Source organism: Myxine glutinosa, chromosome 1 (genome assembly GCF_964187855.1).
Source record: "Myxine glutinosa chromosome 1, kmMyxGlut1.1, whole genome shotgun sequence".
Lineage (NCBI taxonomy): Eukaryota > Metazoa > Chordata > Myxini > Myxiniformes > Myxinidae > Myxine > Myxine glutinosa.
The window spans coordinates 298,490,426-298,778,783 of record NC_136261.1 but is presented as its reverse complement, the minus strand read 5'-3'; the positions used below and the strand labels follow the sequence as shown (position 1 = coordinate 298,778,783).

General features: G+C 44.6%; 4 protein-coding genes across 12 annotated transcripts in view; 2 read left to right on the top strand and 2 right to left on the bottom strand.

The window, feature by feature from the left end:
* The window catches only part of LOC137439290 (calcium-dependent secretion activator 1), a 539,275-nt gene extending 528,393 nt beyond the window's left edge, over nucleotides 1-10,882 (top strand). For 5 of the 8 annotated variants that reach the window (XM_068135050.2, XM_068135027.2, XM_068135045.2 and 2 more), the window contains 2 exons: nucleotides 4,974-5,078; nucleotides 7,020-10,882. In XM_068135050.2, coding sequence (XP_067991151.1) covers nucleotides 4,974-5,078; nucleotides 7,020-7,193 — 279 coding nt within the window. In that variant the 3' untranslated portion in view covers nucleotides 7,194-10,882. Of the gene's footprint in view, nucleotides 1-4,973; nucleotides 5,079-7,019 lie in introns of those variants that run through there. The other 3 variants (XR_010986881.2, XR_010986892.2, XM_068135032.2) reach the window with 2 other exon arrangements.
* Nucleotides 10,883-67,848: 56,966 nt separating this feature from the next.
* LOC144889812 (uncharacterized) lies at nucleotides 67,849-69,107 on the bottom strand. Its single transcript, XM_078771011.1, has 2 exons — nucleotides 68,981-69,107; nucleotides 67,849-68,842 (listed from the first exon to the last, which is right to left on the bottom strand). Exons 1-2 carry the CDS (start codon nucleotides 69,101-69,103, stop codon nucleotides 67,994-67,996), a joined length of 972 nt encoding a protein of 323 aa, XP_078627137.1. The 5' UTR covers nucleotides 69,104-69,107; the 3' UTR covers nucleotides 67,849-67,993.
* Nucleotides 69,108-71,958: 2,851 nt separating this feature from the next.
* Nucleotides 71,959-78,580, top strand: LOC137412952 (uncharacterized). Its single transcript, XM_078771101.1, has 4 exons — nucleotides 71,959-72,000; nucleotides 72,147-72,281; nucleotides 72,502-72,634; nucleotides 78,219-78,580. Exons 1-4 carry the CDS (start codon nucleotides 71,959-71,961, stop codon nucleotides 78,578-78,580), a joined length of 672 nt encoding a protein of 223 aa, XP_078627227.1.
* Nucleotides 78,581-115,319: 36,739 nt separating this feature from the next.
* On the bottom strand, nucleotides 115,320-227,329 carry LOC137439153 (sodium-coupled neutral amino acid symporter 2). Of its 2 annotated transcripts, none has more exons than XM_068134882.2 (16): nucleotides 227,045-227,329; nucleotides 225,936-226,162; nucleotides 197,766-197,832; nucleotides 196,343-196,461; nucleotides 168,517-168,590; nucleotides 164,229-164,321; nucleotides 158,783-158,867; nucleotides 148,175-148,257; nucleotides 147,001-147,059; nucleotides 135,165-135,368; nucleotides 134,961-135,040; nucleotides 130,718-130,818; nucleotides 127,318-127,442; nucleotides 120,944-121,088; nucleotides 120,501-120,592; nucleotides 115,320-118,262 (listed from the first exon to the last, which is right to left on the bottom strand). In XM_068134882.2, exons 2-16 carry the CDS (start codon nucleotides 226,040-226,042, stop codon nucleotides 118,170-118,172), a joined length of 1,527 nt encoding a protein of 508 aa, XP_067990983.1. In that variant the 5' UTR covers nucleotides 226,043-226,162; nucleotides 227,045-227,329; the 3' UTR covers nucleotides 115,320-118,169. The 2 variants fall into 2 exon arrangements, with proteins under 2 accessions (XP_067990983.1, XP_067990993.1); XM_068134892.2 differs by having other exon boundaries at nucleotides 226,910-227,048.
* Nucleotides 227,330-288,358: the final 61,029 nt, after the last annotated feature.

Below are 288,358 nucleotides of genomic sequence, written 5' to 3'. Positions count from 1 at the left end.
GAGGAGGTATTGGAGAGGAGTGTGAGGGGTTGGAGAGGAGTGTGAGGGGTTAGAGAGGAGTGTGAGGGCTTGGAGAGGACTGTGAGGGGTTGGAGAGGAGTGTGAGGGGTTGGAGAGGAGTGTGAGGGCTTGGAGAGGACTGTGAGGGGTTAGAGAGGAGTGTGAGGGGTTGGTGAGGAGTGTGAGAGGTTGGCGAGGAGTGTGAGGGGTTGTAAAGGAGTGTGAGGGGTTGTAGAGGAGTGTGAGGAGGTATTGGAGAGGAGTGCGAGGAGGTATTGGAGAGGAGTGTGAGGAGGTATTGGAGAGGAGTGCGAGGAGGTATTGGAGAGGAGTGCGAGGAGGTATTGGAGAGGAGTGTGAGGGGGTATTGGAGAGGAATGCGAGGAGGTATTGGAGAGGAGTGCGAGGAGGTATTGGAGAGGAGTGCGAGGAGGTATTGGAGAGGAGTGCGAGGAGGTATTGGAGAGGAGTGTGAGGAGGTATTGGAGAGGAGTGTGAGGAGGTATTGGAGAGGAGTGCGAGGAGGTATTGGAGAGGAGTGCGAGGAGGTATTGGAGAGGAGTGTGAGGGGGTATTGGAGAGGAATGCGAGGAGGTATTGGAGAGGAGTGCGAGGAGGTATTGGAGAGGAGTGCGAGGAGGTATTGGAGAGGAGTGCGAGGAGGTATTGGAGAGGAGTGCGAGGAGGTATTGGAGAGGAGTGCGAGGAGGTATTGGAGAGGAGTGTGAGGAGGTATTGGAGAGGAGTGTGAGGAGGTATTGGAGAGGAGTGTGAGGAGGTATTGGAGAGGAGTGTGAGGAGGTATTGGAGAGGAGTGTGAGGAGGTATTGGAGAGGAGTGTGAGGAGGTATTGGTGAGGAGGTATTGGAGAGGAGTGTGAGGAGGAGTGGCATTGGAGAGGAGTGGCATTGGAGAGGCGTGAGGGTGGAGAGGAGTGAGGGGTCACATATTTTGTGAAATAAATAAATTGTGTTCATTACACAATTTTAACCATTTTGTAAAATTTAATGTGCAGCAGCTAAATCAAGATGTCCAAATGTCACACACGTCCATACCCGTGGGATTCCCATGGGTGACCCCACTAGTAATATAATATTTCATTTAATATATTTCCCCATAGATAATAATATTTCATTGCTAACTGTGACATCATAGGTCACATAGTATGGCAACCATATTGGATGAAAAGAAGAAATTTGGACATAATTTTCTCCAAAACCATCAACGAAAAAAATCTAAACTTTCCAATTGTCATCAACTCCATATGGAGTATATAGGGTGATAACAATGTCATTGGAGTAGTGGTATTCCAGCCATAATTGGTTGAATTGAAATTCTTATCCGAAAAATCTGAAACTTCATATATCCGATATATGACCCGATGTGAGTGAAGAATTACATTTATGACGTTCATAAGCCATGCCAAGAAACTACACTACTCACAATAAGTTAGGGATATTGGCAGGTTCTTCGGTGTGGTTGATTTTGTGTATTAATTATGTTGAAAAAAGTTGTTGGTCCTAATTCTATGGTTATTAATGAGTGTGAAAAAACAGCATTCTTGATTTCAATACCCTAACCCTAACTCCTATAAAAAACATAAACTCACTCCCACAATATCCCTAACTTATTGTGAGTAGTGTATGTGACATAATAGGGTGCATGGATGATACAGGTATATCTATATGGGCCATAATAGTGGTGTGTTCAGTTAACGATGGTATTTCTGTTCAGAATGAACAGGCGAGGTGAGACTATGTGCTCTACGAGTGCCGTTCCAGTTGTTCAGGTTTTAATTCCGAGGACCAAGTTATGTTTGGTGTTTGTATTTGGCAGTCAAACCAATTGATTTGTACAATCGATCAATTGTCGATCATTTCGAATTTTGCATTTCGCTAGGGACATGTCATAAAGGAAACCATCATACACAGCCCACAGGTACGTACCATTGTTGGCATTTGACCTGTGACACATGTGCAACAAACAGACTTTTTGCATATCAATATTTCACTTTGTGGCAGGTGCCATTCCTGTATTTTGTAGAAACCAAAACTTTTCCAAACTAATGATCCTGCATTTTTTTCTGGTATATGGGTAAATTTACTTATTTTAATTTGAAAATTTTCTCCGTGTCCTCCTGTGGTGCCATTACTGTGCACAATATACCTGCAGTGTTGCCGACTGTCAACAACAAACAACAACAGGCATTTTAAGGTCATTTTCCCTGCTAGAGCGGGGGTTAGCCTTGCGGTCCCCATGACAATCTTCTCCATTTTGCCCTATTTTCTTTTTTGCCCTATTTGTCACCGACTGTCATTGGTTGGTATTAGCCAATCAGGTAGTGTTTTATAATCACACAAGTCCACTCATTGTTAGTTGAGTAAATGGCAGGAAAGATGATAGAAAATCTAAACACGGTTTCAAAAGTCGCATGTATTCAATTTGAGTTGCCTCCATATTTGTAAGCATACCAAATGATTCATTTCTGGTTTGAAAACTAACCAATCACTGAAGTTGATTTAATAGAAGAGCACTGCTTTATGTTGAAGGCTTCAGTCACGGACTATATAGTCCTCATCAATGCCAGACCTTAAATAAAATAACTGCTTTAATAAATAAGAGGAAAGAGAAATAAAAGAGAGAGAATGTAAAGGTGAGGAGTAAAAATGAGTAAGAAACGTGTATGATGAAAAGTGTGTGATGTTCGTTTGTAAAAAAGAGAGATTGAAGCCAGCCCGGTAGCTAATAGCAGTTTGAGTGAGACCGAAAGTAAGACCACCAATCCTGACACGGAGAGTGTAAGATGGTTCCGGGCATCACTTTGACTCTCCTAAGTCTGAACGGTAGTACTACCCTGGGCGGTTACTTTCTACAACCTACTGCCTAAAAAACCGCTCCAACTGGATGGGTGTTTTTAGGAGACACCATCTCCTTACTGGATGGTAGTTGGTTCCCAAAGGGAGCTCATCGGCTCTTTAACAGGTATTGTTTTTAGTCCTGCACAGTGTCCTGCAGGGTGTCGCTTTAGACGCCGATTACTCGACCATGCAACAGGTAGCACTGGGTTACATGTGGCAGTCAAGAAAGACTTACCTGCTTGTGATGTTGAAGCAGAGTGGAATTTTCACCACTCCATCCAGCCTTGATCATGCATGCCCTTTGTGTGTAATGAGATGCACACATGGATGGAGGGAAATGGTGTGTGTGTGTGTGTGTGTGTGTGTGTGTGTGTGTGTGTGTGTGTGTGTGTGTGTGTGCGTGTGTGCGCGCTGCTCCATGGATTAGCAGGGTATTATCTGGCAGAATCGCTCTGGGTGTTGGATGGCACTGAGGGATGGCATTATATAGCTATGTTGGTGGTGTCCTCACTTCTGAGTTGTCTGGTCCTGGATTTTTTTTCCAGTTATCTCAGGCTCATGGTGGAGCTTGTATCATAAATCACATGCAGGACAAGGACATTAGTAGATATCAGTGCACTCTTAGATGAATTACAAGAACATTAGTTGGCAACGGAAAAATCAGCACCATATATGGGATTTGAACCTGGGATCCTGGAATCATAAGTTGTGGGTTTAGATGGGAACTTGACACCTAAAGTTGTAAGGCAAGAGAAGATTTGTCCACCAATAGAGTACCCAATATATATTTACTGTCGATTGCCATTGTAAAGTAATTAGTTAATTTCAATTATGTTTATGTTAATTATGTTAATTTCAATTAATTTCAATTATATTGGGGTTAGCACATATATATATATATATATATATATATATATATACATTTTTTTTTTTTTTTTAATATATATATATATTTAATTATTTTATTATTATTATTATTATTATATAAACGCCATTGTTGCCCTGTGTGTGTGTCTGTTTGTCTGCATTTGGTCCTTATGCACGGCCGCGTCTTTTAAGTTACAAAGTCCAAACTCAAGGTACAAATACAAGTTTTTTTGGGGGGGGGGGGGGTGCATAGGCTATATGGACGCGGCCTCACGTGGGGATGGAGGGGCATAAATTCTCTATGTAAATGTGTACCGTGTAGCGCCACCTAATGGTGGTGCAGAGGGTATTACAATTTCCTTCTTTTCATGGACAACAATGAGGTTTAAAGCATTCTTTGCACGGTTAAATTTTCCTCCTTCCCTTCTCCCCCCTAAAATGAAAGGGCCTGTAAAAGCCCTCCTCCTCCCCTCCTCCCTCTTCCCCATCCCTCCCCTTCCCCTTCTTGCAGCAAGAGCGTGACGACTAATTGGGCACATCAGCTAAGCGACAGATAGGCTCTCCCATTAGAAAATATCAGTAAATTGATAAATTAAGTTGATGGGATATGGATGTGCTGCAGGCATGATGGGCCAAATCGCCTCCTACATTGTCTACATTTCATTGTATAGATTGATAAATATCTTGATTGACTTGGCTTTTCTATCTGACATGCTTTACGAATCACTTCGCGATAATACACATGAAGTAAGCCTTTTGTTCAAACCCTCCTATGTTTGTTGCAACAAAGCAAACCTCCTCAGTTTGATAGTCTACCTTATTTCTTAATGCGCGTTCTTACCACTCATTCTAGATGGCAGGATAGCTCACAGGCCACGCACTCACCTTTAAAGTGTGTCGTCTGGGTTAAATTACTGGCCCCACTATAAACTGTCAACATGGGGTTCCACAGGTAAGGCATTGCATCACTGAATGTATCCCGAAGCGGGTTGTCCTGTTTGCTTACATTTACTGGTGGATGCTTAAGATACCATAGTGGCTTTCAAAAAGAGTAGGCCATTGTGTGCTGAGACTCCACCCAAAATACCAAATTCCTGCCATAGAGCCATAGAGCCAAATTCATCATTGTATCCCAGTCCAATTATGCATTTGCTACAATATCATTTAAAACCAAACATTCGTGTTTCTCCCACATCCTTTACCTTTCCTTTGTCGCACCTTCTGCTGATGCTTCGTCTCACCCAACAGCAATGGTACACGAGCTGTATGACGACTGTTTGTACGTGGCTGTCTGATCGCATGGAGATTCAGCTTCACGTGTACCAGCTCAAAATTCTCATCCGCGTTGTCAAGGTGCGTGAAATGCCTTTGTTACCTTTGACTATTTTCTTTGCCTGATCCACCGACCATCGCAAATTGTGCCTTGAAGTTGTCGCATTCATTCATTCACTCACTACTTCCTGCACCACTTTTGTTTTACTATAAGCGTCTACCGTCTACTATAAACGTTCCCCCATAAAACTGGAATCCCATTACAAATTGCGATCGTGGATCTTTGCAGTTAGGACATTGCCTCATGGAGTATTCTGTCCATCAAAGGGAGTGTTAAGCCAGATGCTCTAAATGCTAAAACTTGCTTATAGACTAACGATTCAAAGATTCAATTTTAACGAACGCACCCCAATTTCTAACTTCATGCCACGAGTTTCCACCTCAAATGAAGATCGGAGAGACTGGATTGGCAATCTACCAAGTGGATATTCTTTACCCAGGAAACTGCGGCAGCAGCACCTCCTCTCCTATGGGAGAATGGTACTTATCAGATCAGAAGAACATCCTTTTATAATATCATACCATTTCATAATAACTTGTGAAAATTATTTTTCAGTGCCAAAGTTTTCAAATAGTTTCTTCTAAAAGTATAAAATATTGATCCTATATCAAATAAATATAGGCGTCACCATGATCCAGGCCTGGTGTTGGCTTAGCCGTTGGCGTGCTGGTTTGGGATCCTCGGATCCTGGGTTCGAATCCCGGTCAATCACTGAATTAACACCAGGGGGGTTGACTCAGCCTGTCATCCTTCCGAGGTCGGCAAATTGAGTACCAGTTCACTCGTAATTCCCTGTGTGTCGCAGAGGCGACTACAGGAAGGGCATCCGGCCATAAAACATTGCTTCAAAAAGGGGCCATGGTGCCCAAAAAAGGCCAACCCCTGCTCTGTGGGGAAAATGGCCTCTAAAGGTGGTTCTTCATGATCCAGGACTTTTCCTGGGACAACCATGTAGCAAAGTAGGCCTCCAAAACCAGCTGCAGACTGGGTATCCTCCATCGATCCAAGTTTTTCCCTGGAAAATCAAAGTTACTGACAGTATCCAAGGCCTTTGTCTGTAGTTCAATGGAGTACTGCTCTCTGCTAAGGGCGAGCACCACAGCATCACATCTGTGAATTCGGTCACTTCGTTTCTGTGAAATTAAAGCTCTCAAAAGTATTAGAATCTCCCATGATGAGGCTGAAGCACAAGGCCTGTTACCTTAACACCGCATGCAGGTTGGTGGTTTCTCTTTTCTACCATCTATTCTCTAACATTGCTCCCTCCGCTCTCCCAGCCCTCCTCAGCAACTCCAAGATGTGAGCGTTCTTCCTGTAATTTCCTTTAGGTTAAACTTCCAAAATCCAGGCTGACTGCACACCTCAACTCTTTTATTCCTCAATTCTCCCGTCTATAAACCGCTTTCCAAAGGTTGTTCTGTCTCACTCTTCCCTCCAGGACTTCAACAAAGCAATGCACCGCCATCTCTTGTCATCCCCAATTATTCCCGATGATCTTTATTTCCCCATTAACCATTCCTAACTCATCCGTTTTACTTGCAAACTTCTGTTTCTTCCCCTCATCCGTCTCCTCTTTCCCTGTTTGTTAATTTCCTTGATGTTTATCCCATTGTCAGCTCTACCTCGCTCTCCCATGAGCTTAGCTCATGGGAAAAAAGTCCCTCATGCAAGGAAAAAAAGACATTTAAATATTGATACATCACTAAATTAAAGCAAGTTTGAATTAAACTTTTTCTGTTCCCAATATTATAAAGCTTTGGAAAAGTTGAGCGAGTTTCATAAAAGTTGAATATCTCTGAGTTGTTTGTTTTATTGCCCCGAGAAACATGGTTTTCCCCAATAAGCAATGTGGTTCATTTAGTCATCATCACTGTGCTCTTCCCACTGCCCTTCATGATTCATCCTTTCTTAACCACATTTCCTCATCTTTTTTTGTCTTCGACCAATTTTGCTTCTTGCAGAAGATGTATCGAGACTTTCGCCTCCAGGGGGTTTTGGACGGCACACTCAACAGCAAGACGTACGAGACCGTGAGGAATCGCCTGGTAATGGAGGAGACCTCAGCGTCCGCGAACCAGAGTGTGGCGCTGCAAGGGGTCACCATGTATGACAGTGATGAAGAAGACGATAATTGAAGAATCTCAATTGATGAAGACTCATTGTCATTAAAATCTCCATAGATTATATAACTTCAGTTGCAGTTGAAGTGAGGCCATGGTGAGTTTTCCATCATGAATGGAGGATTATGGAGGATTTGCTTACAATCATGCTTCCTTCAAAAGGTGCCCACTTCTTGCTCCTGCTTTTTTGCGACAACTCAGGACCAGACATTCTGGAAGGGTCGGCTTATTGTACGTTGCCATTTGACTTGACCTAGCACACGAGGCTCTGTGATTCGTAAACACAAGTGGTCAATCTTGTATCTTACCCCTTCCTCATTATTATTCCTTTACAGATGTCTATATTTTATTCATTTCCTCTCGATGTATCATTGATCCTTTCCATCTCTTTTTCTTTACCTTTAGAGTTTCATTTCATTCCTGAGACTATACATAACCAAGCATAATAAGGTAGCTGAAGATATCTCCATCAGCAAAGTTAGGGCTGATCCGGGCTACGATGCCAGGTTCCCACGCTACGTGCTATTGACTGCAAATGCAGCATAAGTTGCAGTAACCATTTCCGTAGAATGATCTAGAATAAATTCTGCACTTTGCAGGACCATTTCTGTGTCCTACATGTTAGTTTATTTGTGTCCTACATGTTAGTTTATTTGTGTCCTACATGTTAGTTTATTTGTGTCCTACATGTTAGTTTATTTGTGTCCTACATGTTTAGTTTATTTGTATCCTACATGTTAGTTTATTTGTGTCCTACATGTTTAGTTTATTTGTGTCCTACATGTTTAGTTTATTTGTGTCCTACATGTTAGTTTATTTGTGTCCTACACGTTAGTTTATTTGTGTCCTACACGTTAGTTTATTTGTGTCCTACATGTTTAGTTTATTTGTGTCCTACATGTTTAGTTTATTTGTGTCCTACATGTTAGTTTATTTGTGTCCTACATGTTAGTTTATTTGTGTCCTACATGTTAGTTTATTTGTGTCCTACATGTTAGTTTATTTGTGTCCTACATGTTAGTTTATTTGTGTTGTGCGCCTGGAGAAAGTTGCACTCAAAGCTTTTTGCATTCTTGAATTGGTTATGGGATTAAGTGATGAGAGTGATTGCAATTTATGGATCCAGTCTTGCAAAAAATTCCGACAAATTGCACGACCCTTTGCATGCCGAAGAGAGAGAGTTAAAGGAGCTGATGGTTCAACAAGATGCATTCATGAAGTTACTAATGGTGCTGGTGTGCATTCCACTTGTTTGGGAACTAAGCTTTGCAATCGGCTTTCATTCGTGGCACCAAGTATAGAGCCACATTGAAGGTGCCTAATTTTGACTTCAGAACTTGCGAGCTCAATCTTCTCCTGTGATCATCTGTTTAGTTGCACCAGGTTCATGTCATCCCGCTGTCATAAATGAGTACTCTTTGCACATGCAAGTACAGTGCGCTTAATTGAGCACTTATAGATGCATCCTTGGAAGCTTGTCCTTCAAAATGCGAGCGCATACCTGGCCCCACCCATTCTGCCCCTTTTTCACGAGTGCTGCCCCTGTCATTACCTGTACCACCAATGTCTTCCCCAGTACCACCCTTCTCTTTCCCAGTACCACCCTTCTCTTTCCCAGTACCACCTACCCCATTTCTTCCACAGTACCACCCGGCCCCCTTTCTTCCCCAGTTTATCCCCTTTTTCTTCCCCAGGACCACCACCTTTCTTCCCCAGTATCACCCCCTTTCTTATCCAGTACTACCACTCCTTTCTTCCACAGTACCACCCTCTCCCTTTCTTCATCAGTACCACCCACTTATACAGTGCCTCCCCCTTTCTTCCCCAGTGCCCCCACCTTTCTTCCCCAGTGCCTCTGTCTTTCTTCTCCAGTGCCACCGTCTTTCTTCCCCAGCACCCCCATCTTTCTTCCCCAGTGCCACCCCTTTCCTCACCAGTGCCTCCCCCCTTACTTTCCTAGTTCCTCCCCCCTTACTTCCCCAGTGCCTCCCCCCTTTCTTCCCCAGTGCCACCCTCTTTCTTCCCCAGTGCCACCCATTTCTTCCCCAGTGCCACCCCTTTCTTCCCCAGTGCCTCCACCTTTCTTCCCCAGTGCCTCCGCCTTTCTCTCCCAGTACCTCCGCCTTTCTCTCCCAGTGCCTCCGCCTTTCTTTCCCAGTGCCACCCCTTTCTTCCCCAGTGCCTCTGCCTTTCTTCCCCAATGCCACCCCTTTCTTCCCCAGTGCCACCCCTTTCTTCCCCAGTGCCACCCCTTTCTTCCCCAGTGCCTCTGCCTTTCTTCCCTAGTGCCACCCCTTTCTTCCCCAGTGCCACCCCTTTCTTCCCCAGTGCCTCTTCCTTTCCTCTCCAGTGCCTCCACCTTTCCTCCTCAGTGTCACCACCTTTCTTTTCCTGTACCGCCCCATTTATTCCCAAATGTCACTCTGTTCCCACCCCTTTTATTCTTTTTTTACACTTCTTTGCCCTTTCACTCATCGCTTGCCTCTTTTCCCCACACTTTTTCCCTTTACGCCACCCCTTCTGCCATTTTCTTCATCACTTTTCCCATTTTTCCTATTCCACTTTTTCCTCACTTGGACATTTCTTATTAAGCATGACTGTTTTGAGTTTTCTTATTTGGCATTCTTTTGTTCAGAAGCATATTTTGCTCATTTGTAATCGTATGGTTTGACGTATATAAATCGGAAGGAAAGATCGTTGGATCTGTTTCTGCTTTTGTTTGAGCATGCCAAAATCTGGTTGATGAAAATGAACCTGCCCTGGGGGCAGATGGCTCTATGAGAAATACCACTTGCTTCAACAACCACCAAATGAACCCTTTTTATTTCAATTTACTTTTGCACTGCGCTTTGCACAAACGACCTCTGTAGCATCAATGCTGTATTTAGGAATGAATTATTTCTATTTATCCATGGATAGTTATACATACCAAGTTGTTTAGCAGAGATGTTTGCGTTTAATGTTTCCAAATAACAGCTGCTTTGTCCACACCAGTCTCTGTCAAAACTTAGGGTCTGAAACCCCGGCCGTCCAAGCATTCTTGAATTCCTGGATGAGCTGCTATGTTTGTACTGTTTTGCACGTATCGTTGCCTGCAGTCCTTTTGTCCTCAGTTATCCTGTATACCGTTTGTACATAGACACTGCATCCTGTTCTGACTTTAATAAAACCATCAGGACTACCTGGTCTTCCGGCAACTTCATGGCTGTCTGCTGAAATGAAATGTTTCCAAAATTGTTGCTAGTCTTTGTGGATGTTTTTATTAAATTTGCGGTCTGATGCAGTCATTAAATGTTACACAAGTTAGACATGCATAACATAAATGATGGTGTCATACACTAGTTAATAGTGAATCTGAGCAATTATTGCCAAGCCTGTGCCTTTTGCCATACCTGCTACATTCATCCATACCGAGCATCTTTGTAACTTCGTCAAAGTTCTTGATTATGTGATCCATCGCACATGATATGTTGCATGTAAGTCTATGAAAAGGTCTTGGATTTCGCCGCAGAAAATTAGAGGGTGTTTCAACCGGTTTAAATGTTTGTTTGTTTTTGTTTTCTTATGATATCTATATAGTGTTCTTAGATATAGTGTTCATAGAGAGTCACTATGGTTATTGTTGATCATCACTGTGCCTGAAAATATGTATGAATTATCTGAAAATATAATCAAAATGATTAAAATCTTATATGAAGGCTTCACACGCAGTGTAATTCATGATAGTGAACTGTCACCATAGTTTCCAGTAAAGACAAGTATGAAGCAAGGATGTTTGCTCTTGCCAACTCTTTTTAAAATTATAAAAAGTAATGGCAATCAGAGATTGTAAACTCTCACAAGGATGTGGTTTAGTTTCCTCCAAGCCAGAGGCACTGGGGAAGAAAGGCGGAGGCACTCGGGAAGAAAGGCAGAGGCACTGGGAAAGAAAGGCGGAGGCACTGGGAAAGAAAGGCGGAGGCACTGGGAAAGAAAGGCGGAGGCACTGGGGAAGAAAAGCGGAGGCACTGGGGAAGAAAAGCAGAGCCACTGGGGAAGAAAGGCGGAGGCACTCGGGAAGAAAGGCGGAGGCACTCGGGAAGAAAGGCGGAGGCACTGGGAAGGAAAGGCAGAGGCACTGGGGATGAAACCAAACTGTGGTTTTTAAGGCTTTTGTGTTAAAACAAATATGGCGGCCGAACCATGTGACTGATGATGTCATAATCTTTTTCTCAACCAATTTATGCATAGATGACGTTCAAGAAATTTAATCTTGATCGGATGAAATTTTGTACTTGTCGAATTATGACGTCATAATGGAGGCACCTGTGACATCATCATTAACATATGTTATTCCCCATGGAGAGTTCTTTACAATGAGCCATGCCTTAATTTTTTCTATGCCGCATTTTCAGAGATGGAGGTGCAAAGTTTTTCGGTTTTTCCTTGATGGCGCCCATACCATGTGACCTGTGCCGTCATAATTATGCTTTTTAATTCTACAGGTGGAGTTGCACCTATGGTGAAAATTTCCTGTCAATCGGACCAACAGTTGCAGAGAAAATCATATTTATTCTGTGCGGACAAACAAACAAACTAGAAATCGGTCAGAGACCGAGGACTTGCCGGAATGTACTTTTTTATTGACCTCGACTTTGACCTTTCAAGGTCACTCAAGGTCAAAGGTCATGGTGCCAAATGAAATGTCGTATGTGACTTCCTATATGTCAGTAACAGTAAGTGTATGCATATCTCTTGTACTTTTAGAGTTACTAGCGTGACTCGGCGCGCTCCGCGTGCCTCACCACACATCGTTTCAGAGGGGTAGGCATCTTTGACCATTTCGGTGTCTTTTGGGTCTTCATGGTGTTTTGGGTCTACAGGGCCATTTGGGTCTTCAGGGTCTTTTGGATCCGCTGGGCCTTTAAGGGTATTTTGGGTCTTTGGGGTGTTTTTAGGGTCGTCAGGGTCTTTGGTGTCTTCAGGGGCTTTTTGGGTCTTCAGGGTCTTTTGGGTCTTCGGGGTGTTTTGGGTCTTCGCGGTGTTTTGGGTCTTCGGGGTGTTTTGGGTCTTCGGGGTGTTTTGGGTCTTTTGGGTCTTTGGGGTCTTTTGGGTCTTCGGGGTGTTTTGGGTCTTCGGGGTGTTTTGGTTCTTCGGGGTGTTTAGGGTCTTTGGGTATTCAGGGTCTTTTTGAGCCTCAGGGCCTTAAAGGGTATTTTGAGTCTTTGGGGTGTTTTGGGTCTTTTGGGGTCTTTGGGGATTTTCAGGGTATGTTGGGTCTTTGGGGGTCTTGGTGGTCTGAAGAGTCTTGGGGGAATTAAAGGGTCGTCAAAGGTCTGAGGGGTCTCAGCAGTCTTAACGCAATTGAGAGGGTTAATTAAGAGGGTGGTAATTTTATTTGAAGAAGAAGAAGAAGACGTTTTCGTCGCATATAAACATACATACATACATACATAGCGAACCATATATGTTTGCTCTATTATTTAGAGTTATAGTGGTTTGAAATATATTTTAAATGAAAACTCGACCCCCCTGATTTCACGTTTTTGGTGACCTTGAGCTTGACCTTGTACCTAGAGAGTTAAAAATTGGGCACAGTCTATTCCAGGGCAGGGCAAATATGTGTGTAAAGTACGGCGATGCTATGTGCAACGATGTAGACGTAGTACTGTGCACAAACAGACAGACAAACCAACCAACCAACCAACATACTTGCCGGAATCTAATCCGGCAAGTAACAAACAGACAAACGGACTCAAATGCAATAACCCTAACCCTAACCCTAACAACTCTGGCGAGGGTAATTAGACTAGCTTATGTTAAAGACAACCGAAGGCAAGGCAACAGGTATCGAATGGATGGCCAATAAAGTTGTAGAGGATTTTGACTAGGCCTACGATTTGTTGCTTATCTCAAATATATTTAGAAAGATTCAAGGAAAGACAAAATGTTTCGAGAGAAAAGCAAGAAAAGTAGACTTGAAAATGAAGGTCACCAAAGCTAAACTGATGAGATGAAATACTGAACATCAAGATGATCTGCTTTTGAAAGGAAATTACAGTACTGTATATTGAAGATGTTGAAACATTTAGGAACAATATTGGATAAAAATGGAATCACCAAGAAAAATATTAAGACAAGTATCAATAAAGTAAGAAAGGCATTACAGTAATTGATCTCGACAAAGTATGGACAAGCAAAATCTCTATCGTTAGTAACTAAAATGAGAATATTCAGTTCCAACATAGTCAGTTCTTTTCTATGTTTCAGAATGCTGGAAGACGACCAAAAAATATGGAGGTGAAACTTCGAGGATTTCAGCAGAGATGTTCGAAGAAAATTGAAGGGTTCTCTGGCAAGAGAGAATCTCAAATGAAGAAGCAAGAAGGAAAGGACAAAACGCTATCAATTGGACATGTAATGAGGAAAGAGTAAAATATATTTGATAAAAGCTACATTCTGGACACAGAGGGAAAAGAAAGAGAAGATGACGAGGAGAAACTTGGAGGAGGACTGTCCATGCAGAACTAAAAACTTTCAATGGGATGGAAGTGAAATAAATAGAAGAGTTCCTTGGAACTCTGAAATTGGCAATGGATAGGAGGAAATGATGAGATTTTGTTGCGGTCCTTTGTTGAAAGACACGATGAGCAGAATTAAGCAAAGTAAGTATAGATATCTAGGCTCATTGAGGAGCCGATCAATGGGGGCAGCAGGTTCACACAGGTAGGATGAGAGTGGGGAACAGGGAAACAAACACATCATGTATGACTGGCAAAACGGACAGGGGAGGGTGAGTGACACAAAACAACAGACATTGGGAATCGTTTCCACAGATGAGGGAGTAGAAGATTGGGGATGACAGGGCAACAGAAGCGAGGCCAAAAATGTGGCAATGGCAAACTCAAAATCCATGATCCTGCCTGCAGGTTGGTGAGAATTAGACCTTGTGACTTAGCCTCCTGCTGAGATATGCCAATAACAGAGAGCTTTGGACTTGATAACCTCCAAGGGAGCAAGATGGGAAGTAGCTGCACCGGCCTAGAGAAGGCACCCATACTCAACGGTACTTCAAGGGGAAGGCCTTACACGTGTACAACATGATGAGCTCTGAGTGCCTCACAATAGACTTGGCTTGGCAGAGAATACCACCATGAGCCTGTGTTTGAAGCACGTTTCCTAGCCATGACAGGTTGTCACATATTGTGCGGCCTCGAAGTTCCAGAGACTGCACCTCTCCCAGCAGCTGCCCAGAGAAGTAGACTCTGGGGTTTGAAAGTGATTATTGTGGAAGGACAGAGTGCATGTGATTTTCCTGCATTGAAAGACATGCTCCAGAAGCTGACCAATGGCCTATCTTTTCCAAAATCTACAGAGATGAATGCTGCAGCAGCCTATTTTCAGAAGTGCATTGGGTGAAATCATCTGGATAATTGTACAGAGGCTTATCCTGGGAAGTGGGAAGATCACTGATGCAGAATGTTGTTATTTTGAAAATACTGTACACGTAATAGAAAATTCAAGGTGTTCACCAGTTTTTACAGTTGTAAACTTCATAAAGCAAAGAGCAGAGAGAGGAGGATAGTAGAGTGCAAAGCCTTTTGAAGGGAGAGTCCGTCTATTGATTGGTTGAAGCAAGTCTGTCCATCAAAGTCACATAATATGCCACAAATATAATTGCGTTCAAAATTTTTGGAGATTAGCAAACCTGTACATTTTTGGAATCATCGGAGCATGGAGAATCCGAAAATCAATGTTGGCATTTGCACGGACACCTGCATGGCCGCCATTTTTGATTTTCAAAATGGCCGCCATAAAATACATATTTTGCGCGATCTCGGCTTCTAGTCAACCTAGAAACTTAATTAAATATGCTAATCCTATGTTTTCTGTGTCAAGGAATCCAATAAAGGTCTCGAAATAGTGCTCAGGATTATAGAAAAGCAACAAACAAAGGTAATTGAAAACCATTGTCTTTATATTTGTGATATAACTGTATTACATAATACATGATATTGCAAGTCCTTTGAAGTTATAGGTATGGGTTTATAAAGCAAGAAAGCAGCCTTGTTAGTATCAGATTGAACATGGAATAGGCATATTCAATGAAAAGTTGATAGGTCGGAAGATGTGAGCAGAATATTTTTTGTATCACTAACATCTGGAAAGTCCTAAAAGTGAAGCAAGTGTTAGGATTAGAAGTCTAATGATCCCACCAATGGTTTTCTTGACCCAGAAAACATAGGATTAGCATATTTAAATAAGATTCGAGGTTGACTAGAAGCCGAGATAGCGCAAATTGTGTATTTTATGGCGGCCATTTTGAAATTCCAAAATGGCGGCCATGCAGGTGTCTACGCAAATGCCAACATTAATTTTTGGATTCCTCATGCTCTGAATATTCCAAAAATGTATAGTTTTGCTAATCTCCAAAACATTTTAAAGGAAAAAACATAGTGAACCTTACTAATACACGAGGCATGTTATTGTGACCAAAAGCTCAACTTGTGCCAGTGTATAGCTTTACACCAGCATCAAGTAATAAAAAATTGGGGGGGGGCGGGGGGGGGGGGGTTACAAGATTTTGCCGCGAAAATCACAAAAAGAACAAACGGACACACAAAACATACAATAAAGGAAGCGGGAGACAAGATGGGGAGAGAGAGGGAAGCACACAAGTACAACAGCAGAGAACAGGATCAATGGAAGATCTGTGGGAGGGAGAAGGCTTGGGGGGAAGGTGGCATGGGAAGGCGGCGGTGGGGGGGGGGGGGATTGGGAGAGGTATAAAACACATGGACACTGCTAGAACTTCCAGGATTTGAATTAACGCGGGTAGAAGAGATCAAGGTTTTGGATGGGGGAAGATAAGAGAATTCCACATTATCAGAGAGCGATGTCGCTGCTGTTCTGCCTATTAATGGGAAGAGGCACGAGACGTCACAATGTGAAGTCATCGACAAAAAGGAACATCCAATTTTCCAGAGTGTTGGACGTCTTTAAGTTAGTGTCGGAGGGGTGAAGTCTAAAATGCTGGCATTTTTCCATATGGAATAAATATATGGCCTCGTTACCATTTGGTTACGCTATTTGTGCATGTCATTAACATTAGGAGGCAGGTGTGACAGGTATGGAGCACCTCCATGCTCTCATTGGAAATCATTTGGTTCTAACTCAAGTGAATGTTTTTGAACTCCATTGGCATTTTCTTGTATTGCTAAAAGAAGAGTGGTGGGGAGGAGGAGGCAGTTGAAAACGTTTCAGAACCCCAAAACATTTTAGTTTCGGTGGCAGCAGGAAAATCACCCACCGTTGCAAATCGCGTCAAGAAGAAAATATTTTGACTCCTCCTCTCCTCCTCCACATATATATATATATATATATATATATATTATAATAGAGCAAACGTATATGGTTATGTTTATATACGACCAAAACGTCTTCTTCAATTAAAATTAACACCTAAAACACAGTCCGTGAACTCTTAATTACGTTTAGACTGCTGAGACCCCCTCAGACCTTTAACGACCCTATAAGTCCTCCAAGACCCAAAATACGCTTAAAGACCCAAAATATCCCAAAGACCCAAAAGCTCCTAAAGACCCTGAAGACCAAAAACACCCCAAAGACCAAAAATACCCTTAAAGGCCCTGAGGATCTAAAAGACCCAAATGGCCCTGAAGACCCAAAACACCCGGAAGATCCAAAACACCCTAAAGACCTGGAAGACCCAAAAGAACCCGAAGACCTAAAACACCCCCGAAGACCCAAAACACCCTGAAGACCCAAAACACCCCAAAGACCCAAAATATCCTTAAAGACTCAGAGGAACCAAAAGACCCTTAAGATCCCAAAGACCCAAAATACCCTTAAAGGCCCAGAGGATCCAAAAGACCCTGAAGACCCAAATGGCCCAGAAGACCCCAAAAAGACCCAGAAGACCCCAAAACACATTTTTGGGAAAGACCCTGAAGACCCAAAATACCCTTAAATACACTGAAGAACCAAAATACCTTTAAAGAGCCAGAGGAACCAAAAGATCCTTAAGATCCAAAAGACACTGAAGCCCCAAAACACGCCAAATACCCATAAAGGCCCAGAGGATCCAAAAGACCCTGAAGACCCAAATGGCCCTGAAGACCCAAAACACCATGGAGACCCAAAAGACACTGAAATGGTCAAAGATGCCTATCCCTCTGCGACGACGTGTGGTGAGGCGCGCGGAGCGCGGTGAGTCACTCTAGTGTCTAGTATATATAAAACAACTACCCATTCTCACACAACATAACACATATGCAAGACAAACATCTCCAATACACGACTTTCGAAATGGCGTCATCTGCCCCAAAATGCTTGGTACAGATACACCAGGAAACTGTAGATTTCTGGGCGAAATAATATTTTTATTGTGTCTGGAATAAGGATTGTTACTTGAAACGGCTCACAAAACTTCTGAAAGAATCCTAAAATACTTGGAAAAGTACCAGAGAGAAAGGGCTGTTCCTCTCCAGATCAAAGGGCATGGATAAATTTCTCAGCTCACCGAACGGGAATCTGCCCATACTGCAACCTCCTGACCATGTGGGTCGGTGCAAGCCTGAGTGTACAGGTGTTTGCTACACAAACCACTGACGGATTGCTCCCAGCACTGTAGAAATTATCCTCGATTTTTTTTTTCAACTATTTCTAAAAGTTGAAGTTTGTGTGTGTGTCTGTGTGCTTTTTTGGTTCTTTTCTCCATATGCGGATTGCAGAAGGTGTAACTGAGTCCTCCCAGGTCCCAAAGTATCCACCTCCGTGAGCGGGAGGAGAGGTGGGGTGTCACGATTCATGGACCAAACTGTGAAGTTTTGGTCTCAAATTTGTGTTCTGAGGGCTCTCTTCAGAATCATCACCAAGCCCTGGACAACTTCCAACTGAAGTTCGTAGTTTTTAAAATCTGAGGGTCTTTCTCATGCAGTTCCATGAGGTTCTTTTTATCATTCCTGTTGCTCCAACTTTCACCGGTACAATTTTGGCATTTTTCAGCTTCCAGGATCTCTTCCCTTCATTACCTTCGCAAAAGCGGAAGGTTATGTTTTGATCGCTGTGTATTTATTTGTATGTCTGTGTGTGTGTGTGTATGTTATTCGCATAACTCAAAAAGTATTCAACCGAATTGCATGAAATTTGGTGGGATGATTGGTTATTATACGGGACACATTTGATTAGATTTTGGGAGCAATCGGGTCAAAGGTCAAGGTCAAGGTCACGAAAAGGTCAAAACTGTTCACTGTTCTGTTCCCTACACTCCCATGCCAAGTACAGAACAGTAGCTGCGGCGAAGGTATGCGCTCTACCGAGTGCCCGTTCTAGTTCTTAATGTTTTGTTATTTGGTCATTTTCTTCATTTCTGCATTGGTTAGGCCAACATTTCTGGGTACTGAAACCTCAATTAGCAAATTCGCTGGGTACTGCTGTCTTTTCTTTGTGTACCTACAGTCATGGCCAAAAATATTGGCACCCTTGCACCTTTTTTCAAATAATGCACCATTTCTTCCAGAAAATTGTTGAAATTAAAAAATATTTTGGTATTCACATATGTATTTATTTGGTTTGCAGTGGAACAAAACAAAAAAAGCTGAAAAAATTACTAAATCTTATTCCTTACTAGCAGAAGTACCCGGCATTGCCGGGCAGGGGAGGGGAGGGGAGGGGAACGGGGGGGAGGGGAGAAGAGGGGGGGAGGGGAGAAGAGGGGGGGAGGGGAGAAGAGGGGAGAAGAGGGGGGAGGGGGAGAGGGGGAAAGAGGGGGGAGGGGGAGGGTAGGGGAGGAGGGGGAGGGGAGGAGGGGAGGGGAGGAGGGGAGGGGAGGGCGGGAGAGGAGGGGAGGGGGGGAGAGGAGGGGAGGGGAGGAGGGGGAGGGGAGAGGAGGGGAGGGGAGAGGAGAGGAGGGGAGGGGAGGGGAGGAGGGGAGGGGGGAGAGGAGGGGAGGGGGTGGGGGAGGGGAGGGGGTGGGGGTGGGGGAGGGGAGGGGGTGGGGGAGGAGGGGGAGGGAGGGGAGGAGGGGAGGGGGAGGGAGGGGAGGGGAGGGGGAGGGATGGGAGGGGGAGGGGGAGGGATGGGAGGGGGAGAGGAGTGGGGGGGAGGAGGAGGAGTGGGGGGGAGGGGGGGAGGAGGAGGAGTGGGGGGGAGGGGGAGGAGGAGGAGTGGGGGGGAGGGGGGAGGAGGAGTGGGGGGGGAGGAGGAGGAGGGGGGAGAGGAGGTGGGGAAGGGGTAGGGCAGAAAGGAAGGGGTAGGGGGAAAGGGAGGAGCATGGGGGAAAGGGAGGGGAATGGGGAAGGGGTAGGGGGAAAGGGAGGAGCATGGGGGAGGGGGAGGGGATGGGGAAGGGGTAGGGTGGAAAGGAAGGGGTAGGGGGGGAAGGGAGGGGCATGGGGGAAAGGGAGGGGGGAAGGGGAGAGGGTAGGGTGGAGGGGGAAGGGAGGGGGGAGGGGGAGGGATGGGAGGGGGGGAGGGGGAGGGATGGGAGGGGGAGAGGAGTGGGGGGGAGGTGGAGGAGGAGGAGGAGGAGGGGGGAGAGAGGGGGAGGGGTGGGGAAGGGGTAGGGCAGAAAGGAAGGGGTAGGGGGAAAGGGAGGAGCATGGGGGAAAGGGAGGGGGATGGGGAAGGGGTGGGGCTGAAAGGAAGGGGTAGGGGGAAAGGGAGGGGGTGGGGAAGGGGTAGGGCAGGAAGGGGTAGGGGGAAAGGGAGGAGCATGGGGGAGGGGGAGGGGGAAGGGGTAGGGCAGAAAGGAAGGGGTAGGGGGGAAAGGGAGGGGCATGGGGGAAAGGGAGGGGGAGGGGAGGGGGGAAGGGGAGAGGATAGGGCGGAGGAGGAAGGGAGGGGAAGGGGAGGGGGAGCGGGAGGGAGGCGGAGGAGGGAAGGGGAGGGGAGGGATATAGATGGTTTCTGGCAATATTGATCACATCCACAAATGATGTAATCCACACAATTTATGTACTTTACATAACGTTAATAGGAATACATGGCCGTGTAGATGGGAAATACAGTTTGTTTGAAATAAATCACAAATATCAGATGAAAGTGAAAAAAAAACCTATGTGGTGTGAATGGCAATGTTCCTCGCTGAAATGTGAAAAAACTGAATTACGTGCGAACGCATAACTGTAAGATTATGGTGGCAAAGTTGGAACATCACGTGATCGCTCTGAGCGAATCAGCGCGCTGCTCTGCCATTCCGGTCATAATATTCCTCGCTGAAATGCGCGGAGGTAAAAATATGGTTAAAAAATATTATGAAATAAATTTTTAGGTCAACCATGTTCGTACTAGGCTCAATGGCCATGTTTGTGCCAAATATCAAGTTCGTGAGCCTCTCCGTTTAGGAGTCTATCGGTAACATTACACACACACACACACACACACACACACACACACACACACACACACACACACACACAAACTGTGTTTTATATATATAGATTCCAAACAGAGATCCTAAAATGGCCCCGACAATATTATTGGCACCTTTCAGAAGTTGTTCGAAATAATTAGATTTAAAGCAGGTGATTCTCCTTTACTTTGGAATTGAACTCACCTGAGGTGAGTTGCAGGTGTTCAACTAGTTTGAATAAAGAAAAGGAGTCATTCTGCTGTTTTGTGTCACTGAGTATACCGCAATGAGCATGGAGAAAAGAAAGAAAACCAGAGAATTGTCTGAGGGGATCAGACACAAGATTGTAGCCAAGCATAAACAATGTCAAGGCTCCAAGTCCATCTCCAGAGACCTTGATGTTCCTGTGTCCACCGTACGCAATGTTATCAGGAAGTTTGAGACGCATTGCACTGTAGCCAACCTCCCTGGATGTGGCTGCAAGTGAAAACTTGATCGAAGATTGTAGTGAAGGATTGTTCGAATGGTGGAGAAAGAACCTCTATCAACTGCCAAACAGATTCAAGCTGACCTTCAGGCACAAGGTATGACAGTTTCAACTTGCACCATCCTTCGCCATCTCAATGAAAGGGGTTTCTATTGTAGGAGACCCAGGAGGACCCCACTGCTGAGAGAGACACAAGAAAGCCTGACTGGAGTTTGCCAAAACACACATAAACAAGCCAAAATCCTTCTGGGAGTGTCCTGCGGACAGATGAGACCAAATTAGAGCTTTTTAGTAAAGCACATCATCTCTATGTTTAGAGAAAACCAAATGAAGCCTTCAAAGAAAAGAACACCTTCCCTACGGTCAAACATGGAGCAGGTTCAGTGATTTTTGGGGTTTCTCTGCTGCCTCTGGCACTGGGTTCCTTGAATGTGTGCCTGGAATCATGAAACCAGGAGATTAGCAAGGTATTTTGGAGCACAATGTTGAACCCAGTGTCAGAAAGCTGGGTCTCCGTCAAAGGTAATGGTTCTTGGAGCAGGACAATGGCCCCAAACACACTTCAAAAAGTACCCAGGAATGGTTCAAGACAAAACGCTGGACTGTTCTGAAGTGACCAGCAATGAGTCCAGATTTAAATCCCATTGAACACCTGTGGGGAGATCTGAAAACAGCAGTTGGGAGAAGGCACCCTTCAAATCTGGGAAAACTGGAGCAGTTTGCACAAGAAGAGTGGGCCAAACTGCCAGTAGAGAGGTGTAGGGAGCTCATTCATGACTGTAGGAAGCGCTTGACTGCAGTTATTTTGTCCAAAGGCTGAGCTACCAAATATTAAGTCGAGGGTGCCAATATTTTTGGTCACGACTGTAAGTACTCTATCTGGTTGCAATGCTTTGTTATCTATGTTCATGCTCGATGGGATCATTAGGTCATACGTGAGAATTACTTCCTTGCTTTCAATGATTGCTTTTGGTTCAGGTTTACATGAGTTTTCTGAAACTGGGATATTGAATTTTTTGCAGATGTGCCAGTGAATTACTCGCCATACCTTGTTGTGCCTTTGGGTGTACAGCTGTTCTGACATGAGTTTTTTTACATTCCAATAGGTAACTCGTAGTACTTTGTTTCTATCTTTCAGAACCTACACTTGTCCGATTGACTCAGTCCCGCCATTTTCTTAAAGCCATTGGTGTATTGTCCTTGGTCTTGGGCATTAATAATGATTCGTTCTCCATCCCAGTTGAGCTAACCTCTTTTTATCCATTCCAATGAGACTTCTTTGTATTTGACCAGTCTGTCCAATTCTTTTTATACCTTCCTGCTCTTTATCATTTTCCCTGTTGTTGGTGAATATCTGTTGATATTTCTTTTTGCATGTTTAGCCTGGTGTTGGCTTAGCGGTTAGGGTGCAGGCTTGGGATCCTTGGATCCTGAGTTTGAATCCTGGTCGATCGCTGAATTAACGCCAGGGGGGTTGACTCAGCCTGTCATCCCTCCAAGGTCGGCAAATTGATTACCAGCTTGCTGGGATGAATGATCCCGGTGTGTACCCCGATTTAGAATAGGTACACCGTATCCCTGCACATCATAAGAGGCGACTAAGGGTTGTCGTCAGGAAGGGCATCCGGCCATAAAAACATTGCCTCAAACAGGGTATCATGATTGTCATGGGGCCCGCAAGGCTAACCCCCGCTCTAGCGGGGAAAAATGGCCTTAAAACGATCATTCATTCATTCATTTCTTTTCATATGTTTCTTCTGTTTTGTTTTGTTTTGAAATCATTGGAGCTGCACTCGTTGCTGTTACGGTTTCATGGATGACACCTATCTTCTTCTCGCACCAATCTTTGGAACGATAGCATCTGGGATGGAATGCCCGCATCCCTTTCACCAAGTCGCTGTGAATGTATTGAGACAATTTCTCCAAGAGACGTTGTCGACATGGGTTATCAATAGTCACCAGTTAAATAGTTCAAGTAATGTCATGTTGATGACATCAGATAAGTACATTCCGCACCTTTTGAACATGCTCGTTGAATGTAGATCAGTAAGTTAGCATATCATCGACAACTCTGACCATATTTTGAACTCCATCAAGAGTGACGTCACCTCGAACAATATTTGGCTCCACTCTCGTTGAGGCTCATTGGAGCTCGAAAGTATTTGAACCGACCATAGGGTGTCCTACAACTTGCTTTTTTGCCTATACCCGTTGTATGAAAGCATTCTTCAAAGTTTTGAAATGTATTTTGCAGCGACGTGGAAATGTTGCAACTGGGTCACTGTTATGTTTTTATTTACACAATCTATTGAATCCAAAAATAAACAAAAACAGACACTTTTTACAAACGTTTTTTGCGCAAAACGTATCAAGGGAGGTGCAAAGCGCCCCTCCCTTTATATGGGACGGTTTCTCTGTTAGCAAAAATGACCGCTGTAGTCACATTTAAAATGATACTACAACCAATTAAATGTTCAGAGGCACACTCGTGTTCTATACACTCATAATCTATCCCACTCTATTAAATAAGGTGTGTGTGTGTGTGTGTGTGTGTGTGTGTGTGTGTGTGTGTGTGTGTGTGTGTGTGTGTGTGTGTGTGTGTGTGTGTGTGTGTGTGTGTGTGTATCAATCATCGCAAAAAACGGCTAGCTGAGCCGATCTCAAATCTAGCATAAGTGTTTGTAGTATCCAAGGTCAGGTCAGCCACCCGGCTGCTGGTTGCATCATTTTTCTGTGGGCGCATCTGCCGCTGATGCAATGCCTGTCGATGACCAGATATCTGGTACTCATTTTGCCGACCTCGGAAGGATGACAGGCTGAGCCAACCCCACTTGGCGTTAAATCAACAAGGATTCGAAATCAGGACCTTCGGATCCCAAGCCCACCGCCATAACCATTAGGCCAACACCAAGTGATAGGTCATGGGTGCAACCCCCTACGCACCCCTCCACCACCACCACCTTGTAAAGCAGGGGGTGGGGCGACTTATGATTTTCACCCGATCGCCACCAAATTTTGCATACCTGATGGTAGTATACGCAGGATCAGTTCATGGGACCAACCACCTGCACCCCTCCCTCTGTTAAGAGGGGGTGCAACTTATGATTCTCTCTTGTACACGTGCCACAGCACAAGCGAGTTACTGAACTCTGCTGCAGACGGGGGGGATTATCAGCCACGGCACAAAATATATTGTACTCATAAAGTGTGCTCCGTGACACACCCCCTCTCCCCTTCCATGACAGGCGGCAGTTTCCTACGCGTCAAATACAAAACTTTCTAAATGACGTATAAATGCTAAATTAGGCCTTTTGCAAGTGTGTGTGTGTGTGTGTGTGTGTATATGTGTGTGTGTGTGTGTGTGTGTGTGTGTGTGTGTGTGTGTGTGTGTGTGTGTGTGTGTGTGTGTGTGTGTGTGTGTGTACACTGACCTCGTTTGGCTCGCTGGGCATTTTTAACCTGCCATTGCTAGCGTGAAACCTGTAATTAAAAAATCATTTGAAACATAATTTTCAGCATTTCGATGAGAGAGCAGCAATTTAAAAGTGGTTAACCAATTGGACTCACAGAAATATAAGAGAAATGAGAAATATCTGTGGATGAGAGGTGACGGGTTCCTGTTGTTTCCTGTTAATACAATGAGCTAGCGATGGCCATGGTTACAAACACAGACGCTGCTCCTTTCACCAATAGATGCAAAAATGTAGTACGATTTCTCTTGTGGCCCCAGAACCGAACAAAAATATATATATTTACAACGACACTCACAGCCGGTACAACCCCCGCTCCCAATCCGCCCCCCTTCCGCCCCTCTTCCCAAAAATGATTAATAGTAAATACCATAATTTTAAACTTACCCTGTGCATCGACAAGCCTCAGACATGACCATCCCATTGGTGTTAAGAAGCATGAAGGTTTGGTAAGAACACAGCATGTTTGGCCTTTCGTGGGTTATGGTTGGGAGTTTTTGTAATACAGACTAATATATTGTCGCGTGACTCCCCCTTGGTTAATACCTTGGAAATCACGGATAGCCAAAGCCAGCTTTCACTCCAAAGAGGTTCAATTCAAATACGGATTTCACTAGACAAGCATGGGAGGAAGAGAGAAGAAGAAGAAGCGGGAAGCTTTTACCTGGCGGTCCCGCGCGGCAGCCATCAATCCTGCAGAAAAGTAACTCAACCAAAGACGGAATTAGAATGTACAAAAATAAACAAGTTTATTTTACGGAACCCGAGAACAATGAAACGCGCTGGTTAAATAAATGATGTTCCTAAAATGGAGCGCTCCTACACCAGTACACCAGACTTGCACACAGACGAAGGGAAAATAAATGAAAGGAAACGTTGTGTGTTTTATTGTGGGGCCTTATCTCAACTCGGCTGGGGTGTCGGTGATCGTCAGGCCCCAAGCGCAGTCTGGACGTGGCTACGGTGTTGGCGGGAGGAAGGCCGCCCGGTCATTGGCGCGAACCAGGCCTCGACGTGCCCTTGTTCGGCGCGCTGCTAGGCCAGTGTACGCTGCAATGGCAAGCCTCACTTGTACACTCGTCGCTCGCACGTGAGGTCCCGTACAGGAATGCAGGGAAGGAGAATAGTCAGCACCCCACCGTCTCTCCACCGTCCGTCGTTGCCCAACAAGCCACAAATCACTGACAATGAAAGGGTCCAGGGTCAAGAAGGAGGTCCAACGCAAGAAAGCAGTACAAACGAGGGAGAGCCCAAACAAGAGGGGCAAAATGCCGGCTAGCAAGTCCTTTTATCGCTCGTCTCGTGACGTCACCGACACTTTTCACCAATGGCCGCGTCACTTCTCTCTCAAGCCATTGGTTGATCGCCAATCAGTATGTCGCTTCTTGCTCCCTTCCTTGCACCAATCCGAGGGAGCTTCTTGCCCCACCCCTGGCCAATCACCAGTCCTTCCTTACTTTAGCCTTTGGTTGGTCAACTCCTGCTCAATAGCGAGTCCTTCTGGGCGTGGCTCCCGGCCTGCCTGTGCGATGAGTGTTGCTATGCCAGCTGGTGATGTAGCTGGGTGCGGCTCCATCGGCAGTGCCCCGAACTGGCTTCCGGTGAGTTTTGTTGTGGGGGGAATTTAATTAGTGTGTGATAATGGGCCTACCTAGTGTCTATGGTTTAGTGCCATAAGGGACAATGGATAGGTCACAGGTCTCACGAACAGGGGAATTAGCATAATCCCTACTCTAGTTAGCACAATGATCATCCTTGTATGATCACAAAGATACACTTAATCCAACATCCGGGCTAGACAGGTCCCTGCTTATGTACATCGAGATGGTTCTTCGTCTTCACGACATTCGGAGAATGATACCTACACAGATCTACCTGATCTATATATCACTCTACCCCAAAATTCATAACAATATCAACTCTTTGGACGAGTTCATCAGGAAGTTCTCCAACTGTTTCGTTGTGCAGAGGCACACACCTTTCTAGCAGGTATGCTTACAAGTACTTTCGGCTTCTTTACAGTTTTTGAGTCGTTTCATTCTGCAATCGTTATCTGGGAAGCATGAAAGATGTCCAGGCCGCCCCAATTTATTTTGTTCCTTTGGGTTTCTGCACATGCATGCCAAGCAATCTGTGGTGGATTGCCATTTCAAAAGTGTTGTATTCAGTCGACTCAGATTTGTGGTGCAGAGGAGCAAATACTTTTCGTCCGTTGGTTGGAGGAAATACAAAGAAAAACATGGTGGTCACATTGATCATGCTGCTCTTGACAAATAAATAGCTATATATTTTTGTTGATATTTGATGAATACATTGTTGTTTAATACACGTGAAAATCTTTCAATTGAATTTGGAAATACGTCATCATTTCATGGGCCATCTTGTAAATTCTAAAAGTATAAAAAATAATTAATATGAATGTAATTGTTTAAAACACTGACTTGAAAAGGCCTTAGCTTTTAACTCACGCTCTTGAGTACAAATCCCAACCTTCTAAAAATATAATCTCAAAAATAGAAAGCACAAAGTTCGATTTGAATTGGAAACAACATAATCAGGATGAACTTAGTATTTTCCTTTTATTCACATGGTATTTCCTTTCATGAATAATCACTAATTTATTTTTCCAACTTCTTCAATTAACGTCTCAAAGGTCACGGGGAGGACGTCACAAAATCAAGTCAGGCATGTGGTTATTACCCTGCGCTCACGAAGCGAAAGGCAGAGTTAACCATTCGGGTACAGTCACGTGAAAAAGTAAGTAGACCCCATGTAAAGTTTTGACTTTTTCAACATATTTCAACATACAGCTATTTGAACTTCATTTCAACAATATTGAGAGATAAAGGTGATATAATATAACAAATATCATGAAACATTTACATTTTGTAGTCAATTGTATAATTTAAATAAACATAAATGCAAATTTTGCATGTGGAAAAAGTAGGTACACCCCGACATTTATCACTACTTCAAATACCCAAAATTAGAATCAGGTGCACCAGCTCAGGTGCAAATGATTAGAACATCGTTAGAGAGGATCTTGGAGGAACCTGTCTTATTTAAACCTCAGACATTGTGTTTGGTTTGCTCTTTGTTGTTGAAGTGTGTGGCGTCACCATGCCCAGATCAAAAAAGCTCTCTGAGGCCTTCAGAAACAAGGTTATAGATGCCTAAGAGTCTGGGAAGGGATTTGAAAAGATCTCCAAACAATTTGAAATCAATCATTGGACTGTCCGGAAGATCATCTAAAGTGGAGAAGATTCCAAACAACTGCCAACTTGTTCAGGCCAGGCCGCCGCAGCAAGTTCAGCCCGAGACCAGACCACAAGATGCTGAAGGAGGTCTCCAAGAACCCCAGAATGTCATCACAGGACCTACAGGGAGCTCTTGCCACTGTTGATGTCAAAGTGCACGAGTCTACCATTAGAAAGAGGCTGCACAAATTTGATCGACATGGGAGGTGTGCCAGGAGGAAACCTTTGCTGTCCAGAAAGAACATCAGGGCAAGACTAAAGTTTGCCAATGAACACCGAGGCAAGGACCTGCACTTCTGGAACAATGTGCTCTGGACAGATGAGTCAAAGGTAGAGCAATTTGGCCACAGTACCAGAAGACATGTTTGGTGAAAACCAAAGACAGCATTTGACCACAAGAACCTGATATCAACTGGAAAGCATGGTGGTGGAAATATTATGGTTTGGGGCAGCTTTGCTGCAGCAGGGCCTGGGCAGCTCACCATCATATAATCCACAATGAATTCTTCATTGTACCAGAGGGTGCTTGAGGATAATGTGAGGCCATCTGTCAGAAAGTTGAAGCTCAACCGAAGGTGGACCTTGCAACATGACAATGACCCTAAACATCTATCTATAATTCCAGTAATCTCTGTGTGTTTGTTTGTCTGTGACCGCTGTTTCTCGACAACCACGGGTCCGATATACTTGAAACTTGCCAGGTATATTGCTGGGGACCCGAGGATGTGCCTTTTCAAGGTTTCATATTAATCGGACAAGTAGTTACCGAGCTATGTCCAAAAAACGATTCAACCAATCAGAGAGCAGCAAGTTATCACGTGTGCCGAACGTGGCGAACAGACTCTGCCTCGGACGGCACATTTGAGAGCGTATTCATTTATTTCACGTTGGCAAACTATGTTGCCGCTATGTTGGCGTTAAACTATGTTTTAAAACTAATTAAAACTAATTTGCGATTCTTTCGCTTTCCTGCGCGTTTGTGCACGCTATGGCGATTTCTTTACCAAACTCCGCAAGCCGTTCGCTTTGGACCAAACCATTTCATGTAAATAGAGGGGGGGGATTGTCACCGTACTCGCAAGCCGTTCGCTTTGGACCAAACCATTTCATGTAAATAGAGGGGGGGGTTGTCACCGTACTCGCAAGCCGTTCGCTTTGGACCAAACCATTTCATGTAAATAGAGGGGGGGGATTGTCACCGTACTCGCAAGCCGTTCGCTTTGGCTTTGCGAATGGACCAAACCATTTCATGTAAATAGAGGGGGGGGATATAATTTTAGATATATATATAGTACGGGCATGCCCTAGTACCAGTAAATCCACCAATGAATGGCTGAAAAGAAAGAAATGGAGGGTTCTGGAATGGCCGAGTCAAAGCCCAGATCTAAATCCCATCGAGATGTTGTGGGGGGATTTGAAACGAGCTGTGCATGCAAGAAACCCCTCAAACATTGCACAGCTGAAAGAATTCTGCATGGAGGAGTGGACAAAAATTTCTCCCAGTCGATGTCAGAGACTGGTAGACAGTTATAAGAAATGCCTACTTGAGGTTATTTCTGCCAAAGGGGGCAATACCACCTATTAGAGCCAAGGGTGTACTTACTTTTTCCACATGTGAAATTTGCATTTATGTTTATTTAAATTATACAATGGACTACAAAATGTAAATGTTTCATGATATTTGTTATATTATATCACCTTTATCTATCAATATTGTTGAAATGAAGATCAAATAGCTGTATGTTGAAATATGTTGAAAAAGTCAAAACTTTACATGGGGTGTACTTACTTTTTCACGTGACTGTACATACGTACGTATGTGTGTGCATGCGTGTGCATTTTAAAAATGCATTTTCTTGGCAACCATTGGTCCGATTGACATGAAATTTTCACCATAGGAGGGCCTCCTCCTGTAGAATATTTTAGTGAATATTATGACGTCACAGGTCACGTGGTACTGGCGCCATCTTGGAAAAACCAAAACATTTTGCACCCCCATCTCAAAAACCACTGCACATAAATAATTGAGACAGGTCTCATTGCAAAGAACTCTCCATTCCGAATAACATATGTGAATGATGATGTCATAGGTGCTGCCGTTATGACGTCATAATTCGACACGTAAAAAACTTTATCCGATCAGGATGAAATTTTTTTGAGCATCTTCTCGGTATAAACTGATGCAGAAATAAAATTATAATGACGTTGTAGGTCGCGTGGTTCAGCCGCCATATTGTTTTGAGTGAAAAGCCTGAAAAACCATTAAAATCCAATTTTCTCCAAAACGACTGAACAGATGGAGGCCAAACTTTGCAGGCAGAATCGCATACCCTTGACGAACAAAAAAGTCAGCGAGCATGACGTCATGCATCACATGGTTTCAGAGTTATGATGTTTTTAAGCATAAACTTTTAAAACCAAGCTCCTCCATCATTTGCGATCCTATCGAGAGGAAACTTCACAGATGTGTTCAGCATATCAGTCTACTAAAATGACCTTTTGGAATTTGCGATATGTCACGTGGTTTGGCAGATATAAAGAATTAAACAAAAATATTTAAAAATTTATAACTCTCGAACTGCTTCATTGATCAACGTGAAACTTTATATTATAGTGGAGATAGTGAAGTGTAATAAGTGTGCAAAATTTCAAGATGATTGGATGTACGGTCTGGAAGCTAGAAATTGCTATTGCATGAAGAAGAAGAGTTCCAGAGAAGGGCATGGAATAAATTATCACACTGCACATCACGAGCAGGCAAAGTACGGAGCGACCTCACGGGGTCATTTTGACCTCAAATATAATTTTGATTTCAGATTTGTCAATCGCTGAGGTATATTAACACACGACCAAACCAGATTTGGCGAAATTCTGACGATTTTTGACGAAAATATAACATTTGTGTCTGCATTTCAGTAAAGTGAAGTGTGTGCTGTGTCAGAATTTTAAAAATTGAAACGTGGCTCATTGTAAATAACTCCATATGGGGAATAGGTGTTCTTAACGATGACGTCATTGGTGCCATAATTATGACGTCATAATTCGACAGGGACAACTCTTCGTCTGATCAGTTTGAAATTTATTGAGCGTGATCTATGCAACAATTATTTAGAGAATATAAATTTATGATGTCATCGCTCATGTGGTCTGGCAGCCATATTGGATCAAAATAAAAGAAACGTTCAAAAATAGAAGAGTTGACTCACAGCAAGTTGATCGAGCAGGGTAAGTATTCTATGAATACCATCTAGTTAATATTTAATGACTGGTTCAAGTGGATTTTGTAAATACCGACAATGTCTGACATGCATGGATAAGACCGGTGAATCTAATAATATCCAATTGTAATCAGAAAAGAGCAGGCCCATTGTGTGACGGGGGTAAGTTATAAGCATAAATATTGGTCTTCAAACAAAGCTGTTGAGTTCATGGGCTGACTAGAGGCATTTTACCTCTGAATTGTCCATTCTAGGTTTGATTCGCGAGGGAGTGTTATTTGCCTGCAAACCCCCGTTTTGCTCAGAGGGGATGCTGTGGAACTCGTGCGAGCTGAGTCTTCCTTCTTACGCTCGCATGAGGACGTTCATGATCTTACATTTGTATACTGTTGCCCCCGAGTGGACACAAGCCCGTATGTTTCAATGTTTCATCCACGACCAACACGGGGTTTACGAGGGCCCACACTCCAAAGGGGCCCATAATGACCAAAATTGTTTTTAAGTGTACACATCAGGATGCATTTCAAAAAAGAATATACTGTATATATAATTGAATGCTACTTAGAAATACAGTATATATATATATATTATTTTCAAGTGCCATATCATGTTGTTGTAATCTACATTTTATTTCCCAAATGGGGGTCTACATATTTGTTTGGTGCCAGGCCCACAACATGTTAATCTGGCCCTGTCAATGACAACCGGCCTGTTTTGACTTTCCTTTACGGTGCTTCATTTGAACGATGCTGTTGGGAAGCATTATTAAATGCCTTAAGCACGATGGGAGTTCTCACTCAATGGGGTTAACTATCCTGACTGAATAACCATAATCAAGTGTTCGTTATTCAAAGGGAACCCCAGACAAGATTAAATCTGCTATTGTGTCATGCTAAATGGATTTTAAAAATATTGGGGAAGCAGAAACAGAATGTGACAACTCTCCCTGAAAAAGAAAAGCTGGAAAAATTATGGAAAGGAATTTTTGAAGATCGAAAAGAACCCAACAATCAAGAAGCAGCATCGTGAGGAAATGCCCCCGGTGATTGGTGATGAAGAAAAAAAAATGCCAAACTTCAAAAGCCAAGGCCCAAATGGAATTCCAAATTTCTGGCTAAAACAACTTGATTCTCTCCACAACCACTATGCCAGGATCATGCTGATCATGAACTGATCTGATCTGACAACAAAAAGATAATGAACTGATCCAAGAGGAAAAGTCAGTGGATGAGTGGCTCATGGATGGAAACACCTTTCTCATCCAAAATTCGAAAGTTCCTTACAAATACTGGTTAATAACATGCCAACCACATACAAACTGCTGACAGGAATCATCACAAAAATGATGTACCATCATCTAACACAGCAAGGAGGTTTAGAGGCAGAACAATAGGGATGTAAGAGAGGTTGTTATGGAACAATTGATCACCTACTACTGAACAAGGCCATACTTGAAAATTGCAAAACGAGAAGAACTAAATTGTCTACCACCTGGATAGACTATAGGAAAGCTACAAGAAAGTCCCACGACTACAAGTAGTACATGTCCCACGATCACGACTACACGTCCTACGACCACGACTACAAGAAATTCCCACGTTCGTGGATGATAAAATGCATACAAATACACAAAATCAATCCTCAAACAATCAAACTGATTGAGAAAGCAATGGAGCTCTGGAATACCACATTGATATTACACCACTCACACATTGATGTTACTCAGAAGCACTCAGAAGGAAATATTGAAATATCAGATGTGAAGACAGCGTGGGATCTTCCAGGGAGACAATTTTTCCCCCCTTCTGTTTTGTCTGGCTCTGGACCCACTAACTAACCTCATCAATGAACAAGGACACGGATACACCCCAACAACCAATAGACGAACATCCAAAGAAATAGGAAAGGTGACACATCTACTATACGTGGATGATTTAAAGCTCCTCTCGCCAAATGACAAAAATTGAGAGATCAACTAAAACTAGTAAAAACGGTTTTCCGAGGACATTCAAATGGAATTTGGACGAGACAAGTGCGCCAAGTGCACATTTGTACAAGGTAAACCAACAAACAGACAACATAAAAATTGACCTTGAAACAACAATACAGCAGTTAGAAAACGAAGCATCATACAAATACCTCGGAGTAGAAGAGGGCCACCGAATATGTCACACACAAATGTGCAAAACGATCGCCAAAGAATACCTACGTAGAACGAAGCTGATCCTCAAAACATACCTCTCCCCAAGAAAGAAAACCAAAGCCATAAACCATCTCGCAGTACCAGTGTTCCAATATAGCTGCGGAATAATAAACTGGCCCCAATCAGAAATCAACAAGTTAGACATCAAAACAAGAAAACTCCTTACCATCCACAAAATGTTTTACAAAAACCAGTGCATCCCGAGAATGTACCTGCCGAGACGAGAGGGAGGGAGCGGCCTGATATAACCTAACCAAGTGCACAGAGCAATGAGTGTAGGACTAGCTGAGTATGGGAAATGCTCAACAGATTATCGGATGCAATTTGTAAACAAACATGAACACAACAAACCTGAAAACGTATCCCAAACTCACCTTGTAAATGATTTCCAAAAACAGGTGAAAATATAAGATGCTGCACAAGAAAATGAAATGGCAACAAATACAGCCCGAACAATAACAAGAAAGACAAAATTTAAAAAAAGAAATATCAAGAAATATACACCAACAACCGGGAGAATGACAAAAGAGCAGGAAAATACAAAAAAGGAATTGGACAGAGTGGGGATCGACAATGAAGGCTCATTGGAATGGCTAAGAAGAGGTCAGCTCAACTGGGACGGCGAACAAATCATAATTATAAATGCCCAAGATCAAGGACACTGCACAAATGCATTTAAAACTAGAACGGGCACTCGGTAGAGCGCATACCTTCGCCATTGCATGCATTGCAATTTGCATGCATTGCATTGCTACGCTAGTGTAATTACGCTCATTGCTAGCTTGCTAGTCATTACGCTCATTACGAAAAATACGATTTTGACCTTTTCGTGACTTTGACCTTGACCTTTGACCCGATTGCTCCCAAAATCTAATCAAATGTGTCCCGTATAATAACCAATCATCCCACCAAATTTCATGCAATTCGGTTGAATACTTTTTGAGTTATGCGAATAACATACACACACACACACACACAGACATACAAATAAATACACAGCGATCAAAACATAACCTTCCGCTTTTGCGAAGGTAAAGATGGTGGGACTGAGCCAGACAGACATGTGTAGATTCTGCAAGACAGAAAAAGAAATTACTAGTCACCTGCTCTCGGGATGCAAAAAACTATTATCAGAACAACTTTACACACAACGGCAAAACAAAGTATGCAAAGTGATTTATTGGCATATCTGAAAAAAAATTCAACATCCCAGTATCAGAAATCTCATGAAAACACGAACCAAGGGCAATAATTGAAAATGAGAACGTCATGCTCACGTACGACCTGATGATTCCATTGAGCGTGAACACAGAAAACAAAGCACTGTGACTGGAAGTGGATGTAGTACTCAGATACTAAAAGGAAAAGACAGCATTGATGATTGAGATATCAGTACCCAGCGATTTTGGCCTAAATAATGCAGAAATCAAGAAAATGACCAAGTACCAAGACCTCAAGGATGAAGTGACAAGATCCTGGAAGTTGAAGAGCACCAAAAGTGTACCAGTGACAATTTGAGCAATGGCAATGATAAAGAAGAACCTCACAAAGATCCTACAAACCATCCCTCGGAACATTACCACAAACGAACTACAGATGGAGGCTGTCCGGGGCTCGGTGACAATCCTGAATAGCGCTCTTGGAAAAAAAACTCAACTTCACATTTAGTCCATGAATCGAGATCCTTCACCGAAACGAAGGTGAATACTTCGAGACCTGGGAGGACTTTGTTCCACCTTCTGAAACCTGAATTATGGAGACTAGTAAGGTACCCATGCTACGCATGGGTGGGAGGCCAGAAGCAAACAGACAATGCAGAAACGGCGAATGCTAAAGTATGAAACCAATAAATTCCACATTACTGTAGCACCCTCAGTTGCACATCAGACATGGAAAGCAAGTTATTGAAGGACGTCCATGAAAAACGTACCCAAACGCAAACAAACAGGTACGTTCACATATAGAAACATCGATCGTGGAACCGTGGCGAATCTGCATATGGCGATCCACGAATTTCACGTTTAGAAAGTAAAAACCGTCACGGCATTTCGTCATTCACTTGAACTCTATATCTCTTTTTTCATTCCAAATAGCATAACTCCAATCACAAATTAAACAGCATTAATGTAAAAAAATAAACTTTTAACAACATTGTTAATGTTTCCTTCATTGTAAAAACTACGAAGTCAACAGTTAACAGGATTTTTTTTAAAGGAGCTGATAGGTGTTACGGCCTTGGCAAGATCGATGGAGACAGCGATCTGTTAGCTTATACACCGCCCAAATAGCTATGTGGAATTCTCTCATGTAGAGATTAAACTCACGTCGTTTGAACTTTGGCCGAGGTCATTATTTACTTTTAATGATGTTTATATACGAATCAAAAAGAAGATAATTGGTTTTGGGTCGTCGTTTCCGCATATCTCGTGGGATTGTGAGTTGGAGAGACGACCGTGATGGCGGGGAGAGGGTTGGCATTCTCTCAAACATGGATTCAACCCATGTCCTTATAAAAGGTCTTTGTCCGAGGTCATTATTTTTAACTGTGTGTTTTCATTCATCAGGTTGCGATCGCTGCAGCCGTTTGTGCGGTACCCGGGAAAATAACGTTATGCGGGAGTCCAAACCTGAAAATGCTGGAGACCAAGGATGAAATAGGAAAACAATATACTGTAGCGGCTACCGCTGGGTATACACAATCGCCTTGCACCTACCGAGGATGCGGAGTGATCACCATGCCGGGCTCGCCCAGGACGCCCGGGCACGCCCAGCCTCGCCTTTCCAGGGCTCGTCCAGGACGCCCAGGCATGCCCGCTCTCGACTTGCCAGGCCTCGTCCAGGACGCCCGGGCATGTCCAGACTCGCCTTTCCAGGGTTCGCCCAGAACGCCCGGGCACGCCCAGCCTCGCCTTTCCAGGGCTCGTCCAGGACGCCCGGGCATGCCCCGCTCTCGACTTGCCAGGCCTCGTCCAGGACGCCCGGGCATGTCCAGACTCGCCTTTCCAGGGTTCACCCAGGACGCCCGGGCACGCCCGGTCTCGCCTTTCCCGGGCAAATGCTCCGGGATAATGTGTATATATATTGCTGCCCGATAAACGGGCTTTTCAGAGTACCCGAGTTGATTTGACACAATAAAGAAACTCGGACGAATTCCAGCTTTTTGTCGCGTCCATTCTTCCGATTTACGTTGGAGCACAGCTCCTACATTGGTGACCCGACATGGACACGGCAGTTGCCCTCAAACTGCCTACCTTCTGGGAAGCTCACGCGGCGGTTTGGTTCGCCCAGGCGGAATCTGTTCGCCCTGCGAGGCATCACAGCCGACGACACCCGCTTCCACCATGTGGTAGCAGCACTCGGCTCGGCCACCGCGGCCCGTGCCCTGAGCCTCTTCGAGAGCCCGCCAGCCACTGACAAATACAACGCGATTAAAAAGCTCCTTCTCGACGCTTTCGCCCTTTCATCGGCGGAACGCGCACGGCGCCTGCTCGACCTGCCCGAGCTCGGCGACACGCGCCCGTCCGAACGAATGGACTACATGCTTTCGCTGCTCGGCGAGCACTCTCCGGCTTTCCTGTTCCGGGAGCTTTTCCTCCATCAGCTGCCTAGCCAGGTACGCCTCGCCCTGGCAAGCACGACGATCACGGATCCCCGCGCCCTCGCCAGGGAAGCCGACAAGATCTCCGCGGCACGCCAACGCATTGGAGCAGCGACCTGGAGCCCACCGCCGTCCAAAGCAACGCCCATGGCGCCCGAGCACCCGGCACGGTCGACGACCGAACTGCCGACGCAATTGGCGGCCGCTACGCCGCGCCGACCACCTCCAGCACGACGACCGGGGCCTCCACCTGACCAGGTGTGGTGTTATTATCATGCCAAGTTCGGACAGAAGGCCCGGACATGCCAACCCCCGTGCACCTTCGGCAAGCTGGGAAACGGCCGGGCCGGCGTTCATTCCCAGCCATGAGCGCCGGCCACACTGGCAACTTACTTTTCATCAGGGACAAAGCGTCCGGACGGCGCTTCCTGTGTGACACCGGCGCCCAACTGAGCATCATACCCGCCTCCGATCAGGACAGGCAGTCCGCGGTTTGCGGCCCCTCCTTGGTTGCGGCCAACGGATCGGCCATCCGCACCTTCGGCCCGCGCAACGTCACCCTCTGCTTCGGCGGCCAACGCTTCAATTGGACTTTTGTAACCGCAAGCGTGCCCATGGCTCTGCTAGGCGCCGACGTCCTCTGCGCACACGGGCTGCTGGTTGATGTCAAACGGCGTCGCCTCGTCAACGCCGAGACCTTCAGCTCCCTGGCATGCACATTGAGCAGCTCCGCTCCGACCGAGCTGGCATGCGCCCTCCTGGCGGCGAACGAGTTTGCCCGCCTGCTCACGGAGTTCCCGGCCCTCACGCGGCCGACGTTTTTGGCCGTCGCAGTACGACATGGGATCGAGCACCACATACCAACCACGGGCCCGCCGGTCTATGCCAGAGCCCGCCGCCTCGACCCAGCCAAGCTCGCCATGGCCAAACCCGAGTTCGACGCTTTGGAACACCTCGGAATCGTGCGGCGCTCCGATAATGCGTGGGCTTCGCCACTACACATCGTCCCAAAACCAGGGGGCGGCTGGCGCCCATGTGGCGACTACCGCCGCCTTAACGATGCTACCACCCCCGACAGGTATCCGATCCTGCACATCCAAGACTTCTCCGCCCGTTTGGCAGGACAGGTCATTTTTTCGAAGATCGATTTAATACGGGGATACCACCAGGTACCTGTCAGGGCGCCGACGTCCCAAAAACGGCCGTCATCACGCCGTTCGACTTATTCGAATTCCTGCGAATGCCGTTTGGCCTCAAGAACGCGGCTCAGGCTTTCCAGCGCTTGATGGATGGTGTGCTGCGCGACCTGCCGTTCCTCTTCGTTTACCTGGACGACATCCTCGTCGCCAGCACGTCCCGGGCCGAGCACCTCCTCCACCTCCGAACACTGTTCGGGTGCCTCAGCGAGCACGGCCTCATCGTCAACCCGGCCAAATGCCACTTCGGCATGACGGCCGTTGATTTTTTGGGCCACCACATCACCAAGAACGGGGCCGTGCCGCTGCCAACCAAGGTCGAGGCCATCACCACGTTTCCGCGTCCCCGCTCCATAAAGGCCCTGCAGGAATTCCTGGGAATGGTGAATTTCTATCATCGCTTCGTGCCCCGCGCTGCTCAACTCATGCGGCCCCTCTACGAAGCCCTCCGGGGCAAGCCGGCCAAGCACGACGTCGTCTGGTCCGCAGCAATGGACGCGGCCTTTAAAAACTCAAAGCGGGCCCTCGCCGACGCAACACTGCTCGCTCACCCAGTGCTCAACGCTCCCATCGCCCTCACCACGGATGCCTCCGACTACGCGGTGGGCGCCGTACATGAGCAATGGGTGAACGGGGTTTGGCAGCCACTCGCTTTTTTCAGCCGGCAACTCCGGCCGAACGAGCTCAAATATAGCACGTTTGACCGTGAGCTCCTCGGTCTACACCTGGCCATTCACCATTTCCGCCACCTCCTGGAGGGCCGACCCTTCACGGCGTTCGTTGACCACAAGCCGTTGGTTTACGCAATGGCCAAGGTCATGGAGCCGTGGTCGGCCTGCCAACAGCGCCACCTCTCCGCCGTGTCGGAGTTTACCATGGACATCCGGCACGTCGCCGGCAAAGGCAACGCCGTGGCCGACTGTCTTTCTCGGGCCAGCGCGAACACGGTCCACCTCGGCGTGGACTTCGCGCTTATGGCGGCGGACCAAACCACCGACACCACGGTGCAAGCCCTCCGGGCGGCGGACACGGGCCTCCGCCTGGCCGACATCCCCTTCGTGGACACTGTCCTGCTCTGCGACGTCTCCCAAGGCCAGCCTCGCCCCATCGTGCCCGTTACGTGGCAATGCCTCATCTTCTCCTCCCTCCACGGCCTTTCCCACCCGGGCCGGAAAGCTTCCCAGAAGCTGGTGTCAGCGCGATTCGTCTGGCACGGCCTTCGACGGGACGTCCGCGATTGGACCAGCACCTGCACAGCCTGCCAACAGACCAAGGTCCACCCACACACCCAGGCCCCGCTGGCACCTTTCACCGTGCCCGAACGATGTTTCGACCACGTCAACGTGGACCTGGGGGGCCCCCTCCCCCCATCACGGGGTTTCACACACCTGCTCACCATGGTGGACAGGACCACCAGGTGGCCGGAGGCTGTTCCCCTCATCTCCACCACCACCGCCGACGTGGCGCAGGCTTTCATCGCCACCTGGGTCACCCGCTTCGGCGCACCGGCGGACATCTCGTCGGACCGCGGACCGCAGTTCACCTCCGAGCTGTGGGGCGCGGTCGCCCGCAACCTGGGGGTCAAGCTCCACCGTACTACGGCCTATCACCCCCAAGCCAACGGGTTGTGCGAGCGGTTCCACCGCTCCATGAAGGCCGCGCTCATGGCCGGCCTTCAGGACGGCGGTTGGGCCGACCGGCTGCCATGGGTCCTTTTGGGCCTCCGCACGGCCCCCAAGGAGGACCTCCGGGCGACCACCGCCGAGCTTGTCTACGGCCAGGCACTATGCGTCCCGGGCGAATTCGTGCCCGACGCTACCAGTCCCTGGTCCGCACCTCACCAGCGCTCGGACCTCCAGGAGATCGCCCGACGGTTTGCCCCCGTGCCAACGTCCTACCACGGTGACCCCCAGTCCTACGTCCCCCCAGCGCTTTGCACAGCGGAGTACGTTTTTGTGCGTCATGACGCACATCGGGGGCCACTCCGGCCGCCGTATGACGGGCCCTTCCGGGTCCTGCGACGGGACGACAAGTCGTTCGTCATCGACATCGGCGGCAGGTCGGACCGGATTGCGGGGGACCGCCTCAAGCCGGCGCATGTGGACATCGACCAACCACCACGGTTAGCCCTTCCGCCGTGGCGGGGCCGCCCCCCATCCACGGTGCCCCCCACTCGACCGCCCACCACCACACCGGACCCCCCCCCCCCCATGACCCGCAAGGGGTCGCTTCGGCCGGGTCATCAGGACCCCCCTTAAATTGACCCTGCCGGTGCAAGTCGATTCTGGGGGGACGTGTGTAGCGGCTACCGCTGGGTATACACAATCGCCTTGCACCTACCGAGGACGCGGAGCGATCACCATGCCGGGCTCGCCCAGGACGCCCGGGCACGCCCAGCCTCGCCTTTCCAGGGCTCGTCCAGGACGCCCGGGCATGCCCGCTCTCGACTTGCCAGGCCTTGTCCAGGACGCCCGGGCATGTCCAGACTCGCCTTTCCAGGGTTCGTCCAGGACGCCCGGGCACGCCCGGTCTCGCCTTTCCCGGGCAAACGCTCCGGGATAATGTGTATATATATTGCTGCCCGATAAACGGGCTTTTCAGAGTACCCGAGTTGATTTGACACAATAAAGAAACTCGGACGAATTCCAGCTTTTTGTCGCGTCCATTCTTCCGATTTACGTTGGAGCACAGCTCCTACAATACCCTATTTTACTCCAGGAGATCACAGGATTACCCACCCAAAATATCGTTGCGATCAGTTCAGCCGTTTTTGCCGTACCTTTGAACGGACGGACGGACGGACAGACGGACAGACGGATATTTGGTGAATTATAGTAAGATAACGACACATACAAACACACACACATATTGTAAGTCGGTTCAAGTGTTTGCGCGTTTTTTGTGCATTTGTTTATTACTATTTCAAGGTTGAACAGTAGCACGTAGAAGCCCCCAATTTTGGGTGCGAGTATTTTACAACCTGGGCAAGGTTTTGAGCTGCTATATGATGGCCTTTAAGATCGATTTGAGGCCACCAAAGGCCACAATAAAGGGTATATTGGAATGTGGGGTCAGGCAGTGCTGCCGTCTGCCCACAGGACAAAGGTAACCACGAAGAGGCCAATAACTCCATAGCTTTTCAATGTGCAATACGTACTGAAACTCCCACCAGGAAAAGCTCACCACCATGAGAGCAATAACTCCATACCTTGACAAAGCACAACATGTGCCGGAAGTCCTACATTGTTCTTCCCTGTGCAACGACAGGTACCAGTATAGCCTGACTATAGTTCACGGACGGGTGTGTGTGTTTGTGTGTGTGTATATTTGTCACGCTTCACCTCCAACAGTTCTGGGCTAATTACATCCAGACTTTCTACATAGGATCAGCTTGACCCCAATTAGTACATAGGGGTGTTTTTTTAAATCTTTGCCAATGGTCTTGAAGTGGATGTGTGGGGAACAAATTATCTATGTAAATGTAGTGCCACTCCAGATGGGAGTGCCACTCCATTCTCATACCTTTGTGGGTATGAGAATTGATTTGGGAGCTTCAGATTGTATAATGCTAATGGGTCGGTGGTCTGCATCGGACAAGTCAACACTGCTTACCGTACAGTATTCCTATCCCCACGTTTTCCAGTGCAGTGAGGTGTTTTGAATTGCGCAGCGAGAGCTATTATGAATTACCTGTTAGAATAAGGATAGTAACATAACCCTTCTGGCCACTCCTATGGGAAGCGGGTGATTCTAGAATATGTAAAAGGAACACTGAGCATTAAAAGGAGAATCCTTTATTGGGCCTAACATTTTGGGAGCAGTTGAGCTTCAATCCTCAGAGGCAGTCATGAAGAAACACTTTAGAGTAAATTATATTGTAATTGGAATTTTGGGGTTGAAGAAAGCCTGAGGGGAGGGAACCAAAAACTAACTCGGTGTCGTGATTCCGGATCGGGCTGCGTCCTCTGTCCGTCCGTGTCTGGTGTGGATGTTGGCAAAGGTGTCTGCGTTTGCATATGTGTCTGTGTAGGGCTTCCTAAGCTGGGTTGAGCTCAACATTCCTGTTTATCAACCGGTCCTCAGACAACCATGCCTCAATTTCCTCGCAGCTTGCCATCTGTATCCATCTTGTCCACCCCATACATCCTCCTCTCATTCCTTATCACACCAATTATTTGTCCAAGTGTCCCCCTATTTTGTCCTTCAATCCCACTGTTGGTGTGTTCCCCCACACATATCGTAAATAGGTTTGTGTTCCCCTCTCTCTCCACTGTTCCTTTTATTCTGCTGCATCCTGATCCGTTCAGTGTTCCATCTCTTCCACACGTCTTGACTGAATACAAAAAGGGAGTTTGCAGACAAGCCCATGAGGGGGAGTGCAGTGCTCGACCTCTTTCAAAGTAATGATCACAATATGATGGAAGAGGTGAAGGTGGGAGAACATCTGGGGACAAGTGACCACAACATTGTAAGTGCAACTCTATTGTTCAGATATAATGTGTTGGATACTCAGAATAGTGATGCAAGGTTGTTGGATTTTAGGAGGGAAAGCTTTGAAGGTATGGCATTTGATTTGGGAGCTTTAGATTGGATAATGTTAATGGGCTTTAGATTGGGTAATGTTAATGGGCTTTAGATTGGGTAATGTTAATGGGCTTTAGATTGGGTAATGTTAATGGGCTTTAGATTGGGTAATGTTAATGGGCTTTAGATTGGGTAATGTTAATGGGCTTTAGATTGGGTAATGTTTATGGGCTTTAGATTGGGTAATGTTAATGGGCTTTAGATTGGATAATGTTAATGGGCTTTAGATTGGGTAATGTTAATGGGCTTTAGATTGGGTAATGTTAATGGGCTTTAGATTGGGTAATGTTAATGGGCTTTAGATTGGGTAATGTTAATGGGCTTTAGATTGGGTAATGTTAATGGGCTTTAGATTGGGTAATGTTAATGGGCTTTAGATTGGGTAATGTTAATGGGCTTTAGATTGGGTAATGTTAATGGGCTTTAGATTGGGTAATGTTAATGGGCTTTAGATTGGGTAATGTTAATGGGCTTTAGATTGGGTAATGTTTATGGGCTTTACATTGGGTAATGTTAATGGGCTTTAGATTGGGTAATGTTAATGGGCTTTAGATTGGGTAATGTTAATGGGCTTTAGATTGGGTAATGTTAATGGGCTTTAGATTGGGTAATGTTAATGGGCTTTAGATTGGGTAATGTTAATGGGCTTTACATTGGGTAATGTTAATGGGCTTCAGATTGGGTAATGTTAATGGGCTTTAGATTGGGTAATGTTAATGGGCTTTAGATTGGGTAATGTTTATGGGCTTTAGATTGGGTAATGTTTATGGGCTTTAGATTGGGTAATGTTTATGGGCTTTAGATTGGGTAATGTTTATGGGCTTTAGATTGGGTAATGTTAATGGGCTTTAGATTGGGTAATGTTAATGGGCTTTAGATTGGGTAATGTTTATGGGCTTTAGATTGGGTAATGTTTATGGGCTTTAGATTGGGTAATGTTAATGGGCTTTACATTGGGTAATGTTAATGGGCTTTACATTGGGTAATGTTAATGGGCTTTAGATTGGGTAATGTTAATGGGCTTTAGATTGGGTATTGTTAATGGGCTTTAGATTGGGTAATGTTAATGGGCTTTAGATTGGGTAACGTTTATGGGCTTCAGATTGGGTAATGTTAATGGGCTTTAGATTGGATAATGTTAATGGGCTTTAGATTGGATAATGTTAATGGGCTTTAGATTGGATAATGTTAATGGGCTTTAGATTGGGTAATGTTAATGGGCTTTACATTGGGTAATGTTAATGGGCTTTAGATTGGGTAATGTTAATGGGCTTTAGATTGGGTAACGTTTATGGGCTTCAGATTGGGTAATGTTTATGGGCTTTAGATTGGGTAATGTTAATGGGCTTTACATTGGGTAATGTTAATGGGCTTTACATTGGGTAATGTTAATGGGCTTTAGATTGGGTAATGTTAATGGGCTTTAGATTGGGTAACGTTTATGGGCTTCAGATTGGGTAATGTTAATGGGCTTTAGATTGGGTAATGTTAATGGGCTTTAGATTGGATAATGTTAATGGGCTTTAGATTGGGTAATGTTAATGGGCTTTACATTGGGTAATGTTAATGGGCTTTACATTGGGTAATGTTAATGGGCTTTAGATTGGGTAATGTTAATGGGCTTTACATTGGGTAATGTTAATGGGCTTTACATTGGGTAATGTTAATGGGCTTCAGATTGGGTAATGTTAATGGGCTTTAGATTGGGTAATGTTAATGGGCTTTAGATTGGGTAATGTTAATGGGCTTTAGATTGGGTAATGTTAATGGGCTTTAGATTGGGTAATGTTTATGGGCTTTAGATTGGGTAATGTTTATGGGCTTTAGATTGGGTAATGTTTATGGGCTTTAGATTGGGTAATGTTTATGGGCTTTAGATTGGGTAATGTTAATGGGCTTTAGATTGGGTAATGTTTATGGGCTTTAGATTGGGTAATGTTTATGGGCTTTAGATTGGGTAATGTTAATGGGCTTTACATTGGGTAATGTTAATGGGCTTTACATTGGGTAATGTTAATGGGCTTTAGATTGGGTAATGTTAATGGGCTTTAGATTGGGTATTGTTAATGGGCTTTAGATTGGGTAATGTTAATGGGCTTTAGATTGGGTAACGTTTATGGGCTTCAGATTGGGTAATGTTAATGGGCTTTAGATTGGATAATGTTAATGGGCTTTAGATTGGATAATGTTAATGGGCTTTAGATTGGATAATGTTAATGGGCTTTAGATTGGGTAATGTTAATGGGCTTTACATTGGGTAATGTTAATGGGCTTTAGATTGGGTAACGTTTATGGGCTTCAGATTGGGTAATGTTAATGGGCTTTAGATTGGATAATGTTAATGGGCTTTACATTGGGTAATGTTAATGGGCTTTAGATTGGATAATGTTAATGGGCTTTAGATTGGGTAATGTTAATGGGCTTTACATTGGGTAATGTTAATGGGCTTTAGATTGGGTAACGTTTATGGGCTTCAGATTGGGTAATGTTTATGGGCTTTAGATTGGGTAATGTTAATGGGCTTTACATTGGGTAATGTTAATGGGCTTTACATTGGGTAATGTTAATGGGCTTTAGATTGGGTAACGTTTATGGGCTTCAGATTGGGTAATGTTTATGGGCTTTAGATTGGGTAATGTTAATGGGCTTTAGATTGGGTAACGTTTATGGGCTTCATTGGGTAATGTTTATGGGCTTTAGATTGGGTAATGTTAATGGGCTTTACATTGGGTAATGTTAATGGGCTTTACATTGGGTAATGTTAATGGGCTTTAGATTGGATAATGTTAATGGGCTTTAGATTGGGTAATGTTAATGGGCTTTAGATTGGGTATTGTTAATAGGCTTTAGATTGGGTAATGTTAATGGGCTTTAGATTGGGTAATGTTTATGGGCTTTAGATTGGGTAATGTTAATGGGCTTTAGATTGGGTAATGTTTATAGGCTTTAGATTGGATAATATTAATGGGCTTTAGATTGGGTAATGTTTATGGGCTTTAGATTGGGTAATGTTAATGGGCTTTACATTGGGTAATGTTAATGGGCTTTAGATTGGATAATGTTAATGGGCTTTAGATTGGGTAATGTTAATGGGCTTTAGATTGGGTATTGTTAATGGGCTTTAGATTGGGTAATGTTAATGGGCTTTAGATTGGGTAATGTTAATGGGCTTTAGATTGGGTAATGTTAATGGGCTTTAGATTGGGTAATGTTTATAGGCTTTAGATTGGATAATGTTAATGGGCTTTAGATTGGGTAATGTTTATGGGCTTTAGATTGGATAATGTTAATGGGCTTTAGATTGGGTAATGTTAATGGGCTTTAGATTGGGTAATGTTAATGGGCTTTAGATTGGGTAATGTTTATGGGCTTTAGATTGGATAATGTTAATGGGCTTTAGATTGGGTAATGTTAATGGGCTTTAGATTGGGTAATGTTTATGGGCTTTAGATTGGGTAACGTTTATGGGCTTTAGATTGGGTAATGTTAATGGGCTTTAGATTGGGTAATGTTAATGGGCTTTAGATTGAGTAATGTTTATGGGCTTTAGATTGGGTAACGTTTATGGGCTTTAGATTGGGTAATGTTAATGGGCTTTAGATTGGGTAATGTTAATGGGCTTTGCATTGGGTAACGTTTATGGGCTTTAGATTGGGTATTGTTAATGGGCTTTAGATTGGGTAATGTTAATGGGCTTTACATTGGGTAATGTTAATGGGCTTTAGATTGAGTAATGTTTATGGGCTTTAGATTGGGTAACGTTTATGGGCTTTACATTGGGTAATGTTAATGGGCTTTACATTGGGTAATGTTAATGGGCTTTACATTGGGTAATGTTAATGGGCTTTAGATTGAGTAATGTTTATGGGCTTTAGATTGGGTAACGTTTATGGGCTTTAGATTGGGTAATGTTAATGGGCTTTAGATTGGGTAATGTTAATGGGCTTTACATTGGGTAATGTTAATGGGCTTTGCATTGGGTAACGTTTATGGGCTTTAGATTGGGTAATGTTAATGGGCTTTAGATTGGGTAATGTTAATGGGCTTTACATTGGGTAATGTTAATGGGCTTTGCATTGGGTAACGTTTATGGGCTTTAGATTGGGTATTGTTAATGGGCTTTAGATTGGGTAATGTTAATTGGCTTTACATTGGGTAATGTTAATGGGCTTTAGATTGGGTAATGTTAATGGGCTTTAGATTGGGTAATGTTAATGGGCTTTAGATTGGGTCATGTTTATGGGCTTTAGATTGGATAATGTTAATGGGCTTTAGATTGGGTAATGTTAATGGGCTTTAGATTGGGTAATGTTTATGGGCTTTAGATTGGGTAACGTTTATGGGCTTTAGATTGGGTAATGTTAATGGGCTTTAGATTGAGTAATGTTTATGGGCTTTAGATTGGGTAACGTTTATGGGCTTTAGATTGGGTAATGTTTATGGGCTTTAGATTGGGTAATGTTAATGGGCTTTACATTGGGTAATGTTAATGGGCTTTACATTGGGTAATGTTAATGGGCTTTAGATTGGGTAATGGTTATGGGCTTTAGATTGGGTAATGTTAATGGGCTTTAGATTGGGTAATGTTAAAGGGCTTTACATTGGGTAATGTTAATGGGCTTTACATTGGGTAATGTTAATGGGCTTTAGATTGGGTATTGTTAATGGGCTTTACATTGGGTAATGTTAATGGGCTTTACATTGGGTAATGTTAATGGGCTTTAGATTGGGTATTGTTAATGGGCTTTAGATTGGGTAATGTTAATGGGCTTTACATTGGGTAATGTTAATGGGCTTTACATTGGGTAATGTTAATGGGCTTTAGATTGGGTATTGTTAATGGGCTTTAGATTGGGTAATGTTTATGGGCTTTACATTGGGTAATGTTAATGGGCTTTACATTGGGTAATGTTAATGGGCTTTAGATTGGGTATTGTTAATGGGCTTTAGATTGGGTAATGTTAATGGGCTTTACATTGGGTAATGTTAATGGGCTTTACATTGGGTAATGTTAATGGGCTTTAGATTGGGTATTGTTAATGGGCTTTAGATTGGGTAATGTTAATGGGCTTTAGATTGGGTATTGTTAATGGGCTTTAGATTGGGTAATGTTAATGGGCTTTAGATTGGGTAATGTTTATGGGCTTTAGATTGGGTAATGTTAATGGGCTTTAGATTGGGTAATGTTTATGGGCTTTAGATTGGGTAATGTTAATGGGCTTTAGATTGGGTAATGTTAATGGGCTTTAGATTGGGTAATGTTAATGGGCTTTAGATTGGGTAATGTTAATGGGCTTTAGATTGGGTAATGTTAATGGGCTTTAGATTAGGTAATGTTAATGGGCTTTAGATTGGGTAATATTAATGGGCTTTAGATTGCGTAATGTTAATGGGCTTTAGATTGGGTCATGTTGATGGGCTTTAGATTGGGTAATGTTAATGGGCTTTAGATTGGGTCATGTTGATGGGCTTTAGATTGGGTCATGTTGATGGGCTTTAGATTGGGTAATGTTAATGGGCTTTAGATTGGATAATGTTAATGGGCTTTAGATTGGGTAATGTTAATGGGCTTTAGATTGGGTAATGTTAATGGGCTTTAGATTAGGTAATGTTAATGGGCTTTAGATTGGGTAATATTAATGGGCTTTAGATTGCGTAATGTTAATGGGCTTTAGATTGGGTCATGTTGATGGGCTTTAGATTGGGTAATGTTAATGGGCTTTAGATTGGGTCATGTTGATGGGCTTTAGATTGGGTAATGTTAATGGGCTTTAGATTGGGTAATATTAATGGGCTTTAGATTGCGTAATGTTAATGGGCTTTAGATTGGGTCATGTTGATGGGCTTTAGATTGGGTAATGTTAATGGGCTTTAGATTGGGTCATGTTGATGGGCTTTAGATTGCGTAATGTTAATGGGCTTTAGATTGGGTAATGTTAATGGGCTTTAGATTGGGTCATGTTGATGGGCTTTAGATTGGGTCATGTTAATGGGCTTTAGATTGGGTCATGTTGATGGGCTTTAGATTGGGTCATGTTGATGGGCTTTAGATTGGGTAATGTTAATGGGCTTTAGATTGGGTCATGTTAATGGGCTTTACATTGGGTAATGTTAATGGTCTTTAGATTGGGTAATGTTAATGGGCTTTAGATTGGGTCATGTTGATGGGCTTTAGATTGGGTAATGTTAATGGGCTTTAGATTGGGTAATGTTAATGGGCTTTAGATTGGGTAATGTTAATGGGCTTTAGATTGGGTCATGTTAATGGGCTTTAGATTGGGTAATGTTAATGGGCTTTAGATTGGGTAATGTTAATGGGCTTTAAATTGGGTAATGTTAATGGGCTTTAGATTGGGTAATGTTAATGGGCTTTAGATTGGGTAATGTTAATGGGCTTTAGATTGGGTAATGTTAATGGGCTTTAGATTGGGTCATGTTAATGGGCTTTAGATTGGGTAATGTTTATGGGCTTTAGATTGGGTAATGTTAATGGGCTTTAGATTGGGTCATGTTAATGGGCTTTAGATTGGGTCATGTTAATGGGCTTTAGATTGGGTCATGTTAATGGGCTTTAGATTGGGTAATGTTAATGGGCTTTAGATTGGGTAATGTTAATGGGCTTTAGATTGGGTCATGTTAATGGGCTTTAGATTGGGTCATGTTGATGGGCTTTAGATTGGGTCATGTTAATGGGCTTTACATTGGGTAATGTTAATGGGCTTTAGATTGGGTAATGTTAATGGGCTTTAGATTGGGTAATGTTAATGGGCTTTAGATTGGGTAATGTTAATGGGCTTTAGATTGGGTCATGTTGATGGGCTTTAGATTGGGTCATGTTGATGGGCTTTAGATTGGGTAATGTTTATGGGCTTTAGATTGGGTAATGTTAATGGGTAATGTTTATGGGCTTTAAATTGGGTAATGTTTATGGGCTTTAAATTGGGTAATGTTTATGGGCTTTAGATTGGGTAATGCTAATGGGCTTTAGATTGGGTAATGCTAATGGGCTTTAGATTTGGTAATGTTTATGGGCTTTAGATTGAGTAATGTTAATGGGCTTTAAATTGGGTAATGTTAATGGGCTTTAGATTGGGTAATGTTAATGGGCTTTAGATTGGGTAATGTTTTTGGGCTTTAGATTGGGTAATGTTAATGGGCTTTAGATTGGGTAATGTTAATGGGCTTTAGATTGGGTAATGTTAATGGGCTTTAGATTGGGTATTGTTAATGGGCTTTCGATTGGGTAATGTTAATGGGCTTTAGATTGGGTAATGTTAATGGGCTTTAGATTGGGTAATGTTAATGGGCTTTAGATTGGGTAATGTTAATGGGCTTTAGATTGGGTAATGTTAATGGGCTTTAGATTGGGTAATGTTAATGGGCTTTACATTGGGTAATGTTAATGGGCTTTAGATTGGGTAATGTTAATGGGCTTTAGATTGGGTCATGTTAATGGGCTTTAGATTGAGTAATGTTTATGGGCTTTAGATTGTGTAATGTTAATGGGCTTTAGATTGGGTAATGTTAATGGGCTTTAGATTGGATAATGTTAATGGGATTTAGATTGGGTAATGTTAATGGGCTTTAGATTGGGTCATGTTAATGGGCTTTAGATTGGGTAATGTTAATGGGCTTTAGATTGGGTAATGTTAATGGGCTTTAGATTGGGTAATGTTAATGGGCTTTAGATTGGGTAATGTTAACGGGCTTTAGATTGGGTAATGTTAATGGACCTTAGATTGGGTAATGTTAATGGGCTCTAGATTGGGTAATGTTAATGGGCTTTAGATTGGGTAATGTTAATGGGCTTTAGATTGGGTAATGTTAATGGGCTTTAGATTGGGTAATGTTTATGGGCTTTAGATTGGGTAATGTTAATGGACCTTAGATTGGGTAATGTTAATGGGCTTTAGATTGGGTAATGTTAATGGGCTTTAGATTGGGTAATGTTAATGGGCTTTAGATTGGGTAATGTTAATGGGCTTTAGATTGGGTAATGTTAACGGGCTTTAGATTGGGTAATGTTAATGGACCTTAGATTGGGTAATGTTAATGGGCTCTAGATTGGGTAATGTTAATGGGCTTTAGATTGGTTAATGTTAATGGGCTTTAGATTGGGTAATGTTAATGGGCTTTAGATTGGGTAATGTTTATGGGCTTTAGATTGGGTAATGTTAATGGACCTTAGATTGGGTAATGTTAATGGGCTCTAGATTGGGTAATGTTAATGGGCTTTAGATTGGGTAATGTTAATGGGCTTTAGATTGGGTAATGTTAATGGGCTTTAGATTGGGTAATGTTAACGGGCTTTAGATTGGGTAATGTTAATGGACCTTAGATTGGGTAATGTTAATGGGCTTTAGATTGGGTAATGTTAATGGGCTCTAGATTGGGTAATGTTAATGGGCTTTAGATTGGGTAATGTTAATGGGCTTTAGATTGGGTAATGTTAATGGGCTTTAGATTGGGTAATGTTAATGGGCTTTAGATTGGGTAATGTTAATGGGCTTTAGATTGGGTAATGTTTATGGGCTTTAGATTGGGTAATGTTAATGGGCTTTAGATTGGTTAATGTTAATGGGCTTTAGATTGGGTAATGTTAATGAGTGGGTGGTCTGCATCGGATAAATTGGCAACCTTCAAGGGGCAAATGTGTTGTGTACAGAGGAGGTATAATGCAGTGAAGTGTAAATGTAGAGGCAGAAAGAGGGCATGGTGGTTGTGTAGGGTGGTATGCCATTTAATTCATGATAAGCAGAAGCAATTCATTAAATACAAAACGAGAAAGCCTCCAAAAATGCAAAACCCATCTGCAGCCGCTTTGTATTCAATCTAAACTTGACGAACGCTACAGCTACAAAACTTATTCCCATCCAACATTTCGCTAAATAAACCATGGATAAACACGTGTCCTGCGGATGTGTAGATATTTTCTGGCACCTGTACACAATGCCAAACTTTACAATTTTGGCAGCCATTTTGATGACTTCACTTGAACATGTTCCCCCAAGGGGATTCTGGGTATTTTTGGTGTGTGAAGTAGTCAGGGCCCATACTTTATAAAAAATAAAAAAATTAGCTGGTATGAAGCTAGTTGCCACTTCACCCTCATTTTCATGCTCAATCTGCAGCCCTATTATGTTGGTTTCAGAATATCCCCTCCCCAACCCCCCACCAGCCCTCTCCCTCCCACCGATCTCCCGATGTCCCTGCTCTCAAATGTTGTACTTGTGTGCTTCCCTCTCTCTCCCCATCTTGTCTCCCACTCCCATTATTGTATGTTTTATGTGTCCGTTTTTTTTTTGTTTGTGATTAATGTCAGCTCTTACACGAGCCTCGATCTTGTATACAAAAAAAAACAAACAAACAAAAAAAAACCAAGAGAACAAACAGGCTTCAGAAGTGGATATTCCACAGATGCGGTTGTGAAAGAAGTCCAGACACTGCAACGTGCTTTCGCAGTCTCTTCAGTCACAGAGCCACAATTTCAACCGCTCATTAGGAATAAGGAAGTTCAGAGATCACAGATAAAGTCTGTGAGCAAATATTTCTTTTTATTACCCTGCGCTCGCGAAGTGAAAAGCGAGGTTAGGCATTTGAGTGCGTACGTGTGCCATATGTGTGCCGTGTCTGCATTTTTAAAATTCATATTCTCGGCAACAGTTGGTCCGATTGACACGAAATTTTACCATAGGAGCGCCTCCGCCTGTAGAAATCTTTTATTCATAATTATGACGTCATAGGTCACGTGGTACAGACGCCATCTTGGAAAAACGTTACACCTCCATATCTCCCAAACCGCTCAATGGAAAAAATTTAAACATGGCTCATTGTCAAGTACTCACCATGGGGAATAAGTGTTGTTAATGATGATGTCATTGATGACTTAATTATGACGTCATAATTCGACAGGGACAACACTTAGTCTGATCAGTATTAATAAAACAAAAATTTCTCTGCAACTGTTAGTCCAATAGACACGAAATTTTCAGAATATGTGCGGCTCCTCCTGTAGAACTTTTTAATGATAAATATAACGTCATAGGTCACGTGGTACAGACGCCATCTTGGAAAAAAATCGAAAAAGGTTGCACCTCTATATCTCCGAAACCCCTCCATGGAAAAGATTGAGCCATGGCTCATTGTCAACTACTCCCCGTGGGGAATAAGATATGTTAATGATGATGTCATCGGCACCTTAATTATGACGTCATAATTAGACAAGTACAACACTTATCCGATCATTGTGAAAAAAAAATTCTCAGCAACTGTTGGTCTGATGGGCGCAAAATTTTCACCTTAGGAGCGCCTCCTCCTGTGGAATATTTTAATGATAATCATGATGTCATAGGTCATGTGGTACAGGCGCCATCTTGGAAAAACCGAAAAATGTTGCACCTCAATATCTCCAAAACTGCTGCATGGAAAAAATTGAATCAAGGCTCACTGTAAAGAACTCCATATGGGGAATAGGTGTTAACGATGACGTCATTGGTGCCATAATTATGACGTCATAATTCGACAGGGACAATGATTAGTCTGATCAGTTTCAAATGTATTGAGCGTGATCTATGCAACAATTATATTAGAGAATATAAATTTATGATGTCATCGCTCACGTGGTCTGGCAGCCATATTGGATCAAAGAAAAAAAATGTTCAAAAACAGAAGAGTTGGCTCACAATAAGTTGACTGCGCAGGATAAGTATTCTATGAATACCATCTAGTTAGATATCGATTGATTAGCACACACAAAATAGCTTTCGATAACAAGCTATCTGCTTATCCGTGTTTTACTTGAAATAATCCTGACTTGCTACCATCCCGTTTCGGTATAACCAACAGTTCAGTTCATACTTGTGCGCTTAATGACAGTAAAGTTTTTCAGCTTGATTAGTGAATACTTGATTATTTGTAATTGATGTGTGTGATTTAAATAATTACGTTATTATGATTATGCCAACAGTAAGGAAATCAAAGTCGATGTTGTACCAGCGCACGTTCCGAGCCAGAGATCATACGGTTGGAGAGGAGGAAGGATTTGATGCCAATTGCGATGATGGATTCCATTGCCTTGCTGATGATTGGATGTAAGCTGATAGATCTGTAATTTTGTGAATCGGTTTTTGTACCTTGTTTATTTAATGAGGTGATGTTGGCTGACTTTTAAGCAGACAGAACATGCTCTAGGGCAAGTGATGCTGTAAATAGAGCAGAAAGAGGATGTGCAAGAGTAGAAGAGCAAGTTTTCGGACATGTGAGCTGATGCCGTTAAATGCAAGTGCAGGATCACAGTCGAGGGATGCAAGAAACTTTTCCACTTTCTCAGGTGCAAAGGACAGAGTCTCTGAGCGGTTGGGTGCGACAACGTATGGTGGGTACAGAGAGCATGGGGATGGGCACAAAAGATTTGGAAGCAAACACAGAATGAAGGCATTCGGCTTTTTCACGAGCAGTGTCAGCTGTGTAGCCGTTTGAGGTAAGGGAGGGGATGGAAGGGGAGCAAACACCAGAAACAGATTTGACCAGATGCCACCAGGATTTGGAGGAGGGAGACAGGTTTGAGAGTTCAGTCTTGAGAGTAGAGAGATAGTGCTTCCTGACTTTCCTAAGGGTAGACACACACTTGTTCCGAGCTTGGTGGAAGGATATTTCTGTATTAAATTATTAATTATTTTGTAAAAATTTCTATTAAAAAAATACACTTTGACATTATGGGGTAGATCAGTATATTATGTGTAGATCAGTGACAAACAAAAATCTCAGTTTAATCCATTTTAAATTCAGGATGGAACAATGAAATGTGAAAAAGTCAAGGGGTGTGAATACTTTCTGAAGGCACTTTATAATATATATGCATATGTATAGGTTGCACACGCAGACATCATTTAGCCTCATGGAAGAGTGGGGTGATAGAGAGTATAGGTAGACATTGACAGCCTGGAATTGGGACAACACGTGTACCCAGCAAGGGGATTAATAAAGATGAGCATGAGAGAGATAAGGAAAGGAAAGATAGCAAGCTGTATGTATGTATATCAGGAAGTTATCTTATTTCCCATTTCAGATTCACCAAGATGCCTCCTCGAGGTTGCGAAGTAGTTCACTCGAACCTCATAACGAGGAAAAGTTATCAACCCAATGGTGACCCATACAGGGATTCGGAGTATGGTCAGGGTTCCGGCTTATCAAAACATATCCTTTCTCAATAGATACCTGAGAACAATTAGGATGGCCAACTTAATGCTTCCTCTCATTACTGCGCGCTCCATCATAGGATTCCTTTGCCAGGTGCGATTCTGTGGCCATGCCGATGTACTGATCCATGGATTAGTTTTTACTGGACGTTTGTATGTGTGTGATGGACGTTTGCCTGTCCATCCAGTGTAGGTATGTATGTCCTTCACAAACATCCACCAATCAAAGCTGAGGATCTCGTCACATGACAGGGGGACAGTAGATCCTCCACTCAGCAGATCCAAGCCTGGCTACGCCGTTGTTGGACTGTCGGTCTTGTTTACCTGAAGCTGATTCGAGTTTCTTAACCGTCGTGCGAAGCGAGGCACAGCCGACGTTTCGAGCATTAGTCCTTCATCTGAGCTAAAGAGTGAAATGTGGGTGGATGGAGGGGGCTTGTAGTGATGGGAATTGGTCAAGGGTCAATGGGGTCAACCAACAATCCTTGCTCCAGAATCTTTGATTGCTGATCCATTCACAATCGCTATATAAACCCCTCCACTCACCTCTCACTACTGTATTTATCCGACGATGGGTGAATGCTCGAAAGGTGAATGGTCCTCTCTGCCCATGGCGATTGAGCTACTCTTGTCCACCGATGCAGACCAACGCTCTCCTTCACAAAGACCGGTATCCCAATGTAAAGCGATCCTGCTTGGTCGATAAGTTGAACAATCGGGAATGGGCACAAGCAATATAAACAAACCCTACATACTTAACATCCAATCCGTTCGCATTTCCCAACCCCTCTCCATCCGGAATCGTTATCGTTATGAGACTTTTCAATGTTATTACCTCCGCCACCAAAGGTGGATGGAGGTTGTTTTCACCCCTGTCTGTGTTGTTTGTCCGTTTGTGAACAAAATATCTCAAAACGTTGTGGACGGATTTGGACGACATTTGGCAGAGATGTAGCGTATGTGACAACGACGAAATGATTAGATTTTGCTGAAGATCCGGATCTGGATTCGGCTACTAAAATTTTTAGTGATTCTTCACCATTGGGAGATAGGGCCAAAAACGATACATAACAGGATATCTCAAAAAAGTTGTGGATGGATTTGGACGAAACTTGGTGGACCGGTTGGGTGTCTGACAAGGACAAAGAGATTCGATTTTGGTGAAGATCTGAATATGGATTCGGATATGAGGATTATTTAATTTTTAAGTGATTCTTCACCATTGGGAGAAAGGGCCAAAAACTATACAAAGCAGGATATCTCAAAAGGTTATGGATGGATTTGGACGAAACTTGGTGGACAGGTTGTGTTTGTGACAAGGAAGAATCGATTCGAGTTTGGTGAAGATCTGATTATGGATGCGGATATGAGAATTATTTAATTTTTTCAGTGATTCTTCACCATTGAGTGATATGACCAGGTGGAGGTATGCTCCCCACTGAGTGCCGTTCTAGTTCCTTTATTTATTTTTTTCACGCGGTAAACCACCCCACACGTTATTCTCCTTTGACGCGAGTCCACCCACAATTACTAGCTCACCGCCCTGTGCCCATCATCTCCTGCAGGCCACAGCCCTCCCCCGATTGGTAGTGTCGTTGCTCAAAGCGTACACACCACACTGCAGGAGGTAGACCAGACGCCACTCCCTCCGCGGATTTCCCTGCCAGAGTGGTGTCCACCTGCTCCTGCAAACATCAGGAAACTTTCTCCGCACTTCTTCCCACTTGCTCCATCCGCGGCCATTACCTGGTGGACCCGCGGCAGAGAATGGAGAAGCATGAGCATCGTTTATACAGGCAGACCCTCGAGTAGCCCTTCATTGTTGGTCTCAGCTCGTGGTCCGGGTGACATCATGACCGACAGCAAAGCTCTTCCCTTCTCCATCGACCGGATCATGGCCCAGGACCGGCCTCGCTCCTTCGCCCCGGTGCGTCCCCGCTGGACCCTCGGAGGCTTCGCGTCGCTCTCCTTGCAGCCGACCCCGGCACACCCGGCCTTCCGGTGGCTTCCGACGACCGAGGAGATCGCCCTTCCAGTGGTGTCGGCGACGGGCGCGGCCAACGCACATCAGAGACATGCGGCGCAGGTCGTACCTGCTTCGCTCGAACACCTGGATTCCGGGTCAAGAGAGGCCGTTAAGGTCGTCGAGAAGGGGAAACACGTGTCCTGCGAGGTCTGCGGGAAGGTGAGCATTCCGAGAAGCGCGATCGAACAATTCCATCCAAGGTATACAAGTTATACCTTCGGTGGAACACGCACCTGCACCTCCTCTTCCTCGCGATGTCGTTTTCCCTGCGAGGTTTTGATTGGAAAAAAGTTTTTAAACTCCCGATAAACTTCGCCAAGTTTCAAACGATAATGATCAATACTTTCCAAAGGTGTTTTCCGCAATAATCGAACGAGTCGTCATTATTTCGGGTTTCTTTTTTCGTTCTTTTATTCATTGAGTATCTTGTATAAACCAAAAAGAGTCCGGATACCCAAAAAGGTACGCGCCCTCACCTTTGAGCCGTTTCACCTGGATTCTTGTGTCGACCCAGCTCTAAACGGCCGTCCTGGTGTCGCATCCAGGGCGCGTGTTGCTGGAAGACCCGTCGACCATATATCCTTTGCGAAGACTAAGCGACGAAGTGTCGGCATCATCAACCATCATCAACTTATCCATCTTCAACATCATCCATCATCATCATCATGTCATCATCATCGTTATCATCATCATCATCTTATCTATCATCATCATCATCATCATCTTGTCGGCACCATCATCAACTTATTTACAAATACCTGCTTCAGTCAAACGTCAGCCCGAGCTCGTCGCTTCGTGAAAGACTTGGGACAATTTGTTTATCCCGACTAAAACGACCGACCCACAAGAAGCTGAAAATAATAGGGGCTGTTAAAGTAGTAGTAGTTGTAGTGGTGGTAGTACTGTAGTAGTAGTAGTAGTAGTAGTAGTAGTAGTAGTAGTAGTAGTATTAGTAGTAACGGTATTACTGTAGTAGTTGTAGTAGTGGTCATAGTAGTAATTGTGGGGGTATTACTGTAGTAGTTGTAGTAGTAGTAGTAGTAGTGGTAGTAGTAGTAGTTGTAGTAGTAGTACTGTAGTAATAGTAGTAGTGCTATTAGTAGTAATTGTGGAGGTATTACTGTAGTAGTAGTAGTAGTAGTAGTAGTAGTAGTAGTAGTATTAGTAGTAATAGTGGTGTAGTAGTAGTAGTAATAGTGCTGTAGTAGTAGTAGTAGTAGTAGTAGTAATTATAGAGATATTACTGTAGTAGTTTTAGCACTAGTACAGTAGTAGTAGTGGTAGTAGTGCTGTAGTAGTATTAGTAGGGATAATAGTAGTAATTGTACTGAAGTAGTCGTAGTAGTGATAGCAGTAGTAATTGTAGAGGGATTACTGCAGTAGTAGTAGTAGTAATAGTAGTACTAGTGGTAGCAGTACTAGTAGTAGTAGTACTGTAGTAGTGTTGTAGTAGTAGTACTGTAGTAGTAGTTGTACTGAAGTAGTAGTAGTAGTGGTAGTAGTAGTAATTGTAGCGGTATTACTGTCGTAGTAGTAGCAGTATTGTAGTAGTGTTGTAGTATTAGTAGTAGTAGTAGTAGTAGTTGTATTAGTAGTCGAAGTAGTAGCAGTACTGGTACTGAAGCAGTCTGTGGTGGTTGTAGTAGTAGTAGTAGTAGTAGTAGTAGTAGTAGTAGCAGTAGTAATAGTAGTAGTAGTAGTAGTGGTGGTGGTGGTAGAACTGTAGTAGTGTTGTAGTAGTTGTATTAGTAGTCGAAGTAGTAGTAGTACCGGTACTGAAGCCGTCTGTGGTGGTAGTCGTAGTAGTAGTAGTAGTAGTAGTAGTAGTAGTAGTAGTAGTAGTAGTAGTAGTAGTAGTTGTGGTTGTAGTAGTTGTGGTTGTAGTAGTAGTGGTGGTGGTAGTACTGTAGTAGTGTTGTAGTAGTTGTATTAGTAGTCGAAGTAGTAGTAGTACCGGTACTGAAGCCGTCTGTAGTAATAGTAGTACTAGTAGCCGTAGTTATAGTAGTAGTCATAACTTGTAGTAGGGTTCATACGTTATTCGTTTTTCTTTTAAACTTAAATGGAGCATTTGTGCGATTCCTTTTACATTCGTTTATTATTTAATTATTTGTTTAATTAGCTTTGTGATGCTCACCAGTTGCCAGCAATGATATTGGAATGAAATTGATACAGGAGATGACATGTGATGCTCACCAGTTGCCAGCAATGATATTGGAATGAAATTGATACAGGAGATGACACGTGATGCTCACCAGTTGCCAGCAATGATATTGGAATGAAATCAATACAGGAGATGACATGTGATGCTCACCAGTTGCCAGCAATGATATTGGAATGAAAATCGATACAGGAGATGACGTGTGATGCTCACCAGTTGCCAGCAATGATATTGGAATGAAAATCGATACAGGAGATGACGTGTGATGCTCACCAGTTGCCAGCAATGATATTGGAATGAAATCGATACAGGAGATGACGTGTGATGCTCACCAGTTGCCAGCAATGATATTGGAATGAAATCGATACAGGAGATGACGTGTGATGCTCACCAGATGCCAGCAATGATATTGAAATGAAATCGATACAGGAGATGACGTGTGATGCTCACCAGTTGCCAGCAATGATATTGGAATGAAAATCGATACAGGAGATGACGTGTGATGCTCACCAGTTGCCAGCAATGATATTGGAATGAAATCGATACAGGAGATGACGTGTGATGCTCACCAGTTGCCAGCAATGATATTGAAATGAAATCGATACAGGAGATGACGTGTGATGCTCACCAGATGCCAGCAATGATATTGAAATGAAATCGATACAGGAGATGACGTGTGATGCTCACCAGATGCCAGCAATGATATTGGAATGAAATCAATACAGGAGATGACGTGTGATGCTCACCAGTTGCCAGCAATGATATTGGAATGAAAATCGATACAGGAGATGACGTGTGATGCTCACCAGTTGCCAGCAATGATATTGGAATGAAAATCGATACAGTAGATGACGTGTGATGCTCACCAGTTGCCAGCAATGATATTGGAATGAAATCGATACAGGAGATGACGTGTGATGCTCACCAGTTGCCAGCAATGATATTGAAATGAAATCGATACAGGAGATGACGTGTGATGCTCACCAGTTGCCAGCAATGATATTGGAATGAAATCAATACAGGAGATGACGTGTGATGCTCACCAGTTGCCAGCAATGATATTGGAATGAAATCAATACAGGAGATGACGTGTGATGCTCACCAGTTGCCAGCAATGATATTGGAATGAAATCGATACAGGAGATGACGTGTGATGCTCACCAGTTGCCAGCAATGATATTGGAATGAAAATCGATACAGGAGATGACGTGTGATGCTCACCAGATGCCAGCAATGATATTGGAATGAAATCGATACAGGAGATGACGTGTGATGCTCACCAGATGCCAGCAATGATATTGGAATGAAATCAATACAGGAGATGACGTGTGATGCTCACCAGTTGCCAGCAATGATATTGAAATGAAATCGATACAGGAGATGACGTGTGATGCTCACCAGTTGCCAGCAATGATATTGGAATGAAATCGATACAGGAGATGACGCGTCTGTGCATCGTCAGTTAATAAATTGTGAATTGAGATCACGAAGTCAACGTAAACTTCATTGTTCTGTTTGGAGTGTCTTAGTTTTTACAAGTTTTAGTTCATCGCTGAAACGTTGGAATGGCAGCGATCGACAGTAGTCACGCCTGTGTAACTGTGTAGTTATGTGGTTATGTGGTTGTGTAGTTGGATAGTCGTGTAGTCGTGTAGTTGTGCAACTGTGTAGTTGTGTAACTGTGTAGCTGGGTAGTTGTGTACATTTGTAGCTGTGTAACTGTGTATCTGGGGAGCTGTGTAGCTGGGGAGCTGTGCCAGTTCTGTAGCTGTGTAGCTGGGGATCTGTGTATTTGTGTACTTCGGTAGCTGTGTGTAGCTAGGTAGTTGTGTAGGTGTGTAACTGTGTAGTTTTGTAGTTGCGTAGAAGTGTAACTGTGTAGCTCGTAGCTGGGTAGGTGGATAGTTGAGTAGCTGTGTAGTTGTGTAGCTGGGTAGTTGTGTAGCTGTGTAGGTGGATAGTTGTGCAGCTATGTAGTTGTGCAGCTGAGTAGGTGTGTATCTGTATAGCTTGGTGGTGTGTAGCTGTGTAGGTGGATAGTTGTGTAGCTGTGTAGTCGTGTAGCTGGTAGTTGTGTAGCTGGGTAGTTATATAGCTGTGTAGGTGGGTAGCTGTGTACCTGTGTGTTTGGCTAGCTGTGTAGATACGTAGGTGGGTAGTTGTGTATCTGTGTAGCTGTGTACTTGTGTGGCTGTGTGGCTGGGTAGCTGGGTTGGTGGGTAGTTGTGTACTAGTTTAGCAGGGTATCTGTGTACTTGTGTGGCTGTGTAGCTGTGTAGCTGGGTATGTGGGTAGCTGTGTAGGCGGTTAGTTGTGTGGCTGTGTAGGTGGATAGCTGTGTAGTTGTGTAGCTGAGTAGCTGTGTATCTGGGTAGTTGTGTAGCTGGGTAGTTGTGTAGCTGGGTAGTTGTATAGCTGAGTAGTTGTGTAGCTGGGTAGTTGTATAGCTGTGTAGCTGTGTAGTTGTGTAGCTGGGTAGTTGTGTAATCGTGTAGTTGTGCCGCTGGGTAGTTGTGTAGCTGGGTAGTTGTGTAGCTGTGTAGCTGTGTACTTATGTGGTTGGGTAGTTGTGTGCTTGTTTAGCAGGGTAGCTGTGTACTTGTGGCTGGATAACTGTGTTGGTGGGGTAGGTGGTTAGTTGTGTAGCTGTGTAGCTCGGTAGCTGTGTACTTGTGTGGCTGGGTAACTGTGTAGGTGGGTTGTTGTGTAGTTGTGTAGCTGTGTAGTTGTGTGGCTGGGTAGCTGTGTCGTTGTGTAGCTGTGTAGGTGTGTAGGTGTGTACCTGGGTAGTTGGGTAGCTGTGTAGTTGTGTGGCTGGGTAGATGTGTAGCTGTGTAGGTGGGTAGCTGTGTAGGTGGTTAGTTGTGTAGTTGTGTGGCTGGGTAACTGTGTAGCTGTGTAGATGTGTAGTTGTGTAGCTGTGTAGGGGGGTAGCTGTGTAGCTGTGTAGGTGGGTAGCCGTGTAGTTGGGTAGGTGGGTAGCTGTGTAGCTGTGTAGGTGGTTAGTTGTGTGGCTGGGTAACTGTGTAGCTGTGTAGCTGGGTAGTTGGGTAGCTGTATAGTTGTGTAGCTGTGTAGGTGGGTAGCTGTGTAGCTGGTAATCAAGTTTACTCACTCATTCATTGCAGGATATGAGCATGAAATGAAATATTTGAGTTTTCTATTTTATTATTTGATTTTCACACTCCTCCCTCCGGGTTAGCCCTGGTAGGATAGCCCGGGCCCCGGGGTATACGCACTCACCTTGGAGCTGTCTCACCTGTGTTAGAATCTCGACCCGCCTCGAAACTGTCACCCTGGTGCTTCGCATGCAGGGCCATAGAACAAGGTCGTTAAGCCGGCTGGCTCATCTGCTGACCTTGGTTGGTATGTTGACCAAGAGTGCGCGAGTTATCTCCGGCACAATAGAGAAAATTACCAATCCCTGTCTAAACTGCAGGTAATGGAGGTGTGCTCTTGTTGGACACCTCTGGATACCAAGTTAACCTGCTTGCTATCTCAAGGTGTGCTTGTTGTCTCCTAAGCAGCTGCTACACAATAATCAAATCCACGTTACCAGGTTGTTCTCACGCCTCGTCTTCGGCTACGAGGGGCAAACCAGAAGACGTCGCCATGAAATAATCCTTAAACATGTTGCTCCGAATTTAAACTTTAATCGCGCGTCGGATTTGTTTAACACAAAACCCGTTCGTGTACTTTGCGAACACTTTTGTCCGATGGGCGTTTATCGTCCATGATTGTCGATCCCAGCGTTGACGTGCCGGGTTATATAAGCTACAATGAGTCGTAATTACATTATAAAAGATAAAATAACGAACGACTACTAAACTTGGAAACGTTTAAATAACGTCAAATTACTCTCCAATAACACTCCCGTTCCCGGTGATAAAACTACTCAACGATGTTTTCTTTCTTTTTTGGCCGTAAATTCGCCATTTTCATTTCCTTTACAACGGTCCGTTTGGTTTTATTTCGTTCGTTAAATACCAACGTAAACGATTCGTTAATATGGACGGATTAGCGCACGTGCGATGGTGGGTTGGCAGGGGTGACCCCGATGTTGCGCACACCCCTGGGTGTGTGTGCGTGGCTCGGGTTCGAATGGACCTGTAAACCGCCACCCTGGTGCGTCACAGCCAGGGTCATTCATCAATGTGTGTGACGTCGTCTGGACGTTAAATGGACGTACCGTCTGCCGGTATTAGAGGTGGACGTTAAACACCCAACGGTTTCTTTCGCGAAGAGCATGCGAGCTATCGCCGGCACCCTGAACATATTACAAATTCCTGCCCTGAGTACTGATGCGAAGGCAATGGCAAACCACCCAGTGTAACCCTTGCCAATAAACTGCTTCGGCAGCACCGACGCTCTGTAACCGAGTATGGTACATCAGAATGTGGCATGATCAATAAGTACCTGGCCTGACATGAAATGACAAAAAAAAGTTTTTTTTTTCTATAAAACTTTTAACAAACCAATGAATCATATTTTAATAGCGAGGACAATATATTTATTATACGTGGGGTTGGGTTTTGTTGCTATTTGTTATCGTGGTTCCATCATGCGGCGAACACAGGTTCAAATCCCATATAGCCTATGGGGACTCCCGTACTATATGTCTTTATTAAAGGTCAGTTAATGTTATTGTAATTGATTGTGTTGAAATACAGTGATGTGTACTAATGTCTTTGTCCTGCATACGATACGTGTGCAAGCTCCTCCATGAGCCTGGGATCACTGCTACGACTTATATAACGGTCCCAATTATTCTCACCTTCTTGTGGAGTCGGCCGGTAAAGTATTTGGCTCAAGGCTTTCACGAACCTGTTGGCCAGGCCTGACGTTCCACTGAAGGTGGCAGGAATTTGTAATTTGTTCACAGCTCGCCCACTCCTCACGAAGGACACCGTGGGATCTCTAACGTCCAACAACGACCGATGATGGCAAACGGGTCCTGCATGTGAAATACCAGGATGGCAGTTTATAGCTGGGTCGGGATTCGAACCCAGGCTACACGGCTTAGAGGGGAGTCTCATCGCAACATATATTCCACGCCGAAAAGAATAAACATTCTAAAGTATTGTATACAGTAATATAGTCATTTTCTCATCTTCTCACTCGGCCTTTCGTGTATTTTGACTCATGTTTTACACCAAACGAACACTAAATACTCCATATATGTTCTCGATTCGGATCGAATGGTGTAGAGTTAGCGAGGAGTCGTTTGTATTGATTCTATAGAATGGTTTCATAATGGCGTTGACGTGCAGGAGTATATTGGTCCTTGTGAGCAGTTGTCGAACAGGTATAATAATCCACGCAAGCAGAATGGAAGGTCAGAAAATGGGGGAAATTGTGAGGGCTGATCAGTAAGTCTGTAGCTTCACTTTAGAGGTGATGACAGGCACTAACCAGACTCGTTTTGCATCGATTTTAACCTTTTAAAGAATGCAAACAATCTTTTCTTTCCCTCTGTGTTAGGTCACGGACCTGTGGAACAATTCTCACAGGCATTTATAAATGTAAAGTACAAATGTAAAGTAAAAAACGCATTTACAAATGTAAAGTAAAAATACATTTACAAATGTGAAGTAAAAATGTGAAGTTAAAAACGCATTTACAAATGTAAAGCAAAAGGTATTAAAAAATCCAATATGGCTGCCAAACCATGTGACCCATTATGTCAAAACTTTAATATTTCAATATAAGTGGGTCATTGATCATGTGCATGCAATTTCATATTTTTAGGATAAGGCATTCGATGAAAACATTTATGCCTGGTATACAACTTCACCGATGTCATCATTATCATGCTTTTGTTCCCTATTGGGAGCACTTGACAATGTGGCAAGTTTCAAATTTTCCACTCAGCAGTTTCCGATAATTTTTTAAAAATTATTTGCTTTTTAAATTACTCAACATTAATTATTTTTAAATTAATTATTTAAATTATTTTATATAAAAAGGCCATGTGACCTATGACATCACAATTATTTTAAGAATCATTCTGCAAGAGTGTCGCTCCTATTCTGAAAGTTTTGTCTCAATCGGACATGTGGTTACTGAGAAAAACGAGGTTTAGCCCGTACGGATAGACAGACGGACGGACGGACAGACAGACAGACAACCCATAAAACGTAATGCCTCCGGCCACCTTTGGGGGCGGAGGCATAAAAAGGCATTTAAGAGGGGAAAATAAATTTACAAACATAAAGTAAAAAATATTTATAAATGTAAAGTAAAATGTAAAGTAAAAAGGCATTTACAAATGTAAAGTAAAATGTAAAGCAAAATGGCATTTACAAATGTAAAGTAAAATGTCAAGTAAAAAGGCCTGTACAAATGTAAAGTAAAAAATGTAAAGTAAAGACATTTATAAATGTGAATTAAAATTTAAAATAAAGGCATTTACAAATGTTAAGTAAAATGTGAAGTAAACAGGCATTTATAAATGTAAAGTAAAATGTAAAGTAAAAAGACATTTTCAAATGTAAAGTAAAAATGTAAAGTAAAAAAGCTTGGTTACATTGGGTGGTTTGGTTACGCTCGGTGGTTTGGTTATGCTCGGTGGTTTGGTTACACTCGGTGGTTTGGTTATGCTTGGTGGTTTGGTTATGCTCGGTGGTTTGGTTATGCTCGGTGGTTTGGTTATGCTCGGTGGTTTGGTTACGCTCGGTGGTTTGGTTACGCTCGGTGGTTTGGTTATGCTCGGTGGTTTGGTTATGCATTGTGGGTTGGTTATGCTCGGTGGTTTGGTTACGCTCGGTGGTTTGGTTACACTCGGTGGTTTGGTTACACTCGGTGGTTTGGTTATGCTTGGTGGTTTGGTTATGCTCGGTGGTTTGGTTATGCTCGGTGGTTTGGTTACGCTCGGTGGTTTGGTTACGCTCGGTGGTTTGGTTATGCTCGGTGGTTTGGTTATGCATTGTGGGTTGGTTATGCTCGGTGGTTTGGTTATGCATTGTGGTTTGGTTATGCTCGGTGGTTTGGTTATGCTCGGTAGTTTGGTTATGTTCGGTGGTTTGCTAATGCTCGGTGGTTTGGTTATGCTCGGTGGTTTGGTTATGCTCGGTGGTTTGGTTATGCATTGTGGTTTGGTTATGCTCGGTGGTTTGGTTATGCTCGGTGGTTTGGTTATGCATTGTGGTTTGGTTATGCTCGATGGTTTTGTGATGCTCGGTGGTTTGGTTACACTTGGTGGTTTGGTTATGCATTGTGGTTTGGTTATGCTCGATGGTTTGGTTATGCTCGGTGGTTTGGTTATGCTCGGTGGTTTGGTTATGCTCGGTTGTTTGGTTATGCTCGGTGGTTTGGTTTGCTCGGTGGTTTGGTTATGCATTGTGGTTTGGTTATGCTCGGTGGTTTGGTTATGCATTGTGGTTTGGTTATGCTCGGTGGTTTGGTTATGCTCGGTGGTTTGGTTATGCTGGGTGGTTTGGTTATGCTCGATGGTTTGGTTATGCTCGGTGGTTTGGTTATGCTCGGTGGTTTGGTTATGCTCGGTTGTTTGGTTATGCATTGTGGTTTGGTTATGCTCGGTGGTTTGGTTATGCATTGTGGTTTGCTTATGCTCGGTGGTTTGGTTATGCATTGTGGTTTGGTTATGCTCGGTGGTTTGGTTATGCTCGGTGGTTTGGTTATGCTTGGTGGTTTGGTTATGCATTGTGGTTTGGTTATGCTCGGTGGTTTGGTTATGCATTGTGGTTTGGTTATGCTCGGTGGTTTGGTTATGCTCGGTGGTTTGGTTATGCATTGTGGTTTGGTTATGCTCGGTGGTTTGGTTATGCATTGTGGTTTGGTTATGCTTGGTGGTTTGGTTATGCTCGGTGGTTTGGTTATGCTCGGTGGTTTGGTTATGCTCGGTGGTTTGGTTATGCATTGTGGTTTGGTTATGCTCGGTGGTTTGGTTATGCATTGTGGTTTGGTTATGCTTGGTGGTTTGCTAATGTTGGATTGCTATTGCCCTCCCAGCAGTTAAACACGACAATAATTTATAATTAATGCAGGGTGCCGGAGATAACTTGCCTCCTCTTGTGAAAGACACTGTACGATCAATGACCAGTGTTGGCAGATGCCAGGTGAGTTCTGCGGTTTGACATCCAGACGATTAACAGCAAACACAGTGATGCATCATCCTCCATGAGAAACACCGGGGTGAAAAATCTTCTTCAAACAGACATCGTTTCCTTTCGGTTTACTCTGCACCAAATGTTGGAACCTCCCAGACTCAGGGTGGACGCTCTAATCATTAGTCCACCGAGTCTGGTGAGTTAAGACGTCATTTGTTTAAATATTATCAGCAATGAGAAGATCAACAAAAAGTGCATTTGGTGCATTCAGCCTACAAACATCCTCGATTCCCCGATTCTTGCTGCAAGTCTCTTCTACACTTGGAGCTAAACTAGCATTAATTAGTGGAGGTTAAAGATCGTGTCGTCTTTCGTCAAGAGGTGGTGAGTTATCGCCGGCAACCTAATCAAATTACGAATTCCTGCCACCTGCAGTGGAGAAACGCCTGGTCAGCCGGTTCGTGAAAGACTTGGGCAAAAAAAAACTTCCCCATAGTCTAGTAGGAAGACTAGGTCCCCCTGCACCCCCCGGAGATATACTTCTAATCAGTGTTTCTAGATTGGAAAAAATGTGTAGAAAATGACTAGCTATGGCCCCAAGCTGAAAAAATGTCCCACATACCATTTTTATGCAAATTACTGCTGCCATTATCAAAAAAACGATTTTTGACATATCTCAGCCAATATTGCAGATAATTGAAAAATGAAGGTGTCTAGACCCATGTTTTGAAGGGCATAGATCATGATAGAACTATTCATAACATGATTACATGTGTCTATGGTATACTAGTATGCTAATTAGTGCTTTATTTACAAAATAATCACAGTTTTACGAAATAATAGACTCATATTAAGGTCCGTCTACACAGACGTTAACACAAAGTTTTATTTTTCTAAATATTACAACTGTCAAAATAGTCCTAGCACTCAATGTGACCACTCTTCTCTTGCTTGTTTTAGATAAACATCATTAGCATTAGTGATTCTACACTGAGTCAGTCATCATCATTTTCATCGAAATCGTCAGAGTCAAACTCTTCTTCTCCTTCCTCTTCCTCCTCCTCTTCGTGCTCTCCTGTGTTCAGAAGATCCACCAGTGAGGTTGGTAGGATGGGACCACTGGACCACATTGGTTTCAACAGTCCTTCATCAGTCCTTATCCATCCTTGCTCCTCATAAGGTTTTGGCTTTTCGATGATAGGTTGATCGGCTCTTTTGTACAATGCTACGCGGTGGTTCACACGCTGGATGTGCGGCTTCAGGGCAGACTGGCATGGAGGAAGGCGAGCCAGATCAACCTTGGACTTGGATGTGAGGGTCTTGTCCTCTCCCACCATTTTTCGTAGCAGCTTGGCACGGACAATGTCCACTGATGACTCGCGACTCTGGCCGTACATCACACAGGTGAATTTTTCTAACTGCCTCTCCACCTCAGGGTTGGCATCCCAGTTGTCACCCAGTTCACCGAATGCCCTGTGAAACCTGGGATTCTTCTCCAGCTTTTTCAAGGGCCCGACTTTTCCCTTCCCTTTGAAGGCACTGGTGCAGTCTTCTCCGCTGAACACATAGTACCCCAGGAGAGTGGCACAGTAGTCCTCTCCCAGGGATTCTGCCAGCTCAGAGACGTTGACAAGTTGGCGATGCTTCCCTGACCCTGTATCCAGGTACACCGTCAGCTTGATGTTGTGGGCATGGTGGAGCAGGATCAGGAGGATGTCTGTGTCCGGTGTTCTGACTACAGCGTTCTTGTATCCGATGGTAGCAGCATGATGGAGGTACAGAACCACCCTGGTATCAGTCTCTTCCTGGTTGCTGTAGATCGTGGGGAGTTCACGTACCTCGACCTGAAACACAAAAAGGCACCGCATTTCAATCACCAGTCACTGCCAGTTTCAGATCTAGACAAACATCACAGGTAATCACCTTTTTTTCAGGAAAAATTACAAATTGAATCGCCATTCACGAAGGGCTTTCAATTTTACCTTGCCATTCGTTGAGGCAAGTTGGTGGGCCTTCCCCTCCACGATCAGCACAGCCATCTCTGTTCTCTCCAGCCTGGTAGCTGCCTCTTGTCCACTCCACACTTTCAGAAGAAGCTGGCACATCTGCTTTTTGTTGTCGTCATTTGCAAGGAACATTTTGAAGTCATATGGCTTCCTGGTTGCTGGTCCAGCCAGAATGATCTTCTCTGAGCTGCCCCGCCTCAGCCTTTCCTGCGCTTTGACTGTTGAAGCAGTCTTGTCCAATGGAGAAGACCAGACGCTTCACCTTTTCTGTCTCGATGCCCTCCTTGCCAGTCATTAGCACGCTGAGAAAGCGGACAAGGTCTGGAGGTAGGATGTCTTCAGGATTGAGCTCCATGTCTTCAGCTGTTGGTGGCCATGGTTGGTCTTTACACTCTCTGAAAGCCTGTAGAATACCCTGGCGAAGTTGGAGGGCAACATTTTGGTTCTTGTTTGTGCTTCCGAGTGTGAATGCTCGTGCGAGAGCATTGGAAACTGTTATGTTTGAGCTGTGCACAAGCCAGAAAGAAATGACATCACATTTGTCATGATCAACCTTCGTGAAGTGGATATGCTCCTTGATTGGGTCATTCTGTAGGCGTTTCAGTAGTTTCTCTGACCGATAATTTGAGTTCTCATATCCATTCAGTTTCAGTTCCTCGACATAGAGCAAGCGCAAGGAAGAAAGCTGTAGAACTTTATTCTGCTGGATGACCTGGGTTTGAATGTGTTCCAGTACTGAGTTGAATGCCTTTTCATGGGCGGCTGACATGCAAGCCTGCTCCTTTGGTGCTTCGGCTCTGTGAATCGCACGCTCATAGTTGTAGAATGCTGTGCGGAAAGCTTTAAAACATGACGGATGGTGTTTGGCCTCACATGCAAAGAGGTCTTTGTTTTTCACCTTTCGATGGAGTCGATAGAGACCCATTTTCTCAGCCCGTGTTTCGATTTGCTCCCATGCATTTTCTTTGTTTTTAAAGGATGGGAAGGTTGTAGGCCTCTCAGTATTGCGATGAGCATCTTTGGTCTCAACTTTCTCACAAAATATACACTCTGGCGGGAAGATGGGTTCAGCAGAACCTCCTGGTTTACGAGGAGAGTGATGCCATGATGAGGTTGATGGCCCTGGTTCTGTATCATCTCCCAGACGATGAAAGTGGCGGACAAAGTGCTTATAACACTTGCTGTGATATCCTACTCTTTCTAGGTCATCAGGAAGAGTTGCCGGGATCTGATCACATACTGATTGCATACGACATGGGGAGTCATGCGGTTGGTTGAGACATCTATCCCGGATCTTTTGAAGCAGTTGCATTTTTTCTGAAGCAGATCCTTTAATTTTACGGAGGGGCGTGAAATCCCCATGATCAGACATGGATGGTACATGAAGGATGCATGTAGGAGGAGAGCTTTGGGCTGCAGGTTCTACACTCCGTTTTCTTTTGGGCATGCTTGCTGTCGATGTCTACCATCACTGTTAAATGACAAATAAGAAATCACGAATGATGTTAAAAGTGCCTGTGAAAGGAGGCTCTGAGTTTTCAGTGAGGTAACAGAGGTTCTGAGTCATGTTCTACACTAGGGTACTTTTTAGCTGACTAAACCATGTTTAGTGGCATCAAAAGTGCTAATAGCTAAAACATCTAAATTCTTCCACACTAACGTTAGCTATCTAGGCCAATGAAACATTGTGCTAAGTTACTGTAGCTAGCTCAGCTGTCGTGCCTCTTTCTGGTTCAATTCATATACAGAAGTCAACAGATATGTCTCATGTTTGGCATTAACAAAAGTTTAAGTTACACCGACATTAGGAACATACTGTACATAGATGAGGCTAGCTTTAACGTTAGCTAACATGGTGCTAGCTGGCTCAGCTGTTATTCTGCCTGTTTATGATTTCATGCAGAAACTGAAGTCAAGAGTGTGAGTAACATTATAGTTAGCATCTTACCTGGCTAGATTGGAGGATGAATACCAAGAACAACACACAGATGGAATGGAAGACTGAACTTTCAACTGAGGTATTCAATAACATCAACGTTACCAATTGATACGAGCGCGCGACATTACCAATTGATACGAGCGCGCGAGCGCGCATGTTACATGGATGGAAATGTAAAATGGCAGCTATAGCAGCACTAATTTGGATCTCTAGTCTGTCATTTCTGCACTGTGATTGGATAACATAAAAAAATATGTTTGGGAGTTAACAGCAGGAGTTGGTAGATTTTACGTGGGCTGGGTGAGAAACCTTTAAATAAGCAAGTGAAAATCTCTCGCAATACAAAGTCAATGGTGGGAAGAAAAGTTGAGTGGTACCAATGTTACTGCCAATGTCCCGCCCCTATGCAAGACTCAGGAGCATCTTGTTGACATTTAACCTTGAAAATACCTGGGTTTAGACCCCTTATGTACCATGTTAAGTTATCTGCAGTATTAACGTATCCTTATCATTTGTAAAACTGATTATTTTGTAATTACAGCATTAATATGCATACTAGTATACCATAGACACATGTAATCATGTTATGAATAGTTCTATCATGATCTATGCCCTTCAAAACATGGGTCTAGACACCTTCATTTTTCAATTATCTGCAATATTGGCTGAGATATGTCAAAAATCGTTTTTTTGATAATGGCAGCAGTAATTTGCATAAAAATGGTATGTGGGACATTTTTTCAGCTTGGGGCCATAGCTAGTCATTTTCTACACATTTTTTCCAATCTAGAAACACTGATTAGAAGTATATCTCCGGGGGGTGCAGGGGGACCTAGTCTTCCTACTAGACTACCAGGCCCGTCCCCACGAGGTGGTGGGAATAACCGAGGTCGTTAAAGAAGCGATTTATGTTGACAATCTGAATATGCGACACACCTAAATAAACCATAAGCTAACTTATTCGCCATTTAGTTTTAGCCACGGAGACGTCATCGATTCCGAATGTCAACGCGTAATGACGTCAGCATTTCCTCAACCAACTTTGAAAGTTTCGAGCGTATTTAACTGCAATTGATAAATATCGCATTGGGATTTGTCGAACCATTATTACATAAATCGATCACCACGTTGTCCTATACTTAAGCAAGGAGGTAAGTCAACTATATATGAGCAGCGTTTCTCGTGGTGTGTTCTGGTGCGCAGGTGTTCAGCGCGCAGTACAACCTCACTCGCCACATGCCCGTGCACACCGGCGTGCGACCTTTCGTGTGCAAGGTGTGCGGGAAGGGCTTCAGACAAGCCAGTACGTTGTGTCGGCACAAGATCATCCACACCCAGGTACGACCAAAACGAGCTAGTCCATGGAAATTAGAGCATGGACACGAGCAGGATATTACAGGGCCTACAAAGCGGATATTCCACAAAAGAGATGATGCCTTTGGTGTGTAGTTCTGTTCGAATCAATAAAGTCAGATTGCCATGCTTTCTTTGCAGTCATGATGATCGAAAAGAGATGTCCGAGCTGTCTCGTTGCCTTGACGCCCGCGCGTGCTCGCAGGAGAAACCCCATCAATGTCCCCATTGTGGGAAGGCGTTCAACCGGAGTTCGACCCTCAACATGCACGTTCGCATCCACTCTGGGTACAAACCATTCGTGTGCGAAGTCTGTGGGAAGGGCTTCCACCAGAAAGGTAGGCTGTTTTACTTGCAACGAATCCCTTTGTAAACTGGATGGTATTCATAGAATACTTACCCTGCGCAGTCAACTTGTTGCGAGTCAACTCTTCTGTTTTTAAACTTTTTTTTTCTTTGATCCAATATGGCTGCCAGACCACGTGAGCGATGACGTCATAAATTTATATTCTTTAATAGAATTGTTGCATAGATCATGCTCAATACATTTAAAACTGATCAGACTAAGCATTGTCCCTGTCGAATTATGACGGCATAATTATGGCACGAATGACGTCATCGTTAACACCTATTCCCCATATGGAGTACTTGACAATGAGCCTGGTCCCAATTTTTTCCATGGAGCGGTTTCAGAGATAAAGGTGCAAAGTTTTTCCAAGATGGCGCCTGTACCACGTGACCTATGACGTTATAATAATCATTAAAATGTTCTACAGCAGGAGGCGCTCCTTTGGTGAAAATTTCATGTCAATCGGACCAACGGTTGCCGAGAAAATGAGATTTTAAAAATCCAGACACGTACAGCACACGTAGATAACTGAATGCTTAACCCCGCTTTTCACTTCGCGAGCGCATGGTAATGATGGGGTCTCTGTACACATTCCTTATTACTGGGGAATATAATAAGGTCGAGGTTGGCAGGATGGTGGAGCGAAAGGCACATATTCCTTTCGGTCATCTGGTCTGGGTATGATTCCTGATCTGCTAGTTTGCAGGTGGGGCATTGCGTCACAGTGTGCACTCCCTCAGGTGTATGTTAAGTTGGGTACCTGTCTGTAAGCATTTAGCTCTCTCCTCCTTCCGCTGTTTTCTCTAAAGGTTTGGGTGTAGGTGCTTAATAGAGCGTGTCTCCTTAATAGAGCCATGCTCCTCTTTGCGAAAGGCATTGTGGGATATTTTACTTCCACCAACTATCCTGTCCACCATCCTCCCTCTAGGAGGGGACAAACTATCCTTTAAGATCAGCCCATACTTAATCTCTACAGCGGTGTGATCGACTAAATAATTTTTTTTTACTCTGGTCAGAATTAAAATTTGATAAATCTTATATATAATGTGAACCGTGGTGTCTGTCTGTGCGTTCGTCTGTCTCCCGTTTATGGCGGCCGCTTCCCGCTCTTTTTGAAAAGCTGCTGATTGGTTATTTTACATTTTAATTTCACTTTTCTTGATTTCAGTCGGTCGCTTTATTGTCTTTTCCAGTAATCTTTAAATTTAACATGAACATCTGGATTAAAGTATATTTAATACAGATCTTCATGGAGTAACACAATCAGAAATTTAAAATAGAAATATATTTTACCCTCTTTTTAGACACATCCAACCACCACCCGATGTTTCACCACCATTTCGCGGTGGGCGGTATAAGTAGCTCAGAACTTTGGCTCCAGGTGAAACTGAGAGTGCAACACAATTAACCTTTTAAAAGTTAGTCAGGTTCACTATGTTATTTCGTTCAAAATCATGGTAGATTAGCAAACCTATACATTTTTGGAAACGTTATTACATGGAAAATCTGAAAATCAATGTTTACATTTGCCAATTCCGACCAATTCGATTCGACCAATTCGACCAATTCGACCAATCGACCAATTCCATTCGACCAATTCGACCATTCGACCATTCGACCAATCGCTTCGATCGACCATTCGACCATTCGACCAATTCGATCGATTCGATTCGATTCGATTCATCGAATTCGATTCGATCGATTCGATTCATCGAATTCGATTCGATCGATTCGATTCGATTCATCGAATTCGATTCGATCGACCATTCGACCAATTCGATTTGCCAATCATTCGACCGACCTTTGCTTGTGTGGGGAACGGACTGTGAAAACGATGCGGACTATATTGTCGGACACGACACACAGGACAGTGATGACGAACTCTAAATGGCATATTCTGTAATCGTGTATGTTTGATGCCATTGACTGCCTGTGTATATTTTGTCATTGACTGCCTGTGTAGATGTGAAGTTATACTGACTGCATGTGTATTGTGTATATATGATTTTGCTGACTGCCTGTGTATGTTTGGTGATATGAATTATTGTGACACATTTTGATGTTATTAACTGCCTGTACAAAATGATAACATGTATTTGATTATGCAACTTATCGCGAATATAAAGACAGTATTTTGCAATTCAAAACCTTTGATTCGTGTCTTACCATTCCCCATAGCACTAATTTGATACTTTCATTGGATTCCTTGTCCCTGAAAATATAGGTTTAGTATATTTTTAAAAGTTTTTAGGGTAATTAGAGGCAGAAATAGAACAAAATATGTATTTTACAGTGGCCATTTTGAAAATCCAAAATGGCCGCCATACAGGTATCTCTCCAAATGTAAACATTGATTTTTAGTTTCCTTATGCTATAACCTTTCCAAAAATGTATAGGTTTGCTAATCTACCATGATTTTGAACGAAATATAATTTATTGACATAGTGAACCTGACTAAGTCCAGGAAATAATTTAAATTGATGGATTAACTTTTCCCATCGGGTACTTTTGCTATTTATGTGTAAGCCTGACATTCAGAATCAATCCGTGAAGCTCGTTGTTTCTTTTCCAGTGCTACGCTCTTCCTTCGTTTGGTATCAAAACGAATTTTGCTCGATATTAATCAGATATTTTTTTAAATCTCCAATTACCTCATTGTAATTCTCAAACTTTATCCACAACTCAGCTTTTACAACTTCAGGGCAATCCACTTATTATGTACACAAAGAAGAGGAATTGCGTTAGGATGGGGGAGTTCTATTGGGATGCGTTGGGATGCGTTGGGATGGGGGAGTTTCTCCTCTCTAAATGGAGAAAAGGAAGGCGATCTGGGATTTGGAGGGGAAAGATTCATTGCCCCTTATATTATATAATTGCCTTTTAATTGGCTGTTGTCAACGGTGCTGCCACTACAAAACCAAAAGGGTGTAAAGGAAACCAAAGGCAATTTGATACCTCTTGTGAGCCTGAAGGCTTTTTGTGGTTGACAGCCATTTTCAATCCCATGCTGTTAGCCGCTAACTTGGGCAAAGTTCCCAAAATATTTTGCAGCAAAACTGTTGTCGGCGTTGAAGTCCTCTGACTTTGGCTCTGACCGCAGCAGCGCAGCAGCATCACAAGCTGGCTGTCCGCATTGCTTGCGCGAGTTAGCATATCTCTCTCTCTCTCCCTCTCCCTCTATCTCTCTCTCTCCCTCCATCTCTCTCTCTCTCCCTCCATCTCTCTCTCCCTCTCTCCCTCTCCCTCCATCTCTCTATCTCTCTCTCTCCCTCCATCTCTCTCTCTCCATCTCTCCATCTCTCTATCTCTCTATCTCTCTATCTCTCTATCTCTATCTCTCTCTCTCTCTCCATCTCTCCCTCTCCCTCCATCTCTCTATCTCTCTCTCTCCCTCCATCTCTCTATCTCTCTCCCTCCATCTCTCTATCTCTCTCTCTCTCTCCCTCCATCTCTCTCTCTCTCTCCCTCCATCTCTCTCTCTCTCTCCCTCCATCTCTCTCTCTCTCTCTCCCTCCATCTCTCTCTCTCTCTCCCTCCATCTCTCTCTCTCTCTCCCTCCATCTCTCTCTCTCTCTCTCTCTCTCTCTCTCTCTCTCTCTCTCTGCTAGCACTGCTAGGTTTTGGAAAGCAAATGATTGTACTTGTGTCGAGGTTAGCTATGGAGAAGTGGTTACGGTGGATGATGTGGTTATGCTCGGTGGATCATGAAGTTCATGATCATAGGAGGCAATCCAATACAATTGACCTCCTGATATCATACAAGGGATTTTCAGTTCACCTCTCCAGCGTTTCTCTTTTCTTTTTTTTTCTTTTTTTTTTGTCAAGATCGAGGCTCATGTAAGAGCTAACATTGATCACAAAAAGACAAACTGACACATAAAACATATGATAAAGGGAGCGGGAGAACAAGATGGAGAGCAGGGACATCTTTTGCTAATAAGTAACAACATTGTTGCACATAATTTATTCAATTGTTCAATGTTTCTGTCAGCAATGGGTCGAAGGATTATTTGTCTTATCTCCTCAATTGTGACCGACAATGTGTTGGTTATGGGTTGAGGTGCACCAAATGTTATTGTTTTTAAGTTGGAGTTAAATTCGAGCTTGTTTTTCTTTTTTTTGCTGTTTTGCTGCAAAAAAGAGACTCTCTCTCTCTTCTCTCTTCTCTCCCTCCATCTCTCTCTCTATCTCTCTCTCTCTCCCTCCATCTCTCTATCTCTCTCTCCCTCCATCTCTCTATCTCTCTCTCTCCCTCCATATCTCTATCTCTCTCTCTCTCTCTCTCCATCTCTCTATCTCTCTCTCCCTCCATCTCTGTATCTCTCTCTCCCTCCATATCTCTCTCTCTCTCCCTCCATCTCTCTCTCCCTCTCTCCCACTCCCTCCATCTCTCCACCTCTCTATCTCTCTCTCTCTCCCTCCATCTCTCTCTCTCTCCCTCCATCTCTCTCTCCCTCTCTCCCTCTCCCTCCATCTCTCTATCTCTCTCTCTCCCTCCATCTCACTATCTCTCTCTCTCCCTCCATCTCTCTATCTCTCTCCCTCCATCTCTCTATCTCTCTCTCTCTCTCTCTCTCCCTCCATCTCTCTATCTCTCTCTCCCTCCATCTCTCTATCTCTCTCTCTCTCTCTCTCCCTCCATCTCTCTATCTCTCTCTCTCTCTCTCTCTCTCTCTCTCTCTCTCTCTCTCTCTCTCTCTATCTCTCTCTCTCTCTATCTCTATCTCTATCTCTCTCTATCTCTCTATATCTTTATATCTTTATATCTCTATCTATCTTTCTCTTTGTCCCTCTCTCTTTCTGATGTGCCATACTCTTCCCAGGGCATCCTTGCTGCGTAAGCAGCTCTCTTGAGCAAGGGTTATGTTGGGTGCTTTGCCATTGCCTTCCCAGCAGTAGTTAGGACAGGAATTTGGAATTTGTTCATGGTGCCGACGACAGCTCGCTTACTCTTCACAAAGGACACCATGGAATCTTTAACGTCCACCAACTAATGCTGGCAGACAGAATTCCCGTTTAATGTCCATCTAAGCCTCTAAGGGATGGCATACACATTGATGAATCACCCTGCCTGAGAAACAGTTTATAGCTGTGTCGGATGGCGGTTTATAGCTGGGTTGGGATTCAAACCAAAGCTAGACAGCTTAGGAGTGAATGTGGACACCTCTAGGCTAGCGTGCCAGCCCACAGTGGACGAGTAGTGACAATACCTACTTTGCATCTAATATATGTGTTCAAGTTGTTGGATGAAAGAATCTGGATTCTTTAACTTTCTGGAAGCTAAGATTATCACCATGCTGCCAAAGGGTTGCCGTTCAAAACCCAGCTTATTCGCTAATGGCCTTAAGAATATAGATAATCTGCCACCACCACCCAGTCGGGGTGACACGTGGTGCCAGTTTGCACCTCGTGGTTGACTCTTAAATGCCTAAAAGTATGGTATGACCACGAAAATGTTCCCTACATAAGACAGTGCTACCCATAACACACCCCACTGCTTTTTATTGTTTTTATGCGCTGTGTAGGTCCAAGTGTGATGTGCACCTGACTCTTTCCCACTTGAACCCCATTAGGAAACTATAAAAATCACCGTTTGACTCACAGCGTCGACAAGCAGCACAAGTGCGGTCTGTGCAGCAAAGCTTTCCACCAGCTTTACAATCTGGCGTTCCACATGCACACGCACACGGACTGCAAACCCCACACGTGTACAGCCTGCGGAAAGGGCTTCTGTCGGAACTTCGACCTCAAGAAGCACGTCCGCAAGCTACACGGGTCGTCCACCGAATCATCGAGCTTACGCCGTACTCCAAACCCTCTGGGCTCCACACATCATGGATCCAGCCCTGGCATCCTACAGTCATCCACCGTCTCGACCACGTTCTCGATGCCCCGTCTGTCCCGCTTTCAGGGCCCGAGCGACTTCTCAACATAGAAACGCATTTGCTGCAATTGTCATTTTTGTAACTGTAAGGGGCCATCTATTTATTATGCTGTCTGCATTGATCTAAGATAATAGTGCTTGTACATAAATCACTTGCAGGACAAAGACATTAGTCGACGCCAGTGTACTCCTACTTCAATTTCACGGACATTAGTAGACAATGGAGAAAAACATTCATATAGAAATATGGGATTCAAACCTGTATTCCATGCTTCATATGAAAAAAGAAAAAGCAGACCAACCTAAAACTAACCTTGATATAACGATGAGGGGCCATCTATTTATTATATGTGCAAATACGGTGGAGTTTTGGCCTCCAGACATGACCCTCCTTCCTCAGCTATCGCCATATAAAGTATGCACCTAACATTGTCTCCAAAGTTTAAAACCGCATTGCCAGAGCGACCTCTGCCATTACTAAAGTTTAAAAAGTTTAACTCCATAAATTACAAACCTAAAGTCATTTGGGGAACTGTTAAGGTCAGACCATGTTTAATCTATTTTGTGTTGACAACTTCATTCAGTTCAGTTCACCTCTCCAGCATCCATAGCATGATCATCCAGTCTGAGCGAGTGTATCAGAGTGTAATACAATAGAGGACTTTCAAAACGACATATGAATGCTAACGAGGCCTTTCGCGTATGCGCTTTGTGCGTTTTCAGCGCCGCGGTTCTGCACGCCGGGCACTTTTACCCTGCCGTTGATGGCGCAAAATCTGAAATTCAAATAGTTTTTCAAACACAATTTTCGGCATTTAAATGAAAGAATGGCAATTTCACAATGGTTAACCAAAATTGGTCTGTTCCTGGATGCAAATCGGACTCACCGAAATATAAAAATATGAGAAATATCCATTGATGTGAGGCATCGAGTTCCTACAATTTCCTGTTAATACAAGTGAATGGTGGTAATGGATAACACATACACACACACACACACACATATATATATATATATATATACATACACATCTCCTTTTAGCAATAGATGCAAAAATCTAATAACGGCTCCACCAGATTAATAGTAAAATCATAATTTAAAAAATTGATTTTAAACTCACCCTGTACATTCACAAGCCCCAGATATGATCATCCCATCACTGTTCATAAGCACCCAAAACAAATACGGTGTCTCCCTCAAAGAAGTCTGCCAGGTACATCTCGCTCTCACCTGAATAACAGCTGGCACAAGATTTGTGTATTTTCATGTCACAAAGAGGTCCTTTGTTGAAGAGTCGGTAGCCGTTGCTCTGTTGATAATGATGCACGGCATCTTTCGAATTGTAGACGTCCATTAAATATATCCCCAAGCCTGCCATGATCACAGGAGGCACTCCTGCATGGTTTGAAGTCCATTCACTGGTAGCGATAGTCGGGGGTTTGGGTAGCACATGCCTGTCCGCAGTTTGGGCCTTACACTGGCCCACATTGTCGGGAGGTTTTGCAGTATTGGTAGCTGAAAGATGTCAGTACTTTGGGCGAACTGAGAAAGTTCTCAAATTATTTCGTCGTATAGAGGCACATCCCTTTCACTCGGGAACTTTTCCAAGTATTTTTGGATTCTTTCAGAAGCTTTGTGGGCCATTTTAGGTAACAATTCTTATCTTGCACACAAGATACTGTATATATAAACATGCCTGATCAACATTGCTTCTGAGGGGTTATGCGCATGCGCACCATGCATTCTGGGGTTGATTACGTCATTTTGAATGTCCCGTATTAAAAAAAAAAAACACAGAATAACCTCATTAAAGTATTGTTCATTCATTTTAAAAGGCAATCAGACCAGCCAAAGCTTCGAGAGCCATCATCACACACACTTTGAGAGTCGAAAAAGACTAATATTGTATCTATCTCGTAATACCCAGTCATTTGTTCAACATACCCATTCAAATTATGTATTGTTGGATGAAAAAATGTGTTTTTAAGATTTGAAAATGACAAAAATCGGTAATTAGTGAAAAATTCGGTAATAAATTCCATTTATTTTTGTATACAGAAATATAGGCTCATAGAGGAGCTAAATAACAGAGGGCACCAGGTTCACAGAATGTTAGAGCATCAAAGGGGACCATAGATACAGCACATGAGTGGCAGAAAGAATGGGAGAGAGGGCTATCAGTGAGAGTAGAAGAGAGCAGTGGTGGGTATGCAGCAAGATAGGCCGTACTTTTGAAGAACTAGATGGAGGGGAATGAGAAAACAGACACAGATTATCGGTTCAACAGAAGAGAGAAGAGGTTGATAGTTGGTTGATGTAATTACAATTGGGAAGGATAACCAGGTGGAGGATTCAGGAAGAACGTACGTGTCATGGGTGTGACGAGACAGGATGGAAGGATGACAGCGTGGTAGCAACGAGGGCAGAAGTTCAACTGACGCAATAGGAAATTGACAGTTCACCAACCTGCCTGACCTTTGGACTGTAGCTTCCTCAATATCATGCCGCTGTGCATATGAAATACATGCATGATTCCTGATGCATTTGCCTGACCAATAATTTTCAGGGAGAATGTAATAAGCTAGACCTGATTATGAAACAATTACATAAGATGATAGATCTTCATCTATACACAAAATCTAGTCTCATGGAGAAGTGAGGTGATACAGGGTATAAAGGCAACATAGTGGCAGTCGGACAGTGGATGCACAGATGCACACAACAAGCAAGGGAATGAACAAACAGGAAAATAGGAGAGACAGGAGGGGTGTAAGTTAGAGGGTTGGATTAGGTAGAGTTAATAGGGATCAACCAAAAAAAAAGGATTGGGTAGGAATAGTGGTAACACGCGTGCTGGTGGTGCACCACTTGCTTGAAGCCCTGGAAAGGAAAGTTTGATTGAAACGTTCAGGAAAGTGAGAAAAGAAAAGAGAAACAAAAGAGTGCATGTGTGCAGAAAGCCTGGATTTTGGAAGTTTAACCATGAAGGGGTTGCTGGAAAAACACGCATCCTGGAGTTGCTGGGGATGGTTAGAGGGCTGAGAAAGTAGAGGGATCTAATCCAGAGGAGAGACCACCGACTTCTCTGCCATGTGGGAGCAACAGGCCTTGTTCTTTGGCCTCATCACGGAGATGCCAATAATGTTGAAAGCTTTAGATTTCACAGGATCCAGGAGAGACAGATGTGATGCTGGAGTACCAGATTATAGGAGAGAGCAGTACTCCATCAGGATGCAAAGCAAAATTGTGAATTTTCTTGCCAAAAATAGATGCTCTACTATGTTTAGGAACACTAAATACCTGAGAGGTGACACCCCTCACCTGTTACAATTAATATGGTCAGTGTACAAAGCCGAGAAAAAGAAGCAAATGCATGCTCTAGGGCCTAAAGAACTGGAAGTGTCGCATTTGTAGCGAAACCCACCCAAAGACGTAGAAGTCATATCCTTTTCTTCCGGTGCATTGACTGTGCTGTGCTGTGCTGTGCTGTGCTGTGTATGTATGCATAGGATGTGCTAGACTTGACCGTCCAAACGTGCACTCCGCATGATTCACACCTTCCCGCACCGACCCCAGCTCAGAGCAAGTGCAGTTCAATGTGTTTTTCTTAAACGATACCTGTAAGGTCGTGTTGCAAGAACTGGAACAACCAAACGCGCCAATCTCTTTTGAAACGCATGCGAATATTTTCCGACATTTCATCGTTTATTTTTCCAGCACGTTTCACAGTTAGCCTAGTCCATACTTTTCACCTGGGATAGGTCTTCGCACATGTAAATACTGTTCATGGTTTGAGGTGCGGTTTTTTTTACCCGCAGAGCTCACTTCGGGTGCTGTCAGCTCAAGAGGATTGCTGCGAATATGGCTTCAAACGGTGTTTCATTTTGAAGGCCGAATACGTTTTAGAACCCAAAGATAGTCGAAAGAGAGTTCACGGATATATTGTTCATTGTTCTTGCATTTACATTGTATTTATTTTGAGTGAAGATTAATTGACGAGTGCTTATAGCTACTAATGCTCGTTTATTTATTGAAGTGCAGACACTCAAATTCCAAACTGTTGTTTGATTCTTTGTGTATATATAGAGACATGTTTGACTTTGTGTTGCTATCATTATTATTTATTAAAGTACTTAGCCTGCAATACAGCCTCTTTAATTCGTGCCACTTGGTGGTGGTTATGATATATTATACAGTATACTGATTGATTTGCCTTTGCCCCGAAAATAGACGAATGTCCTTGTCCTATTCCTACATCTATCATCATCATCATCATCATCATCATCATCATCATCATCATCATCATCATCATCATACTAACATACGCTATTTCGTGTCTGTCTGATGTTCTATCTGATGTTTCGATAGCTTTATCGTGGCGTTTTCGCAAGGCCGATTCGAATAACAAAACAAATGATAATAGCATAATATTAATGTTATTACAAAACAATATTAATACTGTCGCACGGACCCTTTTGGTTAATACCAGGGCTCGCGGATGGACCTAAACGGATCTAATTGGAGGCGACGACCGAACACGGATATAACTATCGAACGTGGGAGGAAGAAGAAGTGAAGAGGAAGAAGCGGCGGAAGCGCGTACCTGTGGAATTAACTCATAGTGGGGCGGCTTAGCCCAAATATTCAAAAGAATTGTGCATTTTGTGAAACAAGCACCAAATTTGGCACAAATGTACATTAATATGTTGCAAACATTTTCAGATATTGGGCCACTTGAAATTCCGTAATTTTTTTTTTCAAATTTTTTCAAATTTCGTAATTTCAAATTTTTCGGGTGACACCGTCACAATTTCGGTCTTCGAGGCCGGCCGATAGGCAAAGTGTGACCGGAAGGGACGAGGTTCTCCTGACCACGTGGCCCTCGATCTGGGAAGCGAGAGGCGTTCCATTAGTGGACGCGCCCCTCACGCCCGACTTTTGGGTGGCCCCGGCAGGCCGTTTGTTTTGACGTTCCGTGACAGGCCCCGCACCCCCACCTCCGGGCCGACCGGAAGCTTGTGCTGAGTACATCATACCTGAACAACTCAGTGAGGCAGAACACAGCAGTGCACACCAGGGTGACCCCTTCAGTGCATAAACCAATTAACCTGTCCACTGCAGGGCATATAGAAATGAAGTTATTTTCTGCATATAATAATAATATAAGTTCAGTTCTATATAACAATTTCTGTTATCACCACTACCACTACAACTACCACTACTACAAGCTTTGTCTGGAATTTTGTGGACTAACAGACAAACAGACATACAGACAAGCTGGGATCAAAACATTACCTCCTTCCACCATTGAGTGTAGAGGTAAACATCATGGAAATTATATCATGCCCTAGATTTAATTCATGCTTACCCGTGTATTTGCTTCACTGGTTCACAAGGTCTTTTGCATACATGTAATTCAGACTCTCGTCTTCATTGCTGACCACACAATGTTCGCAACATATTAATGTACATTTGTGCCAAATTTGGTGCTTGTATCACAAAATGCACAATTCTTTTGAATATTTGGGCTAAGCCACCCCACTATATCGGCCGGCCTCGAAGACCGAAATTGTGACGGTGTCACCCGAAAAATTTGAAATTACGAAATTTGAAAAAATTTGAAAAAAAAAATTACGGAATTTCAAGTCGCCCAATATCTGAAAATGTTCGCAACATATTAATGTACATTTGTGCCAAATTTGGTGCTTGTATCACAAAATGCACAACAGGTTTGCTATGCTGCTACACTATCAAGCGAACAACACAATATTTTGAGTGGAAAGGGAAAATAATGCAAGGGTTTATTTACAAGGAATCGCGGGACAGGGAAATACACGCCGGTAATAAAATGTCCTAAATCGGGATCCCGCACACCAGGCTCAACAACAGACACAGGAATGGATTAAAGGAAAAGAATTGTCTCGTCGTGAAAAATGCAAAATGGTGCGTGCGGCCTTATCTGTCCCCCGTCTTGTCTTTGGCTGCCGTCCAACACGGCTCTGTTTGGCCCCGATGCACCCACGAGGTCCCTTGCTCCAGCACCACAGCAACGAACACCGCTCCAAGCACACGCAGATGGCGAGCCAACGCCCGCGAAGTCCGTACACCACTCCAAGCTTCAGGAGCACCGATCACACACGACAGCCAGGGAAGGAAGTGCTGCCAGAGGAAGCTGCGCAAGCAAGCTGGCGTTCCACATGCACACGCACACGGACTGCAAACCCCACACGTGTACAGCCTGCGGAAAGGGCTTCTGTCGGAACTTCGACCTCAAGAAGCACGTCCGCAAGCTACACGGGTCGTCCACTGAATCATCGAGCTTACGCCGTACTCCAAACCCTCTGGGCTCCACACATCATGGATCCAGCCCTGGCATCCTACAGTCATCCACCGTCTCGACCACGTTCTCGATGCCCCGTCGAGTGTAAGCATGCAGTCAGTGTAAGCATGTGCTCTCTGCTCTCTCTAAAATGTCGTTCGGCACGCGCTGATATAACCTTGCCGGTGACGTCAGCCTTGGCGCGCTACCAACCAGCGACTTCCACCGAACCTTCCAGCTTCGCGCCTCTCGCACTCGTTGGCTGGAGGTTCACGCCTAGCGCGCTGACCAATCACAGGACCGTAGCATGGTGATAGCTCGTAGCATGTAGCGTGCTACGCGAGGGCCAGCAGAGATGAAGCTGGCCGCGGTCCACGTGGCGGCACCCCGAGCCGGCCCCCCTTGCCTGTTTGTCTTCCAAAGTCATGTCAGGGAAGGGAATTATTTAGTGTTGCAATAAAGAGCCTAACTAAGTGTCTAAATGAGTGCATTGCCATACGGGACAAAGGTTTGGCTACCAGGTGTGACACACAGGGGCGTTATTCTTTAATTCCTATTCTATTTAACACACGAACATCCTGGTATGTTCACAGGTATAATCTTACCCGACAAAACGCCTACACATGAAACTTATTACAGGGCAGATTCCTTACCGCGACAGACGAAGCACGTTACCTATTCAGATCTATCTGGCTCTAGATATTGCTACCCCACCCGACATAACAATACCATTAATATCCCACCTCCCCAAGGGGTTTTTCCTCCTTGAATAAAAGTCGAGTCAACGTTTATAAATAGCTATCATGGCGTTTCCGTGGGAGCAACGGCACAACACAGCGTTCTATAAATAAACAAGAGTGCGCATCTATCACGTGACCCTGTGCCATTTAGAAGAGTGAGCCGCGATTACCAAAGCTCGGCCTTTTGGCTCACATCAAATGGTCAGGTGGAGTTGTGGACTCACTCCTATGGAGGAGGGTTCCAATTGTATGACCATGCATTGTGGCCCTTTGGGGTCAGGATGCATGTGTTTTGAATGACCATGTGCTTCAGCCTTTGGGTTGAGGTGCATGTGTATGCTAATGGGACAGCCTTGATAGACGGTGTGCCTTGGCCGTGGGGTCAAGGTGCACGTCCAAGGCTGTTCAAATGTTTGATTTTTTAAACCTTTTTTTATTATAAAAAGGCAGGCCTTAATGCTGGCCTTAAAAGCATTACCAAAGAGGGCTGTTTACGTCAGCCGGCCGCGACATTCAAAACACCGTAACGGTTCAGTTTTGTTGATGTTTTACCGCATCTGATGTACTAAAGCTGCAAGAATATTGCTGCCAAAATGCCACATTCCTGTGCCGTTTGGCGTTGCTACAACAGAAGAAAAGTGGGGATAAATATTTCTTACCACAAGTGAGTATTTCGAATATTTTTTAGTGAAAATTGACTTCGTTTCGTGACTTTTCAGCACATAGTCGGTAGCGCAATGTAAGTCAAATGCACACTATGATGCATAAGCTTAGGCCTATTTCAGTCACGTCAGTCCGACACTCGGCAGGTAGTTTGACTGTTTGATGACATAAATAAACCTTTCACAATCTTTTTGTCAAAGTTATTTCCTCGAAAAGTGACAGACTTTAGTCTGAGCAAGCTTAAAATCATAAATTTCTAGTTAGCAAGAACATGAAGAACGGCAATGATTATGAATATGATTGAATGCATGAATGAATGAATGAATGATTGCAAGAATGAATGCGTGAATGAATGCGTGAATGAATGAATGCGTGAATGAATGCGTGAATGAATGCATGAATGAATGCGTGAATGAATGCCTGAATGAATGCGTGAATGAATGCGTGAATGAATGCGTGAATGAAAGCATGAATGAATGCGTGAATGAATGAATGCGTGAATGAATGCATGAATGAATGAATGAATGCGTGAATGAATGAATGCGTGAATGAATGAATGCATGAATGCGTGAATGAATGAATGCATGAATGCGTGAATGAATGCATGAATGAATGCTGAATGAATGAATGCGTGAATGAATGCAGGAATGAATGCTGAATGAATGAATGCGTGAATGAATGCATGAAATGAATGCATGAATGAATGCATGTCATGAGTCATGACACAACTGAATTCATGTTAGCTTAGCTCGGACTTTAACTAAACTTACTTTTATGTCCCCAACTTCAGTCCATGCATGCAAGAAATCTAATTGATCTATCATAGCACGCCTGTAGGTAGATTGGTAGAGATTACAAAATATTATCGGCCCAGCCCTAGACCAAATATAAGGCTATTATTACATGACTAGCCGAAACCCGTGGAACATCCACGGAAGGGAGGATGTGGTGTATGGATAGAGTGTACCATTATGGATGGCGTAGGGGATTTGCTTGTCCGAGTGAGAGTTAGGAAGAAAGATGAGAATGAAGAGTGCGTATATGAACAACGATCGCCGACACCGGCACAAATGCATGCTCTGGATTGTCCACTCAGTGGACGGCTTGCTTTCGCCTTTGCCTGTCCAATCAGCGGACGGCTTGCTTCACCTTCGCCCAGCAGACGCCAATACGATGGCGTCGTAAGATGGCGTCGTATCGGCAGTTAATCGGATGCTTTTGGGCCCCAACGTCGGCTAATTCAGATTTTTCGAGTATGTCTGTACGTGATAAACAAAGAGCGCGGTTCGTAGATCGTAAATCCATTAGTGCCGTGGGCATCGGGTCACTGGGTGCGGCGTAAAAGGGATAACAAAGTCGAGTCCTTACGCTATTATTATATAGACTAGCCGAAACCCGTGGAACATCCACAGAAGGGAGGATGTGGTGTTTGGATAGAGTGTACCATTATGGATGGCATAGGGGATTTGCTTGTCCGAGTAAGAGTTAGGAAGAAAGATGAGAATGAAGAGTGCGTATATGAACAACGTATTTATTGCAATCTACTTAAATGACAACGCTACGATATACGTTTGAAAAATGAATGGATTCGTAATAGGAATCGGCATAGCACCACTCTGGGATTGTCCACTCAGTGGACGGCTTGCTGTCGCCTTCGACTGTCCAATCAGCGGACGGCTTGCTTCGCCTTCACCCAGCAGACGCCAATAAGATGGCGTCGTATGGGCAGTTAATCGGATGCTTTTGGGCCCCAACGTCGGCTAATTCAGATTTTTCGAGTAAAACCCGTGGAACATCCACGGAAGGGAGGATGTGGTGTATGGATAGAGTGTACCATTATGGATGGCAGAGGGGATTCGCTTGTCCGAGTAAGAGTTAGGAAGAAAAATGAGAATGAAGAGTGCGTATATGAACAACGTATTTATTGCTCAGATTTTTCGAGTATGGCTGTACGTGATAAACAAAGAGCGCGGTTCGTAGATCGTAAATCCATTAGTGCCGTGGGCATCGGGTCACTGGGTGCGGCGTAAAAGGGATAACAAAGTCGAGTCCTTACGCTATTATTATATAGATTAAGCCCTTACACTCTCACACTTGTGCCCAATGTACCACGGAAGCAAGGGCTACAGTGTAAGGTGAGGGAGGGGATCGTGTAGGCATAATTGTGAGGTTTGGGTGAAGTTTTTCAACAGCATGAAAATCTAGTGGGAAAAAATAAACTGGGATAGGGCCTAGGCCGTATGGCTATGCCTAGCCCCTAGCTAGGCCTGATGATAAAGTTAAAGCTTAACTCACTGTATTATAACTGTGTATATCGCCAAACAAATGACTTCTGTTCAAAGCTGTACATCGGCATTCAGCCCTAAATTGTCAATTTAAGGTAAGATTAACACTCTTTTATCAAATGCATTTGTAGGAAATTCTTTTTGACCCCTCAGCCCAAATTGGGCTAAGGGGTATTGTCGTCACGGACGTCGTCCGGGTGTCCGGGCATCCGTCAACTTTTGGTTTCCGTCAATTTCGAGCAGAACGGCTTGTCCGATTAAATCCATTTTTGCAGTGTTTGTTGGGGTTGAGTAGAGGAAGGTTCCTTTCGAAAATGGGCGCGCTGTGATTTTCAATATGGCCGCCACGGCAGCCATCTTGAAATTGGTTTCCGTCAATTTCAAGCAGAACGGCTTTTCCGATTAAATCCATTTTTGCAGTGTGTGTTGGAGTTGAGTAGAGAAAGGTTCCTTTCGAAAATGGGCGCGCTGTGATTTTCAATATGGCCGCCACGGCAGCCATCTTGAAATTGGTTTCCGTCAATTTCAAGCAGAACGGCTTGTCCGATTAAATCCATTTTTGCAGTGTGTGTTGGAGTTGAGTAGAGAAAGGTTCCTTTCGAAAATGGGCACGCTACGATTTTCAATATAGCCGCCACAGCAGCCATCCAGGCGTCCATCAACTTTTGGTTTCTGTCAATTTCGAGCAGAATGGCTTGTCCAATTAAATCCATTTTTGCAGTGTGTGTTGGGGTTGAGTAGAGGAAGGTTTCTTTCGAAAATGGGCGCGCTGCGATTTTCAATATGGCCGCCACGGCAGCCATCTTGAAATTGGTTTCCGTCAATTTCGAGCAGAACGGCTGGTCCGATTAAATCCATTTTTGCAGTGTGTGTTGGGGTTGAGTAGAGGAAGGTTCATGGGCGCGCTGCGATTTTCAATATGGCCGCCATGGCAGCCATCTTGAAATTGGTTTCCGTCAATTTCAAGCGGAACGGCTTTTCCGATTAAATCCATTTTTGTAGTGTGAGTTGGGGTTGGGTAGAGGAAGGTTCTTTTCGAAAATGGGCATGCTATGATTTTCAATATGGCCGCCACGGCAGCCATCTTGAAATTGGGTTTCACCATGCATGGGATGAGGGGTTACGCCCACTTTGCGGTGCTATTTATTCTTATTTATTTCCATAATTTGGCGAAGATAAAGCTAGGAACAGTTTCGTTCACGATTGACAGTTTTACGTATTGTTGACATTCAAACTCGTACGCCAATGCATCCGGGTTATCCGAGCAATTTTTGCGCTCTTTGGTAATGGTGGACATGCCCTCATGTGCGCACACAATCGTAACGTTAGCGGTATAGGAACTGCACACTCTTGTTTACTTATAGAACTCTGTGCGGCACAATGACCACTACCGGAAGTAAAAAATATTATAAACCACAAACACGTATGATTAGCTTTTTAAACAGTCGCTAATGCTGTTTATAACACTAAACAAAGAAATTTGGAGGAATCCCGACATCCGTGAGGTAAGTTTTACTTACAGGACGGAGCGAAGATCTACTGTGCTCTATATACCCCACAATAATTAGGTTAATAACATGACCCTTCCTGCCGATACCATGGCGTTTTTCGTCGCGAACTTTTGAAACTCGCTCCTGCTGTTTAACACGATACTAAAAGGGAGGAAGCCCGGGTTGTGCTCATTTACTAAGCAGCTACCTAGCGCTTGCCAAGCCAGCCGTTCCTTAATGGTTTTGAATAGAGTGTTTGCTCGAATGCTTAAACCACTTGGCGATCTCTCCACATGAAACTTGGCAAATGAACACACACCCAATGTTCTTGAGACCCGACCATAGATTGACTGTAATCTATATACCCCAAAGAGGAATGACACTTCCTGCCGCTCCCGCAGTGAGCGGGTGTACTCGTAATTATAAATGTCGATCTGTCTGTTTGTGTGCTACATATACACTCCTACACCTCTGGACGGATTTGGTCCAAATTTAGCAAAGAGGTAAAATGTTGTACATGTCAGGTTTTAGCGGGGTTGGGGTTCCTTCGGCCACCGGGAAACCCCCAGAAATCCCCGGGAAAATGATGGGGTGCACTTCCTCGCTGTTCCAGTTGGGTTTAATAGCGCCACCTTTGGTGAAGTTGAGTACTACAGATTAGTTGAATTCCCTCAGACATCTAACTACAGTACTAACTCTAACTAACTGTCATCTAACTAACTGTCATCTGTCACTGTAACTGTCTGTAACAGTCTAACTGTGATCTTCTGTGGTTATTCTTGCCATCACCATGGCTGGCTTTTCCCATCACTGGGAAGGGGTACTTTTGCTAGTTATTATAATGGATTAATGCACAAGCTCTTCCGTTATCCTGACACATAAACTTCCCCCTTTGCATACGTATTATATAGATTGCATCCTTTGCGCTAATTCCGTGTGCGTTTGCATGGTTATGATTGTTGGGTTAGGTTAAGGTGGCTGGATTGGGATTTAGGCCCGAAAGGGTCCTGAGTTCAAGCCCCTGTCAGTCGTTGAATTAACACCAAGTGGGTTGACTCAACCTGTCATCCTTTCGAGGTCGTGGGGTAGTAGGGGGGCACTGCATCAGCGGCACAACCGCGCCCTCGGTCAATGTTGCTACAACCGTGCAGTGTTGTGCTACATTTGAAAGAAGAAGAAGAGGAACGTCATGACGTTTGAAACAAGGCAAACCTGCCAAGGCAATGTCTTCTTCCTCAGCTTCATTCTGATTCCCAGTAAAATTCTTGCTTTACGTCTTCACCTCGGTCTTCTTCCTCTTCCTTTCCCGCACTCACAGGGGTCAGGGAATGTCATTGTACCTCAAGCCCGCTGTCCGTTGCCACAATCAAGTCCATCATTCTTGATTCAATTCGTCAATCTTTCCCACATCCATCCTCGGTGCACGACCATACCACCTCAGCCTTTTACCGATACCAATTTGCTTCAGGATGCCGGCGATAACTTGCCTACTCTTCGCCACTAAAGACACCGTGGGTTATTAAACGTCCACAAGATCATTTTAACAGACGGGCCACCCACCCGAGGGACGGTGATGCACTGATAGTCATAGGATAGATCGTCGGGGCTGGAATCGAACCTCGGATTGACAACTGAGAGGCAAGTGCGCCACTGACGGGTTATTACCCATTTTAAACATGGAAACCTCTGTTTGGTGCATACCAGGAGCCATTGATGGCAGATGGCGCTATTTATCAAGAGATAGCGGATGTGATGCGCTTCCTCATCGTTACACGATTTGAAGAGTCAACGCCGGTGGAAGATCACCTTATGCTTTGTTTGAAGACCCACGTTCTTGCGGGGTTGGCTCGGGGGGAGTTTGGCTCAAGTCTTTCACGAACCGGCTGGTCAGGCAGGAATTTGGTTCGACTAACGTTGGGGCAGGAATTTGTAATTTTCCCAGGGTGCTGGCGATGACTTGCCGACTTTTCGTGAAGGACACCGTGGGATCTTTGACGTCCACCAACTAATGTCGGTGTTGGGGCGCCTTGTTTAATGTACATCGGAGGGACGGCACACACATCGATGAATCACCCAGTCTTTAAAACACCAGGATGGCGGTTTATAGCTCGGTCGGGATTCAAACCCAGGCTAGAAAAGGAAAAGCAGCACCGAAAGCGGCTGGACAGACACGAACTTCACCTTGTATAATGGATTTGTTAACACTTTATTTATTTACTCTTTAACACCTATACTGTGTTCTAAATTGATGATACTGTTAATGAACTTGTTGCTGTTATAATTTAGGATCTTCGTGAAAGAAAGTTATTTTAAATAGTTTCGAAAGAGAGAGAAATGGTGGAGGGGGGCAATATGGGTCTGCGAAGGTGTTTGCCCCAGGGCCTGTGCTGACCCTCGACGCCCCTGTCCATCCCGAGTCCCAAGAGCCAACACTGTTACATACTCCGCCAGCTTCTTTCCTCGTGTTGCTCCACTCTGGAACTCCTTGCCAGTGTCCTGCTTTCCCTCATCCGAAAACTACCTTCCGCAATTCAAGAAGAATGTTAATTTTGTATTCTCTCTCTCTCTCTCTCTCTCTCTCTCTCTCTCTCTCTCTCTCTCACACACTCTCTCTCTCTCTCTCTCTCTCTCTCTCTCACACACTCTCCCTCTCTCACACTCTCTCTCTCACTCTCTCTCACACACACTCTCCCTCTCTCACACACACACTCTCCCTCTCTCACACACACACACTCTCCCTCTCTCCCACACACACTCTCCCTCTCTCCCACACACACTCTCTCTTAATCTCTCTCTTTCTCACACACTCTCTCTCTCACTCTCTCTCTCTCTCACACACACACACACTCTCCCCCCCTCTCTCTCTCTCTCACACACACACACTCTCCCTCTCACACTCTCTCTCACACACACACACTCTCCCTCTCTCACACACTCTCCCTCTCTCACACTCACACTCTCTCACACACACTCTCCCTCTCTCACACACTCTCTCTCACACACACTCTCCCCCTCTCACACACTCTCCCTCTCACACTCTCTCTCACACACACACACTCACACTCTCTCACACACACTCTCCCTCTCTCACACACACTCTCTCTCACACACACTCTCCTCTCCCTCTCTCACACACACACTCTCTCTCTCACACACACACTCTCACACACACTCTCCCTCTCTCACACTCACTCTCTCTCACACACACTCTCCCTCTCTCATACTCACTCTCTCTCTCACACACACTCTCCCTCTCTCACACACACACTCTCCCTCTCACACTCATTCTCTCTCACACACACTCTCCCTCTCTCACACACACACTCTCCCTCTCACACACACTCTCCCTCTCTCACACACTCTCCCTCTCTCACACTCACTCTCTCTCACACACACTCTCCTCTCCCTCTCTCACACACACACTCTCCCTCTCACACACACTCTCCCTCTCTCACACACTCTCCCTCTTTCACACACACTCTCTCTCTCTCTCTATTATTTTCAGAATATATTTTTGCAACAACAAAACTCTCTCGAATGTCACATCTCCAGACTTTACCAAATGATAATCACCATTTAATATGTTAAAGAAATTGCCTCGGGGAAGATGGGGGACAAATTGAGGAATCATAAAAAGAAAGACACAAAAAGGTGAGAAGTAGTTCCACCTGAAGTTTCTGCGTGCCTCGTCCAGCTCGCACAGTTTGCCGTTTTGGGGTGCACTTGCAGAAATGTTTGAACAGACATCATGCCCCCCGATAACCTTTATGAGGGGGGCAGAGGAAGGTGGGAGTTCTATTTGGTTTCTGCTACAATAAACGATGAGAGGAGACTGAAAGTTGGGTTTTCCACCAATGTGGGAAACTAGCAGAAATGGGTAACTTTCATGCTGAAGTGCTAGGGTAATGAGATGACTCCTTAACATCAGTGTATTGATGACACTTAAGGTACAAGGTGTAAATATGTCGCCCTGCTCCCGGCATGTCCCACGAGGCGCACGCACACGCTGCACCGCCAGGTGGTGTTGCAAGTTGCAGCAGAATCAGTCTTCCAATACAAAGTCCTACTTCAAAGTCTCCAGCTTTCCGATTTGTTCATCAGCACCCTCCTTCGGTGTGGGTGTTACAGTGGCAAACACGATACTGTAACATCTCCTTTCCTTTGAAGATCAATCATGTCATTGAAGTGGTACAACAGTCAATACGAGTATCTATAAATGATGTGTTGGACTGGATTACCACAACAAATGATGCACAACTGGCCATCCCCAGGGCCAAGTGGCCATCCCCAGGGCCAACTGGCCATCCCCAGGACTAACTGGCTATCCCCAGGGCCAACTGGCCATCCCCAGGGCCAACTGGCCATCCCCAGGGCTAACTGGCCATCCCCAGGGCCATCCCCAGGGCCAAGTGGCCATCCCCAGGGCCAACTGGCCATCCCCAGGGCTAACTGGCTATCCCCAGGGCCAACTGGCCATCCCCAGGGCCAACTGGCCATCCCCAGGGCTAACTGGCCATCCCCAGGGCCATCCCCAGGGCCAAGTGGCCATCCCCAGGGCCAACTGGCCATCCCCAGGGCTAACTGGCTATCCCCAGGGCCAACTGGCCATCCCCAGGGCCAACTGGCCATCCCCAGGGCTAACTGGCCATCCCCAGGGCTAACTGGCTACCCCCAGGGCCAACTGGCCATCCCCAGGGCCAACTGGCCATCCCCAGGGCCAACTGGCCATCCCCAGGGCTAACTGGCCATCCCCAGGGCTAACTGGCCATCCCCAGGGCCAACTGGCCATCCCCAGCCCACAAGCCTTATCCCAAACTCCATCAATGAGTACCAAACACAATTTAACAAACACAAGCAAGAAACTACAAAGAATCTGAAAATGCAGAACCCATCCGGTCCTCTTTGTATTCAGACTTGTTATTGTTCCACATGCCAAACACGACGAAAACAGGTAAAAACTAGAACGGCACTCGGTGGAGAGCACACCTCTGCCAGGTTGACCAGTTTACGTTGTATCCCATGGATCTGGATTCGGACCTGAACAAAAATCGATTCGGCTTGTTCTTATTGCCTCACCAAGTTTCGACCAAGTTTTGTCCAAATCTGTCCAAAACGTTTTGAAATATAATGTTAAACATCAATTTTGGCCCAATCAATTAAATATATAGCACTCAATGGTGAAGAATCAATTGAAAGATTAAAAATAAACTCTCGTAACTGGATCCGGATTCATATCTTCATCAAAATCAAATAGTATCATCCGTGTCACGGACCCAAAGTGGCCACCAAGTTTCGTCTGAATCCTTCCACAACTTTTTGGAGATATCCTGTTCACAAACAGATAAACAGGGGTGAAAACACAACCTCGATCCATCTTCGCGGGAGAAGGTTAAAAAAATGACACTACAATTGACGATTTTAGGCGATCTTGACCTGTTGACCTCAAATGTGATAGGCTTCAGTCACCCAATATGTAAAACTTATCACCCAATATGGAAACCTTATCACGGAATATGTAAACCATATCACCCAATATGTAAACCTTATCACCCAATATGTAAACCATATCACCCAATATGGAAACTTCATCACCCAATATGGAAACCTCATCACCCAATATGTAAACCTTATCACCCAATATGCAAACCATATCACCCAATATGTAAACCTTATCACCCAATATGTAAACCATATCATGGAATATGTAAACCATATCACCCAATATGCAAACCTTATCACCCAATATGTAAACCTTATCACCCAATATGTAAACCTTATCACCCAATATGGAAACTTCATCACCCAATATGGAAACCTCATCACCCAATATGTAAACCTTATCACCCAATATGTAAACCATATCATGGAATATGTAAACCATATCACCCAATATGCAAACCTTATCACCCAATATGTAAACCTTATCACCCAATATGGAAACTTCATCACCCAATATGGAAACCTCATCACCCAATATGTAAACCTTATCACCCAATATGCAAACCATATCACCCAATATGTAAACCTTATCACCCAATATGTAAACCATATCATGGAATATGTAAACCATATCACCCAATATGTAAACCTTATCACCCAATATGGAAACCTTATCACCCAATATGCAAACCATATCACCCAATATGTAAACCTTATCACCCAATATGTAAACCATATCATGGAATATGTAAACCATATCACCCAATATGTAAACCATATCACCCAATATGCAAACCATATCACCCAATATGTAAACCTTATCACCCAATATGTAAACCATATCATGGAATATGTAAACCATATCACCCAATATGTAAACCATATCACCCAATATGTAAACCTTATCACCCAATATGTAAACCTTATCACCCAATATGTAAACCTTATCACCCAATATGCAAACCATATCACCCAATATGCAAACCTTATCACCGAATATGCAAACCATATCACCCAATATGGAAACCTTATCACCCAATATGGAAACCATATCACCCAATATGCAAACCTTATCACCCAATATGCAAACCATATCACCCAATATGTAAACCATATCACCCAATATGTAAAACTTATCACCCAATATGGAAACCTTATCACGGAATATGTAAACCATATCACCCAATATGGAAACCTTATCACCCAATATGCAAACCATATCACCCAATATGGAAACCTTATCACGGAATATGCAAACCTTATCACCCAATATGCAAACCATATCACCCAATATGGAAACCTTATCACGGAATATGCAAACCTTATCACCCAATATGCAAACCTTATCACCCAATATGGAAACCTTATCACCCAATATGTAAACCATATCACCCAATATGGAAACCTCATCACCCAATATGGAAACCATATCATGGAATATGTAAACCTTATCACCCAATATGCAAACCTTATCACCCAATATGCAAACCATATCACCCAATATGTAAACCTTATCACCCAATATGTAAACCATATCATGGAATATGTAAACCATATCACCCAATATGCAAACCATATCACCCAATATGCAAACCTTATCACCGAATATGCAAACCATATCACCCAATATGTAAACCATATCACCCAATATGGAAACCTTATCACCCAATATGGAAACCATATCACCCAATATGCAAACCTTATCACCCAATATGCAAACCATATCACCCAATATGCAAACCTTATCACCCAATATGCAAACCATATCACCCAATATGTAAACCATATCACCCAATATGTAAAACTTATCACCCAATATGTAAACCATATCACCCAATATGTAAAACTTATCACGCAATATGTAAACCATATCACCCAATATGCAAACCTTATCACCCAATATGCAAACCATATCACCCAATATGTAAACCATATCACCCAATATGCAAACCATATCACCCAATATGTAAAACTTATCACCCAATATGGAAACCTTATCACGGAATATGTAAACCATATCACCCAATATGTAAAACTTATCACCCAATATGCAAACCATATCACCCAATATGCAAACCTTATCACCCAATATGCAAACCATATCACCCAATATGTAAACCATATCACCCAATATGTAAAACTTATCACCCAATATGTAAACCATATCACCCAATATGTAAAACTTATCACCCAATATGTAAACCATATCACCCAATATGCAAACCTTATCACCCAATATGCAAACCATATCACCCAATATGTAAACCATATCACCCAATATGCAAACCTTATCACCCAATATGTAAACCTTATCACCCAATATGTAAACCATATCACCCAATATGGAAACCTCATCAGCCAATATGGAAACCTTATCACCCAATATGCAAACCATATCACCCAATATGTAAACCTTATCACCCAATATGTAAACCATATCATGGAATATGTAAACCATATCACCCAATATGCAAACCATATCACCCAATATGCAAACCTTATCACCCAATATGCAAACCTTATCACCCAATATGGAAACCTTATCACCCAATATGCAAACCTTATCACCCAATATGGAAACCATATCACCCAATATGGAAACCATATCACCCAATATGGAAACCATATCACCCAATATGGAAACCATATCACCCAATATGGAAACCATATCACCCAATATGGAAACCATATCACCCAATATGCAAACCTTATCACCCAATATGCAAACCTTATCACCCAATATGCAAACCTTATCATCCAATATGCAAACCTTATCACCCAATATGCAAACCTTATCACCCAATATGCAAACCTTATCACCCAATATCCAAACCTTATCGCTCAATATGCAAACCTTATCACCCAATATGCAAACCTTATCACCCAATATGCAAACCATATCACTCAATATGTAAACCTTATCACCCAATATGCAAACCTTATCACTCAATATCCAAACCTTATCACCCAATATGCAAACCTTATCACCAAATATGTAAACCTTATCACCCAATATGCAAACCATATCACTCAATATGCAAACCATATCACCCAATATGCAAACCTTATCACCCAATATGCAAACCTTATCACCCAATATGCAAACCTTATCACCCAATATGCAAACCATATCACCCAATATGCAAACCATATCACTCAATATGCAAATCATATCACCCAATATGCAAACCTTATCACCCAATATGCAAACCATATCACCCAATATGCAAACATTATCACCCAATATGCAAACCTTATCACCCAATATGCAAACCTTATCACCCAATATGCAAACCATATCACCCAATATGCAAACCTTATCACCCAATATGCAAACCTTATCACCCAATATGCAAACCTTATCACCCAATATGCAAACCTTATCACCCAATATGCAAACCATATCACTCAATATGCAAACCATATCACCCAATATGTAAACCTTATCACCCAATATGCAAACCTTATCACCCAATATGCAAACCTTATCACCCAATATGCAAACCATATCACTCAATATGCAAACCATATCACCCAATATGCAAACCATATCACCCAATATGCAAACCTTATCACCCAATATGCAAACCTTATCACCCAATATGCAAACCATATCACCCAATATGTAAACCATATCACCCAATATGCAAACCTTATCACCCAATATGCAAACCTTATCACCCAATATGCAAACCTTATCACCCAATATGCAAACCTTATCACCCAATATGTAAACCTTATCACCCAATATGCAAACCTTATCACCCAATATGCAAACCATATCACCCAATATGTAAACCTTATCACCCAATATGCAAACCATATCACCCAATATGTAAACCATATCACCCAATATGCAAACCTTATCACCCAATATGCAAACCTTATCACCCAATATGCAAACCTTATCACCCAATATGCAAACCTTATCACCCAATATGCAAACCTTATCGCCCAATATGCAAACCTTATCACCCAATATGCAAACCTTATCACCCAATATGCAAACCTTATCACCCAATATGCAAACCTTATCACCCAATATCCAAACCTTATCACTCAATATGCAAACCTTATGGCCCAATATGCAAACCTTATCACCCAATATGCAAACCTTATCACCCAATATGCAAACCATATCACTCAATATGTAAACCTTATCACCCAATATGCAAACCTTATCACTCAATATCCAAACCTTATCACCCAATATGCAAACCTTATCACTCAATATCCAAACATTATTACCCAATATGCAAACCATATCACTCAATATGTAAACCTTATCACCCAATATGCAAACCTTATCACTCAATATCCAAACATTATTACCCAATATGCAAACCATATCACTCAATATGTAAACCTTATCACCCAATATGCAAACCTTATCACTCAATATCCAAACATTATTACCCAATATGCAAACCTTATCACTCAATATCCAAACATTATTACCCAATATGCAAACCTTATCACTCAATATGTAAACCTTATCACCCAATATGCAAACCTTATCGCCCAATATGCAAACCTTATCACCCAATATGCAAACCTTATCACTCAATATGCAAACCTTATCACCCAATATGCAAACCTTATCACTCAATATCCAAACATTATTACCCAATATGCAAACCTTATCACCCAATATGCAAACCTTATCACCCAATATGCAAACCTTATCACCCAATATCCAAACCTTATCACTCAATATGCAAACCTTATCGCCCAATATGCAAACCTTATCACCCAATATGCAAACCATATCACCCAATATGCAAACCTTGTCACCCAATATGCAAACCATATCACTCAATATGTAAACCTTATCACCCAATATGCAAACCTTATCACTCAATATCCAAACCTTATCACCCAATATGCAAACCTTATCACTCAATATGTAAACCTTATCACCCAATATGCAAACCTTATCACCCAATATGCAAACCTTATCACTCAATATCCAAACATTATTACCCAATATGCAAACCATATCACCCAATATGCAAACCTTATCACCCAATATGCAAACCTTATCACCCAATATGCAAACCTTATCACCCAATATGCAAACCTTATGACCCAATATGCAAACCTTATCACCCAATATGCAAACCTTATCACCCAATATCCAAACCATATCACACAATATGTAAACCTTATCACTCAATATCCAAAGCTTATCACCCAATATGCAAACCATATCACCCAATATGCAAACCTTATCACCCAATATGCAAACCTTATCACCCAATATGCAAACCTTATCACCCAATATGCAAACCTTATCACTCAATATCCAAACATTATTACCCAATATGCAAACCATATCACTCAATATCCAAACCTTATCACCCAATATGCAAACCTTATCACTCAATATCCAAACCATATCACACAATATGCAAACCTTATCACTCAATATCCAAACATTATTACCCAATATGCAAACCATATCACCCAATATGCAAACCTTATCACCCAATATGCAAACCTTATCACCCAATATGCAAACCTTATCACCCAATATGCAAACCTTATCACTCAATATCCAAACATTATTACCCAATATGCAAACCATATCACCCAATATGCAAACCTTATCACCCAATATGCAAACCTTATCACCCAATATGCAAACCTTATCACCCAATATGCAAACCTTATGACCCAATATGCAAACCTTATCACCCAATATGCAAACCTTATCACCCAATATCCAAACCATATCACACAATATGTAAACCTTATCACTCAATATCCAAACCTTATCACCCAATATGCAAACCTTATCACTCAATATCCAAACCTTATCACCCAATATGCAAACCTTATCACTCAATATCCAAACATTATTACCCAATATGCAAACCATATCACTCAATATGTAAACCTTATCACCCAATATGCAAACCTTATCACTCAATATCCAAACATTATTACCCAATATGCAAACCATATCACCCAATATGCAAACCTTATCACCCAATATGCAAACCTTATCACCCAATATGCAAACCTTATCACTCAATATCCAAACCTTATGACCCAATATGCAAACCTTATCACCCAATATGCAAACCTTATCACCCAATATGCAAACCTTATCACCCAAAATGCAAACCTTATCACCCAATATGCAAACCTTATCACTCAATATCCAAACCTTATGACCCAATATGCAAACCTTATCACCCAATATCCAAACCTTATCACCCAATATGCAAACCTTATCACCCAATATGCAAACCTTATCACCCAATATGCAAACCTTATCACCCAATATGCAAACCATATCACCCAATATGGAAACCTTATCACCCAATATGCAAACCATATCACTCAATATGCAAACCTTATCACCCAATATGCAAACCTTATCACCCATTATGCAAACCTTATCACCCAATATGGAAACCTTATCACCCAATATGGAAACCTTATCACCCAATATGGAAACCTTATCACCCAATATGGAAACCTTATCACCCAATATGCAAACCTTATCACCCAATATGCAAACCTTATCACCCAATATGCAAACCATATCACCCAATATGTAAACCATATCACCCAATATGCAAACCTTATCAACCAATATGCAAACCTTATCACCCAATATGCAAACCTTATGACCCAATATGCAAACCTTATCACCCAATATGCAAACCTTATCACCCAATATGCAAACCTTATCACCCAATATGCAAACCTTATCACCCAATATGCAAACCTTATCACCCAATATGCAAACCTTATCACCCAATATGCAAACCTTATCACCCAATATGCAAACCTTATCACCCAATATGCAAACCTTATCACCCAATATGCAAACCTTATCACCCAATATGCAAACCTTATCACCCAATATGCAAACCTTATCACCCAATATGCAAACCTTATCACCCAATATGCAAACCTTATCACCCAATATGCAAACCTTATCACCCAATATGCAAACCATATCACTCAATATGTAAACCTTATCACTCAATATGCAAACCTTATCACCCAATATGCAAACCTTATCGCCCAATATGCAAACCATATCACCCAATATGCAAACCTTATCACCCAATATGCAAACCTTATCACCCAATATGCAAACCTTATCACCCAATATGCAAACCTTATGACCCAATATGCAAACCTTATCACCCAATATGCAAACCTTATGACCCAATATGCAAACCTTATCACCCAATATGCAAATATCTCAATTTAATTATGGTTTGGAGTTATCACCCTAAAGACGTCTCTTTTTCCCCAACCTAAGGTGGGTGGTTTCATGAATTTCTCAATATAATTATGGTTTTGAGTTTCCACCCGTATGAACCTGCTCTCTCTCCGCATGTAAACCCATTCACGGGTTCAGCATTCAAAGTTTCACATTTACTGCAGGTGGAAACATTCGCTGGTTCGTTAATATCTCAATACAATTGTGATTCTCAGTTTACACCCGTGAGATTTGCGAGCAGCCCCACATCATTTTCTGTGCACCTTTTGGGGTCCATGCATGTGTCCTAAAGTCGGTCGGAGTTTTCATTAAAATTTCGCAAAACTTTTATTTTGAGATCCTGTGCTCCCATCTGTGCGTCGCTCGTTTCATTATATCTCTGCACCGAAAAAAAATAACTCAAAGGGCAAACGGATACAAAGGCATGAACATACGCGAAGATCAACATGGGAGCTACCATTTAAATGTTCGAATTTTCTCCCACTTTGGAGAAGCTGGCCATGTGGACCTTCAATTTAAACTTCTTCACGGCATTGGCGTCAGGGTTGGAAGGAGTAAGGCGACTTCAGGCTTTTTGAGCAAACATTATCTCTCATTCACAATGAGAGGTTGCTGGATGCTTCTCCACGGTGTCCTCTTTGCCTGCCACATGGCAGAAAGGCCAGATGTGTGATGCAGCAGATCACTTGGGCCTATCCTGGTACTGGGTCAGATTTTGGCTTCAAGGAGACTTTACAGTACTCACATTCAACCAGTCTCACTGGGCTGATACCTCAAGCCAGCATACTCGTCAGTGCAGCTCCCAAGTGCCTGGTACTCGTTGCTGTCTCAAGCTTCTCTGTTCTCAATACCTGACCTCTTGTGGAAAGTGCTTTTAGGCCACCATGGCCAGAAGGGTTGGAATTCCCCTTACGCAATTGCCAGACATTCCCTGAAACCAATAGGTCATATTCACCCTATCCCAGTTGTCTCTATCACCATAGTGGTATATGGTAGGTTATTGTTGTTTCCTGTGCATCCTTGTGGCTGATGTACTGCCGTTAGCAGATCCCAGTGAGCTGGTACTCATTTTGCCGACCTCGGAAGGATGACAGGCTACGTCAACTCAACTGGAGTTATTTAAACAGCACAACAGTTGCTCAAGACCCTAAGATCTTAAGTCAGCTGCCTTAACCGTTAAGCCAACACCAGGCTTACATGGTAGGTGAAGCTATTGCATTCTGCTGGCTCGATAGGCCATTGATTGTGGGCCACTGGTAAAGTTGCATATCAAAGTAAATTTGTAAAGTTGTTGGCATCCTTGCAGAAGCTGGTGGGCTAACCCCCAATACGTATATCGAGCTTGTTAAGAAGGTTCACCCATGGATTTGAAGTAATAGGTGATGCTCAGGTGGTAAACACCTCCATTCAGTATGTGGTCCCAGCTGGTTCGGTATTCCAGCAATGGTTGTCACCTTCAGCATTGGAATTTAAATTGCTTCCCATAGGATCATTTTGTGGCCTGTTTATGCAACTGCGAGAGAATGGTGAGTGAAATCGCTACATCCTGAATGTTTGTTTCAGTTACTGAATGATTTTACGGTAAAATACAAGAGAAGTATATTATAATTTATACAGCAAACAAACGAAGCAAATTCGTTAATGTTAAATCAGTGTCTAGTTACAAAATCAACACAACAAATCACTCCCACAACCTTTAATTACTCCCCTAGACCCTGGCTAAGAAGTGGAAGCACAAGTGGGGTTGAGGAGACACGAAGTTTTCAAAATGGCAGCATCCTCGAAAAACGTGCACATCCACAAGAAGGACAGGAGACAGCCCTACCTGGAATCTTCGAACAAAATGCTGACGGTAATGCGGAGTGGTGGGATGTACAATTTGTGATTTCTATCTGCAGCTGGCAGAGATTTTCACACATGGGGTTTGGGGGTTTTCACCTTCAATAATAGCGTAGAGTCTTCTAACAGTGTGGTATAAAATCGTGGAGACTATTAGTTCCAATGTAGGCAATGCAGAGGCCTAGTGATGGGGATATTTCTGTTATATGGAACTTGAAGCATTAGTCAGGTTCACAATGTTAACAAATATCATTTCGTTCAAAATTTTGTGAATTAGCAAACCTGTACATTTTTGGAATCATCAAAGCATGGACAATCCGAAAATCAATGTTGGCATTTGCACACACCTGCATGGCCGCCATTGTGGATTTTCAAAATGGCCGCCATGAAATACATATTTTGTGCTGTCTCGGCTTCTAGTCAACCTAGAATCTTATTTAAATATGCTAATGTAGCACGCGGTGCTACGCGCGCGACTTGCTACCAAGGAGGAAGGGGACAACGCGGTAAGTTTATAGTTCTTTATTCCAAAGAGGTCACTGTAGTACTGGCGCGCTCCGGGCTGTGCGCCCGGTGTATATCCTGAGGCCACGCCTACCCCTCGGGCGTGGCCGCCGCCCACTTGGTGCGCGGAATGATGTCACCACGCCAGTGGGCTTTCGTGTACGCCACACTAATGTTATGTTTTCTGGCTCAAGAAATCCAATAAAGACCTCAAAATAGTGCTCAGGATTATAGAAAAGCAACAAAAAAAGGTAATTGAAAACCATTGTCTTTATATTTGTGATATTGTAGCGGCTGCCGCTGGGGTTACACAATCGCCTTGCACCTATCAAGGACGCGGAGCGATCACCAGGCCGGGCTCGTCCAGGACGCCCGGGCAGGCCCGCGCTCGACTTGCCAGGCCTCGGTCGGGACGCCCGGGCAGGCTCGCCCTCAACTTGCCAGGCCGCAGCCGGGACGCGGGGCCACGCCCCCTGGCGCCAGGCCTGGGCAAACCCCCTGGCGGAATAGATATATATTGCTGACCGTAAAACGTCTTTCCCAGAGTGCCTGAGTGTTTGATTCGAATAAAGCAGCTCAGATGAATTCAAGCTTTTTGTCGCGTCCATTCTTTCGATCGACGTGGGAGCCACAGCTCCTTCATTGGTGACCTACCGACATGGACACGGCAGTGACGCTTAAACTGCCTACCTTCTGGGAGGCTCACGCGGCTGTTTGGTTCGCTCAGGCGGACTCTCAGTTCGCCCTGCGAGGCATCACCGCGGACGACACCCGCTTCCACCATGTTGTGGCGGCGCTTGGTTCCGCCACCGCGGCCCGCGCCTTGAGCCTCCTCGAGCACCCGCCGGCTGCTGACAAATACGGCGCGATTAAGAAGCTTCTCCTCGATGCTTTCGCCCTCCCAGCGGCGGAACGCGCACGGCGCCTGCTCGATTTGCCTGAGCTCGGCGACACGCGCCCTTCCGAGCGAATGGACTACATGCTTTCGCTGCTCGGCGAGCACTCTCCGGCATTCCTGTTCCGGGAGCTGTTCCTCCGTCTGCTGCCTAACCCGGTACGCCTCGCCCTGGCAAGCACGACGATCACAGATCCCCGGGCCCTTGCCAGAGAAGCCGACAAAATCTCCGCCGCGGGACAGCGCATCGCAGCGGCGACATGGGACCCGCCGCCGCCTGATGCACCATCCATGGCGCCCGAGCACCCGGCGCGTTCGACGGCCGAACTGCCGACGCAATTGGCGGCCGCTATACCGAGCCGACCACGTCCAGCACGACGTCCGAAGCCTCCACCCGACCAAGCGTGGTGTTCCTATCATGCCAGGTTCGGACAGAAGGCCCGGACATGCCGACCCCCGTGCACCTTCGGCGGGTCGGGAAACGGCCAGGCCGGCGTTCATTACCTGCCATGAGCGCCGGCCACAGTCACACGGGCAACTTACTGTTCATCACGGACAAAGCGTCCGGACGGCGCTTCCTGTGCGACACCGGCGCCCAACTGAGCGTCATGCCCGCCTCTGACCAGGACAGGCAATCCGCGGTTTGCGGCCCCTCCTTAGTTGCGGCCAACGGATCGACTATCCGCACCTTCGGCCCGCGCAACGTCACCCTCTGCTTCGGCGGCCAACGCTTTGCTTGGACGTTTGTAACCGCCAACGTGCCCATGGCTCTGCTAGGCGCCGACTTCCTCTGCGCACACGGACTGCTGGTGGACGTCCAACGGCGTCGTTTAATCAACGCTGAAACCTTCAGCTCCCTGGTATGCACATTAAGCAGCTCCGCGCCGACCGAGCTGGCATGCGCCGTCCCGGCGGCGAACGAGTTTGCTCGCCTGCTCGCGGAGTTCCCGGCCCTCACGCGGCCGACGTTTTCGGCCGTCGCAGTACGGCATGGGATCGAGCACCACATACCAACCACGGGCCCGCCGGTCTACGCCAGGGCCCGCCGCCTCGACCCAGCCAAGCTTGCCGTTGCGAAGGCCGAATTCGACGCGTTGGAGCACCTCGGCATCGTGCGGCGCTCCGATAGCGCGTGGGCCTCGCCACTGCACATCGTGCCAAAGCCGGGGGGTGGATGGCGCCCGTGTGGCGACTACCGCCGTCTTAATGACGCTACAACACCCGACAGGTACCCGATCCCGCATATCCAAGACTTCTCCGCCCGTCTGGCGGGACGGGTCATTTTTTCGAAAATTGATCTCATACGGGGATATCACCAGGTACCTGTCAGGGCGGCCGACGTCCCTAAAACGGCAGTCATCACGCCGTTCGGCTTATTCGAGTTCTTGCGGATGCCGTTTGGTCTCAAGAACGCGGCTCAGGCGTTCCAGCGCTTGATGGACGGCGTGCTGCGTGACCTGCCGTTCCTTTTCGTTTACCTGGACGACATCCTCGTCGCCAGCACGTCCCGGGCCGAGCACCTCCTCCACCTCCGAACACTGTTCGGGCGCCTCAGCGAGCACGGCCTCATCGTCAACCCGGCCAAATGCCACTTCGGCACGACGGCCGTTGATTTTTTGGGCCACCACATCACCAAGAACGGGGCTGTGCCGCTGCCAACCAAGGTCGAGGCCATCACCACTTTCCCGCGTCCCCGCACCATAAAGGCCCTGCAGGAATTCCTGGGAATGGTGAATTTTTATCACCGCTTCGTGCCCCGCGCTGCTCAACTCATGCGGCCCCTCTACGAAGCCCTCCGGGGCAAGCCGGCCAAGCACGACATCGCCTGGTCCGCAGCAATGGATGCGGCCTTCCAAAGCTCAAAGCGGGCCCTCGCCGACGCAACACTGCTCGCTCACCCGGTGCTCAACGCTCCCATCGCCCTCACCACGGATGCCTCCGACTACGCGGTGGGCGCCGTGCATGAGCAATGGGTGAACGGGGTTTGGCAGCCACTCGCTTTTTTCAGCCGGCAGCTCCGGCCGAACGAGCTCAAATACAGCACGTTTGACCGGGAGCTCCTCGGTCTACACCTGGCCGTCCGCCATTTCCGCCACCTCCTGGAGGGCCGACCTTTCACGGCGTTCGTCGACCACAAGCCGTTGGTTTACGCCATGGCCAAGGTCACGGAGCCATGGTCGGCCCGCCAACAGCGCCACCTCTCCGCCGTGTCGGAGTTTACCACGGACATCCGGCACGTCGCCGGCAAAAACAACGCCGTGGCCGACTGTCTTTCCCGGGCCAGCGCGAACGCGGTCCACCTGGGCGTGGATTTTGCGCTTATGGCGGCGGACCAAACCACCGACACCACGGTGCAAGCCCTCCGGGCGGCGGACACGGGCCTCCGCCTGGCCGACATCCCCTGCGCGGACACTGTCCTGCTCTGCGACGTCTCCCAAGGCCGGCCTCGCCCCATCGTGCCCGTCACCTGGCAACGCCGCATCTTCGCCTCCCTCCACGGCCTTTCCCACCCGGGCCGGAAAGCTTCCCAGAAGCTGGTGTCGGCGCGTTTCGTCTGGCACGGCCTTCGTCGGGACGTCCGCGATTGGACCAGCGCCTGCACCGCCTGCCAACGGGCCAAGGTCCACCGACACACCCAGGCCCCGCTGGCACCTTTCACCGTGCCCGAACGACGTTTCGACCACGTCAACGTGGATCTGGTGGGCCCCCTTCCCCCATCACGAGGGTTCACACACCTGCTCACCATGGTGGACAGGACCACCAGGTGGCCGGAGGCCGTTCCCCTCGTCTCCACCACCACCGCCGACGTGGCGCAGGCCTTCATCGCCACCTGGGTCGCCCGCTTCGGCGCACCGGCGGACATCTCGTCAGACCGCGGACCACAGTTCACCTCTGAGCTGTGGGGCGCGGTCGCCCGCAACCTGGGGGTCAAGCTCCACCGTACTACGGCCTACCACCCCCAAGCAAACGGGTTGTGCGAGCGATTCCACCGCTCCATGAAGGCCGCGCTCATGGCCGGCCTTCAAGACGGCGGTTGGGCCGACCGGCTGCCGTGGGTCCTTTTGGGCCTTCGCACGGCCCCCAAGGAGGACCTCCAGGCATCCACCGCCGAGCTGGTCTATGGCCAGGTGCTACGCGTCCCGGGCGAATTCGTGCCCGACGCTACCAGCCCCTGGTCCGCAGCTCGCCAGCGCTCGGACCTCCAGGAGGCCGCCCGACGGTTTGCCCCCGTGCCGACATCCCACCACGGTGACCCCCAGTCCTACGTCCCCCCAGCACTCCGCACCGCGGAGTATGTTTTTGTGCGTCACGACGCACATCGGCGGCCACTCCAGCCGCCGTACGACGGGCCCTTCCGGGTGCTGCGACGGGACGACAAGTCGTTCGTCATCGACATCGGCGGCAGGTCGGACCGGATTGCAGTGGACCGCCTCAAGCCGGCGCACGTGGACGTCGACCACCCACCACGGGTGGCCCTCCCGCCGCGGCGAGGCCGCCCCCCGTCCACGGTGCCCCCCACTCGACCGCCCACCACCTCACCGGACCCCCTCCCACGACCCGCCAGGGGTCGCTTCGGCCGGGTCATCAGGACCCCCCTCAAGTTGACCCTGCCGGTGCAAGTCGATTCTGGGGGGACGTGTGTAGCGGCTGCCGCTGGGGTTACACAATCGCCTTGCACCTATCAAGGACGCGGAGCGATCACCAGGCCGGGCTCGTCCAGGACGCCCGGGCAGGCCCGCGCTCGACTTGCCAGGCCTCGGTCGGGACGCCCGGGCAGGCTCGCCCTCAACTTGCCAGGCCGCAGCCGGGACGCGGGGCCACGCCCCCTGGCGCCAGGCCTGGGCAAACCCCCTGGCGGAATAGATATATATTGCTGACCGTAAAACGTCTTTCCCAGAGTGCCTGAGTGTTTGATTCGAATAAAGCAGCTCAGATGAATTCAAGCTTTTTGTCGCGTCCATTCTTTCGATCGACGTGGGAGCCACAGCTCCTTCAATATAACTGTATTACATAATACATGATATTGCAAGTACTTTGAAGTTATAGGTATGGGTTTATAAAGCAAGAAAGCAGCCTTGTTAGTATCAGATTGAACTATAAGTCCTATACACAGGATCTACGAGGTCTATACCGTTCAGGAATATGCTTTTACAGATCTTCATCACTGTCGTAAGTGTCATTTTCGCAAAGGTGTCTACGCAAATGCCAACATTAATTTTTGGATTCCTCATGCTCTGAATATTCCAAAAATGTATAGTTTTTCTAATCTCCAAAAATTTTGAACGAAAAAACATCGTGAACCTGACTATTATAGGGAACTTGTAGCATGCAGGAGCCGATAGGAAAGAAATTTCCAAAATTCTCTGTGTAGGAAGTAATTGCTAGGTGGTGTCTGATCACATTTTAATAAGATTGATATAAAACACAACTTCGAGAACTCAGCAGGGTCTTCATTTTGATGGATATAACTGCATAAAATCATCTTCACGGTTGTGGGCTCAATCCTTATGTGGAAGGCGAGATGAGAACAACTGATCTTGCTTCAACAGTTTATTGCGCATGGCGGGTGGAGATGGATGAAAAACCCCCGGTGTCAGCTACACGGACATGGTAGATATAACGGACTAGTCCCAATGTCCACGACTCATCGGCCATCGACCGCATGGCTCGCTTCAACATGGCGGAACCCGTGACAATAGTTTTTGCTGCAAATGCATTATAAGTGTTTTACTTATCACGGTCATCTCAAAAGGATCATCTGAATATTCTCAAGTAATAAGTGAAAAAAAAAAAAAAACAGAAAACCTTTTGTTCAAACAATCAACTCCGTGCACCGATAATTCACCGAACGGCACAATAACCGAGAATCATCGAGAAATCACAGAAGAATCGTAATGAACGGCTAACGTCTGGTTACATCGATATCTACTTTACACTTACATCTGATGTATTCATAAGTACACCAATTACCTAGACACACAGTCCTGTATTACCTCAGGGGTGGAGAGGAGGATGCAGGAGAGGGAAGGAGATTGTTGATACCTAAAGTTGACACCAAGTATCCGAAAGGATTACCAGGATCTGTAGTCCATTCCCTAAGCTAATGCAGGACGAACATGTTGCACTGAATTGTTCGCCATCTTGTATAAGGGAGCCCAAGGAAAGTGCAGATTTGAATGAAGCCACACACGATCCACCATCAGCCACCTTCTGGTGAAACTACCTAAATCCAGGATCACTGCTCACCTCCACTAATTTGTCCAGGTCTTCAAGACAAGCTATCCAGGTCTTCTTCAAGATTCTTCCCTCCAGGTCTTCTTCAAGATTCTTCCCTCCAGGTCTTCAAGTCAGCTGTTCACCACCATCTCAGGTCATCCCTAATCCAAAACAATGATCTCTTCGTTTAACCCAACAAAATCACCTCCTTCCAATTTTCCAGGTTTCCCTCCTGAGCGTTTCCTTCTGTATTCATCTTGTCCACCCCCATGCATCCTCTCCTGCCCCCATTCCTCCACACACCCCTTGATTGTCCAAGTTTCCCTCTATCAGGGCCTTCAGCTCTGCTATTGGTGTTTCCCCCTCACGTGACTTGATAGTTTCTTTGTTAAGGGAAGGAAGTTTTTACCTCTGCTACCGAAGGTGCACGGAGGTTGTGTTTTCACCCATGTCTGTTTCTTTGTGTGAATATCTCAAAAAGATATCCGGATCCGGATGAAATTTTGTGGACAGGTTGGGTGTGTGACAAGAACAAGCAGATTCGATTTTGGTTCAGATCCGAATCCAGATCTGAGCTGTCAGTGGATACAAAACATAAACTGTTCAGCCTGGCGGAGGTACGTGCTCTACCTGGTGCCTTTATATCGTTTTGTAATCAGATAAAAAAAGTTTTTCATCATGTATGGGACTTGAGAAAAGTCTTGTGACTTGAGTCCTTGGCACCAATCACAAAATCAGAAAAGAGCTTTCATCAGATTTTTTGACATGCCATCCAATTTCAAACAGTTTGCAGACAACATTGCCAAAGCAACTGCTCGTTGCTGAGATGGGCATTACCGATCTTGGATACACAAATTCCCTTGGAAGTTCACAAAGCCTTGGCAGAGTTGTCAATTGTTTAATTTGTCCTACACTACTACTCGGTGTAGGTGTGCACAGAGGGAGCTGCAGATGGAGGAAATGTTGAGTTGGATCTTGGAGACGGTGTGAAGCTGGAAGGTGTGAAAACATTGTGCTACCTCGGAGACATGCTGAATGGAGAAGGTGGATCAGACTCGGCAACGGTTGCTCGAGTGAGATGTGCATGGAAGAAGTTTCGGGAACTGAGTGGCGTGCTGATGAGGAGGGGAGTGTCGTTGAAGCTGAAGGGAAAGGTGTATGCTGCATGTGTGAGAAGTGTTATGATTTATGGGTGCGAGACATGGGTAATGAACGCAGAGCAGCAACGAAGGCTGGAAAGAGTGGAAATGCGAATGGTTCGGTGGATGTGTGGAGTATCATTGAGAGAGAGGAAACCAAATGATGAATTGCTAAAGATGATGGGAATAGAGCCTGTGATTGATGCTGTGAAGAGGAACAGGTTGAGATGGTTTGGTCATGTGTTGAGGAAGGATGAAAGTGACTGGTTGAGAAGAGTGATGGAAATGAATGTAGAAGGAAGTAGAGGACAGGGAAGACCGAGAAAGACTTGGCTAAAGATGGTGGAAGAAGAAATGCGGGCAAGGGGGTTAACGAGGAGAGATGCAGAAAATAGGGCAAAATGGAAAAGATTGTCATGGAGACCGCAAGGCTAACCCCCGCTCTAGCAGGGAACATGGCCTTAAAATGCCTGTCGTTGTTGTACACTACTACGACTACTACCACCACCACCACCACCACCACCACCACCACCACCACCACCACCACCACCACCACCACCACTACTACTACTACTACTACTACTACTACTACTACTACTACTACTACTACTACTACTACTACTACTACTACTACTACTACTACTACTACTACTACTACTACTACTACTACTACTACTACTACTACTACTACTACTACTACTACTATAGCCTGGTGTTGGCTTAGCCGTTGGCGTGCTGGTTTGGGATCCTAGGATCCTGAGTTCGAATCCTGGTCTAATCACTGAATTAACACCAGGGGGGTTGACTCAGCCTGTACATTCCTTCCAAGGTCGGCAAAGTATGTACCAGTTTACTGGTAATTCCCTGTGCGTCGCAAGAGGCGACCAACAGGGTTGGTGGCAGGAAGGGCATCTGGCCATAAAACATTGCTTCAAAAAGGGGACCACGGTGCCAGAAAAAAGGACCAACCCCTGCTCTGCGGGTGAAAATGGCCTCGAAAGGTGGTTCTACACTACTACTACTTCCTTGGCCTCAATGTTTCCACTTTTTTGTGGGTTCAGATTGGGAAAGTTGTTCACCCAAGTTTTGCACAAACCGGGTGGAAGGTGGCAAGAATTTAGAATCTGTTTATGGTTCTGGCGACTGGCAAAAGACACCGGAGGATCTTTAACATCCACCAATATATGCCAGCAGGTCGGACACGGACATGGACGTATAAAACCACATGCTACTATCGGACTAATAAGCAGATGTCAAAACAAGCAATGAGTGGAGCATATGCTGCTGGTCTGAGTGAATGACAAAAAGAAGAAAAAATGAAAAGGTTGATGACCTTGACTTCTGGCCACAGCTTACACCTGTTGCAGATACAAAATCACCTGACCAGTACAATGACTTAAGGATGGCTTTGCTTTCCATCAATGGACGCTGCCAAGAACAGATATCTGATTAGTGTAATTGAGGCTCTAGAGTAACAGGAGTCATATCTCTTTCATGTCTGTTTTGAAATGGCTTTTCAGATTTGTGTCCCCCACCGGCAGAGCCACCTGTCCTGTTTACACCTTCTTTTATGGAGCTTGTATTCTTGCAACAGATATTCATGTAAGCTGCCGCAGGAACAGAAGGACAATATGGCTGCTACGAGGACAAGCCCACCTATAAACACCTCCATCCGACCTTCCTGGTCCCCATAACCCCTTTCTTCCCCAACTGCCCCAGACACACTCACCCATTACAAAATTTCCTTTCCTTAGGGGCTTTGGTAACATGTTTGTGAAAAATGTAAAAAAAATAACAAAATCCTTTGCTTAAAACGCAGTAAGAAAATAGTTTCAATTGAAGGGAGGTACAACAGTCAGGCCACAAAATATTAGACTCATTAAAAAAGAATAAATTAATTAATCAATTGGCACAAATGCAAGTCTTGAAAGGTGGGAACCCTTTACAAGCCTCTTCCCCTCGGCCTTGTTGAAATTGCATGAAATATCGTGAAAGTTGTACGAATGAAACATCTCTGGCCAAAATACACCTTGAAACTTCAAACCATGCGCATCACGACCACATCATGACTTTGAGAAACCTTGGCTCCAATCACCAACAGCTGTTGCAGTTCCTGGGTGTGTATTTCCATGCAGACAGCCATATATCATCATTTGAGGCAGATCCGTGGCCAAAATTTCCAAGGGGTGTGGATCGTGGGTGGGGCAGTGACGCGCACTCTGTAATGCGTACGTCATAGGGGTGTGTGAACCAGCCGAAGAAATCTTATACGTCGTCAACCGCAAGGTCGTTATAAGGTCTGTTATTTTGAGTGTAGATACACGTGGGGAGTTGGAGAGATATGTGCTGCCGCTTTGTGCAGTGACTGATTTACTCAAAGCATTTTAACATCACAATTTGGGACTTTGCATGAAGGTTATCATACCATACCAGGCTGGCAGGGTGGCACAAAACTTGAGGATGAATTAACTGTTTGTATAAGCCACGGTGGTTACGTGACTCAAATCAAGTCTAACCATTTCCTCGCACTGTCGCATCTGAGATTGAAGACCTTTCTGGCTGAGTTGGCCCTAAAATAAAGCTCCATCGGTGCCCCAAAATTCCACCTGTAATCTGCGATAAAAGGAAACGGCTTCCTGCTTTCCGCGGGCATTGTGTTTTCTAACAAGTGTAAAATTAAACAGCGCCTGCCAAGGGATTGGGACGGGTAGGTCCAGAGCATCCAACGTGTGTGTGCTTGGTCCTCAACACCAAATGGCTTCATTCGATCATTCTCCTCCAATTAGAGCACCTTAAACTGCAAAAACTTCACTTGCATTTTAGGACAAAACAAGAGAGCAAATGTGCTTAAAATTTTCTTTTTTAACCAATCATAATTCAGCAAGCACATTTGGAAAAAAAGGTTTAGTCATGACATGAGACATGACATTTGGACATGACATGTCAGAAGAGATTGTCTATGGAGAAAAACCATGATTATTAAGGGTTTTCATGACATCAGACGTCTCCGGACTGGTTTATTTATCCGTTTTTTATTTTATCAGCACTTTTATACAAAAGGTTCTCCCCCAAGGTGTGAACATTAAGCATATGTACAATACAGCATCTTCTGCCCAGGCTAAAGGCAAAGTCACTTACTCTCGATCCAGAGCTCTTTTACTGCCCAGTCATGATTTCAACACAAAGGCTAAGAAGAAGTACTTAAAATTATACATTGTCAATGGACACAACCAAATATTTACAATATAAACGAATAAATAGCAATTCACTATGGCTGCAACATAGACATAAATATATGTATATGTCTTTGAAAATTATCCAATTAACAAGGCCGTTTTAAAACTAAATCAGCTTATGTATGGAGCAGTTGACTTCTCTACATACAACTCTTAAGATCACTGCACACTTTGCTAGTGCAGCTGTGAGCTTCAGTCTTTGGAGCTTCAGAGGTTCACTTGCGAACCGGCCCCAACTTCCCACACGGACTGCTCTGAGACAGCATTAGCACGATTTTCCATTACAACAGTTTGCTTAGGATGGTATGGATAGGCAGATAATTCCCCTTCGATCAATAATCAGCAAGTCTGGATTCTAATTGTATGATGAGCAGAGGAGAAGAAAAATATAACTGTGACCCCCAACCCCTCCATGTCACGACCCCCATTCAGCTTTGTGCAGAGGAGACAGCCATGTAATGCCTTAAGCAATTTCACTAGTGTTCGGACGAGGCTGAAGCAATGCAGCATAATATACTCCATCGACACAAAATAAATCGACAAAAATAAAATATATGGTTCATACATACTGCAAGAACCAGCCGCCAAACTGCCGAGCATTCATAGACATCACCCCTCTAGCCTGGCAAAAGCTTTGGCTATTAATTAAGCAGTGCATGTAACAACTTTTTCTCATCTTGACTACAAAAGAGTTGAAGAGTCAGTTGGCATGAAATTTAACATGCAACTTAATACCGTATAGCACATTATTGGCAGCACGACAAGAACATGAAAATGATCTGACCTGGAGTGTTAAGAAATGTAGTGTAAAATATAACCAGTACCGACCGAAGCACTTGAGCAAGGAGTCAAAGAAAACAGATGATTTCTAAATAAAAAATAACGTTTTTTTCTTTTTTTTAACGACCCACACTAGTCCGCACCTTGCAGGCTCCTCCCAAGCTACACATATGGATGAGCATGTAAGGTGACACACCCTTCCCAATTTCCTCATCTACATGGCAGTCCATACTGGTGCGTCATGGCGGACTCATGTTCCTCCTGGGATACCGTCAACCGGGGCTACTTTGAACATAACCGAAAGCGACTTTTACCAAATTAAACTTGAAGATGTCTGATGAACATTACTTGGAGTAACATATTTTTTTAAAATACGATTCTCTCTTTGACAATCACCAAAATGTGTTTTTTGTTTTGGAAAATTTGTTCAAAGAAGACAGTTAATGGTACACTTGTGTGGTAAGACAACATTGAACTCAAATCGGGGTCTTAAAGTAATAGAGACCTGAACACCCTTCCTCTGCCATTCAACCTAACCACAAAATCGGTTAAAATAAAACTCCACAAACTATACACGAAAAAAAATCCACAATTTATCATTTGCCACTGGAGAGTTGCCAAAACTTATTTGAAATCCCCTTCATTGCAAGGTGATACTTTGGATAAACATCACTGCAAGGCGGGCTAAGCTTCGTCGTATACTAAATATCGTCGCTAAAACTTAGTACAATCTTGTCAATCGATCTAACTTTTCTGTCGACCTCTGAGATTCACTCGAGGAAGCAACGATGTCCTAATTACAACAGTTCGATGAACCGTAAACCAACAGTACGTGTACCTGATAAAAGCATCATTTCTGTCTCATTGCTGGTTGATAGTAGCATTGAAATAAACGATTTGGCATCCATCTATTAAATTACAAAAGCTTTTCCAATGTCAATCTGGAAAAGCAATTAATATTGAACTTTGCTATACCAGAAAGTGTTTGGTTCTCTCAATCTCAAAGTGTTACAACTGCATTTTACTATGATTGGCAAAGCTGAAAGATTGACAAACCCACGAATTCTAAAAAATAATAAGATTTAGATGTCCAAATTCTCTCCGAATGGCCTCCTTCAACCAATTCGGACCAGCTAATTAAGAATAATACGTAAGTTGAAAGCCGGCATAGATTATTATTTTCATTCGATTTTGGGCACTGTACCAGATCTGGATAACACTCCAAAACCCAATTAGAGAAGTAAATGCAATGCTTCCTTATATTACGTTTCGTGCTTTCATGCATGCCATCAGGTAGGAGGAAGCCAAATGCAATATTCTGAAACTTTTTTCAGGTTGCCTTTCTCAATGCAGGTTTGACTTGCTAACACTGTGGAGACAATGACCATGTTGAGGTGAAATACTTTAGATAAACTAAAGTGTCAATAAATATCCTGACTAATATTGGATACCCAGCTGGTATCATGCAGAAAATGACAAAATCTCAATAATAACTTATGGAAACAGGTGTGTGGTTTAACATTGTGTGCTGGAAAATGTGACGACTAAGCAGGTGTGTTTGTGTACTTCTTCACCATGATTTGTTGGGGGCATCACATGAAACTTTAATGTACCTCGCCACAGCAATATACGTGGGCATTGTCCAGAGTAAGGAAGATTCACTGGCCATTGACTTCAATACCCTTTCTTGGCACCATTCACTTTCTGCTATTCTTTCTCTCTCTTTCTACTGCATTTTAAGAGAAGTATGGCTACTTAATTTGGGCTTCTTTCCATGCTCATGCCACGATAGTGGCAAGATCATGCTGCGGCAGAGAGAAGAAAGGGAAGGAAGGACAGTGAAGTCCTCAATGGTGCCCGGAGTTCTGGACCCAGTCTGTGATGATAAGCGCCATGCTGGAGATCATGAAGATAATCCCAGCTACAATGAAGATGTAAGCCTGGGAAGTTAAAACAACAACATCAAGAAGTGTCCAAAAAGGATACAATTTCTCATTGAATGATTCATGATACAATGTATCAATCATTTGATTAACCGTATATACATTGGATCATTAATCATTTTATTGCAGGCTCACTATAAATGGCGTCAGTGTTTGCTAACCTGGCAGATCAAGTAACAGAGTTACAAATTAATTAATAAAATCTCAATATTACGGTATCTGATGAAAGCAATTTCAGTTTGATTTGTGTAATCTCGATGTTGGGCATTGTTTGAAGTGGCAATTTTTATTACCGTAAAAGTCCAGAAAACAAAGTTGCCATCATGACATTTGTCAAATAGTATCAGGTTTTAATATGTCTGACGATTTTACGAATAAAGGTAAAATTGTGATAAAGCACTTCACATTATTAGCAATTATTTTGGGGGGGGGGGGGAAATGGCAGAGGCATAGAAAAGCCCCCTTGATATAGTATGTGCCATGTGGCAAACTATAGAAAAGAAGGGATATTCTTGGGAAAAATGCCAGGGGCATAGAAAAGGCCCCTTTATATTGTTACATTTGTGGGGGTAGGTGAAGGAATCTCATAGTAAATATAGGATTGTATAATTATAGCATCGAGAGTGGATGCGTAGGAGAAATCTCGATGTATTTAAGTAGGGAAACAGTAGCTTAAGATTTTTATGCTTCTTCACATGAGGGGTGAAGCAGTGATAACTAGTTAGGGATTAAGGTTAGTTTTCCATAGTATGTGATTTCCCTTTGTTGTTTTCCCTTTACGTTTTACATTTACAACCAGGCCGGCCATGCATTTAGGGAGCCCTACATTTGGCAAATAAAATCCATTTACTTCTTCATGCAGCTGTATGAATCAAATTGACGCACCTTTATAGGAACTTTTCTAGAGTATTACTTGGTTCCTCCCTAGAACACAAGGGTAGTCCAGCATGCACACGAGATTTTTTGAATGTCCTTTCTTCTCTATTGTTTGGCATTTTCTATAAGCTATTGAATGTCCCTTCTTTTCTATAGTTTGCCACATGGCACATACCCTTATATAAAGGGGCCTTTTCTATGCCCCCTGGAATTTTCCCAAATAATCTTATGAGAACCATATTTTTAGAAACATCTGTAGAGCAACACCATTACATACAGAAGAGGGTGGAACAAGATAATGTAAAAGATACAGCTGTCCTACCATAGACCTATTCTATTATTTTATGTGCATCAAATGGCTGTTCGTTTGTATCAAAGCTGGGGTGTGCAGCTGTGCTGCGAATGCAGTTCCCCCTGTTGGTTAAAGCAGGAATTTGAGATTTGGCAAGGGTGCTGGTGAAGGCTCGCATACTGTTTGTGACGGACACCATGGGATTGTTAACGTCCACCAACTAATGCTAGCAGACAGGAAACCCAGTTTGACATCCACCCGAGGGAAGGCACACACTAAAACATTAACGCCTCGCCCTGCCTGCCAAACACCAGGATTGGTAGTTTATAGCTGGGCCAAGATTTGAACCCAGGTTATACAGCTCAGAGGTGAGCGCATCTCTCTTATTAATGTGACGCTTTGATCGCCCACACAATTATGCTTGTGCAGTCACCTGTCTTCTTCAAGTATTGCTTTCCTTTCAAACAGACTGCCAAATACGAGTCACTCTGTGAGAAAACGTGAGAAATGTCTGGTGCTACCATTAGCCCGTCCCACGTGACGCAAAAGTGGGATAACCAAACACAAAACATTACATAAAATACCAAAGTAATGGAATGATATCAAACCAAAAGAATGATAAAATTATTTACAAGTTGAAATATATATGTACACTAAGCAAATTTAACCTCTGCATATGTACAATACAATTATCAGGAATTAAGCAAAAACAAAAGGATGACATTATCAAGAATTTTAAAAGAGTTTAAAGGGCCAACACACACCATTAAAACGTATCTGTTGAAATATATTTATTATGTTTTGCTTTTTGTGTGTTTGGTTATCTGTCCTAAGTATGTATGGGTCAAATTGCAGGGAACACAATGGCCAAAGGCAGTATCCGATGTTGCCCTCTCTTTCTGTCGGGTTAGCTTATAATTGGCTTGGTGGCCTGGTGGTTGGGAGATTAAGACCTCAACGAGGCAGATGACTTCACAGGCTTGTGTTTGGGCGTAAGGGTTAGCTAGTAAGGGTTAGAGTAAGAGAGAATTGTAGCAAAGATTTCTGAAAAAGCTCAGCAATCGTACCATAAACTTGTGCTTGCGTGGTGGTTTCTTAACTATGCGCAGGTAGAACATGGCTGGAAGAATGAAGATTAAAAGGGTAGCAGCAGAAGCTCCTGTAAAATAAAACGGTATCAGATATTAAGATGTTCGTCTCCACCCACTTCATGCACATGAAACATGAAAGTTGGGTATCTTACTCCAATCAAAGGACATGTAAAGCCACACCTGCTAGCCACTCATTGGATCAAATAATTTAGGGAGCTCAATCAGCTCAGTCATACAAAAACACCTGAAATCATGATGTGAATGATTCAGACCTGATAACAACAAAATCCTATAAAGCAACTTTGATTTTAGGTTGCTTTGGAGAAATGCAATGTAATATTTCCAAACGCGTAACGTTAACGAATACTTGAGACGTACAGTAGATAGCAAAAGCACCAATTGATCATAAAGGATCTGACCTATGAAGCCAAAGATGTCACGGATCGAAGGCACGTAAACGACAAGAAGGATGACGCATATCAGCATGCAGACAGCGACGGCGATGTGGCGGATCCAGCTGAAGCGCTTGTTGTGAAATAAAATCTCCTCCACAGATGTTCGCATCTGGTAGGGAATGCATTAGTGAAAATAGCGGTAGTGACTTGCACACAAAGATTTTTAAAAGGCATTTCATCCTATATTTTCCTTCGTGCATTCTCAATGCGAGGTTGAGTCATAACCTTTTTCAAAAATTTAATATGACCTGCATATAAAAACACAACTTGTATTGCAAAGTCATCAGTAAACAAACTCTTGCAATGCTGTGAGAAATGTGTGAGAATGGTTTGAAACTAAGTAAAATAAGGACCCACACCAAGGCCAAGTTTGCTTCGTTGCCAGGGTAAAGGATTTTGACACGAACACCCCCTCCCTCCCCCTGCCCCCCTTTCCCCTCACCCTGTAGATGCAAATATGGCATGACCATGTACAGTTGTCAAGGATGCAGGTTCTAGACTATTTAAGAGTGAGCTTTCAATTCTGAGAATGTAACTTGCAAAGTAATTTTAATAATTATCAAAATTGACATTTAACGGCTCGTAGGGGTACGTAGGGGTTCAAAACCCGGTTCTACCTCTCATTCAAACCACAATACTGGCATTAAGTGCCTCTCAACCCCAAAGGCCAGGAGACAAGCACGTGCGTTAGCCTTACTCCAGGGCACATACTCCAGCACATCTGGCCTGAGCTCTGGCAAACTAAGAAGGGCACTCCCTCCCTGAGGGCGGGAGTACCGACTAGTAATAATAAGAAAGCTTCTGAGCTATTTTAGTGAACAGCTTACCAGAAATTTGAAATGACATTAGACAACTCATGAGCAAAATTGATGATCACAACAGTCCTTTCAGTGCATGTCATGCAATCAGTGTGTGTGCTGTCTCTCGGATGGATGTTGAACGGGTGTCCTGTGTGCCAGTATTAGTTGGCTTATGTTCAGGATCCCACGGTGTCCTTTAAGAAGAGTAAACGAGCTATCGCTGGTACTCTGAACGAATTCCACATTCCTGCCCTAACCTACAGGGGGCCTATGAAGCATCAGCAGCACAGCCGCACCTACAGCCAATGGAGTTACTCGCAGTCTTGTGCTGCATATGAAAGCAGAAGGTGATTGTATCCGTTGGAGAAAAAAAAATAAAAGAAAATATTTTCTTCTCAAATATTGTATGGCATTTCAGATGTACTGGCATCTGTATATGCCATAAAGTTTAAGCAAAGTTTAACACTTTTACAAATCGCAAAACAAAAGGACCAAAAATTGAACTGGACGTATCAAGAATACCCATGTCACTGCATATGTGTAGTGTGTCACTACATGGGATACACTCCCAGAAAACAGTAGAAAATTGAAAGAGATGTGAGAAAAGATGAAAGACGTACAGGACGTACAGATGTACAGACGTAACGTACAGGTAGCGTTAAACTATCAGAGACGGAGAAGACCAAAAAACACCATTAATGTGGCAGAATACCGAGTGGGATTTGAGAGCAATTGTTTCCTTAAAATTATTCAAATTTGGAAAAAAAACCCCAAAAAAAAACCTCTCACGAACAATTTCAGAAAGGTTTGTTTGTTGCCATCACGAAACAGAAGCCAATGTTTTGTTTGGTCTACCATTAGCAAATGACAGCAGCTTTAGGACATTTGAAAAGTTAATCAGCCATTTGGTGGGGTCACCATTGTCCGCGTCAAATACTGCTGGTTTTGAGAAACAGAAGTCAAACACAGATTTATGCTGATGCCTGAAGAGCTCTTATTTGTGGGAGCATGTGAAAGTCATGCTGACCCAGAACATGAGAGTCGAGTTGCCTGCACGAGTTTCAGTCATGAATTCGCAAAGTACCTACCTCCTCGATGTTGATGTTGGTGAAGGGAAGCTACTTTAACACAAAGAACAAGGGGAATTCAAAGTTCAACAAAACGTACAACTCGTCTCTTCTGGCAGCACCATGGAAGCTCTTCATGAATGGGGGTATCCAGATATTGGCATCGACATAACACATAGAGATTGGTTATGCCAACATGCTATCTTTTACACAACCAATGGAGAAGTAGACAGAGTGAATCTGTACATGACAATTCCCTGGAGAAGCCAACATGTACAAGAGCTCAGAACAGCTGATTCCAACTCCTCTCATATTACCTGCACCCAACATAATTATTGAACACACTGCACCCTCTGGATTGCCACCGCATGTACTGATCTTAAAAGTCGGGATGGTGATCACGTTCACAAAACTTTGTGTACTTGGATCCATTCCAATGACCATTAATTGGGTCAATCACTGCTCGTCATCTTCATGTTATAGCTGATGAGATGGTTAGAAGAAAACTTCGCATTCCCATCTCTCCTTCAGGCCAAATATTCCCATTCAAGATGGTACAAAGGCAATTCCCTATATGGACATGCCTCACAATGACAGTCAATACGTCACAAGGCCAAACACTTTGCAAGGTGGGTGTTTTCATATCATCAGATAATCGAAAACAGCTAAGAGTCGAGTTGGTGACATCAACGGACTAAAAATTTTTGCACTTGATGTTAAGGCCAAAAAGGTACATATCAGCAATGTCATCTATGAAGAAATCCTATCCGTTTGCTTAATGGTCATAACCAAGGTTATGGAATATATCATTGCAGTAGATATCAAATCACTCCTTTTCTCCAATGGCCTGATCTCCGATCACCAGTTTGGTTTCAGACCCGGTCATTCTACTCTGGACATGCGGCTTCTACTCTGCAAACTATGGATGGAAGTGTTCAATCTCAGACAAGAGATCAGGGCCGTCTCTATGGACATATCTCGAGCATTGGATACAGTCTGGCATCCTGCCTTGCTCTCCAAACTCTCTGCCTATGGCATCTGAGGCCACCTCCTTTCATGGATCACTGACTTCCTTCACTCCTGTAGTCAGCATGTAGCTCTTGACTGGATCCGCTCATCTACTCTCCCTGTCAAAGCTGGAGTCTTGGGCCCAGTCTTGTTCCTCATCTTCATAAATGAACGTTTTGATTCCCTGGAAAATCCAGCTGATCTCTTTGCCGATGATTCCACCATCGGCCATATAATTATTCATCCTTCAGACAGGCAGGCAACAGCCTCTTCCTTCTCTGCAGACTTTTTTGATAGAAACAGGAGCTTGTCCAATACTTAGAATATATTGTTGCGGATATGGGATTTGCATCCATCCATATCCGCTTGTAAATATTCCCCTATTTCCTCAATACTTCCCAACTATCCCCAATCCCCCATTCCCTAGTCCCATTTTCTGTAAACAACACTCTGTAGACCCGACCTCCCCCTATTTCCCCCATTAAATGTCGTGCCCAGGTTCACCGCATCTCATGTAAGACAACTACAGGACATCTTGCTAGTTATTCTTAGTCTATGTCAGTTAAGGACTCGTTTCCATTAATTCTGACCCTTCGTTGCACCAGAATGTGATTGTATGGCACCGTTAGGAAGTTTAGGACCTCCCAATACCTCCCCGCAGCTCTTCCTCACAGTTCAACAACAACAACAACAACAACAACAACAACGACAACGAGCGCAGGGAGTGCGCGTCCTCACTCCGGCTTGGTTGGTAGGGGGTGTTGGGAGGGCACCAGGCCTTCCCAACGAGCCGCCATCGAACATGTGCTCGACGGGGTTACCAAATAGGGGCTCCCTGTCAGCTCCTCGTCAAGGGCGGAGCCCGGTAACCCCCACACCCAATGGAAGCGGCGGACCGGCCCCAGTGGGGCAGAGCCAACCAGCCGAGGGCGTGTCACTCCCCGCTGAGCATGCGCAGGGAGAGGGAGGTGACGTCAGATGCGCGCCGAGCTGAGAGAAAGCAAGACGTCCCCTCCGAGCGCTGTGACACCTCCCCGCATCTTCTGGACCGTGCATTATCCTGTCCCCGAGCCAAGGTGCACCTTGTGCCATCGAACTACCTGTCCCTTCCTGCCATCAATCCCTGTGTAAGTCTGCCTTGTTCCGTTTGTCTGTGGTCTGTCTGGGATAAGATAAGACGGTGTTTAAGTGCCCATCTCTTCTGTGTCTTTACCTCACTGCCTTGTAATCTACCCCTTTTCTCCACCACTGTAATTATACCCTCCTCCGGAGGTCTTGGAAACTGTACCCCTTGCGTCGTTTCCTCTTTCCCAGTCGTCGTGTCCTTTCTACCATTGATTTGGCATAGTGCGATTTGGCCAACGTCTGGGTGAATCGGGTGAGTTGGGGAAGAATCGGGGAAACTGTTAGGTCGCGGCAATACCACCGCTCGGTAAATAACATCTTTAACCGCGTCCGTAACAATATCTTTCAACCCTGACAGATCCCACACACTCACCCTGTCTCTCTGAAAGAACCATCTGGAAAACCCTCCAATCTACTTTCTTAACAATCCTTTGAAGAAGTTCAGTCACTTAAACTCTTGAGTCTCATTTTCAGCCATGATCTTTCTTTGACAAACCACATTTCAAAATTGGCCTCCAAAGCCAGTCGCCGACTTGGCATTCTCCATTGTGCAAGGTCCTTCCTGGGCACACCTGAACCCATATCCACCTACAAGGTCTTCATCCACAGCTTGATGGAGTACTGCTCTCCCCTCTGGGTTGGCTTCCCTGCTTCACATCTTACTCAGCTTGATACCGTGGAAAGGCCTCTACGATTATTGGAATCTCCCACGACAAAGCTGGGTCTATGGGCCTATCACTTCACCATCACAGACAAGTTTGTGGTATCTCTGTCTTCTATCACCTCATTTCTGGTCTTGCACCCTCTGCCCTTTCTTGGCTATGTCCCTCCCAGGTTTCTGTATGGAGCACATGGTTTGTCAGTAGCCATCTTCTAGTTAACCTCCAAAAATCCATGCTCTCTGCTCAACCCCACCCATTTACTCCTCTTTTTCTCGCCTGTAGAACCAACTTCCCCAGTACGTTCAGTCCCATTCTTCCGTTCAGAGCTTCAAGACAGCTGTTCACCACTACTTCAGGTCATCCTTCTGAAGGATGAAGGCTTCCAGAAAGCTGTTCACCACCACTCATGATATCTTTCACCCCAAATCGCCCCATTCCCAAGCACTCCCTTTTCCAGATTATTGTGATTTTCCCCCTTTCCCTCACCTATTTTCATTTGTTTGTTGGTTTGTTCATTTTGTTTCATCCCCACCCTCCCCTTCCTCTTCTTGACGTGTTTCATTCAGCTTGTGTGCACCTTGTTCACCCCTGAAGTTTCCTTCTCCCATTCCCCTTGATCTTACTCTCACTTATACTCTGCTGTTAGTGTTTCCCCATTTTACATTTTGTTCCCTTCTATTCTTCTTTAGTTTTCCACGAGGCTCGATCATGTATACAACAAAAAAAGAAAACAAATCCTGACTTAAAAGGTAAATGCAATTTTTTTTTTCCTCAAAAAAATACTTTGTTGCACGACTCAGCTTTTTTCCTTCACCGAGCCACGTTCCCGGGGAACGGGTATTTAATTGTTCTCCAAAATGATAAAAAAATTGCTTGAATCATGAATTATAAAAAAACAACACAAAAAAACACTATGACAACACCTGTGACAATTATTAACCTTATCTTATCATGGTTTGACACAACTTGACATGCGGAGAAATTATCGATTTTAAAATTATACCCTGGTGCGTTTCATGTCTAGTATAAATTCAGCTTGTGTAAGAAAATACGAAACAGCACTTTATACAACCATCAAAACTATATGTGGATGTAATAGTGAAGCTTGCACCATCAAAGATTCATCCAACAAGTTTCCAGACAGCGACAGCGGTCATGCTGACCATTCTTTCTACTATATTTATTCATGGAATGCCAGCTCACACGGAGACCATCCATAAGGGATAACAGATAACCTCCCATCATGGTTGGCTGATATTACACACGTCTGCGCCACATGCCACCTAAAAATACCACAGCCTTTATTCGGAACCCCCTTTTGACAAACTGCCACTTCCCTGCCGCATATTTTTACACAAAAAAGTTTAGGAATCAAAAACCAGGCCAAATACTTTTGATTCAAAAATGTAGCAGTATCCCTGAAATTGTGTTGTAAACATGAATTTCAAAATGCTATAAGCTCGCGATTCCAAAAAAAGAACTGATATGCTGTACTACAAGAAATGGCGAGTGAGACGTTGCAATGGGGCGGAGGTGGGAGTTTGATAAGGGGCTCCAAAGAACGGAAGCTGGGTGCATGCTGAAATAAGAGAGAAGGAAAGCGATTGGCAGGCAGAGGGGGCAGAGACCAATGACATCACGGGAAGGTTATGGGAGGGGGAGAAAGTAGCACATACCGGAAACAGAACGATGGGCACTGTGAGCGTAACGGCGATGAGAACAGCACAACGCACCAACTGAATGAGCCGTCCATGCGGGTCTGTGCGCATGTAAGTGTGCAGGAGCTCTGGCTCCACCATATCTGAATTAGGAAGTAGCGCGCTCAAATCATTTTCATGTTACATCGTCAATGGCAATCTTCATCACAGATATCAATACTATCTGCAACGGTTGCCCTCCCCCTCCCGCCACCACCCCCTGATAAACACTACTTCTTTGATAGATCTATCTTACAGCAAAAATTTTAGAAAATAATATTTCCCCACTTTATAAAATTTGAAAAGAAGAATGAATGCAGAATTTATTTGGAGTGTGGGATTAATATTGAATGAAAATTCCCAATTCAGAAATCGAGATGCATGCATACTACGTAATGGCATGAGGAATGGGTGGCTCAAATACAAGACATTATGTTAAACCTAAAATTCTGATAGAAATGCAACATCAAGTCTGTTTTTCCATAACCTATCACATTTAAAAACGCTTTCATCCACCCCCAAATCAATAAGAATATTCTGGAAAGATTTGTTTTACATATATATTATCTATATATATATATATATATATATATTCTCAGGATATCATGCTTTCTAAAAAAGTCAGTTTAATGTTTATCCACATATTTCCTCCCTGAGAAACAATTTTAGAGTTAACAAGCAAAGTTCAACTCCTTTGAGGTTTTGGGTCATTTTTATGCGCAAAAAGTCACCATTAAATCCTTATTGGACTAACTTCAAAAAAAATACATGCACTTTCAAAACAAGGGGTTAAACAAAGTTAGTGTAAAGAAAAACGCATGGGGAAGGAGTGAAGTTCTGGAAAATGAGTGGGGGAAGGAGAGGTTTAGGAAAAATGAGGAGGGGTGGGGAGTGCAGTATAGAAAATAAAAAAGATGAGGCAGGAAATGAAGTGCAGAAAGGAACGGGAAGGAGAGTGGGAGTGAAGTGCAGGAAAGAATATGTGGAGGGGTGCAGGAAAGTGAAAAAGGAGGTGCAGTCACATGAGGGAGAAGGGAGTGAGATGCGGGGACATGAGGAAAGTGGGAGTGAGGTGCAGGAACATGAGGAAAGAGGGAGTGCGGTGCAGGAACATGAGGCAAGGGGAGGGGGTGAGGTGCATGAACATGAGAGAAGAGGAGTGAGGTGCATGAACATGAAAGAAGAGGAGTGAGGTGCATGAACATGAAAGAAGAGGGGTGAGGTGCATGAACATGAAAGAAGAGGGGTGAGGTGCATGAACATGAAAGAAGAGGGGTGAGGTGCATGAACATGAAAGAAGAGGGGTGAGGTGCATGGACGTGAAAGAAGAGGGGTGAGGTGCATGAACATGAAAGAAGAGGGGTGAGGTGCATGAACGTGAAAGAAGAGGGGTGAGGTGCATGAACATGAAAGGAGAGGGGTGAGCTGCATGAACATGAAAGAAGAGGAGTGAGGTGCATGAACATGAAAGAAGAGGGGTGAGGTGCATGAACATGAAAGAAGAGGGGTGAGGTGCATGAACATGCAAGAAGAGGGGTGAGGTGCATGAACATGAAAGAAGAGGGGTGAGGTGCATGAACATGAAAGAAGAGGGGTGAGGTGCATGAACATGAAAGAAGAGGGGTGAGGTGCATGAACATGAAAGAAGAGGGGTGAGGTGCATGGACATTAGGGTGGTTCACAGATATATGTAATATTTAATACTATTAAAAATCCATGCTCCACAAGGCTGCCCTTGTTCCTATGTTTATAAAGATCATATGAACCAAATATGAGGTCAATTGGAACTTATTTAGAGGTTGCTCAAAAAATAACATGTTTAATTTATCCTGCTTTTTTTCAGATGGCAGAAACTCGCAGCTCTTCCACAGTTTGGTTGCTGGGCAAGTCTGAAAAGGAAATAATATGTGGGGGACTACCAACCAAAGGACACACATTGCAGAAAATGGTGTACCATCACATACAAGAACACCATACAGTTCGTGAAAGTGCCAAACTTAGTGTACAAGCTGTGTGTGCATACTGGGGGAAAGCACGAATTCCAGTGCAGAGAGTAGATTCCTGTGAGCGCCAACTTTTGAAGTTGTTTGATGCCTACAAACTGGTAAAGAAAAATAGAACCAAGACATCCGAAAACTATAGAGTGAAGGAGCAGATGTTCAAAGATGATCTTCAATCCCTCTTCGATATCTCACCAAATGATGCGCTTGAGAAAATGACGAATGAAGCAGACAAAGCATTCCTTATCATGCAGCGTGAGGATCCCTCAAGTTCACGTATGGGATCTGTGGACAACACTCTGGCAGTGAAGGAGAACAGAAAGCGTATCAGGCTTGAGAATGAAGATAAAAGAAAGAAGAAACATGCTGCTGAGACTCTAACAGCAATGCAATCTGTTCCATCAACATCGGCTGTGGTTGATGATGATGATGAGTCGGAGATTGAAAGCTCCGATTCAGGGGACAATGAATTCAAACTCCAAAGTCCATCTTCTGCCAAACAGATGAAAAAGGCTCCCATCAAGGTGATCACTCCAGCAATCGTGGCAACTCTGGACAGAGTAAATCTCTCAGATCGGCGTGCTATGTTTGTGGCCAGTGCTTTTGCACAATCTCTTGGTCATTCCATTGAAGACAAGTGCAAGCCAACAATAATAAATAATTTGAGTAATTGAAAATAGATAATTATCTATGAATTGATATATGATGCTAAAAATTCTGTATTATTATTCATTAAAATTTGTCAACATTTTGAGCAACCTCTAAATATTGTCCAGTCAAGCTCAAATTTTCATCACAAACTACTTTCTTCAATGGGAATAGGAGCATGCTTGTGGAGAAACGAAAATCCAATCTTCAAATTTTTGGACCACTCTGATGGACATGAAAGAAGAGGGGTGAGGTGCAGAAGCATGAGGGAAGAGGGAGTGAGGTGCAGGAACATAAGGGAAAGGGGAGTGACATGCAGGAACATGAGGGAAGAGGGAGTGAGATGCAGGAACATGAAGGAAGGGGGGGGGGGGTGAAGTGCAGAACCATTAGGAAAGGGGGAATGAAGTGCAGGAACATGAGGGAAGAGTGAGTGAGATGAAGGAACAGGAGGGAAGAGTGAGTGTGGTGCAGGAAAAAGAAGTAAAATAAAAGAAAACTAGATGACAGCGTGTACGAGAGGAATTGAGAATTTCTGTTGGAAGGGTATGTGAAGAATAGATTGAAAAATCTTAGTTTAAAATACAGAAGAAAAAAAAATGGAAGATCAAATAAAAATAGTTAAAGAAAGTAATTACAAGGTTTTCAGGAAAAGTATGAGTTTGTTAAAAAAAACACAAATTTCATAAGGGACAAGACAGACAGATTGCATATCGTTACGGCTTCCTCACCATAGAAAGTTAGATATCCAAAGATTGCTGTGAGCAGGTACATGATAAACATGGCAAAAACAGCAATGTTGGAAACATTCTGCATCCTCTGGCGTGTTGGTCTGTCAGACACAATGATATTTTAACAAGATCATCAAAATTTGCAAAAATAAATAAATAAATAAATAAAAGAAGAACAAAACATCATCACCAGGCGCAAAAAGCTACACGAATCGGTTCATCACGCAGACAGTCCCTGGTTTGAAGGTGTCCTTTTGGGGTATGGCGGTAGTTTAGGGGTTCGGGCATGAGACTGAGATTCCCAAGATTCCAGGACCAAATGTAGCTCAGGTATTCAGGATTTGGAGTTGAATATTGTGCTAAATCAGAACTAAACTCAGCAGAGTTACCACCATGTTACGAGTGGATTTTCAATAAAAACCCAGCTGGATTACTAATGACCTCAACAAAGAGGATAATAAAGCTTCCCCACTTGGTCTGATTTGCATATGTTTCCCATACACTCGTCATGCCTTGCTCCCCCAGCTCTCTCTGTGCTCTGTCCCCCAAATATTCCTACAGGTCGCACAAGATCTGCCAGCAACCCTCTGATGGTTAAACTGCCGAAATCTCGGCACTCTGCTCACCTTCACTCCTTCATTCCCATTTTCTCCCGCCTCTGGAACAAACTCCCCCACTCCCTTCAATCCCACTCCTCCCTCCAGGTCTTTAAAACAGCTGTTCACCACCATCTCTTATCTTCCCCAATCCAAAACCTTGATCTTTTCTACCCCCGCTAATTCACCCCAGATACACTTTTTTGAAATTCCAACTTCTTTCCTGGAAGTCCTTGCAGTGTCCATATGTTTTATACCTCTCCCACCTCCCCCCAAGTCCTCTCCCTCCCACATTTCTCTCGATGTCCCTGCTCTCAAATGTTGTATTTGTGTCCTTCCCCCTCTCTCCCCATCTTCTCTACCGCTCCCCTTATTTTGTGTTTTATGTGTCGGTTTGTGTCGGTTTGACTTTCTGTGTGATTAATGTTAGCTCTTTCACGAGCCTCGATCTTGTATACAAAAAAAAAAAAAAAATTCTCTCAGGCAAATTTGGAATGGCCACCAACTACACTCTTAACCAAATAACCAAGTCAATAAAATAAATATGTCACATTTATCAACAAGACAATTAATTATATGACATTAATAAAGACCCCTTTTACACATAATTAACTGAAGTTCAATCCTGATATGTCTTTCACATGTCTTTCATGTCTTTGAGGAACATGTCTTTCAATCCTAACAAATCTCACACTCTCACTTTGTCTCTCCGAAAAGACCGTCTGGACAACCCTCCCATATACTTTCTGAAAAATCCTCTTGAAGAAGTTCTGTCACTCAAGCTTTTGGGTCTCACTATCTGCCATGATCTTTCCTGGGAAAACCACATTTCCAAGCTGGCCTCCAAAGCCAGTCGCCGACTGGGCATCCTTCGTCATGCGAAGTCCTTCCTTGGCACACCTGAGCTCCTCACCACATACAAGGCTTTCATCCGCGGCTCAATGGAATACTGTTCTCCCCTATGGGCCGGTGCTCCTGCCTCACACCTAGCTCGTCTTCACGCTGTAGAAACCAAAGCGTTCAGAATCATTGGAATCTCCCACGATGAAGCTGATTCTGAGGGTCTTTCTCTCTCTCACGGCAGGCAGGTTGGTGGTCTTTCTGTCTTCTATCGACTCCTCTCCGGCCTTGCTCCCCCTGCTCTGTCTGTGCTCTGCCCCCCAAATATTCCTGCAGGACGCACAAGATCTGCCAGCAGCCCTCTTCTGATGAAACTGTCAAAATCAAGACTCTCTGCTCACCTTCACTCTTTCATTTCTCTTTTCTCCCGCCTCTGGAACAAACTCCCTCACTCTCATCAATCTCACTCCTCCCTCCAGGTCTTTAAAACAGCTGTTCACCACCATCTCTATCTTCCCCCATCCAAAACCTTGATCTTTTCTTCCCCCGTTAAAACACCCAAATCTGCCTCTTTCAATTCCCAACTTCTTTCCTGGGGTTCCTAGTAGTGTTAATTTGCTTTATACCGTGTACCCCTCCCTCCTCCCCAACCCTCCCCCTTCCACAGATCTACCGACTTCCCTGTTCTCTACTGTTGTTGTGCTTGTGTGCGTCCCTCTCTCCCCCTCTTGTCTCCCACTCCCATCATTGTATGTTTTATGTGTCTGTGCATGTTTTCATGTTTAATGTGTTAGCTCTTACACAAGCCTCGATTCTGTGTACACAAAAAAACAAAAAAAAACAAAAACGTTTCATTGATTGCTTCATCGAACCGTTTATTATTCTACCCTTTCATTACTCAGCTCTTAACAGAATCAACGTGTAGAATAATTTCTCGTCCATTAAAGACATCAGTTGAATGAAAATTGCAAACTGGACACAGATTAATTGTAACGAGGAAAAGTTTGAAATGCCATTGGATGAAGTTTCATTCTTAATTGAGCTCACAATATTGAGCTCCAGGTCTTTAAAACATTCACCACCATCTCTTATCTTCCCCCATCCAAAACCTTGATCTTTTCTACCCCCGTTAATTCACCCCAGATCCACTTTTTTGAAATACCGACTTCTTTCCTGGAAGTCCTAGCCGTGTACATGTGTTTTTTTTAACCTCTCCCACCCCCCACACCCCCCCTTCCCATGCCTCCTTCCCCCAAAGCCCTCTCCCTCCCACAGATCTCCCAATGTCCCTGCTCTCCATCTTGTCTCCCGCTCACTTTATCATATGTTTTATGTGTCAGTTTGTCTTTTTGTGATATCAATGTTAGCTCTTACAAGAGCCTCAATTTTGCATACAAATATATATATATATATATAAATATATATATATATATATATATATATATATATATATATATATATATATATATATTGTTGCGGATATGAGGATTGCATTTTTTTGATTGTGTGTATTGTAGTGGTAAATTGTTGTGTAACATTGGTTGGATATGGCCCCTCCTGCCTCCAGAGTTGTGTAAAGGTAAAAAGGGCGTCCCGGTAGTTATTCCATGAAACACCACATTGCAGGACCCGATAAAACCCTTGTTCAGTAGCTTATATCTTATTATGTGTTTTAGAGTAAGGCCTTGTCTTCCATTAAAATAATACTCCATTGCACCGAATCAATTAAGAATAGCTCCCCTTCAATAATTCCATTTCCCAGCCAAACTCTCCATCTGTGGGTAAAGCAGTTCCCAAGCGTGGGGTGCACGCCCTCTCATTTCGCTGCTATAGTGAATATGTGCTCCGTGCTCTGTTTGAACAGGAGGGGCGGGGTCGCCCGGGAGAGGCAAGCCCAGGGCGCGCCACGAAGGGTGGGGCTGTTCAGTCCCATGCCCAAATAAGGAGACAAGCCCGTGGGATTACCATACAAGGTCACGAAACAGAGCACGGGGGGGACGGCGGTACCGAAACAGAGGGGGGCGGGTCAGTCCCGTGCTAGAGAGAAGTGAGAGGAAGAAAATACGAGCTGAGCTGCGTGGAGAGGTACACGACAAAGAAAGGGTCCAAGAGAAAGCAGAGGAACTTTTACGAACGAGTTGCAAAGAGATACGGCAGATGAGTCCAGCCCCATTTCAACCAGCCGCGTGAAGCCCTGACGGGGCAGCGAGTGACCCTGCCGGCGTGCGCTGTAAAGCCGAATACCAGGAGCTGCCGGCGTGCGCTGTAAAGCGGATTACAAGGAGCTGCCGGCTCCCCGCTTCCCGCCCGGAGTGGACCTGCTCGCTGTGCCCTGTGATCCCACCTGCTCATCCTTTCCAGCCATTCCTGCCTGCAAGTTCCCCATTTGCGTACATGAGTTTGTTTTGTTCGTGCTGTCCTGGGTAGTAACTAAGTCTGTATAAGCTAGTAATTTTCACTGTGTCACCTGCGTTTTCATGTCCGCTGTAAATACCCATGACTGCTCTTTTTGCTTATGTGTGTAAATAATAATAAACCCCGTTACTCTTCTGTACGTCTTCTTCTTCTTCCTCTTTGCATTCGTCGTCTTAGTCTTTTCCCCATTGAATATCTGTGGCGCGATACGGCCAACGTTTGGGTGAATCGGGTTTAGTCGGGGAACAACTGTTCGGTCGCGGAGCCTCCACTCGGCAAATATAACATCCTTAACCGCGTACCGTAACAATATATATATATATATATATATCACGGTTCCAAACAGACACTATTTACCCTTATCGGCTTTACCACCAACCAGACAGACTTACTGGGAAATCTCCGTGTAAATGGGAAGAACTTCAGGGTGGCAGACAAAAGAAAAGGCGAGGATGGGTACAGCATAAGCAGTCTGCAAAAGCACCAGCGTGATGACAAAATGAATCGCAAGTCAACCCGGTACCTGATAATTCATTCCAATAGCTGAGTACAAAAAACTATACTCATAAAACAAAAGTTATCTTCAGTATCCACACCTGAGAGTTGAAGATGAAGTATTTTGCAGTACAAGAATCTTCAACGTCATGGTTGGTGCTGTGATTGTGAACATCGCTGTAAGGAGTTGCTGGCGGCGGACTGTGATGTCCCGCCATCGATAAACTTGCTGAGGTATTGAAAGAGCCTGCATGGCTTATCAGGTCTTCCAGGGGACAAGGAACATGAAACTTCTTGTAGATGATCTACGAAAGAGCAAGAGATAATGTAAAAACTCTGGTTCAGTGCAGCAATTGAGCCTGGATTTCAGCAGAATCAAAATGGCATTTGCTTTTGGTGCCATTGTAAACAATACAAGCAACAAGAAAGGGAAATCAGAGATCGCAGACCCTTGCCAGGACGTTTTGTGTGGTGTTTATTAGCTGCTATGTTTGTGCAGTTTATTGACGATTTAGATTTATGTTGAATCCAATATGGCTGCCAAAACACGTGGCCGATCACGTCATCAATTTAATTCAACCACACAATTTTTGTGTAGATCGTACTCAAGAAATTTCAAACAAATCGGATCATGATGATCACGATGATCGGAGCATGATCATGAATTATGACGTAATAACGAAGGCACCAATGACATCATCATGAATATATGTTGTCCCTCATGAGGAGTACTTGACATTGAGCCATATTTCAATTTTTTCCATGAACTGGTTTCAGTGATATAGAGGTGCAAAGTGTTTCGGTTTCTCCAATATGGCGCACATACCACGTGACCTATGATGTCATAATTATCATTAAAAAATTCCACAGGAGGAGGTGGTCCTATGATGAAATGTTCATGTCAATTGGTCCAACAGTTGCAGAGAAAAGCAATACAAGCATCACGTTCTGTGCGGACAGACAGACAGACAAACAAACTGACCCAAATGCAATACTCGCTCCTCTGGCGAGGGTAAAAATTGGAAATATGAAAATGAAGGTAATATTAGCAATGTGTAATACTCAGGTTTGCCTACACGTTCGTTTGAGTTTGTATCAGCTATATGATCCTGCGACACAAATGAAGAATTACACACAAATGGCAATCTGGGTAATCAGAACAATGGCTTATAAGCAATGGCAGTGCACCATTTTCAAGCCAAAAGATTGTTCTGACAATTCCAAGACAAATTGAGTAATAAGACATGATATAAGTCCCACAAAACTTATTGTGAAATCACCATGATCTGGAAAGTATTGAGAGGGGTGTTCAATTTCTCTGTATATTATATTCACAATTGTCCAAAACACACCGCCATTAACATTGTTGATTATGGGGTATCAGCCAGTAGTTGGAACTCAAGGCCAAAGTAGAGTTTGTGTTCACTTAGCTTATAGGACTTTTGAACAGGTATTAAGGATGTTTTTTATGGATCATTTGTCTGACTTATGGCCGATTGGAGAAACGGGCCTTGTCCATTTTAAACTTAAGAAGTCAAGGATGTCCTGTCACTGCATATCATGTTGAACCGGGCGAAAGCCGGATGAGAGGCAGGTGCTCCGTGTGTCCCCCACATCCATATCGGGCACGTCTTTACATGCCTCACCTCCCCTTGCTCAGGCATGTGACTGTAAATGGGAAATCCTTCATGTGGAGGGTCGGGTTCGGTCGGCCACAGGATAGGGAGATGCCAGGCGACCATGGAAGGCCAATTTAATGATCCTCCAATGAGGACACAGGAAGGGAGCTGCGTTGTTGTTGGAAAATGGGACAGATGGGGAGCTCGTGATTTCCCTCAAATTGGGACTTTGTTTTGCTCTGTGGATGCCACACACTGTCACATGCCCACCAACTAATTTTAGGATCTCTTGCCTGCCTTGGTAGTGACCACAATGCAGTTAAATGAATGCCATGGCCTTTCAGGAATAAATAAGAATTGAAACATGTTTATGTGTTACATATCAAAGGTTACATTCGGTTACATGCACCTCTATTCGTGCTTTGGAAGGAATGGAGCCCACGTAACTGGTTAGGGTAGATTTCAAATTGGGATTGGGCTCCACTGATCCAAGCCGGAGCAGATGGTATCTACTGGGTTACGTGATCAATTTGAAATTGGAATTGCAGTGGTTAAAATTGTCATTAAGGTAGGCCTATGTTTTTCTTAACCGGAATCCTTGGCATATTGGTTAGAGCGTCTGCTCTGAGTTTGGGAGGTTCAAACCCAGGCTGAGTTAAACCAAAGATTTTTTTTTTTATGGTATGTGAAATCGAAATAGTCCGATACAAAATTCGGTTTGTCCGTCCAGTTTGCGTCCGGTTTGCGATACAAACCCCCACGGATCACTACCACTGAATGAACTATGTATCTGGATTAGGTGCTTCTGAACATTGATAGGTAGGATTTCCCTCTAATTTGGACTTTGTTTTGCCCCGTGGATGCCACACACTGTCACATGCCCCCCACATAATTTTAGGATCTCTTGCCTGCCTTGGTAGTGACCACAATACAGTTAAATGAATGCCATGACCTTTCAGGAATAAAGAAGAATTGAAACATGTTTATGTGCTACATATCAAAGGTTACATTCGGTTACATGCACCTCTATTTATGCTTTGGAATGAACGCAACCAATGTAACTGGTTACGGTAGATAAGACATAGTTGAGGCTAGTGAATGTACAGGGTAAGTTTAAAATTATGATATTTACTATTAATCATGTTTGGAGGGGTGGGATGTTTGATATTTGCTATTAATCATGTTTGGAGGGGTGGGATGTTTTTAGCCCGTCACCCACACAGCGGGAGACAGAGTTTTGCAATCACTTCTGTGTGTGTGTGTGTGTCTGTCTGTGCCGTAACATTTTTACCATTTTAGCTTTTGTCATCAAATTTCAACAAAGCTTTATTATGAAAATATGAAGAAGACAAATTAATAATTTGGTCAAAGGTCAAAAGGTCAAAGGTCAACATCACCTTAAATCATCAATTTTCAACCAATTGACCTGAATTTTTAATTTACCATTTGAGCTTTGTCATCAAATTTTCAATAAAACTTTATTATGAGAATATGGAGAAGACAAGTAAATAATTTCGTCAAAGGTCAAAAGTCAGCGTCACATATCAATTTTCATCCAATTGACCTGAAATTTTAAGAATTTGCATATTGGGTCACTGAATTGGTTCATCAATCAAAAGCTAGATGCTGATTGTTTTTTTTTTTAGAACATAAGATCAATGGTTACATGAAATCATCGATTTTCATTTGATTGACTTGAAATTTGAGCAAGGTCACTGAAGCCTATTACTTTTGAGGTCAAAAGGGATACGTCACCTGAAATCATCATTTTTTTTTGTATTCTCCTTTTAGCTGTTTTCGTCATGTTTAGCATACAGAAGAAGAAGCCCGAATACAAAGCAGATGTGGACGGGCTTTGCATTTTCAGATGCTTTCTAGTTTTAAATAAATATTGCGACGTTTGTGGGGGTAGGGATGAAATACCTTAGTGAAGGCAGGATTGTGTAAATTAGCATGGACCATGTCACGCGAATAAGAAGAACCTCGATCTACTAAGTAGGGAATCTGTAGAGCATAAGATCGTACATGTGTCTCCATTCGAGGGGTAGAGCTATGCTAATTAGGTAGGGTTTAAGGAGTGTATAATTGCCCCCTGTGATTTTCCCTACATTTTATTTCATCTAGAAAGGGCCGCCATTACAACAACAACAACCACAATCGCTGATAGTACCCGGACATAACAATCGGCAAGTGAACCCCGCCCAGCCTAACATTCCCGAAGGATGGGTAGGCACTGCCTCAAAGGAGTGTAATTGGCAGGCCAGGCCCCGAGCTTCGTCATTGGGCATCAAGCAGGCTGTGAGGCTCCGCCCCGAAGGGGATGATTGGTCATGGAGATGGGATGAGGTAATGAGACATCAGGATTGGTCGAGTGTGACGTCAGCGAGGGAAAAAGAAGGGTGCATCTCTCCCTCTTGCTCTCTCTGGTACGAGCTGCGTGGCAGGCGGTTGCAGAATTTATCGCTCTATGGTTCTGGCGATAGGATCGGGCGGTCACAGGATTTTTATCTTTCTCTTGTTCTGGCCTGGGTGGAGGACAGCTGCGCGTCGTGCTGTGTGTACCTGAGAGACTTATCGGAGCTTTGTGGAGTGTGGAACGACCAGAGGAGGAGGACGATTTGCCGCCGCTTCGTGGCTCAGGGTGCCGTGTGGAGATTCACGCCATCTTATGCGCCCTTGCGCAGAGACTCAGGGACCACTTACGCTCGTCCTCATCAGAGCAAGGCTGAGTATCGGCCGACTCACCAATCCATCTTTCTTTTCTTTTATCATTCCCCTGTTGTGTAATTGTGTCTGAGAGAGGATTCTCAAATTAGGAATTATAGTTTTTACCTCGCCATCCATTTGATTTCCGTGATGTATTTTCATTAAATCCTTTATCCTCAATTTTCATCCGATTGACTTGAAATTTGAATGAGATTTTCATATCAGCTAACTGAATTCAACCACCAACTATTTTTGAGATCAACATAGACCAAAAGGTCAACATAGGCCAAATTTCTAACATTGTCAATTTTCAATCCGATTAACTTAAAATTTGAAGACGATTTGCATATCAGGTCACTGAATTCATTCACCAATTTATTTTTGAGGTTAAAAGGATGCTCTACTGAGTGCCATTCTACTTTGTTCTCTTTTGCCAAGTGCCACTCTATGAGTAATTTTTCATGTTTGTCTGTCTGTCTGTGAACAAGATATCAAAAGTTGTGGACGGAGTCAGACAAAATTTGGCAGAGGCGTAGCATATGTGACAAGGCCGAAACAATTTGATTTTGGTGAAGATCTGAATATGAATTGGATATGAGAATTATTTAATTTTCAAGTGATTCTTCACCATTGAGAGATTGGGCGAAAAGCGATATATAACATGATATTGAACAAGTACAGATACATTCAAAGTACACCGCCCCATGCCAAATAATTAAATATCCTACAGCGCGGCATTGCCCCGGCGCCCGGCAATACCGCAGTGCAGCTCATTGAGACTGCATTGGGAGGGAGAGGTGTCCAATAATTGATTGATTAATTGTATAATTAAAATCAATAAAAGATTATCACAAAATATTTTCTTAATCAATTGGCTAATAGCATAACTAAACCACTAGTGCTTCATCTGAAGATGTATCTTTTAGAAATTTAATTAAATAAGGCATTAATAAAAAATTAAATAATTAATTGATTAATCAATAAATAATTAATCGATTAAATGATTAATCAATAAATCAAAAATATCCTTGATAGCCAAATCACCTGGTCACTGTCATGTCCAAATATCAGCTTCCTAACTCAAAAGGTGCCTGAGATATTGGTCAGAAGAGAAAGGAAATTTAATTAATTAAATAAGTATGTAATTAATCGCTAATAATTAAATAACTCCTCAATTAATAGATTAATCAAAAAACAAAAAATACCGTTTTTGACAAAGGACTTGCTCAATATTGTGCCGAAATTTCAGCTTCCTAGCTCAAAGGATAGCTGAGATATCACCCGGAAAAAAACAAACAAACAAGAAAACACCCAAGAAAACAAACAAACAAACAACCAGAGTGAAAACTGAGTACTCCCTTTCAGCGTGCGTCACTGCCGAGTCCCCTTCGGTGCCCGGCAATGATGTTTTGCAATGCCTGGAGATGGCATAGGAAAGGAGCGATGTACAAAAAGCTATGGACAAGTTATGACGAAAGTTGGTGGACGAGTTGGTTAGGTGACAAGAACAAGCCGATTCGATTTTGGTTCAGGTCTGAAGGCCCAAAACATGCCTCCATACCACTTGGACCATTACACCCTTTAGACCCCCTTCATACACATTTCGACCCTTTTGAGACATATACACCTTCTTCAACACTTTTAACACCTATTGACTTTTTAAGACACTTTGGACAACTTATGACCATTTTGAGACTTTTGTCCCCCTTTGCTCTTTCATCCATAGACACATTTAGACCCCCATTTGGCCCTTTTAAGATCCTTGATTTTTTAAAATACTTTAAGAGCCAAAAGAGCCAAAATTGTAATTTATATATATATATATATATATCCACGATATCCATTTTTCCGTTCTCCAACCTATAGCTTTGTCTTTAAAAACTCAACGTTTCGGCCAGCAACCCAGCATGCACCGAGCCTCCACTAGCCTTCATCAAGAGAAGTTCCCTTGTTCACCTCCTCCCAGATATATCTGGGGGGAGGGGTGGGCCTATTCTATCAACCAATCACAAAGCTGCGTTGCGAGACCTCGTGACCATGGACCCATGCTCGGCTTATGTTGCAAGTGTTTTGTGCGTGTTTGAGCGGTGTATTGTGTTTTGTTGTCCGTGTTGCCTGTGTCGGCTATGTCCCACTTTGTCTTTGTCCTCCTCCACGCATCGGTGTCTCTCTGGTGTATTTATGCATGAGAGGTCCGTATGCCTGTGGTAACGCCACAGTCTCCTCTGTCAATGGTGCCCGCGTTTGGCCAGTGTGCCAGGCCTCCAGTATTCGCCTCCTGGCCCGGTTCGGGGATGCCGCCAGCATATATATATATATATATATACATACACACACACACACATATATATCTATGTTATAAAACAGGAGTGTGTCTGTCTGTCTGTCTGTCCGTCCCCAAACTACTCCGTCAGTTTTTGGGCTAGCCCCGCCAAACCTCCTGTGAACCATTTTGGGGTCCCAGCGGTTGTTCTAAGGTAAGTAGGAGGTTTCAAATCTTCCTCAATAAAATTATGATTTTGAAATTAACTTGATTCTAACCTGCCGCCAATCCGGAAACCCGATGTTGTGGCTTACCAATATGGCAGCCAGCCATCTTGGTCATCCCAATGGGTCACTGGGTTATTTAGCCGCCATTTTGTTTCGGCCTACTCAAACATGCCTTGCCTTGGAAACACGATGGATTATTATCATTACATAATTGAAGCATATCATCAAAATCTGGATTCGGATATGAGGATTCCATGCTGCAAACTAAATAATCTCCAAATCTGGAGTGAAATCTGATAAAATTTACCATATCTCTCGATTTTATAATAAGTGTGCATCTGCATTTATTTAAGTGAGGCTGGGATTCTCATTCTGGGTTAGTTTTTTTTTTCATTTAACTTAATAATCGTTTTTAACGTAATTCTTACTTCCATGGGAACTGCTCAGAGACGCGTTTTTTTAATGAAACGGTTTTTTTTTTTTAGCAAAGAACACGATTTTAGTAGTTGGGCCATCTGTTACTGTTTGAGTCAATTATGAAGTTGCAATTTTGAAGATCGGTTCAGATTAAGAGTTTGTGGAGCTCATCGTAACCGTGTGCGGAAATGAAATAAAGGAGTGGAATGGGGGAGGAGCTGGGTAGGGCCAGTTGCAACTGCTAAACCAGAAAGCATCTGAAAATGCAAAGCCTGTCCGCATCCGTCTGTATTCAGACATCGACTTCTTCCGTATGCTCAAAATAACGAAAATAGTTTAAATAAAATGAAAAATGAAAATTGATGATTTTATGCAGCCTTGACCTTTGAGCTTAACAATCTGCTTCTAGCTTTTGATTGGTGAACAAGTTAATTGACCCAATATACAAATTATTAAAATTTCAGGTCAATCGCATGAAAAGTGATGATTTTATGTGATGCTGACCTTTGACCTTTTGACAAAATTATTAATTTGCCTTCTCCATATTCTCATAATAAAGTTTTGTTGAAAATTTGATGACAAAACTCAAATGGTAAAAAGGTTACAGCCCTGACACGGACACTGCACACACACCGACACACACACACCGACACACACACACGGAGACACACACACAAACACACACACACACGGGGACACACACACACGGAGACACACACACGCACACACACACACGGAGACACACACACGGGGACACAAACGGACACGCACACACACACTGCGACACACACACACACACACACGAACACACACACACACACACACACACACACACACGGGGACAAACACACATACACGTGGCCCAACACACACGAGGAAACATATACACGGGACACACACAAACGGGGCCACACACAAATGGGGACACACACAAACAGGGACACACACAAACGGGCACACACACACACACACAGGGACACACACACACACACACACACGGACACACACACACACACAGGGACACACACACACAGGGACACACACACACACACAGGAACACACACACACACACACAAACACACGGGGACACACACGGACACACACACAAACCCACACACACGACCGGACACACACACACGGGGACACACACACACACACACACACCATTCAGACTTATGGGAAGTTACGAGGGGCGGCCATTTGACATCTCACCCCGAGCGTCATTTTTCCTCGATGTGCCACTGCTCCACTGTACTTGCGATCTCTTGTTAAATTTTTAAAATTTTTAATTGATCTGCCAGCAACCCTATTATGGTTAAACTGCCAAAATCTCGGCTCTCTGCTCACCTTCACTCTTTCATTCCCCTTTTCTCCCGCTCTGGAACAAACTCCCCCACTCCCTTCAATCCCACTCCTCCCTCCAGGTCTTTAAAACAGCTGTTCACCACCATCTCTTATCTTCCCCAATCCAAAACCTTGATCTTTTCTACCCCCGCTAGTTCACCCCAGATACACTTTTTTGAAATTCCAACTTCTTTCCTGGAAGTCCTTGCAGTGTCCATATGTTTTATACCTCTCCCACCCCCTCCCCCCATGCCCTCTCCCTCCCACAGTTCTCTCGATGTCCCTGCTCTCAAATGTTGGGTTTGTGTCCTTCCCCCTCTCTCCCCATCTTGTCTACCACTCCCCTTATTTTGTGTTTTATGTGTCGGTTTGAGTTTTTGTGTGATTAATGTTAGCTCTTTCACGAGCCTCGATCTTATATGCAAAAAAGAAATATATAAAAATATATATAAAAATTCTCTCGAGGTGATGGACCCTAGATTGCGTATATCATATTCCTGTCAAGAAGCCACTCATTGTTACCCGGTGAAGCCTCAATGAAAGACACATGAAAGCCCACGGAATCTTGTTTCTCACAGTCTGAGAGTCCTTTTGGTGCTTTTTTGCAAACTTCCAGCGGGCTTCCATGTGTCTTTCACTGAGGAGAGGCTTCTGTCTGGCCACTCTGCCATAAATCCCAGATCAGTGGAGTGTTGCGGTGATGGTTGTCCTTGTGGAAGTTTCTCCCATCTCCACACAGGATCTCTGGAGCTCAGCCAGAGTGACCATCGGGTTCTTGATCACCTCTCTTACCAAGGCCCTTCTCCCACGATTGCTCAGTTTCGCCGGACGGCCACCTCTAGGAAGAGTCCTGGTTGTTCCAAACTTCTTCCATTTAAGAATTATGGAGGCCACTGTGCTCTTGGGAACCTTCAATGCAGCAGAATTCTTTTTGTAGGCTTCCCCAGATCTCTACCTCGACACAATCCTCTGAGCTCTGCAGGCAGTTCCTTCGATCTCATGGCTTGGTTTTTGCTCTGACATGCATTGTCAGCTGTGAGACCTTATATAGACAGGTGTGTGCCTTTCCAAATCATGTCCAATCAATTGAATTTACCACAGGTGGACTCCAATCAACGTGTAGAAATATCTCAAAGATGATCAAGAGAAATGGGAGGCACCTGAGCTAAATTTCAAGTGTCACAACAAAGGGTCTGAATACTTATGTAAATGTGATATTTCAGTTTTTTCTTTTTAATAAATTTGCAAAACTTTCTAAAATCCTGTTTTCTCTTTGTCATTTTGGGGTATTGAGTGTAGATTGATGAGGGAAAAAATGAATTTAAACGATTTCAGCATAAGGCTGCAACATATCAACATGTGAAAAAGTGAAGGGGTCTGAATACTTTCTGAATGCACAATATATATATATATATATATATATATATATATATATGTATATATATATATATATATATATATATATATATATATATATATATATATATATATATATAGGTGATTCTGTCTGTCTGTCTCTGGAACATCTGTCCGGGGGAGTGGCTACACCCGGTCTGGGAGGGGCTTCAAACACAAATCACCACCATTTTGTTTCCTCGCATAGCTTTGAGCCTGTTTTGTTCGGCCCGCAGTGTCTTTCTCTCTCTCACAGTTTTATTTCAACTCTAATTCGATATCTCATTTCATTTTTCACAGTCGCTAAGATGGTTTTAGACTCGGTTGCAAAAAAACGAGAAGGAGATTTGTTGAAAATCAACGCACAGGCAGGAAATAGCTGAGATCGGCACGGTATATCATACACCACCAAAATAACACAGACGAGAAATATTCGATGAAAGCTAACGTTCTTAGAAAAAAATGCATTTTAAATGAGAAGGCCTGGATAATGTAAACGAACTATGGAATACAATATTTATTAATAACGTTTGGTTTTAATCTATTTTTACTTTGTAAAGTGAAAAGTTTTCGATACATTCGAGTTTAAAAATGAAATCACCCGTGACTGATGTGCATTTTAAAACTGAATCAACACGTCTTCGATCATAAATTACTTTTTGAAGAAACAAAGGTACATTTTGATTACAACTAAAGCAAAGGAAACCAGGCAATGCCTGTTTCGTTCGGAGCGATTATACACCACCCAAAGAAGATGCGTTTAATTTCTAGAGGAAATAAAATCGTGAAATCTTTAATAAAAAAATGTTTTGGTTTTCGCACGAGTTTTCAAGGCTGAATGAATTGTGTTCACATCCAGGATTAATAAAGAAACTCCATTTCACGTGTGCATGGACATGCAATTCACAGATGTAAAATAAATAAACAAACACAGACGGGAAATAATCTGGTCCGGTAATTACGATTATAATCGCTGCGGAAGTGGCTGCTGCCATTCGTTGTGATCCCGTGCTGTCACGTGTTGCGGACGTTGTTTAGTCAGGTTCTTGGTGCGACTTGCTCTCGACGTCAGAATATGCTCCATATGCGTCGCATGTATCCGGCCTGTCTTTAGCTCAAGGTTACGTAATGTGGGGCATGTGGGTGGTCATTCCACCGTGTGTGTGACCAACTCCCGTGTGTGTGTGTGTGTGTGTGTGTGTGTGTGTGTGTGTGTGTGTGTGTGACCCACTCCCACCTGTGTGTGTGTGTGACCCGCTCCCATGTGGGTGATCCACTCTCCCGTGTGTGTGTGTGTGTGTGTGTGTGACCCACTCCCCCGTGTGTGTGTGTGTGTGTGTGTGTGTGTGTGTGTGTGTGTGTGTGACCCGCTCCCCTGTGGGTGATCCACTCCCCGGTGCAGTGTGCGTGACGTGGGAGGGGTGGGGGCAGGGAGGGAGAGGATTTGAGCTCTTGAAGTCACATTTTAAATGAGATGTAATTACACATTTCAAATTGTATTTCCCATGTGCACGCACATGCAATCACATGTTATCAGAAGTAAATACATTGTGTGGATAACATCATTTGTGGATCTGATAAACTGCCAGTCACCATTTTGTAAAACTGATGTGCAGCATCTAAATGAAGATGTCCAAATGTCACACACATCCATGCCTGTGGGATTCCCACGGGTGACCCCACTAGTATATATATATATATATTTTTTTTTTTTTTTTATTTATTTATTTAGTTTCATAAGATTTTCCTTTATAAAAATGAATAATTTAAAAAGAAAAAATAATCTGACTTCCCTTAAGGCTCTCCCTTTAAATAAGTGGAATGTTTATCCCAAAATCAAAACAGTTTCAAGCATATATATGGACATTTATTCCTACACATTTATCAACATTCATATCAGAGCTAAACAAGCAAGAGTGTTCGGTGAATGTATCTCTAGTATAGCCATGTGATCATTATGACTTACCACGGCCTCAAAGAAAACCATACAGCAAACAGAGAAGGTGCTGGTGTAGCCAAGGTAACCTGAAGAAACAAAAGCAACCTTAGGCCGAAAAGGGGACCTTGGAACAAAAAAATTCTTAAATGAGATTTTATACGAGGTTCCCACACATTAAAATGAACGATATTAACTCTGAATTTGACATGCTTCAATGCAGATTTAAAACCTTCACAAGTTGGAGATAAATATGATCATCTGATGACAAAGCCATCCTCAACATTGTTTATAATTGAAGGTGTTACTGGTGGACAAAATGGACAACCGAGGGATAGTCAGCTGTGCAATTTTTTAAGTTTGTTTGTTTGTATCAAAAGGCACTTGTGCAATGAGGTTCTATAAATATAGAATATTTTACATACCAGTGGGAATTAAAAAAAAAAAAAAAAAAAACTAAATAATTCCTCAAGCATGTACACAAAAACCATTGTTGAATTTTACAAAGTGTTAAATGGACCTTTTATATGAAATCACCCCCAAAGAACTTCAGTTGCTAGAGTTTATGGCATCAGCAAAAATAAAGAAAAAACAACAAAATTTCCAAGAACCAGTTAACTAGCAAACCAACCAGATTAGAAAAATAGGAAATAAAATGATGATCAAATCAAACTTTTCACCAAGTCATTGTGTGAAAAATTAATTAAACCTTGTTGAATTTCCCATAATTTTTTATTCTTGAGGGCAGCCTTTGTGCATCTCCGAATGACTGTGAAATTATGACTTAAAAGACGCGACCTTCCCTCCCCTCAACCTTGCTGACATCGGATCAAAAGGGCGGAATTCCTCCAGGACACAGGCACACAATGGCCTAAGCTGAGAAATACAATGGGATATTTAATTTTCCTGCAATCAAAATACAGATGGGACGGCTGGTTTTAGAGCACTGCCCATTGGTAAGCATGTTCCGAGATGTCGCAGGCCCTGTGTATGAGCGAGGATTAGGGTCAAAGGTTACAGGTTTTCAACTGAGGACCATCTGCTTACAAGGGAAATAGCATTCCCGAATGTTCCACCATATTAATAAACCACATTATTTTTACAGTGACCGTTAGTGAGGATGTTGTCACATGCAGGCACATCACACCCCAGAGACAATAAACACATCTTAAACAGTTTGCACCTTTTCCGCATGCCAGCTTACCAATGTTCTTCATGCAGCAGAGAGGCAGAATTATGCCGATGCTCACAAGGATAATGAGGTAGTCTCCAATGAGAAACCAAGGTCTGGTAACAACAGGAACGGCCAGTTTGAAAAATCAAATTGTCCTGCGTGAGTAAACATTTTCCCATGTAATATTTCACAGCTCCCAAATTGAAATTACGTGCAAGTGTGTTCGAGGGAGAAGCAGGACATCAGAAGAGAATCTATTGAAGGGAAGATATGCAGTGCAGAAGGAATGTCGATGTAAAGGCAGGATGGATGGATATAATGGGAAGAGAAATAATTACATACTATAACACTTTCTGTGGGCCGATTGCTTACAACAATAAACTTTGGCATTTGGAAATAAGCTTTGCACATGATGCTCAGTTCTTCTCGTTGCTCATGTAAATATCACTGGTTTACAATGGATCTCACTGCAAAGATGCTTGCAAAATATTTCTTACGATTGGATAATCAAAAGTTGTGGGCAAAAAAACAAGTCCAGGCATCATGTTGCAAGGCATCTTGGGGTCGCCAGACACTTAATGTATCAACTCAGGTCAGGTATGGGACCATGCACCGGAGCATCACGTTGGCGCATCCACTTTCCGACGGAACTCCAGGGGCCTCCGTCTGGCCATCCCCCAGGCTGATGCCTGGCCCATCCCAATCTCCTTGAGATGCGGTCAACCTGCTGCAACCACAAGGCACGCGGTGGCCCATTGGCCTCCTCCACTCAAGAGGTTCCCTTGCTGAGAGTATCTGGTGAGCTTGATCAGCGTCCGGAAAACGAGCCACATGTCCATACAGCCGCAGCTGACGCTCACGGACCATACAGGTAACAAATTTCATCTGAGTCTCTCTCAGCAACAAGCGTTGGACACAAAGTCCGACCAGCAATAGCCAAGGATTCTCTGAAGAGACCTGGTTCCGAAGGAGTTAAGTCTCATTCTCTGGCCCTTGGTAAGGGTCTAAGTCTCGCATCCGTAGCGCAAGACTGGAAGCACCAAGGACTTAAAGACTCTGACTTTCATCCTCCTGCATAGATACCGACAGTGCCACACCCCATGAGCCAGTGAATCCATGACTCCCCAGGCCCGACCCAGACATCTATCAACCTCTGGCTCACAACATGTGGAGACATGAATAACACTGCCAAGGTAAAGCCCCAGTCCCACTGTGGCGATTTTTTTTAGCGAACCACAATGATCTGGCATTCGTGGAGAAAATCGCTTTGGACGTTCTGATTCTTTTTAGTTCGTTCTTGTTCTGTTAAACTTTCCTTGCGCATCGTGCAGGTCGTCTCGATTCGCGGAGGTGCTACGACAGTTTTGAAATGTTCAAAACTGTCGTTGCGCCGCAACGATTTAATCACATTCGCCCATTGTCGTTGTGTATTCGCGTGTAATCCTTCCTGTTCTTTGCAATTCTTTGTGACTCTCACCGCTTCGTTGTTAAGATCGCCGCTTTCCGTTGTGGTTCTGGTTCAATTTCTGCCTCGAGGAGAGAAGACACAGAACGGTGGTAGGACGACCTGACTCGATGCGCAATGAGGAAGAACGATGGTCGTTGGTAATCACAGAAAGCAGAGAAGATTAAGAACGAACAGCTATGCGACAAAGCAATGAGGCACAAGGAGTTACAACGGCTGTATGAGATGAAGAAAGAATACAGAACGACCATGACGATGTAGAACGGTATATAACGATGCAAGTAGACCCAGCATGATTTTGGGTATGAGGGGTATATAAGAAGGGCCCGATTCTCCTCGAAGTCAGTTTCCAGAGTAGCTCACATCACTGCGGTTCATCACTATGTGGTTCTTAAAGTAACTGTGCCTCCTGTTGGTTGTCATCCTCACCCCTCTTCAGAGACTACAACTAGCACACGACCTCCTGCAGGTTATTAGTTACATGAAATTATTTAAAATAATATATAACATCATGCTAGCCCAGTACTTTTGTATCATTGACAGCTAGGTATTTCATACAGTATCATTCACTCTACCTACATATTTGTTGCAGGTCCAGTTACAGAATGTTCAGAACAACCATGGTGTCGCCCACCTGGTCCAACGTGGAAGGAAATGTTCTCGAGGACTGGTGAAGCGCCACGGAAATGCGCGGTATTTATAGCCTCTGAACAATTCGTACTGTGTGGGGGTTACCTCTTTGAGACATAATCCACAGGCACGGGACCAGTGGGGCTATTGATGGTATGGGTGTAGCGTGCGCTCGGTTGTTGCAGCCACGCCCCCTTAAGAGTGATTTGTGTTATAAAAGATGCATGAGTTCCGGTCGTGAGTTAGTTCTGTTGAAATAAAGGAGCTTTGAACAAGCCAAGAAGTGTCTCGCCCTCTCGTTGTCCACAACTCCTACATTGGTGACCCCGACGTGATATGAACACGCAACCTTTGTGCCCCGGGCGGCCCAGCTGATGCGGCCCCTTGATGAGGCCCTCAAGGGCAAGCCTACCAAACGCGCCATTGACTGGACCGAGGAGATGGCCAAGGCTTTCACGGATGCTAAACTGGCCCTCGCCAGCGCAACCATGCTGGCGCATCCATCACCCGACGCATCGATTGCTCTCACCATGGATGCTTCGGACTACGCGTTTGGCACCGTGCACGAGCAGTGGGTCAATGGGGCCTGGCAGCCGCTTGCTTTTTTTAGCCGGCAGCTCCGCCCTAACAAACGAAAGTACAGTACCTTCGATCGTGAGCTCCTCGGCCTCTACCTAGCTGTCCGACACTTCCGTTACCTGTTGGAAGACCGCCCGTTCATGGTGTTTGTGGACCACAAGCCCCTGGTCCGCTGCCCGTCAGTGGTCGGTTCTCCGGGAGAATACCAAGATGTTTGCACCAGTGCCCACATCTCAACATGGTTTGCCTCAGGCCCACGTCCCGCCGGATCTATGTACAGCGGAGTACGTCTTTGTTCACCATGACGCACACCGGGGGCTGCTTCGGCCGCCTTACGATGGGCCTTTCCGCGTTCTGGAGGCCGGGGACAAGTCCTTCATGGTCGACATCGGTGGCAAACCGGACCACCTTTCGGTGGACCGCCTCAAGCCAGCTCACTTGGACCTAGACCAGCCCCCTCGGTTGGCTAAACCCCCACGGTGGGGCCGTCCCCCGTCGGGTAAGTCCCCGGTTGGCCCCGCCTACCACCAACAGTCCCTGCTCGGGTCATCAGGGGTCGTTTCGGCCGGGTCGTTAAGGCCCTCCGAAAACTGGCATTGCCCGTGCGAATGAATTATGGGGGGGGGCGCATGTGGGGGTTACCCCATTGAGACATAATCCACAGGAACGGGACCAGTGGGGCTATTGATGGTATGGGCGTGGCGATCGCTCGGTTGTTGGAGCCATGCCCCCTTAAGAGTGATTTGTGTTATAAAAGATGCATGAGTTCCGGTCGTGAGTTAGTTCTGTTGAAATAAAGGAGCTTTAAACAAGCCAAGAAGTGTCTCGCCCTCCTGTTGCCCGCAACTCCTACAACTGCATCGTTCTGACACGTTCCAGTTCTTTCCAGTTCGTTCTAGTTAGTTGCGCTTCCGTTCTCCGTCTACCTGTTCCGTTGCGTTTCGTAACACATCGTTGTTAGTCTTCGCCTACTTCGTGTTACTTCGGCTCACACGTCGCACTGCCTCGTTCTAGTTCTTTCTGCGTCGAGTTTATTCTACTACATTCGTTGCTAATCAAGTTGATTCGCAAATATTGTCCTGTTGATTCGTTCCTCAACCAGATCTGGCAATCCCGGTGGCATTTTCTGAAATTATTCGTGGCCTAAATCGTTGTAACAATTTCGTACTGTTTCCTTGTGGTTCGCTTTAAAAATCGCCACAGTGGGACTGGGGCTTTAGTGAATCTCTTCATCAACATCTTCGCCACAAACAGGCACAGACAAGACAGCAGCATCCAATATGTCATTGAAAGCCTGGATCTTGGTTTTGACCCAGGAAATCCGTAATCCCAGCAACTCTGCCTCCTCATTCAGTGCCTGGAGGGTATATTGAATATTGTATTCGTAAGAATATCCAGCATCTCTGCAAAGGTGACTTCATCATATGCGAAATCAAGGTCAGAGATATTGACACTCAGATTTTGCGTCAGGGCAAAAAAGGGTTCCTTTGAGGGCACTCTTTTGCTCTGATGAAGGGTTAACATCCAAAACGTTAGCTTCTTCTTGCTCCCCCATTGAGGTTAGCATAACTCAATCAATTTCTTGTTCATTTCATCCATTGTTATACCTGTCATGAAATTCTGTCTAAAGTCTGTACCCAGGTGTCATGCGTCTTCTATCCACTACGCGGCCGTTATAAGAACTCGGTCATTCAGTGCAATGATTATTCCTGAGACATTTACTGTATGCTATGTAGGTGCATAAATAGATGGTACATACCGCCACTTTGTTTAAGGCTTGCTTGTGCTCATCTGTAAACCCATTGCTGATTCATATGCATGCTGAATATTGATATGATGTTCGCTGGTTCTCTTTACAGGTATTTCTAGGGATCGATTGAGATTAAACTCATGAACTGAGCCAATGTTGTAACTCTGATTTTTACAACAATTAATCTCAATCGTCTCTTGTCTTGATTGACAACGATATGACTCATAAGCTGATTCTCGTCCCGATCTTCGGAGCGGATCCTCAAGCTTCAGACTCGGCTGCCCAGCTCCAGCACTGGCTTCGACTGCTGACAAGTTACCTGGGGGCCCAAGCTGATCTCACGGATGAGACCAAGCTCGCAGTTCTTAACTCTCGCGTCTCACATTCTGTTTATCAGTACATTTCTCATTGCATCACGTACGCTACTGCTGAAGCAGAACTACGTCGAATCTACATCAAGACTCGAAGTGTGGTTTACACCCGATACCTGCCCTCTTCACAATGACAGAACCCTTCGGAATCCATCAACCACTTCGTTCAGGACCTCCGCCGATTAGCGAAGGACTGTACAGGTGAACCTAGGTCCCATGAACAGGTCTGTGACGATTTAATGAGAGATTCATTTGTTTCCGGGATACACTCGCTGATAATACGTCAAAGATTGCTGGAAACTACCGATCTAACTCTTCAGACAGCTCATAAGTTGGCGCTCATTTACTACGAGGCGCAGACACAATCGGAGGCATACGATCGCCCGTACATCACTGCGGGGCTAACCGGTGAGCGACCGGAGAGGGCTGAGGCAGCGGAGCGAGCAGATGCTGAACCTCCACTGGAATCGGGGACAACGTACACTCTCGAGGCTTTGGGCCCGAGCGTGACAGCCGCTGCTGCCGCGACCCCATCTGCCGGGAGTAACGAACGCCAAGTGCTATTTTTGTGGAAATCGAAATCATTTGAGAACAGTTTTCCCCACACGTGAAGCGACGTGCCATTCGTGCTCATGGAAAGGTCATTTTTCAAAGGTATGCCGATCGACACGGGGCCGGCGAACTCACTCGACATTTTCCGGGGCACAATCGGCATCTCACGCGACCTTGACTAGGATCCACTCACAGCCTGCGAGGCGCCGTCGAGCACCCTTGACTGGGATCCCCCCGCGCAAGCCTCGCGCGGCACGAACGCCCTTGACGGGAATTCCTTCATCACTGAGTGGCGATCCGCACCATGCTCGACACTAGCTGGCGTTGGACCCGCGCACGTGGCTCGATCGCCACCTCTGGATGTTTCGACAACTACAGGGCCACCCGGGTTGTCCAACACTGTTATTCCAGTCATGATTGAGGGACAGATGGTCGACGCCTTGATCGACACGGGTTCTACTGACAGCTATGTTGACTTGCGGCTTGTCCAGAAGCATGGCTGGCCAATTCTCGGGACAACGCGCAGGATTTTCATGGCTTCCCAAGCTCTTTGGCTGCGTAGCAAAGGCGAATGCCGGCTGAAGCTAGTGATCAATGGCCGAATGTTTACGGATGTGCATTTAATGGTTTTACCAACGTTATGTGCAGAAGTACTACTAGGTCACGATTTTCTCCATCGACATGGAGAAAATAGAAATGGAATTTGGTGGTGACAATACTCTGTGTGCGCTCTGGCCGGGATGGAAATTGAACCCCTGTCGCTGTTTGCAAATTTGACTTCTGACTGCACCCCGGTTGCCGTTAAATCACAACGATACTCGCGGGCTGACACACAATTTATAGCGGAGGAAACTAGCCAACTTCTAAAGGAGGGTATAATCGAACCTAGTCGATCACCTTGGAGGGCTCAAGTTCTGGTAGTCCAGACAGAAAATCATCGCAAACGCATGGTAATCGACTACTCGCAGACGATTAATCGGTTTACGCAATTGGACGCCTACCCACTCCCGGGATTGGATTCCCTGGTTCGGCAGGTGGCACAGTACTCGATATACAGCACATTAGATCTCTGAAGCACGTATCATCAGATCCCAATTGTGGAGGCCGATCGCATCTACACCGGGTTTGAATCCGGACAGAGGTTGTACCAGTTCACTCGATTACCTTTTGGTGTCACAAACGGGGTGGCATGCTTTCAAAGGGCCATATATGACATAATCGCTAAGGAACACTTAACCGATGTCTTTGTTTACCTGGACAATCTAACGGTTTGTGGGTACGATCAGGCCCATCATGATGCTAATTTGCAGCGTTTCCTGCAGGTTGTGCGCCAGTATTGGCTAACTCTGAACGAGGCTAAATGTCGCTATTCCGCCCGAACGATAGATCTCCTGGGGTACACCATGACCCAAGGCACTATCACTCCAGACAAGGAGCGACTGCGACCCTTGCTCGACATGGCCCCACCACATGATCACGCTTCGTTGAAGCGTGCCCTCGAACTATTTGCACATTATTCAAAGTGGGTCCAAAAATTTTCTGAGAAGCTCCGCCCACTTGTCGATTGCAAAGTGTTCCCCATGGGTCATGCCGTCAAGGCCGCTTTCCATGGCCTGAAGTCCGACATAGCTGGCGCCGCTGTGTCGTCTATCGATGACAGCCGTCCCTTTGTTTTGGAAAACGGTGCGTCGGACCACGCGATGGCTGCTACGCTCTCTCAAGGGGGGCGACCTATGGCCTTCTTTTCAAGGACTCTCTCCTCCGCAGAGAAACGTCACTCGTCTGTCGAGAAGGAGGCGTACGCCATCGTTGAGTCTATTAGGCGTTGGAGACCATATTTGCTTGGCAAACATTTTGAAGTCATTACTGATCAGCAAAGTGTCGCTTTCATGTACGACACGTGCCATGCTCAGCACATTAAAAACAAAACGATCACTCGCTGGCAGATAGAGTTAGCCGATTTTTGCTACACTATTAAGTATCGCCCTGGGCGGGATAATCTCGCCGCAGACGCATTATCACGACCTTCGGTGTGTGCGAGTCTCACCTCCTTTGAGGATCTGCGTGTTCTTCATGAAACGTTGTGCCATCCCGGAGTGACGCGTTTTGCTCATTATGTGCAAAGTCGCAATTTGCCCTACTCTGTTGTGGACATTCTGCAGCTATGTCACACTTGTTCCGTTTGTGCTGAACTCAAACCTCGTTTCTACAGACCACCGATGGGTACGCTGATTCAGGCTACTCGGCCGTGAAAGAGATTGGCAATGGACTTCAAAGGGCCTCTACCGGCTTCGTGTCTCCCTGCTAGTCCTAGCCTACCGGCCTCGGGTAGCTCTCGCTATCTCCTCACGATAGTTGACGAGTTCTCCAGATTCCCTTTTGCTTTCCCATGCAGTGATATGTCCGCTGCGACGGTTATCCAGTGTCTGCAGATTTTGTTCTCCATGTTCGGGAATCCGGCTTACGTACACACCGATCGAGGTGCTGTGTTTCTGTCCCAAGATGTGAGGACCTTTTTGCTCCAGCGCAATATAGCTTCAAGCTATACTACCCTGTACAGGCCACAGGCGAACGGTCAGGTGGAAAGATTTAATGGCATTATATGGAAGGCCATTACTCTGGGCCTTAAGTCTCGCGGACTATGACTGGACCGATGGACATGGATGGTACACGGGGCAATAAACTCGCATAAAAGCCCACAGAAACTTGTTTCTCACAGTCTGAGAGTCCTTCGGGTGCTTTTTTGCAAACTCCAAACGGGATTTCATGTGTCTTTCACTGAGGAGAGGCTTCCGTCTGGCCACTCTGCCAGAAAGCCCAGATCGGTGGAGTGTTGCAGTGATGGTTGTCCTTCTGGAAGTTTCTCCCATCTCCACACAGGATCTCTGGAGCTCAGCCAGAGTGACCATCGGGTTCTTGGTCACCTCTATTACCAAGGCCCTTCTCCCCCGATTGCTCAGTTTGGCCGGGCGGCCAGCTCTAGCAAGAGTCCTGGTTGTTCCAAACTTCTTCCATTTAAGAATTATGGAGGCCACTATGCTCTTGGGAACCTTCAATGCAGCAGAATTTATTTTTTAGGCTTCCCCAGATATGTGCCTCGACACAATCCTGTCTCTGAGCTCTGCATGCAGTTCCTTCGACCTTATGGCTTGGTTTTTGCTCTGATATGCATTGTCAGCTGAGAGACCTTATATAGACAGGTGTGTGCCTTTTCAAATCATGTCCAATCAATTGAATTTACCACAGGTGGACTCTAATCAAGGTGTAGAAACATCTCAAAGATGATCAAGAGAAATGGGAGGCACCTGAGCTAAATTTCAAGTGTCATAGCAAAGGGTCTGAATACTTATGTAAATGTGATATTTCAGTTTTTTATTTTAAATTAATTTTCAAAACTTTCTAAAATCCTGTTTTCTCTTTGTCATTATGGGGTATTGAGTGGAGGTTGATGAGGGAAAAAAAGAATTTAAACGATTTCAGCATAAGGCTGCAACATAACAAAATGTGAAAAATTGAAGGGGTCTGAATACTTTCTGAATGCACTGTAATCCTTGACAGGTCAGCACATCATCGTTGCAGGGTACAGAAATTTCCATCTTGAGTAGACACGGGAATCAACCCCACACCAGTGAGGGCACTGGATTAAAGCTTTACCATATCACCACAAAACCATTCCCATAATCATTTACAATACTATAATAAAGAAAGTGCAATATAGTTTGGTACATGACATGTAAGAGTATTTATGTACAATTATGGAGGGAGGTTAAGTTAACTATAACAATGTGACTGTGTCGCCAATATGCCTCCGCATAGTCCCACAACGGGTAGATGCCATCACTCTGCATATGTATGGGCAGGGGATCACGTTTGTGAAGTTTCGTGTTGTTCGGATAAGGTTCGTTTTTCTATCCAAGATGGCTGCCAAACCACGTGACCTATGACATCATCATTTTCAAACTATATGCAACAGTGCTGTTAGATGATATTTGTAAAATTTCGCATCGATAGGGTGAGCGGTTTCAGAGATATAATTATTTAATATTTTCCTTCAATCCAATATGGCTGCCAAACCATGTGACCAATGATGTCTTAAATTTAATATTTCAATACAAATGGGTCATAGATCATGTGCATGCAATTTCAGATTTTTAGGATAAGGAATTCAATTAAAACATTTTTGGCTGGTATACCACTTCACCTATAATGTCATCATTATCATGCTTTTGTTCCCCATTGGGAGTACTTGACAATGTGCAAAGCTTCCAATTTTTCCATTGAGCGGTTTCCGAGAAATAATTTTTAATTATTTCCTTTTTATCCAAGATGGCTGCCATACCATGTGACCTATGACGTCACAATTATCATAAAAACATTCTGCATGGGTGTCACTACTACCCTGAAAGTTTCGTCTCAATCGGACATATGGTTGCTGAGAAAAACGAGGTTTAGCCCATACGGATGGACGGACGGATGGACAACCCGAAAATATAATGCCTCCGGCGACTTTGTCGGCGGAGGCATAAAAAGAAAAACTAAGATATGAGGAAAGTGGAAGAAGAGGAAATAGTGGTTATAAAAGGAAGTTTTGGAAGAGAGATCGAGGGAGCGGGCGACTTGAGAAAGTGGAAATAAACAAAATTGTCATTTTTGTATGCATAACATGTATAAGCCTGAAATCAAATAAATGACAAATGCAATATATTTCTAAAAGTATTGAAATGAATCGTTCCAATGTGCATGTGCACTTTTTCCCCAACCTGCAAAGCATAACGTGCTCTGTAAAGACATTTATTGTGACATTTAAGACAACAGTGCACTATTGACCTTGATGCAATGCTACAGTTGGGGTCATGACATCGACGAGCACGCCAGTGCATTTCGTCATACCTGCTGTACCATCGGAATTGAAAATATGCAAGTACCAGCTCAGAATGCTCAATAACAACCACTTAAACCACTCGAAAACATCTTGGAATGCCACCCGAGGGCCAGAGTTAGCACAATCTACCACAGAACTTTGACTTCGAAATGCTGTGAAGGAGGAAAGTTGCAATAATACATCTGACACCGACCGACATTCACAGCAAATGTTGGTAAGTTATACCCCATTATTATGAATCAAGTAAGCAATTGCAAAATCAATGGCATTGCACATTTCCTTACTGTCCCAATACTTTTGATAATTAGCTTATGTTGGGTATACCTTTTTATGAAGCGATTGGTGGCTATTGAACCATTACATGAAACCACAAAATGCAATAAAACAGCTTTACAGCGGCATAACGTACTGTTGTTCAATGACGTCATCTGAACAGAAGCCTTGAATGACGGCAGGAAGTTCGTACTTAATAATGAACAGGTAGCTGGACATCGCTGCCAGGAAGAGAGGGAAAGAGAGACAAAGGCAGGCTGAGAGCGAGAACGTGGCAAGTCAAGTAGTTAAATCTTCTAAGGGAGATGAACCTTCAAAAGGACCGTCATGGAGGTACACCTTTCTTTTATGGCAGAACCAATGTGAGCTGTGAGCTGTGAGCTGATGTGAGCTGATGATGCTGTGAGCCAAACAGCCTGCATTGGATGGCCAACTGCCTTTTGTGTTTGAAGGAGAGGGTGGGGGCTAAAGTTTACTTGACTGATGAATGTATTTCAAAGTAATATACGTATAAAAACACAAATTACTACAGCACGAAAGCTAATCATTTTGAGATAAATCTACAATAAGAAGAAGAAGAAAAAAGCAAGGAGTATGAATGAATGAATGAATGAATGATCGTTTTAAGGCCATTTTCCCCGCTAGAGCAGGGGTTAGCCTTTCGGGCCCCATGACAATCATGGTTCCCTGTTTGAGGCAATGTTTTTATGGCCGGATGCCCTTCCTGACGCCAACCCTTAGTCGCCTCTTACGATGCGCAGGGATACGGTGTACCTATTCTAAGCCAGGGTACACACCGGGATCATTCATCCCAGCAAGCTGGTACTCAATTTGCCGACCTCAGAAGGATGACAGGCTGAGTCAACCCCCCTGGTGTTAATTCAGCGATCAATTGCGGATCTTGCGAGATCTTGGAGACGGCGGCAGGGATTTTCGAAGCTCCACACGGTCTCCACGTTTTTCGAAGTTAAGTCTGTTCACAATTGTATTTTGTCGAAACTGTATTTATCTTTCGGTGTGTGAAGTTATTGTGTGCAACTTTGGTTGTTTCTCGGTGTTTATCTTTCATAAATTGATCGTCTGTTTGCCGTGTCGCGAGCAAGGCCTTGTACAGTGTGCACTGTACAACCTTGAGGCTTTGTTTTTCTCTCAGTGGTCCGTCGTTTGTGATCCAATAACTTTCGTTCTCTGTATTCCCAGTCTTTTCACCCATAGCCTACTTCCTTGTGTAAATCTCAACTCAAAAAAAAAAAAAAAAAAAAAAAAAAAACATTTCCTTCTCTGTTCTCATTCGTTTATTCATTCTTATTCGTTCGTTCGTTCTTCGACCACGTGTTTCTCCCCCATTTCCCCAAATAGTTTTCACTCATTAACCTTCAATGTTTACACTTTCCCCTCAAGTTATGTATTCCGTCATATTTTATAACACCTTTTTCTTCTTCTTCTTTAAAAGGCTGCTTTCGACTTGCTCACCAAATCAATTCATCCCAAAAAAAATATCCATCTCCTATAGTGCCTTTGTTCTACATTCCCTAAACTCTCCTGCACTCCATCCTCCATCCAGCGTCCTTAAACGTATTTTTAACTCGAAGGTCACAAGAAACTCATTTTGCAATAAATGTTCGTTTCCCATAAATCGTACACTTTCAAAAATCCAATCTCACCCCTCCCCTCCAAATCTTCCCCATAACCCCTCCCCTCCAAATCTTCCCCATCACCCCTCCCCTCCAAATCTTCCCCATCACCCATCCCTTTCAAATCTCCCCCCTTGCCCCCTCCCTCCTAAACTACTCCCTCACCCCTCCCCGCCAAGACGCCCCCTCGCCCCTCCCCTCCTAGACTCCTGCCTCACCCCTCCCCTCCAAATCTCCCCCATATCCCATCCCTTTCAAATCCCTCCCCTTGTCCCTTCCCTCCCAAACTCCCCCCTCACCCCTCCCCTTCAAATCTCCCCACCCTCATTGCTTCTCAATTTCCCCCCGCTCACTCCCCCTCCTCAAAGCGTCCTCCCCGCTTCTTCCCCCTTCAAACTCTCACCTCCATCTCCCCCAACCTTCTGCCTCGCTCTTCCCCCTCCTCAAATAACACCTCATTGTGGCTCACCCAATCACCATCAAACCTTTTGTCCGCCCCATCCTTCCCTTTCTCCGAGCTATTCTGAAATCTCTGACACACCTTCAACAGCTCTCCCTACCTCTTCCACCTCTTCCACATCTTACCCTACCCCTCCTCCCCCCTGTTCTGTATCTGATGCTCCCCCTTCCTCTTCATTAACGGTATGGACCTCAAACATCCGGGGCCTTCGTTCAAACTTAACTGATCTCTCCATACAGGTTGCTTCTGTCAAACCAGACGTGATCTGCTTAACAGAAACTTTCCTCCTTTATGATGTCTCTGATTCCATAGTATCTCTCCCGGGCTACTCCCTCCTCCGGTATGATAGACCTGAGCCTCGTCCTGGAGGCGGGGTTGCTATCTTTATCAAAAACTCTCTTCCTCACTCGCCCTGCACTGCACTCTCTCCACCTCACCCCCAGGAATACCTCTGGCTACGGCTTCCCCTTCGCTCCCACCTCTTGTTCATATGTGTGTTGTACCGTCCACCAAACAGTGATGACTCCATCTACATCTCGCTGTCTGATGATATGGACCAACTTCTATCTACTCATCCCAACTCTCTCTTCCTCATATGTGGTGATTTCAACTGTCATCATGCCAGTTGGCTGGGTGTGGGTACCTCTCTCACCAGCCATGGCTCCTCAGCAAAGGACTTCTGCGACTCACTGGGACTGACACAATCTGTCAATTTCCCGACCCGGATCTCAGTCAACGGAACATCTTCTCTTCTGGACTTGGTTATGACTAACTTCCCTGAAAATGTCTGCTGCTCTTCTTCTGCTCCGATCGGATCATCTGATCATGTCCTTGTTAAAGTGGACATCTCTCTGACCATCCTCAGGGAGCCTGCTCAGCGTCGACGAGTCTGGCATTTCACTCAGGCCAACTGGCACGGTCTTCAAGCAGCCATCAATCATCTGGACTGGTCTCCCATCTCTACCACCTCTGACATCAACTCATCCTGGGAATTCTTCCAAAGTAAATTGCTCTCTCTCATGCACAGATTTATCCCATCTCGTCTTCAGTTGTCATACCCTTCCTCCCGTCCATGGTACACGGAATCTTGTGGTGAGGCTGTTGCCCAGAAACAACTTGCCTTCGTCTCCTGGAAAGCAAATCCAACGGAAGGAAATCTCATTTCCTTTCACAAAGCCCGAAACAAGTGTGTGTCCACCCTCAGGAGAGCCAGGAAACAATATCTCTCCGTTCTCAAGACCGAACTCTCTTATCTGTCTCCCTCTTCCAAATCCTGGTGGCGTCTGGTCAAATCCGTTTCTGGTGTTTGTTCCCCCTCCATCCCCTCCCTTACCTCAAACGGCTACACAGCTGACTCCGCACGTGAAAAAGCTGAATGCCTCAACTCTGTGTTTGCCTCTAAATCTTGTGTCCCAAACCCATCCCTCTCTGTACCCACCATACCCAGTCGTACCCTGCTGCTCCTGGACTCCGTGTCCTTTCCTCCTGACAAGGTGGAAAAGTTTCTGTCAACCCTCGACTCTGATTCTGCAACTGGACCCGACGGCATCAGCCCACGGGTCCTAAAATCCTGCTCTGCTGCTCTATCTCACCCTCTCTCTGTTCTCTTCACCCTCTCTTTTGCTCAAGGTCAACTGCCATCTGCTTGGAAATCAGCCAACATCACCGCTTTGCACAAAAAAGGTGCAAAAACAGATCCTAGCAACTACAGACCAATCAGCCTTCTCCCAATTATCAGCAAAGTCATGGAATCCATCATTGCTTCTGATATGAAATCTTTCCTCTTCTCCAATGGCTTGATCTCTGATCATCAATTTGGTTTCAGACCAGGTCACTCTACTCTGGACATGCTGCTTCTGCTGTCTCAACAATGGATGGAGGTCCTCAATGCCAAACAGGAAATTAGAGCTGTCTCCCTCGACATATCACGTGCCTTCGACACGGTCTGGCACCCCGCTCTGCTCACCAAACTCTCCTCCTTTGGTATCCATGGAAATCTCCACGCATGGCTGGCGGACTTCCTCTCTAGTCGTCGTCAACGTGTGGCCCTGAATGGGTTTCTCTCATCTCCTCTTCCTGTTCAGGCTGGAGTTCCCCAAGGCAGTGTTCTGGGCCCCGTGCTTTTTCTGGTCTTCATCAATGATCTCTCTGACTCTCTCGAAAATCCTCTCTATCTCTTTGCTGATGACTCCACTCTCTGCCGCTCCATTCCTCTTCCCTCAGATCGGCAGTCTGCTGCCTCCTCACTCTCTGAAGACCTGGACAAAATCACAGACTGGTCAAACAAGTGGAACATGTCTTTCAATCCTGACAAATCTCACACTCTTACTATGTCTCTCCGAAAAGATCGACTGGACAACCCTCCCATCTACTTTCTCAACAATCCTCTCCAAGAAGTTCTGTCGCTCAAGATTTTGGGTCTCACTATCTGCCATGATCTTTCTTGGGAAAACCACATTTCCAAGCTGGCCTCCAAAGCCAGTCGCCGACTGGGCATCCTCCGTCGTGCGAAGTCCTTCCTCGGCACACCTGAGCTCCTCACCACATACAAGGCTTTCATCCGCAGCTCAATGGAATACTGTTCTCCCCTATGGGCCGGTGTTCCTGCCTCACACCTAGCTCGGCTTCACGCTGTTGAAACCAAAGCTTTCAGAATTATTGGAATCTCCCGCGATGAAGCTATCTCTGAGGGCCTTTCACTCACTCACCGCAGGCAGGTAGGTGGTCTTTCTGTCTTCTACCGACTCCTCTCCGGCCTTGCTCCCCCAGCTCTCTCTGTGCTCTGTCCCCCAAATATTCCTACAGGTCGCACAAGATCTGCCAGCAACCCTCTGATGGTTAAACTGCCGAAATCTCGGCTCTCCGCTCACCTTCACTCTTTCATTCCTCTTTTCTCCCGCCTCTGGAACAAACTCCCTCACTCCCTTCAATCCCACTCCTCCCTCCAGGTCTTTAAAACAGCTGTTCACCACCATCTCTTATCTTCCCCCATCCAAAACCTTGATCTTTTCTACCCCCGCTAATTCACCCCAGATCCACCTTGTTTGAAATTCCAACTTCTTTCCTGGAAGTCCTGGCAGTGTCCATATGTTTTATACTTCTCCCACCGCCCCCTTCCCACGCCCCCCCCCCCCAAAGCCCTCGCCCTCTCTCAGATCTCTCGATGTCTCCATGTCTCTCGGTCCCTGCTCTCAAATGTTGTGTTTGTGTCCTTCCCCCTCTCTCCCCCATCTTGTCTACCGCTCCCTATGTTATATGTTTTATGTGTCGGTTTGTCTTTCTGTGTGTTCATGTGATTAATGTTCGCTCTTTCACGAGCCTCGATATTGTATACAAAAAAAAAAAAAAAAAAACCAGGATTCGAACCCAGGATCCTAGGATCCCAAGCCGGCACCCTAACCACTAAGCCAACGCCAGGCTAAAAAAGCAAGGAGTGAGAGTGGGAATCAATTTTCTGAAAAAGCTGTCGACTAAGGGCACGAACCAACCTCCGATATTTTGCATTATGATAGCTCCGGCAGAGATGAGCTGGACTGGACGTCTTCCTGTAATGTAGCCAAGCTGTTCGTAGGACTTTGTTCCTAGGAGAAAAGGAAAATGGAAAGAGCTAAATACAGTATAAACACATATATGTCACGAATTGTATTTAAAATCAAAACAATATCAGGTGTTCATTTCATAACATAACGTAAATTAAACAAGAATGACGGTACTGTGGTTTCGCATCGATAGGGTGACCGTACAAGAATGACCGCGACAAACTCCGGTAACGACCCGAATGGGAAACGCACATTTAAAGCGCTCTTAAAAGATGTACAATGTGATTGGGAAACACATTCAATGCATTAATAAAATGTTAACTCAACACCTCATATCCATGTCATGGTTATATCAGAACGAGCCGATTCGTCACACGGTCACGGATTGTTCAACCCTAATATGGAGCCGTTCAAAAATTACGTAACGCTTTTTTTGGGGGGGGGGGGGGGGGAATTCATGTACCGTAACGCTTAACTACATGACGTAATGCTTGATCACCGTGCGTTCTGATGGGCTTTATTAAACCTTACTTTTCTTGATGTATTATTAGATTTTTCTGGGTCCCTCGTCATGACTAACAATCAACCCAAACTAAGCCAATGGTAATTTGGCCAGTGTATAATCAGTAGAGGCCTACGGGCCTGATGTCTTAGGCCCACCAGAAAACAAAGATGGCGGCCATATTATTTTGTTTCGTGGTCGGGTGGGTGGAGTCAAGCGCCAAATGTGGGTGGGGTCTAGCAGTTGTCCAACCAATGGGTGCTCATTTGTAAAATCGACCCCAAAGAAGAACTAAAGCAACAACCATGCAGAGCTCTTGCAGAGGCACAGGTAAAAATACAGTTGCTGGCAAAATGTGGCCGATTAACAATATTCAAAATTTCCCTTAAATGTTTGCAATGAATCAATAATTCCTTTAAGCCATATTCATGTTGATGTTGCAATTTGCAGTTTCTAATGAGAATATTTAATTCATCCGGTATTGATCTCATGGAAATGAATTCACCTTCATTCATAATTGTCAAGCATCAATATTATTAGCAGGTTTTTTGGGGGTCACTCTCCAATTGGTCTAAATCCAAAGTCTTCTGACTATTCACGTATATTTAAAGTAATTCCTCTGTTTTGTTCATTGACTTTACAAGCTTGTCTTGCAATGTTGCTTATATCCATTCTGACATTCCAGTCGCATAGATCCACAATTATGAACTTACCAACTCAGGATTTCAACTTAAGGTTTCTCTTTGTGGTTCCACAAAATGTATCCGCTGGATTTATTGCTGTCAGAATGTGGACAAACATATTGCACTCTTTGATCACCTTATTGTTTTCAACCCTGTGTTTGTCTGTATGTGAGCAGGATATCTCAAAAGGTTATGGATGGATTTGGACGAAACTTGGTGGGCAGGTTGGGTGTGCGAGAAGGACAAATTGATTCGATTTTGGTAAAGATCAAGATCCGGATACAATAACTTTTTTTTAAATCCCAAGTGATTCTTCACTATTGATAGATAGGGCCAAAAATGATACGTAACACGATATTTCAAGACGGAATATGACAAAACTTGGTGTATGAGTTGGGTAGGTGACAAGAACAAGCTGATTAGATTTAAGATAAGGTCCGGGTACAGATCTGGCCTATCAGTGGGCTACAACACGCAAACTGTTCAGCCTGGCAGAGATGTGTGCTCCATCAAGTGCCGTACTAGTTACCTCAACTGAGTTCATCCAGCAATCCTCACCTTCTAGCACCATTATTATACTTGGCCTACATATGCTTTACTCGGAATATCCATGGAAAGACTTGTGTTTTTTCTCCAGAAGCTTCTTTCAATGCTGTGGTAATCATTGCAGGAATTCTCCTAGGTATGACCTACATACCACATGCCATCTGTTATCTCCCAAATCGTTAGATCACTAATTCCAAATGGGTCTTCTTCTTTCGTAAGCAGCACAAGGCTGCAGGGTAGCATCATTGGCTGAGGGTGCAGCTGTGCTACTGATGCAGTGTCCTCTGTAGATTAAGTCAGGAATTTGGAATATGGCCATTGTGGTGGCGACAGCTTGCCTACGCTTCTTGAAGGATATTATAGGATCTTTAACGCCCACCAACTAATGCTGGCAGATGGGACGCCAGTTTAACAACCACCTGAGGGACGGCCCACACATTGACGAATCACCTTGCCTTCACACACATATCAGATACGTTGGCAACTTGCTCTTCAAGTAGTTATTTCTGCTGCTTGGCCGAACTTATTTCTCACAATTTCTAAAAAATCATTATTTCCTCTGCTCATCAATGCAGAGAGATCTGACATATGTCAACAAAACTGACATATGTCACCCTATTTGTAGCCAACTCAGCTCTACTCAATACTCGAAAAACTCTCAGCTATCCTGCCATTGCTACTAACATGCGACATGAGAAATGTGTCAAAACCTTTAGTACTTTACATCAGTAAATCCAGTGGACCTGATGGAGTTCTTGCGGTATTCTTGAAAAAGTGTGCCCCAGAACTGGCTCCTTTCCTTGGAAAATTGTAGATTATCTTACTTCTCAGGAACCTATCTTCCACATGCTTCTGTTTACTCAGTACCAAATAAGGGCAATTTGCCGAAACCTGCTAACTACTGTCCAATAGCTCTTACACCTGTGATCTCCAAGGTCATGGAAAACATCATAAACAAGAAACTCCCTTATCACCTTGAGTCCTCCACTCTACTCCATTGCCAGCGATATAACTTATTACCAAGCCAGGTCTACAGAAGACATGCTGACCTTAGCTACACATTAGTGATCTTCAACTTTCAAATCCTTTGGGGAGAGTCGAGTGGTTGTACTAGACATAAGTAAAGTTTTTGACAAGGTTTGGCATAAAATCCTTTTTTCCAAACTCCTCATCACAATCTGATCACATGGCTCAACAGCTTTCTCTCTGAGCACTCCATCGTTGCAGGTGTATATGGTGCTCTTTCTACAAGTCTCCCTATAAACTGCAGTGTCCCCCCAAGGATCAGTGATCTCATCCACCCTATTACTGCTTTTCATCAGTGACCTTTCTGTCGCAACCAATCCTACCCACTCCTTTAGTGGCAACTTCAATATCCACTCGTCTACTGGTTATAAATCTCAAGCAGCTTTCTCCCATTCACATTCTGCTGACAACTTCACAGACTCGAACTCACGAAACTGATTTGGATTAAATCTTGAAATATGGCTCAGACAACCTCATAACTTTCAACCAAACAAAGATAATGCAGTCCCTTCTCATCTCTAGTAAGACCAATGTTCCTCCTCTTCACATATCTTGCAAACAACTTAACTAATGCTCGGCCAATGACATATTTGGTGTCGAGGTTTCATCTGTCCTTTCCTAGAACCCTCACTCATATCATGACCATTGCTAGAAAGTCTTGGCATGGCAACATAATTCAACCAATCACAGCCATTATCTAATCAGGTTGAGATAATGTCGTGAGGAATAGATAGCTTTAGTATGATAGCTAAATGTTCAACGTTTTTGAAATGTCGCATACACCAAAGTACATGGACGGATGATCGGTCGGTCGGACGGAGCTTGTTTTAATGTCCCTGTCTCCGACCTTGTCAGAGAGGCGAGGGACAATAAATCTATGGGAATGCTGAAAGTGGATTATGCCACGAGCGTGTTGATTCCAATGGCCATCCCCAAGCTTTCCTCGTTTGTTAATGCAACCGAACGATTAATGGCATGCGCATATCAGCAGATGTTTCACAACTTTTCATTTTGCAACTGAAAGATCAGATGTTTTCAAAACATCACGATCGGCATCGCAATGACAACCAAAAGGTTACCAACAACGCTTCTGGTGTTAATTCTTCGCTCTTTCTGGAATCCAGACTTTGTATACAACAGTAATTCCACTTTGTTCCCACCTTTTTAGGACATTCCCAACAACATTGGCAAAACCAAAACATTGCACATGGTAACAAGCGAGCCAGTTAATTTAAAAACCTATTTCCTGCACTCGGGCAGATGCTGGTGTCGCCCTTAGCACTTAGGCTGAAAAGCTGGGAAACAGACGGCAGGATTAACATGAACACGGTTTTCTATTTAAAGCACGTGCTGTACTTTACTCCACACCTTACAGCAACACTACACAAAGCACTACCACATGGATACAATGGCATAGTAATGCATTCATTTTATGTCAATATTTCATCGGTTTTCACGATTCTTGGCAGCACACACTCACCAGCAGTATCCGAGGTGACCAGCAGCAGGTGGATGGAGTAGCAGGACAGTATAGTCACGCCGACCAGCAAAATGCTGCAAAATAAATTGAAATGTTCATACACGTATATTCAAATATCAAACATATGAATCATACACATATCACACGAAAAAAAAAAAATTAAAAAAATTAACAATAATAAATAATCATTAACAATATAATTAATAATCATTAATAATAATTAATAATATAATAACAAAATAATTATCACACAATAATATTCATGCACGTATCAAATATTCATACTAATCTGTGTCCCATGAATTATGTTCTCATATGTTTCGTTGCTTTATGCAAACTGCATTTGTATGTTGTCTCTTGTGTTTAAGACCAATATTTTGCGTAAATAATGAAATAATATGGCCAGGTGGTATATGTATCAATACGGTGTGTCTAATCACCAAAAAGGACTGGTCTATAGGGAAACAATCAGACAAAACTCAGCCTTTTCCTGAAGACATGGATTTTATGAATAACCTTGTGATTGACAATATTGAACACAAAACCCAAACAACGGTCTTTATGCTGATCATGTGACGTTTCAACATTATTGTTACACACAATCACGAACAAAATTTGTTTCTAAATGCACAGAAAATACAATATGCATGCACACACTGCTTAAAAACTGTACTTTAAATTGTTTCACAAAGATTAAGTGATTTGGGAATCCCTGACGTGTCGCATATTGAGATTAAATGGTGATTATATGTTTTTGGGTAGCATACTAACAGATGGTCAGTAAAGTACATACATACATACATATATATATATATATATATATATATATATATATATATATATATATATATAGGGGTAGTCAATAAGTAACCTTAGAATATTTTTCACAACTTGTTTATTGCATGTACATGTGTAACAACTGTTATTTTTCAACATAATCTCCATTGCGTTAAATGCATTTTTTTCCAGCGCTTTACTAAGGCCTGGATTCCTCTAGAAAAAATATATATTTGGCTGTTTGTGTAGGCATTTGTGCACCGCCTCTTGGACCTCTTCGTCGGATCGGAAAGTAGTTCCACCAAGCGCCTCTTTAAGTGGCAAAGAGATGTGGTAATCCGAAGGGGCGAGGTCTGGCGAGTAGGGTAGATGAGGAAGACACTGAAAATGCAGGTCCTCGATTGTTGCAGCTGTAGCGCGGGCAGTATGGGGCCGAGCATTGTCACGCTGCAGCAAAACACCGGTAGTGAGTCGACCACGACGTTTTGATCTAAATGCTGGTTTCAGATGATTTTTAAGGAGGTCGCAGTATGATACACTAGTGACTGTGGTCCCTATGGGCATGTAATGCTCTAAAAGTGGGCCTTGGCTATCCCAGAAGGGTGTCACCATCACATTTCCAGCAGACGGATGTGTGCGGAATTTATTGAGCTTCTGCGATGGATTTCACTGGGATTCACACCCTCACTTCCCAAGAAACGGATGACAGAACGTTGCTCTTCCCTGGTGCATGCTTCTAAGGGAGCCGCCATCTTTGAACTGCTCTACTGACGTCATACACTCAATGTTGCCAGATCTAAAACAGGCAAAACATGGCTCTTAGCCATAGATATAACATATGACTGTTGTCTACAACTACACACATTACATTCTCGAATGTATATCGCCATTTTAAGGTCACTTATTGACTGGCCCTTGTGTATATACACTACCGGTCAAAAGTTTTAGAACACCTCAATTTTTCCAGTTTTTATTGAAATTTACGCAGTTTAATGTCCAGTGAATAACCTGAAATGGAACAAAGGTAAGCAGTAAACTGCTCGAGGTTAACAAAAAGTTTAGGTTAGCAAAAACGGGAAAATAATGTAAATTGCACAGTTATATTGTAAAAAAGGCCTTCAGGTAACAAGTAATGGGATAACAACTTACAGCTGTTCTGCAGCAATGCAAGTAAATTAAGCCTTGAAAGTTGATGCAAATAATTCCTACAGGTGTCCCAACCTCTGCTGATTACTTGATAACAAACCCCCTGTCTGTATGAAAGCAGTATTGGAACAGACTGTTATTACACCATCTGAAGCATTATTTGGACAATATTGCACTGCAGGAAGTAGTATATTGGAAACTTGAGGAAACTCTGACAGGAAGAGGTCTGGCAGACCCAAAGCCACAACAGAATCAAAAGACAAGTTTCTGAGAGTCAACAGCTTGCGTGATAGGTGGCTCACAGGACAACAACTTCAAGCACAGCTTAACACTGGTCGAAGTAAGCAAGTCTCAGTTTCAACTGTGAAGAGAAGACTTTGAGCTGCAGGTTTGACAGGTCGAGTGGCAATAAGAAAGCCATTGCTAAGATGGCAAAATAAGAAAAAGAGGCTTGCCTGGGCCATGAAACACCGCCAGACTACTGAAGACTGGAAGAAGGTCTTATGGATCGATGAATCAAAATTTGAAATCTTTGGTTCATCACGCAGGGTTTTTGTATGCTGTCGAGTAGGCGAAAGGATGGTTCCTCAGTGTGTGACACCAACTGTCAAACATGGAGGAGGAAGCGTGATGGTCTGGGGCTCTTTTGCTGGATCCAGAGTCGGTGACTTGCACAGAGTGACTGGCACCCTGAACCAAAAGGGCGACCACAGCATTTTGCAGCGCCATGCAATACACTCTGGTATACGCCTATTTGGTCAGGGGTTCATTCTACAGCAGGATAATGACCCTAAACACACCTCCAGGCTATGTCAAAACTACCTTCGAGGAAAAGAACAAGACGGTAGGCTTCAAATCATGGAATGGCCAGCACAGTCTCCAGACTTAAAACCATCGAGCTGGTTTGGGATGAACTGGACAGAAGAGTGAAAGCAAAGCAACCTACAAGTGCAACACATTTGTGGGAACTTCTGCAACAGTGTTGGGAAGAACTTCCCAAACAATATTTGATTTCAATTGCAGAAAGATTGCCACGAGTGTGTTCAGCGGTTATATCTGCAAAAGGTGGCTACTTTGCTGAGTCAAAAATTTAAATTAAATTTTGTTAAACAAAATGATTCTATGATTTCTTTTTATCTCCAATTGTTTATTTGTTCTCTGCTTAATTTCAGAGTCCCGGTGTGTACCCTGGTTAGAATAGGTACACTGTATCCCTGCGTGTCGTAAGAGGCGACAAAGAGGGTGGGCGTCAGGAAGGGCATCCGGCCATAAAAACATTGCCTCAAAAAGAGAACCATGACAATTACAACTACATATGGGCAGGGTACAGCCCGAAGTGGAAATCGGTTTCTGAGGTTTGGGACATGGAATGTAGGGACAATGACAGGGAGATCAGGAGAAGTGGTGGAAGTATTGGTCAGAAGAAGAGTGGACATATGTTGTGTGCAAGAGACGAGATGGAAGGGAAGTGGTGTGAGAATGGTGAAGGGTAGGCAGGGACAGAAATACAAGTTTGTGTGGCAAGGGTGCCCGGAGGGCGTGAATGGTGTTGGTGTCCTGTTTTCTGAGGAGTTTGTAGACAGTGTGGTGAGTGTGACTAGAGTGAGTGATAGGTTGATGATGGTGAAAATGATGATTGGAAAGCTCTTGGTGAACGTCATCTCGGGATATGCTCCGCAGGTTGGTCGGAGCGATAAAGAGAAGGACAAGTTCTGGTGTGCGATAGAGAAGCTGATGGAAAACGTGAAAGATGAGGAAGTTGTTGTGGTAGGAGGAGACCTAAATGGACATGTGGGAAGGAGTATGGACGGTTTTGAGGGAGTTCATGGGGGTTACGGATATGGTGTGAGAAATTTAGAAGGTGAAAGGATTTTGGAGTTTGCTGATGGAGCTGATTTGTTGATTTGTAATACTCAGTTCCAGAAAGGGGATAATAAGCTTGTTACATACGTGTCAGGTGGGTCGACGACAACCGTTGACTACCTGATGGTGCGTAGGCGAGATAGGGGGCACCTCCGGGACACAAAGGTGATCCCGGGGGAGGAGGCTGTTTCACAGCACCACTTGGTTGTCTGCGACATAAGGGTGAAAGGTGCGAGGAGAGCTAGGCGGGTGAAGTACCAACCGAGAATGAAGGTGTGTAGGTTGAAAGAGGTGACAGTAAGGGGGGCATTAAAAGAGAGGCTGAGTATGGTAGAGGATGATGTGGTTGAGCTTGAAAGTGGTTGGATGTCAATGAAAGATAGTCTGTTGGGAGCCGTTGGTGAGGTATGTGGATGGACAAAAGGACCACCGAGGCACTCGGAAACATGGTGGTGGGATGATGAAGTTGCAAAGAGGATTGACGAGAAGAGGAAGAAGTTCAAGGAGTGGCAGAAGGCAAAGGGTACGGGAGCAGAAAAAGCAGAGCAGGAAAGTTATAAGGCAGCCAAGAAGGCTGCAAAGAAAGAGGTAGCAAAGGCGCAGGAGGCATGTAGGAAAATGTTCGGAGAACACTTGGATTTGGAAGAGGGTCAGAGAGCGGTATTCAGGATTGCAAAGCAGATAGCGAAAGAGAGGTGTGATGTGATGAGGGTGAGTTGCTTGAAGGATGAAGTGGGACAAATCGTTGTGGACCCAGATGGAATTCAAGGAAGATGGAAAAGATATATGGAAATGCTGTTGAATACAGAGAATGAATGGGGTGGCAACATAAAGAGTAACCCAGTTTTAGGACCTGCAGAGAAGATAACTGAGAAGGAAGTTGAGGAAGCGATAAAAGCAATGAAGAGTAGAAAAGCGGGAGGGCCGACGGGAGTTGTGGGAGATATGTTGAAGGCAGCAAGAAGTTGGGGTGTGAAGAGAATGACAGACATCTGTAATCTGGCGGTGAAAGAGGCCGCATTCCAGTGGATTGGGAACTGAGTACCCTCGTCCCTCTATACAAGGGGAAAGGTGACCCTCTGGAGTGTGGCTCGTACCGAGCGATAAAGTTAATGGAGCAGGGAATTAAGGTATTGGAAAGGGTGTTGGAGAGGAGGATAAGGAAGAAGGTGAAGATCGACGAAATGTAGTTTGGATTTATGCTAGGAAGAGGAATGACAGACGCGCTCTTTATTGTGAGGCAGTTGCAGGAGAAGTACATGGAGAAGAGGAAGAGGTTGTTTCTTGGGTTTGTTGATCTGGCGAAAGCATTCGATAGGGTTCCACGCGAAGTATTGACATGGGCATTGAGGAAGTTAGAAGTGGAGGAATGGTTGATCAGAGTTGTGATGGCAATGTACAAAAGAGCGTGCACAGCTATAAGGACGAAGTACGGGAACAGTGGTGAGTTTGAGGTGAAGGTGGGAGTGCATCAGGGGTCGCTACAAAGTCCACTACTATTTGTAGCTGTGATGGAGGTGTTGGCTCAGAACGTAAAAGAGGGTTTACCGTGGGAGTTGTTGTATGCAGATGATCTGGTGTTGATTGCGGAAAGTATGGATGGACTGAAGGAAAAGATGAACAAGTGGAAGGAATGTATGGAGACAAAAGGTCTGAAGGTGAATATAGGAAAGACGAAGGTGATGGCAAGTGGTAAAGCATGTGGTGAGGTGGAAAGAACTGGTAAGTGGCCATGTGCCGTGTGCAGGAAGAGTGTCGGAGTGAACTCCATTCAATGTACAATGTGCGCTGAGTGGGTTCATCAAAAATGTAGTGGTCTGAGAGGGTCATTAACCAGTGTGGCAGCTACATTCAAATGTAAGGTGTGCACAGAGGGAGCTGCAGATGGAGGAAATGTTGAGTTGGATCTTGAAGACGGCGTGAAGCTGGAAGGTGTGAAAACATTTTGCTACCTCGGAGACATGCTGAATGGAGAAGGTGGATCAGACTCGGCAATGGTTGCTGGAGTGAGATGTGCATGGAAGAAGTTTCGGGAACTGAGTGGCGTGCTGATGAGGAGGGGAGTGTCGTTGAAGCTGAAGGGAAAGGTGTATGCTGCATGTGTGAGAAATGTTATGATTTTTGGGAGTGAGACATGGGTCATGAATGTAGAGCAGCAACGAAGGCTGGAAAGGGTGGAAATGCGAATGGTTCAGTGGATGTGCAGAGTATCGTTGAGAGGGAGGAAGACAAATGATGAATTGCAAAAGATGATGGGAATAGAGCCTGTGATTGATGCTGTGAAGAGGAACAGGTTGAGATGGTTTGGTCATGTGTTGAGGAAGGATGAAAGTGACTGGTTGAGAAGAGTGATGGAAATGAATGTGGAAGGCAGTCGAGGATGGGGAAGACCGAGAAAGACTTGGGTAAAGATGGTGGAAGAAGAAATGCGGGCAAGGGGGTTAACAAGGAGAGATGCAGAAAATAGGGCAAAATGGAGAAGATTGTCATGGGGACCGCAAGGCTAACCCCCGCTCTAGCAGGGAAAATGGCGGGAGGGAGGGGTATGGGGGGAGGTAGGGGGAGGGGGAGGAGGGAAGGGGAGGGGAGGGGTTTAGATGGTTACTGGCAATTGATCACATCCACAAATGATGTAATCCACACAATTTATGTACTTTACATAACGTTAATAGGAGTGCATGGCCATGTAGATGGGAAATACAGTTTGTTTGAAATAAATCACAAATATCAGATGAAAGTGAAAAAAAACCTTTGTGGTGTGAATGGCAATGTTCCTCGCTGAAATGTGAAAAAAACTGAATTACGTGCGAACGCATAACTGTGAGATTATGGCGGCAAAGTTGGAACATCACGTGATCGCTCTGAGCGAATCAGCGCGCTGCTCTGCCACCAGCTGAGATGTTCCTCGCTGAAATGTGCTGAGGTAAATATGAATAAAAAATTCGATATATTTTCACTTTTACGTTTTGGCTAACTCGCTTGCGAACCTGACGAAGATCCTGAGCAAGGATCGCTACGTTATGCTCATGCTACGTTAGCTACGCTACGGTACGCTACATTATGGCTAAGAATATGGATCTAAAGATGAAAGAAAAAAAACCTATGTGGTGTGAATGGCAATGTTCCTCGCTGAAATGTGAAAAAACTGAATTATGTGCGAACGCATAACTGTGAGATTATGGCGGCAAAGTTGGAACATCACGTGATCGCTCTGAGCGAATCAGCGCGCTGCTCTGCCACCGGTCAGATTCGGTGCATAATATTCCTCGCTGAAATGCGCTGAGGTAAAAATATGGTAAAAAAATATTATGAAATAAATTTTTAGGTCGGCCATGTTCTTCACAGGCTCAATGGCCATGTCTGTGCCAAATATCAAGTACGTGAGCCTCTCCGTTTAGGAGTCTATCGGTAACATTACACACACACACACACACAAACTGTGTTATATATATATATATATATATATATATATATATATATATATATATATATATATATACATACACACACACACACACACACACACACACATATATATGAATCCATCTGGAGTTCTCCAACCTTTAATGAGCAAAATAAATAACTGCTCGACATTTCGATCAGCAACAGGTAAAACCGTGCATCCACTGACCTTTCTCAAGAGCAAAGAAAAACAATTATACACCCCCCTTATATCAAAGGCAAAAGGGGGTCGGGACACCGAAACCACCAATCAATGCCATGCTTGATTGGTGGTTATATGGCATTAATTGGTGGTTGGATTCATTTGATTTTAATCAGATCAGCACGTCGCTGCGTCCTTGGACAACTCCTCAGCACCATCTCGACACACACCACTGCGTGTGCTACGGAATGAGGTGTTTATATATATAATGGTTATTAGATGTTTTTTCTTTGTCATATCAGACATAGGAAAGGCATATCGGACATGGAAAAACTCTTCTTCCTCCGACTCACATTCAGCCTTCATATCTGCTAGAAACCATTGCAAACATGTTATTCGTGAGGCGAAGCATTCCTTTATCCAAAAGAAATGTGACAACCTCTCATCTTCTTCCACTAATAGATCTTTCTGGTCATTAGCCAAAAGTATCTCCAACAACTTCTGTCACTCTACCTTTCCTTCACCGTTCTGTTCTGATGGTACTATAGCTGTTTCTCCGACTGACAAAGCAACTCTTTTTGGTTTTCTTTTCTCCTCTAATTCCACTCTGGATGACTCCAACATTCCATCTCTCTCTGATTCACCCCTTCTTTACTAATCCTATGCCCCTCCCTATAATCTCTTTCCATGCAGTCAAAAAAGTACTCCTCTCTCTGGACACAAGCAAGGCATACGGACACGATGGCATTCCTCCTTGTCTTGAAGGAGTGTGCTTCAGAACTTGCACCCATGCTTGCTCGTTTGTTTCGTTTTTGTTTAAAAACCCAAACTTTTCCTCTTTCCTGGAAACATGCCTTAGTGCAGCCTATTTTAAAGAAGGGTGATCGTTCAAACCCTTCCATATACCGTCCTATTGCTCTGACTTCTACTATTTCCAAAGTCTTTGAATGTCTTCTCAATAACCATTTCCTCAAACATCTTGAATCCCACAGTCTTCTATCTGACCATCAATATGGCTTTCGCAAGGCAAGATCTACCGGTGATATCCTTTCTTACATTAAGAATGTCTGGGCCTCTTCTCTGAGAGATTGGGGGGAATCCTTTGTTGTAGGCCTTGATATCTCAAAAGCCTTTGACAGAGTTTGGCATCGGGGTCTGATATCCAAGCTTCCCTCTTTCGGCTTTCCTCCTTCACTCTGCTCTCTCATATCGAGCTTTCTCTCTGACCGCTCTATCTCTGTAATTGTCCATGGCTCAACATCTCCCTCCATCCCTATCAACAGCGGTGTTCCTCAGGGTTCTGTTCTGTCTCCAACACTCTTCCTTCTTTTTATCAATGACCTTCTTTCTTCTACAAATAACCAAATGCACTCATATGCTGAGGACTCAACGTTGCATTCCTCCATGTTTTTTCCATCTGTCCCATCTTCCCTCAATCGATCTGCATCTCGTTTTATTACAACCACCTCTTTAAATTCGGATTTGGACAAGATTTCCCAGTGGGGCAAATGTAACCAGGTTAAGTTTAATGCTTCTACAACTCAATTTCTTCCCATATCTCTCTCCAAAACTCCTCTCATCTCTCCAATCTCCTTTGAAAGTTCCACAATTACACCATGTGATACAATGAACCTACTAGGTATTACCCTAACTTCAAATCTATCCTGGAATCCACACATTACACAAATAGCTAAATCTGCCTCGAAGAAACTGCGAGTCCTGTTCAGATGTCGAAGATTCTTCTCCTCTCAACAGTTGCTTCAACTATATAAAGGAATGATTCATCCTTGTATAGAGTAATGAATGCTCTCACATCTGGGGAGGTTCTAGCTCCACATACTTACTGGACAGAATTGAATTAAAAGTAATTCGACTTATCAACTCTCCCAATCTGACCTCAAACCTTGACCCGCTCAAATTACGCTGCAAAGTTGGCTCTCTTTCTCTTTTCTACAGATATTACTTCGGTTTTTGCTCCCAAGAACTTGGTTCTTGTGTACCTCCGCCATAAGCGAGACCACGGAATACTCGACAAGCCACTACATCTCAAAGTCATCTCATGATTATTGTGTGGCCATTAGCAACTCAAGGGTGGGCCGTTATGATGTTTGTTTCTTCCCCTCCACTGCCAAACTCTGGAACTCTTTACCTTCACATGTCTTTCCAAACACTTATGATCGTCTGCTTTTCAAAAAGCAGATTCTCTGCTTTCTCAAAAACTCTTAGACTATTCGCTCCTTCTTTACTTTTCTATCAATGTAGCCCTTTTATTTGGCCTGGCCTCGACGAAGATGACATAGTCTGTGCCTGGAGCCTTCTACATTATATATATATATATATATATATATATATATATATATATATATATATATATATATATATATATATACAGTCACGTGAAAAAGTGTACACCCCATGTAAAGTTTTGACTTTTTCAACATATTTCAACACACAGCTATTTGATCTTCATTTCAACAATATTGATAGATGAAGGTGATGTAATATAACAAATATCATGAAACATTTACATTGTGTGGTCCATTGTATAATTTAAATAAACATAAATGCAAATTTCGCATGTGGAAAAAGTAAGTACACCCTTGGCTCTCATAGGCGGTATTGCCCCCTTTGGCAGAAACAACCTCAAGTAGGCGTTTCTTATAACTGTCGACCAGTCTCTGACATCGACTGGGAGAAATTTTTGCCCACTCCTCCATGCAGAATTATTTCAGCTGTGCGATGTTTGAGGGGTTTCTTGCATGCACAGCTCGTTTCAAATCCCCCCACAACATATCGATGGGATTTAGATCCGGGCTTTGACTTGGCCATTCCAGATCCCTCCATTTCTTTCTTTTCAGCCATTCCTTGGTGGATGGACTGGTATGTTTTGGTTCATTGTCATGTTGCAAGGTCCACCTTCGGTTGAGCTTCAACTTTCCGACAGATGGCCTCACATTATCCTCAAGCACCCTGTGGTACAATGAAGAATTCATAGTGGATTCTATGATGGTGAGCTGCCCAGGCCCTGATGCAGCAAAGCTGCCCCAAACCATAATATTTCCACCGCGATGCTTCACTGTTGGTATCAGGTTCTTGTGGTCAAATGCTGTCTTTGGTTTTCACCAAACATGTCTTCTGGTACTGTGGCTGAATAGCTCTACCTTTGACTCATCTGTCCAGAGCACATTGTTCCAGAAGTGCTGGTCTTTGCCTGGGTGTTCATTTGCAAACTTTAGTCTTGCCCTGATGTTCTTTCTGGACAGCAAAGGTTTCCTCCTGGCACACCTCCCATGTAGATCAAATTTGTGCAGCCTCTTTCTGATGGTCGACTCGTGCACTTTGACATCAACAGTGGCCAGAGCTACCTGTAGGTCCTGTGATGACATTCTGGGGTTCTTAGAGACTTCTTTCAGCATCTTGCGGTCTGCTCTCAGGCTGAACTTGCTGGGGCGGCCTGGGCTGAACAACTTGGCAGTTGTTTGGAATCTTCTCCACTTGTAGATGATCTTCCGGACAGTTGAATGCTTGATTTCAAATTGTTTGGAGATCTTTTTAAATCCCTTCCCAGACTCGTAGGCATCTATAACCTTCTTTCTGAAGGCCTCAGATAGCTCTTTTGATCTAGGCATGGTGATGCCGCACACTTCAACAACAAAGAGCAAACCAAACTAAATGTCTGAGGTTTAAATAAGACAGGTTCCTCCAAGATCCTCTCTAACGATGTTCTAATCATTTGCACCTGAGCTGGTGCACCTGATTCAAATTTTAGGTATTTGAAGTAGTGATAAATGTAGGGGTGTACTTACTTTTTCCACATGCGAAATTTGCATTTATGTATATTTAAATTATACAATGGACTACAAAATGTAAATGTTTCATGATATTTGTTATATTATATCACCTTTATCTATCAATATTGTTGAAATGAAGATCAAATAGCTGTATGTTGAAATATTTTGAAAAAGTCAAAACTTTACATGGGGTGTACTTACTTTTTCACGTGACTGTATATATATATATATATATATATATATATATATATATATATATATATATATATATATATATATATACATTGAAAGGGACCACAAGCCACAGAAATTCAGAGCATTTGTAGGCATTAAATATACAAATTGAATCAAAACGAAGCAAAATCATGGCAATTATAAGAGAGCTTTCAAACGTGGTGGTGGTTCCAAGGAACGGGACCATTCCTGTGAATTACCATGGTAGTTATAGGGAAAGGCTGGCACCCAGAGGTATGAACCCTCATATCTGTGCTGTCTAGTTTGTGTTTGAATTTTGACCCAGCTATAAACTGTCATCCTGGGGTTTTGCAGGCAGAGCAATGCATCAATGCGTGTGCGTCCCACAGATAGACGTTCAGCCAGAGGAATTGACTGCTATAAATGGTCCTTGGCACACCATAAATATGCCAAAGCACCTTATCACTGGCACCCTTAACAAATTAAAAATTCCAACCCAAACTCTAACCTAAAACACTACCCCACTCCCCCGCCCTCTAGTAAAACTAAGTAAATAATAAAGAGTAGGTTAGTATCATGGGCGATGAATAAATACATAAGATTAATGGGGGTGTGGTTAAAGTTCCTGTACGATGGGCCAAATGACCTCCTGTGTCCGAGTTCCTTTTGGACTGTCGTTTTAATTCACAACTCCATATAGGATTGGGTGTTTTTTTCAAGTTGCAAAATGCTTCACTTTATTCCCATTTGTCATAATTTCATTATTGGGATTGTAAACACTAGGGCATGCCCGTACTATATATATATCTAAAATTATATCCCCCCCCCCTCTATTTACAAGAAATGGTTTGGTCCATTCGCAAAGCCAAAGCGAACGGCTTGCGAGTACGGTGACAATCCCCCCCCTCTATTTACATGAAATGGTTTGGTCCAAAGCGAACGGCTTGCGAGTACGGTGACAATCCCCCCCCTCTATTTACATGAAATGGTTTGGTCCAAAGCGAACGGCTTGCGAGTACGGTGACAACCCCCCCCCCCCTCTATTTACATGAAATGGTTTGGTCCAAAGCGAACGGCTTGCGGAGTTTGGTAAAGAAATCGCCATAGCTCGGTAACTACTTGTCCGATTAATATGAAACCTTGAAAAGGCACATCCTCGGGTCCCCAGCAATATACCTGGCAAGTTTCAAGTATATCGGACCCGTGGTTGTCGAGAAACAGCGGTCACAGACAAACACACAGACACACAGACATACACACAGACACACAGACATACACACAGACACACACACAGAGATTACTGGAATTATAGATAGATAATAGCTGGGCGGCTTAGCTAAAAAATTCGGATCGATTGTGCCTTTTCCCTTAAAAGCATGAAACTTGGCACATGGCTAGAATACCCGAAAAGAAAGATTTTTAGTCCAGGGGGCATCCCCAATTTCACCCCATATGGCGGCCATCTTGAAATCCAAAATGGCCATCATACAAGACCTATTTTGATGAATATCTCGATAATTAGAACAGATATCAAAATGGTTGAAGTGCCTATACCTACATTTTTAGGGTCTAGGAATCCAATGGCAACATAAAATATTCAATAGTATATGGCAGCCATCTTGAAATCCAAGATGGCCGCCATAACAGACCTGTTTTGATGAATATCTCCATAATTAGAACAGCTATCTAAATGGTTGCAGTGCCTACACCTACATTTTTAGGGTCTAGGAATCCAATGGTAACATAAAATATTAAGCAGTATGTGGCGGCCATATGAAAATATTAATTTTGCATAGTATCATGCAAACTGGGAAAGCAGCATTGGGCATACAATGACTATGCAATAGAAGCTGAGACGAAACTTTCATTTACTGATTGGTGTGGCAAAATGACTAAGGAACACCCACAGTTCCAATACTGGAGTCTCACGATGGCATTGGAGAACAGCATCCTGACCTTTGTGCGCTCATTGAGGGAGGCTGACTTTGAAATGTACTTAGATGCTTCATGGGAGCTTCTTCCGTGGTTCTTTGCTCTTGACCATACGCACTATGCAAGATGGGTCACAGTCCATTTGCGTGATATGATGGACTTGCACAAGACACACCCTAAAGTTCTGGATAATTTCCGAGCTGGCATGTTCACGGTACAAAAGACCCAACGCAAATTTTCTTCAATTGCTACAGATCATGCACATGAACAGAACAATGCACGTATCAAGGGAGATGGAGGAGCTGTGGGTCTGCTGGACAATGCCCATGCTCTGCAAAGATGGATGGTTGCAGGTCCAGAGGTCTCAAGGGTGATTGATGAGTTTGAGACTGCACAGGAGCAACATGAAAGCAAAGCGCCATCACTGCATCATAATCAGAATAAAAGCACCCAGATGACCTTTGACAAACATGTCAGATCACTTGTATCAGTTATCGAGGAGCTAGGTAATCCATTTCTTGAAGAAACCGCTGACCTTTTGGTCCTTGACACAAAGGATATAGCAAGTGCATCAGTCGTACAAAGTGTGAAAGACGTGCAGAAAGTGGGAAAGGAGGCTCTGGAGTCATTTGTGCAAGAGAGGCTGATTGAACGCTCAAAGCCTTTGAATGATGTCGTCCCGCACAAAAAGTTACCTCTGTTTGGCAGCTCATCAGTAACAGACCAGCTGACAGATAAACACAAGGTAGCCTCATTGAAGAGTGATGTTCAACTGTTTTCTCGCCTCTATATTGCCTGTCAAACCCGCGAGGGAAACCTGGATGAATTTTTCCGTCATGAAAATCAATCTTTCCCTCCATCTCTGTCCAAGGATGGGAAGCTTCGACCTGGTACAAAGAGTGACCTTTTGGACTGCTTAGAGGAACTTTCACCATCAAGCACACAGATGCCAGAGGTGACATGTGTCATACTTGACGGGGTAGTAATTGTTCAAAAGCTAAAGCCCGATGTTGGCACAGTCAAAACATTTGGCGAATATGCCGAAAAGGTCTTCATCCCATTTATTTTCTCACAGTACAAATCTGCAACCCGACTTGATCTGGTGTGGGACCGTTACCTACCCGACAGCCTTAAGAGCATGACCCGTGAAAAGCGTGGCAAAGGGGTTCGCCGACGAGTAGATACCTCAATTGCAATTCCTGGACAGTGGCAGAACTTTCTTCGAGTTGATGAAAACAAGCGTGAACTCTTCAGCTTCCTTTCCAATGAAACAATTAAATCATTTGAAGACCAGCGCAAGGAGCTAGTTGTCACACTTGATACAGAGGTTCTTACTGCTCCACCACGCATTGATCTAGAATCACTCTCCCCGTGCACTCAGGAAGAGGCAGATGGTCGGATGTTCCTACATGCTGCTGATGCAACACAGAGAGGGCATAGTAAGGTCCTCATACAAACTGTGGACACAGATGTTGTCGTGCTTGCAGTTACAGCATCCCAGAAGCTTTCAGTGATGATATGGTTACAATTTGGGACAGGCAAGAACATGCGATTTATCTCTGCACATGATATAGCCACAGCTCTTGGCCCTGAGAAATCTAAAGCCCTCCCCATGTTTCATGCACTAACAGGATGTGACACTTCTTCAGCGTTTAATGGGCGTGGAAAGGTAACTGCATGGAATGTGTGGGAATCATTCCCTGAGCTCACAGAGGTACTAGCAGAAATTTGCCACCAGAGCACAGAGATAACTGAAACCTGCATGAACGTCATTGAGAGATTTGTTATTCTGTTGTATGATCGCACAAGTACTGCTACTGACATTAACATTGTACGAAAGAAACTGTTTGCAAAGAAGGGCAGACCTGTGAAATCAATTCCACCAACACATGATGCCCTTGTGCAGCACGTAAAGCGGGCAGTATACCAAGGCGCACTATGCTGGGGACAAGCATTGCATGCTAAGCCTGATCTACCAAGCCCCACTGAATGGGGTTGGCAAAAAACGTCTGCTGGCCAGTTCAAACCAATATGGACAACACTTCCAGAGGCTGCAAAGATCTGCAATGAACTTGTTAAGTGTGGGTGCAAAAAAGGATGTACTGGTCGTTGCCGGTGTAAGAAAGCTGCACTTCCCGGTACTTCTCTCTGCGCATGTGATGGAGAATGCAGCAAAGACTAGAAAACCACAAGATGGCACAGTTACAGTCTGCGATGTCATAGACACTTTTAATCACTGAAGAATGCCAACCTGTTAAGAGTATTTATATGCATTCCCAGTATGCATGATACTATGCAAAATTAATATTTTCATATGACTGCTTAATATTTTATGTTGCCATTGGATTCCTAGACCCTAAAAATGTAGGTATAGGCACTTCAACCATTTTGATATCTGTTCTAATTATGGAGATATTCATCAAAACAGGTCTTGTATGATGGCCATCTTGGATTTCAAGATGGCCGCCATATGGGGTGAAATTGGAGATGCCCCCTGGACTAAAAATCTTTCTTTTGGGGTATTCTAGCCATCTGCCAAGTTTCATGCTTTTAAGGGAAAAGGCACAATTCATCAGTTAAGCAGCCCCACTATAATACGGAGAAACAGCGTGAATAAAGCATTAGCGCTGCTTCATCTTCTTCTTCTTCAAAGCATGACAAAGAAACTTAGCTACTCATGAAATTACCAAAACATCAACATAAAAAACAACATAAATATTATTATTCCCTGCTTTTTTGGCAACAGACATCGCCCAAATAAATTTTTTATTCAAACTTGGAAAATATTACATAGAAACTCTGGTTCTGATAACTGCTTCTTCTTCTTCTTCTTCTTCAAACTCAGAAAGCTTTACAGAGAAACACAGCCACTGATAATGCTTCTTCTTTAAACTCTCCCACCTCCCCACTCCCTCTCTCCCACTGCCCTCCTCGCACCACCCCTCCCTCCTGGAGTGTACAGCATAGCGACTTGTGGTGAGGCTTCGCTATCCATTCTCCTTTCTCCCTGTCCTCTCTCTCTCCCCAAGCCCTTTCCCCTCCCTTCTCTCCTCCTCCCCTCCCCTTTCCCTTCCCCACCCATCACTTCCACCCACCTCTCACCATCACCTGCCCTCCCCTTCCCTTCACCCATCCACACCCCTCCTCTCCCCTCTTTCCCCCTTTTTCTTCACATTGCCGTCACCAAGCGACTCTGCGTTACCCAGCAACACTGGTATCTCTGCTAGTTCTAGAACAAAGTTTTATGGACAGATGAGACTAAGATAAACCTTTACCAAAGTGGTGGAATGGCGAAAGTGTGGAAAAAAGAAGGAATTGCATATGATTAAAGGATACTACCTCATCTGCGAAGCATGGTGGAGGTAGTGTCATGGCTTGGGCTTGCATAGCTGCCCCTGGAAATGACTTACTCATCTTTATTGATGATGTAACTAATGGTGGCAGCAGCATAATGAATTTGGAAGTGTACAAAACATTTTGTCTGCCATTGTACAAGAAAATGCCTCCAAACCCATTGGGCAGTGCTTCACCATGCAGCAAGACAATGACCGAAAACACACTGCCAACACAACCAAGGAGTTCATCAGGGGGAAAAGTGGAAGGTTTTACACTGGCCAAGTCAATCTCCTGATTGAAATCCAATGGAGCATAAATTTCACTTGCTGAAGAGGAAACTAAAGTCAGAAAACAAACACCAACTGAAAATGGCTGCAGTAAAGGCTTGACAAAGCATCTCAAAGAAAGATACCAAGAGTTTGTTGATGTCAGTGGGTCACAGGCTCGATGCAGTTATTGCATGACTATTATACTCCTTTATTTTAATTTAAGTTAATCTGTTCCAATACCTATGCTTACCTAAAATGGTGGACGGAACATAAAATGTGCTGTTGTCCAATAATGGTAAAACAGGTATGCATAGAAATACCAAGACATAAAAGCTGACCTTCTGCACTCTTGCCTCGTATTCATATTTTGGTTTTAAATCCAAATTTCTTGAATATATAGCAATAATAACAAATTTGACATCACCGTTCCAATACTTATGGGGGAACTGTATGTGATATAGCCTGTTGCCCCCATTGTTCTCCTCCCCACTTGCTCTCTCCCCTCACCCCACCTCCCCTCCCCACACCATATTCAGTGAATTTAAGTTGATAAACTGATAGGTTTAATTAACATGGTGTTGATGTAGCACAGTCATGATGGGCCAAATGGCTTCCTCCTGCATCAAACAAAGCGCCTTCAAGGTTTCCTTCCCATATTTCCTCTCCTCTTATATTTGTGTTGTTTGTAAACGTTTGTAAACTTTGACTTTAGATTCACGAACAACAAAGTTTAATCGCGAGCGTTTATTGACATTCATTTGTTTTATAGTTTTGGTCTTTCATTCATTTGTTTTATAGTTTGGTCTTTCATTCATTTGTTTTATAGTTTGGTCTTTCATTCATTTGTTTTATAGTTTGGTCTTTCATTCATTTGTTTTATAGTTTTGGTCTTTCATTCATTTGTTTTATAGTTTGGTCTTTCATTCATTTGTTTTATAGTTTGGTCTTTCATTCATTTGTTTTATAGTTTGGTCTTTCATTCATTTGTTTTATAGTTTGGTCTTTCATTCATTTGTTTTATAGTTTTGGTCTTTCATTCATTTGTTTTATAGTTTCGTCTTTCATTCATTTGTTTTATAGTTTGGTCTTTCATTCATTTGTTTTATAGTTTGGTCTTTCATTCATTTGTTTTATAGTTTTGGTCTTTCATTCATTTGTTTTATAGTTTTGGTCTTTCATTCATTTGTTTTATAGTTTTGGTCTTTCATTCATTTGTTTTATAGTTTTGGTCTTTCATTCATTTGTTTGATAGTTTTGGTCTTTCATTCATTTGTTTTATAGTTTGGTCTTTCATTCATTTGTTTTATAGTTTTGGTCTTTCATTCATTTGTTTTATCGTTTTGGTCTTTCATTCATTTGTTTTATAGTTTGGTCTTTCATTCATTTGTTTTATAGTTTGGTCTTTCATTCATTTGTTTTATAGTTTTGGTCTTTCATTCATTTGTTTTATAGTTTGGTCGTTCATTCATTTGTTTTATAATTTGGTCTTTCATTCATTTGTTTTATAGTTTTTGTCTTTCATTCATTTGTTTTATAGTTTGGTCTTTCATTCATTTGTTTTATAGTTTTGGTCTTTCATTCATTTGTTTTATAGTTTGGTCGTTCATTCATTTGTTTAATAGTTTGGTCTTTCATTCATTTGTTTTATAGTTTTTGTCTTTCATTCATTTGTTTTATAGTTTTGGTCTTTCATTCATTTGTTTTATAGTTTGGTCTTTCATTCATTTGTTTTATCGTTTTGGTCTTTCATTCATTTGTTTTATAGTTTGGTCTTTCATTCATTTGTTTTATAGTTTGGTCTTTCATTCATTTGTTTTATAGTTTTTGTCTTTCATTCATTTGTTTTATAGTTTGGTCGTTCATTCATTTGTTTTATAGTTTGGTCTTTCATTCATTTGTTTTATAGTTTGGTCGTTCATTCATTTGTTTTATAGTTTTGGTCTTTCATTCATTTGTTTTATCGTTTTGGTCTTTCATTCATTTGTTTTATAGTTTGGTCTTTCATTCATTTGTTTTATAGTTTTGGTCTTTCATTCATTTGTTTTATAGTTTGGTCGTTCATTCATTTGTTTTATAGTTTTGGTCTTTCATTCATTTGTTTTATAGTTTGGTCGTTCATTCATTTGTTTTATAGTTTGGTCGTTCATTCATTTGTTTTATAGTTTTGGTCTTTCATTCATTTGTTTTATAGTTTGGTCGTTCATTCATTTGTTTTATAGTTTTGGTCTTTCATTCATTTGTTTTATAGTTTTGGTCTTTCATTCATTTGTTTTATAGTTTGGTCGTTCATTCATTTGTTTTATCGTTTGGTCTTTCATTCATTTGTTTTATAGTTTTTGTCTTTCATTCATTTGTTTTATAGTTTTGGTCTTTCATTCATTTGTTTTATAGTTTGGTCGTTCATTCATTTGTTTTATAGTTTGGTCTTTCATTCATTTGTTTTATCGTTTTGGTCTTTCATTCATTTGTTTTATAGTTTGGTCTTTCATTCATTTGTTTTATAGTTTGGTCTTTCATTCATTTGTTTTATAGTTTTTGTCTTTCATTCATTTGTTTTATAGTTTGGTCGTTCATTCATTTGTTTTATAGTTTGGTCTTTCATTCATTTGTTTTATAGTTTGGTCTTTCATTCATTTGTTTTATAGTTTTGGTCACGCATCTGCGGCCTTTTGTGTTTATTTATTCTTATAATGTAAACATTATTCTGAACAATAATAAAGCTTAAACATTTAACATTTACTGCCTTATCATGTTGGTACCTCCTTCAAGTTTCCACCAGCATGGCAAATCCTGGCTACACATTACGTACGCCCATTGGGCATATAGTAACGACAAGACGGCGTTGGCTATCCAGGTCTTGTCCATTGCAAAGGGTCCAGGATACTATAGGTCTGACATGATGTCACTAAGCAGCTGGTCAAATATTCAACATCAAGCTAATATTGTTGTGATTATTTGTTATTTAAAGAACAAAAATACAGCAAACCAATAAATTCAGCAGGGGCGGATCCCTGAATTTCAAGACGGGGGGGGGGGGGTGCATGCAACTATAGCGCTGGGGGGGGATAAAGGTGGGGTCTGGGGGTCCTCCCCCAGGAAATTTTAAAAAATTGATCGTCAGAAACGGCATGTCGTGCGTTCTTGGAAGTTTCTGCAGTTCCTTGTGTTCTTCCCTGGTCCAACAGTTCAGCAGATTCGCACCGCCTCCACCCTCATCCTGGATCGAAGGGGGGTGCGCACCCCCTGCACCCCCCCCCCCCCCCCAGGATCCGCCCCTGAGTTGGATCAAGTTATTCCATGTCAATTTTGTCACAAACCTTTATGAAACTTGGTGTGCGTACAAATAATGCACGCACACAGACCAGGTTTCCCTTGTTTTTTTTTTACACAGCTCTTTCTTCCCATCCCTTTCCCCCCTCCCCGGGCCCACTTACTCCCCTTTCTTGGAACTTGACAGCTATCTCAAACACAAACGTGTCACCACAGCATTGCGTAAAATATCCTTCAACAAAATACTGTCTGAAGATGAGATCCAACAAGCAAGGTCGGAAATGCAAATGAGTGAGGTAAAGAAGGAAGGAAATAGAATTAATCACGCTCTTACCCTCAATGGTATGCGTACATGCATACACATCACCAACCAATGATGTGCTACAAATTGGCTGAATCCCCAATTAGACCATCACTCAGCCACAATGCTTTGGCTTCCTGGTGATAATGTCATACAAAAAGATAGAAATGTCTCTTTGGCAAATTAAGTTTGCAATATCCCAAAGCCAGTCGCCGACTGGGAATCCTCCGTCGTGCGAAGTCCTTCCTAGGCACACCTGAGCTCCTCACCACATACAAGGCTTTCAACCGCAGCTCAATGGAATACTGTTCTCCCCTATGGGCTGGTGCTCCTGCCTCACACCTGGCTCGGCTTCACGCTGTTGAATCCAAAGCTTTCAGAATCATTGGAATCTCCCGCGATGAAGCTATCTCTGAGGGCCTTTCACTCACTCACCGCAGGCAGGTAGGTGGTCTTTCTGTCTTCTGCCGACTCCTCTCCGGCCTTGCTCCCCCAGCTCTCTCTGTGCTCTGTCCCCCAAATATTCCTACAGGTCGCACAAGATCTGCCAGCAACCCTCTGATGGTTAAACTGCCGAAATCTCGGCTCTCTGCTCACCTTCACTCTTTCATTCCTCTTTTCTCCCGCCTCTGGAACAAACTCCCTCACTCCCTTCAATCCCACTCCTCCCTCCAGGTCTTTAAAACAGCTGTTCACCACCATCTCTTATCTTCCCCCATCCAAAACCTTGATCTTTTCTACCCCCACTAATTCACCCCAGATCCACCTTGTTTGAAATTCCAACTTCTTTCCTGGAAGTCCTGGCAGTGTCCATATGTTTTATACCTCTCCCACCCCCCCCCCCCCCCTTCCCATGCCTCCTCCCCAAAGCCCTCTCCCTCCCACAGATCTCTCGATGTCTCCATGTCTCTCGGTCCCTGCTCTCAAATGTTGTGTTTGTGTCCTTCCCCCTCTCTCCCCATCTTGTCTACCGCTCCCGATGTTATATGTTTTATGTGTCGTTTTGTCTTTCTGTGTGATTAATGTTCGCTCTTTCACGAGCCTCGATCTTGTATACAAAAAAGAAAAAAAGAAAAAAAAAAAGCCTGTGAAGACAATAGAAGAGGGATCGTCTGGTACACACTGGTAGAGTTTGAAAATAAAGTGGGTGGGGGTGGAAGAGAGGTGGGGGATTGCTCAGGTGGCCTAAAAACTAAAAACAAACACATGACCAGAAAACTAAGTACGGTACTGTACATCAAAACAATTGGAACTGACTGGCCATAATTCCTGGGGAGTTGGGGAATCAACCATCATCATCATTATCATATCATCATATCATCATCATCGCCACAAACTCTTCACAGAATATTGGAGCTGCTGAAGCAGTTCCTAGTCTAATGTTATGCCATTGTATTGCCAGCAGTCAGTCAGGACAGCAATTTGGAATTTGTTGAGACTGTCGGCAATAAATATCTCACCTACTCTTCACAAAAGACACCCAGGGATATTTTAAAAATCTCTGAGAAATTCTGGCAGAGGGGACAACCCAGTTTAAAGTCAATCCGACAGATTCGACAGGCACATTGATGCCTTGCGATGCATGCAAAACAGCAGAGTGACAGTTTATAGCAGAGTCGAGATTCTAACCCAGATTAGACAGCTACAGCTAAAGGCAGCCTGGCAGACTATCGGCACATATGATGCAGCATGAAAATAGGTTTGTGGAATTGAAACTAATCCAGAAAAGCAACTAATTTAACACGTTATAAAAATGGCATTTCTACCTCCGTTTCACTTTCAAGCACCTATTTCATGATGCATACATCACATAAGCTATATTGATAATCATAATACTATATTGATAATCATACATAAGCTATATTGACAATCAAATACTGTCATAATACCACAGTACTTGTTTAAATGGGAAGTAATGCCTTGGTCTGCATGATTTTAAAACAGAAAAATTACAGACCATACTGTTATGTCGGTGGGGTAGTGATATGTAGAGTCAGGTAGATTTGTATTGGTAGGTACTCCGATGATCGTGATAAGAACCACCACCATGTAATAAGTAGAATATTTGTTTAGACCGAATGTTGGATTAAGTGTTACATGTGGCCATACGAGGATGGTCCTTGTGTTAACTAGTAGGGATTATGGAATAAGTGACCTTGTTCATCTAACCTCGGTAATTTATTTCCCTTCGTCCTGCATGGCACCACATTAGACACATATAGTAGAAAGTGCCCATTAAACTGCACTCAGATAATAAAACCACCAGGAAGCCAGGACAGTGAGCGCTGCCGCTAATTACACCACTGGAAAACACACATCAAAGACAAGCACGCCAGAAGCCACACCTCAAGGGGTCATGATTGATCGGGGCTTTGAGTGACAACCAGGATTATTAAGAAGTGAGACACTGGTTGGTGGGGCACGGCAGATGACGTCAGAGCCTGTCGATAAAAGAACGCGCTGGCGGACATTTCCTTCTTCTTGCTTCTTCCCGTTCTGGATGCGTACATGAGGGGTCGCCCTTCTGCTTCACGTTTTGAGCTTTCTTCTTCTCGTTTGTCCTTCCCGCTTCGTTCCTCCGGCTTTTCTTCTTCTTCTTCGCCCTTCGCTGACAGACCGATTTGCGCTTCACTCCCTGCAAAAAGGGCACTGACAGACGGAAAAGCACCGAGTGAACCAGCCGCGTTCCGAGTCTTGCTGGTGATCATGGGGAGGCGGAAGAGCTGCAGACGGAGGGTTGTGGTTTTGCCGGCGCGGCTGGAGGAGCGAACGGCACATCTGCCGTTGTCGGGCGCGAGAGGCCTTTTTCGCGCCAGCGGGCGCGGCCTGGTGAGACGGGGAGGACTGAGGCCTAGTTCCCACCAACGAGCAAGCAGTTCCCACCAGGGCCTCGGACGATCCTGACAAGATATTCCAGCAGGCCTGAGTTAAATCCACTAAATAACCTACACCATTTTCTTTTCCACCTCTTTATTTTATCCCCTGTCTGAGTGCAAATCTGTTTGTAAGGAGCGCTCCAATTTAGGACTTTAGTTTCACTGTCGCGTTTTCTTGTTCTCGGTATTGTCTTGAATAGACCCTTTTGGTATTTCCCATACATTTTAAATCCGCCTGGTTTGAGTTATTTTCCACAGGTTGGGGAACCACCGGCGGGACCACATGTAAGCTCTTCAGCTTCCTCTTCTTCTCTTTCTTCCTCCGGCGCATATATAAAGTCCGCATTTGATCGTCGCCTCGGAGTTAAAGCTTGCTTTGGCTATTCGTGATCCCTGTGGTGTTCCCCTGGGGAATCACGCGACAATAGGAATACGATCTTGTGATTAATTATTAATTAACATCGCCTACAGAAGCAAACATATATACAAACAGTATAATAATGATTTTTTTTAATGTAAAGAGTTTGAAAATACACTACAATACAGTATATCTGGAATTATGCAATCAATTAGTCTACTGTATACACACAACACAAACTAGAACGGCACTCGGTAGAGAGCAAACCTCCGCCTGGTTGGCCATATCACTCAATGGTGAAGAATCACTTTAAAAATTCGACTAGCTGGATCCGGATCCGGACCTTCACCAAAATTGAATCGATTTGTCCATGTCACACACACAACCTGTCCACCAGGTTTCGTCCAAATCCAGCCATAACTTTTTGAGATATCCTGCTATATATCGTTTTTGACTCTATCTCCCAATGGTGAAGAATCACTTTTAAAATTAAATAATTTTCAAATCTGAATCCATATTCAGATATTCACCAAAATCGAAACGAATCGTCCTTGTCAGACACCCAAACGGTCCACCAAGTTTCGTCCAAATCCGTCCACAACTTTTTGTGATATCCTGCTATGTATCGTTTTTGGCCCCATCTCCCAATGGTGAAACATCACTATAAAAATTCTAGTAGCCGGATCCGAATCGGGACCTTCACCAAAATCTAATCATTTCGTCCTTGTCACATACGCTACATCTCTGCCAAATTTCGTCCGAATCCATCCTCAACTTTTTGAGATATTTTGTTCACAGACAAACGGACAGACAAACAGACAGGGGTGAAAACATAACCTCCATATCCATCCACCTTTGGTGGCGGAGGTAATTATATACCCAAGCTCAGCACTTGCAATAAACCTAAATTGCGCGGCTGTCTCCTACAGCCACTTTCACGAATCAGATCAGTCCAAAGTTGCAGTCTCGTGCATTTCCAGCAAAGTTCGCTGCACCTCGGGTCATACCAAGCTTTGGATGTAAATATTAATTGCCAACAGCGCAGTCTGTAACATGAATGTTAAACGTACTGTGGGATCTTCTGCAAGAGAACATTTGGGCTAGTTGGGTGATGCCTACTTGGGTGAAGCAAAAGTTTACCATTTCTTTAAAACACCCCACAAATGAGCTGCCAAAACTATCGTAATAAATATAAAGTCACCACAATTGCTTTTGCTGTTGCTGGGTTTGAGTGGAATTATATTGCTCTGCAAATGAGGAGTCAAATGCGTATTTGGTAGGGTCCAGCGATATATCGATATACCGGTTATATCTGTGTAATTTTTCATATCGATATACTGTACTGGTATTGGATATTTGAATATACTGACTGGTATATCATTAAAATCGGTATGAAAAACAAAATCGGTATATATAAACAAAAAAAATCAATATATCCACAAAAAAAAATCGGTATGAAAAAAAAGGCAGTATATTTAAACAAACAAAAAAAATCAGTATACTGTATCCACAAAAATATTGGCATTTCACCAACAAATCAAAGAAAGGCGTTTACAATTCTTAAATACATGATTTAACTGACGTTTTGATGCACTCAAGTCTCGGCTACGCCTGGAACAGTGGAACGTGTGACGTCAAAACATACCAGGAAGTAGGTAGAGTAGGTTTTAACTTTTAACCCACAGAAGCGTACAATCGATCACGTTTCCCTTCGTCCTCGTGGCTGTTTTTAAAGCAATTGGTTATTTGATATGAATCACATGTGCTTTATAAAGCCTGTACCGATTACCGATACCGATATCAGCCTGTGCCAATTACCGATATCGACCGTGATTATTGCCTGTGCCAATTATCAATACCAATATTGGCCTGTGCTGATTACCGATACTGATATCAACCTGTGCCAATTGCCGATACCGATAGCGGCCTGTACTTATTCCCAATACCGATAGCGGCCTGTACTTATTCCCGATACCGATATCGACATCGTGCTTATTGTCCTGTGCCGATCATCAATACCAATATCAGCCTATGCCGATTGCCACTATCGCCATCGTGATTATTGGCCTGAGCCGATTACCGATACCGATGGTGGCCTGTGCCGATTCCCAGTATAGATACTGGGCATGCCGTCCCTGCTTTTGCCAATATTCGGCACCGACCTAGCTTTTTACTGAGCTATAACATTTACCGAGCTAGCCAAGCACTCACCTGTTACCTATTAGCTAATGTTCATAGACTATTATAAATTAACCTGCAAGAATAAAGTAAGCGAAGGAGAAAACTGAACTACTCTCTTTATCAACCAAATTCTCTATTGTACGAAAAAATTGCCTTAATTTGTAAAGATTGAGTGCATGATATATGCCGTGAATTACCATGTATAAATGACGTGTACATCATATATGAATATGTAATGGGCCATTAGGTATTTTTGGAACCTGCATTAAAATATATATATATATATATTTTAATACTGATGTACTGGTACATACCGGTATAAACCCAACGATATATCGATATCCGGGGGAAAAAAAAATCGATACCACTGCTGCTTCGTATTTGGCAAAAGTAAACGAATTAACAATTCACAGTAAGGTTATATATACATTCTCAATTGGAATGCAAAAAGCAACTGCAAGATTTCCCATTTGGAACATCGGGTTCCACACAGCCCCATTTTGAAATCTGCGCAAAGCAGTTACTAGGCAATTGGCCGAGGTTACTAGGCTGCAGAGAAGATCAAACACGTTGAGGAAGAGCTCAGTCAACCATCCCATTCACTAATAGCCAAGCTCAAATTAGTGGCACTCCAGATTCCAAATTGCACTCGATATGTTCCAGAATTTATGGAAGTGCCATACTTATTCCTGTAGCGTCCAGCAAGGCAAAGGAGAGGTGCATCCGTTACCTACCAATCCCATGCCAGCATGTCCACAACCCTTATATTATTCAGCTCTTCAATATGACAATCTGAACATCAAAATTAATTCCTTTATTTGCATCAATCAAAAATTGTGCCAGATACTTAACCAGATCCCTCCAAATGAACTATTCATATTATTCTCCCTACCGCCTTTCACCAGTAATTGTATCATTTTACTGCCAAACTCCCCGATACATAGGCCTCAAACTTGTAACATGCATTTTTTCAGCTCACATCAACACAAACAAAAGTTTAAAAGGCCAACGTAACTGACCAATTTCATGTTTGCACCACCCTGCGTTACTAGCTTTTGACCCTATCCTCTTTGTTCTCACTCTTTCCCAGCTGTCCCCCAAAACCAAAGGTCAAAGTGCAAAGCACTCTCTCTTCTGGAAGTACACCCACCAACGCTCAAGGAGCGCATGATGCAACTTTGCAAAGATCAGTGGGAAAGATTACGGCATTGCCTAAAAAGGTGTCTACCATGACAGGCGCATTACAAGAATGCGATCTGGTGGCACACCGCCAAACGCGGCAGGACTGCCAGCATACAAAACCTCCACATTCAAACGCTGTAAGCGTGGCTGCATTTCCAGTGATTGCAAAACAGACCATGGCCTGTGGGACACCCGTGTGCTGGCGCTCAAGAAATTTGGCTGAGAATCTAGTCTCTCCATACAAGCAGTCATATAACAGAGCCTTGTTATCCTCCAGACTACATTTTGATACATTTCTATCTGGAAGTACGCGTGTGCCTTTGCAAACAATAAATCCATCGTTAGAAGAACAACCTCATATAAAACATTTTCATCAATACAAAAGGCATCTCCACGAGGCCAGGACAAACATATTTAGTCAAACGGCAGAGTTCAGGTTTATTAATTGGGAATTTGGAAGTTATCCAGGCCTGTACATAAGGATCTTCTTTAAAGGTCACAAAGAGATCATTTATGGCACTTCCAGGACAGATGAAAGCGACAAATTTGGTACGTCAAGGATGTTTAGAGACCGCAAAGTCACTGAAAGAGTACAAGGTACTAAATTTAGTATACAAGTATAATAGTAACGTCTAAACTTTACAAGTTTTCAAATTTACTAGGATAGACAAAATAGAGATGAGAAAGATGGGTGACAAGGATGAGAAGAAAAATGGCCATTTTTTAAAGGTCATTTCAGACTCACGTGAAGAGAACGATGCCAGTATTCGCCATGGCATAAGCAAGACCCAACACTCCACTGCCCATGATGGCGTTTGCCAGGTTGAACACCGACATTCCAAAAGAGGCTTTCCCTTCATGTTTCTATTGAGTTCAAAGGGCAAGGGACAAAAGGCAAAGGAGAGGTTCAGAAGCACATGTGACCAAAGAAATCCCAAATGGTTTCAGGGCAAGCAAGTCAACAATTTATTTTATTTCCTTTTTTTGATAATGATTTCTATATTTGTGGTAAACAAAAATTAGCTTGACCTGTTCAGCATTCCCACCTGAGCACATAGTTCAAGATGCTGGGACCCTTTGTTCAAATCAGAAAGTCCTCAAATGACCCTATTTCTGAGTGTACAGTAAGCAATGGATGCCAGTCATTAAGTTTCCGAAAACAGCCTGCTTTGGTGAGAACTTTTCCCAAACGCACTACCATCCTGCTGGTGGTTTGACCTCTAACCCCACTGAATGTGCCCAAAAATTACTCTTTGCCACACATCTTTTGCACAATCTTTCTTCAGTTACGCAGACTGTTCACTTGTGCTCATCATCACCTCCGCAAACCTGCCTTTAAATCCAATCGGAATATCTCTCTTAGAGACCATCAGTGTTTCCAAGCAGTGTAATGCATTTCACTCGTATTTCAAAACAACTCCCGCACCCTTATTGAACATGATATCTCAAGCATTTCGGAAAAAGTTTTGCACCATAGTTTCCCCTTTATGGAGACTTTGGGCTCAAAAGTAAATGTGTGGAGTGTTAAACGTGTGGCGTACTTCTACTCACGTATATGCAATGGTGAGACAAACTTAGGGATGTGATTGAAACTCGTTTCTGTAACTTTAGAAGTAAACCTAAACCCTTCCCCACCACTCCTCCCCCAAGCCACCCCCTCACCCCTCAAGAGGTGTAAAAGACGATCAATAAGGATTTGACATCACAAATGCAGAAGGGTGGTTTGCAAATATCGTTTACATGAGGGTTCGATGTGCTGTACATACAGGCTGTTCAAACTTGCACCTTGCATCATGGAAAATATGGCGCCTGCTCACGCTCCATCGCTCATGCGGAAAATCTCAGCATGGCAGTCAACAAAAGCCTGTTACTCTCGCTAGACCAACGTTTTTCGGAACAATATCCCCCTTGCTGAAGCAAAATTCTTTACTATTCTTTCTGGCATGGAACAAAGTGAAAGTTAAGCTATATAGCATACTCATGCTTCCGACAACATTTCACAAATTGATTGTTTGGCAGCTGAAGATTACCAACACTTGCAAAATGCGCCATCGACGGTAATAAGCTGGAGATTTTAAAGACCTTCCCAATGTATATTTGACATTAGTTAGTAACTCTATGGTGGTGCTAGGCTTAGAATCTATTTTGGGTCCAGGTGTCCAACTTACCTCAAATTTCTTCATGCCACCGTTGAGAAAATTCTCATTTTCTGTCTCAATCAGCTCATCATATTGGCTGCAACAAAATTGAAATTATTGTCAGGAGAAGAACGATTTAAAAAATTCACACATTTCAAAGTAATATACGTAAAGTGATTAAGCAAGTGATCCGACAGGGTGGCACGGCTTTGAGTTGGTCAGCCTGGGTTTGATTCCTGACCCGATGATAAACTGTCGGAGCGATGCTTCGTCGGCAGGGCGTTTATCGCAGTCCCTTGGATGGATGTTAAACTGGGCGTCCCGTCTGCTAGCATTAGATGGTGGACCTTGAAGATCCCACAATGCCCTTCTCGAAGAATAGTCAGTTATTACTTGCACCAATAAGAAATTGCAATTTCCTGGCCAAATCATCATCAGTCGAACGACAGGTCTGGCCATTCGGTCCGTAAACGATTGCATCCACCCCAACAAGGAGGTGAGAATATTTTGGGCCTTTGTAGTGGTAGGTTTGATGTGGCACACATGAACATACAATGAACATTCGATGAACAAAAGTACCACTTTTTAACAACTTCCACATTTTTCACATCAATGGAATATGGATCATCCAGCTCTGCTTTGTCAACTTAAATCATGCGATATTTAAAGGAAATACCAAAAACAAACCATTCCCTTTGCAATCTTTAAACACCTGTACAAAATATTTGTTGTTCAAAGCATGATGTGAACTATTTGTCAACATTGAGAAAGAGAACTAAACACCTTAAACCAGGCAGTAGTTTTTAAATGGCTGATTAAAGTGACTCAAAACAGCTGGACGCATCAAAGCACATTCAACACGATTCAGAGAAACATTGCAATCGCCATTCCGGGAAAACAAAATGAAAACAGGCATTTGCAACAACTAGAAATTGTCACCCCGGGTATCATGGGTTGGCCAGCATATGGAACAAACAACTTATAATACGCAACTTTCGAAAGGACATATGTATGCTAAGTGAGAGCTTTAGTGTACGTGCTGTGTTTGTGTTTACACTGACTTGGTTTGGCTCACCGGGCAGCACTTTTAACCTGCAGTTGCTTATGCGGAATCTGAGATTCAAATAGTCTTTTAAACATAATTTTTCAGCATTTAAAAGAAAGAGTGGAAATTTCAAAATGGATACCCACAATTGTTATATTCCTGAATGCAAATCGTACGCACGGAAATATAGGAACACGAGAAATATCCTTGATTTAGAGGTATTGGATTCGTTTCACTTAATGTAAGTACATTCCAGCGTCGGCCGTGGATACAACTAACACACACACAAATTTCAACTTTTAGCAATAGATTCAAAAATCAAATATAAGTTATCTTGTGGCCCTGGAAACAAGCAAACACTATATTTATAACAGCCAAAGCTCCGATAGCTACCCCCAATAAGATTAACAAGCGTTACGCCTACGTCCCCTGTCGGTGAAGTGATGTGAGTTGACAAAGTAGAATACGCAAGGCGGCCATCTTGGATTTTGACGTGGCGACCCAATTTTCAATAGCGTTCTCCCTTATGCGTAGATACACCCACACACCAGAATAGAAGTTAGTAGTTCGTTTATTTTTCAAGATATTTCGCTCACAAGGTTCAGACATATATATGGTGGCGGCCATCTTGGATTTTGACGTGGCGACCCAATTTTCAATAGCGTTCGTCCTTATGCCTAGATACACCCACGCACCAGATTAAAAGTTGGTACTTCGCTTATTTTTCAAGATATTCCCCTCACAAGGTTCAGACATACATGGCGGCGGCCATCTTGGATTTTGACGTGGTGACCCAATTTTCAATAGCGTTCTTCCTTATGCGTAGATACACCCACACACCAGATTAGAAGTTAGTAGTTCGTTTATTTTTCAAGATATTTCGCTCACAAGGTTCAGACATATATATGGTGGCGGCCATCTTGAATTTTAACGTGGCGACCCAATTTTCAATAGCGTTCTTCCTTATGCGTAGATACACCCACACACCAGATTAGAAGTTAGTAGTTCGTTTATTTTTCAAGATATTTCGCTCACAAGGTTCAGACATATATATGGTGGCGGCCATCTTGGATTTTGACGTGGCGACCCAATTTTCAATAGTGTTCTTCCTTATGCCTAGATACACCCACACACCAGATTAGACGTTGGTACTTCCCCTATTTTTCAAGATATTCTGCTCACAAGGTTCAGACATACATGGCGGCGGCCATCTTGGATTTTGACGTGGTGTCCCAATTTTCAATAGCATTCTTCCTTATGCCTAGATATACACCCACACACCAGATTAGAAGTTGGTACTTCGCTTATTTTTCAAGATATTCCGCTCACAAGGTTCATACATACATGGCGTCAGACATACATGGCGGCGGCCATATTGGATTTTGACGTGGGTTGCACCCACACACCAAATTAGAATTCGGTCCTTCACTCACGCACTCACGCACGCATGGACGGACACATGGACGGAGGGGAAAACCATCGTCCCACGATCGCTCCGCGGTGCGACGGGGGACAATAATAACTAGCCGAAACCCGTGGAACATCCACGGAAGGGAGGATGTGGTGTATAGATCGAGTGTACCATTATGGATGGCATAGTGGATTTGCTTGTCTGAGTAAGAGTTAGGAAGAAAGATGGGAATGAAGAGTGCGTATATGAACAACGTATTTATTGCAATCTACTTACATGACAACGCTACGACATACTTTTGAAAAATGAATGGATTCGTAATAGGAATCGGCATAGCACCACTCTGGGATTGTCCACTCAGTGGACGGCTTGCTGTCGCCTTCGACTGTCCAATCAGCGGACGGCTTGCTTCGCCTTCACCCAGCAGACGCCAATAAGATGGCGTCGTAAGATGGCGTCGTATCGGCAGTTAATCGGATGCTTTTGGGCCCCAACGTCGGCTAATTCAGATTTTTAGAGTATGCCTGTACGTGACAAACAAAGAGCGCGGTTCGTAGATCGTAAATCCATTAGTGCCGTGGGCATCGGGTCACTGGGTGCAGCGTAAAAGGGATAACAAAGTCGAGTCCTTACGCTATTATTCTATAGATTTTCAATAGTGTTCTTCCTTATGCCTAGATACACCCACACACCAGATTAGACGTTGGTACTTCCCTTATTTTTCAAGATATTCTGCTCACAAGGTTCAGACATACATGGCGGCGGCCATCTTGGATTTTGACGTGGTGTCCCAATTTTCAATAGCATTCTTCCTTATGCCTAGATATACACCCACACACCAGATTAGAAGTTGGTACTTCGCTTATTTTTCAAGATATTCTGCTCACAAGGTTCATACATACATGGTGTCAGACATACATGGCGGCGGCCATCTTGGATTTTGACGTGGGTTGCACCCACACACCAAATTAGAATTTGGTCCTTCGCTCACGCACGCACGCACGGACGGACACATGGACGGAGGGGAAAACCATAGTCCCACGATCGCTCTGCGGTGCAACGAGGGACAATAATAATACTTAATAAAAATATAATAGGGGCAATACCCCTGGCGCTCACCTGGTAGAATAAACAGTATACTACACTGACTAAAGGTATTTTAAACCAATTTCAATGGTTTCGAGAAGACAGGGCAGCATGTAGAATGAAACTATTCGTAGATCGTTGAAAACAAGCGAGATCTCGGAGACGGTGGGAGGGATTTTCGAAGCTCCACACGGTCTCCACGTTTTTCGAAGTTAAGTCTGTTCACAATTGTATTTTGTCGAAACTGTATTTATCTTTCGGTGTGTGAAGTTATTGTGTGCAACTTTGGTTGTTTCTCGGTGTTTATCTTTCATAAATTGATCGTCTGTTTGCCGTGTTGCGAGCAAGGCCTTTGCCGCGTCGCGAACGATTTGAAATCGAAGTTAAGTGATTGTTCCCATTTGTATTTTCGTTAAAACTGTATTTATTTATGGTGTTGTACGTATATTGTGTCCCGACGAAGATTTTTCGGTGCAAATCTTTCATACCTGTATTGAAAATCGTGTTAATTTGTGTCGTGTCTTGAGGCCTTGTACAATGTACACTGTACAACCTTGAGGCTTTGTTTTTCTCTCAGCGGTCCGTCGTTTGTGATCCAATAACTTTCGTTCTCTGTATTCCCAGTCTTTTCACCCATAGCCTACTTCCTTGTGTAAATCTCAACTAAAAAAAAACAAACAAAAAAAACAACATTTCCTTCTCTGTTCTCATTCGTTTATTCATTCTTATTCGTTCGTTCGTTCTTCGACCAAGTGTTTCTCCCCCATTTCCCCAGATAGTTTTTACTGTTATTAACCTTCAATGTTTACACTTTCCCCTCAAGTTATGTATTCCGTCATATTTTATAACACCTTTTTCTTCTTCTTCTTTAAAAGGCTGCTTTTGACTTGCTCACCAAATCAATTCATCCCAAAAAAAATATCCATCTCCTATAGTGCCTTTTTTCTACATTCCCTAAACTCTCCTGCACTCCATCCTCCATCCAGCGTCATTAAACGTATTTTTAACTCGAAGGTCACAAGAAACTCATTTTGCAATAAATGTTCGTTTCCCATAAATCGTACACTTTCTAAAATCCAATCTCACCCCTCCCCTCCAAATCTTCCCCATAACCCCTCCCCTCCAAATCTTCCCCATCACCCCTCCCCTCCAAATCTTCCCCATCACCCCTCCCCTCCAAATCTTCCCCATCACCCATCCCTTTCAAATCTCCCCCCTTGCCCCCTCCCTCCTAAACTACCCCCTCACCCCTCCCCGCCAAGACGCCCCCTCGCCCCTCCCCTCCAAGACTCCTCCCTCACCCCTCCCCTCCAAATCTCCCCCATATCCCATCCCTTTCAAATCCCTCCCCTTGTCCCTTCCCTCCTAAACTCCCCCCTCACCCCTCCCCTTCAAATCTCCCCACCCTCATTGCTTCTCAATTTCCCCCCTCTCACTCCCCCTCCTCAAAGCGTCCTCCCCGCTTCTTCCCCCTTCCAACTCTCACCTCCATCTCCCCCAACCTTCTGCCTCGCTCTTCCCCCTCCTCAAATAACACCTCATTGTGCCTCACCCAATCACCATCAAACCTTTTGTCCGCCCCATCCTTCCCTTTCTCCGAGCTATTCTGAAATCTCTGACACACCTTCAACAGCTCTCCCTACCTCTTCCACCTCTTCCACATCTTACCCTACCCCTCCTCCCCCCTGTTCTGTATCTGATGCTCCCCCTTCCTCTTCATTAACGGTATGGACCTCAAACATCCGGGGCCTTCGTTCAAACTTAACTGATCTCTCCATACAGGTTGCTTCTGTCAAACCAGACGTGATCTGCTTAACAGAAACTTTCCTCCTTTATGATGTCTCTGATTCCTTAGTATCTCTCCCGGGCTACTCCCTCCTCCGGTATGATAGACCTGAGCCTCGTCCTGGAGGCGGGGTTGCTATCTTTATCAAAAACTCTCTTCCTCACTCGCCCTGCACTGCACTCTCTCCACCTCACCCCCAGGAATACCTCTGGCTACGGCTTCCCCTTCGCTCCCACCTCTTGTTCATATGTGTGTTGTACCGTCCACCAAACTGTGATGACTCCATCTACATCTCGCTGTCTGATAATATGGACCAACTTCTATCTACTCATCCCAACTCTCTCTTCCTCATATGTGGTGATTTCAACTGTCATCATGCCAGTTGGCTGGGTGTGGGTACCTCTCTCACCAGCCATGGCTCCTCAGCAAAGGACTTCTGCGACTCACTGGGACTGACACAATCTGTCAATTTCCCGACCCGGATCTCAGTCAACGGAACATCTTCTCTTCTGGACTTGGTTATGACTAACTTCCCTGAAAATGTCTGCTGCTCTTCTTCTGCTCCAATCGGATCATCTGATCATGTCCTTGTTAAAGTGGACATCTCTCTGACCATCCTCAGGGAGCCTGCTCAGCGTCGATGAGTCTGGCATTTCACTCAGGCCAACTGGCACGGTCTTCAAGCAGCCATCAATCATCTGGACTGGTCTCCCATCTCTACCACCTCTGACATCAACTCATCCTGGGAATTCTTCCAAAGTAAATTGCTCTCTCTCATGCACAGATTTATCCCATCTCGTCTTCAGTTGTCATACCCTTCCTCCCGTCCATGGTACACGGAATCTTGTGGTGAGGCTGTTGCCCAGAAACAACTTGCCTTCGTCTCCTGGAAAGCAAATCCAACGGAAGGAAATCTCATTTCCTTTCACAAAGCCCGAAACAAGTGTGTGTCCACCCTCAGGAGAGCCAGGAAACAATATCTCTCCATTCTCAAGACCGAACTCTCTTATCTGTCTCCCTCTTCCAAATCCTGGTGGCGTCTGGTCAAATCCGTTTCTGGTGTTTGTTCCCCCTCCATCCCCTCCCTTACCTCAAACGGCTACACAGCTGACTCCGCACGTGAAAAAGCTGAATGCCTCAACTCTGTGTTTGCCTCTAAATCTTGTGTCCCAAACCCATCCCTCTCTGTACCCACCATACCCAGTCGTACCCTGCTGCTCCTGGACTCCGTGTCCTTTCCTCCTGACAAGGTGGAAAAGTTTCTGTCAACCCTCGACTCTGATTCTGCAACTGGACCCGACGGCATCAGCCCACGGGTCCTAAAATCCTGCTCTGCCGCTCTATCTCACCCTCTCTCTGTTCTCTTCACCCTCTCTTTTGCTCAAGGTCAACTGCCATCTGCTTGGAAATCAGCCAACATCACCGCTTTGCACAAAAAAGGTGCAAAAACAGATCCTAGCAACTACAGACCAATCAGCCTTCTCCCAATTATCAGCAAAGTCATGGAATCCATCATTGCTTCGGATATGAAATCTTTCCTCTTCTCCAATGGCTTGATCTCTGATCATCAATTTGGTTTCAGACCAGGTCACTCTACTCTGGACATGCTGCTTCTGCTGTCTCAACAATGGATGGAGGTCCTCAATGCCAAACAGGAAATTAGAGCTGTCTCCCTCGACATATCACGTGCCTTCGACACGGTCTGGCACCCCGCTCTGCTCACCAAACTCTCCTCCTTTTGTATCCATGGAAATCTCCACGCATGGCTGGCGGACTTCCTCTCTAGTCGTCGTCAACGTGTGGCTCTGAATGGGTTTCTCTCATCTCCTCTTCCTGTTCAGGCTGGAGTTCCCCAGGCAGTGTTCTGGGCCCCGTGCTTTTTCTGGTCTTCATCAATGATCTCTCTGACTCTCTTGAAAATCCTCTCTATCTCTTTGCTGATGACTCCACTCTCTGCCGCTCCATTCCTCTTCCCTCAGATCGGCAGTCTGCAGCCTCCTCACTCTCTGAAGACTTGGACAAAATCACAGACTGGTCAAACAAGTGGAACATGTCTTTCAATCCTGACAAATCTCACACTCTTATTATGTCTCTCCGAAAAGATCGACTGGACAACCCTCCCATCTACTTTCTCAAAAATCCTCTCCAAGAAGTTCTGTCGCTCAAGCTTTTGGGTCTCACTATCTGCCATGATCTTTCTTGGGAAAACCACATTTCCAAGCTGGCCTCCAAAGCCAGTCGCCGACTGGGCATCCTCCGTCGTGCGAAGTCCTTCCTCAGCACACCTGAGCTCCTCACCACATACAAGGCTTTCATCCGCAGCTCAATGGAATACTGTTCTCCCCTATGGGCCGGTGCTCCTGCCTCACACCTAGCTCGGCTTCACGCTGTTGAAACCAAAGCTTTCAGAATTATTGGAATCTCCCGCGATGAAGCTATCTCTGAGGGCCTTTCACTCACTCACCGCAGGCAGGTAGGTGGTCTTTCTGTCTTCTACCGACTCCTCTCCGGCCTTGCACCCCCAGCTCTCTCTGTGCTCTGTCCCCCAAATATTCCTACAGGTCGCACAAGATCTGCCAGCAACCCTCTGATGGTTAAACTGCCGAAATCTCGGCTCTCTGCTCACCTTCACTCTTTCATTCCTCTTTTCTCCCGCCTCTGGAACAAACTCCCTCACTCCCTTCAATCCCACTCCTCCCTCCAGGTCTTTAAAACAGCTGTTCACCACCATCTCTTATCTTCCCCCATCCAAAACCTTGATCTTTTCTACCCCCGCTAATTCACCCCAGATCCACCTTGTTTGAAATTCCAACCTCTTTCCTGGAAGTCCTGGCAGTGTCCATATGTTTTATACCTCTCCCACCGCCCCCTTCCCATGCCCCCCCCCCCCAAAGCCCTCGCCCTCTCTCAGATCTCTCGATGTCTCCATGTCTCTCGGTCCCTGCTCTCAAATGTTGTGTTTGTGTCCTTCCCCCTCTCTCCCCATCTTGTCTACCGCTCCCGATGTTATATGTTTTATGTGTCGGTTTGTCTTTCTGTGTGATTAATGTTCGCTCTTTCACGAGCCTCGATCTTGTATACAAAAAAAAAAAAAAAAAAAAAAAAATACTAACATAATCATAAGACTTTAAACAAACAAACAAAAAAATACCTATTTTGTCGGGAACCCCCTCCCCCCCCCCCCCCCTCTCCCACCCCGTGTACCTCCTCAGACCCCAATTTTTCCAATGCCTTGAACAAACATTGGTACATCACGGATGATGAAGGTTGTGGTGACGTTTCATCAAAATTGTGTGTGTAGGTTCTGAGAAAAAAGCAAATACCAATTTTGGGGGGCAACCTCCCCCCCCCCCCCCCTAGACCTCCAAAGGGGCAGATTTTGAAATGCCGTCAACAAACTTTGGTACACCATGGGTGGTGAAGGTTGTGGTGAAGTTTCATCAAAGTCGTGTGTGTAGTTTCAGAGAAGAAAGCAAATATCTATTTTGGGGGGTCAAACCCACACACACTTTGACCCCCCCCCCCCCCCCTCCCCATATACTCCCAAAGGGGCAAAAAAATAATAATGCCGTGAACAAACCAATGAAGGTTGTGGTAAAGTTTCATCGAAATAGTGTATGCAGTTTCAGAGGAAAAAGCATATTCCTATTTTTTTTGGGGGGGGGGGGGGGGGGGGGAAACCTGGATCCACTTTGACCCCCGGTAGACCCCCTTAGACCCCGATTTTTTTTAATGCGGTGAACAAACTTTAGTCACAACACAACAAATATAATTTGTGCCAAATTTGGTCACAATTCCAATCGGGGTTTCGGAGCAGAGTTTCAAGTGTTTACGGAAGGACGCACGGACTGACAGACTGAAGTACTGACGGACGACGTGCCATCGTATAAGCTCCTTGAACTTCGTTCCAGGTGAGCTAATAATACTAATAAAATAATAATACTAATAAATAACATCACTTTAAATTTACTCTATACATGCACAAGCCGCATATATGTCCTTCCGATCTGTGTTCAGAAATTCTAATCCAGATACACAGTCCATTTAGTGCCGGCACTCCGTTCGGGCGTTGTGTAAAACATGTCCCTCCACTCAGGCCTTTCACCCACATGGGTCACCCACATGGTTTTGCAGTACGAACAGGTGCCGGTTTGGCGAGCTGAGGAAGTTATCCAAGTCTTTCGTTGTGCAGAGGCATGCCCCTTTCTCTCAGGTAGTTTCCAAGTGTTTTTGACTTCTTTCAGAAGCTTGGTGACCCATTCCAAGTAACGATCCCTATCCCGGATGTATAATACATTTTATTTTGCCCCAAACTCTTCAGCTTCCTGCGCATGCACACCGTACCGAGTATTTTGTGGCATATTACATAATTTCTAAAGTGCTACATTTCTCAGCATTACACAAATCGACAATCTTCGTGTTATTTAGCAACTATGATTGCAAGAACTGCACTGTGGTCATAACTCATAACCTGCAACAAAATCCGGTGATGGGCTGATTGGGAAACACGCATTTAATGCACTCTTAAAAGATGAAGTGTGATTGGGAAACACATTTAATGCGCAATTTAAAAATTAGCTAGACACCTCTCATTCATGTCACCCTCCCCACGGCTACATCAGAATGATCTGATTCGTCACACGGGCACGGATTGCTTAACCCCATACCGTGCATTCTGACGAGCTTGATTAAAGATTACTAGTATTCATCATCTGATTAGATTTTTCAGGATCCCTCATCATGAATAACACTCGACCCAAACAAAGCCAATGGAAATCTGATGCAACAAACCCGGACAGTGTATAATCAGCAGAGCCCTGCAGGTCTAATGTGTTATGCCCACCAGAAAACCAAGATGGCGGACATATCATTTCATCTCGGTGCTATGGTGGGTGGAGTCAAGCGACAGATGTGGGTGTGGTCTGGCAGCTGGCCGTCCAATGGATGCACATTTCAAATCATTTCAAAAATCTACCATCAACAACAACATCATCATCAACAACAACAACAGCATAACAGTAACCCGAAGCTCACATGTCGCAAGTAAAAAACAAAACATACATTACGAAGAAGTGAAATAATAAAAACATGTATTCACAACTTTTGTATCTTCTGTTTAGAGTCTGTGAAATGTCTGCAGGAAACCACAACAACATTATGCCTAAGTCACACATAGGCGGATATTTTGGCGACTACTGGCGACTGCCGGCGATCAAGATTTTTCGGCGACTACTGGCGATTTCGGGCGGTCAAATATGGTCAGGCGGCAGTATGGCGACTGCAGGCGGCCACATTGCGCCTGCATTGCGATGACGCCCCGAGTGGGATGGCGACTGTTGAAGATCGACGACGACTGCATTGCGGATGCACGGCGGCAGCGTGGCGACAGTCTGGCGGCTAGATTACGACCGATGGCGGATCGCGGCGACTGCATTGGGGCCGGGTGGCGGTTTACTCCGACGTCCGCAAGACTGCAATAAGACCGCCGGCGATTGGAGACGATTCACACAACTTTTTTAATCTTTATTTCTCTATTTTACATTTCACTTTATTCATTTCAATGATGTATGACATGAAGCATAAAGATGTTTGATGTACAATAAGAAAGTTAATAAAGATGTATCATTGTAATGTAATAATCAAACTTTTCTGCAGGGAGAGAGAATGGAAATAAAGTCCAACAAATTATTTCCACTGGTCCCAAGTCCCATAAATAAAGTTTCCAAAGGACCAAAGTCCCAGAAATAAAGTTCCCAAAAGTCCCAAGTCCAAACAATAAAGCCATATCCTTGTCGGCACCACAGGACCTCACTCCACGGAGACCCTCACACCATCCTGTCTTGCCATGGATTCGTGGTATGTCGTAATGCAGTCGCCAGGCTGTGGTATCTCTGTCGCCAGTGGCCGTAACTCGGCCGCCACTAGTCCTACTGCTGTCGTCGTCAGTCTCCCATAGCCGCAGGGGAGACGTGACAGTTCTTCTGTAGTCGATATGCAGCCGCAACAGTGTCGGCCCGTAGTCGGGAAGATGCCGCAGGAAGGCCGTATGGCATTCGCATCTCTGCCGTTTTGGTGGGGCGATGCTGGGGCGATTGCGGAAGACTATGAGCGACTGGGTTGCGGCCGCTTTACGCTCTTATTACGGATACCGACGACAGCATGGCGGTTCCATCACGACAGCATGGCGGATTTTTTTCGAGTGCGACTGAGCGCGCCGTTTTTAAACATTAAAAAAAATATTTGGCCCCTTTGCGGCTCTTGCCGACTGCAGCCGACCTGGGGAGGATAACCACGACTACAGGCGACCGTCCATTACGGTTTCATTACGATTGTCGGCGGGTGGTGGCGATTTTTCCAGTCGCCAGTATTCGCTGACAAATCCGCCTATGTGTGACTTAGGCATTAGGTCTACACTGTGCAGATACAGAATCTTTCAGTCAAGCTACAGGCTCACAAAGTCCCCAAGACCTTCTACTGCATGTCAACTGGGTCTAGTGACTTAATTCTGGCTGCCGCGACAGCTCTGTTGTTTGGGGCAGAGGTTTCAGGCAGTTCACAGGACTTTCTGGGCCATGTGAGAGATTCTGAGTCCAAGCAGATGCAAAGTTGCCATTCTCAAACTCTGCGGATGCTGCCTTATGAGTACAGCTAGGAGATGACTGCCATCATCTCTTAATATAATGTAGGTGGCACGATTAACTGTTGCCCCTTGAAGATGGTTTCACCTTGCACAGTCAGTGTGCAACCATTCCACCTTTCAGTGTGCAACCATTCCACCTTTCATTGTGGAAATCAAAGTAAGGGTGGATGCGCACTGGTACTTCTGATTTATTCCGTGGCCAACCTCATCAAATGACTCGGTGATGTTGCTGCTGAACTGGATCAGCTGATACTGTATAGTTCAGTTGCTGCCAGTGAGATGAGTCTCCAACCGAAAGTAATGCATGCTTTATTTTTTCCAGCTCAGGTAAAAATTCACAAATGTTGACTTCAGGCAGATACCCTCTGCTTACGGTATCTTCATGCCTTTCGTACATTTTAGCTTCAGAATATACTTCTGTAGCCTCGAAAGCATTCTCTGTAGTCTTGACTTGCACATAAATGTTTCCAACGACTCGTGGCACGTTTCTATATGAATGAGGTGTCGGACATAGGTGAAGGCTTCAAATCAGTTACAACCTAATATAATCACAAGAAGTTATTCTTTAATTTGCACCTATCGTGTGTTTGCCAATGGTAATGCTCTTGATGTAATGGTACTGGCTGTCCGTTCTGCACCATGGATGCTCCAAAACCCAACTGTGTTACATCAAAAAAGGAGTGGGATCTCTTCCCCAATATTATGACATCACAGGACTGGTGAACTTTAAACTGCTTGTACAAGTCCTTGCAATGGAATTTTCTTGCAATTCATCCCCAAACCACTCATTGTCCTCTCCACAGATGAGAGAAACTTTTCAGATACTGTGCGAGTTGAAATAGCCGTTGGATTCCTGCTGCATCTGTCAGTGGATACATCTCTAAAATCGCCTTAATTTTGATAGGATCCACAAAAGGTCCTTTTTCTGTCACAAAATGTCTGATGAAGAACACTTTTTCTTCGTGGTTTAAGATTGCCCATGTTAAACACAACACCACGGTCCTCATATCCATAATGCTTTAGTAATGCTTCCAGGTGCATATTGTGGTCAAGAGATGCTGATTATATTCAAGGGTGTCACCTAAGACCATGGCTCTGAAGTAGTCTGCTACAACTTTGATCCATTGTAGTCGCTCAACCACTCATGCATCTTGTGTTGGAAGACTTATGGCGCAGACCGGACACCAAATGGCATTCATTTCAAGCAGATCCATAGTGTGCCATTCTTTTTGGGCATGACTACCATTAACCTAATCCAGGCTTTTTGCGTTGAGGCATGACATCCTATTTAACCATGTCATCAAGCACTCCCTCAAGTCCATGTCTGAGAGACACTGTTGCTCAATGCGGAGCATGTTGGATTGGGTCAACTGTCTTGTCAAGCCCTAAGTGATATAGCCATGCACTTGCCTTGCACCATCATTGAACACCTTTGGTTGCTGCTTAATGAGACTCTCCTTGGTCAACAATGCACAATGTTCCAGTGTATACATTGATGCTCCGTTAAATTGCGGTTTATTTCCCTTGTCGTTGTTCATGCATTTGATTGTTTTCATGCCCATACAGGCCACTCTGACGAGTAAATGGTGAACTGTCATTACATCATCGAGCTTGCAGTCCGGATAATACCTGCAATCACTCCGTCCAATAACTGGGAATCTAGATCCTCCATATGTGACAATTTCAGTATTTAGTGGTTCAACCTGCATCAGTTTGATGTTCTTGGTCATTTATATAGGCATACTAGTAATAGGTTGCTTTGCGCACCCGAGTCAATTTTGAATCTTAGTTCACCAACCTCATACTTAAGTGTCACACAGTGTGAGCTGTCCAAACACACCAAACTAGGTCTTCATTTAAGGTGAGCACCTTTTCATATTCTCCATCACCTGCCAAGGCTGTTTTTGCAGTGTACTGACTGTCTCATCCTCGGTACTTTGCAGCTTGCTCACACTGTCTTCCTTCTTCTCTGGCTCTTCCCCTTGGCCATTCTTCCTCCAAGAATCCCTGTATCCCTCTACCACTCTACCAGGCTGATGGTGTCTCCACCTCTACCCCTTCACTGTGTTCTCGTTCTGTTACGCCCTGGTCAGTTCTGTGCTTAAGCTCTTCCACGAGCCTCGACTTTGCATAAAAAAGTGGCTCACCTTCCACTTTTTAGTGGTGGATACTTTGAGACCTGGGAAGGCTCGTCTGTTCCACCTTCTGAAACCGCATATGGGGAGAACAACCAACAACGCACGCACGCACATGTACACACACACACACACACACACACACACACCTTCGAGTCTTTGATGCCGAACAGGAGGACATAGAGCATCTCATTCAGATTGATGCTATACCATCTTGAGAAGACTTTCATTTCCGAATAGCTTTCGTGAATGTTGTGCTGACCTTAGGTCTTTCTATCTGTGACTGTTTTTTTGAACAATCAATTCCTTCTCTGCAACCATTTGTCATGGCCCACTCATTGGGACAAGGGTGTAAACATTTTTATGTCGTTTGTAATGATAAGAAGCTGCTTTCAACTAAGCCAGGCAATATACACGCCCACGATATGATGACTTGCATCACAGTTAGTGTTTTTCCACTCACATTCTGTTTCCTCTGTTGTTGGGTCATTCCTTTGCTCGTTGTATCCAACTGTGGCACTCCGGCCCTACTGTTGGTACATTGCATTCTTACCCTCTGTCACCTCGCTCTTCCATGAGCCTCCATTTTGTATACAAAAAAAACCAATTAAGTCACTAATTCGACAAATTTACATCTTTTCGGCTTCTTCTTTTTTTTTTTTTTTACCTCACACAGGCCTGGAGCCAGTGAAGAGGTATCAAAGTGCAATAAAATGAATACAACAACAACAACAACAACAGGAATTTTAAGGCCATTTTCCCTGCAAGAGCGGGGGTTAGCCTTGCGGTCCTCATGACAATCTTCTCCATCTTGCCCTATTTTCTGCATCTCTCCTTGTTAACCCCCTTGCCCGCATTTCTTCTTCCACCATCTTTAGCCAAGTCTTTCTCCGTCTTCCCCGTCCTCTACTTCCTTCTACATTCATTACCATCACTCTTCTCAACCAGTCACTTTCATCCTTCCTCAACACATGACCAAACCATCTCAACCTGTTCCTCTTCACAACATCAATCACAGGCTCTATTCCCATCATTTTTCGCAATTCATCATTTGTCTTCCTCTCTCTCAACGATACTCCGCACATCCACCGAACCATTCGCATTTCCACCCTTTCCAGCCTTCGTTGCTGCTCTACATTCATTACCCATGTCTCGCTCCCATAAATCATAACACTTCTCACACATGCAGCATACACCTTTCCCTTCAGCGTCAACGACACTCCCCTCCTCATCAGCACGCCACTCAGTTCCCGAAACTTCTTCCATGCACTGTTCCATGAACACCGATTAGCCAAACTTGTAAAAATGCGATTTGAACGTGTCATTTTCAATGAACATGTACTCGGTCATGTGTAACAGCAATGATGCATGAAAGGCATCAATGGAAAGCTGAGGATCTCCTCACAATTGGTAAACCACATGTAAATTGTCAAACTAAACAAGTGAATCCTCTTGGATTGCGCTGAGGTTCGGGCATGGAATTTCTAGGAGGAAGTATAATTTGTATGCAATGAAAGTACATGTAATATGGGATCGAGTAAGATCGAGTAAGCTTCACCAGTGCGCGTGCGCGAATTTACGTCACGTCGGCAGCGAGAAGGGGTTCCCCAACACGAACCAATCAGGAACTGCCACGTCACACTTATATGATCTCAGAATTCCTGTGACAGGAATTCGCGTTACACTGGCTGGAAGTCATTCGCTAGAGGCGCTTCCTCAGCGCTAATAACCTATGCATATTAACCCCTTGAATTCAGATTACCTTTTTTTTGATACGCACTGTATACCGTTTCTTGGTTTTAATATCCCAATATTAATAAATTATTGTATTATTAATTATATAATAATAATTATATTATCGTATATATATAATTTATAGATTATTATTATTATTATTAATATATTAATTAATTATTATCGACTATATAAGATAGATGTATGACTGTATGTGTGTGTCTGTGTGTCGCCATTTTTCTCAGAGATGGCTGAACGGATCTTCGTCAAACTTTCAGAGGTCCATCAGTGAGTGCCTGGGAGTGTTTTAGGCCAAAAAAATTTTTTTTGAAAAAAAAAGATAGTTTTTTGGGAGTTCCGGAAGTGTACGAATTTGGTAGTACGGCTTCTTCGTCTTCCTGATCGGCATCACACTTACCTCAGAAACGTGAGCCACATTCACCCACCAGCATAGATCTGAACCCCTTCCTCTCCTGCCTCCCCCCTCCCCTAAACCCCTCCCCTCCCCTCCACCCCCCCCTCACCCCGACCCGGCAAAGCCGGGTACTTCTGCTAGTAGTCAATATTAATGCCACATCGTTTTTGTTTTTTTTCTAGGTTAGTCTTCAGGATGTCCAAAAAACGAAGGTCGAACGATGACTATGTTCAATATGGCTTCACGTGTATTACGGAGAAGGATGGTACACAACGCCCACAGTGCTTCCTGTGCAGTGTCATGTTCTCAAACTCAAATTAGAAACCATCAAAGCTCAATGAACATTTCCAGAGCAAACATGGCGGCAGGGATGCAGGGAACGACATCACAACATTAAAAGCCAAAGGAGCTCGGTTTGATCACGCCGGCACTTTGCCAACGTATGGATTTTCACCAACAGAGAAACCTATGTTGCTTGACTCTTATCAAGTTGCATACCAGGTTGCTAAGTCAAAGAAACCTCATACAATTGGCGAGGAACTGATAAAGCCGTGTGCCCTTGAAATGGCAAGGATTATTCTCGGCAAGGAGGCAGAGAAAAAACTGCAACAAGTACCTTTATGAAATGATGTGATACATAACCGAATCATCGACATGAGTCAAGATATTCTGGAACAGATTGTCGCAGATATTAAGGTGTGTCCAGTGAAGATTCGCCTCCAAGTGGATGAAACAACAGATGTGTCAAACTGCTGTCAGCCACTGGTAGTGGTTCGGTACGTAAACGTAAAGGACTAAGAAGTTGAAGAAAACTTTCTCTTCTGTCAGTCACTGAAAGCAACTACGCAAGCTGTAGATGTGTTCAATATGATAAAATAATTCTTCACAAAACACAAACTCAATGTCAACATGATTGATTCGATATGTACCGATGGAGCACCAGTCATGTTGGGCAACCGTTCAGGCTTTGCTGCACGAATCAGAAAAGAAATTCCAGACGTGAAGATCACCCAATGCTTTCTTCACCGGCATGCACTTGCAGCAAAAGCATTGCCTCCAAACCTGATGAAGACTTTGGATGTTTGTGTGAAAATAGTGAACATGATTCGTGGTCGAGCTTTGAATCATCGACTGTTTCAGTTGTTTTGCGAAGAAACGGGTCAAGAACATACTGTGCAATTGTATCACACAGAAGCGAGCGGAAATTCAGCAGTTTCTCCGTGAACAGCGACAAGACATAGCTGAATATTTTGATTCTCCTGAGTTTGTTCCGATGCTTGCCTATTTGGCTGATGTGTTCACAGCACTCAATGAGCTCAATCGCTCTCTGCAGGGAAAGGGGCTCACCATTGTGACTGCAAGCGAGAAGCTGGTTGCATTCAAAGAAAAACTTGTTTTATGGATTAGGCGTGTAAGGAAGGGAAATTTGGTGAATTTTCCATCCCTTGAAGGAACAGTCACTGAGGATGCTTCCTTGCAACCTGGCTTTGTTTCAACTATTATTGAACATCTTCAAATGCTGCAAACTTCATTCCATGGTTACTTCTCGTGTGCAGAGCTGCAAGCGTGTGACAACTGGATCAGGCACCCTTTCCGGATAAATTTGGAGGATATTGATGATGACGGTGACGTCAAAGAAGATCTCATCGATTTGAGAAGCAACCATGGAATCCAAATGGAGTTCACAGAGGGTCATCTGGAGCACTTTTGGGCGTCTCAACTGGAAACATTTCCCGTACTAGATAGGAAGGCTCTCGCTGTGCTAGTGCCTTTTGCGACCACGTATCTGTGTGAAACTGGATTTTCGTGTCTGCTTCATATCAAAACCAAGTGGAGAAATCGGTTGGATGCTCAGCACGACATGCGAATAGCACTCAGCTCCAAGACGCCGAGGTTCCATACCATCATAGAGAACAACCAATAGCAAGGAAGTCGCTGAGCTTGGTGCACAAGCACAATTTCTTGCAACACACCATGCAAAGTACTAGCAAATGGAATAAAAATCTTTACTAATTTGAAGTTACCTTGGTATTGTAAAGAATCATTTTGTTGCCGAATATGTAAATTTGTAAAATATAAATAAATTTAAAACCATGATGAATCTGTTATTGATAGCCATGATCATTTTATTATTCTGTCATGACAGTGGGGACAGGGGTGCGAGAACTACTTGGTGCTTTGCAAGGGGTGCAAGTAGGGAAAAAGGTTAAGAACCCCTGGCTTAGATGTATGACCAGACATGCATGGAAAGTTGATAGAGACATTTTCCTGCACTGTATGGTCGACCCAGCAGCACCATGTTGGATTGGGTGAATCATTTCCTGTAACATGTGTTTCCTGTAACATGGTTAGTAACATGTGTTACTAACCCTAACAACCCTAACTCCTGCGGACCACCAAGCTTCACAATTTGATGTGTAGGCCTACTGGTGCTTGCTATTGCTAAGCAGATAAATGTGAGAACAGGCAAGTCATATATGGATGAAGACGAGCTAGTGTTCGAAGATGACAGACATGGAATGGCAATGCTGAGGTAACAACTAACCAAAAACTAACAGAGAATTTCATTTCTTATTTTATTCCTCAATGGAGGGCATGCTGGGGTGGTAACAACAGTCAACGCATCCATAAACATTTTCTCATGTCTTCCTGCATCCTGACCCACAATCTTCTATAGTTCTATACCCCCATTAATCCCATCCAACCACCTCAACCCTTCACACAAACCAACACTCCTTACTTACAGGTTACAGTGTTTCGTTCCCTCATCTCACTCCTATTTTCTTGTTCGTTCAGACCCTTGCTTGCTTTTCCAACTGTGGCGCCACTACCTCACTGTCAGTACATTGCCTTTTTGCCTCTGTTTCTTTGTTCCTCTATGAACTTTGATTTCATACATAAAATATTAATAAATAAAATAGCCCGAGGGTGAGTCATGCTATCTGAAGTAGATCAAAAGCACACGCACATTGCAGACCGATGCTTCAACAACACTTCACACTTACATTGTGTACAGAGTATGGCGCAACATGCAAGTTATGCAAAAATGAAAAGCAAAACAAACTGCTCAGGTTGGCTTTTAGCCAACATTTCAAGGACAATAATGCAGGTCTATATATAGGCAATGATGTGGGGAAAGCAGTGAAAATGAAATGAATGTTTTATGCCTCATTACAGTGGAGGAATAAATAAATAATAATATTAGTAATATAAATAGCCCAGTGTGGGCTGACGGTCATTCCTGAGTGGGAATTGTAGAATGGAATCCCCCCTGGGAGCCCCCATGATCTGAAATCGAAAAATCCAAGACCGAGCAATCCTGCGGACCATCAAGTAGAAGGGTTGCATCGGATTTCAGAGCAATCTGTTGGTAAATAAGGGACGATTAGGGATACGAAGTTTCAGGGGGTAACCCCCTATGGTAGCCCCCATGATCCAAAATCGACAAAAATCGAATCCTAAGCGATTGTGAGGCTACTGTCTTGTATTCCTGTGTCAAGTTTCAGAACAATCAGCCGGGTGATACGGGAGGAGAAGCAAAAATAGCAAAAAGTTAACGGACAGACGGACATTTGGACGGATGGACTTGGGACGGACCATTTATTTCATGATGTCTTCAAGAACGAGACGACATGACCTTATAATAATAATAATAATAATAATAATAATTATAATAATTATAATAATTATAATAATAGAAATGACTTGCAAGCAGTTCCAGAAAAAAGTTTCAGGATCAGATCCTTCTACATATCACTATCAGCCGAGCCTATTGCGCACATTTAATAATTGATTTGATCTTGCATAAAGATCCTGTTTAAACATTTTATGTTGCAGCATTTATTCCCCTATTTACAAGAATGTATCAAAAGCGGTAGTTCAAGAAAGTGCAGCACAGGGTTGATAATCCACCCGCATTTTAACCTCCACCACCAAAGGTGGATGGAGGTTATGTTTTCACCCCTGTCTGTTTGTCTGTTTGTTTGTGAACAGCATATCTCAAAAAGTTGTAGATGGATTCGGACGAAATTTGGTGGAGACCTCGGGCGTGCCACAAGGATGAAAGGATTTGATTTTGGTGAAGATTCGAATCCGGATCTGGATCTGAGAATTTTTAAGTGATTCTTCACAATTGAGAGCAAAAAAACGATACCGCTGTAGCGGCTACAGCTGGGTTTTCACAATCGCCTTGCACCTATCAAGGACGCGGAGCGATCACCATGCCGGGCTCGTCCAGGACGCCCGGGCAGGCCCGCGCTCAACTTGCCAGGCCTCGGTCGGGACGCCCGGGCATGCCCGGGCATGCCCGGGCAGGCTCGCCCTCAACTTGCCAGGCCGCAGCCAGGACGCTGGGCCACGCCCCCTCTCGCTTTTCCTGGGCAAACGCTCCGGGGTAATATGTATATATATTGCTGCCCGATAAACGGGCTTTTCAGAGTGCCTGAGTGTTTGGTTTGATTAAAGCAACTCGGATGAATTCCAGCTTTTTGTCGCGTCCATTCTTCCGATCGACGTGGGAGCCCCAGCTCCTTCATTGGTGACCTACCGACATGGACACGGCAGTCGCCCTTAAACTGCCTACCTTCTGGGAGGCTCACGCGGCGGTTTGGTTCGCACAGGCGGATTCCCTGTTCGCCCTGCGAGGCATCACGGCCGACGACACCCGCTTCCACCATGTGGTAGCAGCGCTCGGTTCGGCCACCGCGGCCCGCGCCCTGAGCCTCCTCGAGAGCCCGCCAGCCGCTGACAAATACGGCGCGATTAAGAAGCTTCTCCTCGACGCTTTCGCCCTCCCATCGGCGGAACGCGCACGGCGCCTGCTCGACCTGCCCGAGCTCGGCGACACGCGCCCTTCCGAGCGAATGGACTACATGCTTTCACTGCTCGGCGAGCACTCTCCGGCATTCCTGTTCCGGGAGCTGTTCCTCCGTCAGCTGCCTAACCCGGTACGCCTCGCCCTGGCAAGCACGACGATCACAGATCCCCGGGCCCTTGCCAGAGAAGCCGACAAGATCTCCGCCGCAGGACAGCGCATCGCAGCGGTGACATGGGACCCACCGCCGTCCGACGCAACACCCATGGCGCCCGAGCACCCGGCACGGTCGACAACCGAACTGCCGACGCAATTGGCGGCCGCTACACCGAGCCGACCACCTCCAGCACGACGACCGGGGCCTCCACCTGACCAAGCGTGGTGTTACTATCATGCCAGGTTCGGACAGAAGGCCCGGACATGCCGACCCCCGTGCACCTTCGGCAGGCCGGGAAACGGCCGGGCCGGCGTTCATTACCAGCCATGAGCGCCGGCCACACGGGCAACTTACTGTTCATCACGGATAAAGCGTCTGGATGGCGCTTCCCGTGCGACACCGGCGCCCAACTGAGCGTCATACCCGCCTCTGACCAGGACAGGCAATCCGCGGTTTGCGGCCCCTCCTTGGTTGCGGCCAACGCATCGACCATCCGCACCTTCGGCCCCCGCAACGTCACCCTCTGCTTCAGCGGCCAACGCTTTGCTTGGACGTTTGTAACCGCAAACGTGCCCATGGCTCTGCTAGGCGCCGACCTCCTCTGCGCACACGGACTGCTGGTGGACGTCCAACGGCGTCGTTTAATCAACGCCGAAACCTTCAGCTCCCTGGTATGCACATTGAGCAGCTCCGCGCCGACCGAGCTGGCATGCGCCGTCCCGGCGGCGAACGAGTTTGCTCGCCTGCTCACGGAGTTCCCGGCCCTCACGCGGCGGACGTTTTCGGCCGTCGCAGTACGGCATGGGATCGAGCACCACATACCAACCACGGGCCCGCCGGTCTACACCAGGGCCCGCCGCCTCGACCCAGCCAAGCTCGCCGTGGCGAAGGCCGAATTCGACGCGTTGGAGCACCTCGGCATCGTGCGGCGCTCCGATAGCGCGTGGGCCTCGCCACTGCACATCGTGCCAAAGCCGGGGGGTGGATGGTGCCCGTGTGGCGACTACTGCCGTCTCAATGATGCTACCACCCCCGACAGGTACCCGATCCCGCATATCCAAGACTTCTCCGCCCGTCTGGCGGGACGGGTCATTTTTTTCGAAAATTGATCTCATACGGGGATATCACCAGGTACCTGTCAGGGCGGCCGACATCCCTAAAACGGCAGTCATCACGCCGTTCGGCTTATTCGAATTCTTGCGGATGCTGTTTGGTCTCAAGAACGCGGCTCAGGCGTTCCAGCGCTTGATGGACGGCGTGCTGCGTGACCTGCCGTTCCTTTTCGTTTACCTGGACGACATCCTCGTCGCCAGCACGTCCCGGGCCGAGCACCTCCTCCACCTCCGAACACTGTTCGGGCGCCTCAGCGAGCACGGCCTCATCGCCAACCCGGCCAAATGCCACTTCGGCACGACGGCCGTTGATTTTTTGGGCCACCACATCACCAAGAACGGGGCCGTGCCTCTGCCAACCAAGGTCGAGGCCATCACCACGTTCCCGCGTCCCCGCACCATAAAGGCCCTGCAGGAATTCCTGGGAATGGTGAATTTTTATCACCGCTTCGTGCCCCGCGCTGCTCAACTCATGCGGCCCCTCTACGAAACCCTCCGGAGCAAGCCGGCCAAGCACGACATCGCCTGGTCCGCAGCAATGGATGCGGCCTTCCAAAGCTCAAAGCGGGCCCTCGCCGACGCAACACTGCTCGCTCACCCGGTGCTCAACGCTCCCATCGCCCTCACCACGGATGCCTCCGACTACGCGGTGGGCGCCGTACATGAGCAATGGGTGAACGGGGTTTGGCAGCCACTCGCTTTTTTCAGCCGGCAGCTCCGGTCGAACGAGCTCAAATACAGCACGTTTGACCGGGAGCTCCTCGGTCTACACCTGGCCGTCCGCCATTTCCGCCACCTCCTGGAGGGCCGACCTTTCACGGCGTTCGTCGACCACAAGCCGTTGGTTTACACCATGGCCAAGGTCACGGAGCCGTGGTCGGCCCGCCAACAGCGCCACCTCTCCGCCGTGTCGGAGTTTACCACGGACATCCGGCACGTCGCCGGCAAAAACAACGCCGTGGCCGACTGTCTTTCCCGGGCCAGCGCGAACGCGGTCCACCTGGGCGTGGACTTTGCGCTTATGGCGGCGGACCAAACCACCGACACCATGGTGCAAGCCCTCCGGGCGGCGGACACGGGCCTCCGCCTGGCCGACATCCCCTTCACGGACACTGTCCTGCTCTGCGACGGTTCCCAAGGCCAGCCTCGCCCCATCGTGCCGGTCACCTGGCAACGCCGCATCTTCGCCTCCCTCCACGGCCTTTCCCACCCGGGCCGGAAACCTTCCCAGAAGCTGGTGTCGGCGCGATTCGTCTGGCACGGCCTTCGTCGGGACGTCCGCGATTGGACCAGCACCTGCACGGCCTGCCAACGGGCCAAGGTCCACCGACACACCCAGGCCCCGCTGGCGCCTTTCACCGTGCCCGAACGACGTTTCGACCACGTCAACGTGGATCTGGTGGGCCCCCTCCCCCCGTCACGGGGGTTCACACACCTGCTCACCATGGTGGACAGGACCACCAGGTGGCCGGAGGCTGTTCCCCTCGTCTCCACCACCACCGCCGACGTGGCGCAGGCTTTCATCGCCACCTGGGTCGCCCGCTTCGGCGCACCGGCGGACATCTCGTCAGACCGCGGACCACAGTTCACCTCCGAGCTGTGGGGCGCGGTCGCCCGCAACCTGGGGGTCAAGCTCCACCGTACTACGGCCTACCACCCCCAAGCAAACGGGTTGTGCGAGCGATTCCACCGCTCCATGAAGGCCGCGCTCATGGCCGGCCTTCAAGACGGCGGTTGGGCCGACCGGCTGCCGTGGGTCCTTTTGGGCCTCCGCACGGCCCCCAAGGAGGACCTCCAGGCATCCACCGCCGAGCTTGTCTATGGCCAGGCGCTACGCGTCCCGGGCGAATTCGTGCCCGATGCTACCAGTCCCTGGTCCGCAGCTCACCAGCGCTCGGACCTCCAGGAGGCCGCCCAACGGTTTGCCCCCGTGCCAACATCCCACCACGGTGACCCCCAGTCCTACGTCCCCCCAGCACTTCGCACAGCGGAGTATGTTTTTGTGCGTCACGACGCACATCGGGGGCCACTCCGGCCGCCATACGACGGGCCCTTCCGGGTGCTGCGACGGGACGACAAGTCGTTCGTCATCGACATCGGCGGCAGGTCGGACCGGATTGCGGTGGACCGCCTCAAGCCGGCGCACGTGGACGTCGACCACCCACCACGGGTGGCCCTTCCGCCGCGGCGAGGCCGCCCCCCCCCCCCCGTCCACGGTGCCCCCCACTCGACCGCCCACCACCACACCGGACCCCCTCCCACGACCCGCCAGGGGTCGCTTCGGCCGGGTCATCAGGACCCCCCTCAAATTGACCCTGCCGGTGCAAGTCGATTCTGGGGGGACATGTGTAGCGGCTACCGCTGGGTTTTCACAATCGCCTTGCACCTATCAAGGACGCGGAGCGATCACCATGCCGGGCTCGTCCAGGACGCCCGGGCAGGCCCGCGCTCAACTTGCCAGGCCGCAGCCAGGACGCTGGGCCACGCCCCCTCTCGCCTTTCCTGGGCAAACGCTCCGGGATAATATGTATATATATTACTGCCCAATAAACGGGCTTTTCAGAGTGCCTGAGTGTTTGGTTTGATTAAAGCAACTCGGATGAATTCCAGCTTTTTGTCGCGTCCATTCTTCCGATCGACGTGGGAGCCCCAGCTCCTTCGCCGCTTTCGATACCGCTTATTTGCTACTGCTTTTGATACATCCTAAACATAACCTCCACGCCTGTGCACGATATCTAAAAAAGTTGTGGATGGATTCGGACAAAACTTGGTGGACTGGTTTGGGGTGTGACAACAACAACAACAACAACAACAACATGCATTTTAAGGCCATTTTCCCTGCTAGAGCGGGGGTTAGCCTTGCGGTCCCCATGACAATCTTCTCCATTTTGCCCTATTTTCTGCATCTCTCCTTGTCCGCATTTCTTCTTCCACCACCTTTAGCCAAGTCTTTCTCGGTCTTCCCCGTCCTCTACTTCCTTCTACATTCATTTCCATCACTCTTCTCAACCAGTCACTTTCATCCTTCCTCAACAAGGAGGAGGTTATTACATTTTGGTGAAGATTCGAATCCGGATCCGAGAAAATTTTAAGTGATTCTTCACCAGAGCAATAGGGCTAAAATGACATAGCACAATATCTCAAAAAGTTATGAACGGATTTGGACAAAACTTGTTGTACATGTTGCGGGTATAACAAGGGCAAAACAATTTGATTTTAGTGAAGATCCATATCCGGATCCGTTTTTACTATGCCAAGTGATTTTTCACCATTGAGTGATACTGCCAAAAACGATATAGAGCATGATATTTCAAAAAGTTGTGGACAACATGTGACAAAACTTGGATGAGTTGGGTAAGTAACAAGGACAAGCCGATTCGATTTTGGTTAAAGTCCGGATCCCGATCCGGCCTATCAGTGGGATACAAAGCGTAAAGTGTTCAGCCTGGTGGAGGTATGCGCTCTACTGAGTGACGTTCTAGTTATAATTTCTTTTGATAGAATGACAATTCTAAAAAAAATGTATGCCTCTGCAATCAGAAGCATTACGTTTTTGGGTTGTTTGCCTGGCTGTCAATTCGTCACCGGTTTTTTGTTACCATGATAACTTGTGAACCACGAAGTGGATTTCAAACAAGCTTGGAACAAGTATGGGCTGTAATACAAAGATATACTGATTACATTTTGGGTTCAAAAGATTAAATGTCAAAGGGTACGTGCCCTTCAATGGAAAATCGGCTTGTTACAGTAATAACTTGTGAACCACTGTTCAAGGGATTTCAACCAAACTTGGCAAAAGTATGGACTTCTTCTTCGTCGTTTGCATGCAGTTGCATAATTGGCTGAGGACGCGGCTGTGCCTCTGAAGTATGGACTGTAATACAATGATGAACAAATTCAATTTGTGGTTCAACAGGTTCAAGGTCATGTGCCCTTTGTTAATCATTTCGAAGACCACAACTCGAGTTAGAGACCAACTGATGTTGTCTCTTCTCTTCTCTCTCTCTCATGACATTTAATTACTCCCGCTGGGGAGTAACGCATTCGATCGTATCCGTGTCCATGTGCGTGTGTGTGTCGTGTGTTTGTGAACAAGATATCTGGAAAAGTTGTGAACGAATTTGGATGGAAGTTGGTGGGATGATTGCCCTTGGGATAAGGAAGAATTGATTAGTTTTTGGTGAAGCTCAGGATATTATTTCGGATCCAGGAATTTTTTGAAGGATTGTTTACCATTGCAAGACAGGGCTCATTTTTTTTTTTTTACATTATCTTCTATATATTCTATATTTAACATTGTGATATGAAAATGGTTCTCATATTTGTTGTGAATGTAGTTTAAACTCGTGGTTATGCGTTAGAGCGGTGTATTTTGTTAGCAGCGTCGTCTTCAAGGTTCTTTTTTTTTTTCTAATAAAGATATATTCTGTCATTTTAAAACCACCAAAGTGTGTATTAGGTTTTCCCGTTTCATAAAATGTATCGTTTGATACGTATAATGCTTTAAAACTGTTTTTTGGGGGGGTGGAGGGGGGGGGGTTTAACCTCAGAAGAGATATCAACATTTACCTCAGCGAATGTCAATCGCAGTGTCAGTATTTGATGAACTTATAAAGACAGGTGACTTATAAGTGTGACAAGCATGTGCACGGGATTCTTCCCAGAAGAATGAGTGGTCGCATTAGCTTGTACGACTTAAAATGAGCGGGTTTTGTTTTGACGTTCGGGCCACTTTTACATGTTGTATCCCTAAGGAATGAAACGAACGTTTGAACGTTTTCCTGGCTTACAATTTTATTTGAAGTCACACATGCCTCAAAATACACTCACTTATATAGAATTGAACGCTGAATCCGAAAATGTAAGTGAAATTGCCTTGTTATTTTTAAACATTATCTTCTATATATTCTAAATATATATCTGTGCAGTGTCTGTCTTGTGTTGTGTTGTCTTGTGTTGTCACTGAACTACTCCCTCAAACTTTTGTGAAATCGTACTATTCCAACTTGACCCACGGCGGGAGTATGCGCTCTACTGAGTGGCGTTCTAGTTTATAATGTGACCATTAATTGAGATCAAACCTAACGGCGGGTTGACATCCAATGTGGGTGGAGGCATATCTATTTAAACGCAATCGTGTCAAATTATATTTTCTAGTTTCAATTGCAATTGCTGTTGTAGTTGTAGTTTTGCAAATCGAAGGAAAACAAAAACTAAAGCTAACAATACACCAATAAATATGGTTCCAGCAGAATAGCATGCACTCATGCACTCATGAAAATGAGTGTAAAGTTCTGATGACCTTACAAAACAAACATCTGACAATTATGGCGGACAAGCTTGCACTCAGGGAGGTGGAGCATTCTGGCAAATCCCCCAGGAGAAATGAATGGCAAAAGGAAACTGCCGATAAAGTATGTAGCACAGGTGAGCCTACGAGATCACTCATTATCAGAACTCTGAGACTCTCAAAGGTTCATTCACAAGGCAGGATATGACCTGTGCCCAAGGGAAGTTGTCAGACCACAAAAATGCGTTTAACAGTTAAAGGAATTCCAAACAAACACACCCAAAGCGCAGGCTTTGGTGGATGTAGTGGAGAAAAGAACAAGGGGAACGGGGAGGGTGCAGTGGTAGATCCAGTCACTGAAGGCCAGCTGTACGTGCGGAGGCTAGATATAGCTCTCGATTGGCACATAGACAAGTGCCGGAGATTTGGGATTTTACACACCTGTGCTCGAGGCAAAATATATAACCTGGCATTCAATGCCACAATTGCTGAGTGAATATAAAAGAGAAACAACGCATGGAACTTCCTTGGAAGGCAAGACCCATACAGGTCACATTATGAGCACATCCTTTTCACCTGTTGATAGTTCCTTTCTCGGTGTCCAAGGTTTCTGTATCTCCATCTCGACTGTCGTCATCGTTGACGAAAAGTCCGGGCTTGAGCTCAAGCTCATCCCTCGCCATGGTGTACTCAAACTTTGCCAGCTTGACGTCGCGGTTGTGTGCCTGATGAAGGAAATCAAAATCCTCTGTCCTGTCCAAGCAGCCTTTACGTGCGGTCAGTCAGCCAGAGGTGAGAATGTCCTGGTGCAGGAAAGGGCAAAAACAGTCAGCACGGAGACCAATTCACCCTTGAATAATGGAGAACAGAATTTGTTTGGAATATTTCCTATGATACATTTGCATCCATAAGGGAAACAAATACAATAAACAAAGGAACTTTCTTGCAACAATTCGGGGCATTTTCATAACATTTCGTTTTGGGTTTGGCGAATTAGGAGTAGGATCGACCACGTATAGCAATAATACCACGACACTCGCAACACGACCAGCTCAAGGTCCTGGGTGGAACTATGGCAATTACGTGGTCCATATTGCCCCACCAAGCAAAATAACAAAATTAAGATTACACAAAAATGGCAAACATTGGACTGCATCCTTTTGAAGCGAAATACATGTTAACATATCGCAATGCGATTTGGAACCGGAGCCAAGAGTTGGAGAAACGTCAGCAGTTGGATGGACCACACCTCAATATTTACATTCCAACGGGGTCACTCAATAATCGCGCACGAGATGGTCCACGAAATATCACACGAAACATCCATCATCAAAAATCGAGGATCATTCATATTAATGATGTTTACGTCATCGTTAGGTGTTGATATACATGTGCATACAATGTCTGAGTGCGTTATTTTCTACCCTAATCCCAAATATATCTGCCTACACAGAAGATTACCATCAAAAGTATATACCAAATCTATCAGATCAAGTCTACAACATCTCCGTGAAGGTTCCCGGTCATGTATACAATCCATGAAACATTACCTTGTAGTGTAGGATAACGGGGTAGGAGGGTCTCTCTTGCTTAGCCTGGGAGACTCCAAAGAGTGGGAGGGTCTAGCTAGAGAGCTTGATCCACAAGAACCCGCAGAAGCAGCAGCGGATAATGTGTATCGTTACCTTGATGTCCCAATTTGCAGATCTCCCGGCGGATGTGGCGCCTTTCAATTCTCCCTCCACCCAGCCTGGATATCGGCTCCGGAACAAGATGATAAAATGATTCACGAGGATCCACCACTGGTCCTAATCCACTGACCTTCAATTAATAAAAGAATTAATCGTTTTCTTTTAATTTATATTTATATATATATAGATAGATATATAGATATGTATATAGAAGTATCACTGCCACACGTCGTAGAGCAAAACCTTGTGCGATAAAGACAGCACACTCCTGCAAAGCTCGACTCGAGTTGACAAAGATGACTATAATTCAATGCAATGGCTCCGCCCCCCAACCCTCCTCCATCAGCGATTGGCTCACGAGTCTGCTGCGTCCCTTCGCTCCCACCCACTCTTGTTTCCATTGGAACAAATTCCTGGGGGTGTGTCCGTGGAAATATACAAGATGTCCATGAGACCTGTTTAATGTCCGAATTCAAAATACGCCTCCATCGTGTCCATATCATGCGCCTTGCTCCATCACTATCAGGGCTTTTTCATGTGGAGTGATGGTGTCTGATTTCCAGATTCTTAGCCGAGTGTTATTCCGGACTATTCCGTTATTCCATTGTCATTGTGTGATGTCCACCGCTTGACGTGTGCGCCTAATCCGTACATGATGCAATGCATCGTGGATGCAACTGCCATCTGCAGGAATGTTTAGCTTTTGTTGTTAATTGGCACGTAAAATTGATCCTTTCCAATTTATAAATACGAGCCTCTGATATATATATATATATATATATATATATATATATATATATATATATATATATATATATATATATATGAATATATATATATATGAATATATATATATATGAATATATATATATATATGAATATATATATATATATGAATATATATATATGGAATATATATATATATATATATATATATATATATATATATATATATATATATATATAAATATATATTCATATATATATATATATATATATATATATTCATATATATATAATATATATATATATATTCATATATATATATTCATATATATATATATATTATATATATATATATAAATATATGCAAATATATCAAATATAAATATATACAAATAAATATATATATATATATATAAATATATAATTATATACAAATATATAAATGTATGCAAATATATAAATAAATAAATATTAGCAAATATATAAATATATACAAATATATAAATATATAAATATATGCAAATATATAGATATATAAATACATTCCAATATATAAATATATGCAAACATCTAAATATATACAATTATATAAAAAATATATAAATGTATGCAAATATATAAATATATACAAATATATACAAATATATAAATGTATACAAATATATACAAATATATAAATGTATACAAAATATACAAATATATACAAATATATAAATGTATACAAATAATTTTTTTTTTTTTTTTTGTTTTGTATACTGAAATCGAGGCTCGTGAAAGAGCTAACATTTATTCACAAACAAATCAATCAGACAAACAAAAATATATAACAAGCGTTACGCCTAGGTCCCCCGTCGGGGAAGTGATGTGAGTTGACAAAGTGGAAGACGCAGAAAACCATGCTATGATATGATATTTCGCTCACAAGGTTCAGACATACATGGAGGCGGCCATCTTGGATTTTGACGTGGCGACCCAATTTTCAATAGCGTTCTTCCTTATGCCTAGATAGCTTCCGAATTCCGAATTCCGAAGGGCTTCCGAATTTCAAACAAAAAATAATCTGAAAACAAACCAACACAGATTAAATTCTCATACATTAAGGAACAAACAATAAAAATCTGAGAAACATATTACAATAAATAAATAATTTCTAAATATTTTAGAATAGGGAGTTACTTTTCAATCAGCCTGTATATAAAATATACATATGTGCCTAAATAAATATATATGAAATAAATATACATAAATATACATATACAGTGGAACCTTGACTTACGAGTGCCCCAACTTACGAGTTTTTCGAGATACGAGCCGTCGCTCGGGCGGTTTATTGCTTTGAGATGCGAGCCGAGATCTGAGTTACGAGCTTTCGCCACCCGGTCACGTGGTTATCTTGCCGTGCACGTACAGTATCTCTGTCGTATAGCGCTGCATTTTTGTTTTCGCATGTTGGTTATTTTGAGTTTACGCCGCCAGGTGGGTTCCGGTCACGCGGTTATCTTGCCGTGCACAGTACAGTATCTCTGTCGTATAGCGCTGCATTTTTGTTTTCGCATGTTGGTTATTTTGGAGTTTTACGCCGCCAGGTGGGTTCCGGTCACGTGGTTATCTTGCCGTGCACGTACAGTATCTCTGTCATATAGCGCTGCATTTTTGTTTTCGCATGTTGGTTATTTTGAGTTTACGCCGCCAGGTGGGTTCCGGTCACGTGGTTATCTTGCCGTGCACGTAACAGTATCTCTGTCGTAATAGCGCTGCATTTTTGTTTTCGCATGTTGGTTATTTTGAGTTTACGCCGCCAGGTGGGTTCCGGTCACGTGGTTATCTTGCCGTGCACGTACAGTATCTCTGTCGTATAGCGCTGCATTTTTGTTTTCGCATTTTGGTTATTTTGGAAAAATTTCATGTTCATGTCGAACATTTCATGTTCATGTTCATGTTTTCATGTTCATGCCATGCCAGGCCACAACTTGTTCAGAGTGCCGGCGATAGCTCGCCTTCTCTTTGTGAAAACACGGTGAGATCCTTAACATCCAACAACTAATGGGACGCAAACGGGCGCCCAGTTAGCGGTACACACATTGATGAATCACCCTGCCTGTGATTCACCCATGACAGGTTATAGCTGGGTCGGGATTCAAACCCAGGCTGGACAGTTTAGACTTTAGAGTCAAGTGTGCGTACCTCCAGTCCAGGCCATCCTGCCAACTTGTATGCTGCATACAGGTGAAATATAAAGCGCGAGATATTTTTATATATACTGTATATTTAAAAAAAAATTGGTGTGGTTTTTGGCGGGCTGGAACGGATTAATAGCATTTCAATGCATTTTAATGGGGAAATTTAATTTGAGAAACGAGCAAATTGAGTTACGAGCTCGGTCACAGAACGAATTAAACTCGTAAGTCAAGGTTCCACTGTATATACTTGTGTGTGTGTATATATATATTGTTACAGAACCGGAGTACGGCACTCCCCTTAGGGGGGGGGGGGTTAATCCCCCCTTCTATTTTCACTGGCCGTCTCCGCTCCTGACGCTGCACAGCTACCTCCGGAAAGGCAGGTGCGCAGCCCCGTTCGTACCGCGGCCAGATGTTAATTGCCGAGCGGTTTTAGCAACCGCGGCACGAACTATTAACAAGGAACTAACCGATCCTTGAACGTTGGCCAAATCGTGCCACCGGTGTTCAATGTGGAAGCCTCAAAGACGAACGGATGTGAAGAAGAAGAAGGCAAAAATAGGAAGAACAAATATAATTTATTACTCCTATTTACACAAGCAAAGAAACCAAGGAAGAAGGAAGAATAAGAAAATAATTACAGAAAGAGGGACGGACCAGAAGGACACAGTGCAACGCTAGCTTATCTATGGCAGTCTTACTGACAAACCCAGGACAGAACAAACAAAGACAGACTCACACGAATGGGGAAATGAAGGCAGGCACGAATGGCTGGAAAGGGGGGAAGGTTCAGCTCTGACCAGAGGACGATCGGGCCGGGAGGGAGCAGCCGCCGACTCTCCACACTTTCATTCGTCCGGCGGCGTTGCTTCGCGGCCACGGGTCGAACTGCCATTAGAAACTCAACCCCACCCAGCTGCGGTGGATTCAGCGGTGGTGGACTCCTCACTCATCTGCTGTGGGGGCTTCCTTGGTCAGCCGCTCCACTGGACTCTCCGCTCCTCCTCAACTGGACTGGACTCGACTGGGCTTCGGTGCACTGCCAACTCTCTCACGCATCTGCCGTTTTCTCTCACGCATCTGCCGACCCTCTCACGCATCTGCCGACCCTCTCACGCATCTGCCGACTCTCTCACACATCTGCCGACTCTCTCACGCATCTGCCGACTCTCCTCAAAAGGCTTGCGCGCGCGCTTTTATTGCGCCTGGGGCAATCAAGCCGCCGGCCTCCACGACACGCCCATCGGTGAGCTCGCCTCGGCCTTGATTGGTCGCGAGGGCTCACCGATCCCGCCTCTAGAGGAGGCGTTGGCAAGGCCACGCCTTGTTCCTGGCACTGGGCTGACTCCTCCTACCTTCTGCTCCGAGATGACCTCGTGCTCAATGGAGTCTTGCGGCGAAAAACACGGTCCCCAAAGCAGCAGCGGCGAATGCAGAAAAACCGCACGCAGAAAACCGCCCAATGCAGTTGGCAATGGCTAACAAAAGGGGAATTGGAAGGGAATCTACCTTATTTGAATTCGGTGCAATGGAGTGTCAATTAATGGATGACAAAGCCTTAAACTAATACACATAATAAGGAGATAACTACTAAAAAAGGAAATCTATGATTTGCTACGTGATTGTATATGGAATAACTAAGGGGACGACCTTTGACCTTTACACATAACACGGAGGGTGATATTTACAACAAGCTTCATTTACACTTACAACGATAATAAAAAACACAACACAATTCTCAAATCCACAACACTGCACCCTCCTCCTCTTAGGCATGACCCGGGCCTATTTAACTTTTACCTTTAGTGTGGCACGTAGGTGTAGTTTCCTCTACATTTAACCTGACCCTGAGTGTGAAAGTTTTAAAACACAAATAAGTATGTCCCTCTGCTGCATTGCACCCTGCCTAACAGATTCACGCCCACAGCTAACCGAATTGCGGAATTATTTTCAAAACTAAACATGAACGGTGGGGAGCAATCTATCTATAATTCCCAGTAATCTCTGTCTGTCTGTCTGTACGTCTGTACGTTTGTTTGTTTGTCTGTGACCACTGTTTCTCGACAACCACGGGTCCGATATACTTTTTAACTTGCCAGGTATATTGCTGGGGACCCGATGATGTGCCTTTTCAAGGTTTCATATTAATCGGACAATTACTTACCGAGCTATGTCCAAAAAACGATTCAACCAATCAGAGAGCAGCGAACGATCGCGTGTGCCGAACGTGGCGGACACACTCTGCCTCGGATGGCACATTTGAGAGCGTATTCATTTATTTCACGTTTGCAAACTATGTTGGCGTTAAACTATGTTTTACAACTAATAAAAACGAATTTGCGATTCATTCGCTTTCCTGCGCGTTTGTGTACGCGATGGCGATTTCTTTACCAAACTCCGGAAGCCGTTCGCTTTGGACCAAACCATTGCATGTAAATAGAGGGGGGGGATTGTCACCACTCGCAAGCCGTTCGCTTTTGGACCAAACCATTTCATGTAAATAGAGGGGGGGGATATAATTTTAGATATATATATATAGTACGGGCATGCCCTAGTATTTACAATGATGCTACTTGTATGTACAAAACGCAACCCAGGACCTGCGATTGTTTTTTTTTGGGGGGGGGGGGGGGGAGCCAGCCAGCGCTGCATCGATGCACCATAAAGCACCAAAAACGCACCGAAAACACATAAAGCACCAAAAGCACCAACCAGTGCACAGTCATCACAGTTCATAATAATAATTTTTAAAAACCCAAACCCCTGGTGCTGGTCCTTCCTCTTCAGCTCCCTCTGCTGGCCATTATTCTTCCTGATGTTGTCATCTTGCTCTTCTTACTGGCGGCCTATTTGGACTAATAAAAGTGCACAACCGTGTCCATTTTTAATTTATGGCCCACAGGGCCGACTAGGGGTGGTTTCACCTGTATGGCATAGGTGCCACATTTCCGAGGTTCGCCAGCAAGATCTCGAGCCATCATGGCCGGTTCCAGCAGAGGGGCCATTGCCCCAACCCGTGGGGGTCCATCAGTGGTGCTCAGCCACAGACATGTGGTCCATAAGTGGTGCATCGATGCAGGCAGCTGTGGTTGCAAGAGTTCGGGGCACACAATGGCGGACTCCCGCACGCTCCCCCTCGGTGCCCAGAGAGCACAGTCCTCGGGTGGGGAGACAGGGGGACAGAAGACAGGTGAGTGAGGGGTAAGGTCACAAGGGTACACATCAAAACAAGGCAATGCAAGACGAGGTGCGTACGGAGAGCGAAGTGAGAAAGCTCGTCCATACCGTACGTCACCCCCCCCGCCCCCCCCCCCCCCCCGTTACCTACTCTACCCTTGCCCTTACCCCATATGTACACAAAACCAATCTACCCATTTACAAATTTCGTCGCTACCGTCACGTCTTCCCCATACCTCCCCGATACCAAATTCGTCACCCACAAATCCCTCTAACCAAATTTGCCATCACCCAATTCATCATCAATCCTCATAAGGAGGGAGGAGATGGAACAACAAAGCATAATGTCACACCCACGTCATGATGTGTCCCACATTCCAAACGTTTGCACAGAAAAAATCACAACAACATGGCATGGTGTGGAGTCCTGTTACCTCAGGTGAGTGGATGTAGATGGTGCGAGGAGATTCTTAATCCTAACTATCGTCTAAATGACTTTAATACACTTTACACTACCCGGGGTCGTTTCCCTGCCAATCCATTGGCCAACTTACTCTATGCGGTTTTAAGAACCAAATTCCCATTGACCAAACTGTGGTGCTTCATCAATTTGGGGTCCTCACTCCCCCGATTCAACTCCCTGTGCCTTTGCACAATTTCCGAACTGGGTCGTGTGGCTCTCCCAGCAGGTCTACCCACCTGCACACCTCCACCACTGTAGTTGCCTCCGAGCTTACCTGCTCCTGACCCTAACCTATCTACCTTGGGAAGGCCCTCTGGGGCTCTCCCCACTCGGTGCCCTCTGGCACTGGGCTACCCGGGGTCCGTCCTCCGGATCCTCGGGCCCCCATCCCACAACTCTAACGGCTCCCAGAGCCCACCTGCGGCCCTCACCTGGCCGATACCCTAAACAGTGGCGGAGTGGTCCCATTCAACTACACACACTAACAGGCCACATGCCCCAGCCATTTCCACGTCACTAATGCACCCATCCAAACACCATTCTTCCACCACGCACCACAAGATGCCAATATCCCAACCACAATTTACCTGTACCCTCTACCTAACTCTTAAAACTACCTCCCCGGGTATTCGTGATGGGGTCCATCTTCCCATCCACACCTTTGCACCATCCACTCCACTCCACAGTTTCCACCATACTCACACCACACCATCCATTCCATACTCCATATATTCCATACTCCATGTATTCCATACAACCATGCTCACCTGTATTGGCACACCTGTGCAATCACTCCTACACCTGGTGCTTCCTGCACCCCTCCTTCCTCCAAAGCCATTTGCTCGACACAACACCCAATCACTATTACTCACTCATACACCTGTTCCATATACCTGTCCAGTTGCACACCTGTGCAATCTCACCTGGTGCCACCTGCACCCTCCCTTCCTCCAAAGCTCCTTCAATCATTCCATACAATGCACCACTACAATTATTTCTCATGCACTGCTCCATACACTTCCATGCTCAATACAATCCACAATCACTTCACACTTTCCACAATACACTTCTGAGTACACTTTCAATTCTCAACACAATTATTGCCTCAGGCACCCAGATTTTCCACGCTCCACAAACACATCTCTCCCGAGCATTGCCCCGCAATTCCTCATTTGCTCGATAATCAATACTCTCACACACACGGCATCATCTAAATCTACCTGGTTTCCCCTCTAAAACCCCGCGCTTCCCCGTCGCCCCTTACATTATTGCGCCTCCCTCGTCATTATAATCCAACTACCCTCTCTATGTCCCCCACTACCTGTCCACTGTTGCTACTTAACCTTACCGTTACCTATCGTCCATCTTCTCTAGATCCCTATCATTTTATCCTAACCCTCCCGGGCTAGTTTTTCACTGCCAAACCGCATAAAACTACAGCTCCTTTGCCCCCGTTGTGAGGGAGGGTGGATTTGCCATCCCACGCCCCCGTTGTGAGGAGGGTGGATTTGCCATCCACCACATCGGGCATCTTCCACTACCAATTTGGCCCATCCAATTGCAGCCAATCAAAAATTTCCAATTACAGCCAATCCTTCTACCAATCCTTCTACCAATCCTTCTACCAATCATCAAATTCTGCCAATCCTATTCACTATTCTAAATTTCGGATCAAAACACTATCATCATTACAGTCCGCTATATCTGAGCCTCAGTGCGTCATGACATCATTAAAACTCGGCTTCGCACAGCCGAGCAATGAATTCGGGTGGTTTGGTCGCCTGCAGGTTGAATCCGTCCGGCCTTCGGTTCAAGGGAGGCGGTTTGGTCAGGCCGAGATTCCACGCACCATCTCGGCGCGGCACCTTGCGGTCGCCGGCCCGATGGCTCACTCTCGCGCGGTCGGAACCCCCGCCCCCGCCAGGGGACACCGGTCCGCTTCCTCCTACCTGCCCTTGAACCGGGACTGGTCGCCTTGCCCGACAAGGCCCGGACTCGACCGTGCAGGGCGGGGCCAAGCCCGAATCGGCAACGACGCTTCGAAGAGAAGCGACGCGGCACCGATCCGCGCCGGGCCTCGCATCCAGCAAAGCGCACCGCGCCCCGAGTGCTCGCATCGGCTATCCGTCGCCCTAAACGCTGCCCCGGTCAACGTCGATGCTTCACTCGCATGCCCACACGCACACGCGACCCTTTTGACACTCACAAAACCCAGCGTCTCGGCGCCACCAGTGCATCCCACACACTCCGTCCATTCCACCACCGCACACCCAGTTACACACCACACCTCTCGCGCACACTCACCGTTCGCACACTTCCTTAACACACCTCATGCACCGTCTTGCGCACACTCGCCGTCGCACACTTCGGTCCACACCTCTCCTCCGTTACGTCCTCCGTAACACTCACCATGGGCGTGCACTCTTGCATCCAACCACTAACGCGCTCTGATGTGCCCTCCCGCACACGCGCCACAACCAACTCAGGTGTGCTCCCTCGCACACGTTCGACCATTTCAGGTGTGCATTCTCGCACACTCTTGCCGTTCATCCAATACGTGCATCCTCGCACCCGCTCCACCACCAACTCACTCCCCGAGTCACTCTCACCCTCGCACGTACACTCCGTCGTGCATTCCCGCTCGCACTCGGTTTCACTCCCACACTTTATAACACGCTCACTCTTTGACGCACACTTTGTCCTCACACGCGCGCCATTTTCACTCACAGGGGACCCTTCACCAATGCCCGGGTGCCATTTTGACCCCAATCGCGCGACAATTCTCTTCGCGCCAAGCATCCTCCTGCAAAATGTCCCCGCACAACATACAGCACGACTCACCTGGGGGATCCCCTTTCTCCACGCACACCTGCAAATTTTCATTTTGGTTAATAAGCACAGCAATCATGATGTGAGCTTAGACTTTGTGCACAATCCATCTCTCCCTTCAATTCCTGGGCGACCTCCCTCGTCTTTTCAATTTCTACTACTTTTCCTTTACTCACCTCGACGACCGCTGGCTGTATTAAAATTCCCTCTTCTACCTCAGCGGTCGCCGGCTTTTCCATACCCCGGGTCGCGATCTCTATCCCGGTCCAGTGACCTGTGCTTTTCTCCACTTCGCTCAACTAGCGCTTCTCGACCCGCTTTACCACGTCGTGCACCCGTGGACCTGCTCGCACAACCTGCGGTCTCTGTCCCTCTCGGCTTCCCCCACCTCATATGCGGCTTGCCCCCCTCGCCAACCCCTCATTAATTTATTGGGCTCGGTCATTTATGCCCTCCAATTTTCCCCTATCACATCTTGTTTCGTCTATCATGGCGTCCATTTTTGCATTCATCTTGATTAGCAATAGTTCAATGCTCACCCAGTCTTGCACAGGGGGCCCGGCTATCGCCGTCACGTACGGGAAGCCGCCATTTTGTGCACCTGATACCCCCACTACCACATCACCATTGCTCTCCTCCTCCATTTCCTCCCTGTGGTCTTGGGTTACCCCTAACCCCTCTAATTCCCCCACCGGCATCCGATCGTCTTGACCATCCATGGCACGATTTTAAATTTAGGATCTTATAAAATAAAATTTTGGGCCACTCGAAATTTTGAGCGCGCTATTCGCGCTTCAGGTCCGAATCTCGCTCCCGACACCAATTGTTATGGAACCGGAGTACGGCACTCCCCTTAGGGGGGGGGTTAATCCCCCCTTCCATTTTCACTGGCCGTCTCCACTCCTGACGCTGCACAGCTACCTCCGGAACGGTAGGTGCGCAGCCCCGTTCGTACCGCGGACAGATGTTAATTGCCGAGCGGTTTTAGCAACCGCTGCACGAACTATTAACAAGGAACTAACCCGATCCTTGAACGTTGGCCAAATCGTGCCACCGGTGTTCAATGTGGAAGCCTCAAAGACGAACGGATGTGAAGAAGAAGAAGGCAAAAGTAGGAAGAACAAATATAATTTATTACTACTATTTACACAAGCAAAGAAACCAAGGAAGAAGGAAGAATAAGAAAATAATTACAGAAAGAGGGACGGACCAGAAGGATACAGTGCAAAGCTAGCTTACCTATGGCAGTCTTACTTACAAACCAAGGACAGAACAAACAAAGACAGACTCACACGAATGGGGAAATGAAGGCAGGCACGAATGGCTGGAAAGGGGGGAAGGTTCAGCTCGGACCAGCGGACGATCGGGCCGGGAGGGAGCAGCCGCCGACTCTCCACACTCTCGTTTGTCCGGCGGCGTTGCTTCGCGGCCGTGGGTCGAACTGCCGTTAGAAACTCAACCCCACCCAGCTGCGGTGGATTCAGCGGCAGTGGACTCCTCACTCATCTGCTATGGGGGCTTCCTTGGTCAGCCACTCCACTGGACTCTCCGCTCCTCCTCAACTGGACTGGACTCGACTGGGCTTCGGTGCACTGCCAACTCTCTCACGCATCTGCCGTTTTCTCTCACGCATCTGCCGACCCTCTCACGCATCTGCCGACCCTCTCACGCATCTGCCGATTCTCTCACGCATCTGCCGACTCTCTCACGCATCTGCCGACTCTCCTCAAAAGGCTTGCGTGCGCGCTTTTATTGTGCCTGGGGCGATCAAGCCGCCGGCCTCCAGGACACGCCCATCGGTGAGCTCGCCTCAGCCTTGATTGGTCGCGAGGGCTCACCGATCCCGCCCCTAGAGGGGGGGTTGGCAAGGCCATGCCTTGTTCCTGGTGCTGGGCTGACTCCTCCCACCTTCTGCTCCGAGATGACCTCATGCTCAATGGAGTCTTGCGGCGAAGAACACGGTCCCAAAGCAGCAGCGGCGAATGCAGAAAACCGCCCAATGCAGTTGGCAATGGCTGACAAAAGGGAAATTGGAAGGGAATCTACCTTATTTGAATTCGGTGCAATGGAGTGCCAATTAATGGAAGACAAAGTCTTAAACTAATACACATAATAAGGAGATAACTACTAAAAAAGGAAATCTATGATTTGCTACGTGATTGTATATGGAATAACTAAGGGGACGACCTTTGACCTTTACACATAACACGGAGGGTGATATTTACAACAAGCTTCATTACACTTACAACGATAATAAAAAACACAACACAATTCTCAAATCCACAATATATATATATATATATATATATATATATATATATATATATATATATATATATATATATATATATATATATTGTTGCGGATATGAGGATTGTGTTTTTTTTTTGTGTTGTATTGTATAGTAAATTGTTGTGCAATATTGCTTTATTCTGGACCCTCCTGCCTCCAGTGTTGTATAAAGGTCAAAGGGAGTTCCTGTAGTTAATTCCATAAAGCATACACGTTAGCCAATCATAGATTTCCCCCTGGTTGATAGTTATATCTTTATTATGTGTATTAGGGTAAGGCCTTGTCTTCCATTAAGATGACACTCCATTGCACCAAGTGAAATAGAGTAGATTCCTTTCACTTTCCCCTTTCATCATTGCCAAGCCTCGATTGCCAATTACAACCCCTCCAAAACCACCATTGAACATGGGGAAGAAGACTTCCCGGGTCGGGGAAGAAGGGCGTGCCCGCCTGTCGTCATCAAGGGCGGAGCCAGAGGGTCGCGCGACCAACCAGGGCCGAGGTGAGCACACCGATGGGCGTGTCCTGAAGGCCGGCGGCTTGATCGCCGGAGGCGCTATAAAAGCGCGCGCGCAAGGTACTGCGAAAGAAGGATATCCAGGGAAGCACAAAGCCTGCTATTCGTCGCCTTGCTCACCAAAGTTGGACCAAGCAAGAGAGTTGGGCAAGAAGCAAGCACGTTGTTCAGTTGTGTGGTTGGACCAGACGAGTCCTGAAAAGAGCACGCGCTGTACACAGAGCAGCAGCAGCAGCCACAGCAGCAACAACAGCAGCGTGGGGCCTTGACGGCAGTTTTGAGCAGGGCCGCGAAGGAACGGCGGCTGCGAAACGCGCCGATCGTGCTGCAGTACCATTGGACCTTCCTCTCCCTCCAGCCATCCACCTCCTGCCTTTCCATCCTTTTGTGTACGTGAGTTTGTTCTGTGTGTCTTGTCCATGGGTATTTAATTAAGCTTGTATAAGGTAATAATTGCACTGTGTCTCTAATTCTTCTGTATATTATTTTCTTATCTTTCCTTCTTCCTTGGTTACTTTAAGCGTGTATATAGTACGAATAAATTTAGTAGTATTTCCAACCTTTTTTTCGTCTTCTTCTTCTTCTTCACATTCGTGTCGCTTTTGTCCTTTCCATATTGAATATCTGTGGCGCGATCCGGCCAACGTTCGGGAATCGGGTTAGTCGGGGTAACTGTACGGCCGCGGGGCCATCCGCTTGGCAAACACAACATCTTATCCGCGGTCCGTAACAATTGGTGTCAGGAGTGTCGGATTCGAACCTGGGACTAAATTTATTGAGCCCAAATTTTGGAACACCAATTGTGCTATTGGCAGTAACAATTGGTGTCAGGAGTGTCGGATTCGGACCTGGGACTAAATTTATTTAGCCCAAATTTTGGAACACCAATTGTACTATTGGCAGTAACAATTGGTGTCGGGAGCGGGGTCGGACCCGAAGCGCGCTTAACGCGCTCAAAATTACGAGCTGCCGAAATTTGTTTTGTTTTACAAAACCCGAATTTTGAAATCGCGCCATGGCTGGTCAAGGCGACGGGATGCCGGTGGGAGAGATAGACGGGGTGGAATCGACCCAGGACCTCGGGGAGATGTATGTGGAGGAAAGGGAGGAGGAGAACAATGGCAATGTGGTTGAGGGAGTATCAGGCGCACAAAATGGCGTCCTCGCGCACGAGGTTGTAGCAGCACCAAATTGCGCCGCGCACGTAGCCGCGGCGGCCGAGCCCACTGTACCGGCGGGCTTCGACATGCAAGCCCTCATGGCGCAAATCATGAAGAGATTGGAGAAGCTAAATGATAAGATGGATGCTCAGGGTCAGCAATTGAGGGGCCAAATGAGGGACGAAGCAAGGGGTACTAGTGAGCAATTAAGAGACGGGTTAAACAATATGGGAAATAAATTTGAGAGGCTAGGAAGCAAAATGGAGCGAATCGGCAAAATTGGGGACAAAATGGGTGACCGCATGCAAACATGTGGGGAGACCATGGATCGCATGGTGGGCGAGAGGGTCCCAAGGGTGCACGAGGAGGTAACGCGGGTCGAGGAGCACTGGTTGAATGAAGTTGAGAAAAGCACGGGTAACTGGACTGGGGTAGAAATCGCGACACGGGGTTTGGAGCAGCCGGCGACCGCTGAGGTAGAGGAGGGTGTTTTATTAAAGCCAGCGGTCGTCGAGGTGAATAAAGAAAAAGTGCTGAGAATTAAAATTGAAGAGACGACGGAGGTAGCCCGGGAATTGCAGGGAGAAATGGATTATGCTCAAAGTCCCTGCTCACATCACGATGCTGTACTTAATAACCCAAATTAAGATTTGCAGGTGCGCGTGGAGAGGGAATTCCCCAGGTGAGTCGTGCTGTGTGTTGTGTGCGGGGAGATTTTGCAGGAGGATGTTTGACGACAAGAGAATTGTCGCGCGATTGGGATTGATATGGCACCCGGGCGTTGGTGAAGGGTCCCGTGTGAGTGGAAATGGCACGCGTGTGAAAAAAAAAGTGTACGTCGGCGAATGGGGTGTGTTATAAAGTGTGGGAGTGAAACCGAGTGCGAGCGAGAATGCACGTCGGGGTGTACGGAGTGTGACACGAGGAGTGAGTTGGTGGTGGAGCGGGGTGCGAGGATGCACGTATGGGATGAACGGCGAGGGTTTGCGAGAAAGCACACCTGAGTTGGTAGTAGCGCGAGTGCGAGGGAGCACATCGGAGCGCGGTAGTGGATGGATGCAAGAGTGCACGCCATGGTGAGTGTTACGGAGGATGTAACGGAGGAGAGGTGTGGACCGAAGTGTGCGAACGGCGAGTGTGCGCAAGAGTGTGCGCGAGAGGTGTGGTGTGTAACAGGGAGTGCGTTGGTGGAATGGACGGACGGCGTTGGAACGCCGGGTTTTTGTGAGTGTCAAAAGGGTCGCATGTGCGTGTGGGCATGCGAGTAAAGCATCGACATTGGGACGGGTTAGCGTTTAGGGCGACGGATAGCCGATGCGAGCACGTCAGGGCGCGGTGCGCTTTGTTGGATGCAAGGCCCGGCACGGATCGATGCTGCGTGGCTTCTCTTCGAAGCGTCGTTGCCGATTCGGCTTGGCCCCGCCCTGCACGGTCGAGTCCGGCCTTGTCGGGCGAGGCGACCGGTCCGGTTCAAGGGCGAGTGGGAGGAAGCGGAACGGTGCCCCCTCGTGGGACGGGGTTCCGACCGGGCGAGCCTCAGCCATCGGGCCCGGGACCGCAAGGTACCGAGCCGCGATGATGCGTGGAACATCGGCCCGACCAAACCACCTCCCTTGAACCGAAAGCCGGACGGATTCAACCTGCAGGCGACCAAACCACCGGAATTCATTGCTCGGCTATGCGAAGCCGAGTTTAATGATGTGACGACGCACCGAGGCTCAGATAAAGCGGCCTGTGATGATGATGATACTGATAGTGTTTTTGATCCGAAATTTAGAAAAGTGAATAGAATTGGCAGTAATTGGATAATTTTTGATTGGTTGGAATTTGGTGAGCAAAATTGATAGTAGAAGATGCCCGATGTGGTGGGATGGCAACTCTGCATCTCTCACAGCGGGGGCAAAGGAGCACTAGGTTATGGGGTTTATGGCAGTGAAAACTAGCGAGGGAGGGTTTGGATAATGAATGTGTAGGGACCTAGAGATTGACAATAGGTAACGGTAAGGTTAGGTAGCTACATTGGACAGGTAGCTGGGGACATAGAGAGGGTAGTTTGGATGATAATGACGTGGTATGTGCTTAGTTTAAAGGGAAGACGGGGAGCACTAAGTTAGCAGGGCACCAGGTAGATTAGATGATGCCGTGTGTAAGGAACAGGTGTGATTGCACAGGTGTGCAACTGAACAGGTGTATGGAGCAGTGTTTGAGTGAGTGATGGTGATGAGTATTGTGCTGACCGAATGGTCCAGGAAGGAAGGAGGGTGCAGGTGGCACCAGGTGAGATTGCACAGGTGTGCAACTACAGGTGAATGAAGAACAGGTGTGTGAAATACATGGAGTGTGGAATACCTGGAGTGTGGAATATATGGAGTATTGGAATGGATGGTCGTGGAGTGAGTATGGTGGAAACTATGGAGTGGAGTGGATGGTGCGAAGGTGTGAATGGGGGGAGGATGGACCCCCATCACGAATACCCGGGGAGGGTAGTGTAAGTGTTAGGTAGAGGGTATAGGTAAATTGTGGTTGGATATTGGCATCTGTGGTGCGGGTGAAAGAATGGTATTTGGATGGGTGCATTCGTGTTGTGGAAATGGCTGGGCGTGTAGCCTGTTAGTGTGTGTAGTTGGTTTGGGCACTCCACCACTGTGAGGATGTCGGCCAGGTGAGGCCGCAGGTGGGCTCTGGGAGCCGGTAGAGTTGTTGTGGATGGGGCCGGAGGATCCGGAGGACGGACCCGGGTAGCCCAGTGCCAGAGGGCACCAAGGGGTGACAGAGCCAGGAGGGGTCTTCCCCAGTTAGATAGGTTAGGGTGAGGAGCTAGGTAAGCTCGGGTGGCAACTGCGGTGGTGGAGGTGTGCAGGTGGGTAGACCTGCTGGGAGAGCTATACGCCCCAGTCCTGAAATTGTGCAAGGGCACAGGGAGTTGCATCGGGGGAGTGAGACCCCAAATTGAGAAGCACCACAGTTTGGTCAATGGGAATTGGTTTTTAGAACCCATCGTGTAAGTTGGCCAATGGATTGCCAGGGAAAGACCCCGGGTAGTGTAAAGTGTGTTAATGTCATTTAGAGGATAGTTAGGATTGAAGTCTCCTCGCACCATCTTCATCCACTCACCTGAGGTGACGTAACTCCACACCATGCCATGTTTTATTATTTTGTGCAGATGTTTGGATTGTGAGACGCATCATGACGTGGGTGTGATATTGTGCTTTGTGTTCCATCTCTCCCTCCTTATGAGGATTGATGATGAATTGGGTGATGGCAAATTTTGGTTAGAGGGATTGTGGGAACGAATTTGGTGTAGGGGAAATATGGGGAAGACGTGACATTAGCGACGAATTTGTAATGTGTAGATTGTTGTAAATATGGGGTAAGGGCAAGGGTAGAGTAGGTGACAGGGGGGGTGACGTACGGTAGGGACGAGCTTTCTCACTTCGCTCTCCGTACGCACTTCGCCTTGCATTGCCTTATTGATGTGTACCCTTGTGACCTTACCCCTCTGTCTTTCCCCCCTTTGTCTCCCACATGAGGACCTGTGCGCCACTGGGCGCCGAGGGGAGCGTGCGTGAGTCCGCCATTGTGCGCCCGGAACTCCCAGAACCAGCTGTCTGCATCGATGCACCACATTATGGATCACATGTCTGTGGCCGAGCACCACTTATGGACCCCATGGGTTGGGGCATGGCCCCTCTGCTGGAACCGGCCATGAAGGCTCGAAATCTTGCTGGCGGACCTTGGCCACAGGGCACCGATGCCCCACAGGTGAACCACACTAGTCGGCCCCTGTGGGCCATAAATAAATAAAAATGGACACGTTGGGTGCTTTTCATTTTATTTCCACCAATAGGCCGCCAGTAAGAAAATGAAAGAAAGACAACATCAGGAAGAGAGTAATAGCCAGCAGAGGGAGCCGAAGAGCAAGAGACCACTTGCAGGGTTAGGGGTTGTCGATTTATTTTATTGATGAACAGTGATGATTGTGCACCGATTGGTGCTTGAGGGTGTGTTGGTGCGTTTTGGGTGCTTTCATGGTGCATTGATGCAGAGCAGACTGTCTCTCCCCCCCCAAAAGAACAAGCACAAGTCCTGGGTTAGTTTTGTAAATAAAAGCAGAGTCATTGTAAATAATGCTCCCCACCGTCAGTGTATAGTTTGAAGACCATTCCGCAATTCGGTTAGCTGTGGGCGTGAGTCTGTTAGGTAGGGTGCAATGGAGCAGCGGGACATATTTATTTATGTTTTAAAACTGTCGCACTCAGGGTCAGGTTAAAAGTAGAGGGAACTACACCTACATGTCACACTAAGTTAAAGTTATAGGCACGTCCGTGCCTAAGAGGAGGAGGGTGCAGTGTTGCGGATATGAGGATTGTGTTTTTTTATTGTGTTGTATTGTATCGTAAATTGTTGTGCAATATTGCTTTATTCTAGACCCTCCTGCCTCCAGTGTTGTATAAAGGTCAAAGGGCGTTCCCGTAGTTAATTCCATAAAGCACACACGTTAGCCAATCATAGATTTCCCCCTGGTTGATAGTTATATCTTTATTATGTGTATTAGGGTAAGGCCTTGTCTTCCATTAAGATGACACTCCATTGCACCAAGTGAAATAGAGTAGATTCCTTTCACTTTCCCCTTTCATCATTGCCAAGCCTCGATTGCCAATTACATCCCCTCCAAAACCACCATTGAACATGTGCTCGGGTCGGGAAGAAGGGCGTGCCCGCCCGTCGTCATCAAGGGCGGAGCCAGAGGGTCACGCGACCAACCAGGGCCGAGGTGAGCACACCGATGGGCGTGTCCTGAAGGCCGGCTGCTTGATCGCCGGAGGCGCTATAAAAGCGCGCGCGCAAGGTACTGCGTAAGAAGGATATCCAGGGAAGCACAAAGCCTGCTATTCGTCGCCTTGCTCGCCAAAGTTGGACCAAGCAAGAGAGTTGGGCAAGAAGCAAGCACGTTGTTCAGTTGTGTGGTTGGACCAGACGAATCCTGAAAAGAGCACGCGACGTACACAGAGCAGCAGCAGCAGCCACAGCAGCAACAACAGCAGCGTGGGGCCTTGACGGCAGTTTTGAGCAGGGCCGTGAAGGAACGGCGGCTGCGAAATGCGCCGATCGTGCTGCAGTACCATTGGACCTTCCTCTCCCTCCAGCCATTCACCTCCTGCCTTTCCATCCTTTTGTGTACGTGAGTTTGTTCTGTGTGTCTTGTCCATGGGTATTTAATTAAGCTTGTATAAGGTAATAATTGCACTGGTGTTGGGCTAGGTGTTGGTTGGTGTAAGGTGTAAGGTGTAAGGCTAGGTATAAGGTTGGGCAACACCAACCTGGTGTCGGGCTAGCGGCTAGGGTGTCAGCTTAGGATCCTAGGATCCTGGGTTCGAATCCCGGTCGATCGCTGAATTAACACCAGGGGGGTTGACTCAGCCTGTCATCCTTCCAAGGTCGGCTAATTGAGGACCAGTTCACTGGTAATTCCCTGTTTGTTGTTAAAGGCGGCAAAAAGGGTTGGCGTCAGGAAGGGCATCCGGCCGTAAAACATTGCTTCAAAAAGGGGACCGAAAAACAACAACCACGGTTCCCGAAAAAGGCCAACCCCCGCTTGCGGGGAAAAATGGCCTCTAAAGGTGGTTTGTTTTTTAAGGTAATAATTGCACTGTGTCTCTAATTCTTCTGTATATTATTTTCTTATCTTTCCTTCTTCCTTGGTTACTTTGAGCGTGTATATAGTAGGAATAAATTTAGTAGTATTTCCAACCTTTTTTTCGTCTTCTTCTTCTTCTTCACATCCGTGTCGCTTTTGTCCTTTCCATATTGAATATCTGTGGCGCGATCTGGCCAACATTCGGGAATCGGGTTAGTCGGGGTAACTGTACGGCCGCGGGGCTATCCGCTCGGCAAACACAACATCTTATCCGCGGTCCGTAACAATATATATATATATATATATATATATATATATATATATATATATATATATATATATAGATATATATATATATATATATATATATATATATATATATATATATATATATATATATATACGTATATATATATATATATAAAGCAGTAACGTATGTTTGTTTGTTTGTTTGTTTGTTTGTTTGTTTGTCCTCTTATAACTCGAGAACTACTCATCGCAGAGCAAAACCAAAGGCATATTCGGAATCAGTACGTCTTAAAACTTCGCGTTTTAAAATTATGACGTCATCAGCGTATTTCGGAACGTTAATTTTTCAACTTCATATTCGGAATCAGTCCTAGGTGTCCATTTTGAACTATAAAAGACCTTCAATCCCATAAGTGACTGTTTTTCGAATAAAGGTAACAGATTGGTAAAATAAATGATAATTTAATAAAGCGAAATGTCTATTGTACTGCTTTACAAATTAAAACACACGATGCCTCTTTTTTACTTATACACCGCCCACAAAGTTATAACCGGAACTGACGGATGTTTATTCTTTTAATGAGTACGGAGGGGGATATGTGTCCGTATTTAAGTGAAGAATTGGACATTATGACTTAATACTAATAGATCGATTAACAAAAAAATCGATTGGTGCAAGCTCAAGCCTTTTGAAGTGAACTGATCGTACTTGAAGTTTAAATGCATTTGAAACGTATTAGTCCATGGGCTGAGTAGGGTTTACATGCACCCCCCCCCCCCCCCCCCACAACTTAACTTCCCAGGTATGTCCATGTACCCCCCACCCTAGGGGTTAGGAAAAACCATGTTAACAGAAAAAAAACTCATTCCCAAGGTACCTCCCACGCATATTTTGATGTTACCCCCCCCTGTGTCAGTGATTTCCGAAAATTAGGGGTAGGCGAAATTCAAATGGCCATAACTTTTTACCTCGTCATCCTATGGTTGCATATGACCCCTCAAAATGTTTGTCCTGGGACACTCTTTACAATGATATGTGTTATATGCAAATGAGGTCACTAATGAGGTCACCAGAGGTCAAACTATGAGGGAATGAGTTTTTTTCTGTTAACATGGTTTTTCCTAACCCCTAAGGTGGGGGGTACATGGACATACCCGGGAAGTTAAGTTGTGGGGAGGGGGGGGGGGGGTGCATGTAAACCCTACTCAGCCCACAGACTATATGGCAAAGGAAGTCCGGCGTCCCAGAGCCGTTTACTTCTTCACTCGCACAGATAGGGCACGGAAAGAGAGTGTAGTGTACTGTTTATCGGAAGCAATTTGTTTGGTACTTTCCATCGATTAATTTCGTTCAACTTCATATTCGGAATCAGTACGTCCCAGAGAAACTTCGTAACGTTAATTTTTCAACTTCATCCGATTGACATGGGACCAATGGCATGTGACAGAGTGTGAAACATACATGCTACATTTATTTGACCACAATGACTTCCGACTTCCGGGTTCGGAATGCGGGACCAATGCCATTTGACAGGGAATAAAAAATAAATGCGACATTCAATTGACGACAATGACTTCCGACTTGACTCCCCCCTCCCCCTCCCCTCTCCCACCCCCTCCCCTCCCCCTTCCCCTCCCCCTACCCCTTCCCCCCTCCCCATTCCCCTCCCCCTACCCCTTCCCCCCTACCCCTTCCCCTTCCCCCTCCCCCTTCCTCTCCCCCTCCCCTCCACTCCCCCCTCCCCTCCTCCCCTCCTCCCCTTCTCCCCTTCCCTCCTCCCCTTCTCCCCTCCCTCTCCATTTTCCCCTCCCCCCTCCCTCTCCCTTTTCCCCCTCCCCCTTCCCCCTCCCCCTCCCCCTCCCACTTCCCCTCCCCCTACCCGTTCCCCCTCCCCCTCCCCTCCCCTCCCCCTCCCCCCTCCCCTCCCCCCTCTCCCCTCCCCCCTCCCCCCTCCCTCACCCTCCCCCCTCTCCCCTCCCCCCACCTCCCTCACCCTCCCCATCCCCCCTCTTCTCCCCTCTCCCCCCTCCCCCCTCTTCTCCCCTCCCCCTCTTCTCCCCTCCCCCCCTCTTCGCCCCTCCCCACCCTCCCCTCCCCCCCCCCATTCCCCTCCCCTCCCCCTACCCCTTCCCCCCTACCCCTTCCCATTCCCCCCTACCCCTTCCCCCCTACCCCTTCCCCTTCCCCCCTACCCCTTCCCCCTCCCCCTTCCCCCCTACCCCTTCCCCCTCCCCCTTCCTCTCCCCCCTCCCCCTTCCTCTCCCCCTCCCCTCCCCTCCCCCCTTCCCCTTCTCCCCTCCCTCTCCCTTTTCCCCCTCACCCTTCCCCCTCCCCCTCCCCCTTCCCCTCCCCCTACCCCTTCCCCCTCCCCCTCCCCCTCCCCCCTCTCCCCTCCCCCCTCCCTCACCCTCCCCCACCCTCCCCCCTCTCCCCTCCCCCCGCCTCCCTCACCCTCCCCATCCCCCCCTCTTCTCCCCTCTCCCCCTCCCCCTCCCCCCTCCCCCCTCTTCTCCCCTCCCCCCTCTTCTCCCCTCCCCCCCCCTCTTCTCCCCTCCCCCCCTCTTCGCCCCTCCCCACCCTCTCCTCCCCTCCCCCCCCCGTTCCCCTCCCCTTCCCTTCCCCCTCCCCTCCCCTTCACCGCCCGGCAATGCCGGGTACTTATGCTAGTATATTTATATATATATATATATATATATATGTATATATATATATGAGAGAAGAAGTGGAAGAAGCAGATCTTATATGTGCTGGAGCCCAGTCTGTGGGCTTATGTAAAAAAAGCAACATTTTGCGTAGATTCTTGCCATTCATGTTTAAACACATCTAGAAACATCACTGATTAAGAAAAAAAAAGGTGCCAGTTTTGCCTTTAACATTTAGGGCCTCCATTTTGAATTTCAAAATGGCCGCCCTTTTTTAGCCGACCTGTATGGTTTTTTGGTATTCAACATTATTCTAACCATGTATTAATTGTATTTGAAATGTGTGTGGCATTTTATTCGTTTTACTAATTTGTTCCTTCATTAAGCAAACTTGTTTTTTCATTTGGTGAATGGCATTGAGATTTATGGCAACTTGTTGTTCTAACTTATGCTTTTTATTCCAGGTTAACCATGGCGTCCAGTGAAGAACCACCACGGAAGAAGTGTGCAACTGAATGTTCCATCAACTTTCGACTCTGCTTGTTATGTCAAGGAGACAAGTTCACGAAGATTAAAGGTGTTCATCAGCTGGGGCATCTGCGACAACCAGAATTGGCATCATACCAACCATTGGTGAACTGTATAAACAATAGAGCTCAATACCAAAACCCCGAGTATGTTCGTTTGCATCAACAACTGAGTGGCATTTCTGGAGAAGAACTGAACAACCAACATGCAGTGTGGCACAAATCATGTTACGGTAAAGCAACACACAAACAACACATTGAGAGAGACAAAGCTGGATATGACAAAGCGATTTCATCCCAAGAGTCAAGTGTATTGTCGTACAGAAAAGTTGGCGGTCGTCCTCACGCGTCCCAAACATCTAACACCCCAAACCAGGCAAGCTCTGCATCTACCAGCACACTCACAAGATCTCGTTATCCTCCGTTCGAAAACAAACACTGTTTCTGTTGTTTCGAGTCGTTCGCATAATAAAAATTCTTCCTTGAGTTTCATTTCATGAACGTAGCGGACGAATACGAGCAATTGACAGTGGTTTGAAACGTCAGTCGATTCATGGAGCTGCATGCTAATTTTTGCAGGACTGTTTTTAATCTCGCTGACAACTCGTGTTGCTATGTCCTGACTCGTGTCTCCAATTCTCTGGCGTACAGTGTCGCTGGACAAGGACACCTGACTCAATCGCTTCACAGCATCCTCCCCCAGCACGATTTTAACCATCTCCAACGCACAGGGCTTCACTCGGCTTTCTCCGATTGTGTGGGGCTTCTTTTCCTTGGCAATCATGTACGAAACTTTGTAGGACGCTTCCAGAAGAGGCTTCCCAGTGGGAACAAACCCATGCGATGAAAGAGTTCCTTTCTGATCATAACGAAGTCTTTTCACCTTGAAAGCATCAATGGAGGTGTCAACATGATCCCTGTGTTTGCTTTGGAGGTGCTCTCTCAGTCCTGATGGCTTCAAATTTCCATTGCTCATTACCAAATTGCAAAGCATGCATTGGGGTTTATCAGTTTCTATCTCCTTCTTTCACACAGGTGAAGCCAAAGCACTCACACTATACTACTTCAACGTACCCAATCGATCGACTTTCGCAGCTCAATCAATTTTCACGGACCGGGTGTTTACGGACACGGATATCCGGGTGTTTTTCACGGACACGGATATCCGGGTGTTTTTCACGGACACGGATATCCGGGTGTTTTTCACGGACACGGATATCCGGGTGTTTTTCACGGACACGGATATCCGGCCGCCCCATTTGTTATTGCATTATAATGAATGTGAATGCCCTATTTATATTTAAATATACTTTGAAAACTTTGAATATCTTCAGATAAGTAGGCTGACTACTCACTTGTTTTGCAAATGTTTTCACCGGAATCAAATTGAGAATGAGGCCGTAATTGCCGTAATTTCCGATATTCGGTTCTTCACCTAATGCTGTATAAATGCGCATGTATACACTCACAAGATCTCGTTATCCTCCGTTCGAAAACAAACACTGTTTCTGTTGTTTCGAGTCGTTCGCATAATAAATGAGATTGAGAAGTTGGGAAGGGAAGGTTGGGTGTTGGGAAGCAGATGCGATTACAATGCATGATTGACATGACAATGAGAACATTTACATAGCGATTAGGGCGGGTCAAAGTTCACACTGAGACAATGTGCTGTCACCTAATGTAGGCCCTACATTACTTAAGATTGTAGGCCATTAGGACATTAGGACAATATGATGGGGGTGGATAGTACAAGGAGCTCAAGCTGCAACAACAGACACACGTGCCAAAGAGCTTAACAACACATGTCACATTCTTTCACATTCCATAGTGCAATCATGCAAGACAAAGAGACAAATGTCTCGAACACCAAAATCAACTACATCTGAATGTCGGTGCATCTTTGACAGCCCTTGCTCAGTAGGACTCTCATTGTACATGGATCACAGTTTCCGCAGTCAAAAGGCAATTACGCTGCTGCACAATGCAGGTGTACGAGTTACATATGACAGAGTACAGAAGATATGTAACAGCATTGCCATTTCCGTATGCGACAACATGGGAGAGTATGGTGTTTATGTTCCACCAGGTCTTCTGAAAAACAAGACCATACGAGCATCAATGGATAACATTGACAAGAAAGTTGACACTCCAGATGGGAAACACAGTTTCCATGGCATGGCCATTGGAGTGTATCAGTCATCAGGCGATGGTGAAACGATAGTTAACCAACTTCAGCTCAGTAGCCAACAGCCTGTATGAGAAACTCTAAGGAATGTCCCACAAACAGTTATCCAGTTACTCCCTTGTGCTATCGAAGGCAGTCCGAAACCACAGGCAAGTCCACAGTATGCCAGCTACAAGATGGGTGCATATGACGAGCTATACGATTCGTCACAAGTCAATGACCTCGCATGGATGACAGCTCGTTACTGTAACAGAGGAAACTCATCAACAAACATCAACTTGCCTGGTGTTGACTCTGAAGCTCCAGATTTACCCGAGTCAAGTACATCACAGCCTGATGAATCAGCAGAAACCACCAAAGAACATGAGGGTTTGGTAGCCAATCAAAGCAAGGAAAAGCAACAAGTGCATTTGTGGTCAGCTTATAACTCGCTCGTACACACTCCAGATGATCAAAATGACTTATCAGTAATTGACAAGACGTTCAGTCTGCCTATCATCAATGCTGCTGCTACTGAATGGCCCACATTAGTCACTGCCTTGGATCAGCTGACAAAATTGAATGCAGTTGTGTCTGGAGCAAACAGTACTCTCGTTGTGACTTTAGCTTTGGACTTATACAAGAGAGTTGTGAAACTCGAGTATCTACATCCACAGTTCAAGAACAAGTTGGTGTTCAGCCCAGGAGCATTCACACAGTGATCTTTGCACTTAGGTGCTTGGGACAGACAATTGAAGGCAGCTTCTTTGTGCATTCCAGACTAGGTTACGCTCAAACATTCCAGAGTTCGTCGCACGCATGGATGCCATAAAAACTTCTGATCCAGAACTATGGCAGAGTATTCCGGTACTCCAACAATTCAATACACAGATCTGCTTGATGGTCCCAATGGTCCTTTCACTCATGCCGTTAGACTGTGGGTATCGGGGTCTAGAGGTCACAATTCTAAATCCCCACGCCTTGTCAAATTGTTGCAGCTCTCGACCAGCAAATGGAGCATCATCTGACATCAATTAATCAGGAATACCATTGCGTGCAAACAGAGATTTCAAGTAAGTAACAACAGCACTACCTGTCTTATCTTTCAGCAGACATATTTCGGGAAATTTGGAGTAGTAATGCACAATGTGCAGGTACGTTTTGCCCTGAAACTCAAACAGGTCAGTGCCCAGCATTAGCAATGGACGCTCTGGAACTTCATGAGGTATGAGAGGCTCCTTTTGGTTGTTTCTACGATATTGGGTACATTTGCTAGAGCAGGCCAGTCTCTTCAAAGTCCTTTGAGTTGCCAGGCCATTAGACTATTTCTCGTGCCCATGCCTTACTCTTGTCTCTTCCCAGGTACCAACTTCCTTTCTCATTCTGTCTGGAATGATGAGTTTGTCACCCAGGAACACTAGTCCCTCAGTCTCATGAACTTCATCCCTCATGCTCCAGTAATGACGACCACACCATTTTGTGGTTGGCCAGCCATATTTTGCAAGTCTCTGCAGCTCCACAAGACAATCATCCTCTGATGTTGCTTGCTGCATTTCCTCAAACTTCCCTTTCGTCATGGGAAGAGCTTTGATGAAATTATGTACCCTGACCACCATGTCCGCCATGAGGTCCTTGCCAACGGAATAATCTTAGATTTAGGCAGGTGACAATGTGACATACATTTGAGGACTGGGCTTGTAACCAATGTTTATGGAGTACTTCAACAGCCGAAGAAGCATTCTCTGAAGTTGGGGTGAAGCTTTGCTGAGATTCTTTTTACTGATCATCTCAAGTGGCATATGGTCCGTTTCAACTATCAGAGCTTTACCATACACATACTGATTGACTTCTTCACATGTGAAAATGCCAAAAGTTCCTTTTCAATCCACACATAATTTTGTTCTGCTTTAGATAGTGAGCTGGAGCCATAAATTACCGCACCCAGGCCTGCTTTTGATGCATTGGGTTGTATCACAAAATCAGGTTGGACATCAAAGAACTTCAAAGTGAGTGCTGTGGTCAAAGCTTGCTTTATGTCTGGAAATGCGGCGTCCTTTCCACTGCCCCAACACCAATCAATGTCTTTCTTCAGGATTGACCTCAATGAGGCCGTATGCATGGATAGGTTGGCGATAAACAGGCCCAAATAATTCACCATTCCTAAGAATCAAAATTTTGCATCAAAAACACTCTCCGAGACTGAAGGAGACTACTCTACTGGTGAATGTGAAGCCCTCATCTGTATATTTGCTTGTGAACACTGGAATGGGTTTCTCTTTGAGAGGAAATACACACTATGGACCAATCGCCAGGGTCTCACGACACTACTTACTATGACAGGATGTGGTAACGAGCCACTGGACATGTACAGATGGTCTGATCGCCTTCATGAATACAACTGTGATGTCCAGTTTGTGATGGGTTCCACGAATCAAGTTACTGACATGCTCAATAGACTTGTTGAAGGCAGTAAACCAGATGTACCAACAACTACTGAAGGAAGACTCAAATATAATGGAAATACACTTCGACAACTTCGTGACAACAGCCGAGTTACAGAAAGCTTCAACGGAGGACCCAGCTCTAAAGAAAGTGTGCCAATTCATCCAAAATGGTTGGCTTTGCTGAACATCAAAGCCCGAGCTTGAACCATACTTCAGACTCAAGGATGAACTTTCTGTGTTCAAGGACTGTTGTGTGTCCAGAGTATTACATGCCGCATTTCCCCACACTTTTCTGAGGAATGCTTTGAATATGGCTCACGAGGGTCAACCAGGCATCGTTAGGATAAAACAACGATGTAGACATTTGGTGTGGCTCTGTTTTTGCAAACAAACACTCTGTATTTGACATTTGCGTGGCTACCCGGTGGGGGTAGGGGGTGGGGAGAGGTGGGGGGGGGGGGGGGGGGGAGGAGGTGGGGAAAAAGGAGATGGGGGGAAGGAGGAGGGAGGAGGGGGGGGAGAAAGGTTGTGGATGGGTTTTCAAGTGGGGAGGGTTACCCCGCATGCCCGACTGGGTGAGCTTTTCACGGTGGTTGTTTCGGGAGACATGTTGGACATTGAAACGCTCTGGAGTTATTGGCCTCGTGGTGGTTACCTTTTACCTGTGGGCTGACGGCAGCATTACCAGACCCCACATACCAATATACACATTATAGCAACCTTTGGTAACCTCACAACGGACATCAAGGCCAACATGTGGAACAACTTATTTATAATGATCGAGTAACAACTTATTCAAATCGAATGTTACATTTTGGACATTATTCAGAAGACTTGTGTCTTGTGTCTGCAGACTTGTGTCTTGACTTGACTTGAACAGACTTGCGTCTGCCATTTTGCTGTATATTGTCTCTGAATTAGTCCCAATTGCGCATGCGCAGAGAGGAGTGAGATATAATATTCTTACACTGTCTGGGTGCCTGGCAGTGAAACATAATTGAAAATCATTCCAAAAAGGAAAATCACTGTTTTTAAGGGCGTTATAATGGACACAAACAACAGGTACGAATAACTAATGTAGCATGTTCGATAGGGTGATGTAATAGCCAATGGAGAAAACGGTAGTAAAACCCAGAATTGATTTCTATACACGACTTTAAACCTCTTTAAATCTCTATTTGTATTGAATTACATACTTGAAGACTGTAAAACACAAATCTCTCATCATACTTCCAAAAACCATGCTACAAATGTATCGATATTATAGCAAGAGTGGCATGTGCGAGTGTACATATCGAGTGAAGAAGAGCACGCCAACATGCCTATTTACGATGTTGTTGCAATGGCAATGGGGATTTATTCACCCAATTAATTAACATGAGCCATTAACACAATAACCCCCTCACACCCCCCAACCTCATCACCATCACATCACCTCCATCAACTCGTCTTTATCGTCACCATCATCAACATCGCCATCGCATTATTGGATCAAGTTTATCATTCTTATTACAGGTAATTAAGTTTCATGATCTTAATAACTCAAGAAAACAAGCGTTACGCCAAGGTCCCCCGTCGGTGAAGTGATGTGAGTTGACAAAGTGGAAGACGCAAGGCGGCCATCTTGGATTTTGACGTGGCGACCCAATTTTCAATAGCGTTCTTCCTTATGCGTAGATACACCCACACACCAGATTAGAAGTTGGTACTTCGCTTATTTTTCAAGATATTTCGCTCACAAGGTTCGGACATATATATGGTGGCGGCCATCTTGGATTTTGACGTGGCGACCCAATTTTCAATAGCGTCCTTCCTTATGCCTAGATACACCCACACACCAGATTAGAAGTTGGTACTTCGCTTATTTTTCAAGATATTTCGCTCACAAGGTTCAGACATATATATGGTGGTGGCCATCTTGGATTTTGACGTGGCGACCCAATTTTCAACAGCAATCTTCCTTATGCGTAGGTACACCCACACACCAGATTAGAAGTTAGTAGTTCGTTTATTTTTCAAGATATTCCGCTCACAAGGTTCAGACATATATATGGTGGTGGCCATCTTGGATTTTGACGTGGCGACCCAATTTTCAATAGCGTTCTTCGTTATGCGTAGATACACCCAAACACCAGATTAGAAGTTAGTAGTTCGTTTATTTTTCAAGATATTCCGCTCACAAGGTTCAGACATATATATGGTGGTGGCCATCTTGGATTTTGACGTGGCGACCCAATTTTCAAAAGCGTTCTCCCTTATGCGTAGATACACCCACACACCAGATTAGAAGTTAGTAGTTCGTTTATTTTTCAAGATATTCCGCTCACAAGGTTCAGACATATATATGGTGGTGGCCATCTTGGATTTTGACGTGGCGACCCAATTTTCAATAGCGTTCTTCGTTATGCGTAGATACACCCACACACCAGATTAGAAGTTAGTAGTTCGTTTATTTTTCAAGATATTTCGCTCACATGGTTCAGACATATATATGGTGGTGGCCATCTTGGATTTTGACGTGGCGACCCAATTTTCAATAGCGTTCTCCCTTATGCGTAGATACACCCACACACCAGATTAGAAGTTAGTAGTTCGTTTATTTTTCAAGATATTCCGCTCACAAGATTCAGACATACATGGCGTCAGACATACATGGCGGCGGCCATCTTGGATTTTGACGTGGGTTGCATGCACATACCAAATTATAATTCGGTCCTTCGCTTACGCATGCAAGCACGCATGCACTCCCGCACGCACGCACGAACAGACGCACGCACGCACAGACGGACGCACGGACGGACGCACACACGGACGGAGGGGGAAACCAGAGTCCCCCTTTCGCTCTGCGGTGCGACGTGGGACAATAAACTTTATTTTATGTTCTTCAGACAGGAAAATGAGCCTGGTGTTGGCTTAACGGTTAAGGTGGCTGTCTTAACATCTTAGGGTCTTGAGTTTGAGCCCCTGTAGTGCTGTTAAATGAACACCAGGTGGGTTGACTCAGCCTGTCATCCTTCTGAGGTCGGCAAAATGAGTACCAAATGACTGGAAAGGGGGCACTGGATCACCTGCACTCCAAGCAATGATGGACCCAGCAGCCGCAGGCTGCATATGAGGTAATAATAATAATAATACTTTGTTTTATGTTCTTAATAACTCTTATTCATGAAAATAAATAGCACAAAAACAATGCGCAAACATATTAATTATGGGTACAGTTTGGACAAATTTTAAAGCTGAAGTCCCCAACCCTATTTTCCCCATTACCGCCTAAGTTTGCAGATTTGCGGTTCACCTGGGTTTTCAAGAACGTAACCCGCGAACGGCAAGGCCCTCCTGTATATAATTGGACACCACGTGGGGTATCGTGTTCTATGAACTCTGTAGTTTCAGATGTAATAAACACGGATTTTTGTTGTTGTTGTTGTTGTTGTTGTTGTTGCATACAAGATCGAGGCTCGTGAAAGAGCTAACTTGAATGTGGAAGATCTTTGACAAAGACGATGATGATTTGACAAAGAGGATGAAACACGGATGATCTTTTAAACATTTCCCATTGCACTTCTACTTATATTTTAATATTTACTCTTAATTAAAGGCTTTAGCAAGCAAGAGCCTCATATTCCTACATGGTCTATGAATAAACATGAAACAGGTAAATAAATGTCTCGAGACTCAATTTATTTCGAAATCAAGTTGAACGTATTCCTGTTGATCCAGCCATAAACTCCATTTGAAATAAACCACATTTTGATGACGATGATCGTAAACAGCTGACGCTCACGTCACCATACCAAGGTCACACTGTGTTGGTAAATTTACCCTTGCAGAAACACATTATTCATGTAATCCTTCCAAATGGCAACAAATAACTTGGAAAAACAAATGGAATTTTTGGTTGAGAAATGGTTTTGTTGTGAGTTTTGACTTTTGATGCGTCCTTCACGGCATGTCTGAAACAATGTGCATGTGGTTATGGAAGAGATGAACAGGTATACAAGTGCGCATCTACAGTGCATTCAGAAAGTATTCAGACCCCTTCACTCTTTTCACATTTTGTTATGTTGCAGCCTTATGCTGAAATCGTATAAATTCATTTTTTCCCTCATCAATCTACACTCAATACCCCATAATGACAAAGAGAAAACAGGATTTTGAGAAAGTTTTGCAGATTTATTTAAAAGAAAAAACTAAAATATCACATTGACATAAGTATTCAGACCGAAGCCAAACAGTTCAATCTTGATTTCATCAGACCACAGAATCTTGTTTCTCACAGTCTGAGAGTCCTTTAGGTGCTTTTTTGCAAACTCCAAGCGGCTTCCATGTGTCTTTCACTGAGGAGAGGCTTCCGTCTGGCCACTCTGCCTTAAAGCCCAGATCGGTGGAGAGTTGCAGTGATGGTTGTCCTTCTGGAAGTTTCTCCCATCTCCACACGGGATCTCTGGAGCTCAGCCAGAGTGACCATCGGGTTCTTGGTCACCTCTCTTACCAAGGCCCTTCTCCCCCGATTGCTCACTTTGGCCGGGCGGCCAGCTCTTGGAAGAGTCCTGGTTGTTCCAAACTTCTTCCATTTAAGAATTATGGAGGCCACTGTGCTCTTGTGAACCTTCAATGCAGCAGAGATTTTTTTTTGTAGGCTTCCCCAGATCTGTGCCTCGACACTATCCTGTCTCTGAGCTCTGCAGGCAGTTCCTTCGACCTCATGGCTTGGTTTTTGCTCTGATATGCATTGTCAGCCGAGACCTTATACAGACAGGTGTGTGCCTTTCCAAATCATGTCCAATCAATTGAATTTACCACAGGTGGACTCCAATCAAGGTGTAGAAACATCTCAAAGATGATCAAGAGAAATTGGAGGCACCTGAGCTAAATTTAAAGTGTCACAACAAAGGGTATGAATACTTATGTCAATGTGATATTTCAGTTTTTTTTTAAATAAATTTGCAAAACTTTCTAAAATCATGTTTTCTCTTTGTCATTATGGGGTATTGACTGTAGATTGATGAGGGAAAAAATGAATTTAAATGATTTCAGCATAAGGCTGCAACATAACAAAATGTGAAAAAAGTGAAGGGGTCTGAATACTTTCTGAATGCCCTGTATAAACATTCATGCAGAGTCGAAAACAGAGTGCGATGATTGACAGATGAGAATAGCATATAGAACACCTGCTAGTTGCAGGTTTACAGAAAAAATTTGTCTCTGAGAATAGAAATTACTTGACTTTGAGAGGTCTCATGGAATGACAGTGGGTCACCTTCTTAGGGGAGTGCAAGGAGGGATGTAGTAGCAAAGTGTCATAACATAAATTGTCAGCCATGTTAAGTCGACAACAAAAGGTGGGATTCGTAGAGCAACAAGCAACATAATAACCATTTTTTATCATTCCTGTGTTAATCCCTGGGTCAGACCAATCTTACTCTTGCCTACACTGTTTCAAGGTCATAGCGTTTCATAATCTCGTGTCAACTTCCACCTGCATTTATGTTTTGTATTGCACACAACCTACTACTGCAGATTACGTTGAGCCATGTAGAGTTTATATCAGTATACATAGGTGTATCTAAAGAGGGGATGCCATTTGTTTTTGTAGTTATATTATGGCTAAACAGAAATTAAGGCTTAAACATCAATATTTTAAATCCAAGATCTAGTCTCATAGAAGAGTGTAGTGCCAAAAGGTAAAAAGCAATGTATTGACAGTGGAACAGTGCGACCACAGTAGGACAAAACAAGCAAGGGAATAAATAAACAAGGAAAGAGGAGAAAAGAGGAAAGAAAACACAGTAATCTACAAGAAAAAGGTTTGGGTTTGATGGGGATAGAAGAAATTGTGGGCAGAGATAGGGGACAAAACAAGCAAAAACCCCTCTAGATTTCATAGAACACTTTACCCCACACAGCCTTAAGAAAAAGGATATGGGAACGGTATTTTCAACACTTGCTTTGCGTTCCCGCGCACGATCCATATTAGTTTTGTTGGTGAACGTTTGGGCGTGGTCATATGTGGTTGGGCACTGAGAGGCTGCAGTTGGTGGGACTGGGGGATGACGAGGAGGCGCAGGGGACGTGGCTGGAGGTGCCACGCACTGTGACCGTGCCTCCCAGGTCCGAGGCCATGGTGATGGCGGAGTTAGCAGCAGGTGCTCAACCCATTGGGCAGCTGGGGCTAGTAGAGTCGTGGTCCTCGCAGGGGACCGAAGGATTGATAGTGGGTCGCACCCTCGTAGACAATCGTGGGCCTATGTTGGCAGTTCGGCTGCTCAACCTGTCCGATAACCCTCGCACTGTAAAGGGTGGAGCCATCATAGCCAAATGCAGTAGTGTAGTAGAGGTCACCAGAGGAGGCGGATCCACATGCTTGCCAGTACAGCTGGAAAAAGGGGGAAATTTGGGGAAATGTGATTGGCCAGAGGGAGTGCGGGACATGATGACATGCTCTGAAGAGGGCCTAACATCGGAGCAGGTAGAGACATTGCACAATTTGTTTGGTTAGAACTTGGATGTTTTCTCTCTCTCTTCTGAGGATGTTGGATGCACGAGCCTCATCAGGCACCAAATTAGTACTGGTGAGGCTCGGCCTGTTCGGCAACCGCCACGGTGGCTCCCTTTCACTAAGAAGGAGGAGGCAGAAGAACAGGTGAGCAAAATGGAAAAAGCCGGAATTTATCGAGCCCTTGGTGAGTCCTTGGGTGTCACCCATTGTGCTGGTGAAAAAGAAGGATGGAACCACTCGGTTCTGTGTGGATTATCGCCAGCTCAATCACGTGACACTGAAGGACTCGTATCCCCTGCCAAGGATTGATGACACCATCGATGACGTTTCAAGCTCAAAATGGTTTTCGACATTGGATTTAAAGAGTGGTTATTGGCAGGTGGAGATGGATAAAGAGGCGAAAGAGAAAACAGCGTTCACCACAGGAAAGGGTCTCTGGCAGTTTGTTGTCATGCCTTTTGGATTGTGCAATGCCCCTGCCACGTTTGAGCCTCTGATGGAACGTGTTCTAATTGGTTTACCCTGGCAGACTTGCCTTGTCTATATGGATGACGTATTGGTCCACGCTCCCACATTTGAACAGGCTGCTAAAAATTGTCAGAGGTATTTGAGAGGTTAAGGGGTGCTGGGTTGATATTGAATCAGAGCAAGTGTGAAATTTTCAGAAGAGAGGTGACTTACCTGGGTCACGTGATTAGCGAGAGCGGCGTGGCCACTGACCCTGGAAAGGTAAAATCTGTAAAAGAGTGGCCCGCCCCCAAAAATGTAAGGGAAGTCAGAGGATTTTTGGGCCTCTGCTCCTCTCCTCTGCTACAGGAGATTTGTGGTAAATTTCGCAGAAATAGCAAAACCCTTGCACGGAGAAAGAGCTTGAGTTATATGGTCAGAGAGCTGTATCGAGGCATTCAGTCACTTAAAACAACGTCTGATGGAGGCCCCAGTTTTGGCATACCCGACGGATGATGGCAGTTACATCATGGACACAGATGCAAGCCAGGAAGGATTGGGAGCAGTGCTGTCACAAATGCAACAGGGAGTCGAGAGGGTCATTGCGTATTACAGTCGGGCACTTTTGAGGCCCGAGCAAAATTATTGCGTTACCTGCAAAGAACTATTGGCCCTACTGTCTGCAGTTGGACACTTTCACCCTTACCTTTAAGGGAGGGAGGTTGTGATCCGAGTGGATCATGCCTCCTTGCAATGGCTTATTCGGTTCAAAGAACCAAAGGGACAAATTGCAAGGTGGTTTGAGAGGCTGCAGCAGTATAATTTCACTGTGCAACATCGGCCCAGCAAAGCACATGCCAATGCAGACGCTCTCTCTCGGCACCCCTGTTGGGAGGCACAGTGCAAATTTTGTGACAGGCAGGAAGCCAAGGATCCATTTGGGCAGGATCAAATTGATGCATGCCTATATGCAGCAAGAGTGACCAGACAAACTTTGCCACAACCCCCACCTGAATTGGCGAGAGAGTCAAAGGGAGGATCCTGTTTTGGGGTCCCTTTTACATTGGCTAGAGGAGGACAAAAGACCTTCTTGGGAGGAGATTGCTACACACGGGGCACAGGTAAAGGCCTATTGGGCACAGTGGCAGATGTTGGGGTTGAAAGATGGCCATTTGTTTAGGAAATGGGTAACACCAATGGGCGATGTAGCTTCCTGGTTGATAATTGTGCCAAACAAATTGAAGGAAGTGGTTATGGGGCACGTACATCCGACGATGGGACATTATGGGCTAGGACGATGGGACATTTGGGCGTGGCCAAAACTTTGTCCAAATTGTGGCAGAGGTTCTACTGGGTGAATTTGGGCAGGGACATTCAAGATTGGGTGAGATCCTGCGACCTCTGCCGCGGTAAGAAGGGACCCCCACGTACGCGCAAGGCCCCGCTCCAGGTGTACAACGTAAGAGCACCACTTGAGCGGGTGGCAGTAGATGTGGTGGGGCCCCTGCCAGCCACTCGCTGAGGGAACCGGTACATTATGGTGGCAATGGACTACTTTACCAAGTGGCCAGAAGCCCATTCATTGCCCAACCAGGAAGCCCGGCTGGTAGCTCCGGTTCTAGTTGAGGGATTCTTCACTCGAATTGGCATTCCAAGGGAGCTACACACCGACCAGGGCTAGAACTTTGAATCCACACTTCTGCGGTCGGTATGCGGGCTCCTCCAAATTCACAAGACCAGGATGACCCCTCTTAGGCCTCAATCGAATGGGATGGTGGAGAGGTTTAACCGGACCCTTTTGACACAATTGGCCCTCTTTACATCCGAAAACCAGCAGGATTGGGACGAGCACCTCCCCTTTGTACTGGTGGCATACCGGACCGCACAGCATGCGACCACTCGGTGCACCCCCGCCATGTTGATGTTCGGTAGGGAGATGGGAGTCCCCACAGATTTGGTGACGGGACCGTCACCAGAGGAACCGGGTGAAGCAAGAAATTGTAAGTCGGGTGACTTGTGTTTGGGACTGCGGGCACCACAGCCTGAAGTGCCCCACCATCTTACTTGTGTGGTACCTCCCCGCTGCTAGTAGAGAAACGCACACACATGTGTTTAACATCTATGCCATGGTCCTGCAGGGGGGTGAAATACTTGCTTGTAGTGATTTTGTGTTGTGATGATTTTTGGAATGCGTATGAGTGGTTATGGGTTTGTGTTGAGTGAATGTGGGAGAAATACACTGAGCCATGTCACTCACCTGTAACACCAGGACAGGTCCCGTGGAAATTTGGGGTGCATTGGGATGGCCCCACAGGTAACATTGAGTCTTGTGGCATCCACCAGGGGATGCGGTCTGTAGGAAGGGGTTGAACAAATATTTCAGAAAATTTTGAAAAGGGTTTTGTGGTTAAGTTAGGTGTTTCTGTGTTGTTTTTTTCCTCCCTCCGCAGGAACGACGAATTCTAAATGATTGTAAATATTTGAAATGCATGATTGTTTAAGGGGATAGCATGTTAAGGAGAATATGCAGGTAGCTTCGGCTCACTTCCCACAGCCCTCCTGATTTATTTCATAGGTTAATTAAGTGTGAGGCAGTAAGTGTTAAGACTGGAATGGTAGCACCTGCAGTGAACCTAGCAGGGGCTACGGTTCCAAGGGGTGGGGGGCTGTGTTATGTAGGTGGGGTAGTGACATATATACAGTTAGGTAGATCTGTGTAGGTATCATGCTCCGGTTGTCATGATAGGGAACCCCACATGTAATAAGTTCTGTTTAGGCGGTTTGTTCGGGTTAAGTGTTTATTCGTCCCCGTCACAAGGGGGCGGGGCTTGTTAACTAGATTAGGGCATAATGGTAAAATTCCCTTGTACGTCGTTCCCTCTGTGATCATTCCTTTGTCCCATATGGCAATGCACCATAGACATTAGTTAGGCCCATTAGTTACACCACACACACTACTTAAATTCCCCTCCGCCACAATAACAATAAAACTCACCGGAAGCCAGTTCGGGGCACGGCCGATGGAGCCACAGCCAGCCACATCATGAACTTGCATAGCAACACTCATCGCACAGGCAGGCCGAGAGCCACACTCAGAGGAGCAGCCATTGGACAAGACACCACCAATAAGACATAAGGCAGGCAGGAAGCGCCCACGCATTGCGCCGACTTGAAGACAAACATTGCTCAGGCAGGCTGAGGCTATGCCCACCTCACGATGGATTGGTAAAAGGGTTTGATGGGGAGATCACATTACTGGAAGGGAGGGCCAATCGGCACGCAGTTGAAGCCCAGAGACAATAAGGAGCCAGCTGATTGGCCAAGGGGGATCAATAAACGTGAGGAGAGACCGACATTTTCTCTCTCCCTTTGCCCTCTCGTTTTGGACTGCCTTCCTGCGCTGGACCCCTTCTCGCGTTGGACTCTCTTCCCTTCTTCTCCTGCTGCCCCTTATGCCTTCCTCTGCCATGTACTCTTTCTCCTTTGGTTCTGGACATCGCGCGGGGTCGCAAGGCTTGCCGTGGAGGGGTTGAGTTGATTTGCAGGGTGAAGACGCCTGCACGGGGCCCGTACAGGTGAGTCGGTATTCTTCTTCCTGCTCGCGTATCATCCGCCATCAATTGAAAAACGCCTTCATTAACACTCATTTGCATCTGTGGCTTACTCTCGGTCTTAACTGAGAGCAGTCCACACGACAATATGTTGTACCGGTATATTTGTAGAGTGGTATTTAATATAATTTTTAAGAGATTGAGGTTTTGTATACAAGATAATGTTTACCAATTACAGCATCATGCTAAATAATCCAAACAATCAAACCAATAAGTGGGTTCAAAAGTGTCAATCAAACAAATAAATGGGTTCAAAAGTCAATCAAACAAATAAATGGGTTTAAAAGTGTCAATCAAACAAATAAATGGGTTCAAAAGAGTCAATCAAACCAATAAATGGGTTCAAAAGAGTCAATCAAACCAATAAAACCATGTATTAAAACGGTTGCCCAACCATGTATTAGTTATACCTTGTATACCCTGGGTTGCATCAACACCCAGTTTACAACATAATGTTACATGGAATGGGGATGGGGGTCCATAGCTAGCAGGGACTGTGATTGAGTTAGTTAGTTAGATGTGATTGAGATTGAGTTAGGCCCAACGTTAGCTGATCAGCATATAGCAAGTATTCATTGTGCAACACTGTATACGACTAGAGATTTTAGAGAGATCGTTAAAGTGAGTGCCCTAATTAGAACACCTCTGTGCAGAGAAACTGACATCAAAATGGTCATTGCAGCCTAGAATACAGTATCATGGTTGTGTCTCGTGAGGACATCTTTTTCAGTTAAGTGACTCGGGCTGTGCGAGGAAGTTAGTATTTGTCAGTAATATTGCAAAATGTGCACTGAGGGGACAGTGACTGTCCTTTATAGAGCAGAATGGGGGTGAGATCGTTGAGGCGTACACTGTTGAAAGACATGCTCTACCCATGCTCTACCCAAGTGTGTAAAACCCGTGAGGCCAGGTGGACAACTTGGGGCCATGGAAAGCCACACAGAAAGGCACTTAAAAGGACATCATTACACAGGTTTCACAGGCAGGGTGATTCATCAATGTGTGGACACTCCCTCGGATGGATGTTAAACGGTCGTCCTGTCCGCCAGCATTAGTTGTTGGATGTTAAAGACCCCACACTTTGGCTGCTTAGTTGTCCTCAAGATGACATGCTTTTAGAAAAGTGATTTTTTTCCATATAATGTAAGATTCTGATTGTTTTTACAATTACAACAACAACAACAACAACAACAACAACAACATGTATTTTAAGGCCATTTTCCCTGCTAGAGCGGGGGTTAACCTTGCGGTCCCCATGACAATCTTCTCCATTTTGCCCTATTTTCTGCATCTCTCCTCGTTAACCCCCTTGCCCGCATTTCTTCTTCCACCATCTTTAGCCAAGTCTTTCTCGGTCTTCCCCGTCCTCTACTTCCTTCTACATTCATTTCCATCACTCTTCTCAACCAGTCACTTTCATCCTTCCTCAACATGACCAAACCATCTCAACCTGTTCCTCTTCACAGCATCAATCACAGGCTCTATTCCCATCATCTTTCGCAATTCATCATTTGTCTTCCTCTCTCTCAACGATACTCCGCACATCCACCGAACCATTCGCATTTCCACCCTTTCCAGCCTTCGTTGCTGCTCTACGTTTTTGTTTTTAATCAGATTGTTTTTGTTGTTTTTACAATATTACAATGGAGTGAAATGGTACCCATTAGAACACCTGGGAAAATACCACAGAATTGCAAAGTCATTCAGTTCTGGACATTTCGGAAAGGTAGTAATGCTATTTAAGAAAGGTAGGTCATGGGTGGGCAGCTCACCTGGGCATTTACGACAGGTAGGTTGGCAGCTCATCCAGGAGAAGGAAGCTGAATCCAAATCTGTCGCTGCCTTGCGGTTCAGGTTTTGAAACTAAAGATGAAGGGTTTAACGAGGTAAAGGTAGCAATCCTTAAAGGAGGTGGCCTTTGCATTTGTTAACCCGTGGGCCACCATTGGGCAAGGTGTACTACCCGCATTTAACCTCCCTATCAGGATTACATGAAGCAACGGGAGCAGGTGGCACATATTACTAGTAATGGCTGCACGGCCTCGTTGCTGCACACAGGATTCTTTTGTGTAAGAGATTTTGGAAGCAGCGCAAGACATGGATGTTTTGATAAATCTGATCATGAATGTCACCAGAAGTTGGCCACAACTTGACGGAACTAGGTAAGCAATATCACATTTCTCTTCTTCATTATAATTCAGTTGTAAACTCAGGAAACAGCTTGTCTGGAGTAGAGCTACGTCAATTTCTTTGAATGACAAAGGACTGAGTATGGATTGAACAATTCCACACGTATGTCGGGTTGAAACCTGGGGCCATCGCATAATGAGATAAAACACTTAACAGACCTAATGGGTAGAAGTTATTTCCTTAAATAGAAATGTAATGATGTGGTTCCCCAGGAAACCCAACAACGTTGGGCCAATGTTGGGGTCCTTGTGCCAACGTCAAAAATAACGTTGGACCGATGTAATTTTGGCCCGGCAGATCAACCAACGTTGGACCAACGTTGGACCGACGTTGGTAAGACTTTGGAATGAAGTGTTGGCTTTTGCAATGAAGTGTTTGCCCAACGTTAGCTGATCAGCATATAGCAAGTATTCATTGTGCAACACTGTATACGACTAGAGCTTTTAGAAAGATCGTTAAAGTGAGTGCCCTAATTACAACACCTCTGTGCAGAGATACTGACATCAAAACGGTCATTGCAGCCTCGAATATAGTATCACGGTTGTGTCTCGTGAGGACATCTTTTTCAGTTGAGTGACTCGGGCTGTGCGAGGAAAATAAATTCGTTGAAACTTTGTCTGTTTCTTCTGGATCGAGTCCTGACTGGCTCACTCTTGCATTCGATTCGTGTTACACGGAGCAATAGATCAGTACAGTATTACAGCTGTACTGCTGAATTCACTGCCAACAGTATCCATGCATGCATAAAGCGGAACATGGTGCAAGTTTATCTCTAACTCTGTTTGTCATTTCCTTGGAAATATTTGATGAATAAATACACAAAATAACTGTCAAAAGAAAGACTTATGGGGAATTTTCACAACTTTTTGATGGACGGGGTACTTTAAACGACGTCATCACAATCATCCACATGGGAAGCGAAAACAGGGTTAAGCAATTGAAATTGGTTCATGTCTGTCCATCTGTCTTATCATTTATGTCATCAGTTTTATGATCGAGGAACAACTTATTTAAATAAATTTATTTAAATTAAATATTAAATTAAATATTAAAGAAATAAAAATAATTAAAATAATTAAATATTTAAATGTAAATAAAATATTAAATTCAAATTAATAGAGAGCGTCGTAAGCGAACCTCTATGGAAATTGCATGTATAGGTAAATCCATTCAAAATTTCACTGCCATTCCCCATTCCCTTGGGAACAAAATTTCATATTGTCATTTCAAATGTCCCTTCCATGATCCGCCATCTTGTATTCGCAGTATGGCGATATATCTATTTCCAGTGACGTCAAACGTTTTATATACACGAGAATCCCACATTCTCTGATGTTGAGTTTTTATTGAATTATAATAATAGGTATTGTTTTTAATGTTTACTTCATCTCTTGGCCTTGCTGTGTTTTAATTTGTTGGGTGTAGTGACTAAGGTAGTGTAGCTGGTGGTACCTCATGAGGTGGTTCATATATCTTAAGATTTTTAATGGAGAGCTTCGTAAGCGAACCTCTATGGCAATTGCATGCATATGTAAATCCATTCAAAATTTCACTATCATTCCCCATTCCCTTGGGAACAAAATTTCATGTTGTCATTTCAAATGTCCCTTCCATGATCCGCCATCTTGTCCCTTCCATGATCCGCCATCTTGTCCCTTCCATGATCCGCCATCTTGCTCATGTGATCTTGCTTTGGTCTGGCGCGACCGATAAATTATTTTCACCTGGTGATTAAAATCAATAAATTACAATACAGTACTGTACAGAACGGATTTTGAATTCTAAACCGCTCATCATTTATGCCAGCTACACCGACTTATTTTTCCACCAGCTACACCGGCTTCAGTTTTCCGCCAGCTACACCGACTTCAGTTTTCTGCCAGCTACACTGACTTCATTTATAATTCTAAGCCCAAGATCAAACAACCTAGCCTAGCTAGGCCTAGGCCTACAGATGTTTGTGAGGGCTGCGTACTCGATCGACTGACCATTGTCGACGAAGCTCTCACTCTACGCAATGCGTATTTCCATATTAATTAAATTAATTAAAGCAATATTTAAATTTAAAGAACAACTTATTTAAATTGAATGTTATATTTTCAACACAAATCGGAACATGAATAGGAATAGAGAAGTTTGCCGTTTTAACGTACTTTGCCTCTGAATTCGTCCCGATCGTACATGCGCAGAGAGGAGTGAGATAGTATCTCTACTCTGTCTGCCTGTGTTGTAGCCAAACAAAATCGTCAAACAAGTTTGAAAATCATTCCAAACAGGAAACGTACTGTTTTTAAGGACGTTATAAAGAACACAAACAGCAGGTACAAATAACTAATGTAACATGTTAGATAGGGCGATGTAATAGACACTGGGTAAAATGGCGGTAAATACCGGAACTAATTTATTTATATGCTTTTAAACTTTTATTTAAATTGAATTCAGTATTTGAACACTGTAGAACATAAATAGTCTCCTTAATACTTCCAAGAACCTCCAGTTTTGCAGTGTACTTGGACGTGTTCAATAGGGTGGTGTATGTAATAGGAGCAGTCAAGCGCAGCATCTGGGAAGTGGGCATGGCATGTGAGAGGGTGCAGTATCGAGGTGAAGAAGAGGCTGTGAGATGACTATGCACGATGCCGATTGAAGCTGCATTCTATGGTGATCAATAAAGCCTCCATCTCCTAAACTGCTACTCAACAGCGTCTTATTACCCTGTGCTCGCGAAGCGTAAAGCGGGGTTAAGCATTCTTGTGCGTACGTGTGCTGTGTGCCGTACGTATCTACATTTTAAAAATTCATTTTCTCGGCAACCGTTGGTCCAATTGACATGAAATTTTCACCATAGGAGCGCCTCCTCCTGTGGAATATTTTAATGATTATTATGACGTCACAGGTCACGTGGTACAGGCACCACCTTGGAAAAACTTCGCACCTCTATAGCCCTGAAACCACTCCATGGAATAAATTGAGACCTGGCTCATTGTCAAGTACTCCCCATGGGGAATAAGATATGTTAATGATGATGACATCGGTGCCTTCGTTATGACGTCATAATTCGACAAGTACAACACTTATCCGATCATTATTTTAAAAAATTCAGCAACTGTTGGTCTGATGGACACGAAATTTTCACCATAGGAGCGCCTCCTTCTTTCGAATATTTTAATGATAATCATGACGTCATAGGTCATGTGTTACAGGCGCCATCTTGGAAAAAACGAAAAATGTTGCACCTCTATATCTCCAAAACCGCTGAATGGAAAAAATTGAAACGTGGTTCATTGTAAAGAAATCCATATGGGGAATAGGTGTTGTTAACGATGACGTTATTGGTGCCATAATTATGACGTCATAATTTGACAGGGACAACGCTTAGTCTGATCAGTTGGAAATGTATTGAGCGTGATCTATGCAACAATTATATTAGAGAATATAAATTTATGATGTCATCGCTCATGTGGTCTGGCAGCCATATTGGATCAAAGAAAAAAATATTCAAAAACAGAAGAGTTGGCTCACAAAAAGTTGACTGCGCAGGGTAAGTATTCCATGATTCATGAATACCATCTAGTTAGTGTATAGGTATATGGGTGGTGTATAACATTGCTTCAGCACAACAAAACTTCAGGATCTTTTTAAAACGATCTTTAAAATCATTATTTTATAAAAATCGAAGTGCATACTTAAACACTACGTGGGGTATTGTATTCTATGATGTCTCTAGTTGCAAAAGTTTTTCTTGCAAAACTCTTTCGGGAACTTCAATTAAGTTACCAGGTAACAGCATGGATGTAAAATGGCTGCCCATAATGTGGTTGTAACTACAAAAACCTTCAAGGCTCACGAGAGGTGTTAAGTTGCCTTTACACCTATTTTAGTTAGTAGTAGCAGCACTGACTGACACCTGCCCACAATTAATAAGTTGGAAAAGATGAAAAATGTAAAATAAGTTTTAAAACTTCCATCAGGGTGAAGGGAAATGGACATAATAGTGAAGAATGTGACTTTTACCTGAGATATTTCTTTGAAAACTTTTCCAATTATTCCATTGAAGTGCATTACGGAGTGCTACAGGGGAGAAATGGCGGTGTTTCCAGTTTCGTTCCATAACGCTAAATCAATCTTTTAATAACACCACGTATTCCATACATTAATGAAAAAAGCAAATTTCTTTGTTTAAAAGTCATCTTCCCATGGTCGTCGTCGAGTCTGAGGAGTAGAGGAAGTATTGGAGTATACACGAGTTGGATTTTTCCCCAGGCATTTTCTCTGACACGGCATGTTGGGTGCCATCAGGTGACTGAAGAAAAAGTGACGTCACTTCCCTGAGATTTTGTATATTCATGTTCTTTAAATTGTATGATTTTATTAAAACATGTTTTTATATCACCAAGATCTGAACAATATCAAATGTTATAAAATTATAATGAAATGTAAATTGCAAAAGTACAAAATTAATATTGTTCGTGCAGTTTTGATGACTATTCCATCATGGCTTTTTCCACAGACATTTAATCTCATTTGCAAACGAGAACGGCACTCAGTAGAGAGCATACCTCCACCTGGTTGGCCATAAAACTCAATGGTAAGAATCACTTTTAAAACTTCTACTAGCTGGATCCGGATCCGAATCTTCACCAAAATTGAATCGATTCTTCCTTGTCACACACACAACCTGTCCAACAAGTTTCGTCCAAATCCATCCATAACTTTTTGAGATATCCTGCTATATGTTGGTTTTGGCCCTTTCTCCCAATGGTGAAGAATCACTTTAAAAATTATAGTAGCCGGATAAGAATCCGGATCTTCACCCAAATCGAATCATTTCGTCCTTGTCACATGCACTACTTCTCTACCAAATTTCGTCCGAATCCGTCCACAACTTTTTGAGATATCTTGTTCACAAACGGACAGACAAACGGACATACAAGCAGACAGACAGGTGTGAAAACATAACCTCCATCCACTTTTGGTGGTGGACACACAGAGCCATCAACCTTTGGTGGTGGAGGTAATTAAGGCAATTGAACATATCGTATTTAGAACCAATTACATCACTCCGGAAGGAGCGATTAGTCCCAACGATTAGTCCGATGACGTCATTAAAGAGATTCCGACTGCTGCCTGGTCTTATTGATGGTACAATGTATGTATCACCTTTACCTTTTTCAAATGTAGTTCATAGTAACTGAAAAAAACGAGATAAATAGCATCCCGGGATTAAGGTATGAAATGGGGTGTGGGGGATGTCTTCATCGAGCGTTACGTAATTTTTAGGGGGTGTCTGTTGAATGGTAATGGAGCATTACAGGGGGTGGGAGTGTCAGATTTGGGCAAAAAAAGCGTTACGTAATTTTTGAATGGCCGCTTTGAAGTTGTCAGGGTTACAGCATTGACATGTTGTTGTGGAGCTAATTAATGAATTTCTCTTCTTTTTTGCTTTTATTCTGGGGGTATCCTCTTTTTTAGGTTTTCACACAGTCGAACGAAGTGGAAGAGCTATGACACACAGAACAGAACAGAGCAACTAGAAGAAAGAGGAGAGCAGGAAACACCAACAGTGGGGGTAGGGTGACACAACAGATGCATAGAGGGACACTTGGAGGAAGAGTAGATGAGGGGAAGAATGGGAGCGACGTGGGTGGGGACGAGGACATTGGGGTAAAGAGAGGGGTGTATTCGGATGTGTCAGCAGTTCGTGGGTGGGCCGATAAACCCCCTCGCCACCTGTGCCCTGAGTACAAAAAGTCCGGCATGGCACCGGCCATCACAGGGACCCCAAGGGTGTGATGCCATTGGCAGGCTGCAAATTGTCACGTCATTGGTTCAGGCAGTGCTGGTGGTAAGACCCCGTCGACATGACATCACCACGGCGGTGTCGACCTGCCATCTCGTTAGCCGATGCACTCACCTCCGAGCCATCTAGTCTGGGATCGAATCTTGACTGAGCTAAAACCTGTCTCCCTGGTATTTGGACATGCTGGTCAATGTATCAGGGAGCACATGGGGGTGAGAACTGATTTTTACAGAGGTCAGATTTCAGGGAGGGATAGGATTAAAAAAGAAAAAAAAGAAAAGCGGACACATAAAACATTATAAAGGGAGCGGGAGTCACAAGATGGGGAGAGAGAGGGAAGCACACAAGTACAACAGTAGAGAACAGGGACATCGGGAGATCTGTGGAAGGGAGAGGGCTTCGGGGGTGGAGGCATGGGAAGGGGGGGGGGGAGGTGGGAGAGGTATAAAACACATGGACACTGCTAGGACATCCAGGAAAGAAGTTGGCATTTCAAAAAAGTGGATCTGGGGTGAATTAACGGGGATAGAAAAGATCAAGGCTTTGGATGGGGGAAGATAAGAGATGGTGGTGAACAGCTGTTTTAAAAGGTGAATAGAGAATCTTGATTTTGGCAATTTCACCAGAAGAGGGTTGCTGGCAGATCTTGTGCGGCAGATCTTCCTAGAATTTGGCCATTCGTGAGGCACCTTGTAAACACCACCCTGTAAACAGTATTCTTTTCTAAAATGTTGCAGAGAATACTGTCGCGCGACTCCCCCTCGGTTAAGACTGGGGAAATCACGAATAGCCAAAATGAGCTTTAACTCCGAGGTGACGTTCAATGGCGGATTTCGCTATACATATGCACTGGGTAAAGAAGGAAAGAAGAAGAAGCGGCGAGCCTTTACCTCACGGTCCGCGTGCGCCAGAATCTTCAAACTGAAAAGCGATTAAACTCACACGAACACTGGATTATGTACAAAAGAAGAAATGATTTATTATTCAGAACCCGAGAACAATGGACGCGACGGTAAGTAAATAATGTTCCTAAATCGGGATCCCGCACAACTCACTTCAAATACAAGCACAGGGGAAGAGTGAATCAAAGGAACCGTTGTGTGCGCATTTGTGCTTATCTGTCTGGATGTGGTCGTCAGGAATTGTCCGGGATGGTCAGCTCCAAGCGCAGTCGTCCGACCGCGCTCCGGTTGGCGCGAACTTCTCGGGCGTTGGTGCGAACACCCCTCGTCTGCACAGTCCGTCCTGCACCACACAGCACAGCACGCAGGTACCAGGAGCACGAACAACAGGGGAGGATGATCGTTGGCGCTCAATAGCCAACATCCAAATGGGAACGAGAAGCGAGGGCAGAAGGGGTCCAAATGGGAAGAATGCCAAAAACGAGAAGAGCCAATGCAAAACGGACATTCCAGAGCAAGAGGGCCAAGGGAAGAGAGGAAAATGCCGGTAAGCGAGAGGTTTTACTGCTCGGCGTCTGACGACAGTCTCTTCCTCTGCCAATCAGTACCTCCTTTCCTTGTGACCTTTCGCGCCTTTTCACGTCACTGGCACTTCTCCTCCAACCAGTGCGTAGCTTCTTACCCGTCTTTTTTTTTTTTTTTTTTTTGTATACTGAATCGAGGCTCGTGAAAGAGCTAACATTTACTTCACAAACAAATCAACCAGACAAACAAAATATATAAAAAGAGGGAGCGGAAAACAAGATGGGGAGAGAAGGGGAAGCACACAAACACAACATTTGAGAGCAGGGAGATGTGTGGAAGGGAGAGGGCTTGGGGGGAGGAGGCGTGGGAAGGGGGGGGGGGAGGGAGAAGTATAAAACACAAGGACACCAAGGACTTCCAAAGTGGAATTGGGGTGAAATTAGTGGGGGTAGAAAAGATTAAGGTTTTGGATGGGGGAAGATAAGAGATGGTGGTGAACAGCTGTTTTAAAGACCTGGAGGGAGGAGTGGGATTGAAGAGAGTGAGGGAGTTTGTTCCAGAGGCGGGAGAAAAGAGGAATGAAGGAGTGAAGGTGAGCAGAGAGTCTTGATTTTGGCAGTTTGACCATAAGAGGGTTGCAGGCAGATCTTGTGCGACCTGTAGGAATATTTGCGGGACAGAGCCCAGAGAGAGCTGGGGGGGCAAGGCCAGAGAGGAGTCGGTAGAAGACGGAAAGACCACCAACCTGCCTGCGGTGAGTGAGTGAGAGGCCCTTGGAGTTAGCTTCATCGCGCCCTTCTCACTGATTGGCCGAGCGCCTTTGGTGTCACGTCATCGTGTGGCACGTCCTTCATCTTCCCTATCCTCCAATCAGTGACCTGCCCCCAACTCGCCCCTACCCCTTGTCAACCACGAGTTCTCCTGGGCGTGGCTATTGCCTGCCTGGTCGATGTCTGCTTGCCATGGCGCCGTAGTGTGCCGTCGCTTCCTGTTAGTTCTTCCGGTCAGTTTTATCATCTTGTGGCGGAGGGGGATTTAATTAGTGTGTGCACTAATGGATCTATCTAATGTATAAGAGAGCGTTGCCACACAGGACACCAGGATGTTCACAGAGGGGACGACACACAATGGAATTCTATCTTTATGCCCTAATTCTAGTTACCAAGCCCCGCCCCTCGTGGCGGGGACACATACCCAACTTATCCGACATTCGGGCCAACATAACTTATTACAGGTGAGGTTTCCCTATCACGACAGACGAAGCACCTACCTATGCAGATCTACCTGGATCTAGATATGCTCTACCCAACCGACATAACAATACAGTTGCCATTTTGCGTTTATCTTCTTGAATCTGCCCAATTATGTGCAATGTAGGGTGCAAATAGGAGCAGAGCCTGGTTGGGGTTAAGAAACAATATAGAAAGCTGGATGTTGTCGGCTGAGTGCTGGCCGGATCACTTGGTTGGTTGTATCATCACGTCTGAGTTTTCTGGCCACGGATTTGTTTCCCAGTAAGGTAGATTGTAACAACAACAACATTAACAGCAGCAGCAAAAATCTGCTGTCTTTTTGCAGTGCCAGCAAGGGCCACCACATATTGGAAAACACCGTCCTTCGGATGGGGACATAAAGCCGGTTGTCCCGTCTCCGTTTAGGCCAGACGTAACATAATTCGCATCTATGGCATGAAACTTTTGTCAAGTTGCTCACTCCAGCCAATTAGGTAAGTATAAAAAAATGTGGAGAAAAATAGTTTCTTTTCCACTCAAGTTCACTCTTTGTTACAACGCCTGGGCTCATGGAAGAGCGAGCAACAACGCTTTGCCCACTCCATCTAACAAAAGAAAGTAGGAACAGGGAAGCTTCGTTTTACTTCATAATTTTGTCCCTGAGCATGCAATGTTGATTGTTCTTTGCTTTTTTTTTTTAGTCATTTCTCGAGTATATCCTCCAGAAGCCATTGGGGTTGAATAAGCAGTGAGGATTCCACTCGTACCATCTGGGGACAATATCAGCTCCACAGCGCAAGCCTTGTTTCCTTGTGTGCCAATTCTAGCAGCGCAACCCTAGAAGGTAGCTTGGGTTACTGGCCACGTCGACGACACCTGAAACTCGCTGAACAGACTTTATTTTCTGGCGTTATCAAAGGTCTCCTCACTTTGTCATGTTTTTTCATTAAGGGTAATTGCCAGCATGGCAAAACTGTCAGAACTTGCGATGATTATCAGAATTTTCACATGAATTAAGTAATGCTCAAATATTATATTAATTATATATTATTGCTGCAATAAATATGTCATAAATGTGGTCAAATTGGACAACCTTTACAAAAAAATTTCAATCTTTTTCAAAACCGTGGCCATGACACCATGATCATGCTGCTTCTACCACATAAACGATAGGTGTATGTCCTTATTTACAACCAAAAGGTCAGGGACATCCCACTTGACATCTCCCACATATGATATACTGATTAGCACCTTGCCCTGCTGTCTAAACTGCCAGCTAATGGTATCCAATGTCCCTTCCTAGCCTGGCTATCAGATTTCCTCTGTGCTCAGAACTTTGGATGGCATTCCTTATCACTCTCTACCGCTCGTAGCAAATGTTTCTCAAGGTCATGTTTTGGGACTAATCCTGTCCTTGTTCTACAATCTACATCAATGACCTCTTCATCACTAAAAAATCCATTGTATCCTCTTTCAGACATTTCCACTCTGTGTAGGACTGTTCCTCACTCCTCCATCAGGCAGGTACGGGACTATCCCTCACTCCTCTTCCATATATGTGCAGGACTGTTCTTCACTCCTCTGCCATATATGTGCAGGACTGTGTCCTCACTCCTATGTAATGTAGGTGCAGGACTGTTCGTCATTCCTATGTAATGTAGATGCAGGATTGTTCCTCACTCCTCTGTCATGTAGGTGCAGGACTGTTCCTCACTCCTCTGTCATGTAGGTGCAGGATTGTTCCTCACTCCTCTGTCATGTATGTGCAGGGTTTTTCCTCACTTCTCTGTCATGTCGGTGCAGGATTGTTCCTCACTCCAATGTAATGTAGATGCAGGATTGTTCCTCACTCCTCTGTCATGTAGGTGCAGGATTGTTCCTCACTCCTATGTAATGTAGATGAAGGATTGTTCCTCACTCCTCTATCATGTATGTGCAGGACTGTTCCTCACTCCTGTCATGTAGGTGCAGGACTGTTCTTCACTCCTCTGCCATATATGTGCAGGACTGTTCTTCACTCCTCTGCCATATATGTGAAGTACTGTTCTTCACTCCTCTGCCATATATGTGTGCAGGACTGTTCTTCACTCCTCTGCCATATATGTGCAGGATTGTTCTTCACTCCTCTGCCATATATGTGTGCAGGACTGTTCTTCAATCCTCTGCCATATATGTGCAGGAGTGTTCTTCAATCCTCTGCCATGTATGTGCAGGGTTTTTCCTCACTTCTCTGTCATGTACGTGCTGGACTGCTCCTCACTCCTCTGTCATGTATGTGCAGGATTGTTCCTCACTCCTCTGGCATGTACATGCAGGACTGTTCCTCACTCCTCTGTCATGTAGGTGCAGCATACAGGATAGTTCCTCACTCCTCAGTCGTGTATGTGCTGGATTTTTCCTCACTCCTCTGTCATGTACGTGCAGGATTGTTCCTCACTCCTCTGTCATGTATGTGCAGGATTGTTCCTCACTCCTCTGTCATGTACATGCAGGACTGTTCCTCACTCCTCTGTCATGTAGGTGCAGGACTGTTTCTCACTCCTCTGTCATGTATGTGCAGGATTTTTCCTCACTCCTCTGTCATGTATGTGCAGGATTGTTCCTCACTCCTCTGTCATGTACATACAGGACTGTTCTTCACTCCTCTGTCATGTAGGTGCAGCATACAGGATAGTTCCTCATTCCTCTGTCGTGTATGTGCAGGATTTTTCCTCACTCCTCTGTCATGTACATGCAGGACTGTTCCTCACTGCTCTGTGATGTATGTGCCAGATTGTTCCTCATTCCTCTGTCATGTACGTGCAGGACTGTTCCTCACTCCTCTGTCACGTAGGTGCAGGACTGTTCCTCACTTCTCTGTCATGTAGGTGCAGGAATGTTCCTCACTCCTCTGTCATGGAGGTGCAAGACTGTCCCTCACTCCTCTGTCAGGCTGTATCCATCTCTGCTGTTAGTCAATACATAACTCTCGCCTTGTAAGTGTCGGTACAGCATTGTGTTTCAGCAATTTCCGAGGCTTGTTCCCCAGGTTGTGATCGCCTGTTGTTCAAATATGATTTTTTGAATGAACATAAGTTTTGATGTTGAATTTGGTTGTTCCTAGGTTTTTCAATCACAAAGCACACCAACGTTGACAATGTTTTTGTGGGTTTGGGATGCATAACAACGACTTCTGAGTTCTGTGGGCAAATTCCTCGACGATTGTAACAGTTAAAAACTTGGTACATTGGCATCTTGAACGCTAGAGTAACTTGTGATGAAACGTAGACGCACACGTCCGTCAATTAATTGTGCAGTCGTGACGTCACTTTGTGTCCCTTTAACTAAAGAAAGATGTATTGCTGTGTTGCGTCTGTGAATGAGTGGACATTGTGATTGCGATACTCTGTGCATGCATGCGCACACAGAGTATCACAACCACAATGTCCACTCATGCACAGATGCAACATATAGCAGTTCATCACAGAACCCAACACAGCAATGGCACATGCTAGCATCATAATTCTTCAATAAAGTACTCAGTCTAGGCTACAAAAGGCACATTCTCATCATCATCTCCGAAAACCTTGCCAGTGATCCATTGCCTTATTTTTATCAGGAAATGCTGAAGGCCTGGAATGCAGTAGATATGAAAAGAGCAAATGGTCCTCACCCTGGTAAAATCTGCTGGAGGAGTAGTTTTCCCTCAACCCAATCGTACAGGCCCAACGGAAACTTGTCTAAAGGTATATCCACAGTGGGAGATTTATTGAAGGATGGGAAGAATGGCATTCCTCACCTGAGGAACTTGTAGGCAAAGATAGGCCTTACAGACAATCAGAGTTCCTTTTAGGATACTCAAGGAGGTTAAGAACCCATTGTCTCCTGATTGTCTGGCTTATCTGGAGAATGTTTGTGAAGTTTATGAAGATGTGCAGGTTCGCCCCCATACTTCCATGGCTTTTATAATTAAACCACGAGGTCGCAATCTCTGCCAACTATCACCCACACATAATATGAGGAAGGTCCCTGGTACAGCTGAGGAGTCCTTCTGAAGATCATCAAACAATCAACCAAGGATCCATATTTGCTAGAAACCCATTCACTCCACTTTAATCCATTTGAGAGAATGCAAGACATCAGTAAACTGGGGAGAACATTGCCAGTTTTGAGGAATTGAAGAATAACGGAGCCAAATGACCGAGGGTGTTTGAAAGTGTCTCGATATAGCTGAGATCAATTGTTCAGGATCATCAAGGAAGTGAGAAAACTGAAACGAATGAAATAATTTCTCATCGGTGATGAACATTAATGGCATTACTATGTGTCATTGACTTTACATGTGTGTCATTGGCTTTAATGGATGTAAGGATTTCAGCAAAGGAAAGATAATAGTTATAAATCAATGGTCAGAAAAAGGAGCATCTTAAAATTAATGGCACTCATCGGATCAATATTGATGGATTAAATGTAATACAGAGACCATGAACAATGTATGAAATCAACCGAACTTTGATCGAGGTATGTTAACCTCCAAAGGAAGCAAGGAGAAGCTGACATTTTATGCGTTCACCATTTCACTCTCTCACCGCAGACAGGTTGGTGGTCTTTCTGTCTTCTACCGACTCCTCTCCGGCCTTGCTCCTCCAGCTCTCTCTGGGCAATGTCCCCCAAATATTCCTTCAGGTCGCACAAGATCTGCCTGCAACCCTCTTATGGTTAAACTGCCAAAATCAAGACTCTCTGCTCACCTTCACTCCTTCATTCCTCTTTACTCCCACCTCTGGAACAAACTCCCTCACTCTCTTCAATCACACTCCTCCCTCCAGATCTTTTCTACTCCCATTAATCCACCCCAATTCCACCTTTTTCAAACTCCATTTTCTTTCCTGAAAGCCCCTGTAGTGTCCATCTTGTTTATCCTGTGTATCCCACCCCAGGCTCTCTCTTCCACAGATCTCCCAATGTCCCTGTTCTCTACTATCGTGTGCTTTCCTCTCTCCTCCTCCTCTTGTGTCCCGCTCCCTTTATTATATGTTTCATGTGTGCTTCTGTTTATGGTTTTTTATGTGTTAGCTCTTACACGAGCCTCGACCTTGTATACAAAAAAAAAACCCTCGTCGGAGAAAAACCATTCATCGTTCTTTTGCTGCGATGAAGGGTTAACACCCGAAACGTCAGATTCTCCTTGCTTACTTTGGAAGAAAATCTCATAGAAACCATTAGAGACCAGTAGGACATTTATATGGGCCTCTATTGGAAATCACGGTTTATATTGGTTTGTACAGGAACCAGTTGAGTTTCCAAGAGAAACCGAACCAGATTAGGTTGAGACCAATAGAAACCATTAGATGCAACTTGTCTGAAACCCATATAAACCAATAGGAACCTTTAAGTTCAACTGGTCCTGAAGAAACCATTAAGGGTAACTGGTCTGAAAACGCATAGACCAAGAAAATACTTTAAATATATTTTGTTATAAAGAAACACAAAACACACAGTTCCATATTGAATTGAGTTATAGCCACGTTCTTTATAACAGGGTTTCCCTGTCGAGTCTTTGTTGTATATGTGAATGAGAATTGATTTGCCATCCAGAAGCCAGATAGCTTCGATAAGAAAGCACCGGTTTGCTTCACCAGAGGATCTGGGTTGAATACCCAATCTGGACATGTCATTTTTCCCCCATATGTCAAGTGGTTATTTTCTATCCTGTTCATTTATGCATTGGTCTCCTATTGGTCCCATTGGTCTTCAAAGGAACAAGGAACAGGTTTTTTATTGCCATTTTCTACCGGTCCAGTATTTCACTTTCCTTATTGAAACCAGTACACCCAACTGGTCCTATTTCCTTTGGGATTTTCATGTGATTTGTCCTATTGGTTTTCGATGGAATTTTCGACCCGGGTGAGCACACCTCGATAAACATCATGTTGATTTTATCCATCGTCCTACCTGTCCGCCGACGCAGATCGACACTATCCTTCACGAGCAAGACTAGTTCTTCATTCTTCATTTGACCATGAACAAGGAATGTGTCGCCGCAAATCGAAAATATCCAGAAATTGGAGATTTCTTTTGAAAACAGATCATTGAACTCATCAACACATATATTAGAACCCTCTCCAATGAACATGTTTCCAGGTTAGAGATTAGCGAAATTTTAGAAATCACCAAGGAAAAAGTGCAGTGTGTTGTTTAGGGGCTCGGTAATGATTCCTATGTTTTATCTGATAGGTGAACCGGCAGGTATGTGAAAGCGTTTGGAGGATGAACGTGACTTAATGGAGTCGATGTGAGTTGAAACGGTCCACTTGCCTCGTCCGATCAGCCGTGCTCTCTTGGGCAATGATAAAAGTTATAAGCATGTGGAGTTATATCAGCAGCCGTTGCTGTATCTCTAAGTGATGGCTGCGCTTGGGTTAGGCAGGGTCATTTCTTCATGAAGTGTGAGAGCCTTGCCAGTTTCAATGAAGGGCATTCGTGTTCTAAAGAGCCACATGGGTGTAAGAATGAGCCAGCGAATGGGGATTTCACAATTGCAAGGTATTCATGGACCATGGTGCAGTCGGAGCGTTCAACCCACTTTGTCTCATCAATCCTGGCAAAAGCTGGATTTATGTGGTTTGCACTAGTGGAAACTGATAGAATGGAAAACAGACCAAAGGCCCCTTGTTTGCGGTGTCTGTCACGATGGCAAAAGAGGGTAAAATATACCGAGCGACTCATACGTCGTATAAACAGGTGCCAGTAAAACCCCCTCAGCACGACAGTGGCAAAGGGAATATAAAATGGCAGCAGGCGCTGCACTGTGGCCAATCATGTACCAAAAATAAAGTCAAGAAGAATAATGATAATAAAAAGATACCCGAAGAAAGAAGGATTAAAGCTATGAGTAAAAGTAAGAGCAGAAAATAACATAGAGCAGGGGTACCTGGTGTTGCCCAGGTCTGTTCGAATCCTGTTGGCATTTTTTGTGGGGGGCCTAAAACACTTCCCTACACCCACTAAGGAATGCGATTGGGAATCATGTATTATCACCTTTCACATAGCTACAAAGGCTTAGGCATTATAGAGTGATAACAAAATAATCCAACTTCTTCTTCTCCTCCTCTTCCCTTTATAAGGGGTGAGGTCCAAGGGTACCCTGCCTCAACCACAATACTCCTCCACTTCCCTCTGTCATCAGCTAACTCTCTCCACTCTCCAACCACCCCCACCTTACTGATATCCCTCCCCACACAATCCTCCCATCTTAACCGTGGTCTACCTCTTTTCATCCTACCTTGTTCCCTCAACCTATCCGCTCTCTTCGCCATTCTCTCTTCCCCATCTGCACCAAATGTCCAGCTCATCTCAGCCGGCATTTCACCAATCTCCCCGTCAAACTTATCTGCACACCAATCTCTTCCCTTGGTTCATCCATTCTCCTTCTATCCACCCTCTTCACGCCCGCAATCCTCCTGCCCCAGTTGTTTTCGCAAACCTGCAACCTCTGTTGTTGTCTCTTTGTCAGTGCCACCGTCTCCAGACCGTAAAGCTAAGCCGGCGTTGCACACATCAGAACGTTCCCTTTCCATCTCCTTGATATCTTTGTCTATACCATTACACCCTCCATCCTCCTCCCACAGTTTTCTTTTTCAAAAAAAAAACATTTTTCTTGCCTAAAACACTCCCCGGCATTCAATGATGAACATCAGAACGTTTGACGAAGAATAATTTGGCCATCCCTGAGAGAGATGGTGACACACGCAGACAGACAAGACCAAGAAAGAAGTACAACAAGAGAGGGTACAGCATAGAGCAAGTAAAGCTTAGAACAACTAGGTAGAGACAAAATAAGTGCAGAATAATTTTTCAGGTGAATGGACGGTAACAGGACCAGGGGACACAGTTTCAGAGTAAAGAGGAGGAGAGTTAAGACTGTCAGAAGGCAGGGATCTTTCACTCCGAATAGTAATTCTATAGAATAGTCTCCATGGTAATGTAGTGGCAGCAGAAACAATACACTGTATACGTTTAAACTTGAATTAAATCGTTATATAAAAGCAATGAGGATGGAGGGGGGGAGTACCATATTTGGATATTGGCAGGATTGTGCAGGCTCCATGGACCTAATGGCCTCCTTCTGCATTGAAATTTTTTATGACTCCTTGGAACAGTTGAGTGACAAATAAAACGGTTTCATACAAACTTAAATTCGGTCACAGATATTATACCAAGCAGACAAAAGATGAGGAAGATGAAGAGAAAATGGAGAGAAGACACACAACCCTCAATGGTTATTTGTGAAAGATTGTTCTTATGGAAATTGGTGGATCAACACAAAATTAGAGACAGGCCAGACACTGTATATTGTTTTTTTATGAATCATTCGTTAACCTGTAATGGACTGAAGGTTGGACGATAGGCAAATCATGAGGATAACAAAATGAATCAGTGAATAAGTGATAGACATGTGGGTTGAGGAGGCAAGGAGTTGAGGAGGACGGGGCGAGGAGGGTTGCGCAGAAAATAGAAGGAAAGATGGAAATATGAGGATGAGACTAGTTTTTGCCCAACACAAACAGCATGAGAAGGAAGAAACTCTTACAGGAGACAAGAAGTCGTGTATGGATTAGATGCTCAGTAAAAATATGACGTCATGCTTGGAAAATTGGTAAGCAAAGTCTTTTGCTTGCTCCAAAATCCTTGGTATTTCCTTGATGGCCTCATGTCAAGGACACGATTACCAAGTGTTATTTTAAGGAATTCCGTTGCTTTATCTATTCCATTGTGAGAAGAAAATGGTGTCGAGGAGACCCTGGAAATGAATCTCCTATGTGGCAATCAAGCTTTTGCAAACACTGTTGTTGTGAGCCAATGGTCGGTCATCATTGAGAAAGGTCACTTTCAGAGGCTAGCAGAGATTTTCTTGTTGACCTCAGGTCTCAGAATCATATTTCAGCTGTTCTATTTATCTTCTCAAACGATCTTTTGTGTGTTGTGAGATACAGTGGAGAGTTCTGGGAGATGGATGGGGTTGGGAGACGAGTTGACCTTGTTATTGCGAACCACCTTATCGTAACATTTGTTCCCAATAAAAATGATGTTAAAGCTGTTTGTGTACACTAACACAAGTTTACTTCCGACGTACCTCGATAACTGCACATTTAGAGACCTCACCAAACTTTCTTGGCCATTTATTTAATTAAGAAAATTAATTATGATGGTTGCCATGACTACTGGAGCAATATTTTTGTTTCCTGGAATTTCGTGTAAAATATTAGGATCATCGATCTATCATTTTCTTAATCGAGTGTCAGCGATGCCAAACCAGTCTCTTGTCAAAGGTTATGCTGGGTGATTTGGTTATTACAGGTGGTTGTGGTTATGCTGGGTGATTTGGTTATTACAGGTGGTTGTGGTTATGCTGGGTGATTTGGTTATTACAGGTGGTTGTGGTTATGCTGGGTGATTTGGTTATTACAGGTGGTTGTGGTTATGCTGGGTGATTTGGTTATTACAGGTGGTTGTGGTTATGCTGGGTGATTTGGTTATTACAGGTGGTTGTGGTTATGCTGGGTGATTTGGTTATTACAGGTGGTTGTGGTTATGCTGGGTGATTTGGTTATTACAGGTGGTTGTGGTTATGCTGGGTGATTTGGTTATTACAGGTGGTTGTGGTTATGCTGGGTGATTTGGTTATTACAGGTGGTTGTGGTTATGCTGGGTGATTTGGTTATTACAGGTGGTTGTGGTTATGCTGGGTGATTTGGTTATTACAGGTGGTTGTGGTTATGCTGGGTGATTTGGTTATTACAGGTGGTTGTGGTTATGCTGGGTGATTTGGTTATTACAGGTGGTTGTGGTTATGCTGGGTGATTTGGTTATTACAGGTGGTTGTGGTTATGCTGGGTGATTTGGTTATTACAGGTGGTTGTGGTTATGCTGGGTGATTTGGTTATTACAGGTGGTTGTGATTATGCTGGGTGATTTGGTTATTACAGGTGGTTGTGGTTATGCTGGGTGATTTGGTTATTACAGGTGGTTGTGGTTATGCTGGGTGATTTGGTTATTACCCACTCACACAATGCGAAAAGCGGTGTTTAACATTATTGGTTGATTTTCTTTGTCCGTCTGTCTACAAAATTAATGTCAGTTTATAATCGAGGGACAACTCAATTTCAATTGAATGTTATATTTTGAACACGAATTGGAAAACAAACCTGTAGTTTAGCAGTACTTTGGCTCTAAATTCATCCCTATTGAGCACGTGCGGAGAGGAGTGAGATTCTTTGTTTACTCTGTTTGTCTGTCTGTAACAGTAGCCAAGAATGCCTGGAATGATTGAGACAAACTCATTCAGTGAGCTGCCATGATGGAACTACTTTATTTCATGTCGTCAAACCAACGAGTCATCAGCCCCTTATTAACATATGTATGAGTTGTACCGTCGTGGCCAAAAATATTGGCACTCTTGCACTTTTTAACTCAACTGGACTATGTCCAGCTGAGTTTTTGTCGACACCCAGTGTCCGTCGTCCGTCCGTCGTCTCTGTCTGTCTGTCGTCTGTAAACAATTCGACGTCTACGCTCTAAAAGTCACAAATATTGATTTAATTTGATGAAATTTGTTATGAAGCATCTTTAAGACATAAACTAGTTTGGGATTGCATTTGGGCGTTACGCACCCAAAAATGGGCGTGGCAGGGTGGCCATATTGAAAATCAATTTTTGTCATATTTTTTAGCACATATAAACTATATAGTTTGTGGTTCTATTATGCATATTATAACCATATTGATATAGACCAGTTGAGTTCAGGTTCCCTGGAACCTCTAGTGTTTAACTAAACTGGACTATGTCCAGCTGAGTTTTTGTCGACACCCAGTGTCCGTCGTCCGTCTGTCTGTCTGTCGTCTGTAAACAATTCGACGTCTACGCTCTAAAAGTCACAAATATTGATTAAATTTGATGAAACTTGTTATGCAGCATCTTTAAGACATAAACTAGTTTGGGATTGCATTTGGGCGTTGCACGGCCAAAAATGGGCGCGGCAGGGCGGCCATATTGAAAAATCCATTTTTTAGTTTTACTTTTCATGCTTTTCATGCTTTTCATTGTAGTTTTACTTTTCATGCTTTTCATTGTAGTTTTACTTTTCATGCTTTTCATTGTAGTTTTACTTTTCATGCTTTTCATGCTTTTCATTGTAGTTTTACTTTTCATGCCTCACTTAAAACTCAATTTTTTTCTAGTTTCCTGTTTAAACATGAGATACCTTCAACGTTACTGTACCTCTTTAGCACATATAAACTATATAGTTTGTGGTTCTATTATGCATATTCTAACAATATTGATATAGACCAGTTGAGTTCAGGTTCCCTGGAACCTCTAGTTTTAAGTTGATTTGATGTGGATGGTTTGGGTAGATGACAAGAACAAGCCGATTAGATTTTGGTTAAGGTGCGGATGCAGATCCGAAATATCAATGGGATACAACACGTAAACTGGTCAGCCAGGTGGAGGTACGCGCTCACCTAGTGCCATTCTAGTTTCAATTGAGCTAGCAAGGACCTGCAGAGCAGAGTTCCATGGAAAACCCTCTTTTTGCCCTATCTTTTGGATGGTGTATAGGCAATGAAGCACTGCCTCACATGCTCCCAGAAGATTATGTTTACTGCTAACAACCCAGCGTTAATTAGAGTCATATGCACACTTATTGCCAAAAAATAATGTTTTATGTTTCCAGAGATCAGACGATGTGAAAATAAATTATAGATTGCAAAATGAAAAAGTGTCAATGATGGTGAATGAAAGTGGCAATCAGGAAGAAAAAAAAACTTATTTTATACATCTCACTAAAACAAACGTTGCTAATTATAGTTAGGTCCAAAACTTCAATTCCGTGACCATTTTCTGGCTAGTAAGGTTTGACGATTGATTTGACTTCTATTGACATTTTATAACAAAAATAGCCTCTATGTCCCTCCCAAAAATCCCGGCATTTTTCGCCAGAGGCCCGAATCCAAGATGACCGCCGGCACTATCTTGAAAAATTAAGTTTTGAACCAGAACACCTAGAATCACGTACAAAGACACTTTTTGGGTAATTTGACCACGAGGATTCCGAATCTGACATTAGTTTGACGTTATGACATTATTTTGACCCAGAAATCCAAGATGGCCACCATCCAGTAGAGCGAAAATGCAACTTTTGTACTTAAACATGTTAAAGAAACTACCTCCATAAGGATATCTTGCAGTAAAGTAATTGATGATTGCATGACAAGTAAACTCATTACACTTCAAAATAAGCTATTTTTAATAGCTGTGACTTGAACAGTTTTCAAATGAAGTAATTAATCAATATGACCTTTAATTATATGATTAGTCCAAATCAGAGCATTCTGCTTCACTAGAATCTGAATCATTAGATTCCGATGAATCTCCCCGCCTTTGTACATCATCATCTCGCTCCTCATTCCCCTCCTGGCTCTCATCTTCCTCACTCTCTTCAGCTGGCCCTGGTGCAGGTAGATGTGTCGGGAGAGCAGGTTGCGTGTGGCGGACACGGACAGGGTGACAGCGACCACCCACCAGCTCCCAGCCATGTCCGAGTGGCGAGGGGTGGTGTTTCTTGGAGGGATGACGCACAAGATATGCCAAGTAGTTTGCTCGGAGGCAGTGTTGGCGTAGGCTGTCTGCATCTGGAGGGAGACGGATAAATGATTTGTTTTTCAGTGTCTTCCACTTTGCTGCACGAGCCTCAGCCATGGTGCTACTCTTTTCGTCGCCATAGATGACATGTCGTGTGAACTGGAAGAGCTCCTCTAGCACCTCCTCCTCAAGGTCAAGGCTATCTCCACACAGCGAGAGCTGCCGTCGAGCCACAGGGCTCTTCGCCACCCGGTCATACACCAACTTCTTACCCTTGCCATAGAAGCCTGAGTTGGCATCACAGCCTGTCATACAGTGCAGCTGCACAATACAGTCTGCCATCTCGTCATTAACCAGGCCATGACATAAGATAGTCTCCTTCTTCCTCTTGATACAGAGCTTTCTGGGCAGCTGCTGCGAGATGACTGCTGCCGCAACATAGGCATCGGTATCAGCGGTATCAATGACAACA

Excerpts from the sequence above, each read along its gene's own strand:
- LOC144889812 (XM_078771011.1), bottom strand. The coding sequence starts at position 69,103 with ATGTGCCAGCTTCTTCTGAAAGTGTGGAGTGGACAAGAGGCAGCTACC. Across the intron at positions 68,843-68,980 it reads TTGCCTCAACGAATGGCAAG|GTCGAGGTACGTGAACTCCC; the intron begins GTAAAATTGAAA and ends TTTGTGTTTCAG.
- LOC137412952 (XM_078771101.1), top strand. The coding sequence starts at position 71,959 with ATGACGTCAGCATTTCCTCAACCAACTTTGAAAGTTTCGAGC. Across the intron at positions 72,001-72,146 it reads CAACTTTGAAAGTTTCGAGC|GTGTTCAGCGCGCAGTACAA; the intron begins GTATTTAACTGC and ends TCTGGTGCGCAG. Across the intron at positions 72,282-72,501 it reads ACAAGATCATCCACACCCAG|GAGAAACCCCATCAATGTCC; the intron begins GTACGACCAAAA and ends GCGTGCTCGCAG.
- LOC137439153 (XM_068134882.2), bottom strand. The coding sequence starts at position 226,042 with ATGGCGAGGGATGAGCTTGAGCTCAAGCCCGGACTTTTCGTCAACGAT. Across the intron at positions 197,833-225,935 it reads GAGAAAGGAACTATCAACAG|CCAATATGATGAGCTGATTG; the intron begins GTGAAAAGGATG and ends ATTTTGTTGCAG. Across the intron at positions 121,089-127,317 it reads TGCCCATCGTTCTGTTTCCG|ATGCGAACATCTGTGGAGGA; the intron begins GTATGTGCTACT and ends ATTCCCTACCAG.